This window comes from Sus scrofa, chromosome 14 (assembly GCF_000003025.6).
Source record: "Sus scrofa isolate TJ Tabasco breed Duroc chromosome 14, Sscrofa11.1, whole genome shotgun sequence".
NCBI lineage: Eukaryota > Metazoa > Chordata > Mammalia > Artiodactyla > Suidae > Sus > Sus scrofa.
In genome coordinates this window covers 846730-1133137 of record NC_010456.5, presented here as the reverse complement: position 1 = coordinate 1133137, position 286408 = coordinate 846730, and the positions used below count along the sequence as shown (strand labels likewise).

The 286408-nt window shown below is 48.8% G+C and overlaps 3 protein-coding genes and 1 long non-coding RNA gene across 25 annotated transcripts; 2 read left to right on the top strand and 2 right to left on the bottom strand.

Moving 5' to 3' along the window:
• SEMA4D (semaphorin 4D) lies at window positions 54616-176064 on the top strand. 13 transcript variants are annotated; one of them, XM_021073817.1, is made up of 20 exons: window positions 54616-54722; window positions 96565-96627; window positions 127979-128043; window positions 138037-138394; window positions 140219-140364; window positions 142428-142490; window positions 144357-144455; window positions 149444-149537; window positions 150349-150462; window positions 151777-151928; window positions 152876-153051; window positions 153149-153305; window positions 154314-154536; window positions 155841-155956; window positions 161358-161530; window positions 161639-161682; window positions 164997-165206; window positions 170668-170877; window positions 174140-174237; window positions 174607-176064. In XM_021073817.1, exons 4-20 carry the CDS (start codon window positions 138289-138291, stop codon window positions 174631-174633), a joined length of 2208 nt encoding a protein of 735 aa, XP_020929476.1. In that variant the 5' UTR covers window positions 54616-54722; window positions 96565-96627; window positions 127979-128043; window positions 138037-138288; the 3' UTR covers window positions 174634-176064. The 13 variants fall into 13 exon arrangements, with proteins under 13 accessions (XP_020929476.1, XP_020929478.1, XP_020929479.1 ...); XM_021073819.1 differs by lacking the exons at window positions 174140-174237; window positions 174607-176064 and adding an exon at window positions 171382-173168; XM_021073820.1 differs by lacking the exons at window positions 174140-174237; window positions 174607-176064 and adding an exon at window positions 171179-171360.
• Window positions 177160-221153, bottom strand: SECISBP2 (SECIS binding protein 2). Of its 9 annotated transcripts, none has more exons than XR_002338942.1 (17): window positions 221010-221153; window positions 219879-220027; window positions 212985-213258; window positions 212623-212746; window positions 210467-210696; window positions 205331-205412; window positions 203552-203757; window positions 200637-200759; window positions 199153-199242; window positions 197613-197745; window positions 188823-188989; window positions 187741-187879; window positions 185723-185843; window positions 184844-185064; window positions 179075-183293; window positions 178522-178714; window positions 177160-178076 (listed from the first exon to the last, which is right to left on the bottom strand). XR_002338942.1 is itself a non-coding variant. In XM_021074248.1 (17 exons), exons 1-17 carry the CDS (start codon window positions 221043-221045, stop codon window positions 177973-177975), a joined length of 2547 nt encoding a protein of 848 aa, XP_020929907.1. In that variant the 5' UTR covers window positions 221046-221153; the 3' UTR covers window positions 177160-177972. The 9 variants fall into 9 exon arrangements, 7 of the variants coding, with proteins under 7 accessions (XP_020929907.1, XP_005670445.2, XP_020929908.1 ...); XM_021074248.1 differs by having other exon boundaries at window positions 179075-179229; XM_005670388.3 differs by having other exon boundaries at window positions 179075-179229; window positions 203552-203643.
• Window positions 221170-227003, top strand: LOC102165122. 2 transcript variants are annotated; one of them, XR_307311.3, is made up of 2 exons: window positions 221170-221336; window positions 224591-227003. It is a non-coding gene; the product is annotated as an uncharacterized LOC102165122 (long non-coding RNA). The 2 variants fall into 2 exon arrangements; XR_002338944.1 differs by having other exon boundaries at window positions 221177-221322.
• Window positions 222846-228376, bottom strand: CKS2 (CDC28 protein kinase regulatory subunit 2). Its single transcript, XM_003132790.4, has 3 exons — window positions 228163-228376; window positions 224030-224157; window positions 222846-223174 (listed from the first exon to the last, which is right to left on the bottom strand). The coding sequence occupies exons 1-3, from the start codon at window positions 228219-228221 to the stop codon at window positions 223122-223124; spliced, it is 240 nt and encodes a 79-aa protein (XP_003132838.1). The 5' UTR covers window positions 228222-228376; the 3' UTR covers window positions 222846-223121.

Sequence of the window (286408 nt, the reverse complement as noted above, 5' to 3'; positions counted from 1 at the left end):
CTAATGGGGCTCCTGGGCACACGGGGCCTTCGGTGTCCACCGTTTCTTGTTTTTTTGCAAATAAGCTTCAGCCTCTGACTTTCCCTGAGTTCCAAAGCACAGCTTCAATGGAAGGGAGGGGATACAGGGAGGAGCGGTCCAGAGACAATAGTGTAGTCTTGGGGCAGGGTCCTGGTTTCTCCTCAAGGAATATACTTAGCAGTATCTTTGAGCCCTTTTGCAGAACTACAACCCCCAACAAATGGAAGATGTTAAATATTTGATGCAGGATTCTTCACTCCAGAAAGAAGGAGGACCCCCAGAACCAGTCCCAGGGCCACTAAACACCAGGTTTGAAAAACAATGCAGGGGAGTTCCTGTCGTGGTGCAGTGGTTAACGAATCTGACTAGGAACCATGAGGTTGTAGGTTCGGTCCCTGCCCTTGATCAATGGGTTAATGATCCGGCGTTGCTGTGAGCTGTGGTGTAGGCTGCAGACATGGCTCGGATCCTCCGTTGCTGTGGCTCAGGCGTAGGCCAGCAGCTACAGCTCCGATTCGACCCCTAGCCTGGGAACCTCCATATGCCACTGGAGTGGCCCCAGAAAAAGGAAAAAAGACAAAAAAAAAAAAAAGAAAAGAAAAACAATGCAGGCTTGCCTCTCCCCTGATCTTTATCTGTGGCCCTATTTTTCACTCCCCAAACTGTAAAACCACCTCCTAATTTCTCCCAAAGGGGTCACAGTCTTTAAGGCATTAGTCTGAAGTGACTCCCTTTGCCTGGCAAAGCAATAAAGGCTACTCTTTTCTCCTTCACCCAAAACTGTCTCTGCATTTCTATTCAGAAATGGCAGACAGAGGCCAAGTTTTGGCGACAAAATATAGTTACTCTTAAAGCATAACCTGAAAAAAGACTGGCAACTATATCAATTTAAAATATAAAAAAGAGGCATTCTTATTGTGATGCATTGGAAACAAATCCTACTAGTATCCATGAGGATGCAGGTTCGATCCCTGGCTTTGCTCAGTGGGTTAAGGATCCAGCATTGCTGTGAGCTGTGATGTAAGTCCCAGACGGGGCTTGGATCTTGTGTCATTGTGGCTGTGGTGTAGGCTGGCAGCTGCAGCTCTAACTCGATCCCTAGCCTGGGAACCTCCATATGCTGCAGCTGAGGCCCTAAAATGTATATATAAATATAAGCAGATGTAAATGTGTTTACAGTAACAAGTGTTGGTGTTAGTGAGGATGTAGAGTACCTGATGAGGAAAAATACTAACTCTGGTAGTCAGTGGGTAGGAGAAAATGTCCCTATAAAAAGGTAGAAAGGAGAGACTCTGGCCATGATGACTAAGCAAAGTCCAGCCAACGGCCCCTAAACACCCCTCCCCGACACATCTGCTTCTATAAACTTGTTTCTGCATCTACTACCTTGCCTGACCCCACTCTGGTGTGACCAGCCAAGCATGGACCCGGAAGAGCTAGCCCATAAAAGCCTGGAGAAACCTTTCTTTGGGGCTCAGACTCGGGAGAGCGATCCCCTCTGAGCCCGCCGGCTTAATAAACCTGAGTTCTCCAACTCTCTGAGTACTCGCTTGGTTTCTCACCAGGTAAAAGAGCTGATACACTGCAGCCACAGAACTGCTGAAGCTGGTACACTGCAGCCACAGGGCTGTCGCCAGAGCTGACACGCGGTGGTGTAGGGCTGCTGGGCAGCTGCTGTAACAAGCACAGGAGCAGGGGCTTTGATGCATTCTTTGATATGGCTATTGATCAACATTTCTGGCTTAAGAGCTCCAGGGAATAGCATCACCACAGGCCCTGTTTTCTATAAGGAGTGTACCTACGCCCAGATGGACATTAATTCCTAAGCCCCTGTGACTCAGTTTATGGGAAGAAAAGGGCAAAGAAGAAACCATGAGGCTTATGGGACAGTGCCACCCCTAAGACCCCTATTAGACAAGGGCTGATATAGGTAACTGGGCAAGGCCAGTGGGAGAAAACCACATCTTTCTGGACCCCACATTGGTACCCCCCTATCTTTAAGGGATAAAAACCCCTATAAGACAATAAGAAACAGGGGGCTCTTCTTCCTTCTTCTCAGCTGTCCTGGGAGCTGTTTGATTTCGTGTAATAAAGACTTTGTCTGCTCCCTGTGTGTTGAAGTTCATTCTTCAGCTGCATGAACAAGAACCCAGATTCTGGTAACATCTTTCTGGCATCACTGGGACCCTCATACCCCCTGATAGTGTCCACTAAAAAAAATGCACAACCTGAAAGTTGAGAGTTAAGTTTTATTTGGGGTGAAATTAGGACTGAAGCCTGGGAGACAGCATCTCAGGGAGCCCTGAGAAAATGCTCTGAGGATTGGGAGCATTTTGATGGGGAGAACCTAGGATGTTAGAGTTTTTGCAACAAAGGGCAGGTAGTAGTAGGTAGGCAGGTAGTTTTTGCAACAAAGCTTTACAGGTAACCATATTCATAGAAAAAGATTTATAGAAAACCAGTTTTATGAGAAGATGTAGGGGCCTGGGCTTACTGGAATCACTCCTTTGATATGCACCAGTCTTTGTTTCTTTCCTGAGTTCCCTCAGGGCTCACTGGCCCATCCTTGGGAGTGGCTGTTCTCACAGGTGACTGTGACATCTTTTGTTTTATACACTTAACTGTAGTCCAAAGAGGAAAGAGGAAATATCAAGATCTCAGTCGTAAAGGTGAAGGGGGAGGTGCATGCAGCCAGAAACACATTTTACAGAAGTCTGCTGCTGGTTCTGGGAAGGTTACTACTAGTCACAGACCTCAATTGAAGGATTTTAGGGTTTTTCTAGATATGAGGAGATGCAAGAACTGGGCTCACAAAATCTTCTAAAAATATCTATCCGGAGTTACCTCGTGGCGCAGCGGAAAAGAATCCAACTAGTATCCATGAGGATGAGGGTTTGATCCCTGGCCTCGATCAATGGGTCGGGGATCCGGCGTTGCCCTGAGCTGTTGCGTAGGTCACAGATGCAGCTCGAATCTAATGTTGCTGTTGTTAATGCAGCTGCCCAGTGGCCCCGAGGCCACAGTGTATCAGCTCTAGCAACAGCCCTGTGGCTGTAGTGTACCAGCTCTTTTACCTGGCAAGAAACCAAGTGAGCACTCAGAGAGTTGGAGAACTCAGGTTTATTAAGCCGGCGGGCTCAGAGGGGATCGCTCTCCCGAGTCTGAGCCCTGAAGAAGGGTTTCCCCAGGCTTTTATGAGCTAGCTCTTCCGGGTCCATGCTTGGCTGGTCACACCAGAGTGGGGTCAGGCAAGGTAGTAGATGCAGAAACAAGTTTATAGAAGCAGATGTGTCGGGGAGGGGTGTTTAGGGGCCGTTGGCTGGACTTTGCTTAGTCATCATGGCCAGAGTCTCTCCTTTCTACCTTTTTATAGGGACATTTTCTCCTACACAGTGGCTGTGGTGTAGACTGGCAGCTGTAGCTCTCATTCAACCTCTAGCCTGGGAACTTCCTTAAGCCGAGGGTGCAGCCCTAAAAAGCAAATCAATCAATCAATCTAGAGGCTGATGGCAAGTGCTAACCTTCAGTTCACAGGGGAAGGTAAAATGGTGCAGATGCTTTGGAAAACAGCTTGGCAGTTTCTTTAAAAATTTTACTATCAACTTATCATATGACTTGGTAATTTCACTCTTAGGAACCAGCCCTAGAGATAGAAAAACATTCGTTCATAGAAAGAGTTAGACATCAACGGTCAGAGCAGCTGAATTCACAATAGCTAAAAGGTGGAAACAACACACATGTCCATTAACTGATGGATCAGACAAATAGGAGTTCCTGTTGTGGCTCAGCTTATCAAGAACCATACCAGTATCCATGAGGATGCCTGTTCAATCTCTGGCCTCACTCAGTGGTCCCAAGTATAGGTTGCAGATGTGGCTTGGATCTGGCTTTGCTGTGGCTATGGTGCAGGCCAGCAGCTGCAGCTCCAATTCAACCTGGGAACTTCCATATGCCACAGGTGTTGCCCTAAAAAAAAAAAAAAAAAAAAAAAAAAAAAAAAAAAAAAAAAGGAATGGACAAATAAAATATGATATGTTATTAAAGTGGAGTATTATTCCACAATTAAAAGGAGCAAACTACAGGGGAGTTCCCATCGTGGCGCAGTGGTTAACGAATCCGACTAGGAACCATGAGGTTGCGGGTTCGGTCCCTGCCCTTGCTCAGTGGGTTAATGATCCAGCGTTGCCGTGAGCTGTGGTGTAGGTTGCAGACACGGCTCGGATCCCGCGTTGCTGTGGCTGTGGCGTAGGCCAGTGGCTACAGCTCCAATTCGACCTCTAGCCTGGGAACCTCCATATGCCATGAGAGCGGCCCAAGAAAATGTCCAAAAGACAAAAAAAAAAAAGGAGCAAACTACAGATAGATGCTATACCACAAATGCCAGGTGAAAGAAGACAGGTGCAAAAGACTACATACTGTATGATTGCATTGACATGAAATACCCAGAAAATATAGGCCCACAGAGACAGAAAGCAGGTGGGTTGTGGCCTAGGGAAGTAGAGGCAGCAAGGTACGACTGCAAATGGGCACAAGGGATATTTGGGGAGTGATGGAGAGGTTCCAAAACTGGATTGTGGGGATTGCTGCAGAACTCTACGAAAATTTATGGCATCCTATGCTTAAAATGGATGAGTTTTACAGTATATAAGTTATGCCTCGATAGAACAGTCATGTGTGTGTGTGTGTGTGTGTGTGTGTGTGTGTGTGTGTGTGTGTGTGTCTTTTTAGGGCTGCACCCAAGACATATGGAAGTTCCCAGGCTAGGGGTCAAATCAGAGCTCTGGCTGCTGGCCTACACCACAGTCACAGCCACACAGGATCCGAGCCACCTCTGCAACCTACACCACAGCTCATGGCAACACTGTAACCTTAACCCCCTGAGGGAGGCCAGGGATGGAACCGGCTAGTCAGGTTCCTTATAGCTGAGCCACAATGGGAACTCCTAACAGACCTGTTTTTTTGACAAAAGAAGCAGGAGTTCCCTCATGGCTCAGTGGAAACAAATCCAACTAGGAACCGTGAGGTTTCAGGTGCAATCCCTGGCCTTGCTCAGTGGGTTAAGGATCCGGCGTTGCTGTGAGCTGTGGTGTAGATCACAGACTCGGCTTGGATCTGATGCTGTGTGGCTCTGGCATAGTCCAGCAGCAACAGCTCGAATTAGACCCCTAGCCTGGGAACCTCCATTTGCCACAGATGTGGCCCTAAAAAGACCAAAAAAAAAAAAAAAAGAAAAGAAAAGAAAACAAAGAAAAAAGAAGCAGAGTAAACCAATGAATAAGGAATGAATTATTCAACAAATAGTGTGGCTCAGTAGTTAAGGGAGAGAAATCAACTTACAATCTTGTACTGCATGCACCAAAAGACACCTAGTTTTATATTACCCAAACCGTAAAACTATTAGATGGAAAAAAAATGCTTAATAGGTAACAAATGGGGGGGGGCGGTGGGTGGGGTTGGGGAGAGCTTACTAAGTAGAAAAGCAATGGAAAAATCCAGGAAGGACAAGAAACACTGTATTATTGGTAAAGGTTCATGCTTGTAGGTAGACAAAAATTTATCAAATGAAGTTAGAAGACAAAAGACAAACCAAAAATGCATTTTTGCTGCAATGAGGACAGGGTTCATTTCTCTAACATTTAAATATAGGGATCAATTAGAAAAATACTAACCCTGGGATTTCCTGTTGCAGTGTAACAGAAACAAATCCAACTAGTACCCATGAGGATGCGGGTTCAATCCCTGGCCTCAATCCACTGATTAAGGATCCAGTGTTGCCGTGAGCTGTGGTGTAGGTCCCAGACATGGCTCAGAGCCTGCATTGCTGTGGCTGTGGTATAGGCCGGCGGCTACAGCTCCATTTCAACCCCTAGCCTGGGAACTTCCATATGCTGCAGGTGCAGCCATAAAAAAAAAGAAAAATACCAACACTGATCATGCCGAAAGTACCCCATCGCCAGCATATGTTTTCCACCCCATTTGTCCTGTGCTTCCTACACAAATATTTGTTCGAAACTAGCCTCGAAAGAAGTCGGAGCCCCTGGTCACTGAGACCTCTGATCACACCAAAGCATAGGAGTAGGAGCAGCGAGGTGATCTGTCACCAAGCACTGAGTCAGCCACTATGCCCTATGCTCTCCCCAAGGAACCCCTGACCCTGGGAATTAAGGTTCTGTCCCACAGGTGTTCAAGTCATGGCTCAGCAGTAATGAACCCAACTAGTATCCATGAGGACTCGGGTTCGATCCCTGGCCTCGATCAATGGGTTAAAGATCTAGCGTTGCCATGAGCTGTGGTGTAAGTCACAAATGTGGCTCAGATCCCGCGTTGCTGTGGCTGTGGCGTAGGCTGGTAGCTATAGCTCTGATTCAACCCCTAGCCTGGGAACTTCCATATACTTTAGGAAACTTTAGGTACAGACCTAAAAAGACAAAAAAAAAAAAGTTTCCTATATGTCTCACTAACATATAGGAACCACTGGTGATAAAGAGCCACTTACCCAAAAGAGTAAGCTTTCAAGAAGTTATCAGTGTTCCCACTTTTCCTTGAGTTCTATAATATTCTCTCCAAAAACAGGAAAGAGAAGGAAGGGAGAGATTCAAGGGGCAGGGTGTTCCCCTGGGATAACACATCTGGGGAGAGAACTGAGGATTGGAACGTGTGGCTGAGGAAGGCAAGAACCCTGGGAAACTGACCAAAGATGGCATGGAAGTCTGCCTTGCCTCCTCAAATGTGTGCAGGAAAGCTCACCTGCCTCTCTTGTCTCCAGAGCCACTTAAATCTGCCTCTGAATTATCATGCCCCAGGCAATAAAAAATTCAGTCTCCATCCCCCAGCCACACTCCCTCCGTCCTTCTATACAGGGTACATCAAAACCTCAGGGATTCTCAGGCATTGGTGCCCCTTCCAAGCACACATCCAGCCTGGGATACAGGCCAGCATCTCTCTTTGGGGAGGACAGAAGCCATATCTGCTGAGGACTGTGCTGTCCCACTCAGAGACCTTGTCACTCTGCAGGGTGGTGGCAGGACCTGGGGCATGGGTCTGCACGAAACTGTGGCTTCCCCCCCAAACCCTCTCTCCTCTCCTGGACTCTTACCCCTCCCATCAGCCCACCCAGCACCTTCAGTTCGATGAAGGCAGGATTTAACACACACACACACACACACACACACACACACACACACACACACACTCTAAACCACTGACTTTAAGTAGTGCCCAGTTTCCCCCTTTAAAAGGTGATAACAGAGTTCCCGTCGTGGTGCAGCAGAAACGAATCTGACTAGGAACCATGAGGTTTCGGGTTCGATCCCTGGCCTCACTCAGTGGGTTAGGGATCTGGCGTTGCTGTGAGCTGTTGTGTAGGTCACAGGCACGGCTCGGATCCCGTGTTGCTGCGGCTGTGGTGTAGGCCGGCAGCTGTAGCTCCAATTCAATCCCTAACCTGGGATTTCCATATGCCACAGATGTGGCCCTAAAAAGCAAAAAAAAAAAAATAGGAGTTCCCGTCGGGGCGCAGTGGTTAACGAATCCGACTAGGAACCATGAGGTTGCGGGTTCGGTCCCTGCCCTTGCTCAGTGGGTTGACGATCCGGCGTTGCCGTGAGCTGTGGTGTAGGTCGCAGATGCGGCTCGGATCCCGCGTTGCTGTGGCTCTGGCGTAGGCCGGTGGCTCCAGCTCCGATTCAACCCCTAGCCTGGGAACCTCCATATGCCGTAGGAGCGGCCCAAGAAATAGCAACAACAACAACAACAACAAAAAGACCAAAAAAAAAAAAGCAAAAAAAAAATAAAATGAAATAAATTAAAAAATGAAATGACACTTATCTGCAGGAGTTTCCACTGTGGCTCAGTGATAATGAACCCGACTGGTAACCATGAAGATGCAGGTTCGATCCCTGGCCTTGCTCAGTGGATTAAGGATCTGGCATTGTTGTGAACTGCGATGTGGGTTGAAGATGCAGCTTGGATCTGGTGTTGCTGTGGCTCTGGCGTAGGCTGGCAGCTGCAGCTCCGATTGGACCCCCAGCCTGGGAACCTCCATATGCTGGTGGGTGCAGCCCTCAAAAGACAAAAAAAAAAAAAAAAAGCTGATAAGGCAATACAGGACTCGATGTTTTGCTTAGAACAGGGTCAAGGGAAATGGAGAGAGAACAAATAAAAATTAATATCTGATGGATGATCCTAGCATTGGGATCCTGAAGTTTCTGGCAGATGGCAAGCTCAGAGCCCGATTCCCCAAACCTAGAAAGGAAACTGCTGTAGTGTAGTTACTTCATCCTGCTCTTTACTAAAGGGAAAAGTGTGTGAGGACCAGGGAGAACCAAGGGTTTGGTGGGAAACCCTCCGGAAGAGCATGGACAGGCTCCTTAAATGTCCAAGAGCTTTGAGCATTGAGAGACATGTCTGCTCCTTTGATGTTTTAGCCAATAAGCAATTTACTTTCCTTAAGGAGTTAACAGTCCCCTGTAGAGAAATGGTTCCCAAATGTGTGCATGGCATTGGAACCCCTTGGGGCAGAGGAGGGGGTTGCTTATTAAAATGAATTTGCTCCCCTGCCCCCACCCCGAGTTTCTGCCTCAGCTGGTCTGGGGAGGAATCTGAGAATTTGGAGACCAGCCTTTGAAAGCAACCACTCTAAACACACGCACACACACCAGCCCTCACAGCTAGTAAACAACACATTTCAAGTTAAATCAGATGTGCCTAAAATTTGACTGCACATGCAAACTCTCCTAAACACAGAATTAAAATCACAAGACAATGGTCTCAGTTGCTCTTGAAGGTTTCAAACAAATAGCAGGTGGAACATTTCCACACACTCAATAATGAGAACACGCAAAATCAGCCCATGTCAATAGTTACAGAAGTGGCAGTTCTGGGGATCTCAGTTGGCTTTTTCATGCTCTCTCTTCCAATTCTGATTATCCATACCCATAATTTCTTTCTTTTTCTTTTTTTTAGGGAAAATGAGTAAACACACCTTTTATTCACACGTTACAAAACAAAAAACCAAAAATAAAAACCCTGTAAACCCTATAAATGTTATGCATTGGTTCTATATCAGTAATACCAGCTTTCCAATGTACAGATTATAAACTGGATGTGTTTGGTGTCAGCACAACTTAAAAAGCAAAAAATGAAAACAAAAAACACCACAATAAATTTTTTTAAAAAATACACACACACACACACAAAACAAAACTCAAAGGAAAAATCACGTCCCAGACAAAGATTCAAGCTCAAAACCTTCTGGAGAACTTTTTAAAACAAAAACAAAAAAGATTCATTTACTTAAAAAGGAAGGAATTTTATTTTCTCTTAAAGGCAGAATAAGCACATTTAAGTGCTGAACATTTTTCATAAAATTTTAAGTTATTCAAAATGACTCATTCTCTGCAGAAAAATTATTAACATTAACATTCAACAATTTCTTTTCTTGGAGTTCCCGTCGTGGCGCAGTGGCTAACGAATCCGACTAGGAACCATGAGGTTGCGGGTTCGGTCCCTGCCCTTGCTCAGTGGATTAAGGATCCGGTGTTGCCGTGAGCTGTGGTGTAGGTTGCAGACGCGGCTCGGATCCCGCGTTGCTGTGGCTCTGGCGAAGGCCAGCGGCTACAGCTCCAATTAGACCCCTAGCCTGGGAACCTCCATATGCCGCAGGAGCGGCCCCAGAAAAGGCAAAAAGACAAAAAAACAAAAAACAATTTATTTTTTTAATGCTCACGTACATGGTGTCCTTGTGCTCCCTTGCCTACAGTTGAAACAAAAGCAATTAGACCAAGTTCCCTCTGAAATCATTTGATTTTTGAGAAACGAATGAATAAATGAAAATAGAACATATATGAGTTAACGTTGCAAGGTTAAAGCTGGTTTTAATCTCTATTTACTAATGGCACTATGGGCAAAATACAGTATATATAACTTTTATCTTAGTTGACATATTAAAATGACTTCGTCACTTTGAAAGTACGCATCTATAATTTCTATTCTCACTTCCTCAGAGGGGCACAGTTTTACTCAGCTCCCTGGGAAGATGGGTTGGGCGGCCATCTCAGGGTTTGAAGCCAGCAGAAGCAGCAGTTGTCCCCTGAAATTCAGTGATTCCTGGATGGTCCTCCCTGAGCTGGTGCCCAGCTGGTCAGGTCCCATTGTGTAGTCACAGTTAAAGCACTACAGCACTGACCAATAGATTGGGACTGAATTGTATAACCTGGCCTTTGCTATCAAATCAGTCTACTCTGAGGGACGTATGCAGCCCGCTGCTGGAACCAGCTTCTACTGGGCCCCAAGAGCCAGTGGCTAGACTTGCAGCCATCTCATAAGCTGGTTGTTAGACACAGCTGTCATGAATAATCAAATTATATAAACTTAGAATTAAATTGTGTTCAAAACAAAGGTAATAAACCCTCAGTACCAATCACTTCTTAACTATGGTTTTCTATTTCCTATGCTCCTAAAAACATTTGCATCTATTGTGTCTGTGTGATAGAAATAATATATGATAATGAGCTACTCACATCTCCCCAACACTGCCTTAGTGACGTCACACTGGTAGCTTGAAATCAGCCAAGGTGGAGGTATTTAGTCCACAGAAATCCACATTCTCTGTAAGTCACCCAGCACCACCCCCCTCCCCCGCTGCCCTACTCGACCCAAGGAATTATTAAACACTTCCCGGTGCGACCTTGATCCTGGCATCACAGATGAATATCACAATGTGTCTATTTCAAAACTTCACATTCTGGGAGTTCCCATCATGGCTCAATGGTAGCAAACCTGACAAGTATTCATGAGGACGTGGGTTCAATCCCTGGCCTTGCCTAGTGGGTTAAGGATCTGGCATTGCCATGAGCTGTGGTGTAGGTTGCAGATGTGACTCAGATCCCACATTGCTGTGGCTGTGGTGTAGGCTGGCAGCTGCAACTCCAATTCGACCCCTAATCTGGGAATTTCCATATGTCGCAGGTTCGGCCCTTAAAAAAAACAACAACAACCAAACAAACAAAAAAAAAACCTCCACATTCTAAGAGTCTTCTTTGTAAAGTATAGACAAATATTAAGACTTTTTGGTGAATTCCTTTTTTTTTTTTTTTTTTGCTTTTTAGGGCCAAACCCACGTTATATGGAGGTTCCCAGGCTAGGGGTCCAATTGGGGCTACATCTGCCATCCAAACCACAGCCACAGCAACATCAGATCCGAGCCATGGCTCAAGGAAACATCAGATCCTTAACCCACTGAGTGAGGCCAAGGATCGAACCTGAAACTTCATGGCTCCCAGTCGGATTTGTTTCCGATGTGCCACGACGGAACTCCTTTTTTCCCAAATTCTTGCTCAGGGGACATCAGTTGGATTTGCTGCAACCTTTCTTCCTCATGAACCATAAACCCCCTTGCGCCCAGAAACTCGGTCCTCCATCCTGCTCCACCACCTAGCAGCCAGGAAGTCCTGAGAACTGTCCCTTCATATTTACAAACCTCAATTCTCTCGTAAAATGAAGATTCTGACACTTATCTCACTGGGTATTTGTCAAGTCCAAGTTAGAGATGGAATGTGCAAAGTACAGGATGCTCTTTAAAGTGATTCTTGGCTGTTAAAGTCTGTCTGCCAACGTGGATACAGACATGGGAAGGAAACCTCCCACTCATTAGAACTGAAATGATGCCCCCAAAGGAGGCACTACCTAACTACGGAGAGAAAAATCATACCTGGGAATACTGAAATCTGATTAAGAAAATTCAGATAGGAAACACACGGGAGTTAAATCAAAGAAGCACCAAATCACCTGAGGATAAAGAGTCTGAAAGCCATTTTTTTTTTTTTTTTTTTTTTTTTTAAGAGCTGCACCTGAGGCATATGGAGGTTCCCAGGCTAGGGGTAAAATCAGATCTACAGCCGTTGGCCTACAACACAGCCACAGCAATGCGGGATTCGTACCGTGTCTGTGACCTACATCACAGCTCACGGCAACACCGCATCCTTAACCCACTGAATGAGGCCAGGGATTGAACTCGCATCCTCATGGTTCCTAGTCGGATTCATTAACCACTGAGCCATGACAGGAGTTCCTGAAGCTGCTCTTTGTTTCCACTGTGCCACAATGGGAACTTCCTGAAAGCCAATATTCTATGCAAATACCTGGGAGCCTACCTGGCCAGTGAGGGTCTTGGCATGGTGGTAGCTATGGTACATTATGACAAAGATGACCAGGGAAGAAAGTGTAAGACTGAAAGATCAAGGAGGAAAAGATGAGAGAAAAAGAAAAGAAAAGTAAAAAAAGAAAGTGCCTCCGTGAGCTGGGGCTGCCATAACTAAGTACTGTAGACAAGAGGCTTGAACAACAGATACTCATTTCACACAGTCCTGGCGGCTAGAAGTTCAAGGTCAGGGCGCCAGCCTGGTTGGGTTTTGGTGAGGATCCTTTTCATGGCTTGCAGAGAGTTATCATCTAGTTGTATCCTCAAGTGACAGAAAGAGAGAGAGCTCTGGTGTCTCTCCTTCTAAGGGCACTAATTCCATCACAGGGGTCCCATCCTCGTGACCTCATCTAACCCTAATCACCTCTTGAAGACCCACCTCCAGACACCATCTCACTGGGGGTTGGGCTTCAGCATGTGGATTTGGAGGGATATAAATATTCACTTGATGACAGAAAGAAAGAAACATAAAGAAAAAGGAGAGGGAGTTCCCTTCGCGGCTCAGTGGAAACAATCTGACTAGTATCCTTGAGGATGCAAGTTCGATTCCTGGCCTCGCTCCGTGGGTCAAGGATCTGGCACTGCTGTGAGCTGTGCTGTAGGTCACAGACGCGGCTCAGATCTGGCATTGCTGTGCCTCTGGCATCGGCTGGCAGCTACAGCTCCGATTAGACCACTAGCCTGGGAACCTCCATATGCTGTGGGTGCGGCCCTAAAAAGACAAAAGGAAAAAAAAAAAAAAACTGTCACTCTCTTAATGAGTATTCTGCACTAATTTCCAACCTGAAACCCAACAAAGCTCAGACATACACAGAGTCTCATCTACAAACACACACACCCTTACACAGAGACACGCACATAGCCCTACACCACAGACTCACACACAGCCCTGCACACCCATTATACTCATCCCAGGCCCTGCAGGAATGTACCTTACACAGCAGGAGCAATAGTGTGTAGACAGCATGTTCTCAGAAGCAGGTGTGGCTCTCAGGAAGTGGGGACCCGTGGGCCCAGCGTGCTGACATGCTTCTTACGACTGGAAAGAGGAAGCTGGAGGCTTCCTGAAGGAGGAGGCCAGGCTGGCCCTGATGGGGTCGGGGGAGAGTCACCATGTGCTGCACAGAGAGAAGGGCAGTGGGTACCGGGAACCTCATGAGACCCTGGCTTCACAGAGGGGCAAGTGCTGGGGTCCCCAGGAGCCGAAGGGGCCCCTAGAGACTGGGATTTGGTGGACGTGGAGCCCCAGAGGTGTTTAAGCAGGAATGTGCCAAGCAGAAGGCAATGTTTTCAGTCTCCAGTACTGTTTTTGGTATCCACTTTAACTGTCATAAATCATAACCCAAGCAGGCATGTGCAAAATGATATTAACGTATGTTCATATATGTCCTGCGAGAACCAGAAACACACACACACACAGGGCCCACCATCTACCTGAGCAGGGCTTTGTTCTCCTATTCGTCTTCATTAGCATCCTCCACTATTCCAGGAAGTAGTTTAATTATTCATGGCAGGAACTTCCCGAAAGACCCATCAACTCTTTGATGGAGAACATCCACAGACCGTTTGTGTGCTGAGATTCCGGGAATCCTTCACCTTGCTGCTCCATGAATCCCAGACTCTTACCCAGACCTGATGGAGCCCCGCCTAAATCAGGCGTCTAATTCTCAGTAGAGTCCTCCCCTGTGGCCCCTGGGCAGCATCCATGAAAGTCTTGGGATGTGGGCCTCCTTCCTCAGAGCAGAAAACTGCTCTTCTCATCCAAAGCTGGTGGGGAGACATCTGAGGGTGTGGTACCCAACCCCTACCTGGAGATCACGGCGGACCGAGATTATTTCTTTACACTTTGCTAATGGATGAATATTGCTTTTTCAGCCATAAAATGACATGGATAAACATTGTTTTGTTAATCATCAAACATCCTCAAATGAAAATCAAGCAAAATGAAAAAGACTGAGTTCTGGAAGCCATTAAAGAATAGAGCTGAACATGAAAACTTGTATAATGAAGGCCTCAAAAAACCAGGAAAAAAGGAGATCCAGTTAACTGGTAGAATTTCTTATAAATATCTCCCAAGGTGTCAGGTTAAGTGAACTGGACACAACTGTTAAGAATCACTGGATTGAATCATTTCAAAGGCCTCTCTGCCCCTGAGTCTAGCTCTCAATTTCCTCTCCGTTGTCGGCTGTGTGGATTTTTCATTAAAACAATAAGTTCGTGGATGGCCTATTCTGTGCTATAATAACACCACCTCCATTACAGGGGTGGAACTGTCACCTGAGCCAGGGGAAGCCTTTCCATCCCCCATCCTTCCTGGTACCAAGCCACAGACACCACGTTAAGACCCAGCCTTGAGCTCATTGTACCCATGACAGCACCAGACACTACATCTTGTCAACCATCTGAGGTGCTGCCACAATTTTATCGGTCACCATGGCAACTGAAAAGCCCTGGGAGCAGCCCTGCAGGATCTCCCAATGTAAACGCTCAGTCTCAGAAGCAGCAGGGCTTCCTCACGCTAACTTGGCAGGCTAGAGCTTGCAGGCTCAGGATGCCACAGCGGCCACACACTCACTTACAGCATGAGCAAGGAAAGTGCTAGACTGTGGCCACTGGCTCTTGTAGGTATCAGGGTCACCACCCAGGACTGCCAGGAGTGGAGGACACGGAGGGGACTCACCTCCAGTCTTGTGCAGTGCCCTGAGGGAGGGGGCCACCTCCAGGCTGATGGAGCAGCTCTGATGTGACAACTCTTTTTTCCTTTAGGGCCACACCCACAGCATGTGGAAGTTCCCAGGCTAGGGGTTGGGTCTGAGCTGCAGCTGCCAGCCTGTGGCACAGTCACAGCCACAGCAACAAGGAATCTGAGCCACATCTGCGACCTACACCAGATCCTTAACTCACAGATCGAGGCCAGGGATCAAACCCGCATCCTCATGGGTGCTAGTCAGGTTCTTAACCTGCTGAGCCACAACCGGAACTCTCGATGTGACAACTCTTGACTGTCACTCTCAGGTCATTTCACAACAGGTGGTCAAGGCAGCAATAATCAAGTGAACATGCCCAGAACTTACAGGGGGCCTATTGTGTGGTGCACAGAAAATCCCGGTCAGGAATTCCAAGTGTACATGGGCACCTTTGTTTCCAGCATTAGTCCAAGCCACGTAGCATCCTCGGAGTCCCTCTCCCTGCCCGGAGAGGGATAGCTGCCCAGGAGAGCTGGGTGCTCCGCTAGCAAGCTCTCACACGCCCCCCTGTTATCATGATCACAGCTCAGAGGGGCAGAGCTGTCATGTCCCCTTTACAGAGTCTGAAGCTGAGGCTCTCAGGGAAGTCAGGCAGCTCTCAGGCCATTCAGTGACAGAAACCGGATTCCCAGACCGTGCAGTTAGGCCTGTCGGATTAAATATAGGCCAGCCAGTTAAATTTGAATTTCAAACAACAAAAAGACTTTAGTGTTATGTTAGTACAGCCCAAATAGTGTAGGGGACCACATTTTCATCTATGTCTGGAAACCCCATTGTGGTTGATGTTGCCACTACCATGTTTAAAACAGGCTCTTGGAAAAAGAAAGTGGCTAAGAATGCAACAAACAAACAAAAATACAAATAAAAGTAAAGCATACTCTCGGGGGGGTTCCCGCTGTGGCTCAGTGGTAACAAACCCAACTAATATCCACGAGGACACAGGTTCGATCCCTGGCCACACTCCCTGGGCTAAGGATCCACCACAGTTCACTCAGTTGCTGTGAGCTGTGGTGTAGATCACAGATGCGGCTCGGATCTGGCATTGCTGTGGCTCTGGCGCAGGCCGGCAGCTGCAGCTCTGATTCAACCCCTGGCCTAGGAACTTACATATGCCATGGGTACAGCCCTAAAAAAAGACAAAAAAAAAAAAGAAAAAAATAGAATTTGAGTACAGTGGGTTTAATCCCCTGCCAGGCACAGTGGGTTAAAGGATCTGGTGTTGCTACAGCTGTGGCATAGGTCACAGCTGCGACTCAGATTCATTCTCTGGCCTGGGAACTTCCATATGCCATAGGTAAGGCCTTATAAGCAAAACAGCAACAACGAAAACAAAACAAAACAAAAAAAAACAGGCTCATGGGCTGGGATGTGTGTGCTGGTTGCTGGCTATGCTGCATCCAGAGAGTCTAAGGCCAGGGAAGCAGACAACCTGAGGCAACTGTCCTCCAGAGGGGACAGGCCAAAACTCCAGGATAGAGGTTGTGAGCCTACCCAGGACTGGCCACCAGGGAGTGGTGTCCCCACATACAATGGCTCTGGGGACCAGGCCCCGGAGTGATGCAGGCTGACTCCTAACACGAGGGGAGGGCCCTGTCCCCAGAGCTACCTGGAGAATGATTCCTCCAACTAGAAGTGATCCAGGCATGTCCAGACACCAAGAATTGCCTCATGGTCCAGGAAACAGCCCCCAGAGGAGAGCCAAACTGAACATCTGGCCTCACATGTATCTGTTCTTATCTTCCAAACACTGACCACAGACGCTGGGACAGGAGTTCCTGTTGTGGCTCAGTGGTTAATGAATCCGACTAGGAACCATGAGGTTGCGGGTCCGATCCCTGGCCTAGCTCAGTGGGTTAAGGATCCGGCATTGCCATGAGCTGTGGTGTAGGTCACAGACACGGCTCAGATCCCACGTTGCTGTGGCTGTGGTGTATACGCCACCGATTAGACCCCTAGCCTGGGAACCTCCATATGCTGCAGGTGCAGCCCTAGAAAATACAAAAAAAAAAAAAAGAAGAAGAAGCAGCTGTGACACTTGGGGAAAGGATGACTTTCGGCCAAGAACCTGCAGAAAGGCCTGGGGCTCCGGGAGAGATTTCCTGGGCATGGGTTCCTAACTCAGTACCATCCCCAGCAGGAGAAAGTCCTCATGGGCAGGGAACACAGTCTAGGAAGACCCCTGGTCACCCCCATCCCCACAGAGACCCTCCCCTACCAGAGATGAGCAGAGCGAAGTCAGACCCTCCAGGAGTAACCAATTCAGTTCAGAAAAGAGCCAGACTCGGCTTGTAAGTCCCAGTGCTAAGGACTGGCCTCGTCTGCTGCGTCCCAGCCCCTGAGAGCCTGGCCGACCCTCCACCTGCATTCTGTAGGTCACGAAGGGCATCGTGGAGAAGCTGAGCAGTGATCTGCCTGGTGGTCTAATCCAACACTCGGAGACAGAATGATCACCTGAACAGGGCATCTCCTACGAGGACCTGCAGACCAGAGATGGGCGCAGCTTTGGATTCAGGGGTGGGGGCTGGTGTAAGAGACCTCCCATTTATAGTAACAACAGACAAAGGCGGAGACCGGAGCTCCCAGGGGGGCACCTGGACATTGCCTGCCCATCCTCAAAAGCTGACATTGAAATGCCTAGCAAAGTCATTCTCCAGGGCTCCTCCTCCACTACCTGCCCCAGGCAGGGGCGGGAAGGATCCGTGACCTCGTGGGGTTGGGGGCTAGTCTCAGCTGACCTGAGGACACCAGTCACCCTGAAGGCGGACAGGACCCCTGCTGCAGCTTTCACCTTGTGCCCCCCCCTCCTGGGCTGGAAGAAGTCAGGGCAGTGTCATAAGGATGAGGGGCAAGCTCTGAGCTGGCGGTGGGTCTCAGTGTCCGCAGTTTGGGATGGGTTCCTGGAGAGCCACCGCCAAATGATTTAGCCAGGCTGGAGCAAGCTGGGAGGCACAGCAAAGAATGGCCCTTGAGGATGGAGTGGGGTGGGGTTGCAGAGGGTACCAGGGCTAAGCCCAAAGCTGACAGGGTGCCCCAGGAATGGAGCAGGTACCACGCACAGGGTGGCATTAACAGCACGCAGGGCTGCTGCTTCCTGGGGCTCACGGAGCACGGTGCAAGCAGTGAAGCTCTGTGAATTGGTGTGGCTATGATCCGGACGAGGATTTCTTCCCTCCTTGTCTCCCAGCCTGGGCCTGAGTCTGGCCCTTCACACTCTGACAACTGCCCAACCTCAGAGGCTGGACCCATGGCCGGAAGGGAAGACCAGAGAATCAGGGCAAAGCTCCCTCCAGGCTCCCCGCCTGCCAAAGGTGGTGACCAAGTGGGACACCCCAGGGTGGAAAGCCCACCCTGTCTGCTGGGGACAGAGGAGAAAGGTGGGAGGAGACAGGAAGAAGGGGTCCCCCACAGTTTGGGGTCTTGCACCACTGTCAGTGGAAAGATGAGAGCGTACTTACGTGTATGTGTGTGTATTATGACATGTAACCACTGTATTTGTGTTTTACACACATTACAAAACACAAAAAACCTTCCGTGGACGAGACAAAGCTGAGAAAATATTTTTGAATGATCTGCTAAAAATGTTGGCCTTGGAAGTTCCTGTTGTGGCTCAGTGGTAACGAACCCAACTAGTATCCATGAGAATGTGAATCCGACCTCTGACCTTCCTCAGTGGGTTAAGAATCTGGTGTGGCTGTGAGGTCACAGAGGTGGCTCGGTTTTGGCATTGCTGTGGCTGTGGTGCAGGCCGGCAGTTATAGCTCTGATTCGACCCCTAGCCTGGGAACTTCCACATGCCACGGGTGTGACCCAAAAAAAAGACAAAAAAAAAAAATTCTGGCCTTGGAGTTCCCATGTGGCTCAGCAAGTTAAGGACCTGTCGTTTTCTCTGTGAGAATTCGGGTTCGACCCCTGACCTTACTTGGTGAATTAAGGATCTGGTATTGCCACAAGCTGCACTGCCGTTCACAGATGCAGCTTGGATCTGACGTTGCTGTGGCTGTGGCTCTGATTTGACCCTTAGCCTGGGAACTTCCATATGCCCTGCGTTGCAGCCCTAAAGAGAAAAACGGATACTGGCCTTAACCATACTGGTTAGTGTTCAGTGGACATTATACCCCTAGGGCAGTGTTTGCAGTAGTGAGTGTGGGTGTAAGTCCCCCTTTCATGTAAATCTTACTCTTGTGATTTGGGAGAGGCCTCCCATAGGTCTAATAGACAGTGGAGGTTTTCACACTGTCAGCTGCCTTCTCTTCCCTGACAAAGCCTGCATGTAATCTTCATTCTGCCATTCAGAGCCATCTGTCCCTCAGTGCGGGTGGGTGTAGCTGGCCAAGAAGACAAAGCCCCTGATCCCACTTAGCTGGGCACCACCCCAGAGTGGGCGCATCCTCCCAGTGTTTGCACCAAGCCAGATATTCATTCTGTAGATTAAATAATGGAAATGGGGAGTTTCCATCATGGTGCAGTGAAAATGAATCGGACTAGGAATCATGAGGTTGTGAGTTCGATCCCTGGCCTCACTCAGTGGGTTAGGGATCTGGCGTTGCTCTGAGCAGCTGTAGCTCCAATTAGACCCCTAGCCTGGAAACCTCCATATGCCATGGGTGAGGCCAAAAAAAAAAAAAAAAAGACAAAAATAAAAAATGGAAACGGAAAATTTTCCATGTGTGAACCCTCCACTTTGGAGACTTCAAACACAGCAGGGAGTAGCCACCCCAAACCTCTTCAGCCTGGGAGGTGGAGGCAGGCGGCCATGGAGGCTAGTCAGCGGCAACCTCGTCATCATCAGCTGGGGATGCTTGACAGTGAGCTCCCAAGGACTCCACTGCAAACACGCCCCCCTTCGGCTCCACTGCCCAGGAGGAGGAGGGTCAGTTCTACGAATGTTCAGTGGGAGGACTGATGCGTACGTGGTTGTCTGCACCCAGGCTTCTGCAAAGCATCTCTGGTCTTCACTGAGCCCTCAGAGCTCACCCTGTGGTGTATCCCCCACCACCACCCTGGACCCGACACGCTTCTTGTCCCTCCCCCACCGTTTCCTTTCCCTGTGCCACTGCTCTCATCAGGAATAGCTTCACCTTTCCATTTCTTTTCTTTTTTTTTTTTTTCTTTTTCTTTTTAGGGCTGCACCCGTGGCATATGGAAGTTCCCAGGCTAGGGGTCTAATCGGAGCTGTAGCCGCCAGCCTACACCACAGTCACAGCAATGCGGGATCTGAGCTGTGTCTGCAACCTACACCACAGCTCCCAACAACACTGTATCCTTAACCCACTGAGAGAGGCCAGGGATCAAACCCGAGTCTTCATGGATACTAGTCAGGTTCATTAGCTCTGAGCTACAACAGGAACTCTGCCTTTCCATTTCTTATATTGGTTTGTGCATTTTGTTTATTCTCCTCAGGCCGCATGCCCTGCCCCAAGGAGCGCATCAAGGAATTTTCCTCCTGTGGTTACCAGCCCCCAGGTTGGCCCCACTGTTCTCACCTCCTGATCCTCATGTTCCGTCATGAATAGGACGTGACTGTGTGTGACCTCCAAGGCTAGGTCATGACAGATGTCATTTCGGTCTAGCTGTTTTTGGGATCCCTTGCTCTGGGGAAGCCAACCATAAAAATGCTCAAGCAGGCCTGTGGAGAGGAACTGATGCCTCCTGCAAACAGCCAGCACAAATGGCAGGACTGTGTGGAGATGCACTTTGGAAGTGGGTGCTCCAGTTCCCATCATACCTTCAAGAGGTGATCACAGCCTAAACCATTCAGCTAACGACTCCCCAATTCCTGACCCACGGAAACCAGAAGAGACTGTAAATATTTACTGTTTTATGATTCAAATTCTTGCAGTAGTTTGTTTTGCAGCAAGAGACAGCTGAGAGATTCTGCCTATGCAGTTAAGAGAAGGAAAAGTTTTCATCGTTACATACATCCTACCCACACACACATCTACAGAGGTTTTTTAAATGGGATTATACTACACCATGTGTAGTATTTCACACTACCTGCAGTCTTAAGTCCTAAAATCTGCAGAGCTAAACAAGATAAAAGTATATTTCCTGAGTTCCCATTGTGGCTCAGTGGGTCAAGAACCTGATTAGGATTCGTGAAGATGCAGGTTCGAGACCTGGCTTTGCTCAGTGGGTTAAGGATCCGGCATTGCCTGAAGCAGCAGTGTAGGTCCCATCGGCGGCTTGGATCTGGAGTTGAGACCTATGGCTTAGGTCTGCAGCTGCAGTTCCAATTCAACCTCTAGCCCAGGAACTTCCATATGTGGCAGGTGCAGCCTTAAAAAAACAAAAAAGAGAGAGAGAAAAAATTATTCCAGAGTTCCTGGTGGTCCAGCGGGTTAAGGATCAAGCATTGCCACTGCTATGACTCAGGTCACTCCAGTGGAGCATGTTCATTCCCTGGCCCAGGAACCTCCACATGCTTCAGGCACAGGCAAGAAAGAGAGAAAGAGAGAGAGAGAGAGAGAAAGAGAGAAAGAGAGAAAGAGAGAAAGAGAGAAAGAGAGAAAGAGAGAAAGAGAGAAAGAAAGAAAGAAAGAAAGAAAGAAAGAAAGAAAGAAAGAAAGAAAGAAAGAAAGAAAGAAAGAAAGAAAGAAGAAAGAAAGAAAGAAAGAAAGAAAGAAATGATTGGGTGAAAATTCAGGTAAGATTTAGGTAGGACAGCCATATAGATATACTAGGGAATTTCACAGAAGGCTTTGGGAACAGCAAAATTCAATGTCTTCTCTTCTTGGTTAAATCTTTGAGATGTTACCTGAATGAAGTCAGTCAGTCCTGAGTGGAAGGATTTCAAAACCAAAAACAGACTGATAACTCAGAAGCTTGGCTGCTTTGTCCCCGGGGAATAAGCAACTGGAGGTCTGCCAGTCTGTGCCTGGGGATGTCTCTCCATCACCGCTCCACCTGCGCCCCGGGTTCTCAACTGTCATCCCTGGTCTTCTTCCACCTCTCCTCCCTTCTCCTAATATTTGTGAAAGCTTAGAAATGGATAAAATGGTGAAAACTTTGGAACCCATCACTTAGGTCTCCAGACTCAAAAAAAAATTACATTTAATAGGGGAATTTCTGTCATGGCTCAGTGGTTAACGAATCCGACTAGAAACCTTGAGGTTGCGGGTTCTATCCCTGGCCTTGCTCAGTGGGTTAAGGATCTGGCATTGCCATGAACTGTGGTGTAGGTCACAGATGAGGCTTGGATCTGGCATTGCTGTGGCTGTGGCGTAGGCCGGCGGCTACAGCTCCAAATAGACCCCTAGCCTGGGAATCTCCATATGCCGCGGGTGTGGCCCCTAGAAAACACACACACACACACAAAATTACATTTAATAATCTTTCAGGTGAATGCGTGGGTCAAGGGAAACACACCACCGAAGACTAAGCAGGCCTTTGGTCTGAATCATTAATGATAATCACAGTGTCTGGAGTTTCGGAGCCTGGAGCTGGGTCCTCGGAAACCGTGTTTAATGGCCCTACTTTCCATAAGTGTTTGCACACAAGCCTGGAAGGCACTGCTCTGGGCAGATGGGGAGAACGCACCTCCCACCCCACGTGCTCTGGGGGTGGCCCAAGAGCAGGGCAGGCTGCAAAGAGAATCTTCAGAGCAGAGCATCAGCTGGGAATAGACAAGCTCCAGAACCGGCGGGGGCTCGTCTGTGCTCAGGCCGAGTTTGCACTCACCTCGAAACACCAGTGGTCCTGCCACCTTTTCTTGGTGTCTCTCGTTCCTTTCTCTTTCCCTTTTCTTCTCTCTGTCCTTAAACGTCTTTGGAATGTTCCTATGGCAGTAAAATTCAAGCCAGCAGTTCAAGCAGAGATTAAGCCTATGGGGCACATCACACTCACTGAATTTCTGGAGATTCAGGCTTTTTTCTGCCCACACAGGCAAAAAGAGTATCCAGGTCCGTGGATTCATCCTGACTTTTTGCTGACATTAATGGGACTGTTTCAGTCTTTATTATTTGAATATGACCAGCGTCACAGAGATGTGTCGAAAAGGGAACTGGCGTGCACTGCTGACAGTAAATTGGTGCAGCCACTACAGAAACCAGTACGAAGGTTCCTCTAAAAACTAAAAATAAAATACTGTATGATCCAGTATTCCACCTCTGCGTTTGTTTATTTATTTATTTTTTGTCTTTTTGCTATTTCTTGGGCCGCTCCCACGGCATACGGAGTTTCCCAGGCTAAGGGTTTAATTGAAGCTGTAGCCGCTGGCCTACACCACAGCCACAGCAACGCCAGATCCGAGCTGCATTTTCGACCTACACCACAGCTCACGGCAATCCCAGATCCTTAACCCACTGAGCAAGGCCAGGGATCGAACCTGCAACCTCATGGTTCCTAGACGGTTTTGTTAACCACTGAGCCACGACGGGAAGTCCTGAGTTTATTTTTTTAGCAATTTATTATTTTTATTTTTGTTTTCCACCTCTGAGTTTAAACAAAGGAAACAAAATCACTATCTAGAAGAGAGATCTGTACCCCCATGTTCATTGCAGCATTATTCATAGTGACCAAGACATAGAAACAACCTAAGTAGACATCAGATATATGATATATACACAATGGAATATTATTCAGCCATGATAAAGGATGAGATCCTGCCATTTGCAACCTCATGGATGGGCTTGGAGGATACTGTGCTAATAAGCCAGACACAGGGGGAAAAAAAAAAAACAAAAAAAAAAACTGGAGTTTCCGTCTTGGAGCAGCAGAAACAAATCCAACTAGGAACCATGAGGATGCAGGTTCAATCCCTGGCCTCGATCAATGGGTTACAGATCGGGCGTTGCTGTGAGCTGTGGTGTAGACTAGTAGCTACAGCTCCAATTAGACCCTTAGCTTGGGAACCTCCATATGCCACGGGTGTGGCCCTCAGACAAAAAGACAAAAAGATAAAAACAAACAAACAAACAAACAAAAAAAAACCTCACGCTCTCACTTATATGTGGAATCTAAAAAAGATGGAGTTCCCATTGTGGCGCAGTGGTTAACGAATCCAACTAGGAACCATGAGGTTGCGGGTTTGATCCCTGCCCTTTCTCAGTGGGTTAACGATCTGATGTTGCTGTGAGCTGTGCTGTAGGTCACAGACTTGGCTCAAATCCCAAGTTGCTGTGGCTCTGGCGTAGGCTGGCAGCTACAGCTCTGATTAGACCCCTAGCCTGGGAACCTCCATATGCCACTGGAGTGGCCCAAGAAATGGCAAAAAGACCAAAAAAATAAAAAATAATAAAATAAATAAATAAATAGAAATTAAAAAATAAATTAAAAAGTTGAGTAACTTGACCTCCCATTGTGTCTCAGTGGTAACAAGCCCAACTAGTATCCATGAGGATGTGGGTTTGATCCCTGATTTCACTCAGTGGGTTAAGGATCTGGTGTTGCCATGAGCTGTGGTGTAGGTCACAGATGCAGCTGCGGTTTTTTTGTTTGTTTGTTTGCTTGCTTGCTTGCTTACTTTTGAGGGCCTCACCCACGGCATATAATTGGAGCTGTAGCCGTCAGCCTACACCACAGCCACAGCAACTTGGGGTCTGAGCCAAGTCTGCGACCTACAGCACAGCTCACAGCAACAATAGATCCTTAACCCACTGAGCAAGGCCAGGGATTGAACCTGCAACCTCATGCTTCCTAGTTGGATTCCTTTCAGATTCGCCAAGACAGGAACTCCCTGCAGCTGCAATTTGACTCCTAGTCTAGGAATTTCCACATGCCGCAGGTGCAGCCCTAAAAGGACAAAGGAAAATTTTTTTAATTAAAAATATAGATAAATTAAGGAGTTCCCATTGTGGCTCAGCAGTTAATGAACCCGACTAGCATCAATGAGGATTCGGGTTCAATCTCAGGACTTGCTCAGTGGATTAAGGATCCGGCGTTGCTGTGAGCTGTGGTGTAGACCGTGGATGCTGCTCGGATCCTGAGTTGCTATTGCTCTGGCGTAGGCTGGCAGCTACAGCTCCGATTGGACCCCTAGCCGGGGAACCTCCATATGCCCCAGGTGCAGCCCTAAAAAGACGAAAAGACTATCTATCTATCTATCTATCTATCTATCTATCTATCTATCTATCTATATATAAAAGTTGAATACACAGGAGTTCCTGTCACGGCTCAGTGGTTAACAAATCCAATTAGGAACCATGACGTTTCAGGTTTGATTCCTGGCCTTCCTCAGTGGGTTATGGATCCAGCGTTGCCTTGAGCTGTGGTATAGTTCGCAGATGCGGTTCAGATCCCGAGGGGCTGTGGCTCTCGCAAAGGCTGGCAGCTTCAGCTCTGATTCGACTCCTCGCCTGGAAACCTCCATATGCCACAGGTGCAGCCCTAGAGAAGACCAAAAAAAAGTTGAATACACAGCAGCAGAGAGTAGAAGAGTGGCTACGGGTGTCTTGGGGCTCAGGGGGCAAGGTGTAGAGATGTTGGTCAAGGGTCCTAAGCTGCAGTTATGCAGGATGTGCAAGTCCAGAGATGTGACGAACAGCATGAAGGCTGCAGTTAGTAAGAGTGTATCGTACACTGGAACTCTGCTATGAGAATGGATCTCATCTCACACACAAAAGATAGACTATGTGAGGAGAACATATGTTAATTAACTTGACTGTACTAATCATTTCGTGGTGTATGTATACATCAAATCATCTTAAATATATGCAATTTTTTGTTGTTGTACACCTTAAATATATACGGTTTTATTACAACTTTTGTTTAATTATAAAAATAAAATAAAATGACGGTAGTTCATGTGGAGCATCCAGGGGCCTAGACAAAAAGCCCAAATATAAGGCATGTGAGAACTGTGCCATCAACATATAATTCTACAAATAAGAGGTCCTAGAGATTAAGTCCTGAACAAGTAGTGTTACTGTCTGCCCCCTGGGGACTCCAAGTAACCAGGGACATGTGGGTAAACAGAAGAGGTAGGCTTGGAGTCCCCCGTCATGGTGCAGTGGTTAACCAACCTGACTAGGATCCATGAGGTTGTGGGTTTGATCCCTGGCCTCACTCAGTGGGTTAAGGATCTGGCATCGCCTTGAGCTCAGATCTGGGGTTGCTGTGGTTGTGGTGTAGACCGGCAGCTGTAGCTCCAATTCAACCCCTAGACTGGGAACCTCCATATGCTACCTGCGGCCCTAAAAAGCGAAAGAGAAAAAAAAAGAAGAGGTAGACTCTTCATCTCCCAGGACATATCCCACCCCAGCTGAGCCGCTGCCCTGGGGTGAGGGGCGTGGGGAGAAAGCAGGACAACTCCGTTCGGTGCCTCCCAGAGAACTCCCTGCGGTGGATCAAGTGTGGCCACACACCCCCATCGCAAGAAACTGGCCACGTCCCCACCCTGACTTGTGTTGCCTCATAACTCACCTCCCCTAAGAGGCCATCAATGTGATGCTCCCTGGCGAGGCTTACCACCCAGGACCACTGCTGCGTGCGGAAGATCAGGATCAAGATCCCATTGACCAAGGGCCTCAGGGACCTCCCCACTCCTGGGGAGCCCCTGGGACACCCACCCAGTGCCTGCCTGAGCCCAGGGGAAAATCAGCAGGAGACCCACCCGGCCATACATGTGAAATTAAGAAATGGCTCTTGGAGTTCCCGTCGTGGCGCAGTGGTTAACGAAGCCGACTAGGAACCATGAGGTTGTGGGTTCGATCCCTGCCCTTGCTCAGTGGGTTGGGGATCCAGCGTTGCCGTGAGCTGTGGTGTAGGTTGCAGACGCGGCTCGGATCCCGTGTTGCTGTGGCTCTGGCGTAGGCCGGTGGCTACAGCTCCGATTCAACCCCTGGCCTGGGAACCTCCATATGCCGCGGGAGCGGCCCTAGAAATGGCAAAAAGACAAAAAAAAAAAATGGCTCTTGAGACAACTTGACCTCTAAAAACTGATGCTTGCTCCAAGAAGGTGGAAAAGCATCAAGAGGGCAGAATGTAGGAGAAAATGTCCCCATAAAAAGGTAGAAAGGAGAGACCCCGGCCATGATAACTAAGCAAAGTTCAGCCAACGGCCCCAACCACCCCTCCCCCACACATCTGCTTCTGTAAAGTTGCTTCCGCAAGTACGACCTGCCTGTTCTCACTCTGGTCCGTCCCACCAAGCACGGACCCAGAAGAACTAGCCCGTACTAGCCTTGTGAAAGCCTTCGGGGCTCAGACACCAGAGAGTGATCTCCTCTGAGCCCGCTGGCATAATAAACCTGAGTTCTCCAACAACAACAAAAAAGAAATGGCTGTTGAATTCCCATTGTGGCTCAGTGGTAAGAAAATCTGATTAGTATCCAAGAGGAGCCAGATTCCATTTCTGGCCTCGCTCAGGGGATTAAGGATCATGTGTTGCTGTGGCTGTGGTATAGGCTGGCAGCTGCAGCTAAGATTCGACCCCTAGCCTGGAAACTTCCATATGCCGAAGGTGTGGCTATAAAGAGAGAGGGGGAGAGAGAGAGAGAAAGAAAGAGAGAAAAAAAAGAAAGAAAGAAAGAAAGAAAGAGAGAGAGAGAAAGAAAGAAAGAAAGAGAGAGAAAGAAAAAGAAAGAAAGAGAGAAAGAGAGAGAAAGAAAGAAAGAAAAGAAAGAAAGAAAGAAAGAAAGAAAGAAAGAAAGAAAGAAAGAAAGAAAGAAAGAAAGAAAGAAAGAAAGAAAGAAAGAAAGAGAAAGAAAGAAATGGCTGTTGAGTTCATCCAGGTGTTTAGGTTTGTTTGTGACATTGTGACACAGCAATGAATGAAACCAAGTCCCCTTTGGCGATTCAAACTCAGCTGGCTTGAATGTACAGAACCTTCCAAGATTTTCTCTGCCAGCCCTGCCCTTTCCAGAGTAGGTTCTAGAGGCTGGGGTGGGGGGAAGGGGTTGCTGTGGAAAGAGGGGCCGGGGCTCTGGCACCCGGAGATGGTTCTGTTCTGTCAGACCCAGGGTTCCCCCCGACGGCAGGGTATCTTCTCTGCCCTGCAGTGGCCCCAGGGAGGCCTCTGCTTCCGGCAGCCACTCCTGTCCCTCTGAGACGGCCCAAAGGGCTGGCTGGTCTTCCTCTCAAGCCTGCCGGTTATCTGGTGCGCACGGTAAACCTCCCCAGCACCCAAATCAGCAGGGGGTTTGCTGTCACTTAACCGCATTCCCAGCTCTGGGCCCCTCCTGCAGGGCGGCCAAGACCGCAGCTGGAGCCTCACTGACACCCGGAGCCCCGGCTGGGCGCGCGGGCATCCTCAGGGAGCTCCCTCTCTCTGTTTCTCTTTGTCTCCTGCCTCTGTCTGTCTCTGTCTCTTTCTCTCTCCCTGTCTCTGTCTGTCTCGAAGTGTCTCTATTTCTCTTTGTCTCTCTCTCAGTCTCCTTGTGTCTCTGTCTCTGTCAATCTCTCCATGTCTCTGTCTCTCCATCTCTCCATGTGGTCTCTCTGCTTGGTGCCCTCAAAACCCAGACATCTCACATGAGGGCTCTGAGCAAGTGTCCCCAGAGAAGCAGGCAGAGTGGCCCGGACTCTTCCACCAGAGCGTCAGAAGTCATATGACGCCACGGAAGCCCACATGGGGTCAAGGGGAGGGGGCATAGAATAGACCCCCACCTCTCAGCTGGAGGATTGTCCAGGAATTTGTAGACATGTTTCTTTTCTTTCTCTCTTTCTTCTTTTTTTTTTTTTTTTTTTTTTTTTTTTTTTTTTTTTTGTCTTTTTGCTATTTCTTGGGCCGCTCCCACGGCATATGGAGGTTCCCAGGCTAGGGGTCGAATCGGAGCTGTAGCTGCCAGCCTATGCCAGAGCCACAGCAACGCGGGATCCGAGCCGCGTCTGCGACCTACACCACAGCTCACGGCAACGCCGGATCGTTAACCCACTGAGCAAGGGCAGGGACCGAACCCGCAACCTCATGGTTCCTAGTCGGATTCGTTAACCACTGCACCACGACGGGAACTCCCTCTTTCTTCTTTTTTTGCTTTTTCTTTTTAGAGTCGTACCCACGGCATGTGGAGGCTCCCAGGCCAGGGGTCCAATCGGAGCTACAGCTGCAGGCCAACACCACAGCCACAGCAACGCAGGATCCCCAACCCACTGAGCAAGGCCAGGGATCGAACCTGTATCCTCATAGTTCCTCGTCAAATTTGTTTCTGCTGCGCCACGACAGGAACTCCTCTTTCTTTATTCTTTTTTTTTTTTTTTTTTTTTTTTAAGGGCTGTTTGTGTGGTATATGGAAGTTCCTAAGCTAGGGGTCAAATCAGAGCTATAGCTGCTAGCCTATGCTACAGCCACAGCAACACCAGATCCAAGCCACATCTTCAACCCACACCACAGTTCACAACAATGCCAGATCCTTAACCCACTGCACAAGGCCAAGGATCGAATCCTGCATCCTTATGGTTACCAGTCGGGTTTGTTATCACTGAGCCACAATGGGAACTCCTGCAGATATGTTTCATTTTATTTATTTTTTATTTATTTCATTTTATTTATTTTGCGTTTTAGGGCCACACCTGTGGCATATGGAAGCCCAGGTTAGGGGTCGAATCGGAGCTACAGCTGCTGGCCTACACCACAGCCACAGCAACATCAGATCCAAACCGAGTCCTCAACCTACACCACAGCTCACAAACGCCAGATCCTTTACCCACTGAGTGAGGTCAGGGATTGAACCCACATCCTTATGGATACTAGTTGGGTTCATTAACCACTGAGTCATGAAGGGAACTCCCTGCAGACATGTTTCTAAACCACCCCACCACCATCCTCCCAGCCACCCCAGGGAGTTGTGGGGGCCCCCTGGGGGGGAGGTATCTCCATAAGCCCCAAGATGTGGATTGTCCAAAAGTGCCCCCCACTGCACCCCGCCCCACTCTTGGCTGATGCTGAAGATCCTCACCCCCAGACAAAGCTGGAGCTCAAGGACAGAACAAGCTCCACCAGATCCTTCTCCTGTGTGCACACCAACTCCATGGTCCAATCCAAAGGGCCACCAGCAGCTTCCAAGCTCCTCTTCTCTCAGGAGGTGACATCCTCCAGTTCCCCTCCCCATCCCCACCTGCCAACAAACAAGATTTGCGGGGAGAGGACTGAAAACCACCTTGGTTTAAGCTCATCGAAAAGGAATGAATATGTCTACGTGAACTAACACTTTACTCAGGCTGAAATTTATAAAACTATATTTCCAAAAACACTGTTGTTGCTCCAAATAAGAGAAAACCCATCTCAGAGGGGCTGAAACAATAGTGGCATTTCGTGGTGGCACAGAAGAACAAGTCAGCTGGTGTGCTGGCTCAGTGACCCCTCCTGAGCCAGACAGGCCTTGTCTTTCCGTGTTCATTCTTAGCACAACGGCTTTTAATCCCCATACTGGTCCCCTAGCTACAAAATAGCTATCAGAGCGCCTGGCATTGCCCCAGCCTCCCAAACTGGAAGGAAAGGGCCAGAGAAAAAGCCTAATGAGACTCCAGCTGATTTCCTTTTACCTCTTCTCATGCAGAACAGGGTTCCACACCCCACCCCAGAACAGTCAGTGCAAAGGAGACCAGGGTTGTTGAGACTAGTTTAGGCCAAAAGGGGCATGGGAAACCCACCTTCTCTGAGATCAAGGGCCCTCGGTCTGGTACATAAATACAGAAATGGATTCTTCTGGTGGGAAAGGAAATGAAGAAGAGCCACTGAGTTGGAAAAGGACCGTGTCTTCCATGGAGGTTCCCAGATATTTAAATGTTCCCTATATCAGACAGGATGTATGTTTCCGGTTCCAAATAAGATCAAATCTGTTTTCTTTTTTTTTTTTTTTCTTTTTCTTTTTTTCTTATGGCTGCACCTGCAGCATATGGAAGGTCCCAGGATAGGGGGCAGATTGGAGTTGCAGCTGCCAGCCTCTGCCACAGCCACAGCAATGCGGGATCCAAGCCACAATCTGAGACCTATACAGGGACTCTCTGTCAGGTTCTTAACCCACTGAGCCGCAATGGGAACTCCTTAAATCTTTATTTTTTATTTATTTGTCTTTTTAGGGTCACTCCAGCTGCATATGGAGTCTCCTAGGCTAGAGGTGGAAACGGAGCTATAGACATTGGCCTACATCACAGCCAAAGCAACGCTGGATCCAAGCCACGTCTTCAATCTACACCACAGCTTGTGGCAACGGGGGATTCTTAACCTACTGAGTGAGGCCAGGGATCCAACCTGTATCCTCATGGATCCTAGTTGGTTGCACTAACTGCTGAGCCATGACGGGAACTCCTCAAATCTTGATTGTCTTTGGAATTAGAGAAGGAAGAACATGGACAGATAACAGGAGTCCAACCTTTGAATCCCTCATCCCGCACATTCTTTCTAAGATGTAACATAAAGAAAAATGATGCAGGGAATTTATTTCTACCAAGTCTCCACATGACAGAACCTTGCCGATGCATGGCTGGCTTCAGCAGGTAAGCTGAGTGCCCAGGGTGGGGGGCGGGGAGGCAGGGGGAGCAGAGGCAGGGCTATGGCAGCAGGAGAAGGAGAAATGGCCTGGGTGACTGACTGTCTGCCAGAAGGTCTGCAGTAGTTGAGAGCATGTGGAATTACTGGTCTTGAGAGCTGGTCAAAGCTGTCATTCACTGAGTCCATGAGTTTCATAGCACTGGATTCCCTTTGACCTTAAGGAGAGTTTCACATCACATAGAGGCCATGAGTTCCCCCAGGATCTCTCCTGGTTTTTCAGAACCCAGCCTCACCCAAACACTCAACAAGGCCTGGCTGGTCTCCCCTTGGGCCTCACAGCAATTTCCTTGCGCCTCCCTGCTGGTGCCCAACCCCTGAGGAAGGGCCTCCATCTCCTCATTGACATCACCCATCAGGCACTTGGGAACGTGATTGCCTCGTCAAAGATGCCCAGTGAAATGGCTCTAAGTGTCCGTGCCTTGCTCCCAAGCCACTGGGTCTCCCCCACTTCTCATGGCGGCTGCTCTTCTACCAGAAGGAAGCATCTACCGGGGCAAAGGCAAACCACTTCCTTCAGGCTGGGTGCCATCCTCCACAGCCACAGAACAGGGTGCTGAGTCACCAACCAACTTGCCAAGTCCAGATGCCCTCCTGCTTCCACCTTGTTAATTCCTCATCATTCCTGCTGTTCAGCTCTCTGACCCTCCACTGCTGGGGCGTGATCAACCAACATAGACAACCCTGAGTGCCCCATGTGTGCAGACACCAACTCAGCACAGCGCAGGACACAAAGGCAGCACTCCACCCCATCCTTTTTTCCCAGCTCACCCTACCTAAGACAGAAGCATCACCTGGGGCTAGTTCTCGGCCCCTTGTTTGAAAATGTGATGGTTTTGGATTTCCCGTTGTGGCACAGTGGAAACAAACCAGACTAGTACCCATGAAGTTGCAGGTTCAGTCCCTGGCCTCGTTCAGTATGTTGGGGATCCAGTATTGCTGTGAGATGTGGTGTAGGTTGCAGACTTGGCTCATATCCTGCGTTGCTGTGGCTGTGGTATAGACTGGCAACTGTAGCTCTGATTCGACCCCTAGCCTTGGAACCTCCATATGCTGTAGGTGTGGCCCTAAAAAGCAAAACAAAGAAATTTTTAAAGAATATGGTGTTTTTTTCCCAGATCTTGCTTTGATCTGTTCATTCCCAGTAATCACAATCATGGTAAGTCTTTTCACTAGAATAGTAGACATCTTAGCAGTACGTCCAGAATCTCTACTTCTCTTTTTTTATAATTTTTCTCCATTGATATTCTTTATTCCTTCTCACATACTCCCCTCTAATTCTTTAAATGTGACTTCCTTTAGTTCCTAAACATATTTTATTTCCTTTCTTCATTTGTTTCCTGGTTGTGCCCATGACATGTGGAAGTTCCTGGATCAAACCTGCACCATAACTGTAGCCTGGGCCACAGCAATGGCAACATCAGATCCTTAACCCCCTGAGCCCACAGGGAACTCTCATATTTTATTTCCTTAAGTGTATTTTAAATAGCCATCTCTAATAAGTCCAATATCTGAGCTTCCTAAGGAATAATTTCTATTGTCAGCCTTGTATATGCACTTTCCTTTCTTATTTCTTTGCATTTTGCCTTTTAGTTTTTGTCGTTCTTGAAAATGCATTTACTCATTTATTTATGCCTTTTTGTCTTTTAGGGCCACACCAGTGGCATATGGAGACTCCCAGGTTGAGTCAAATGGCAGCTGCAGCTGCTGTCCTATGCCGCAGCCAAAGCAATAAGCCGAGTCTGCAACCTACAGCACAGTTCATGGCAACGCCAGATCCTTAACCCACTGAGCAAGGCCAGGGATCAAACCCATGACCTCATGGATGCCAGTCAGGCTTGTTAACCTCTGAGCCACAATGGGAACTCCTGAACATGCATTTTATATAATGCAATGTGGCAGCTCCGGAAATCTGATTCTCCCCTCTTCCTCCAGATTACTATTGCTCTTTGCTTGGTGAATTTTCTGAACTTTCTGTAAAAAACTGTACTGTCATGTGTGGCCATGAAAGTCTCTGTTCCATTAGTCTCCAATGGTCAGCTAATGGCTAGACAGAGATTTCTTCAAACACCTGGAACCAATAAACCTCCTAGTCTTTGCCAAGGAGTTACATGCTTGAGGCCCAGCCTTCAACACTCAGCCAGGCAGCTGACAACTCTGCCTTAGCCTTCATTTCCTGCTGGCACAGGGCCTCAAGGTCAGCAAGAGGTGAGAGCTGAGGGCTTCTCAGGCACAGCCCGAGGCATGTGCACAACCTCATGCATGCATAACAAATTAGTCAATCTAGTAGCTTAAAACAATACCACTTTGTCATACTATATTTCACGATTTCATGGGCCTGGAATTTGGGAGGACTCAACCAGTGAGTTCCTGGTGGAGTGTCTTCCTGAGGTTGTGGAAAGATGCCAGCTGGGGCTGGAGTCATTTTCAGGCTCAACCAGGCTGGATATCCAAGTGACTCTCCCAGCTGGCTGGCCATCCGTGCTGTCTGTCACACGGGTGCTCAGCAGGGCTGCTCAGTCAAGCTCTTCCATGTAGACTCTCCTTGTGGCTTGGGCTTCCAGAGCATGATGACCTCAGAGGACCCCAACTTCTTTTCTGGCAGCTTAGAGGCCAAGAATGAGGCTTCCACAAAAGCGAAAAGAGGGGAGTACCCATTGTGGCCCAGCAGTAATGAACCCGACAGGTATCCATGAGGATTCGGGTTCGATCCCTGGCCTTGCTCAGTGGGTTAAGGATCTGGCATTGCCATGAGCTGTGGTGTAGGTCACAGACATAGCTCAGATCCCCTATTGCTGTGGCTGTGGTGTAGATGGGCAGCTGCAGCTCTGATTCAACCACTAGCCTGGGAATTTCCATATGTCTCGGGTGTGACCATAAAAAGACCAAAAAAAAAGTGGAAAGAGGGCTTTTTATGACCAGCGTAGAAAGATACACAGCACTACCACAGCCAATCTCTGTTGGTTAAAGCAGGCACGAGCCTGCCCAGATTCAAGGGGAGGGGACAGAGACACCCACCTTCCACAGTGGAGGCCTGCCAACCACTTGGCACTATGTCTTCCAACTGCCCTGCATGGCCAGCACCTCCCAAGCTCTGGTTTCTGTGTAGGTGTTGCCCGCCCAGCAAGGCCGTCTCTGGGTAGATCCCTGCCTATTATTCTCAGTCTCCTTCCTGGTTTATTTCCATCCTGAACATGACATCACATCATCCCCTGGTTTGTATCTGCTCACTTTGAGTTTTCTTCCATATGGTTTTGTGTGTGTGTGTGTGTGTGTGTGTGTGTGTGTGTGTGTGTGTGTGTGTTTGCCTTTTCTAGGGCGGCTTCTGTGGCATATGGAGGTTCCCAGGCTAGGGGTTGAATCGGAGCTGTAGCCACGGGCCCACCCCAGAGCACAGCAACGCGGGATCCGAGCCGTGTCTGCAACCTATACCACAGCTCACGGCAACGCTGGATCCTTAACCCACTGAGCAAGGGCAGGGATCGAACCTGCAAACTCAAGGCTCCTAGTCGGATTTGTTAACCACTGCGCCACAATGGGAACACCTTTCCTATGGCTTTTCCATGGAGAGGAGAAGGTAGAAAATCATTTGCTTCCAGACCAGCTGCAGACCACACAGCCGAGATGGCCTAGTTTTAGCCCAGGGAGTTAAAATCCATCCTCTTCCAATTTCCTGCTCAGCACCATGCTTCCCTGAGTCCCCCCTCCCCGAGAGTCAAAGGTTCCAAGAGACTAATTGCTTTCAAAACCGAGACTGGTTTTCACTCTCAAGTGTTGCAATTATTTCTGAACATCTGATGATCTTGGGGACCCCTCCCCTCCCCTACCCAGATGGAAGCCTCACTAAGACACAACACAGCACAAAAAGGAGGTGATTTCTCCAAGGAAGGGCTCACTTCATGCCCAGGCTGTGCCATTCTAGCCTCATGGCCTCTGTCGCGTACAGCCAGCTGGGGGCACAGGCATGCCTTACCCTGGAGGACCACGGTGCCAGAGCCTCACCCCCTGTGGTCATCATTTTTCCTTCTGGTAGGTTCTGTCTGAGCCTCACAGTCTCTTTCCAGAAGCCAGTGTCTTCTCATCCCTGATATCAAAGCTCAATTACCATCTGGTCAGAAACAGGCAGCATTTCAGTGCTGCCAAGAGCAGGAAGACGTGTCCACAATTAGTCAGTCATCAGTGCCAACTCCTGAGGGCTGGCCTCTCCGTGGAGAAAGCACATCCATCCTTCCAATCTCCAGAGTTTCAAAATTGTCCATGATTATGTGTTTGAGGCTAAACCACTGGGCCAGTTGACAAAGAGAAGCTCCGGTTTGCACAGCCACGTGTAACTTTAAGTGCACCATGACATCCAGGGAGGTGCCAAGAATCCTACGGAGACCGGTGACGTGGGCGTGGGGCTGAGGTGCCAGAGGGTCTGTGGCACAAGGGGCTTGGAGTGACAGCTTCCTCTGAGGGTCTGGAAGGCAAGTTTTCAGCAGCGAGCCGGTCCTTAGTTTTGCTTCCTAAAGATGCTTCTGCCTTGTGGTGACACCACTTAAGGCCTGAGGGACGGTGAGCGTCTGTCCATCCACAGGGCTAGACAGGGCTTCACAACCAGTTGTTCTTCCATCAGAGATGACTCTCAACTCTGGGAACCAAGCAATCAGAAGAATGTCCATGAGGAGTTCCTGTGGTGCCTCAGTGGTCAGTGAACCCAACTGGTATCCATAGGGACTTGGGTTTGATCCCTGGCCTCACTCAATGGTTCGGGGATCCAGCATTGCCGTCAGCTGTGGTGTAGGTCACAGACGCGGCTGCGGGTCTGGTGTTGCTGTGGCTGTGGTGTAGGGCAGCATCTATAGCTCCTATTTGGCCCCTAGCCTGGGAACCTCCACATGCCGCAGGTGCAGCTCTAAAAAGAGGCAAAAAGAGGAAGAATGTCCATGAGCTGATCATACCCCTCCCCCACCCTGTCTTTAAAAACCTTTCCCTAAAAGCCTTTGGGGAGCTAGTTTTAAGCACTAGCTGCCCGCACTCCTTGCTTAGCACCTGCAATAAATGCCATACTTTCCTTCATCACAACCCTGTGTCAGCAGATTGCCTTTACATCAGACGGGCAAGTGGACCCAGGCAGCAGGAACAGCAAACCAGCTGAAAGACAGAGCTGCCCTTGGTCCCCTCGAGGGATCATCATTCATTCCCTCATTTCGCAAACAACAGTGGCTTTGGATATAAAATGGGGCGAGGCAGGGAGAAAAGAGGGGAACTGATTGCATCTCGGGCTGGCTGCAGTTTCCCACAAGTAAATGAAAGCAAGAGCTGGTGATTGAACAATGAAAATGAACGTGTAAACATATGAGTAAGCTAGTGTGCTTTTTACAGATCTCAGGGTGAATCTATTTTCTGTTCTGAATACAGAATATATTACTACCAGTTGACATTTATAAAGGGGAATGACACTGCATGTGGTCTCAGCATGGGGATCCTCTTGGCTATTTGGGGGTAGAGGGCCCACAGGGACTGCTCTTCAAAGGACAGTGGGCACCCCAGGGTTGGCTCAGGTACCTCAGCCCTACATCTCTTCTGGAAGATGCATTTAGGCTGATCACTTCCTCTTCTCTGTGCTGCCTTTGTCCCAGAGCAACCCTTTGCTGAATTCTGTATCTGTGCAGTGACTAAAGATGCCACCTCATTTTGTCATAAAAATCACTGATGGGCTCTGCCATGGGCCCAGCTCCACACTCCCAGGCGGACTCTAACCTAACGTGTGACTCTGGCCCATGTGCAAGTCTCTGGTGCCAGCAACCCCTCGATCCCGAGGCCATTAGCACATCCACAGGGCGGCCTCACAAAGCACTTTACTTAATGAGAAAGGAAACCAGCTTTCCGCATAATAGGAGCAGCTCCACGTGGAATGAGCCCACTTCTTCTGCCCATTTCTCAAGAAATGTTTTCAAGAACAGGAATTTTTCCTTCAAATCCAGGTGTGTGGCATGTATAGCCCATGAAAGGTTATATAAGCACTTCGCCATTCGTCTAAGCTAAGAATATTAGTGGTTAAAGAGAAAAGGGCTGCAGATGGGAAGGTTCTTTATTAAAATGACTATATTAAAGGGAAAGAGTATTTTGAGCATGTCAGATTTTAATCCTGCTTGGGCCTCACCGGCCACTTCCGTGTTACGCATTACAGGCATCGGAGAAAATAGCAATTTTCCTGAACTTGACATTCTAGACCAAGAATCCCAAAACCCTGTCCATATTAAGTCTGATGGAAGCACATTAATTTCCCTTTTTGGGCTGTACAACTTACAGAGAGCTCTCGGAATGTGACAGTTTGAACAGATTGTGGCAACAGATGGAAAAAATCACCATCTGATTTTGACATGATCCGGGGAAATAGAATGTGATGAACAATAATTAGAGAAGCCACATCCAGCCAGCGAAGGCCAGATTTAAACAGTGAGTTCACTATAAGTCAGGAAAGGCTTAAACATAGAAAGGGGAGGAATCTGGGAGAGGGCAGGGAAATGAACCCTGAAATAGGAAAAAGCAATTCTTCAAAGGCTCACGTCTTTCTAGGAGACTGTGTGCTATTTTGCAACCTTTCACCCCTGGTTTTCTAAGGGCCTCCAAGAATCCCTGAGCTAACCACATGAACTGTTTCTACGTTTCTGACTGTCTCTCAGGGTGGATGTAGCTGAAGAGGATGCAGAGGAGGCTTCATTGAATTGGCAGCCTTTTCGTCCTTCTGATGAATATTTGCTGCGTTCTTTCTTTTTTTTTTTTTTTTTTTTTTGTCTTTTTAGGGCCGCACCTGCCACATGTGGCAGTTCCCAGCCTAGAGGTCTAATCAGAGCTGTAGCTGACAGCCTACACCACAGGCACACAACTCTGGATTCTTAACCCACTGAGCAAGGCCAGGGATGGAACCTGCGTCCTCATACATACTCGTCAGGTTCATTACCTCTGAGCCACGACAGGAACTCCTTGGCTGCCGTCTTTATCAGGGCTTTTTGTATGCTTTAACTATGTCGTGGTAAAATTTACATATTGAAATATGAATAAGAAATCATTTGAAACATAAATAAATAAATATTGGACTATGGAGTTTCTTCTAGGACCTGGCCACCACGTGTGTTCAGTTGAAACAAATAGTGTCATTTATGGTCATCAGGTCTCTGCATTTAGGTGATTGTTCTGGTAACATCAATCAATGAATGCACCCACATAGTCTTCCGAGCTCTTCCTGACTCTCAGGAAAACCTTGCGTTTATGGCTCCAGAACCTGGACAGAGCCCAGAGGAGGAGGAAAGGAGCAAAGATGTACCCAGTCTGTGTGAAGAAGGTGCAGAGGGAGGTGATGTTTCTCTGGACCTGTGGGAGCTTGGAGCCTGAGACTCATATTCTTAAAGTATGACGGAGGTTGCAACTAGATAAACAAAGCCCTGGTTCCACCTGGCAGACAAATGCCTTGAGTCATTAAGTAGTATTAGGTATATTTAATGTATTTAATTATAAACACAACAGGCATGACACCATCCATATTATATCTAAAGAACACACAGAAACCAAAAATACAAATAGAAGTATCCTCGTAAAAAGTGATTTTAAACTTTCTAGGTGATCAAATTGCTCTTGGGGGGGCCCCCGGGGGGCTGGTGGGGGGAGCCCATCAGAAACACAGAACCACGATGGTTATATGCGCCATGATTTCACCGTGTGCTGGCATAACCAGGCAGGAACCTATGGAGCCTTCCTGGAACAGACTCTCCTCCTGCCCATTTTTTAATTTTTTTTGCCACACCCACGGCATATAGAAGTTCCCAGGCCAGGGACTGAATTCAAGCTGGAGCTATGACCTCCACCAGGGCTGGATCCTTAACTCACAGCACTGGACCAGAGATGGAAGCTGCTCCTCAGTAACGACCCAAGCCATTGTGGACACAATGGCAGAACTTTAACCCACCGTGCCACAGTGGGAGCTCCCTTTTCCTGCCTCTTGTCTGTAGAAAAACTTTAGCCTCCAAGGCCTTCCCCAAATTCTACAGAATACATTTAATCAGAGAGGGGAGAAAATGCAAAAAGGAAGGAAACAAGTCAAACAAGACAAAATAGTAATAGTTTAGCCATTAAAGTCAAGGACCTTTAGCTCCTCCTCAAAAACTGTAAAGAATATTCTGAGCCATGTCCTTGGAGCTGTTTTGCAGATACTGAAACCCCACCAGGTGAAGGAAGTTAACTGTATGCTGCCCACAAGCACATAGACCTCAGACCAGTTGAAACCAGAAGGTGGATGATGTTGACCCCAGATTACCTCACCACCCACCAATCCGAAGAATGTCCACGAGCTGATCTCACACCCCAAAACTCCCTCCCCCACCATGTCGTTAAAAACCTTTCCCTGAAAAACTTTGAGGAGTTCGGACCTTTTTTTTTTTTTGTCTTTGTAGGGCTGCACCCGTGGCATATGGAAGTTCCCAGGCTAGGGGTCCAGTCGGAGCTGTAGCTGCCGACCTACCACCCCAGCCACAGCAACGCCAGATCTGAGCTGTGTCTGCAACCTACACCACAGCTCATGGCAACACTGGATCCTTAACCCACTGAGAATGGCCAGGGATCAAACCCATGTCTCACGGATGCTGGTCGGGTTTGGTAATCACTGAGCCACACACGGGGAACTCCGAGTTCAGGCCCTTTAAGCATTAGCTACCTAGACTCCTGGCTTGGCACCTGCAGTAAACACCACTACACTTTCTTCCTTCACCACAGTGTTAGAAGATTAGCTTTACTGCACACAGGCGAGTGGACACATGTTTAGGTTACACCAGGGCAAGCTGAGCATCCAGCTCTCAGGAGGCTGGGCAAGGCTTCTGTCTCTGAAGCCCAGGGAGCGGCAGGCTCTGGGGAAGAGCGATGCATGCAAAGGGGTAGAGTGCAGACAGGCTGGAGCCCAGAGATGGACTGGTTTATATTCTGCGCTTTCCGCCTCCAAGCTGCCGGCCTCGGGAATGTGGGTCATCTCAGAGCAAACACGCACCCAGCCCACGGACGGAAGAAGCTGATGGGAGGATCCAGCTGATGCTGCAGCAGCTGTGGGCCTGACCATTCCCCCAGTCCCGGAAGCCACACCAGCATCTTGTTGGCCCGGCCCCCCTCCCCTTCAAGCCTAGGACAGGTCTCTGTGCTTCGATTCCTGCTTCTGGTGTGGCCCCTACTGCACAATGTAGGAAGCTTAGCTCAGGGCACCCCATAGCCACCCATCAACTCTAAAGGAGCCCAGCCTAAGAGCCACTCCCCAGATTCACATCGCACCCACAGCCCTCAGCCTAGATGGAAACCTTTAGCTCTAGGAAACTTTCTTTATGGGACCCCCACGCTCAAGGGCAGAGAAAGGCCAAGCCGGCTGCCTCCATCAACTAGCCCGGTCTTTACTCTTACAGATGAACAGACAACCAAGAATTATCGGGCACCGTGGAGCTCCCATCGTGGCGCAGCTGAAACCAATCTGACTAGGAATCATAAGGTCACGGGTTCGATCCCTGGCCTTGCTCAGTGGGTTAAGGATCTGCTGCTGCCTGAGCCGTGTTGTAGGTTCCAGACATGGCTCAGATCCTGCGTTGCTGTGGCTGTGGTGTAGGCCGGCAGCTATAGCTCCAATTTGACCCCCAGCCTGGGAACCTCTATATGGCGTGAGTGTGGCCCTAAAAAGCAAAAAAAAAAAAAAAAAAGAGGAAGGAACCTAAAAGTAAAACAAAGGCAAAAGCATGGATAATAGAAGGGAGAAGCAAAGGAAATTAGAGGATCCATTCACCAAGAGCAGTATCTGAATAGCTGGAGTTACAGAGAGGGAGAAAAAGCAGAGGAAAGGAAATTAGTAAACAATGAATGTATGGGTTTTCCTAGACTGATAAGTCATGAAAAACACCCACATCTAGGCATGGCATGAAAAGAAGAGAAGATTCCTACCAGCTCCAGAGAGAAAGAAGCCACGAGAGAGTCCAGCAAATCAGAATGGCCACCGTCAGGACCCCAGAAGCAAGGAAGGGAGGCCTTTCAAAGATTCAACCTAGAATTCTGCTCTGACTGTGCATCTTGTCCAGGCCATGGGGTGAGGGGAAGGTGTGTGTTCTATCAAAAGGAGGAAGCCAGCTAAGCAGTTAGGATGTGGGCCTGGAGAACAGGGGAGCCAGTCCTGGGCAGAGGCAGTCCTGCCCTGAACAAGGGGCCTCACGCCAGGAACAGGACAGACAGCAGCCAGCTCTGAGGAGAACATCTCCAAGAAGAAATGGGGTCACAAGAAATGAGCAGCATCAAACTAAGGGAACAGAAAATCTCTGTTCTGCTGGAGGCGTATGCTCAGAAGGAAAAAACATTAGAAATTCTGGGAAAACAGAAGTGAAAAACAGCAAACTGAGCAGTGGCATAGCTTGAAGGAATGAATGGGGGGGCGAGCGCAGGGTCTGCTCATCCTGGCCCTGGGGACATTCCCCTCCAAGGTGGAGGACGACATTTCCTTCCCCAGAATGTTTCCATCCATCACTTATTCTGCCGGGCAGTGACAGACTTGTGCCTACCACCTGTTCTCCTGGTTATTCTGGTTTTTATTTTTATTTTATTTTATTTTAATTTGTGTTTATTTTTTTATTTTTTATTTTTTCCACTTTTTAGGGCCACACCTGCAGCATATGGAAGTTCCCAGGCTAGGGGTCAAATCAGAGCTACAGGTGCCGACCTACACCACAGCCACAGCAACATCAGATCCAAGCCGTGTCTGCGACCTATACCACAGCTGGACCCTTAACCCACTGAGCAAGGCCAGGGATTGAACCTGTATCCTCAAGGTTATCAGTGGGGCTCATTACCACTGAGCTATAGTGGGAACTCCGCAGACATATTTCGAAACCACCCCACCACCATCCTCCCAGCCACCCCAGGGAGTTGTGGGGGCCCCAAGATGTGGATTGTCCAAAAGTGCCCCCCACTGCACCCCGCCCCGCTGGACAAAGCTGGAGCTCAAGGACAGAACAAGCTCCACCAGATCCTTCTCCTGTGTGCACACCAACTCCATGGTCCAATCCAAGGGGCCACCAGCAGCTTCCAAGCTCCTCTGCTGTCAGGAGGTGACATCCTCCAGTTCCCCTCCCCATCCCCACCTGCCAACAAACAAGATTTGCGGGGAGAGGACTGAAAACCACCTTCGTTTAAGCCCATCGAAAAGGAATAAATACATCCATGTGAACTAACACTTTACTCAGGCTGAAATTTATAAAACTGTATTTCCACAAACACTGCTGTTGCTCCAAATAAGAGAAAACCCATCTCAGAGGGGCTGAAACAATAGTGGCATTTCGTGGTGGCACAGAAGAACAAGTCAGCTGGTGTGCCGGCTCAGTGACCCCTCCTGAGCCAGACAGGCCTTGTCTTTCCGTGCTCATTCTTAGCACCACGGCTTGTAATCCCCATACTGGTCCCCTAGCTACAAAATAGCTATCAGAGCGCCTGGCATTGCCCCAGCCTCCCAAACTGGAAGGAAAGGGCCAGAGAAAAAGCCTAATGAGACTCCAGCTGATTTCCTTTTACCTCTTCTCATGCAGAACAGGGTTCCACACCCCACCCCAGAGCAGTCAGTGCAAGGGAGACCAGGGTTGTTGAGACTAGTTTAGGCCAAAAGGGGCATGGGAAACCCACCTTCTCTGAGATCAAGGGCCCTCGGTCTGGTACATAAATACAGAAATGGATTCTTCTGGTGGGAAAGGAAATGAAGAAGAGCCACTGAGTTGGAAAAGGACCGTGTCTTCCATGGAGGTTCCCAGATATTTAAATGTTTCCTATATCAGTCAGGATGTATGTTTCCGGTTCCAAATAAGGTCAAATCTGTTTTCTTTTCTTTTCTTTTTTTCTTTTTCTTTTTTTCTTATGGCTGCACCTGCAGCATATGGAAGGTCCCAGGATAGGGGGCAGATTGGAGTTGCAGCTGCCAGCCTATGCCACAGCCTATGCCACAGCCACAGCAATGCGGGATCCAAGCCACAATCTGAGACCTATACAGGGACTCTCTGTCAGGTTCTTAACCCACTGAGCCGCAATGGGAACTCCTGAAATCTTTATTTTTTATTTATTTGTCTTTTTAGGGTCACTCCAGCTGCATATGGAGTCTCCCAGGCTAGGGGTCGAATCGGTGCTGTAGTTGCTGCTCTATGCCTTTGACACGGCAACGCCAGATCCCAGCTGCATCTGCAAACAACACCACGCTCACGGCAATGCCAGATCCTTAACCACTGAGCAAGCCCAGGGATCGAACCCGTAAGCTCCTAGCCAGATTCGTTTCCACAGTGCCATGATGGGAACTCCGTTATCCTGCTTTTTATTTATTTATTTATTTTTATTTTTTTGTCTTTTTGCCATTTCTTGGGCTGCTCCCGCAGCATATGGAGGTTCCCAGGCTAGGGGTCTAATCGGAGCTGTAGCTGCCAGCCTATGCCAGAGCCACAGCAACGTGGGATCCGAGCTGCGTCTGCAACCTACACCACAGCTCATGGCAACGCTGGATCGTTAACCCACTGAGCAAGGGCAGGGATTGAACCCGCAACCTCATGGTTCCTAGTCGGATTAGTTAACCACTGCGCCACAATGGGAACTCCCGTTATCCTGCTTTTTAAATCAACGTATATGGAACCCGATACAGAAAAAGCAAAATGCAAAAAATGACCCCATGACGAGAGGATGGGGAGAGAAAGGTATGATCCTCAGAAGAGACGGATGGGCTGTTTAGGGTGTTTATTTCTCATCTCACTCAAATCAAATGGCCTAAAACAAGTGAGAAAAACACACAAGCCGGATGTTTGATGATGAACAGGTAATCGAAAATAGCACACGTATCTTTTAAATTTAGAGAGAACCAGAGATGTGAGGTGCAGAATCATCTTTCATCCCAAGAATCCGTCAGCTACCGTCTAACGCTGACAAAGCAGGAAACAGACATAGCACCTTCTGTTAGAGTTTACAGACATCATTACCAGAATCCAAAAATGGTTCCTCTGGGACTTGGAATAGGAGGCAGGGTGAGAATTTTCTTTAAAATGTACCTCTCTGTTGGTGGAGTAAAACACTTTTATCTTGTGCACGTGTTACTTTGACAGTGGTGTACAGTGACTTTAATAAGAATGAGGGAGTTCCCATCGTGGCACAATGGTTAGCGAATCCGACTAGAAACGATGACGTTGTGGGTTCGAACCCTGGCCCCCGAGCTGTGGTGTAGGTTGCAGACATGGCTCGGAGCCTGTGTTGCTATAGCTGTGGCATAGGCCAGGAGCTGTAGCTCCGATTAGACCCCTAGCCAGGGAACCTCCATATGCAGCGTGTGTGGCCCTAGAAAGATAACAACAACAACCAAAAAAGCCAAAAATAAAGAAATAAATAAAATAAAAAGAATGAAGCAGGGCTGTAAGCATGCCCATCAAAGCGTGTCCATGAGTGAAGTGCAGAATGAAACATAGTTATAGATACATTTCATTAAAATAAGTAACAGAAAGCAAGAGGGATCTATTCATAACAGACCTTTTTGTCTGTTTGGTTGGTTTGAAAATGTAATAGAGAGATTTTATTAATTAATAGGTTTTCAACATCAAGACATGGAAAATCCAACCAATAGTTGCTTCAATCATCAAGATAATAATTTTTTTTTAATAAGAAGTCCAGAATTAGCCTCAGGAATGGTTCACTGTTTAGTGTTGCAATCGAGGAACCGAGAGTGTCCCTTCTCTACAAGTTACCATCTTTAATCTGCCTGTCCTTTTTCTTTTTTCTTTTTGTTTATTTGTTTGTTTTTTGTCTTTTCAGGGCCTCACCCATGGCACATGGAGGTTCCCAGGCTAGGGGTCTAATTGGAGCTGCAGCTGCCGGCCTACACCAGAGCCACAGCAATGTAGGATCCTAGCCAAGTCTGCAACCTACACCACAGTTCACGGCAAAACTGGATCCTTAACCCGGTGAGCAAGGCCGGGGATCGAACCTGAATCCTCATGGATACTCTTCGGGTTCATTAAATGCTGAGCCACAACAGGAACTCCTGTTGGTCCTTTGTCACCATACTTGTTTCTCTATGGTTGGACATGGCTGCCAAGCTCCAGAAATCACTCCCATCTGCAGGGCAGGAAGGAGGGAAAGGGAGAGAGCAAGGGCCTCATATCCCCCACTTTTGTAAATTTCTTATTATAGTTGATTACAATGTTCTGTCAATTTCTGCTGTACAGCAAAGTGACCCAGTTTTATATACGTGTCTATATATTTATAGACACACACACACACACCTTCTTTTTCTCACATTATCCTGCACTGTGTTCCATCATGTGTGATTGGACATAGGTCTCCGTGCTATGCAGTAGGACCCCATTGCTTATTCTTTCTAAATGTCATAGTTTGCATCTACTAACCCCAAACTTCCAATCTATCCCACTCACCTTGGATAACCACAAGTCTGCATACCAGATCTTTTAAAAGAATATGTGCATATTTACATCTTTGAGGGGGAACAAGGCCTAGAAGGAAAAGCACCAGAGTGCTAAGATGCTAAGAAATGGGGGTCCAGAGAGAAGGAAGGTTGTCACTTTTTTTTTGGCTTTTTAGGGCTGCACCATATTCGCACCCTCAGCACATGGCAGTTCTCTGGCTTGGGTCAAATCAGAACTGTAGCTGCCAACCTACACCACAGCCACAGCAACACAGGATCTGAGCCTCATCTGCAACCTACACCACAGCTCATGGCAACGCTGGATCCCCGACCTACTGTGAGAGGCCAGGGATCAAACCTGAATCTTCATGGATACTAGTCAGATCTGTTTCCCATGCACCACAACGGGAACTCAGCTGGCACTTCTTCTTTTGTTGACTTGTATTTAATTTGACTACTTTTGAGGCGTGTGCATAATAATTTTAAAGCATAAATAGATGTGGTTCTACCTTGTAGGGGGTTTCCGTTGAAACTGGTTTTCATTAGTATCTCCTTCTAAATGTCTCATTTGCTCTTGTATTTTGCCTCGATAATAGAAAACATCACCTTGGGTTTTGGTTAAAATTCAGTCTTGGCAAATATACTCCCTTTCAAGATGATTTTAGTTCTGTTGAATGAAACGCCAGTCGAGCACTCTGCAAGCAGGCAGGCATTAACTGTTGGAGAGGGCTGCAGTGTCCCCAGAGGGGAGCTCGGGGGCGGCCAGAGGGTGGGGGCCAGGAAGGTGGTCTGCTGGTCTCATAATGTCTAGACAATGGCCTGATTTGAAAACAGTTTTTATTTCTGCTAAAAATAAAAATACTTTGATTTCTGCTAGCAATTCCAGGATTCTCAGAGCAGAACCTTTCAGTCCAGCTCCTCCGTAAAATCTTTCAAAGCTGGATCAGAACAGGTAGGTTATTGTCAGGTGTGGGCATGTGGTGTTTTTGTTCAAAGATGACTGTCTCCGCTTTCCTGCTAGAGAAATCAAAAACAGTGCGCTCAGATTCAATGAGTGCCTCCATCAGACGGGATGAAGGCTCTTAAATGAGTAGAAACGGCAGGTGCCCAGACTCACCCCAACAGAAAATGAGTGAAGCTTGGCAAGGCTGTGAGAAGAAGGCTGTCCTGAGTGAACCGTCATAGGCAGAGAAAACCACAGGGCTAGAACAATGGAGAGGAGGGCCTCAACTTTTCTCTTTGAAGACTCATTCTTTGTACCTGCCAATCCCTGATTAATCAGAGGGGAGTCTGGGGAGTTCCTATTGTGGTTCAGCAGGTTATGAACCCCACTGGTATCCATGAGGATTTGGGTTTGATCCTTGGCTTCGCTCAGTGGGTTAAGGATCCCGTGCTGCCATGAGTTGTGGTGGAGGTCACAGATGCAGCTCAGACCCAGCGTTGCTGTGGTTGTGGTATAGGCTGGCAGCTACTATTCCGACTCGACCCCTAGCCTGGGAGCTCCCATATGCTGTGGGTGTAGCCCTAAAAAGAAAAAAAAAAAATCACGGGAGAGTCTGGATGGCCGAGTTCCCTGTCCCCCAGGTGGCCAAGGTGGCTATGAAACAGAGGGGTAGCAGCAGGGTCTGGTCAGTGCCTGTAACTGCACAAAATCTTCTGACATGTCCTTGTGTAGAGAGGCACCTCCAGGAAGTCCTAATGTCGGGGTCCAAATCCTGCCGCAGAAGGGCACAACCAGTGAAGAAGAAACAAAACCGACCTGGCCCTGTTTCCTGTCTGACAAACAAGGCCAGCACGCCCTGCCAGCATGTTTGTCTTGGCGAGCCCACGCCTTGGGGTGTCAGGGACACAACTCCACCTGTCAGTGCCTTTGCCCATTAATGAGGCTCCAGTGGAGCTGGGAGGCATGCCTAACCCCAGGCAGAGCCTCCAGCAAGAGCTAAAGGCACCACCATTTTTAACTCTGCAACAATTTTCTCTCCTTGCACTTTGTATTTTTCTTTTTGGCTGTGCCCTAGGCATGCAGAAGTTCCTGGGCCAGGGATTGAACCTGTGCCACAGCAGCAGCACGAGCCCCAGCAGTGACAAGGCCAGATCCTTAACCAGCTGAGCTACAGAGAAACGCTTGCACTTTTTATTTTTCATTGAGGTATAACCTCCAACCATAAAGGTACAGAAATCCTCAAGGCATGAGTTCCCATCGTGGCTCAGGAGTTAACAGATCTGACTAGCGTCCATGAGGACACAGGTTTGATCCCTGGCCTTGCTCAGTAGGCTAAAGATCCGGTGTTGCTGTGAGCTGTGGTGTAGGTCCCAGACGTGGCTTGGATCCAGCATTGCTGTGGCTGTGGCGTAGGCCAGCAGCTACAGCTCTGATTTGACCTCTAGCCTGGGAACCTCCATATGCCATGAGTGTGGCCCTACAAAGCAAAAAAAAAAAAAAAAGAAGAATGAAAGAAAGAAATCCTCAGGGCAGAACTCACTTTTTGGCAAATGTATATACTCAGCTGACCACCACCCAGGTCCAGAGAGTGAACGTATCCACCCCCACGGTGTATAGACAGAACACCAGGCAGAGCCTCCAGCAAGAGCTAAAGGCACCACCATTTTTAACCCTGTGTGGGCTCTTTGAGGTCTCACTTCTTCCACTCAGAGTGATGTCTAAGAGATTCTTTATCCATTTCATTGTGCGGAGTTCCTCTCTTTTTGCTGCTGAGTAGTATTCCATTGTGGGAATATCCCAGGATTCCTTTGTCTTTCTACGCTTGATGCCCATTTGGATTGTTTCTTGTTTGGAATTATAACAATAGAGCTACTATGAGCATTTTTGCACATGTCTTTTGGTGAACAAATCCATTTAATTTTGTTGGAATTATACCCGGGAGAGGGATTGCTATACAGAAAATATGTATGTGTAGGTTTAGTAGTCCTGCTAAAAGCACCTATTCCATTTTACGTTCCCACCAGCAATGTATGAGCATTCCAGTTGCTCCACAACCTCATCAACACTTGGTATTCTCGGTTGTGGATATTCTAGTGGTTGAGTAGCAGTTCATGTAAATTTATTATAGCACTAATTCTACTAGAGTGTGTATAATAGAAAGCGGCAATTTCTAATTGTCCATCCATATTTAGTTCCCTTCCTTTAATGTAATAGACTTTCTGCTGGGCCCATAGTCACTCAGTAAGCAACTACTTGTCCAAATATTCCTCCAAGCTACATGTGGCCCTGGGACCATGAGGATGCAAGTTCAATTTCTGGCCCCGTTCAGTGGGTTAAGGATCCAGCATTGCCACGTGCTGTGGTATAGGTCACAGATGTGGCTCGGATCTGTGGCTGCGGCTGTGGCTGGCAGCTATAGTTCTGGTTTGACCCCTAGCCTGGGAACTTCCATATGCTTCATGTACAGCCCTAAAATAAATAAATAAATAAATAAATAAATAAATAAATAAAAGTCCCCTCTTGGTGAAACCACTATGTTATTCATCTCTTTATTGAAGCAGGAAACGCTGCCCCCCACCCCCCAAAGAATGCACAGTGATGACTCAGTAACCCTCTGGCTCCACCACTGCTGGATGGCATTGTTTTGGTCTGCTCGGCATCTGTCCACTAAGGTGCTGCTCCTCACCCAGCCCCGAGGTTCTGTGAGATTATCGACCACACCCTGCTGATGACACAGGCCTGTGGCCCAGGTCTGGTGGCTGGTGGTTCTCCAGCCCTGTCCAGGGTTATAAGTTCTTGGGATGGGCATGAGACCGAAGAGAGCCAACCAGAGTCCTTCCATGGGACTCATGGTCTGGTGAGAAAGAGTCTTTTTTTTTTTTTTTTGCTATTTCTTGGGCCGCTCCCACGGCATATGGAGGTTCCCAGGCTAGAGGTCCAGTCGGTGCTGTTGCTGCCGGCCTACACCACAACCACAGCAATGCCAGATCCGAGCCGCGTCTGTGACCTACACCACAGCTCATGGCAATGCCAGATCCTTAACCCACTGAGCGAGGCCAGGGATCTAACCCGAAACCTCATAGTTTCTAGTCGGATTCATTTCACTTTGCCATGACAGGAGCTTCCTAAAATAGTAATTCTTAATCTGGACAGACTTTGGAGGGCCCATTCAGATGAGACAGATGGGAAAAATTTACATTCCCTCTCCACCCCGCTAACCTCTCACTGAAATTAAACATTTTCTCTAAGCATCAATGCAGGCAACAGAAAGCCTTCCTGTTAGCCAAATGTGCATCCTGCCCGCAGCACAAATCGCAGATATTTTCCCATCACGTCTCAAAATACTGGGCAGCTTTATCACGACTTCAAAATTACCAGTTATCAGGCCTGCTGCTAGAGCATGTTGCTCAAAGTGTAAATAATGAAGAAAATAGATCACATCTTAAGATATTTTGATTACTGGATTTCAGTATAATGGGTTTCCATTCTAATCCTGTATTTTACCTTATGCATTTAAAAGCATATTCTGAGAAGAGGTCAAGAGTTCGCTAAACTCTAGAAGCTCAAAATGAAGACCAGACTCAAAAGAAACACACCAGGAAGCAATGGTAATGAACCCTGATGCCGGCAGTGACTGAGTCATCACAGCGGGAGGGGAAGTTCTCCTTGGGCCGGGGGGTGGGGGGTGGGGTGGGGGCGGGGTGGGGTGGGGGGTGGGGGGGTGGGGGGGAATGATGCTCGGGCTATAACATCTGATGGGCTTTTGCCTGGGGGGGAGGGGCGGTGGGGGAGGGGCGCGTGCTGCGGCTGGTGGCCTCTGCCGCTGCAGGTCAGTCAAGGACACCAGCTCTGGTTAGAGTTCATGGTCAGCTAAGGCAGCAGGCCAGCAGCCTGTTCTGTGTTCCCGATTTCCACTCTGCCGGGTTCCAACTGGGGTCGCGTTCAGCTGCTTTCCCTGGCCCCACTCTCAGGAATATTTACACTCTGCAGATATGACAAAGGAAGCCTTGATAAACCATGCTACACATTTAGCCACGGAAGTGCTGGGAAGCGTATGCACAAGGGCTAGATTGTACCCCTTAACCAGATCGAGTTAGTACTTAGTGATCTGACAGCTAAAATGCTGCTCAGGGCACACAGAACAATGAGGACAGGGAGTTAAGGCCTTCTTCATTTATATGCTGCTGCTGGAATGCAGCTTGGAGAGAAGAGCTCTCCAGGTCCTGTGGGGGTCCCAGGACAGCTGTGACACAGGAGGGTGCTGTGGGCCCCCGACAATTCCCTCCCCAGTTGAGTAAGGTGCCTGGTGGAGACCCTTGAGGACTCTTCATCTTAGAGAGGCTGCCAAGAAGTGGGTCTTCTCTGGGGTAGGTTAGGAACTGTGAGTGGTGGGGTGACAGTCTTGCCATCAGCAGCCACCACACACACTAACAGCAGAGGCCTGGACTCATGCATCTTAGGAGCACTTTTCAGTCATATTCGGAAGACATTTCATTTCCCTGGACCTGGGAGTCATAAATCAACTATATGCGTGTGTGTGTGTGTGTGTGTGTGTGTGTGTGTGTGTGTGTGTGTGTGTGTGTGTCTTGTGCTTTTAGGGCTGCACCCGTGGCATGTGGAGCTTCCTAGCTTAGGGGTCTAATCCGAGCTGCAGCTGCCGGCCTTCACCACAGCCACAGCCACAGCCATGCCAGACCCGAGCCTTCTCTTCGACCAACACCACAGCTCACGGCAACGCCAGATCCTTAAACCAATGAGCAAGGCCAGGGATCAAACCCGCAACCCGTTTCCAGTTGGATTTACTTCTGCTGTGCCATGACAGGAATTCCTCAACTATATTTCAATAAAATTTTTAAAAATGAAAAAATTCTGTGGCTTTCATTAACAACATATTTCATTTAATATAGATACATATATTCATTCTGAGTAGTACATATGTGTGTGTATATATGTATGCATTCAAAATTCACTTTACAAACTTCAAATTAAAAAAAAACCCTTCTAATACAATGATAAATAGAAATAATGACGTTAGGTTAGCAGATATCTTTGTCCTATTTCAGATATTTACAGATACGCTTTAATAAGAAAATATTAAGAATCATTTTAGGGGGAGTTCCCATGAGCTGTGGTGTAGGTTGCAGATGTGGCTTGGGTCCCGTGTTGCTGTGGCTATGGTGTAGGTCAGGGGCTACAGCTCCAATTCAACTCCTAGCCTGGGAACTTCCATATGTTGAGGGTGTGGCCCTAAAAAGCCGAAAAGGAAAAAAAAAAAAAAAAGATTAAAAAAAAATTAAGAATGAAAAGACAAACTGGGTCACCTTGTGTGACCTGGATGCGTCCCTCCCAGGTGCTGGGTGGTGGGAAAGGGCTGTCATCTCATTGAATCCTCTCCTATCTCCTTCGTACAAATGAGAAAACAGGCTAAGAGAGGTTTACGTTGCCTTTCCAAGGTGCTGACACCGGAAGCATGGGCTCCAGCTCAGGTGTGCTAGGTCAGTCTCTTCCCTGCCCTTGGCACCGCAGAGGGAGCAGGCAGGGGTGTGGTTGCTTTATTAGAGACCACAAAGCATGGTCTAAGAGCTGGGAGAGGTTCCACAGCATCCTTGCTGCAGGCGCCCTCCAGCAGTTTCCCGCCGGTGGCCCCAGAAACTGTCTAGACGCTGGCCCTGTAAGACATGCTCCTCCAGGGGTGGCCAGCTCCTCCGGCAGACAGATCTGCCAGAAAGTGCTTACAAGGGGGAGGACATCGACTCCCTAATCTAATTTCTACCCATCTGTCCTCATTCTGCCCTTCATAACCCCACAGGGTAATCCTTCTTCCCGGACAGTTTTGCAAATATTTGGATTCCGCCGACTTGTGCTCCACACATTGATCTTCCAGACTGAAGGCTCCCCATGCATCAGTTACCCTCCCAGGGCCTGCTGGTCGCTGTCCTTAGACCCACAAGCAAGGGCACCGTGTTCTTGACGTGTCCGACTAGCGACGCACACAGGAGCGCCCCCTGTCTCTGCAATACTTGTTTCAGTTTTAATCCAAATGGGATGGGAAACATAGGTCCACAGCCTTCTCCCACTGGAAGAAAGCTGGGGAAGGACCTCTCCCCTGTGTCTTTCCCATACAGTCACCAATAATGCAGGTAGGGCACATGACTTTACCCGAGAGTCTCTCCACGTTCAGCAGCCCCGGGACATGACCCTCACCTTGGGAAGGTCAGGACAGGGCTCACAAGGTCACCCTGGAAGCATCAGAGCCAAGACTTAAGACTCAAACTGGTTCTATCACATTCCAGATTCCAGGTCACCACCCCCACCCATTGAGGGAGAGGGGCTGAGCTCCCCCTCACCCTTACCTGCACCCTCTGCACTAGTTTTACCCTCTTTGCTTTGCTGGTTTGGTGTTGGGCTACTGGCCCTCAGGCCTGGCCCTCGGAGCCCCTGCAGAGAAAGCGAGGACGCCCCTGAAGGGAAGGGAGGCTCTTGGGCCCATCACTGATCACTTAGGAACAGCTTTGTTTTTTTGTTTTTGTTTTTTTTGCTTTTTAGGGCTGCGCCTACAGCATATGGAAATTCCTAGGCTAGGGGTCAAATCAGAGCTACAGTTACTGGCCTACTCTACAGCCACAGTATCTGAGCTGCATCTTCACAGCAACACCAGATCCTCGACCCACTGAGTGAGGCCAGGGATTGAAACAGCATCCTCATGGATACTGGTGGAATTGGTTTCCACTTCACCACAACGTGAACTCCCAGGAACGGCTTAATTTTTCAACTCTGACTCTGGCTCATGGGCATCAGGAAAGTGGTCTCAGGGGCCCTGGGAGGATGCCTGCAGCCTGGAGAATCTATAACCAGGCCCGGAGATGATGCACCGGGACTCCTACATGCAGGGAAATCCTGACTGCTTCATCAGGAACTGTCCCCCTTTCCCTAGAGAGCACCCCTCAGCAGGCTTCCTGGCCAGGCCAGCCACCTTCCTGGGCCAGTTACTTATCCCTCCAGGGTAGAAGGGTTTGGGGCCATCTTCTGAGGGCACATAGGTCCTCAAACCTGTGGGTTAGTATAAACGTGTGTCACCAGGGGTGTAGAGAATGGTGAACACTTAGCCAACAGTTGGCACGGGGACAAACAGAAGGACTGCAGCAAAACCCAGGTTAGTACCTGCCCACCTCCCCCTGGGAAAATGGCAGGGGGCTTGGTTTGGAATGTTCTTATCCAAATCAGATTTGCTTAGAAGCAAAGGATCAAGTGTTCTGGGAGCCCACAAGTTTTGGCCACACTTTTAGTGGAGCTGTACCAGGGCCTGGGGCTTCAGGAACCTTGGCGATTTGGGGGGTGGGGGTGGGGGGGATGGGGGTTGCTGGAATGGGTGGTGTAAGATCTGGCTCCCAGAAGGGGCGCTCTGGTCCATTAGCAGGTGGCGAGGCGACGGGGTAACTGGGCACTTAATTGGAAGCTGTGTTGGACCCAGCAGAGGCCTGGCCAGGGCAGGGGATGGCCTGGGGCAGGGAGGGGGAGGAGAGGGAGGGCAGAGGAGAGGGAGGGGGGAGGGCCGAGGGAAGGTGAGGAGGTGGGAGGTGACAGGAGCGGGAGGGGCGGAGGGAGGGGAGGAGTGAAGGAAGGTGAAGAAAGGGGAGGGAAAAGGGGAGGGACGGAGAGGAGGACGACTCTCCTCCAGGCTCGGGGGAGGTGGAGGGAGGGGAGAGGGAGGGAGAGAGGAGGCGGGAAGGGGAGGCGGGCAGCGGAGGAGGGGCCTACGCGCCGCCCCGCGCCCTCCCTCACGCGCCGGCCTCCGAGCCCTCGCGCGCCGCAGCATCCCCGCGCCGCCCGGCCGCGCCGCCCCTCGGAGCCGGCCGCCTCCGCCGCCGCCACCACCACCGCCGCCGCCGCCATTCCTGCGCCCGCGCTCGCTGGGCCGGGCACCGCTGGGGCCGCGCGGCCAGGACCCGCCGAGCCAGGTAAGAGCCAGGGGGTGGGGGTGGAGGAGGGAGGGCTCGAGCCGGGCAGGTGCGCGGGGGTGGCGAGACGGCCCCAGAGCCCGCCAGGAGCCCCCCCCCCCCCGCCCGGGAGCCCTTAGACTCCTCCGCGGACCCCCGGACCCTCCCGGAGTCCCCTTCCTGGACCCCAAGACCCCTCCCCTCCTCCGCTCGCTCCCTGCCCCGGCGCGCGCAGGTGGCTCAGCGGCGCCGGGGGCTCGGGGCGCGCGGCAGACGGTGGCCGGGGCCGGGGGCGGCGTGTTCAGCCCGGCCCACGGCTCCTGTCTGCCAGGCCCCCGCCCCACTTGGGCCATTCGGGCCTGACTGGGCCCCGTGGCTTCTATTTCTGTCGCGGAGGCCGAGGCCCCGGGCACTGGACCCGGAGCCGTGCACTCAGACAGGTGGGGCAGGTCGGGACCCTGGCAGTGAGTGCTGCAGGCCTCGGCTTCCTTTAGGGTTTTGGCTGCGTGGTTCTAGAACAGCCAAGGAGAATCAGCAGCTTTAGCTCCGGCTGCACCTGTTGCAGCCGCCTGGTGAGCTTCAAGAGGCTGAATCCACTGGGGTTTTGCCAGTGCAAACATGGAAAGGAGAGTTGGGTTCTGGTGCTCGTCTTCGTTTATTTAATTTAGTATTGGGTGGCTGGCTGAGGGGGAGTCTTTGGATGGGCAGTTAGCGGAAAATGAGGCCTGTTGTCTCGAGGGCAGGGCCCTGCTTTCTGGAGCGTTTGCCATGCAAAGTTTTTCTGCTTTTGATTTAAAAAACCTTCCCTTATGTTAAGCACATCCGGGACCTAGGGACTGTGGCCAAGTGGCTGGCCCCCTCTTCTGAGTCAACTCAAATCCACTTGACGCCACCACCGAGTGGAAGTTTCCTTTCCAAGGGGGGTAAAGGGACATCGGTGGCCTGTCACCTCAGATCTGCCCCAGGCCTGGGGCCTGCCTTCTGGCTGCCTGGGCGCCGTTATTTGGGAGTGTTTACTGTGTCCCAGAAACAGGCTGCCTCAGCCAGCACTGGGGCCAGGATTCTGGTCGAGATAATGCCCCAATTGTCACTTGAACCGTTGGTGTCTGTGCACATAGTCTGCAAGAATAAAGAGGAATAAAGCAGGCCTGCTCTGAGTACTCCAGGCACAGGATCCCACCAGGGACAAAACCTACAGGAATGAGAGGATGGTGAGGACACAGTGGGGCATTTCAGTGGACTAGGATTGTCCCCTCCACCCCCCCAAGAGGCCAGATCTTCAGATTGAAAAGTATGTATATTTGCAGGTAAACCAAATAAATAGAAACTAATTGCTAGCACTGAGAGGCAGCTCTGCCCAGGGCCACTCTTGCAGCGTATTATAGGACCACTAACTGGCATGGCAGTGGGACCGACTCCCTGCGATTGCTGGGAAATGCACCTTGGCAGAGACCCCTCCATCGGGGACCGGGGTCCTCTGACAGCTTTCCCCAGGGTCCTGGCAGGTGATGCATCTATCCCGACTGAGAAGTGGGGTGCAAGGTCATGCCACACAGCTGTCCTGTGGGTCTGGGGGCCAGGGAGGTGATCTTAATGACATCATTCACTTGTGCTTCGTTCCCTGTGGGTTAGCCAAGGCGGATTTCATCTCAAGCATCTTCCCCACACCAGACAGGGATGTCTAGGCCAGTGCTTGGGCGTGCACGCTAATGGCTGGCTCTGAGGGAGGGGGGAGGACCCTCCGCTGGTGCCGGCACACAGCAGAATCAATATTGCCTTGCACAGATCAATGGTTTTCTCAGCGGTCCTCTCTGCTTCTAGAGGGAGCCTGCCTCTCCCACACCGAGCAGGGCCAGGCCCTCGCCTCCCCCTCTTCCTTCTGGGTTCTGTTTCTAATGGTGGAGAAGGGATGGGTGCGGCCAGGAGGGTGGCCAGGATCTTTCTCCTGACCCGCTTGACCTGTGTGGGGAGCCTGGAGCTAGAACTCCTGGGTTGGTGGTTGGGACTTACGTTTCTCCCCACACACACCAGACATCCCATTGTGCCAGGGTTAGGTCTCTGCTGCTGTGCAAGTGCATTGGCTTCCTGATGGTTCCATAGTTAACTGCGACCCTTCCCTCATGCTAAGGATTTGTTTGGTGATGATGTGCAGGTAGTGGAGCCCTGGGCTCCCAGTCCCCCACGCCCAGGTTCTTCTGGGACTGACGGCAGGGACCAGCCAGCCATCCAGGCATGCAGGGTGGCCATGGGGTGAAGCTGGCTGTGTAAAAATGTACAGATGAATTTGCTGGAAGAAAAACTGCTGTCCACCCTGGCCTTGGCAGGTGTGGCTTCCCCAGCTCCACCTGTGCCACTTGGGCCCGTGGCCATGTGGGGATGTCTCAGGGTGTCACCCAAGAGCGGGCCAGTCAGGCAGGCTCTCTGCCCTGGAGATTCAGCTCGACTCACAGCTACTGCAGCCTGCTTGCTGTCCAGAAGTGATGTGGGGAAGTGGAGATTTATTAGGAGGAAATATCTGCTAATTGAGTCAGGTGGAAGCAGCGTGAGTGGGCCTCGCCCAGAGCTGGGGTGGCACTTTTCCGCACACCAATTAAAGTGATCTTTGGGATAAGCAAATTGGATCATCCCAATTCCTTGAAGTGGCTCACTTTCTAGCTGCCTGACCCTTCCTGAACGCACGGATGTTTGCCTGGTGGTGCCCTACCTGTGCCAGGCATTCCAGCCACCCAAGTGCTGTTCCCCATCAGCTGCCCTCGGTGTACCCTTGTGATCCTCCAGTGGGGTACAGTCCCTGGTTTGGTGTAAAAGTTTCAGGTGCTGTCCACGACAGTGGAGACTATGCCCCCTCCCTCGGTTGCTTGTACATAGCATCCCAGGATTGAAGGCTTTGAACAAAATATGGTCAACCAGCATTTGAGCCAAGAATTTCTCCTTTCAAAAATTATGGTATTTATGAGACAGTTGGACATTTGTTGAGTGAATGATTATTTTGAGGAACAATTATATTTCTTAATAACAGTGTTATGGTTATGTGTGAAAGCAGTCTAGCTTTTAGGGGTAGATGCTGGAGTATTTGCAGAGGAAATGATACAGCGTTTGAGATTTGTTTCCTATTAGCCCTGGTGGGAGGTGGCTGGGGATATAGAGGGGGCAGGATTGTCCCTGGATGGATGGTTGTTGGCTCTGGGTGAGGGTACCTGAGGGTTTGTTATTCTCTTCTGTCCACTTGTAATTCTGAAATTCTTTATCATAAAAAGTTAATAATTTAAGAATCCCATTTCCCCCAAAAAACATGTCCACAGGATCCTTCGCTTCATGAAATGGCTGAGGTGTACTTTAAAAGAAGCGCTGGCAAGTTAAATGAAAACGCTGCTCCTTAGTGTGGACTGTATAGAGTGATTCCGTTTATGCAGGTGTAGGTGGCAAAGTGAAGAAGCATCTGGAAGGACCCACACACGGCTGATTGAACCGATGATGTTGGAGTGCCTGCTGTGGATGAGTGAGGCAGGCACTGCTCCAGGCTCTAGGGATACAGCGCTGAGCAGGAGTGACTGTGCAGCTAGCAATAGGGTGGGAGGGAAAGATGTGTGTGTGTGTGAGAGAGAGAGTGCGTGTGTTTGTGTGTTGAGGGAGGGTCGAGAAGGGGGAGGGGAGAGAGGAGAAAGAGGAACCCATACTCTTAGCCCCACGTCCTTTTGTGTGGTTGCTTTCTTTTACAGTGAAATTATTTTTGTAATGATAGAATTCATTTAATTTAATATAATTTTGCTTTTTAGGGCCATACTTGTGGCATATGGAGGCTCCCAGGCTAGGGATTGCATCGGAGCTATAGCTGCTAGCCTACACCACAGCTCACAACACCACCAGCTCCTTAACCCACTGAACAAGGCCAGGATCAAACCCACATCCTTGTGGATGCTAGTTGGATTTGTTTTCACTGTGCCACAACAGGAACTCCTGTGATGATAGAATTAATTTTAAAGAAGGTGTCTCCACTAAGGAATAGAATATCCTATTTTAGATATTAAATTTATAGCTAAATTCAAATGTATTTTAAATGGATGTGATTTGTAGGAATTCATGTTCCTACGTGACTTAAGAATGGATGATGTGGCTTAAATGAGGCCCTTAATGAATCAACAGTCACTGATGCTGTGAGCATGTGCTCTGTGGGCCATGAAAAAGAGCCATCAGTGCCCTGACCTCGGCAGTAGGGGGGCCAAGACCCAAACCCTGAAAATTAAACAGAAACATCATCCCTTAAGGGGGCAGTAAGCCAAGGCACCGGTCTGGGCTGGGGCCTTGGGATGGAGAAAGCCCTCCGCTCAGACCCTTGTTTAAGTGGAGAAGCACATTCCCTTCCATGGGGCTTGGCCCACAAACAAAAGTGAAGACGGTCCAGGGCCTTGGTGGGTGGATTTCCACTGCCGCTTGAATGGCCTGCTGCTGTGGGGCTGTTCCTCCCATTTTTAGTAGTTGCTGTTTTTTTCATTGAGTGGAGGATATATTAAGTAACTTTAATCGAAACCAACACAAAAGCATAAAAAACGCTCAGTCCACAAAATCAAAAAGTATAAGTTGCCTGGAAGGCTAGGGTTGTTTTTTCTTTTCCTGTCTTCCTGTCCTATTGCAAGAAATTTGAGTCGCTTAAGCACCAGAATACAATCCGCTTTGATCTAGCATTTGGGTGTTGTTTGGTCCTGACATGTGTTTTGATGTTGTTTGCAAAGACCCAGTGTTCCCGGGGGGCCTGCCCTGAATGAGGGCCTCAGCTGGACCCTACTTTGTTCTCCTCATGTGTTTGGGAGTTTTGTTTGCTGTTTACTCGTGTTTCCTGTGGCTGTGGAAGGGCACAGCTGGGCCAGCGGCAAGGTGGACCTGCTCTGGGCCAGGAATCTGCTCCGAGCCTGGCTGTGAGCCGCCTGCCATCAGAAAGGGCGTAAGCGCAGGGCCAATTTTCCATTCAGAGATAAGCTGCATTGTCCAGGCATTTGGGTAACAGAGGAGGTCTGGGTCCTTTGTAGGCGAGGTCCCAGCATCCGTGTTTCTTGAGGTAAAGGAATTAGATGCCTTCAAGGCCTCTTCCAACTTGCGGATTTGTCAACTTCATGGACACGCACCACTTCCCCCAGCAGGTGTTTATTGAACTTCAATTACAGCAAAAAACCAAGACACAGAAGGCCCTGCCAACTTGGTGCTTACCATCAAGTAGAGGGTGATGGAGGTCTAAGGAGAGGAAATACATCAGAATGTGTCCCGGGGAGATTCTGTGGTGGCTCAGGAGTAATGAACTGGACTAGTATCTGTGAGGATGTGGAATCAATCCCTGGCTTCACTCAGTGCGTTAAGGATCCAGCGTTGCTGCAAGCTTCAGTGTAGGTAGCAGATGCGGCTTGGATCTGGCCTTGCTGTGGCTATGGCTATGGCCGTGGCCAGCAGCTGAGGCTCTGGCTCGACCTTTAGCCTGGAAACTTCCGTATGCTCCAGGCGCAGCCCTAAAAAAAAGAAAGAAAAAAAAAAGAATATGTCCCATATTGGGGCCATAGTGCTATGGAGAAAGCGTGGGTGCTCGGGAGCTCCCAGGGTGCTCCCAGGTGCTCAAGTGAGTCAACAGTTGGGGGGTGTTTGAGATTTGAAATCAGGTGGCTGGTGGATGAAGTGAGGAATGATGGGGAGGCAGGGGCCGGGGGACATCCGGGCACACTTCAGCAGAGGTCAGAGGGCGGGTGTGGCCAGAGCAGAGGGGCGGCCCCCTGCCGGTTTTGGATGCTGGGTGTGTGGTGGAGGTGGAGCCGGGTGCATGGCTGGAGCAGTAGAGGAGTCCAAGGGGACCCCGAGATTCTTGGCTTAGGCCATCTGAGGGATGGAGTGGGCATCCACCTGAGGTGGGCTGTCTGTGGGCAGAGCAGTTGTGGGCAGTTCGGGAGGCTGGCGAGCTCTCCAGAGAGTACCAATGAGCTTCATTGCTGTGCAGGTGCAGGTGGTAAGGGGCTCATCAGGCAAGTGAGGCTGGAGTTTGGGGTGTGGCCTGGGCCCAGGCAGTCCATCTGGCTCTTTCTGGCACCCAGGTGATACTTTTAAAGCTGTGCATCAGCAGGAGGTGGCAGGGGAGTGGAACAGATGGAGGAGAGAGGTCCAAGGCAAAGGAACCAAGGAGTGCCATCGGGCAGGAGGAAGCTGGGGTGTCTGGGGCATCCTGGGTCACGGGCAGAACAGGCAGGAGGAGGAAGGGCTGCCCAGCTGAGGGCTCCAGTGATGTAAGAACTGAGAATTGACCTTGGAGAATGGACCTCAGCAGCATGGAGGGTGTCAGTGTCCTGATGAGAAGTATGGGGTAGTGGGGGGCCAAGAGACCACAAGAGTCGGCAACTTTTTTTTGCTGTGAAGGGAAGCTGAGAAATAGGGGAGCTGATGGGGTTATGCTGCAGGTTTCTGTGCTGAAGGGAAGGACAGAGGAGGGTGAGAGGAAGGACCAGGGGTGGGAGCCCTTGCTCATGTCCTCCATGGATCAAGAGCAGCAGGGGGAGTTCCCGTCGTGGCGCAGTGGTTAACGAATCCGACTAGGAACCATGAGGTTGCGGGTTGGATCCCTGCCCTTGCTCAGTGGGTTAACGATCCGGCGTTGCCTTGAGCTGTGGTGTAGGTTGCAGACGCGGCTCGGATCCTGCGTTGCTGTGGCTCTGGCGTAGGCCGGTGGCTACAGCTCCGATTCAACCCCTAGCCTGGGAACCTCCATATGCCGCGGGAGCAGCCCAAGAAATAGCAACAACAACAACAACAAAAGACAAAAAGACAAAAAAAAAAAGAGCAGCAGGGGCAGATGGGCGGAGGCTGGTTTTCAGTGGCCTATAGCATACGTGCCCCTCTGCTTGGCCCTGCAGGCAGGAGAGGAGCTGGGTGAGGGAGAGTGGTTATAGGAGCTTGCCACGACAGCAGAGCCCCCTGAGCATGGTGATAGGGGCCCAGGGTCCATAGAATGCTCATGGGTGGTTTGCTCAGGAGGCCTGGGGAGCTGAGTTTGCACGGATCCTGGGCGGGCAGGGGTTGCCCTCGTGGCTGGGGACAGCTGTGTGGGGCACGGGAAGGGCGAAGGGGCCCAGGTCCCCATGCCTGGTGGGCCTGGCCAGAACTGAACATAGGCTGAAAATAGGGCCATGTCCTCGCAGCCGTAATGTGAGCATCTCCGTCCTCACGCTCGCCTGGCACTTCCTCCACACAGGCCCATGTGTTGTCTGTAGCACCGTCTTGACTCCCCTTCCACTGGACGCCATGTGAATGAGAGAGCGAGTCCATCCCTATGCCAACAGCATCGCAGCCCCAAATTTAGCACAGGCGCAGGTTTTCACCTCCACCTTAAGCGCCCTGAATCAGAAGCTCTGGGTTTTAAAAGGCTGCCCAAGGCTAGGCTAAGCACGGCCTGCCCTAGGTGTCGGGGGGTGCGCTTTGGGGGGCAGTCAGGAGGGCAGAGGCAGGGCTGTGGGTCTCACCCTGGATGCACAGTAGACTGCAGGGTGTCTGTAGAAACAATGTTTCCTTAACCAAGTTATTGAGGTATAATTTACATGCAATAAAAGGTACAGTTTTAAGCCCTCTGTTCAGTGAGTTTTGGCAAGTGTAGACAGTTATGCAGCTGCCACCATAATCATGATGGAGGCCAGGAGTGGATGCCCTCTGGCCTGCAGGTCAGGCATGGCACACCCCTTCACACACCCAGCATCCCTGGCCGCCGTGGGGCTGTTTGAACAGAGTTGAGCATTTGCAGCTGAGATTGTTTGGCCTGCGAGCCCTCCCCCAGTTCCCTGTTGGCCTCCACCCAGACAATCACTGACCTGCCTAGATTCGATTATTCTAAGATGAGATTTGTTTCTTCAAGAGTTTCAGAATGGAAGCATGTATTGTAGACTGTCTAGCATCTTTCCCTTGACAGGTTTTTGAGATGCTTCTTTTTTGGGGGGGCCGAATTTGAGGCATTTGGAAGTTCCCAGACTAGGGGTTGAATCAGAGCTCCAGCTGCCAGCCTACACCACAGCCATGGGGTCTGAGCCGAGTCTGCAGCTTATACCACAGCTCACGGCAACGCCAGATCCTGATCCTTAACCCACTGAGCGAGGCCAGGGATCGAACCTGTGTCCTCATGGATACTAGTTGGGTTCTTAACCCACTGAGCCACAACGGGAACTCCACGTTTTTGAGATTCTTAGGTATATGTATCAGTACTTCGTGTCTTAGCTGCTGAGTCCTCGTTCATTGTGTGGGTGTACCATGCTTTATTGATTCATTCACCTGTCAGCGGCTGTTTGGATTGCTTCCTATTCAGGTTATTGTGAATAAAAGGGCTGTGAGCTACAACTCAACACAAAAGGAAAAACAACCAGTTAAAACAAGAGCCAACATATCTCCAGTGAAGACAGATGACAAATAAGCACATAAAAAGATGCTTAGCGTCATCAGTCACTAGGGAAGTGCAAATCAAAACTGCAGTGAGATAGCACTTCCCCCTCCAAATGGCTTTTATCAAAAAAAAAAAAAAAAAAAGGAAAATAATAGTGTTGGTGAGCATATGGAAAAATTGTAAATTTCATAAAAGTGCTTGGAAAATGTAAAATGGTGTAGCAACTTGGGAAAACGATTTCGAGATTCCTCCAGAAGTTAAACATAGAACTATCCTGTAACCCAGCCGTTCTACTCCTGGGTAAATGACCAAAAGAGTTGAAAACAGATATTTAAACAAAAACTTGTACACAGCTGTTCATAGCAGCGCTGTTCACAATTTGGGAAACAACACGAGTGCCTGTCAGTGGATGCATGAGTAAATGAATGTGGTCCATTCAGACAATGGAATATTACTTAGCCATAAAAGAAGGCAGTACTGTGAGTTCCCTTCATGGCTCAGTGGTTAACGAACCTGACTAGGATCCCTGAGGATGTGGGTTCGCTCAGTGGTTAAGGATCCAGCTTTGCTGTGATCTGTGGTGTCGGTCACAGATGAGGCTTGCATCTGGTGGTGCTGTGGCTGTGGTGTGGGCCAGCAACTGTAGCTCCGATTCGACCCCTAGCAGGAACTTCCGTGTGTCCCAGGTGTGGCCCCTGAAAAGCCGAGGGGGAAAAAAAAAAGGCAGTACTGATGTTACAACACGGTTGACCCTTGAAAACATTATGCTAAGAGAAAATGGACATCAAAGTGCACATATTGTATGATTCCATTTATAGGAAATGTCCAGAACAGGCAAATCTACAGAGACAGAGAGCAGGTGAGTTGTGGCCAGGGCTTGAGGGAAGGGAGAATGGAAATGACCGCTTAATATATGTAGGATTTCCTTTGGAGGTGATGAAAATATCCTGGAACTAGAGGGTGGTATTGGTTGCATAGCATTATGAACACATTCATTGTCCCTGAATTGTACCTTTTAAAATGGTTAACACGGTAAATTTTGTTATGTGTGTTTTACCACCTGTGAGAAAAGGATACGAAATGCTATACTTATTTGTAGGCAAGTCTGTGTGCGGACCTGTGTTTTCATTTCTCTTGGGCAGCTACTTAACCGGCGGAGTGGTGGGTTTGCCTGGTAGGTGTATCTGTATGAGAAACTGGCGAACTGTTTTCCAAAGCGGTTGTGTCATTTTACATCGGTGCTGCTGATGTGGGCGCACGGTTATTTCACATCCTTGCCAGCACTTGCCGTCGTCAGTCTTTTTAATTTTAGCTGTTCTAGTGGGTGTCTTCATGCTGGATTATAGATGTTCTAGTTGAGTATCTTTTCCTGTACTTATTAGCTATTTGTATATATTCTTTTAACTTTTTGTTCAAAGCTGCCAGCTTTTTAATTGGGCTGTTTGTCTTTTTGAGTTCTGAGAGTTCTTTACGTCTTCTGGATTCAAGTTCTTTGTGAGATATTACAAGTATTTTCTTCCGGTCTGGGGCTTATTAATATATCTCTCGAAGGGCACATACTTTTAGTGTTAAGTCCGATTTTCTCCTGTTTTTTCTTCTGAAGACATTATGGTTTTGCATTTGTGTTTAGATCTCTTATCCAGTTTGAGTTGCCTTTCCACTGGAAGGAGCTAACTATTTAATGTGGATACCCAGTTGTTCCAGCAACATTTGTTAAAGAAACTGTCCTTTCTCCATTGAATTATTGGCATCATGTTTGCAAAGTAATTGCAAATATCTGTGTGGCTTTGTTGCAGGACTCAGTTCTGGTCTGTTATGGCCTATTCACCACTGGCCCTAAAACCATGCTGCCTTCATGTCTGTTGCTTTACAGTGATTCTTGAAGCCAGGTGGTGAGCCTTCCAAGTGTACTTTGCTTTCAAAATTAGGTTGTCTAGTTTAGATCCTTTGCGTTTCCAGGTAAATTGAAAATCAGTTTGCCAGTTTCTGCGAAAAAGCCCGCTTGGATTTTGACTGGGACTGCATTAACTCCTTAGACCAGCTTGGGGAATATTGACATTTTAACAGCAGTGAGCCTCTCGGCTAGTGATCTGTCTCCCGGTTTGTACTCACCTTCCTTCATGTCTCTTAGCGGTGATTTGTAGCAGTCAGTGTAAGTCTTATATGAGTTTTATCAAATTTATTTATAGGTATTTTGTGGTTTTGGATGTTATAAATTAATTTTTAATTTTTTTATTTTCCAGTTGTTTACTGCTGCATTGTATAGAAACAACTGATTTTTTTATGTTGTTGAATTATCCTGTGGCTGTTCTAAATTATTTGTTCGAGTAGCTTTTTTGTAGTCCTTTAAGATTTTTGCTCAAAGATAATCCTGACCATTATAAATAGGGGCCATTTTACCTCTGTCTGTCTTTCTTTTTTTTTTTTTTCAAGGGCCGCACCTGCAGCATATGGAGGTTCCCAGGCTAGGGGTCTAATCAGAGCTGTAGCCATCGGCTTATGCCACAGACATAGCAACACTGGATCTAAGCTGCGTCTGCGACCTACACCATAGCTCACGGCAATGCTGGATCCTTAACCCACTGAGCAAGGCCAGGGATCGAACCTGTGTCCTTATGGTGTGCTAGTTGGGTTTGTTAACCACTGAGCCATGAAGGGAGCTACTCCCTACCTCTGTCTTTCTAATTAAAATGCTTTTTGTTTCTTTTTCTTTTATTATACTGTCTATTCCATGTAGTGTTTAACAGAAGTGGTGCCAGTGGACATTCTTACCTGTTTGCAGTTTTAAGAAGAAGAACTTAATGTCTTTCATTAAATATGATGTTTGGTGAAGATCAAAGATGCCTTTTTGTTGAGGTTGAGGAAGTTTTCTAGTTTGCATTTATCCTGAGTGGATATTGAACTGTGTCATGTTTTTTTCTGTATCTGTTGAGAAAAATCATATGATTTCCCCCACTTTCTGGATATAGATGGTGAATTTTTGAATTGGTTAATTGGTTAATTTTTGAATATTAAACAACCTTGCATTCTGGGCACAAACCCCAGTCAGTCATGCTGTATTATCCTTTTTATGTATTGCTGGATTCATTTTGCTACAATTTTGTTAAGGATATTTATAATGAGATTCATGAGGAATATTCTTTTACTGTAATGTCTCGATCTGGTTTCTGTATCAGGGCAATGTTGGCCCCACTCAGTGAATCGGGAAGTATTCCTTCTTCATTTATTATTTTAAGAGTTTATTATTTTAACTCTTATTTTAAGAGTTTGTCTAGAATTGTCATTGTTTCTTTCTTAAACATTTGATAGAATTTGTTAGTGAAGCTATCCTGAATTTTCCTTATGGGGAGGCTTTTAGTTAGGAAGTCAGTTTTTTGACATAGTGCTACTAAGACTGCTTCTTCTTGAGTCCGTCAGTCCTGGTGATTTGTGTGTTTCAAGGAATCTACCCATTTCACCAAAGTTGTCAAAGTTGTTGGCATAAAGTTGTTTATAATCTTCCTTTGTTATTTATCCCTTTAATATCCCTGGATTTGCACACTCTTCCGTCTTTCATTTCTGAGCCTGGCGTTCATCAAAAAAATGAAGCAGAACAACCCCACACCCGCCCAGTTACATCAGAATCTCTGAAGATGGGAGGGAGGGTGTGGATCTGTGGTTGTAACAGTTGCTCAGGTAATTCTTGTGCAGCCAGAGTTGAGAATGTTTGCTGTAGAGGAAGGAGGGATTAGTCTTTTCTTACTGGCCGTCCGGGAGGTTCTTCCAGAAAGGGGAGAAGGTACATGTGAGGGAGCAGAGGAGGATGTGGGGTCTGGATTCTGAACACAGGGTCTGTCTGGAGAACACCAGGCCAGAGGCCTGGGTGGGGACTTTGGGTTTGCTGGGGGCCCTTCTGGGGCCTGCAGGTGTGAAGGACATTTAGTGAGCGAGAAACCAGAGGACAGCTCCTGACTAGGCAACCAGGCCTGGTGTGCCTGACCCCATGGCTTAGACTTCCTTCTCTGCAGGGTTGTTGTTTGTTTGTTTTAATATTTTTATGGACTTTAGTGCATTTTTTTCTGATGTATGTGCTCATTTTTATGCTGATTGTTAAAGCAGTCTTTTGGCCACAACTGGCATGAGGAAGTTCCGGAGCCAGGCAGTGCCATGCCACAGCGGTGACAATGCTGGATCCTTAGCCCACTAGGCCATCGGGGAACTCCTGTTTGCTTTTAAGTGAGCTTTACTGAGATATGATATATGTTCCGCAAAATTCACCCATGCTAATGTCCTATTCTGTGAGTTTGGGAACATGGTCATGCAGCCCCCACCAAATCAAGATCTGGAAAATTTCCGTAACTCCACAGATTTTCTTGTGTCCCTCTGTAGTTGTCCTTCCCAACCCCACCCACCCCCAGCACCCCTGGATATATTTTCTATCCTCATAGACTTCTAGAATGTTATAATGTTATATAAGTAGAATCCTGCAGTGTGCAGCCTTGTAGTCCTGCCTTTTTTTTTTTTTTTTTTTTTTGTCTTTTTAGGGCTGCACCCTCAGCATATGGAAATTCCCAGGCTAGGGGTTGAATTGGAGATGCAATTGAATTGGGCAGTGCTGGACCCAAGCTGCATCTGCAGCTTATACCACAGCTCACGGCTACACCGGATCCTTAACCCACTGAGGGAGGCCAGGAATCGAACCTGCGACCTCATGGATGCTAGTCGGGTTTACTTGTGCTGAGCCACGACGGGAACTCCTAGTCCAGCTTCTTTCATTCTGCTACATGTGCAGGTGTTTGAGCAGCCACTGATGTGGTCAGATCCATGGTTAGGGGTGACTCTGGCACATCTGATTTATGAGTTGGAAAAGCAGGGATGGAGATAGGGAGGCTGTTAGGAGAAAAAGTGACATAGCTTTGCAGCAACCTGGATGGAACTAGAGACTCTCATACTGAGTGAAGTAAGTCAGAAAGAGAAAGACAAATACCATATGATATCACTTGTATCTGGAATCTAATATATGGCACAGATGAGCCTTTCCACAGAGAAGAAAATCATGAACTTGGAGAACAGACTTGTGGTTGCCAAGGGGGAGGGGGAGGGAGTGGGTGGATGGGGAGCTTAGGGTTAATAGGTGCAGACTATTGCCTTTGGAATGGATTAGCAATGATATCCTGCTGTGCAGCACTGGGAACTGTATCTAGTCACTTATGATGGAGCATGGTAATGTGAGAAAAAAGAATGTGTACATGTATGTGTAACTGGATCACCATGCTATACAGTAGAAAATTGAGAGAACACTGTGAACCAGCTATAATGGAAAAAATAAAAATCATTATACTAAAAAAAGTGACATAGCAGCACTTGTGGTAACCTCATTGTAAAGGACTGGCCAGAGACCTTCCCTGTCTGTTTCATGGAATCCTGACCACAGCCCTATCAGACTGTAATAGTTCTCTCTCTTACAGGTGAGGATATTGATAACAGAGAGAATAAGAAATTTATTCACAGAGTCTCCTAGCCAAGAAGTGTTGGGGTGAAGATGTGAGCCTGGGTGCCGTGACTTGAAGCCTGCAGGAAGGTGCCTTTACCATCCACAGCCTTTAACGCACACACCGAGGGGTGGCCGTTGGTCGAGGTGTATTAAAATTTTTTTAAATGGGAGTTCCCGTGGTGGTTCAGTGATAACAAACCCAACTAGTATCCATGAGGACGCAGGTTTGATCCCTCGCCTCAGTGGGTTAAGGATCCGGCATTGCCGTGAGCTGTGGTGTAGGCCGCAGATGCGGCTCAGATCTGGTGTGGCTGTGGCTGTGGCATAGGCTGGCAGCTGCAGCTCCAGTTCGACCCCTAGCCTGGGAACTTCCATATGTCATGGGTGTGGCCCTAAAAAGACCAAAAATATATATTTTTTAAAACGTGTATTCCTCAGCCATTGCAGTTCAGCGTCTAGAAATTTACCCTAAAGAATCGTGGATGTAGGAGTTCCCATCGTGGCGCAGTGGTTAACGAATCCGACTAGGAACCATGAGGTTGCGGATTCAGTCCCTGCCCTTGCTCAGTGGGTTAAACGATCCGGCGTTGCCGTGAGCTGTGGTGTAGGTTGCAGACGCGGCTCGGATCCCGAGTTGCTGTGGCTCTGGCGTAGGCCGGTGGCTACAGCTCCGATTCAACCCCTAGCCTGGGAACCTCCATATGCCGCGGGAGCGGCCCAAGAAATAGCAACAACAACAACAACAACAATAACAACAACAACAAAAAAAGACAAAAAAAAAAAAAAGAATCGTGGGTGTAAAGAGGCATTTATTAGAAAGGGTGTATGGTGTTGATAAACGGAAAACCCAGTGGCTGCACCCCACTGACAGATGGTCAGAGATGAGGAGATAGTTAGGCTAGCTAATCTTTAAAAATAATAGTGTAAAATATGTCTAATTTGATGGCTAAGAGCCAGTCAGAAAAGCTGTACCTATACTTTGCCTGGAAAGGACTAGGCAGTGTCCAGAATGGTGGTCACGTGGTTAGCAGATGACTTGGCTTCTGTTTTCTTGCTGATGCTTGTCTACAGGTCTCCAATTGCTGCAATACTCGTTATGGAAATCATAAAAAATACAAAGAAAAATGGAAAAACACAGTTTTAGATCATCTCTCTCTCTCTCTCTCTCTCTCTCTCTCTCTCTCTCTCTCACACACACACACACACACACACACACACACACACACACACACTCTGTATGCCTTGAGAGTCTGACACACTTTTCTTAGACTTGTTATACATGCCTTGTTTAAAAAGCAGTTGGGGGAGTTCCTGTCGTGGCACAGTGGTTAACGAATCCGACTAGGAACCATGAGGTTGCGGGTTCGGTCCCTGCCCTTGCTCAGTGGGTTAACGATCCGGCGTTGCCGTGAGCTGTGGAGTAGGTTGCAGACGCGGCTCGGATCCCGCGTTGCTGTGGCTCTGGCGTAGGCCGGTGGTTACAGCTCCGATTCGACCCCTAGCCTGGGAACCTCCATATGCTACAGGAGCGGCCCAAGGAATAGCAAAAGACAAAAAAAATAAAAAATAAAATAAAAAGCAGGTGGGAGTTCTGTTTGTTGTACATGTATTTATTTATTTATTTTTTGTCTTTTTTAGGGCCACACCCATGGCATATGGAGGTTCGCAGGCTATGGGTCGATTTGGAGCTACAGCTGCCAGCCTACACCACAGCCACAGCATCGCTGGGTCTGAGCCTTGTCTGTGACCTATATCACAGCTCATGGCAATGCCGGATCCTTAACCCACTGAGTGAGGCCAGGGGTCGAACCCCCAACCTCATGGTTCACAGTCGGATACATTTCCGCTGCACCACGATGGGAACTCCTGTTGTGCTTTTAGATGGAAAACATACTGTGGGAAATAGACCAGCCATGCTGGCCTCCCCTAGATGGGGTGAGAGAAGCTGCCTGAGTTCAGGCGGCCTGGCCACCATGAGCCCCACACTAGGGGTGGGCCCACACTTCTCCTATGTGCCCGCTCCAGCGAGAGCCTGTTATGACGGATGGCTGAGGGTTGGCCAGGAGGCCTTGTATGTGGTGTGCATGGCCTCAGCAAGGCCTGACCTGATTGTGAGTGGGGTCAGCAGCGCTGGTTCCAGGGAGGGCTGTGGATTTATAAAATGAGGTGACAGGCGAAATATCCCTTCTTGGCAGTCTTTGAACTGGGATGCACACAGAATTCAGTGTCAAATTTAAAACCAAGCTTCAGAGAGGTCTCAGTGCTTGTCTGATGTTGCTAAAGACATTTTATTAGAATATTAAAATTTCATGGCAGTCAAGGAGCCTGTCTGCTTTCAGACTCCAAGGGTGACTCATAGTAAGACGTGCATTTTATACTCTGAGGCTGCAAACGTGTATATGTGTGTGTGCGTACACACACGTGCACACACGGACACACACTAAAATCTTAAAGCACTCATCTCCTAACTACATATAATGCATTTTATGAAAAACTGTCTTTGCACCCACCCCAAGGTTGAAAAAAACCCTTTTTGTCATCTGGCCTTATGTTGTAATTTCTTGGACATTTTAACATTTTGGCATTAAATATGTGCAGGAGTGGAGTTCCCGTCGTGGCTCAGTGGTTAACAAATCTGACTAGGAACCATGAGGTTGCGGGTTTGATCCCTGGCCTCGCTCAGTGAGTTAAAGATCTGGTGTTCCTGTGAGCTGTGGTGTAGGTCAAAGACTTGGCTCCAATCCCGAGTTTCTGTGGCTCTGGCGTAGGCCGGCGGCTGTGGCTCCAATTAGACCTCTAGTTTGGGAACCTCCATATGCTGCCCAGTGGGATAAGGATCCGGTGTTGCTGCACGCAGTGGTGTAGGTCACAGATACAACTCAGATCTGGTGTTGCTGTGGCTCTGGTGTAGGCTAGCAGCTGCAGTTTTGATTCAACCCCTAGCCTGGGTGCTTCTGTATGCTATACCTATGGCCCTAAAAAGAAAAACAAAAAAAAAAACCCTCACAAATATGTGCAGGCTAAGTATTGTCATTTTATTTTCCACGTGGGCAACTTTGGCTCTGGCTTCTGCATCCTTTCTGAGTCTGGGGCTAAGGACAGGTTGGAGCCTGGAGCAGAGGGGCTGTACTGTGGGCAACCCCCCTCTCCCAACAGCTGCCTTGGGACTGCATGCTCAGTGGCCACACATGGGGGCCAGGAACCTGGGTCAGAGCAGAGCCCCTGAGCTGTGGAAGTGGCAAGTCTTTGAAACCTGAGGGAGTGGCTTGGGTTTCAAATGTGGGCTCCCTCGGGCCTCCCTGGAAGCAGCCCCCCCCCCCCCCCCCGTTATGTTTATGTCCCCTCCCACTTGATGGACAAGACCACCAAGGGAGCAGGGCTTAGTTTTCCCTGCAAATCCCAGAGGGTTTTAGACTAGACGCCCTGTGCTGAGGGCCTGGAGAGCGGGCCCTCGGGAGAGGCAGGTCCTGGCTGGTCTGCAGCGATGGCTCTGTGGTCCCCTGAGCCAGTGGGTGCGGGCTTTTCCGTCCTGGGAAGAGAGCACCACTTAACAGTGCGCAGAAGGTACAGGTATCTGCTTCCAAAACAAGTGAGACAGGACACACCAGCCCCTCACCCTCTTCTTTGGGAAGGAGGCAGTTCCTGCGCTCACCAGCCCTCTCCTGATGTCTGCTGAGATGTCCAGATGTGTGCTGAGACATCTTGTGCCCGGGCTAGTTTCAAGCCTTTCCCAGCATTTATCTTGCAGTCCCTAAAGACAGAAAGGCACTTCTCCTAAACACAGCCCCTTTCGTTAACCACATCGGGTGTCAGCCTCCCAGACCGCTCCCCAGGGGCTCAGGGAGCAGTGGCCAGATTTTTGCTACTCAGAGTCATGTTCATAAACTTGGCAGTGGCCATGAGCTGCAGGGGCTGAGAACGGCTGGGTGTTTCCTGGAAGAGCTAGAGCAGGGGGGTGTGTGTACAAGCCTGGCCTGTGCTTCTCTTTACACCTTGACAGAGTGATGCCCATCAGCTCAGAGCTGAATGGGTGAAGGGGGATGGGTCTCGTGGCAGGAAATGTGCTCTCAGAGCTGTGGTATCACTGTTGTCGTCTGCCTGGCATGTGGCCCTGAACCGGCCTTCCTGTCATGGGGCACCTTCTCTCCAAGAGAGCAGCCCTAAATAGCAGCAGCTGAGGGACAGTAGCATACACCCTCTAAATGCTGGGGTCTTGGGAGCTCGGGGGGGACAAGTCTCACCTGGGAGAGGCCACTTGGCTGCTGGCCAGCCTCTTCCCTTGGCCACCCACTGCTGTCTGCCTGTCAGTGGGTTCCCTCACCCATCCAGTGTGGCCTCTTCCTTTTCCATTTTGTCTTTTTTTTTTTTTTTTTTTGCCATTTCTTGGGATGCTCCTGCCACATATGGAGGTTCCCAGGTTAGAGGTCAAATCGGAGCTGTAGCTGCTGCCCTACACCAGAGCCATAGCAACGCGGGATCCAAGCCGCATCTGCAACCTACACCACAGCTCACGGCAACACCAGATCCTTAACCCACTGAGCAAGGCCAGGGATTGAACCCGCAACCTCATGGTTCCTAGTCGGATTCGTTAATCATTGAGCCATGATGGAAAGTCCTTCCTTTTCCATTTTGAAATGCAGGGGACGGTCTCCCACAAAACAGCAGCAGCAACAGCAGAACCATCGGGCCTGCCTCTGCTTCTCTATTTCCATCTTCCCATTTGCCTTGCTTTTGGTGAGATATTTGCAGACTTTACAGTGATGCACTTGTGACCTGGCTTTGCTGACAAGTGGAGTCCAACCGTGTGGCACCCAGGGCCTTCCAGGCACTCCTCCCCTAGGGTACCACATCCCCACCAATCGCCCAGAGGTGCACTCTGGCTTTTGGCCGCGCACACATGTTGACTCCGCAGTGCACTGTAGATGTCCCTGAGTTCCAGGGAGTGGCCTCAGGCCCTGCTGCACGCCTGGGGCCTCTTCCCTCTCTAGCCTTCTGTCAGGGACGTGCACCACAGTTCCTGTGCCTGCTGTGCTGTCGGCTTGGTTTCTGGCTTGGGCCATTACGAATGTGGCTGGTGAACATTCTTGTCCCTTTTTCCTCCATTCAAGACAGTGGGAAGCCTCAATGGCTTATTGCTGCGTTTCCCAGGGCAGACAGCTTGCCTCCATCTGTAACGGGGCTCCTGCACCTCGCTCATTGGCACTCCTGTCCTCAACCTGCTCCAGGCCTCTCCCTCACAAGGAGCTGCCCTCTGGGAAGGGCCCTAGGCCTCCTTCCCCATCCCTGCTGCCGTCTAGCCCCTTGGGGTCTCTCCAGCTGCATCCTGCTCCCTCCTGTCCTCTGCCCCTCTCCACCTGGCAGGCCCAGCAAGGCTGGGTGGAAACCTCCCTAGTCATTATATGCTTCGTTGCTCTGCTGTTCTGTCCCGCTGCATCGTGCCTCGTCACTCAGCTGTGCTACTGGTTACTCCTTCAACGAGCAGGTGATGTGCTCAACAGGTCCCGGGCACCGTGTGTGCAGTGGGGGATACAGACGTGGAAGGGGAGCGGACAGAATGTGGCATTTCCAGCTGGATGACAGTGCACGGGGCGTTGACGGGGAATGCTGGACTTCAGGGAGGGAACCTCGCGGTGGGTGTTGACCAACAAGGACAGACTTGAGTCTTGGAGTCAGGGATGCTGAATAGGAATTCAGGAGCAGCAGGGAAACAGCCAAAGCCAAGTGGGGAGAAAAGCTAAGGCAGTTTGAGTAAAAGGTGAGACTGTAAATCCATTGGCACTGGTGTGCGCTGTCTGCCTTCCCTGTGGGTGGCCTCGTGACTGGTTGGATCTTGGAAGCCTGAGATGCCAGGTAAGGGGCTGATGGCTCTGTGGCCATCATGCTGTCAGGAAGCCGAGCTACCCGGAGCCCACCTGGCACTGGGACTGCAGTGGGCAGTCCTGGTCTCTGCACTTTCCTTGCCAGGGCCCCGATGTGTGAGGGAGTGGCTTCCAGTGATTGCAGACCTTGGCCGTAGGGAGGACTGTAGCGGGGCTTCAGATGGAGCAGAAGCACGTGTCCGTGCTGGGGCCCACTAGGACTCCCGGCCCACAGAGCCGTCAGCATGGGGCAGTGTCTCAGACTGCCAAGTCCATGGTGGTTTGTTACACTGCATTGGTGGCTGGAACAGAGCGGTGGCTCCTCAGGGAGGGGGCAGGGCCTTGGGGAGGGTAGGGGTGGCCCTGGATACAGCTGCTGGGTGGGAGGGGGAATGTGAACCATAACAGGTGCAATAATGGTAATTACTTCAGTTTTGTCTATACTTTTTGATGGTCTGTGTAGCAGGGAGGCGTCTGCCTTCCCAGGAAACCCGCTTATACCTTGTAGATTCCCAGTGTGCACGCACATTGCCCAGGGCCGCCATAGCAAATTGGGTGGCTTAGATGACAGAAATTTACCCTCCCCAGATTCTGGAGGCCAAAATCAAGGTGTTGCCAGGGCCAGGCTCCTCTGAAGGCTCTGGGGCAGGACCCTTCCTGCCTCCTCCAGCTTCTATTGGTTCCAGGTGTCCCTTAGCTTGTGGCCACCTAACTCCAGCCTCTGCCTCTGTCTTCACATGGCCTTTGTCCCTGTGTCTTTCTTCCTTGTGACTCTTGTGAGGACCTTTGTCAAGGGCTCAAGGGCCCACTCAGGGGACCCAGGATGATCTTAACTCTGTGATTTTTTGGGGGGGGGGCATACCCATGGCATATGGAAGTTCCCAGGTCTAGGGGTTGAATCGGAGCTACAGCTGCCAACCTAACAGCAACATGGGATCCGAGCCGCGTCTATGACCTACGCCATAGCTCACGGCAACACTGGATCCTTAACCCACTGAGCAAGGTCAGGGATTGAACCTGCATCCTCATGGATGCTAGTCGGATTTGTTTCCACTGCGCCCCAACGGGAACTCCTTAACTCCATGATCTCAATCACATCTGCAAAGACCCTTTGCCCAAACTGTCACATCAATAGGCTCTGGGTGGACGTTTTTTGCAACCTGCTGTCACAGCCCAGAAGGCAGTAGAAGCACTGTGTGGGGCTGGGAGGAGACGGGTCGCCCTGGTGGGGCGGGGCCTGAGGCTGGTGGCCGGGTGCGCAGGGTTTGGGGCTGGCATTCACCTTCTCCAGGATATAGTTCAAGAGAGGCTTTATCAGCAGGAAAATGGAAACTGTGGCTGCTCTCTGCATTCGTGGGAAGTTATATAGCAAGGAGAGTGTGGTGGAAACTTGCTGCTTTGTAAAATAATTTTGCATTGACTCAGAGGGGAAACAGGAAAGGGCCTTCTATCTTTCTATGTGAGTTTTTATCTCTGCCGGTGGGACCTTTTCTTTTAAGTAGCGTTTCTACAGAAATACCCGTTGAATCTTTAGTGTGAACAGGAAGTCAGATATGCTGACTAACTTTTCCTTTATTTTAATAGCATTTTTATTGTTTTGAAAGTGAAGAAGCAAAGGGTGAAAGCTGCCTCCTTGTGCCCAGCATACAGGCCATTGCCCGCTGTGTTTCTCATGTCTTCTGTGTGTACACACATACACATGCATAGCACATGTTATATAGATGGTGGTTTTCCCCAAAACATGGTCTTACCCTGGAGGGATTTGCAACTTGCTTTTTTCCCAGACACGCGTGATCTGTGTTGTGCGGTGAAGCTGTACGGGTGTCTGTGAGGGCTTTGTGCCTTTTGTCCCTCACCCTGTGGCAGAAGTGTCTGCCACATCCTTGACCATTTTTGTTGATGTACTTCAGTGAGACTTTGTTTTTTTTTGGGTTTTTTTTTTTTGTTTTTTTTTTTTGCTTTTTAGGGCTGCACCTGCAGCATATAGAGGTTCCCAGGCTATGGGTCGAATCAGAGCTACAGCTGCCAGCCACAGCCACAGCCACATCAGACCCAAGCTGCATCTGCGACCTACACCACAGCTCATTGGCAACACCAGATCCTTAACCCACTGAGCAGTTAAGGAAGCCAGGGATCAAACCCAGAACCTCATGGTTCCGAGTCAGATTCGTTTCCGCTGCGCCATGATGGGAACTCTTCGTCTGTAAGCTTTTTAATAGATGCAAGTGAACTCAGACTGGAGACCCCAGGACCATCCCCTGCTTCTGTGGCTTGTCTGGGGGCGTGGGGGTGTCCTGAGGGGTCAGAGCCTTTCATGTCCATTGCTCTGGAGCAGGCTTCGGTCAGCGTTGGCTGTGCCTGCCTGGCCACCTGCCTGCAGGATGTACAGCCGCTCCTGTGAATGGTGGGGCCCCCAGAAAGGAAGTGGTGATGTCTGTAGTCAGCTGTGCGTGTGCACATGTGCCTGTGTGTGCGTGTGCATCCCTGAACAGTAGTGCACAGGAGAGCTGGAGGATCGCATTCCAAGAGGCTTTCATGGATTGAGGAGTCTCCGTCCACTCTGCTTAAAGAACTAGTTTTCCATATATCATCTTAACTGTATTTTTAGTCAAATGATAAAACTCCCCCCACACACACACACACCCGCCACGCCTTTAGCTTGTGTAGAATGATAGTGCACAAGTAAAAATTCACCCCAACGTCATCAGTACTGCAGCATGTTTCCCCGGGAGGCAGTTGCATGCTCCATCCGGACCCTGGGTGCTGTATCCTTGATGGCGTGTACATGGGCCTCTTCACTGAACCCTTCGTGGGGCACTGTGTGCTCATGGGGTCCTTTTCTTCACAGTGAGGTTCTGCTCTGGAGTGGGGATGGCCCAGGCTGGGTGACATCTCGGAAGCTGTGTCCCTGATTGCATCAGTAAGGGTTCTCCAGAGAAACAGAACCAATGCAGGGGCGGGGGGGGGGGGAGGGTGTAGGTAGAGAGAGGGAGAAAGGAAGACAAGTTTATTTTAAGGATTTGTGTCACATGACGGGGGAGGCTGGCAAGTCCGAAATCTACAGGGCAGGATGGAGACTCAGGCCACTTGGAGACAGAATCCCTCTTTTTAAGGGGAGATCAGTGGTTTTTTTTTTTTCTACTAAGACCTTTAGCTGATTGGATGAGGCCCACCTGTCTTATGGAGGGTAATTTGCTTTACTCAGAGTCTCCTGATTTAAACAGCAATGCCGGAGTTCCCTTCGTGGCTCAGTGGTTAATGAATTCGACTAGGAACCATGAGGTTGTGGGTTCGCTCCCTGGCCTTGCTCAGTGGGTTAAAGTGGGTTAAGGATCCGGCGTTGCCGTGAGCTGTGGTGTAGGTTGCAGGCATGGATTGGATCCCACGTTGCTGTGGCCCTGGTGTAGGCCAGCAGCTACAGCTCCGATTGGACCCCTAGCCTGGGAACCTCCATGTGCTGCAGAAGTGGCCCAAGAAATGGCAGAAAGACAAAAAGAAAAAAAAAAGAAAGGAAATAAACAGCAATGCCATTTAAAAAATACCTCCACAGTAAATCAACTATAATGGAAAACATAAAAATCTTAAAAAAATAAGTGTGATTCGCATCTCATGCTCCAAAAAAAAAGATACCTCCACAGACGCTTCCAGGATAGTTTAGTTTGACCAATATCTGGGCATCGTGGCCCAGTTGAATTGACTGGTGAAACTAACTGTCCTGATCCACACCCCCAAGTGCCTTAACCCTGTGGTGGCTTGTAGGTGAGCTGCATGAGCTTGCTCGGGGTGTTTGAGGATGAGTGGTGACCTGCTCCCTGAGCAGACTCGGCTTGCAGCCCATCCCCAGAGGCCACAGCCCGGATCCAGCAGGGAGGAAGGCCACCTTTCCTGACTTCTGATGGCACTTGGGAGTGTGACTCTGGCCTCGTCCACGATGCGCCCACATGTGCTGACTTGAGGCCTCGTTGGGACTGCTCCTCCATTCTCGTCCCCACGTTTAGGCCCCGAGTGACTCCACAGGTGCCTCTAGGGAGGTGGCTTGTCATCCTCTTTCTAGAAAACGCTTCGTTTCCTGACACGGACAAGGCGGAAGTATTTCTTAGCTGAAGGCTGTGGTGCTCCGCCTCCTGTTTTCATTTTCTGGGCAGAAACCTCGTTCAGGTCGTGATCTGGCCATCCTGTCCCTGCCCTCCTTGCTGCTGAAGTCCGCCTCCTGTCCGCCTGGCACGCTCTTATCAGGCCCCGTGGCCATCCTGTCCGTTGGATGACACATAATCAGGGTGAAACAGAAGAACAGTTCTGGGCTGGCTTGGCTGTGGAAATGACCTTGAATAGTGGGAGGGAGGCAGACAGGAGCATTGCAGGGTTCCCCAAGACGACGAAGGAAGGTGGGTCTCACCTTTCTTTTCCAGTGGGTATGGTGTTCGAGGTGAATGAATGAATGCATGCATGCATGGATGGGTGAGTGGGCTGATCCGAGAGGTTGGAAGGGCTCAGGGTGGCTGGCAGGGGCCTGGAGGCACAGGTGCCAGGGCTATGAATCTAGGGTTGGGTAGCAGGATGGAACATCAGTTCTAGGCCTGGCACTTGGCATGTTGGGTGGCTTCCCAGCTGCCTGAGGCTCAGAGAGGGATGTCACTAGGATCCTGGGGACCCAGAGCCCCTCCTTTTGTCTGGGTATGTGTGTGGCACAGTGCGGGCACTGCTGCCTCCCCACCCCCACCCCACCCGCCTCTGAGGTTTCCTCTGAAGCAGCTGATCTCAATGATTCTTTTTTCTTTCTTTCCTTCTTTCTTTTTTGGGTCTCACCCACAGCATATGGAGATTCCCAGGCTAGGGGTTGAATCAGAGCTGCAGTTGCTGGCCTATGCCACAGCCATGCTAGATACGAGCTGCATCTGTGACCTACACCACAGCTCACAGCGATGCCAGATCCTTAGCCCACTGAGTGAGGCCAGGGATTGAACCCGCGTCCTCATGGATGCTAGTCAGATTTGTTTCCTCTGAGCCACGATGGAAACTCCTGGTCTCACTATGTCTTAGAAAAGCACGACCTACCCTGGAGACCTGGGGCAAGTCTAAGCATGCACCTGCTCTGCAGCTCAGGGGCTGGTGGGCCTTTGTGGCGCCCCAAGCTTGACCCTCTCCTCGGGGGAAGCCAGCTGGGATGCTGGAGGGTTTGGCACTGGAGATGCCTGGTGAGGGCAGCGAGTGCCAGAGCAGTGTGGCAGCTCCAACCTCCCCCTCTCCCAGGTCCTAAAGTACCAGCTGCTCCTCTCGGAAGTGCCTTCTGGAACTTCCTAGAGTGGCCGTGGAGCTCCCTCATGACAGACCTGAGAGCAGATCTCCGGTCTCCACATACTGTGGAAAGGTTGGCAGGAGGAACGTGCCAGCGAATAAAAAATCTTGCTGCCTCTTTTCTCTTCCTGGAGGGACAGTACCTGTCGCTGCAGGCTCAGGGAACAGCAGCTTGATCGTTTTCCATTTCTCAGCCCTGTCCTCGGTCAGGATGTTCTTGGAATCCTAAAACTTGGAAGAGATGATGAAGTGTACGTGGTTTTTAAGAAACAGTCCACGTGTGCTTCCACGTGTTCTACAGGGAAGTTGAACGGTTAAACACCTAACCACAGAGAAAGCAAGAGAAACTAATGTAGACACAATTTATAGAGATTATTTACTTGGCTCTTTAATCTGTGTACACAAAGGAATATTGCTCGAAATCAAGAGCTTGGAAACACTCAGATCAGTTTTTATTTTATTTGTCCAACATAATCTTTGTGGTGTTCTTATTTGGATCAAAATGCCAATGATTTCTTGACTCAACCCACCAACACAGAGTTTAAATAAAGGTTAATTACTCTTCCAAAGCTTGTGATGCACAGAGCTGGATGAATGAGTCAGATTGTGTTTATTTTTGGTGTTTATTGATGCCAGGTGTCTAGAAGCTGCAGTTTGCATTTGGACATCACTGGGGTTCAGTCTGTTGGTGGCCAGTGGGGTGGTGGGAGGGCTTGTGCCCAGAAGCTGCAAAGTAGCTTGGACTTTTCTGGATCAGAAGCACTGGCCACATAGTGCAGCTGTTGGGGACCCAGAGGTACTGCTGTAGGGGGGTGGGGGTGACCCCCCCATCCTCTTCTCTGATAGAGCTCAAGGAAGAGATGAGGATTGGGGTCCAAACTCCTGCCACTGACCATTCGGGGCAGAGTCTCCGTGGCCCTTCTGTCTACATGCGGGTCTGTTTAGGGTTCTGGTCGGCTCAGGTGTGGCTGCAATGGCAAAATGTGTCTTCAAACGGTGACTGTATTTGACCGACTTTTTGGTTGCCTCTTGTGGGAAGCAAAAGCATGATTCTTTGAAAGTCCAGATGATTGGACGGATTGACTCAGGGTGTCTGTCTGGGTTATGATTGCAGTATGAACAGACCCCTGCGTGCACGGCCCTTGCAGGGAAAGTGTGCAAGGCTGCAGCCAAACTAAACAGTCTGTGTCTGCAGAGAATGATCCCCAGCTAACGTTTTCACTTGCTGCTTTTAGAACTCCCTCTTATTGTTTTATTTTCATACCAGGACACTTTGGTAAATCTACTTTGCTGATGAAGAGTGAGGTGTTTGGAAATAAATTTACCATTTTAGCTGTTTTTAAGTTTTCGATTCAGGGGCATTAAGTGCATTCACACTGTTGCGTCATCATCACCACCCTCCATCTCCAGGACTTTTTCATCTTCCCAAACTGAGATTCTGCACCCATTCCGTAAAGACTCGCTCCAGCGCCCCCTCCCCCCAGCCCCTGGCACCCACCATTCTACTTCTGGTCTCTATGAATTTCACGACTCTAGGCACCTCAAACAAGTGAATTATATATAGGCTTTGCCCTTTTGTGTCTGGCTAAAAGTAAAGGTGTTTTTTAAAACATTTGAGTCAGAGCTCCTTTGTGGTGCAGTGGGGTAAGGATCTGGTGTTGTTACTGCAGCAGTTTGGCTTACTGCTGTGGTGCAGGTTCGATCCCTGTCCTGGGAACTTCCACATGCCCTGGGTGCAACCAAAAAGAAAACAAAACAAAAAAAAAAACCAAAAACAAACAAAAAAACAACAAACAAAAAAACCCTGTTGGAATCAAATTGTTGTAGTCCTTTTAGTTTTTTAATTCTTTTTGGGGGTTTTTTTATATATAAATCAATTTATTACATTTATAGTTGTACAATGATCATCACAACCCAATTAGTTTTTTTACTCTTTATATTTAAAAATATTTTACAGGGAGTTCTGTTGTGGCGCAGTGGTAACGAATCCAACTAGTATCCATGAGGATATGGGTTTGATCCCTAGCCTCACTCAGTGAGTTAAGATCCAGCGTTGCCATGAGCTGTGGTGTAGGCTGCAGGCGCAGTTCGGATCTGGCATGGCTGTGGTGTAGGCTGGCCACTGCAGCGCTAATTTGACCCCTATCCTGGGAACTTCCACATGCTGCAGGTGTGGCCCTGAAGAGCAAAAAAAAAAAATTCAAATTGTGCAATACTACGACTTTTAGTCTATATGTAGATTTGTGTGACCCCTCCCATCATCAGGATACAGAATGATTCTACCCCCCGACAGATCTCCGCATCCAGGCAGCCCTCAGTGATATCGCAGGTTTTGTTCCAGATCACTACAGTAAAACGAGTATCCCAGTAGAGCAAGTCACATGAAATTTTTGGTTTCCCAGTACATATAAAAGTTCTATTTACAGTATATTGTTGTCTATTAAATGTGCAGTCGTATCATGTCTAAAAAAACAATGTACAAACCTTAATTAAAAATGCTGTATTGCTGGAGGTCTTTTGGCTCAGAGGAAACGAATTTGACTAGCATCTATGAGGACACAGGTTCGATCCCTGGCCTTGCTCAGTGGGTTAAGGATCTGGTGTTGCTGTGAGCTGTGGTGTAGGTCACAGATGTGGCTCGAATCTGGCATTGCTGTGGCTGTGGTGTAGGCCAGCAGGTGTAGCTCCGATTCGACCCCTAGCTTGAGAACCTCTACATGCCACTGATGCGGCCCTAAAAAGACAAAAAAAAAAAAAAAAAAAAAAATACTGTATTGCTGGGAGTTTGCGTCATGTCTCAGTGATTAACAAACCCAGCTAGTATCCATGAGGATAGGAGTTTGATCCCTGGCCTTACTCAGTGGGTTAAGAACTCAGTGGATTAAGGATCCAGTGTTGCTGTGGCTATGGTATAGGCCGGCAGCTGTAGCTCTGATTCGACCCATAGCCTGGGAGCTTCCATATGCCGAAGGTGCAGCCCTAAAAAGACCAAAAAAAAAAAAAAAAAAAAAAAAAGAAAGAAAGAAAGGAAAAGAAAGAAAACAACTATATTGCTGGAATTCCCTGGCGGCTCAGAAGGTTAAGGATCTGGCATTGTCACTGCTGTGGCTCAAGTTGCTGCTATTGCTCAGGTTTGATCCCTGGCTCCAGAATGTCCATATGCCCTGTGAAAAACTGCTAACTGTCACCTGAGCCTTCAGTGAGCTGTGGTAGTAACAGCAGGGATCACTGATCACAGATCCACTGTAAGAAATGTAATAATATTGGAAGAGTTTAAAATATTGTGAGAATTACCAAAATGTAACCCAGAGACACCAAGTGAGCAAGTGCCATTGGAAAAATGGTACCAGTAGACTTGCTAGATTCAGGGTTGCCACACACCTTCAGTTTGTCAAAAACGCAATGTCTGCCAAGGGCCGTAAGATGAGGTATGCCTTAGTATCCAGAAATATAATAAATATGTAAACATCTATGGAATTCCCATTGCAGCTCAGTGGGTTATGAACTTGACTGGTATCCAGGAGGATGCAGGTTGGATCCCTGGCCTCACTCAGTGGGTTAAGGATCTGGTGTTGCTGTGAGCTGTGGTGTAGGTCGAAGACAAGACTCAGATCCTACGGTGCTGTGGCTGTGGTGTAGGCTGGCAGCTGTAGCTCTGATTCTACCCCTAGCCTGGGAACCTCCATATGCCGAAGATGTGGCCCTAAAAAATGTATGTAAATATAAATTCACACCTTCCCCTCACCTCTGACCACACTCAACTCCTGACCTCCTCTATCCCTGAAGCTTACCTTTTCATGAACATCCTATAAATAGAGCCATGGAGTAGGGAGCCTGTCGAGGTTAGCTTCTTTCCTGGGCGTAGCTCATTTGGGGCTCATGCAGGTTGTTCCGTGTATGGACAGTTGGCTTATTCTGATTGCTGATAATACTCGTGAATAGAGTTGCCATAAATGTTTGTGAGCAGACCTTTCTGTGAATGTGATGGTTTCGTTTTCTTAGGATAAATACCCGGGAGTGGGATTTCTGGACCATAGGATAAGTGTGTGTTTAACTTTATAAAAACCACCAAAATATCTTCTAGAGTGGCTATCCCATTTTACATTCTCACCAACAACCTGGGAGAGTTCCAGTTGCTCCATATCCTCACACACACTTGGTTTTTGTTAGTAGGATATTTTTTTAATTGAAGTATAGTTGATGTATAGTATTATATGTTAGAGGTGTGTAGTATAGTGATTCACAATTTTTAAAGGTTATACTCTATTTATAGTTTTTATAAAATATTGCTCTATTTCCCATGTTAGATGGTACATCCTTGTAGCTTATTTTATATCTAATAGTTTGTACCTTTTAATCCCTTAGCTCTCTCTTGCCCCATCCCCCCTTTCCTCTCCCACTGGTAACCACAAATTTGTCCTCAATGTCTGTGAGTCTGCTTTTTTGTTATAGTCACTAGTTTGTTGTATTTTTTTTAGATTCCACATATTAGTGATATCATAGAGTAACTGTCTTTCTCTCTCTGACTTATTTCACTCCAACTCTGTTCATGTTGCTGCAAATGGCAAAATTTCATTTTGTTACGGTTAAGTAATCTTCTGTTGTATGCATGTACCACATCTTTTTTATCCATTCATTTGTTGATGGATATTTACATTGCCTCCGTATGTTGGCAATTGTAAATAATGCTGCAGAGTAGGAAGAGAAGGGGTGCATGTATCTTTTTCAATTAGTGATTTTTTTTTTTTAATGGGTATATGGTATTTCTGTGTTTTAGGGTCTTTTTTGAGAAACGTCCATACAGTAGCTGCACCTTTTTTTTTTTTTTTTTTTTTTTTCTCTTCTAAAATTGTGGTTTTAATTTGTATTTCCTAGTGGCTAATGACATTAAACATCTTCTCATATGCTTATTTGCGATCCCTATATCCTTTTTGTTGAAACGGCTCACATTTTATTGGGTGGGTGTTTTCTTACTGTTGAATTTTGGGAATTTTTTCCTGTGTTCTGAATACAAGTTTTTGGGTCAGATTTTGGCGTTTTCAGATATTTTCTTCCAGTCCATAACTTGTCTTTTAATTCTTGTAACAAGATCTTTCACAAAGCAAAACATTTTAATTGTGACGAAGTTCAAGTTACCATCGTTAACAGGGAGGGAGTACCTGGAAAGATGACTCATTTTCTGTTACTGATCTTGCATCCTGTGATTTCACTAAACTCACTCCTTAGTCCTGAGAGCTTTTTTGTTGTGGATTCTTTGGAATTTTATACAGAGGCGATCATGCTATCTGAGAAAAGGCTGTTTTATTTCTTCGTCACTAATCTGTGTGCTTTTTATGTTTTTCTTGCCTCATCGCCTAGCCAGGCTTCTGGTGCAATGCTGAATAGAGGCCGTGAAAGGGGACTTTCTCCTTGTCCCTGGTTTTAGGGACAAGCATTCCGTCTTCCATCACTGAGTATCATGTAACCTATAGGTTTCTTCATCGATGTCCTTTAGCAGGTTTTAGAAGTTCCCTTCTTTTCTTAGTTTACTGAGAGTTTTTGTCTTGCGTGGATGCTGAATTTTTCCAAATGCTTTTTCTAGATAAATTGATAGGGTTGTATGTTTTTTCTTCTGTAGACTGTTAATATAGTAGATTACAATGACTGATTTTGTATAGTGAGCCAACCTTGCATTCTGGGATAAACGCCATTTGGTTGTGGTGTATGATATATATACAAAATCAATGGATTATATATATTATATGAACGTTTATATATATATTACATAAATCATTATATATAAAATCACTGCATTCAGGTTGCTAATTTTTTTTTTTTTTGCTCTTTTAGGGCCGCACTCATGGCATGTGGAGGTTCCCACAATCGGAGTTGTGGCCGCCAGCCCTATACCACAGCCACAGCAACGCGGGATCCTTGACCCACTGAGCAATGCCAGGGATCGGACTCGGAACCTCATGGTTCCTAGTTAGATTTGTTTCCAGTGCACCACGACGGGAACTACAAGTTTGCTGATGTTTTGTTGAGGATTTTTGCATCTCTATTCACAAGAGATATTGGTGTACGTGTGCTGTTTTTGACTGGTTTTGCTACCAGTTTTATTAAATGGCCTCATTTAAGCCAGAAAATGTTTTTTTTCTCTTCTGTTTTCTAGAAGAGGTTGTGTAGACTTGATGTTATTTCTTAAATGTTTGGCAGAATTTGCTGGTAAAACCATCTGGGCCTGGAGATGCCTTTTTCAAAAGGTTTTTTTTTTTTTTTTTGGTCTTTATAGGGCTGCACCTGCAGCACATGGAAGTTCCCAGGCTAGGGCTCAACTCAGAACTATAGCTGCTGGCCTGCACCACAGCCACAGCAATGCCAGATCCGAGCTGCATCTGCAACCTACACCACAGCTCACGGCAATGCCAGATCCCCGATCCACTGAGCGAGGCAAGGGATTGAACCCGCATCCTCAAGGATACTAGTCAGATTTATTTCCACTGAGCCACAATGGGAACTCCTCAGTAGGGTTTTAAACCGTGAATTCTGCTTTTTGGGTATTCTTCAGGTCATCTGTTTGTTCATGCTGCGTTGTAGCGGTTTGTGGTGATGGAGAAGTTGGGTCTTTCTGGCAAGAGTTGGTGGTGGTATTACCTTATCATCTGTTACTGTCTATGGGGTCTGCAGAGCTCACATCTCTCCTGTTCCTGGGAATGGGGAATGAATTAGACCCAGTGTCTGCAGTGCAGCCTTGGTTTGGAAGGGGGCCAGCATCCTAGGTGTAGACATTGCTCCCTCTCCCTCGGCGGAATTCCCTAGGTTCCCACGGTACCCTTAGGGAGTGGCAAATGAGATGTGCTTCTAGGAACATTCAGGCTTTTTAGCCCCTGGGGCAGCATTTGGTGCCCAGGGAGGGAAAGTCAATACATGGCACCACAATGACCTTCACGTCTTTGTGTGTTTCCGGAAACGTCAGTTGGCTGCCAGGGAACAGTTACGCGGGGGGATGCAGGGGCGTAGGGGAGCGGGGGGACTGTGGCGGGGAGGGTGGAAGAGATTTCCCCTTGTTCATGGTGTTTAAAGGGACTCTTCCAAGTGGCATGTCTATACCACTGAGTAATTTAAGTTTTGTCTCTTTCTGATCAAGGCTGCAAATTGAGTTACTTTTAAAACGCTGGGAAATTAAGGCCAGTGGGTATGTTTTAGTCAGAGGTTTAAGCGGAAGTTGGTTGTTGGTGGCTTGGCAGATGGAAGGTAGTTAACGGTAGGTCATTGTGTACAATGCATTGTCTTCCTTGATCCTGAGGTAGATGTTTTTAGACTGACAAAAACGGTGAGTTTGGGTTGCTACAACAAAATACCACAGAACAGGTGGCTTATAAGCAGCTGACATTCATTTCTCACGGCTCTGGAGGCTAGAAAATCTGAGATCAAGGTGCCACATGGTCAGGTGGGTAGGGCCTGTGTTCAGGCTTTGGACTTTTCGCTGTGTCCTCTCGTGGCAGAGGGGCAAGGGAGCGCTCTGGGTCTCTTGGATTTTTTTGGCCACACCTGCAGCATGTGGAAGTTCCTGGGCCAGGAATCGAACCCGGGTCACAGAAGCGACCCCAGCCACTGCAGTGACAATGCCAGATCCTTAACCTGCTGTACCACAAGGGAACTCCTCTGAGGTCTCTTTTATAAGGACACAAATCCCATTCATGAAGGCACCACTTCCATGGCCTACTCACCTTCCGGAGACCCCTTCCTCGTACCCTCACACTCGGGGGTAGGATTTGACGTATGAATTTGGGGGGGTTACGTATTCAGATGTAACGGTTCCTGACCCTGATAGTGTGGCATCTTCCTAAGTGAGGGACAGGGTCATAGTTGGTTAGTGATTCGTCAGGCAAGATTAATTTTGCTTCATTTAATCAAAACTGTGTCACGCTGGGCTTTAGGGGAGGAGAGAGATTTATGTGCAGTAGAAGGAAAGTAGGTTTTTACAAAAGCGGAAGGGTTTGGAAATACCCGTTACAGGTAGAGGGGTAGTCTGTCCTGGGCAGACCCAGACCTAGACTCAGAGCACGCAGAGTTCCCTAAGTGACTGTGAGTCATTTGGATGACTGGGCCTGGCTTGTGACTGTCCTAGTTTTGTCACTGGGTCACCGTCCTGTGGTTGCTCAGTCTATCCTGCTGCTGCTCATTTGCTGCAGGCTGTGTGCGCAGCGTGGCTGGTCGGGAAATTCCAGGTGAGGAGCAGTGGCTTGGTAGCTGTCGGGACAGCTCAGGTGTTGGAAGGGCTGTTTCCAGAAGTGAGGTGTGGAGTGGGTCATAGCCTTGCAAGAATTGTAACTTTTCTAGGTGTAATTTCCCCCTTCTTATAAAAGCTGCACGTGTTATAATAAGAAATACAGAAAAGGGGGAACTAAAATCAGCCTCTCTGCCAAGAGAGCTGGGGCCTTTGTCCTTTTAGCCTTCACAGCCCCAGTTTCCTTTGGGGCTGAAATGTAGGAACTGAAAGCCGGTGTGGTGCCTCGGGGCGTGTCCCACCTGAGACCCCAAGATCATCTAATTCTGAGGTCTCAGAAGATGGGCAACCAGGCTATGAGGCTGTCAGAGTGCATGGAGGCATACTCTCTCAGGACTGAGTTCCCCTGTTCTTGTCCCCTTGTTCTCAAATGGCCACCAGGAGGGTGACAGGTAGGGACATGTCAGGGAAGGAATGCCCACTTCTTTTCACCAACAGTTTTCAGCTTTGGCATTTCAGACAGTCAAGAACCCAACAAAGTGTCTGTGAGGATGTGGGTTCAATCCCTGACCTCGCTCAGTGGGTTAAGGATCCGGTGTTGCTGCAAGCTCAGGTTGCAGATGTAGGTGTAGGTTGCAGATGTGGCTTGGATCCCACATGGCTGTCCTGTGGTGTAGGCCAGCAGCTGCAGCTCCGATTCCACCCCTAGCCTGGGAATTTCCATATGCTGTAGGTGTAGCCCTAAAAAGAAAAAAAAGTTTTCAGCTTTGTCACCTCGGGGTGGGGGAAATCCCCTGTTAATTCTTACCTGTATGGTTAGCTCTGCAGATTAATCATTCAGTTTCTTTCCAGGACTTTGCTCACATTTTAGTTTCTCTTCTGATTGCTTGTAAAAGAGTAACAAAACCCTCTTGGGACCATGTCTTCTGGAGCTTGTGGCCTAGAGCCTAATAGTCACATAGTAATGAGCAGGCCGTGGAAATGGAGCAGCATCCTTGCAGAAGGTTCTGGTAACGGATGTGGCCTTCACGGACCATTAGGGCTGCAGACCCTGCCCTGTAACGTCTGGGGGTCTGGTGATGTGGATGTTGATTAGCGTACGTGAATTGCAGTGAGATGAGCACAGTGTGGCTGTCGTTAAAGAGCGCCTGGGTGCATGTAACCAACTGGGGCCTTGAGACACACGTTTCTGAAGCATGGCTGTGTGCAGACAGGCGTTCGTGCTTATGGGTGTCATTGTATGTGTTCTGCACAGAAGGAACCTTGCTGAGTCCCAGGGTGGCCTCTCAGAGAAGCATGTGCCCCCAAGGACAGTCACATCTCCGAACTCTGAGGGAATGTCTGCTTGGTATGGGCGTGTCTGAGCAGGTGTGCGGGCTGGAAGGGGTCTTGGGGGTGTGCAGATCTGGGGTACATGCTTCCTAGAGCAGTGATTTTTTTTTTTTTCCAGAAATGGAGAGGGCCTCAGGAAGCCCCCTTTCTCTGGTGTGGCGGGTTCTTAGAGATGTTCTGCAAAGAATTCTAGCTTGGCAGAAAGACAAGACATTTCTGAAAGTGAATCGGTGTTCCCTTTCCTTATTTTCAAGTCTGTGTGCGCAGAGATCTAAGCCACCACTGTGTTTTTTTCATTTGAACACGGGAGAATCTTTTTTCCTTTAGATCATTCAGCATTTTATGTATCGGCTCCATTGATGCATGCCCAGGCGGCCATAGCTCCCCGCTGGGAACATCCCACAGAGTATAACAGGGACACGGCCGGGCCTCTCCCTGGACGGTGATGCTCCAGGACCCCGTCCCTTCCTCTCTGGCAGGGGCACACCTCCTCCGTGCTCCCAGCACTCCCCCTCCCCAGCCCCCACTCCCCTCTAGAAATGCAGGAATCTGTGACCCCACTGCCACGTCACCCTTCTTCTCTGTGCCCTTGCCTGGTCCCCAGCCCCCTCCTGAATCTCGCAGTTCTGCCCTCCCTCTGTCTGCCTTGGGCTTTGGAATAGGAGCAGCCCTTGGGTGGAACATTGGAACCTGTGAGTTTGTATCTTGGTACAGCTCTGTGAGGTGTACGTAGTTGACAGTCGTGTGAGCCGTCCTCACCTGTAGACAGGCACATGAGTTCCGTCCAGTGGCAGGGCAGTTGACTTCCTCCTGCAGAAAGATGCAATTTTGTGCCGGGTGAAAGTTCATTTCAATATTCTTTTATTAAACACACACACCTTTCACTGAGCTGAGGTTCACATGACATAAAATTAACCACGTTACAGCAAACACGCAGTGGCATTTAGCACAGTCACAGTGGGTGCAGCCACCGCCTGTATCTCACTCCAAGACTTTTTCATCCACCCCAAGAGAAACCCCTACCATTAAGCAGTCACCCCCTTTCCCCATTCTTTGGCCTCCTGCATATAGTTTTGTGGTTCTTTGACGTCTTCTCTGAAGGCGTTGTAATATCTCATGAATAATGAGTCAAGTAACATTTTTCACACGTGGTCATTTTTAAAAATGGCCTTTTAACAGCCATCCCGCCAACGCCCTTGGCTGAGCTGCCAGCCCTTCTCCCTGGGAGGTGCTGGTTTCTAACGGCCTTTAGCACCTCCTCCTGTCTGTCCTCTGTGGGATGCGCTGGGCTGGGGGCGGTTTGAAGAATGAGAATGTGGTCATGGCAGGCAGGTGAACTTCACATGTAGGCTTTGCTGGTCTTGTCTGTGCCAGACTCTTGGGTAACGTTTTGAAAAGAATTCATCTTCAGGGGTGGGGGTTGAGGGGATGGGCCTCTGTGCCCTACGAGGTCAGTTGGTGTGTATTTTTTTGAAGTGTAGTTGATACACAATGTTGTGTTAACACACACACACAAACACACACGCCAATGACAGCTTGAGATGAAAGTTATCTCTGGCCATTTAGGGAAGCACCAAGAGCCCATTCCAAGCTGAAAACCTTGAGCTCACACTAGCCATCTTTTGTCCAACAATCAAGTCACCTTTGTGAGCAGGGGTTTGTCTGTTCAGCAGGGCTACTCTGGGAGGTTTCTGCAATTAAGTCTTGACCTTTCCCTTTCTGCTCAAGGTCAAAGCCACCTGCCTGTTGCTATTGGTTTTGTACAGCAGAGACAGGTACCTCCCCCTGTGCCTGTGGGATCATGAATCTGACTAGTATCTACGAGGATATGGGTTCAATCCCTGGCCAGGCTCAATGGGATAAGGATCTGGCATTGCCATGAGCTACGGTGTAGGTCGCAGATGCAGCTCAGATCCCATGTTGCTGTGGCTGTGGCATTAGGGTGGAAGCTACGGCTCCAATTCGACTCCTAGCCTGGGAACTTCCACATGCCAAGAGTGTGGCCCTAAAAAGACAAAAAAAAATTAGAAAAATTAAAAAAAATAAAAACTTTATTATTATAGTTGATTTACAATATTCTGTCAGTTTCTGCTATACAGCAAAATGACCCAGTAATGCATACACACACACACACACACACACACACACACACACACACATACACATTCTTTTTCTCATATTATCTTCCATCATGTTCCATCAGAGGTGATTGAATATAGTTCCCTGTGCTATACAGCAAGACCTCATTGCTTATCCACACAAGTGCAATAGTTTGCATCTAACTCCAAACTCCCACTCCCTGCCCCCTGCTTGGCAACCACAAGTCTGTTCTCCATATCCATAAGTTCCTTTCTTTTCTATAGATAGGTTCATTTGTGCCATATATTAGATTCCATATATTAGTGATATCATATAGTGTTTGTCTTTCTCTTTCTGACTTACTTCACTTAGCATGAGACTCTCTAGTTCCATCCGTGATGTTGCAAATGGCATTATTTTGTCCTTTTTATGGCTGCGTAGTATTCCATTGTGTTTGTACCACACTTGCTTAATCCATTCATCTGCTGATGCATGTTTAGGTTGTTTTCATGTCTTGGCTATTGTCAGTAGTGCTGCATTGAACATAGGGGCGCATGTATCTTTTTGAATAAGAGTTTTGTCCGGATATATTCCAGGAGTGGGATTGCGGAATCAGATATAGTTCTGTATTTAGTTTTCCGAGGTACCTCTATACTGTTTTCCATAGTGGTTATACCAATTTATATTCTCACCAAGGGTATAGGAGGGTTCCCTTTTCTCCATACCCTCTGTAGCATTTGTTATTTGTAGACTTATTGATGATGGCCACTTTAACTGGTGTGAGGTGGTACCTCATAGTAGTTTTGATTTGCATTTTCCTAATAATTAGTGAAGGTGAGCATTTTTTCATGCGCCTGTTGGCCATCTCTATGTCTTATTTGGGTAAATGTCTATTTAGGTCTTCTGCCCATTTTTCAGTTGGGTTGTTTGGCTTTATTTTGCTATTGTTGTATGAGTTGATGGTGTATTTTGGAGATTAAGCCCTTGTTGGTTGCATCATTTGCAATTATTTTCTCCCATTCCATAGGTTGCCTTTTTTTTTTTTTTTTTTAACTTAACAAAAGCTTGTAAGTTTGGTTGGATCCCACTGGTTTATTTTTATTTCTATAGCTTTGGAAGACTGACCTAAGAAAACATGTGTATGGTTGATGGACATGTGATAATTAATACATGCTGACTGACAGAAAGAGAAGGACAACCACCATGTAATAATCACTTATATGTAGAATCTAAAATATAACACAAAAGAGCTTATCTATGAGACAGAAATAGACTCAAAGGCATAGAGAACAGACTTATGGTGGCCAGGGTGGAAGTGGGTGGGGAAGGGAGGGACCGAGTGTTTGGGGTTAGTAGATGCAAACTATTATATATCGAATGTGTAGACAGCAGGGTCCTACTCTGTAGCACAGGGAACTATATTTAATATACTGTGGTAAACTATAAGGGAAGAGAATATTTAAAAAAAGAACGTGCGGTGTAGCTGTGATCCACACCACAGCTGCAGCAACACAGGTTCCTTAATCTGCTGCACTACAGCGGGAACTCCAGAAAATGCATTATGTAAAGAAAATACAGCTCTCATATTACATGAGTGTTCCCCAAGGAAACAGCATCTCCATGTCCTATCAGACACACACCCATCAGTGTTGTCATGAGGGGAGAGCCTGGGATCTCCAGGAGCCTTCAGAATCCCCAGTTCTCTGCTGAAACCAGGTTTTCCCATCATAAATAATGCGGCTAACGATGTTGATTTCTGTGAGGAGTGATGGCCCCATATCTAAGTTTTGGAGTGAAGTTGGATGTCGGTATTCATGAGACATCAAGTTTCAAGCATTTGCCACAATGGTGTGGATCAATTTCTAAGCATTTCCCTTTGGCTACTCAGAGAAAGTCCCGGGTGGAGTGCATGTGATTTCGGCACCTTGCCAGTGCCACAACCTTGCCAATATGGGGCCCAGCCAAACCCGAGAGTTTCTCTTCCTAACCCAAACTGAATTTAATCAGCCTCTAAGCAAAGCAGTTTGTTGAAACTCATCCTATTTGAATCTGACCCACGAATTCACTGGTTAATGGAGAGGCACTGGGAGCACCCAGGACTCTGGAGAGGTTTATAACACCGTGGTTTTCTTTCTTTCTTTTTTTTTTTTTTTTTTTGCTTTTTAGTGCTGTACCTGCAGCATATGGAGATTCCCAGGCTGGGAGTCTAATTGGAGCTACAGCTGCCGGCCTACACCACAGCCACAGCCACACCAGATCCGCAGCCGCGACTGTGACCTACATCACAGCTCACAGCAACACTGGATCCTTAACCCACTGAGCAAGGCCAGGGATCGAACCTGCAACCTCATGGTTCCTAGCTGGATTCGTTTCCGCTGCGCCACGACGGGAACTCCTACACCGTGGTTTTCTATCCATGTGCCCCTCTGCAGGGTAGGAGAAAAACTTGGATGGATGCAGCTTGTACAGGTTAATTCTGATGGCTTTCCTCGTGTGTCGACACGTCTCACATGGGGCAGTGGGTGTCACCACCGACTCCTTAGTTAAAGAGGCGGTTCGACTTAGAACCACATCGTTGCTCAAGGCTGTGTGTCCAGAAAGATGCTTAGGTGCCAGCTTGGTCCTTTATGTGCCCTCGTTTATTCTTCTCTTTGGGGATGTTTTCAGTGTTACACCATTGAGAGTCTATTGGATGAGAACTTTTGCGTGTGATAGTGTGTTGTCCCTGCACCCCCGCCGTTTCTCATCATTACCAGTAGCTCCCACTGCCATCATTGACCTTTCTAAGGTTCTGAATGTTGCTTTAAGAAAAGGCTTCCCATCAAGACTGGAGAGTGACTCATATCTCTTCCCCACCATTGAGCCTTATCATTTTTTCTTTAATTCTGCAGGGGGAGGATGGCACATTGTGTTAATTTGTATTCCTCTGATGACCAGTGAAATGAATATTTCATTTCATACATTTAGTTGCAACGTGTGGAGGAAAGAGAATGTTAAGCGTTCAGGAGCAGCGACCCGTTCATCAGCAATTCTCCCCAGAGCACTTGTTGCTGGTGGGAGTGTTCCCACCAGCAGCTTCTGCTCCCTGGCGTGGCGAGCAGGGGTCCTGGATACACCTTGTTTCATGCTTGGGACAGCCCCATGGAGCCCTGTCCACCTTCTGGGAGGGGTGTCAGCTTCAGCAAAAGATTCTGTGTGCTGTATTTGTTGTTCCCAAGGAAGGATGCATTTTCTGTGGTGTCGGGGACACTGGGCATGCGTGGGTGGTGTAATTTTCCTTCCCCCATTTCTCTTGCCCACCAGTCCCCAGGAGCAGCTGTGACTTAGGGTCTCAGACACACCCCTGAGCTGGCTCATGAACTAGTCCCTGTTTGTACCATGACCCTGAACTGGTGGGACTTTATGGAACCTTGTGCATCTGCAGGAAGGTGGAAATCCAGCTCTCACCTGTCCATCAGACCTGTGTGATCTGGGCTTCAAGTCAGTTGCCAAATGGAAAACAAACTCATACTTAGTAAGAAGAGATTCATTAGGAAGGAGTATTGTGGGGGTGGGGCGCAGGGAGGGGACTGTTGCAATGGAGAGGTGTGTGACCATGACACCAGCAAGCATGTCAGGGTTCAGCCAGACTGGGGTATTCCTTTGTAGGGGGATGTAGAGAAGGCTGTAGGACTGGGGTTTGGGGCGATGGGACAAAGCGTAGGGTGAGGGCGGGGTAGATCCGAGGAAGTGTCCCCTAAGGCCAGCCGGTTCTCAGGGGGACCACCCAAGGGCTCCGCCTGATGGTGGGTCAAGGGAGGCCTAGAAGAAGGAGAGAAGCTGGCCCAGAGCTGGGTAACAAGCATTTTGTTCTGATCGCTTTGTGGGGATGAGCCGTTCAGCCCATCATCACTCAGGGGCACAGAGTGGACCTCGGGGGCTTCCATCTCATCTGAGTCACTTGCAGTGAGCCCGTCCTGGATCACACGGGGATGAGGAGGTCTACGCGCCGATTGCAGGGCCAGCTGCCTTCGAGGCTGCCACACAGAGCTCTGCAGGGAACAGGTCTATCGCGGTGGCAGACAGGTGGTTGCCTGGGCTGTGTGCTCTAGCCACCAGGGCGCTGAAACCTCAGCGGTGCCTCCCTGTCCTGCCCAGACCTTTCCCACGGGGAGGGGACTGACTTCCAGGGTAGTCGCCTTGGAGCTGGGCTGTGACAGGTGGGAAGGACCTGCCGCACCCAGGAGCAGCTCTGGGGACAGAGGGCTGGGGAGAGGGAGCTGGCCATCTGCAGTGTTGTGCCTGGTGCTGCACAGGGGCTAGGTTGGGGGCTTGGGGTGCCTCCTGAGAGAGGCCAGGAGCCCCTCAAAGGGCGTCCTTCTACTCAGCTCTGAGTTGGGGGACTTTTAGTAGGCCTGCCCTGCTTTTAAAAAAATCCTCACAGGGAGTTCCCATGGTGGCTCAGTGGGTTAAAAACCCGACAGTATTTGTGAGAATGCAGGTTTGACACTTGGCCTCACTCAGCGGGTTAAGGATCCAACATTGCTGCGGTGTAGGTCACCGATGCGGCTCGGATCTGGTGTCGCTGTGGCTATGGTGTAGGCCGCAGCTGTAGCTCTGATTCAGCCACTAGCCTGGGAACCTCCATATGCTTTGGGTGCTTCCTTAAAAAGAAGGGAAAAAAAGCCCTTACAAATACTGGCACAGTTTTGGTCTCTTCCTTTCTTTTTTCTTGCTTTGAATCTTCCCCTCCTCCTCCCCCTCTTCCTCTTCTGATTTTGGTTTTTACATCCTTAGTTCACTTTAGAACTTGAACATTGTTGAAATACTAAGCTGGGAACACTGGAAGTTTTTTCCTACCTGATTCTAAGGTAGGGACCAAGTTGGAAGCTTTGTTATTCTAACTTCATTATCACCGACATCACCATTGCCCAGGCCTGACCTGCTCCCTCTCCCTTTATGCCCCCAGGAGCTCATGCTCAGCATTCATGTGTCACATGAACCTAGGCTGGGGGGTGGGGGAGAGAATGAATGGATGGATGGAGTCAGGGTGCAGGTGACACTTTGCTCCCAGTTCGTGCAGGTGCTGCTCTGATCGCACCTGGCCAGGTGAGCTGCACCTCACGACAGAGTGTTAGTGGCCACTTGAGTGGCCGCGGCATTTAGTCTCTGTGGGACGGGAGGGTGAGGGATTCTTGTTCTTGGTTTGCGCTGCTAACATGTCCGCTTTTCTCACTCTGTCTCAGACTCCGCCGTCCCAGACCAGCTGCATCCCAGTCGCTGAAGTGTTAGATGACGCCCGTCATCAGGTAGGGGATGAAAGCTGCCCACAGAGTGCGGTTCTTTTTAGAAGTGGCCCCTGAGATGGTCTTGTCGTCTGTGTTCCCTCCCTCAGTCAGCAGCTGTGTCTGTTTATTACACTCTGGCACCAGCTGGAAGCTGGAGCGCAGAGGAGGAAAGCTGGCGTGTCGGCAAGCTCAGGCAGTTCTGCTCGAGGGCTCACAGGCCATCTGGGATGGGCTGCAGAAGCCCGGCGAGAGAAGGGCTGCTCGAGGCCATGCTGGGGATGCGGGCCCCGGGGTGGGGGTGTCCCTGGTCAGCGCCAGTTTCCTGGAGTGGGGGGTGAGCGCTGCAGAATGAGCTCGCCTCCCAGCATGAGCATGAAGGCCAGCCCAAAGCTTCCTAGCTTTCCCTCATTGCCACCTTTGATGCTGCTCCCACTGGGGCTCAGCCACCTTGGACCTCCAGTCTTGAACCCTGGGGTCAGACCTAGACTGGTTTGAGGCTTTGACACCCAGCTGTAGCCCTGGGTTGGGGGGTGGACAACTTCAGTTCATCGACTGCCTTGGGCTCTTCTTGAGTTTTTGTCACCGTTACTTGCTCTGATTGAGCTGGGGGAGAGCAGGGCTGCCGAAGGAGCCATTCTGTTCATTTGGGCTGGGGGCCAGCAGCCTAAGAGCAAGCTTCCAGAAGAGCTAACCAAGTGGCTAGGAGCCCCGTGGGCAGCTCTGGACATGGCACTGCTGAAGGGTGGTGGGAACATTAGGTGCCAGCCTCGTCCATCACACCCCGCGCTGGGGGCAACATGGCCACTTCAGGCCTCTGGACGTCTGTGCATGTCACAGAGAGAGACCTGGATTAAAAGTCTGTGCAGACGTGCACGAGTTGGAGGGCATTTCCATGGGTGACTTTTATTTTCAGTGTGTACATGGGACATGTCGATACTGCATCTTCTCAGATGCCCGTCCTACTGACTGAATTGTTCTCAGAGGGAGCTGTCAGTGTTTGACCCCACACTCCTGGTCCTGCCCTGACCCCCCTGCCCTGGAAACTGCCCCACCCCCACCCCTGATGGAATCTCCCCATGGCTTTCCCCTTCCCATTATGAATAGTCAGCTTCCCAAAGATAATGGAAAAGGAAAGGCTCAGGAAGATTTAAACAGTTCTAGAATCTTTTTTTTTTTGTCTTTTTGCCTTTTCTAGGGCCGCTCCCGTGGCATATGGAGGTTCCCAGTCTAGGGGTTGAATCGGAGCTGTAGCCGCCAGCCTACACCAGAGCCACAGCAACGCAGGATCTGAGCCGCATCTGTGACCTACACCACAGCTCATGGCAACGCCGGATCCTTAACCCACTGAGCAAGGCCAGGGATCGAACCTGCAACCTCACAGTTCCTAGTCCGATTCGTTAACCACTGAGCCACGACGGGAACTCCCAGTTCTAGAATCTTTTTTGGAATGAAGAAAACAGTTTCAGGGATCAGCTCTGCCAGGTTGAAGTGGTTCCTAAGGAAACGCTGTGCTGGTGGGTTCTTTGTTTGAGGATGGAGTGTGTATGTCTTTCCGCAGGGGCCCCGTCCATCTCTATGGTAAAAGTCCTGGGGGCCTGCTGGGAACCAAGGTCAGCCTCTCTGAGGAGCTGACCTTGGGGGCTGTGTTCTCTGGGAAGAACAGGCACCAGGTGGTCTAGGAGGCGTGGCTTCCAGGTGCGGGGTGGTCAGGGGTCCTGGGGTGCCTCCCTCAGGCCTGGCGTCCATCTGTGAGCCTCCCTGAAGCCTAGGACAGGAGTGGCCTTGGGGGGCTCTGCAGCCTCCCAGGAAAGGGTCATGTCTGGGAGTACAGTTTTATGTCTCACCTGTGATTTTTTTTTTCCTCTTAGACTCAAATGCTCATAACCTGAGGTCCTGCTTGTGGTGAGAACTTGAGTGGAGGCATTGAATTATTCTGTTTTGTTTTGGTGCTGCCTGGTTGTTAACTGTTCCACAGTCTTACTCTGGCCAGGCGTGCCGTGTGCGTGCTGCGTGGATACCCAGGTGGCCCCCAGGGGCTCCCCGGGTCTGAGGTAGGGCATCTGTCCACAGGAGATGTGCTTTGTTTTTAGCAAGTGGTACTCTGGGTCTTGCAGAGCTGCGAGTGGGTGACTGTCGATGTAATTAAGCAACCCTGAGAGCTCCTGTCATGGCTCAGTGGTTAGCGAGCCCAGCTAGCATCCATGAGGATGCAGGTTCGATCCCTGGCCTTGCTCAGTGGGTTGGGGATCCGGCGTTGCCATGAGCTGTGGTGTAGATCTTAGACGTGGCTCTGATCTGGCGTTTTTGTGGCTGCCGCATAGGCTGGCAGCTACAGCTCTGGTTTGCCCCCCTTAGCCTGGAAACCTCCATATGCCTCGACTGCGGCCCTAAAAAAATAATAATTAAGTGACCCTGGAATGGGAGTTAATCACTTCCGTGTGTATCACAAGGCCACGGAGGGTCTCTGGTCCTCAGGCCGCAGCCCTATGAGTTGCCACCTGGACAGGTTCCCAGGACCATCCCCCCAGGGCATCCAGGGTCCTGTGGGTGCTGCTCTAACTCATAGTGAGTGGTCAGAGCTTCTAGCTTTTGAGGCTGGACCTGAGAGACTGAACGTTCTTGACTCATTCATGTGAAAACTACACATGACTAACTTGAGTCTAAGGCTGACCCGTGCATGGGATCAGCCCGAACGTGTCACCTCAAGGCTGACAGTACAGATTATATCACGGGAGCAGAGGGTCACCCAAAAGGAGGCATGCGCAGAGCTATGTCCAAAAGCTGCCATCACAGGATGGAGGGTCTGTGTGCTGCCCGCTAGGAGGCTGGCCCTGGTCAGTCTCTGGTGAGTGGCCACCTGTGTGTCTTGGTGCTCTGTCCGTCCTGCTGAAGAAAGGGCTCCAAGAAGCCAGGACCACGGTGGGCAGAGGGCTGCGTCAGGACGTCTCTCCACAGCTGTTTCTCAGCTCTGATCTTGTGGGGTCCATTTACAGTGAACAGAAGTTTTGACACCTTCAGCCACACCTGGACCTGCGCTGTCCAGTGCCATGGCTGACACTGCATGGGTCAAGGAGCACTCCACCTGTGGCCCCTCAGAGCCAAGTGGCACTGCAGCATAAATACACGGCAGGCTGTGGGGACCCAGGCCCAGAATATAGAATATATTCTGCGTGACCGTGGGAAATCCTGTCCACGACTCTGTATTAATTATGTATTGACGCAAGTGTGCATTGGATATATATTGGGCAAAGTAAAATACATTATTGAAACTAACTTCACCTGTTTGTTTTTTTAATTTTTTTATTTTGTCTTTTTGCCATTTCTAGAGCCGCTCCTGCGGCATGTGGAAGTTCTCAGGCTAGGGTTCTAATCGGAGCTGGAGCCACCAGCCTACGCCAGAGTCACAGCAACGCTGGATCCGTAACCCACTGAGCAAGGCCAGGGATCGAACCCACAACCTCATGGTTCCTAGTCGGATTCATTAACCACTGTGCCACGACGGGAACTCCTGTTTTTACTTTCCCAGTGTGACTTGTGGGCCTATTTGAAGTCACACATGTGACTCACGTGTGTGGCCTGCCTGGTGTGTCTGTGGGAGGCACAGCTGTAACCTCTTCTCTGGCCCCCTGCATTTGAGTTCCCTCTTCTGTCAAGGTCCAGCCTACGGTGAGACTTTGAGAATGCCTTGTAGCCAGCTAGCTCTGAGTGCTCTTGTTTTTGCGTTTCTGTACACAGTTACAGAAGCCTGCCGGTCCTCATACAAGAACTGGGTATGTGGTCAGGCTTCATTTCTTCTGCTCAGGGAGCCAGCCCTCGGCTTCGGCAAGCACACTGGTCCCTTGAAAGACTATCCTAGCTCCCCATTTTTCCCAACGCCCTGTTATCTGGGCTCCCTGTTGTCTGGGTTTCCGTCTCCGGGTCTCTGGATAAGGAGACGTGCGATGCGTCCCGTGCATGCTGGTTGGCCCCCTGAGCCTGCCTGGCAGTGGTGACTTTGATGAACTCCTGTCTTTGATCTGATGGGAGGAGGGACCACCATGTAACCTTCTGCCACCCCTGGGAGCCCCTGCCAATGAGCTGCTGAATGGGGTCTGCCATTTAGCAGCTGTGGGGCACGTGGCTCGAGTTCTGGGAGGGCGCCGCGGGCCTTCCCACATCTGGCTGGGCTATTTATATCCCACAAAGGCCTGTTTTTCTCCGAAAAGAGTGGGCATGTGGTGATGCTGTCATACGCACAGTTGAAGCCAATGAAACGAGCCTTTCAGTAAATGACTTTCTGGTGTGTCCGACACGTTTTCAGGGCATGCACAGGCCTGGGGGTTCCATGTGTGGTGCATGGGTGGAGCTGTGACCCCCCAGGGCAGCCCCACTCCCGCATCAGGAGGGCATGGGTGTGGGAAGGTATGGGTGACGCCAGCAACGTACTGAATCCTGAACTGCACCCGGCATGCTCTAGGCACCAGGCCTTCCATGGTGTAGAAAGCTTTCTAGTGTTGGGGAAGATGGACCATAAAGTGGATCAGATATGAGAGGGGGTGAGGGGATATGGGTGGGAAGAAGAGTCATCAAGCGAAAAAGGGTACCCAGAGGGTCCCACAGAGATGGGGCAGTTGGTTGAGAAAAGATAGGCGCTGGGCCTGGGTTTGGGGGGAGCATTCCAGGCAGAGGGAACAGCAACTGCAAAGGCCCTGAGGCAGGAGCATGCCTCAGGTGTTGAGGGGCAGGTGAGAGAAGAGGTCGGTTGATGGTGAGCTTATCGAGGCTCAGGGCTACTGAGATGGGAGCCTTGGGAGCCAAGGGTTTGGACAGGACTGCAGGCCTCTGGGGAGAATGGACCCGGAGGACAGAACCAGGCGCTTGTTAGGATACTGTGAGGTGACCCAGAGGGGTGGTGTGGCTTGGACCATAATGCAGCAGTGGGAGTGGAGGATGGTCCGATTTGGCATTTGTTTGGAGGTGGAGCCAAGGGGACTTGCTGCTGGTTTGGATTTGGAATGGGTGGGGGCGGAGGATGCGCTGAGGGTTCAGCTGAGTGAGGATGGAGGCTCCATCTATAGGCCAGCTCCACCAGGTCTCCTAGGAGGCAGCCTGACCTTGGGAGATGGGGAGTGTGGTCTGGGGACACCTGAAGATTGGAGGGGAGGAGGCCCTGGGAGCCTACATCAGGGAGGTGTCCATGGGGTGGCCCTGAGGGGTAGGAGCTGGCCAGAGCTCAGCACCAAGTTTTCCCAGAGACCAAGCCACCTGGCCTAGGGACTTCCCGGGAACGTGCATCCGTCAGTTGAAGCTGGTCTATGCAGGACACAGGGATGGGTCCATGGGGTGAGCTGGCCCTTGATGGGAGGCTCGCACAGGTGGCTGCAAGGGAAGGGAGGATGGGGTGTGTCTTGCCCAGCGGAGCCCCTCCGTGTGCTCTGAGTGGCGGGGCTCCATGGTGTCTGGAGGCAGGGGTGAAGGTGTGGCAGGGGCCCCTGCCCCTGGCATGGCTGGGCTTTAGGACTCTGCACAGTGTGGTTGGGGGAGCGGGAGGTGGGTTTAGGAAGGAGGCCCTCTCCTTCTACGGGAGGCTCACATGGACACCCTTCATGCCTTCAATTGCTTCGCCTGGCTGCCTCATTAGAAAAGCACAGCTCGGAGTTCCCGTCGTGGCTCAGTAGTTAACGAATCCGAATAGCATCCATGAAGACACGAGTTAGATCCGCGACCTTGCTCAGTGAGTTAAGGATCCAGCATTGCCATGAGCTGTAGTGTAGGTCGCAGACGTGGCTCAGATCCCGGCATTGCTGTGGCTCTGGTGAAGGCTGGTGGCTACAGCTCTGATTCAACCCCTAGCCCAGGAACTTCCATATGCCACCGGTGTGGCCCTAAAAGACAAAAAGAAGAAAAGAAAAGCACAGCTCTTCAGGGTCTCGAATGGCCCAGGCCTTTGAGCCAAAGAGGATACTCATTTTTGCAGGAAACTTCTGGGGGCGGCAAAGTGTCCTCACTAGAACCTGAGAGAGGCCCTGTTGGGTTCATTATGGAGACAAGATCATGCATCTTTGTTTTCTTATCCATGTTGGTGGTGGGGATGTGGGTTATTTACTGACTAGTCTGTGTTCATTCTGAACCTGGACCAGGCCCTAATCAGAACCACTCACTCAAGTGCCAGGATTGGGGTTTTGGTCTTTTGTCATAAGATGAGGAATAGCCCCCCAAGAAGTCACATTCTAATCCCTGGAACCTCTGAGTGTTACCTTTTCGAGAAATGGGATCTTTGCAGGTGTGATGCATTTAAGAATCTCACATGGGGGAGTTCCCGTCGTGGCGCAGTGGTTAACGAATCCGACTAGGAACCATGAAGTTGCGGGTTCGGTCCCTGCCCTTGCTCAGTGGGTTAACGATCCGGCGTTGCCGTGAGCTGTGGTGTAGGTTGCAGACGTGGCTCGGATCCCGCGTTGCTGTGGCTCTGGCGTAGGCCGGTGGCTACAGCTCCGATTCAACCCCTCGCCTGGGAACCTCCATATGCCGCGGGAGCGGCCCAAGAAATAGCAAAAAGACAAAAAAAAAAAAAAGAATCTCGCATGGGGAGATGATCCTGGGTTATCTGATGGGCTCTAGATGCCATCACAAGTGTTCTTTAGAAAGGGAGGCAGGGGAGATGTGAAAGACACGAGGAGAAGGTGACGTGAAGATGGAAGCAGAGATAGAGTGATGTGGGCGTGATGGCCTGATGGCTGTGTCAGCTTGGCTGTGCCAGCAGTGCCCAGACACTTGGTCAGACCTGATTCTGGGTGTGTCGGGGTGAGATTAGCCTTTGACAGTGTAGGTGGAGTAAAGCAGATTACCCTCCCCACGTGGGTGGGCCTCGTCCAATCAGTCGAGGACCTGAATCCCCACCTCAGCCTGGCTGTCTTTGAGCTGGGGCATCAGTCCTTCGAGATTTGGACTAGAGGTGGAACTTGCACCATCAGCTCTTCTGGGTCCAGCTTGCTGACTGCAGATCTCAGAGCTTGGCAACCTCCATGGTCATGTGATCTGATTCATTCGAATAAATCACTTTCTCTGTATATACACATCCTATTGATTTTGTTTCTCTGGGGACGCTGACTAATACAGTGGCCACAAACCAAGGAAGGCCAGAAGCCACCAGAAGCTGGAAGGAGCAAGGAAGACCTCTCCCCTAGAGCCCCAGAGGGAGCGTGGCCCTGCTGACACCTCGCTTTCAGCCCAGTGACACTGCAAACTCCAGGCCTCCAGAAAGAACCAGGAGAGGTTAGATTTCCTGTTGTTCTGAGCCTCCCAGCTTATGGTCATTTATCAGAGCTGCCACAGAAAAGGAACACAGCCAGTGTAAACAGCGCTACCGTAAATACCCTGGCCACATGCGTGCGGCTGTGATTCAGGCGTGGATTTCAGGGAGTGGCCCTGCTGGGTCAGGGTGTGTGTCTCTTTGTTTTATAGATGATGCCAGATCACTTTCCAAAAAGATCTAGCAGTCCGTCCCGTCCCTGGTCCATGTGGGGACAAGTGCCTGGCCTGCTCCCGCACGTTCTCTTGGCAGGAGTGGCCTCTCTGACTTTGTTGGTCATAGAGGGGCCGCAGAGCTGCAGCTTTGTTACTCGACGGGTGTACCCTTGCATCTGGTGAGTTTGTGCTCAGAGATCCCACGCGTCTGTGACTCGCCCATTTGTGTTCTTTGCCCATGTTTCTCTCGGGGTGTGTCTCCTTCCTGCGCCCATTGGTAGGGGCTGTTGACTTGTTAGAGATGTTGACAATTCTCTTCCGCCTTGTAGACATGTATTTCCAGTTCTGTGGTTTGCCAGTTAAATTTATTAAAGTGTCGCTTGTCATCAAGATGAAATCACTGCACAGTTGAGCATGTCTCCCTTTGCTTTTACAGCTTCTGGGCACCCGGGTTTGTTAGGAAGGCTCCACAGGCTGTCTCCTGAGCTGGCAGGCGTTCTGTTGTTTGGTGTACAGATTCTGCTCTGGAGCAGCATTGCACGCTTTTGCAGAACCTGGAGCAAGGTGCCTGGGAGAGAGGGAGTCCAATTTGCTTTCCTTCCAGTGTGCCAGCCCTCATTATTTAATAATTCATCCTTTGACCAGTGAATTGAACTCCCACTCTGTGGTACGTTAGTCTCCTGTAAACTGGTTCCTGTCAGGGATTCTCCTTTGCCTCTCACTGGCCTGTTTGTCTACCACGAGCCAGCATTGCATTGGTGGCTGCTGTATGTAGAATGTGTTTCAGCAGCTGGTGAAGGACCCCCTCCCCCCCGCCCCGCATTGCTAGGCTCTGTGTGATGAGACATTATAGGACTGTGTGTGTGTATACACACACTCATGACTGAGTGTCCATGTCACGAGTGTCTCCTGGCTCCTGGGCAGATGAAGACCTGGGTGGGCGCATGAGGGCTGTGCTGCCAGGGGCAGTGGGCAGAAAGGTGTGGTGGAGGTTGGAGGGAGGGCCGGGTAGAAGAGGACCCAGAGTCCCTCAGGCTGCGTAAAATCACCCCTCTGTGTGTGCAGAATTTGGAAACACTGTTAAACAAGTGAGATAGAGTCTAAGAAATAAGGCTCTAAACAGAAAACAAGTTTATTATCATGGGTGGAGTGACAGGAGAACCCGTTGCACTGGCTCTGCTGTCATATTGGGGACTTGCCATGGCGTGGGTTTTTGCTGGGTGTGGGTGCAGTTACTCTGCACGTGGTGGGGCGTGCGTGTACATGGTGGGGGCTTGTGCCCTTGGAGTGTGTGAATTCCCCAGGTACCCCATGTCTGACGGCTGCCTTCAGGAGCTCACACCTGGGCCCTGACTCTGGGCAGCAGCACCCTGTGTCCCCAAATGCCCCTTGTGTCCCCCAGATGTCCTCTGTGTCCCCTAAATGCCCTTTGTGTTCAGACTCCCTCTGTGCTGTCCAGGATGCACTGTCCCACCCACGCTGGGAGCCTGGTGAGGTCAGGGCCTGTGCTTACCTTCTTGTGGCCCCAGCCCCACCCACACTGCAGGTGGAGGTGTGCCTTGAGCTGCATGCACCTGAGCCCGCACAGGACTGACAGCAGACTCACATAAGGAAGCTGGGCTCTGCGGAGGAGGGGGTGGAGTGGGTGGGGTAGATGTCGGTGCTACGGGCCCAGGGCTGTCCTGTCCCTCTGTGCCCTGTGAAAGTCCTCCTTTGGCAGCTGCCCATGCATGGCCTGGCAGTTATGGGTGGGTGGGGTCCAAGACACACTTTTTGGGGCAGCCTCATTTATCCTCCACAGTGGCTAGAGACTGTGCAGGAACAACTGGACCGCGCATGTCTACTCTGCAATCCCCAGAAGGTGACCCAGGAGCCTCCATGTGGGAGGAGGATGAGGAGCAGACCCCTCGGAAAGGAAGGTGGGGGTGGGGAGCAGCTGGCGCTGCTGCAGGAGTGGCGTCTGCAGCTGTTACGCGTGTTCCTCCTGGGTGACTCGGGTTTTCTAGACGCAGTGTTGGCTGCTTATGCTCGGCTGTCCTCGGAGTTTGTGGATGGTCCCGGCACACGGTGGCATAGCTATTTGCCTGGTGCATGTGAACCAGGTTCCAGTGCTGCCCCAGGGTCTGTGCCCACTTGTCTGGCTTGCTTCCTTACTGGGGAGGGGTGAGGAGGGCGGGCCGAGGACCACAGCCTAGCCAAGCAGTACTAGTGCTGATCGCCTCCAGGCCTGCATGCATGGGAACCCCCACGAGTAGGTTTTGACACCAGAGCTCAGGCAGGGAAGCTGTGAGGTGCAGATTCTCTGTCAGCTCTTGGGCACCTGCAGAAGTGAAAATCCCGTCTTTGCAAATTTTACCTTGGACTGTATTTCCAGGCAGCTTCTGATGTTTCAGATCGTGCTGGCGCCTGCCCATCCTTGCTGCAAGCACCCACTCCTCTGAGGTTTTGCAGGCACCCAGAAGCTGGCCAGTTCCTTATACTTCTTCCTGTGCTGCTGTGACCCAACAAGAAGCTCAGTGTTCTTTGCAGAGCTGTTTGCATTTAATAGACACTGGGAAGCTTGAACGCGTGAAGCCCCTCCTTCTGCATCAGTGGGGCCATGGGTGAGGCCTGGGCAGCCCTCGGCATCCATCCCACGGAGCCCCTCCCATTGCTCTGGCTCTGACCATGACCCAGGCCACACAGGGATAGGGGTAGTAGACCTAGTCAGGGCCCAGAGGCTATGGCCAGCAGGGATGGGAAGGACCTGAGATGTGCTTCCGGTGCCCTGGCTGGGGAGGGGGCGTTAGTAACACAGGACTTACCAGCCTCACATGTGACGGTTGGCAAGTCCTTACCTGCACGCTTTAGGCATGTGCACATTGAGTTGCATGTGCACTGGAGAAGAGAAACGTTGAAACAGCTGTGGGATGGAGCTCCCCTTATGGCTCAGTGGGTTATGAACCTGACCAGTATCCATAAGGATGTGGGTTGCATCCCTGGCCTCGATCAGTGAGTTAAGGATCCGGCATTGCCGTGAGCTGTGGTGTTGGGTCATTGACACAGCTCAGATCCTGCATTGTGTGGCTGTGGCTGTGGCTGGCAGCTGTAGCTCTGACTCGACCCCTAGCCTGGGAATGTCCATATGCCTTGGGTGCAGCCTAAAAAGCAAAGAATAAGAAAAATAAACAACTGTGGGACAAGAGCTCTGGGAGGCACTGCCAGTGCCCGCACATCCCCCTCCTCCCTGCCCGCATGAGGTGCCCGCCCTCCCACCAGCCCCCAGGCCTTCATCCTTGTGGTTGAGCCTGACCTGCATTGCTGATCAGAGGCCACTGTTTAATGGGATTTTAGTGCAGGCCCAGGTAGGAAGGAAACAGAAAGCATTGGTCCGGTGTGGAGGTGAAGTGGTGCGAGGGACCTGGGGTCGTGCATGCAGGCAGTAGTCAGGATGGCAGCTGGGGGCTGGGCATTGGGGGTCCCTACAGCCCCAAGAAGGAGCCCCCACTTGGGGGGGTTCCTTCTTTCTCCCGCTGCCTCTGGGCTCCCTTCACCCTTCTCATGGCCAGGACACCCTGACATAGCCTGGCCCCAGGCTTGGTGGTCAGAGCCCAGGGTCGCCCTTTTGGAATCAGCACTCTGACCACATCTCTCCTGGCTGCGGCCCTGATGTGGTGGGACCTTTGGGTTCCCTGCCTGGAAACTCATGTTTCCTCCAAGTGGACCATGGCCTGTCCATCACGCGTACTTCTGAGAGTCCCCAGGGCAGTCTGTCCATTGTGTAGACCCCCTGAGAGCCCCCTTGATGGTCTTTCCATCACACCTCCTTTTTTCCGGGAGATCTGGAGCATGTTACCCAGGCTGCATTTGAAGGGTGCAGAGGATGCCCTGGATGGCTGATGGGTGCAAGGTGCCCGAGCAGAGGCCAGGGCCAAAGGGGTCAGCGTACCTGGGAACAGCCATGTGCAGGTGAGGGGGCCGTAGGAGAGAAGCCCCGTGTCCCAAGTGGCCAACACGATGAGGGTCAGGCCAGAGGGAGGGCTGGACTACTGGGCTGGGCTGGGTGAGACTGAAAGCAGGCCAGTCTGTCCCTGGCACTTTTCCACACCCTGGCTGGTGCTTGGCAGCAGTGACCAAGGCCATATGATGACAGCAGAATTATTATGCTGTGTGTCCCTGATGCTTAAAATTGATGCTGCAATGTGGTGAGATTGAGCATGTGTCAGTTGGTTTTCATTTGACCAAAATTTGTGCAGTGGGTTCTTTGCTAACTTTTGGCCAAGGTACAAGTACCTGTAAGTAGGTTTTTAAACATAGACACTTCTTTTGCTTTTTACCATAAATCGAATTGACCTTTCAATCAGTGCATTTGGGGCCTGAGGTCTGGGCGGGCTGCAGAGATCTTGAGATCAGTCTGTTGAGCTAGTGCAGATCAGAGGAGCGCCTTTTCGATGGAAGCGAAATTGAATTTTGCATCTCATTATTTGTGGGTGGTGAAAGCTACTGTTTGAAATCCTTAGCTTCTGTTTGGTACCTTGATTTCTTTGTAAAATCTTTTATCACTGAGGAAGTGTGGTTCCCCATGGATGTTTCATATAAGATTACTGCTGCTTTCTCAATGGTTAACAAATCCAACTGGGAACCATGAGGTTGTGGGTTAGATTCCCTGGCCTCGCTCAGTGGGTTGGGGATCCAGTGTTGCCGTGAGCTGTGATGTTGGTCGCAGATGCGGCTCGGATCCCGCGTTGCTGTGGCTGTGGCGTAGGCCAGCAGCTACAGCTCCGATTCGACCCCTAGCCGGGGAACCTCCATATGCTGCGGGTGCGGCCCTAGGGGAAAAAAAAAAAAAAAAAAGATTACTGCCACTTTAAGAAAATTGCCTTCAGAGTTAATTACCTTCATAGACAATTTTCAGACCAGAGTGGTTTCGACTCTCAGCAATTAGACCTTAAAGGATTCAAAGAAACTGTTCTTGAAAATGGTTAGCTCATGTATTATAAGTCTTAATGAAAATATCCTAAAACTATAAAGTATATTTCAGACCTTCTAAATGTCTTAAAATACATGAATTATATATAATTCTAGTCAATGAGTATGAAGAATACTTCAGCTCATTGCCTCAATGTATCTTTAAATCTAGAAACATCCTTGTCTCTCATGAGTGACAGAATAAAGTGTTTTCGTAGTGCTGGTTTGACTGGAGCCACTTTTAACTCATGATGGGATGGATTTAGGTTTTCTCTAATTTCATGAGCCCAGCTCTGTCACTAGCTGAGTCACAGTCACCTGGCTCCATCTGCCAGATCGTCAAGCGTGCCTTCTTGGATTTCTGATGAGAGTCGCCACAAGGCCCTGGGAGGCTCTGAAAGTCTTCCTCAAGCCATCCCAGGGTGTGACATTCCCACCAAGCCCACCGGAGCATCAGCCATGACCATCCTGCCTCTCGTGTGACTTGTCTCCAGGTCTGATGCTCAGGGCCTTGTCGCCAAAGGCTCTGAGGGGAGGAAGGTGAGAGGTGCCTGGGTTCAGGAGGGGCCGCTCCCTGCAGGGTCGGCAGCATCGCTTCTTGTCACTGTCTCGCTGTACCAGCACAGGTGACCCCTCCCCTGCCCTGGCGGATCGTTAGGAACCATCCGGTTAGAAGGGGCCATCGTGCTGGCAGCTGCCTGTGTGCTGTTTGTCTCAGCGTGTGGGATGGGTCTGGACCTTGGTGGCTGGGTTTAAGGGAGTTTAGAGTTGAGGTCTGGAACCAAGCAAGTTTCTGTCCTGCCAGGACAGGGTGTGGGCCTCTTGTATAGTGTAGCTCTGTCTGTCCAATGGGTGTAACAGGTCCCGGTCCAGTGTATGACCAAGGCTTGGGCACCCAGTGTGTGCAGCAGTCACCCTGTGTCTGCCCACGTCTCATCCCAGCTTCCTTAGTGCTGGACATGTTAGCCAGGCCTCCATCCTGGGGACCGCCGTGACCAGAGGCAGACATCAGGAGCCTGTGCCTGCTGTGGGTGGCACAAGTAGGTCAGCACCCAGCACCACCAGGCACTGCTGCGTGCCAGGCCCATGTCCTCCCGTCGTGGAGCATGGAACGGCTCGTGGCAGCCGTAGAGCTGCAGGCCTGCTCCCTGTTGAGGGTGGTTATGGGTCGGAGGCCACGTATGGGAGGTGGAACTGCAGCATGTGCCACCTCTTCATGCTGGTTCACAACCAGGTGTGGGCATCACCATCCCCACGCTGTGCCCCCTTCCAGGCCCTGCAGGGTGGTGGGGACAGCCAGGGCTGTACTGGTGCTAGGGAACCCCGCCCAGCCACCCTTCACAGACTTTGTGGTTGTCCCTGGGTTAGGCCCACTTGCAGGACATCCTGCTGGGTAGCAGTCAGGAGGCAGACGAGGTGACACCTTGCCAGCATTCTTCCTGTGTTGGCCTTTGGGCTGGTGCAGGGGGCTGTGTGCCATCCTCACCTTACCACCACCGCATGGCCAGCACCCAACCAGATGTCTCCACTGTCCCAGTTTTCAAGGCTGGACACTGACACTCGAGAGACTAAGGAGCTTGCCCAGAGCCCTACAAGAGAGCCTGGAAGAGGGGCAGCTCCCAGCCTTACCCCGAGGCCCCTGGTGAGCACATGGCCTGGCCTGCATGATCCTCGGGCACCCAGGGGCCCACCCTTGGCAGCACCCCACCCCTTTCCCCACTGGGCTCTAAGGCGCCTTTCTCCCCGGGATGGAAGCTCCTTCCTCCTGCCTCGGCCTGGGCCGGCCCTGCCTGCACCCCTGAGTGAGCCACCCAGGAGAACAATCGGACCCACATTGCACACAGCTGGCCATTGAAAGGGACAAGAATGGGGCAAGCGTGTTCCACGGCCCGAGGCAGGCTCACTGTGGGGGCCTTGTCCTGCTGCTGAACGGCCCCTTGTCGTGGCCCCAGTGGGCCCAGCTGCCTGTGGCCTGTCTCCGTGGCCCCACCCAGGCTGCAACCAGAGACGCCGTGGTGTCAGGACAGTCGCCCTGGGCAGCAAGCTCCCTGTGAGGAGGCGTTGGCTGAGCCAGACTGCATCCTGAGCGCCGTCTTCCCTGTGGCCAGTGCGGGGCCAGGGAGCCAGCCAGCGCGTTCAGCCCCAGGAGAGGTGAGGCCAGCGGGGCCGGGCAGTGGGGCCTTGGCTCATTAGGGTTTGCTGCCAAGGAGCCAGCGTTTTCTTTTTTCTCTTCTTTTTTGCCAGATGGTGTGATTTGTTATTTTCTACTAGAAAAATCCAAAAAGGCTCTGTAAGTTTCTGAGTAGAAGAATACATAAAAACCAGAGTTTGCTTTTTTTGGTTCTTAGGGCTTGACAACAGTGACCTCGTTTAATCCTCTAAGTAACTGGGTTGACGTACGATTGCCCCCATTTCATCCATGGGGAAATGTGGACAGTGGGGCCGAGTGCATCCCAGAATTGTCTTGTCGTTCGTGCAGATGGGTTTTTGGTTCTCACAGCTCAGTCTGAGTGGGGACTGGCTGAGTAATCAGGCAAGCCTCCGATCCCTGTAACTGAGTGACTAGAACCTGAGTGACCCATCACTGCCTCAAAGACTGGAGGAGTGTGTCTATGAGACGTCCATCTGTCCATCTGGCAGGTCAGCACGTGTCTGGGGCTGGGTCTGTGATGCGGGCAGGTGCTCTTTGGGCCTGGGGCTGCTCCTGGGTCCTGTCCCTGGGCAGCTGATTCAGGTCCCTGTGGACATGTCACAGCAGAGGTAGACAGGGGGCTGGGGGCCTTGACTGCCTCCCTTTGTAATTAGGGTTGCTTAGATCTCTTGGTTTCTCCCTGTCACATCTGCTCAGTAAGAAGTGCATCAAGGCCACAGACACCAAGGCAGGCAGCAGGTGGAGCATGGGTGGACCTGGTCCTAGGTCCTGATGGTTCTGCGTTAAGAAGCAGGTGTGGCTGCTGTCCAGGGTTTTCCTTCAAACGCAGTTTTGGAAAGTGAGGTGCACACCGGGCCCCGTATCCAGTAGGACTGAAGCGTGCGAAAGCAAAAAAACTAGGGCGGGGGCTGTCCCGGGGAGCTGGTCCAGGGAGAGGGCCAGAAACACACCAGAAATGCCACCGTGGTGGCTTGGAAAAGCCACCAGTGCTTGGAGGCCTCATAAAAAAGAGACAGTGGCGGGAAAGTGCCCAGACTGGGAACAGTGGAGGGGGGGGGCTCTGAGATTAGAATTAACATAGGAATAGGGCTGTGAATGGGGGTGCTTGTAATCCCTCCAAAATTAGGGTAAAATTTGCATCTGAATTACTCATCAAGCAGATTGCCTTGGAATGTGTGGTTTCCTTCTTGTTATTTTCCAGTTCCTATTAACAGTCATTTGCATTTCCATTCAACCAGCATTCTTAAAAAATCAACACTACTTTACGATCGCCCTCTTTCTGATGTTTCCTAGCACGGATTTCTGTGTCGGCATCTCCCAGGGTCTGTCCTCATGGAGAATGTGCAGGAGTGGCGGCCTCCCCTCTGGCCGCCCCACGCAGCCCTAGGTGGACTCTGAGCTCTCAGGCTGGCTTTCTCAGCCCTCAGAAGACACAAGTTTTGTATGAACTTCCAGGGTTAAACAATTACATCTTAATTTCTTTTCAGCATCAAGAAGTTGGGAGACCACCTAAAAATCTAATTTTTTCCAGGAAAAAAAAAAATCAGGAGTTGTGCCCACATGGGGCCACATTCCCCAATAACAGTGAGGTCCGCTCTGAGGCTGCAGGAGCCAGAGTAACGGTCCCTAAAGATGCTCACAGTCTAATCCCTGGAACCTGCAAATATGCTGGTTCCCTTACCTGTTAAAGGGACTTTGCAGGTGTGATTAAGTTGAGGGTGTTGGGATAGGGAGATTATTCCAGTTTATCTGCATAGACCCTGCGTGTCCTAAGGGTCCTAGTTGGAGTCAGGAGGGCAGAGAGGAAAGAAGATGCTATGGTGCTGGCATAGGGACGGAAAAACTTCCTCTACTTTCTTAGGTTCTGGAAGTGGAGCCTGTGAATTAAATTGACGAGAGATTCACAGAGGAAAAGGCATACATAATTTAATATTGTTACATGCACAGGGGCTTCACATAAAAGAATAACCCAAAGACACCATTAGGCTTGGGGCTGATGTATCATTTTAACAAAGGGCAATACATTGTGAAGTGACAGGACAAAGGCGAGGGGGGCTGGGCTCAGGGGACAGTCAGTTGTGAGAAGGTGGCTCGGAAGCCTATGGTGGATAAAGGGTGTTCAGTAAGGTGCATTATGCAGAGTCAGCGCTATCTCGGGTTCACTTTTGCAGAGAGATTTATGTTCTGCTTTTAGGCAAGTGGCGGAGGGCAGGGAGCTCCTCTTGTAGCTGCTATTCTCAGTTACCTTCAGCTCAAAGTGATCCTTATGCCAGAGTGGTCTCTTTGGCCTGTCCCTCTTTCCTCGCTTTCAGGTAGAGGAATGAGCGGTGAGCCAAGGAATGCAGGAGAGGGCTCTGGAAGCAGGAGAAGGCAAGGTGGCAGTTCTCCCTAGAGCCTCTGGAAGGAACTCTGCCAACTCTTGGATTTTAGCCCAGTCAGTCCTATGGCAGGCAGACTTATGACCTCCAGAACTGTTGGGGTAATAAATTTATGCTGTTTGTTTGGGTGGGTTTTTTGTTGTTGTTGTTTGTTCGTTTTTTTTTTGCTTTTTAGGACCACACCTGCGGCCTATGGAGGTTCCCAGGCTAGGGGTTTAATCGGAGCTGTAGCCACCAGTCTACGCCACAGCCACAGCAAGGCAGGATCCAAGCCGCATCTGTGAGCTACGCCACAGCTCACTGCAATGCCGGATCTTTAACCCACTGAGTGAGGCCAGGGATAGAACCTGCAGTCTCAGGGTTCCTAGTTGGATTTGTTTTCACTTTGCCACGTTGGGAACGCCATAAATTTATGCTGTTTTAAGCCACCAGGTTTGCGGTAATTTGTTATAGCAGCCATAGGAGACCAACATAGGTCCCTTAAGAAGTGGTTTTGTGGAGTTCCCGTCGTGGCGCAGTGGTTAACGAATCCGACTAGGAACCATGAGGTTGCGGGTTCGGTCCCTGGCCTTGCTCAGTGGGTTAACGATCCAGCGTTGCCGTGAGCTGTGGTGCAGGTTGCAGACGTGACTCGGATTCCGCGTTGCTGTGGCTCTGGCGTAGGCCGGTGGCTATAGCTCCGATTTGACCCTAGCCTGGAATCTCCATATGCCACAGGAGCGGCCAAGAAATAGCAACAACAACAACAAAAGACAAAAAAGACAAAAAAAAAAAAAAGAAGTGGTTTTGTGCTCAGAAGAGCTTCAGAACCACATACGGAGACAAGATAAATGAAACCATTACTGAGCAACAAAGAAAGTGTCAATCCAATGTGAAACTGCATCATCCAGACTATGGCATTCCAACTTCAGGTAACAATCAGCTGGAGGGTTTACACAGGGGCAAACTGGGCAAACTCGCGGGGCTGTGGGGAGCTGAGAATGTGCCCACAGGACCTCGCTGCTGCTTCTGCTGGCCTGGGATGGAGCTCTGCCTCCCACCTTCTAGACCGCAGGCGCTACAGAGAGCAGCTGGAGAGGGCCTGGAAGTCCTGCTGGCCTGGGAAGGGGCAGGTCTTGGGGTACAGGTAGGGGGAGCAGGAAGGGTGCCTGGGCTCTGCCCTGACCCCAGCTGCACTGAGATGGAGCTCCTGCTGGGAGCAGGAGCTTTCAGCATTGGCTCGGCCGTGCTGGCCAGGCCTCTCCCCCGTCCAGCATCCCTTCCTGCCTCAGAGACCTGACCCAGCATGTGCTCTGTGTGGGGTGCTCATGCATTCAGGGCCAGGCGAGTGGCCGTGGGCTCTGGGCATGCACCACCAACAGGTCTGGGGGTGGTGTGGATGAGGCCGGAGGAGCATGCAGAGCCTGGAGCCTTCCTGAGCAGAGGCCCAGTCACCTGCCCTCTCCTTGGGGCAGCCTCTGGTTTCAGGTGCAGAGTTCCACTATCCCCATGCTCCCAGACCCAGCCCTGTCACAGGCCTCCTGGGTGTCTGCACCTGAGACACGGTTTAGCTTATGCATTGGCCCACTGACCTTTGAATTCACCAAACTGCCCCAGTTGGACACTTGCTGACCTGCTGGCTTCCTCGGCACTGACCACACTCTGTTGGTCCTGCCCCCTGATTCTGTCCTGTTTGTGATGAGCCCATAGGCACTTGCACCTGAGTCCTCCTGTGACCATTGATCAGGGCCTTCTTCTCCCTGGACAGCAGGTGTTATGGGTGCAGGGCTGTGGGTTGGGTCTGTCTCCCACTGAGCTGGCATGACCTTGGCCTCCATGAATGGGAGTGGAGGATGGAGACACCGAGCAGTGGCAGAAGCTGTGCATGGCCAGCCTGGGGAGGCCCTGCACCTGGCTGTTGGGGATGACCCTGGGCCAGCGCCCCCTCCCATCGTGGACCTTGATGGCTCTGCATCTCTTCAGACGTCCCTACTCCAACCACTTGAAACTCTGATGATCCAGTGGCAGCCGCATCCAAGACTGGGGAGGGCCGTTTGATGGATACTCTCTGAGAGGCAGCATTCTCACTGGGGCCCCAGCTGACTCCCCCCAGTGACTGAATGTCTTAGAGTTAAATCAATGAAGTGATTCCCCATTGAATGCTGATGTCTCAGGTGGCTGGCAGCTGTGGGCACTGCTCCTGCTGTCCCCGTGTGGGCCTCACCCCTGGGGCACAGGAGGCAGTGGGGGTGGCCTGGAGCGCAGAGTGGCAGGACTGTGGGGTGGGCAGTGCAGTCCCTTGGGAGTGTTCGGTGTGCCAGCAGGGCCAGGGGATGCCTCTCCGTGTCCTCCTCCCATCCACGGGTCTTCCTCTTTTTGCTGTGAAGTGTGAATGTTAGGTCCCTGCATGAGTCAGTTGCTCATATCAGCGGCGCCTGTCCCGAGGTGTCCTCAGGTAAGCAGGTGCCACCCTGCAGGGTGACGTCTTTTAGGACCGGAGGTGAGAGTCACAGGCCAAGACCAGAGCTTGGAGTTGCATAGAAGAAAGAGGTGGATTTCCTCAGATAGCCAGGACAAAGCTCTTTCTCCCTCTGATCAGTTTCTTTGGGGAGAAGTCCTTATAGAAAGAGCAAACTGTGAAACTTGGCAGAATTGGGGGGGCGGTATTTTTGTTTTTGGTCTTTTTAGGGCTGCAACCACTGCTTATGGAGGTCCCAGGCTAGGGGTCGAATTGGAGCTGCAGCTGCCGGCCTGCACCACAGCCACAGCAATGCCAGATCCGAGCCACGTCTGCAACCCATACCATAGTCCATGGCAACACTGGATCCTTAACGCACTGAGCAAGGCCAGGGATTGAACCTTCATCCTCATGGATCCTAGTCAGATTCGTTTCTGCTGAGCCACAATGGGAACTCCCAGAGTTGGTTTTTGAAGGCTCTGCCTTAAGCAGGATTAGGCCACTACAATGTGATGGTCTCATTAAAGGCTTAGCAAATGGCCCTGGGCCGTTTCGTGGTAGATTTTAACATCATTTCTAACATTAGTGGTTATCATCCATCATGCCGAGTGGTGTTATAAATGACACAGGTTCCTTTTAAGGCCAGCTCCGCCTTACAGCTCAGAATTCTAGGGGCCAGGGGGTTAAGTAGCTGGCCTGGGGTCACACAGCTGCTAAAGGGACCCAGAGCTCAAACCTGGGCAGCTAGGCCCATCACCCAGACTCATTTATGACCCTTTTGGGGGTAAATGGGTGGGTCCAACTTGATGGGGCAGAATGGCACAGATGTGGAGGTGAGTGAGGTGTGACACCAGCAGATGAGATTTGCGGTGTTGGGGACTTGGAAATGCAGAGTCTGGCTTGGCTGATGGCCGGAGGTACTGGACTGAGGATGGCAGAACTGCGCTCCTGGGGGCACTCAGGGCCACCTTCCTCTTTGCTGTGAGGTGGCCTGGGGTAAAAAGAAAATCTGGAGGAACTGCTGTCGTTTGGAAATGACGTTATTGTTTTGTAAGAAAAATACCGAAAAATGCATTTCCTAATGTAGAAAAACTAGACGATGTAGAAAAGTCCAAAGAAAATATTTAAACATACTTGAGAGTTGCCTGCCCAGAACTGAGCATGCACCTGTGCCCCCGCCCCACTGAACAGGTGGTCATAGGCAGTCTGCCTGATGCCCCAGGCTCCAAGGTCAGGTGTGCTTGGCCCCAGAGAGCTCGCCCGCAAAGGCAGATAGTGCCGCCCCATGTGGGATCACAGAGTCGTCTCCAGTAGAGCTGTGGTGCCTACACTCTTCTGGGCATGAGCTTTTGTGGCTGTTTTTTCTTAACATGAATAAGCTCACCTTTAAGTGCTGTTTGATCATCTCTACTTTGCCTTTAATAGTCTGTTGTCTTCAGCATTGATCTGATGGTTTGCATTGCCTGCGGAGCTTGCTGTGATATTATTTATTTAGCCAGTTCCTGATGCGTATACATGTAGATGATACATTTTTGCTTTCGTTGAAGTGATGTGGAGATAAACCTTCCTGGGCTGGCATCCTGTGAACTTGTGGGAATGCTGAGTCTGAGGAAAGAAGCGTGGCTGAGCTTGTCAGACTCCTCCAGGAAGCCAGGCCCAGCTCCACCCTCACCAGGGAGCAGTAACTTTTGTGGGTCCCTTTGGCCTGGGAAGATACGGTCCACAGGCTGTGCTGCCAGCCAGGTGCCAGCTGTTACCCCGGGGGGAGACTTTGCAACTCCTGGGGGTGCATACCCCCAGCAAGGCAGTAGGTTGTTCCCCACTGAAGACTGAGAGGACTTTAATTCACCAGTAACGGGTTCCATGCAGGAGTGTGTGTGTGTGTGTGTGTGTGTGTGTTGGGGGGGCTGGGTGTGTTACCCAGCAGGGCTCTCCCTGGCTTTGGGGGATAGAAGAGAGATGAGCCCAGGGACCTTGCCGTGTAGGAAGCGAGGGGGCTAGGAGTGGGCTGGACCAGCTGACGCTTCACGTTCCTGGTCTGCAAATTGGGAGCCTTGTTATGTGTGTCCTCACCTCTGAGTGATCCCCCTCCGTGTGCCTGAAATGTTTCTAGAAACTTCCTTTCTAGCCAGTGACCTGTGGATGCTTTGAGTGTGCTTGCTGTCCCAAACATGGAGTTTGTCCTGGGCAGCCAGGTGTGACCGTCCCCTCCTGTGAAGCTACCCACTGGTTGCTCCCCTCTGGCCACAGGTCAGGATGAAGCAGCAACTTTGGAAACGTCTTTTCCAAACTTCATAGTTAACAAGTTTTTAATGAGGTTGTCTCATCGCTTGCGTTTTCAGAATGTCCTGTCTGAGACAGCTTGACATTGAACAGAAACCCGATGCTGCTGAGCATGAGACGAGGCAGTCCTCATTCACTGTGTGGCCTGCAGCTCGTGTGCATTGTTTCATTTCACGCTAATGCCCTTTTTATTCATTTTATTTATTTATTTATTTATTTTTAGGCCCACACCCTCGGCATATGGAGGTTCCCAGGCCTAGGGGTCGAATCAGAGCTACAGCTGCCGGCGTACACCACAGCCACAGCAACACCGGATCCTTAACCCACTGAGTGAGGCCAGGGATTGAACCTGAGTCCTCATGGATACTAGTCGGATTCGTTTCCACTGAGCAACAGTAGGAACTCCCTCTAATGCTCTTTTCTAAAGCCAGCAAGGAAGAGGGGTGGCGCGCACTCCTGCCTGAGCTAGTTATTAGCACGGTTGCACTTCTTTGGAAAGGGATTGCCTCTTGCACTCCCTTGGGGGCAAGGATCTCCTGAAGGCCGGACCGTAGATGGCCTGCAGATTCAGACGCAGCCGTCCTTGGTCAGAACCATCCTTTGCAAAGTGTCCACTGGACTCCTCACTTGCAGCAAGTGGAGATTTTTGATGAGAAACGGGATTCGGATAAGCCCAGTTAGGCCCAGATGTGCTTAGTGACTCGATGGCGTCTTTCTGGGTCAGGGTCTCTGACAGAGGAGTGGCGAGGTGGTGTTGGGGCGGGGGCAGGCCTGGGGTTAGATGGCAGGTTTCAGACGCTGACCCCACTGTTCGACACTGACGTGGCTCTTGGCGGTTTCCAAGCCTTTGGCGCTCTTACCTGCAGGTATCTGATGATGGTCATGGTTGCGGGAGGAAGAATCCTTGTGGACATCAGCACATTCCTGGGGGCATAGGTGGCCTGACTCACTCTCTTCTCGTCCCAGGAGGGCTCCTGCAGTGATGACAGGGACTCAGTGTTCCTCCGTGGGTCTCCTTGGCCTTTCGCAGGTGATGAGTGAGGCTAAGACTGGGGGAACTGGGGCGGGGGAGGGGGTAGCTGCCCACTGGGGGGCTCCTGCCAGCTGGGGGAGCTGCCTCCAGGCTGCAGCAGGTGGCCATTGCTGGGGAAGGATCTGAGGGCCCTGGGCTGTCAGTGCCCTGGGACGTGTGGCTTCCTGGGCCTGAGATGGACGATTCCCACCTGGGAACCTCTACCTCGCAGCTGCTTCCAGACCAAGAGCTTTGGGGCTGACAGGGACACAGAGGGGCTGATGGAAGGAAGGCATGGGGGTGCCCAGCCAGCTCTGAGAGAAGCCCCACTGGCTGCCTACAAGGTCAGAGAACAGGGCAAGGATTCTGCTTTTCCTGGTATCCCCACAGCCAGCTGGGTGGGAGCTTGTTTTCTGCATTTTCCAGGAGCACTTCCTTCCTGGCGGTGCCCATCACCCCACACGGAGGTGGGGCTGGCCTGAGTGTGGTCAGAGCCCCAGTGCAGGGGAGAGCCCTGTCCTGGTGTAGGGGCGGACTGGGCAGGGTTGAGAGCTGTGTGTCTCAGGTTCCTCCTCTGGGAAATGTGGAAATGCGGGGCCGGGGCCTCCAGGGCTCTGAGGATTTCTTTGTGCTCTGAGAGCCGTGCCGGCGTCTGGCCGAGGACTCCCATCCTCTCCCCTGCTGCCCAGCACCCACCCGGGTGCCTGAAGGTACGTCGGGCCCCCGTGGCTGCGCCCAGACTTAGCCCTCAGCTGGTGCTCACAGGCCTGCCCGAGTCCCTCGCTTTGTCCAGCATGCAGTGAGTCAGGGACAAGACTGGTGGCCCCGAGTGTGAAGCCCAGAGGGAGCTGTCGTGGTGGGGGTGGTGCTGACCTGAACCTGTGACCACGGGGAGCATAAGGAAGTGCCTTCATGGGAAGTGGCGCCCACATTGCCCAGGGACATCTGTCTAGACCACGTCCTCCTGTGTGGTCACAGGGAAAGCAGAAGTGCTTGGGTGAGGCCTGGCCTGCGGCCAGCTTTGCAGATGAGGGTGGCGTCTGTTCCCAGGACCAGGGACCAGGCCGCTTTTCTCTGAGGTCAGCCCGCCGGCATACTCTCCCACCCCCAGGGACCAGCAGATCCACCTGCTGGGCCCGCGCAGGTGAACATTCGCCCCCCAAGGGCTCCTGCCCTGTGTCCCACAGTGTGAAGAAAACAGGGGTCCTGTGGAGACTGTCCCCACCAGAGCCCTCCTTGGGGGCAGTGGTCATCAGGGACCCACTGGACGAGAATGGCCTGACCCTGTGTCTCTCGTGGCATCTCGCCTGGGTCAAGGAGGGGTGGTTAGGAGGGGTGGTTGTTTCTGTGGTGTTGGCACTGCCAGCTGGCCACACTCCAGGTCCAGTTCTGCAAGAAGCCAGGCCTCCAAGCTGTGTCACCCTCAACAGAAAGGGGACGTTTGATGTGTGCTTAAACCCCTATTTTCTATCAGCTGAGTAAGTCCAATGGCCAGAAGAGAGATCAGTGAAGGAAGCACTGTTTGTTTTGGTATGTTTTTTTCTTAGCTACTCTTTTTTTCTTTTTTAATTTCTTTTATTACAGTTGACTTACAATGTTCTATCAATTTCTGCTGTGCAGCAGAGTGACCCAGTTATACACATATATACATTCTTTTTCTCGTATCCTCAGTCGTGTTCCATCACAAGTGACTGAATGTAGTACTCTGTGCTGTTGTGAAGCACTTTCTCCCTTTCTCACCCTTTAAAACCATATGCATCTTAACCAAAAAGGGTCTTGAAATGTGAGAAAACCAAGCCCTTTCCTCTGGCCAGTGCTATTTCAGGACCACATTTGTGGTCACCTCTGCTCCATCCCTGCATCCTGTTCCCGTGTCCCTTGTCACCGGACGAGGGTACCCAGAATGCATGAGGTGGTAACCGCAGCCCACGCCAAAGAAGGTGCCCTGCCCCTCTGCCATTGTGACGGAGCCCAGCGCTTCTGGGCTGAGATGCCATCTTCCACAGGGACGAGGTGGCAGGACCACAGTGGGGACAGAGTGGGCAGCCGGGTTCTTGTGATATAAGAATGTTCCAGAATATCTTTCAGATTTATTTTTTAGTTGATTTTGGTTCCCTCCCGGCTAGAGACTCCTCTGCCTCTGTTCCTTCCTAACCTGCTCCCTGGTTGTGGTCCGAGGGGAGGTGCCTCCTGGGGGCTGCCAGAGACAGAGGGGTTAACCCTGCAGCTGGACCTCACCTGGAAGATGACAGCGTGATGGTGACACACCACCTGTTACTTTTCCACATCTCACTTGTGCTGAATCATCTGGAAAGTGACACAGGGCTCAGAAAGGGAACGCCTCCTTCCGCCCGCCCACTGTGGGACACTGTCTGTTGGAAGGACAGGCCCTGTGCAGGCCCTGGGACCATGAAGCCAGGCTCCAGGGCAGGTTGCGGTTAATGGGACCAAGGCCCGGCAAGTCGTGGCTTGTGGAACGTGGGCGGTCACTCCCATGTGGAGGCTGCAGAGTGAATTTCTGGACCGCGGGGTGCGTGCGGTTGCCTCAGATGCCTCCCTGCAACCTGGGCTTCACTTCACGCGGGGGATTTTAGCAGAGGTGACTCCCAGCTCCTTCCTGCCATCTGGAGGGACGCAGGTATTTGATTTTTCCATCAGGGCAGTCTCTCCAGACCGCATGCCCTTCTGACCTTCCTGGTGGCTCCCACAGCGCCTTGGGCTCAGACACGCAGAGGCCCCTCGGTCCACTGTTGACCGGGTGTGGGCTGGTGGGGTTCAAAGGTGGTGCAGAAGCAGCAGAGTCTCAGAATAACTGTCTCTGCTGCACGGTGCTCAGCCGAGTCCAGGGACTAAGGTGACGTTCCTGGAAGTCCCCTTCAAGGGACGTGGAGGCTGGCGAATCAGGTGGAAAGGTTTATGCCCCCGGCGTGTGCACACAGAGAACAGTTGAGAGTCTGAAGCCATTACTAGGGTGGACTTGGACCCCGGCTGCCGGGATGGTGAGTGTTCCCTTGTGTCCTGCCAGGGTGAGGCGACCTGGCCCCTCAGGCGCTCTGGCCGGAGCGTGTAGATCCTCTGATGGATTTTTGCCCAGCTTTGGGGAAGTCGCGTCCCGGAGGGAAGGCTGGGACATAAGGAGAGGCCCTGTGTTGGCTCCGACCCTGGAGTTGGATAATGGCCTGTGGTCGAGCTGGCCTGACTTTGTACTTCTGCTGTGCATTTTTAAGGAATCACTAGATAGGAAGGCAACGAGAGTGGCATTTTGTGGTTTTGGACTTAAAAAAGAAACTCCGCTCAGGCCTGGACTTGGTGAGAATCCCAGGCCCCAGGCCGCTCTCCTCCTCCAAGAGGAGAGACTCACTTGTCCTGCCGCTGGGCAGGGTCTGGGAGCCCCATGCAGGGATAGAGCAGCCCTATCCCCTGGTGAAACCGCGCAGGGGACACTTGGAGGGGCCATGAGCACCTGTGGGTACAGGACACAGTGCCAGCCCCATTCCTGGTGGTTCTAGGCAGATGCTATGATGGCTTCACTACCCGGCAAATGGCAAAGAGAAGGGACCACTGCTTCTGAAGTGCCTGCCTGGGGCTAGGACACCACCCCACCCCCACTCCTCCACCCCCATCTGCCCTGAGTTCCTGGAGAAGGAAGGGTAGGAGCTGCTGGCTCCAGGGCAGAAGGCACATCTATTCAAACTGGAGACACAAGGATTCTGCCAGGAGCGGTGTCCGCCCTGTTCGCTGGGACGTGTCCACCCCACCCCCAGTGCCATGGCCAGTCCCAGAGCTTGGGAGGTGCTGACAGGGCCTCTGGGTAATGAGGCCCTTGAGGGGGAATTGCATCTCTGATTGTGGCTCCAGACCAGTTGTTGCTTTTTCTCCTCTGAGGCAGCACATAAAACCTGTCTCACCGGAGCTGTGAAGGACCAGGGATCTCCGGGGGTGGATGTCACTGCTGTTCCAGAGGCAGCAGGGGGCCACACGGCTGGTGCCCCATGGTTGGGGTCATGAGGCTGTGGCCTTCGGTTGCCAAGTCTCTTGGCACATACTGAGGGCTCCTTCAGATATCCAGCATTTACAGTCAAGCGTGTGCACAGTCCAGGGGGTTGGACACAGGGAAGTGAACCACCTCCTGTCTCATGGTGCTGTTGACGCCCCGGCTCATGCCCAGTGCACCAGGGCTGGGGTTGGGGGTATAGTATAGCCCAGCCTGGTGGCAACCCCAGATGTGAGCAGTCTTGGAGAATCCAGCCGGAGTGCCTGCTTTGCTCTCATGAATGGTTACTTTCTCTCCTTCAGCTTTGGTGGGATGTTTGTTATTCTTCTTGCTTATAATTTTTCAAGAGACCCAGTAAGCAAAGCTTGGCCGGATCTAGGCATCCGTTCTAGGGCTGTTTTCAGGCTGCCCTGGCCTGTCAGCCCAGCTGGAATGACAACCAAGCTTTCTGTAGGCTTGACCACTCTTGGTGGGGCACAGCCAGGGTGTGTGGAGCAGAAGGCAGGGTCCCCCTGGGAAAGGCGGGCAGGGTGGAGGTGCTTCTGCTGCTTCTCAGCCCTTGAAGTCATGCAGACTCTGGGTGCACAGGGAGCTCCAACTAGGAGGCCTGGGGGTGAGTCTGGGTGACCGTTTGCTCTAAAAGCCCTGCAGGAAAGCTGGAGAGCCAGGGTGGGGCGTGCAGCCTGAGGGGAGCCCTGGGGTGTCACACATTTTGAGAAGAGTGGGCAGAGGTCACTCTGGGGCAGCCGAGTCAGGCTCTGAAAGACAGGGCTTGAGCAAGTTTGGAGTCAGAGGATGCACCCTGAGTTCAGACCTTTTCAGGCTCGTGGACTAGGGACTGGGAGTAAAAGCTGATGTCGTGGCTGTGCATTTTAGGAAGAGAAGCTGCAAATCTAGGCGTAAATCATAGAGTTAGAGCCAGCATGCCGACTGGTGTTAGCTCAAAAAAACCCAGTTTTCCCCCACACTTGTTTCTGCTAGGATGTATCTGTGTGTGGCCCTGAGGTTCTGGTGAACCTTTCCCAGCACTGGGGGTGGTCCCAACTGTATCACAGGAGCACAGTGTCGTTTGTGTTGCTGTGTTAACATTTATTTAATGTCCACTCCTGAAGCACGCCTATGTCCTTTACAACTTCTCATTCACCCAGCTTCCTCCGCAGAGGTGGGGCCTTAGGAGAGTAGCTGGAGGAGGAGGAGGGGCTGTGGGTGTAGAGGGGCTGAGAGGGTACCTGGGGGCAGGGTAATGACTTGTTCTCAGTCACAAAGCTGAGAAGAGGCAGCACCAGACCTCGACTTGGGCAGGCTGGCCTCAGAACCTGCACCCTGACCACCGGACTTTGCTGCTTCCCCTGTTAGGGGGAAGAAGCTTGGACGGAATTAAGGAATCTAACTGGCTTGAAAGAAGTTTAAAAAAATGTTCTAGATGTTGACTGTGTTTTACAACACAGAGAACACGCCTTTTCAAAAACACTGTAACTTGGAGTTCCCGTCGTGGCTCAGTGGTTAACGAATCCGACTAGGAACCATGAGGTTGCAGGTTCAATCCCTGGCCTAGCTCAGTGGGTTAAGGATGCAGCATTGCCATGAGCTGTGGTGTAGGTCGCAGACATGGCTCGGATCCTGCTTTGCTGTGGCTCTGGTGAAGGCAGGTGGCTACAGCTCGCATTGGACCCCTAGCCTGGGAACCTCCATATGCCGAGGGAAGCGGCCCTAGAAAAGGCAAAAAGGCAAAAACAAAACAAAACAAAAACACTGTAACTAATGGAAAACTTAGAAGTGAGTCAGATGAGAATAAGTCATGAAAGTTATGTGCAGTATTTCCCAGTAGAAGGAAGCAAACCTGTGAGCAGGGCCCTGCTTTGGGAGAGTGTGGGTGTGGCCCCAGGCAAACCCAGGCCCTGGGCTCTGAATTCCTCTTGAGGGGAGGAGACAGGGAGAGAACCCGTTCATGGGGAATGGGGGATATGCTTAAACTTGCAGGGGGCTGAACCCCGATATTTACATCTTGCAGAGTAGGTAATTAACAAATTAGGTATAATTGGCTGTGCTTCACAGGTAAGAAAAGTCACAGTTGATACTTAGGCAGTGCTTCCTAGCTGCCGGACACTGAAGCTCTTCACATAGTTTACTCCTGAATCTGACTAACAACCAAATGAAGTAGGTGCTCTTATACCCACTCTCTGGATGAGGTAGCAGAGGCATAGAAAAGCCTAGGAACTTCTCCAAGGACACACGGCTGGAAAATGGAGAGGCCAGGCCTGGAGAGTCCCACGCCTGGCCCCACCTCCACGTGCTGAAGGGAGCACCTGCTCAGTGGCTGCTGCAAGGGGCCTTTGGAAGGCGAGGTCACGTTTGTAGGATATCAGCAAGGTGCATGCCAGACGAAGATCCCTTCACCTGGGCTCTGTGGTCTTGCCATAAATGTTTTGAGACAGGTACTTGGGCGTTGGGGCCCCCGCACTCTCCTGCGGGGGTGGGGGTGGGCAGCAAGTTTCTCCTGGGAGAGGGAGAGGGAGACACTTGTCTCCTGATTTCACCCCTTTCTCTTGCAAGTGGACAGTGCATGACAAGCAGGTTTGCAGAGTCAGAGGCCATGTGGTGTTAGAGCGATATGGTTCGTGATTGCATACAGAGGGGGTCTTTTGCATTCTTCAGTATGGCGATAACTAATTATAGCCTGTGGGGTTTGATGTTGGGAAAGAAGAGAAAAGTTGCTGTGGTGAAGGGTGTAGAGAACGGGCCCCGCAGGGCCTCATGGTTGAATGAGCCGGAAGTGTGTCTTTTTGCTCTTTGGTGGAGGGTAGATGTGGCCACTTGGCTTGAAGGCAGACAGTGAGGACATCAGTGTCCAAGTGCATTGTGTGTAAGCACACAGACGTACACCCGGGAGCCCCAGCCTGCTGTCGTTTGTTGCCTGATACCATGAAATTAGGCTGAATATGATAACCTGCCTTTTCCAGCCACAGAACAAGCAGCTGTGGGCTTTTATTTATTAAAGTGAGAAAGACTTACTGGATTTCTAGAAGAGAGATGTTTTGGGGGTTTCAAATTCTTGGTATTCACAGTGTTTATCTAAACCTCTTATTTACGGGTGATGGCTCGACTCATGTTCTTTTCCCTTAAGTTGTTTGCAGCAATCCCCAGATGGCTGCTGGGCCCTGCCTGTCCATGTGATAGGAAAGCCCCGTGTGAACAGGTGAATCCCGTGGTTCCTCAGCTTTGCCCACGGCCTGCCCTTGGGTTCTGTGTCGTGGGTAGATATAACCTTGTCCAGGAAACTGCCCTGCTTGCTCACCTGAAGACGCTTTTGCTTATAAATTGGCTGTCAGAAGCAGCCACTGCTGTAGGAAGGACCTCAGACCTGGTCTGAGGCACCCCATCACCAGGGGTGGGTGTCAGGGGGCTGGCGAATCCTGCCATTTCCACCTGTCACTTTGCGGTCTCATCTACTAACTTGAACTGTTTGCTTAGCATTCAGGGGACATGTTAGGGACCCTGGGTGGCCTTGGAAATGGGGTGCTTGGGTGGCCATGTGAGAGTGAGGTTAAGACAGGTCTCTGTGCAGCAGGCATGATGGTCCCCTCCTCGGAGGCCGGTGTGGGGAGATGGGGAGTTAGCTGTGTTTCCAGCTTCTCCTCCTTCTCAGCTGTCTTTGGAAAAAGGGCAAGAAATCCTTAAAGCCAAAGAGAAAAAATAATTGCAACCACAGAAAATGCTAGAGCTTAATTTTGAGATTTAAAAAATATGTTGGATCACTTGTGGAGTTCCTGTCATGGCTCAGCAGGAACAAACCTGACTGGCATCCAAGAGGACGTGGGTTCGATCCCTGGCCTCCCTCAGTGGATTAAGGATCTGGTGTTGCTGTGGCTGTGGTGTAGGCCAACAGCTGCATTTCCGATTCGATTTGACCCCCAGCCTGGAAATTTCCATATGCCATGGGTGCTGCCCTGAAAAGACCAAAAAAAAAAAAAAAAAAAAGTGTCGGATCATTTGCAATCATAAAAGGATCAGCATCAATTTGACCTATTTCTGAAGCATCATTCATCCTACACAGTGCCCTCTGGTTTTGCAGTGCTAATTCTCTATGATAGGATATGTTCTTCCTCGACACGGGAATCCCTGTTTTGCAGATTCCGTCCTGAACTGGGAAAGGGTAACAAATATAGTATAGAAATTTGCTGTACCGCTGTGGAAATTCTGCTCTTCAGCATAAAAACAACAATCAAAAACAAAGAAAAGGGGAATTTAATGGGTTCTTCAGGAGATCGTTTTCTTGTAAATGTCTTGTCTGTATCTCTTTTTCCTTCATTGCCTCCCACCTTGGATTTCGAGGAACACGGATTCTAAAGGGTACATGTCTGAAGTCAGTAGACAGTCTGATGACATGTTCCGGTTTATGGACTCTGAGCTGACGGTGACCCTGGCTTGTACTTTGAGTGGCTTCTTCTGCAGGGAAGTGGTAGTGGTCAGTGGTTGGGGACCAGCTCCAGCGCCTGGGTGACCAACAGGTTGCACTTCCTTTGTTCACAGGCGAGTGATTGCACGCTCCCTCTCTCCTGTTTGCCCAAATGCACAAATGCCAGGCCACCCTGGGTCAGAGAGTCAGCTGCAGGGGTCCAGAGGTGAAGGCAGGAGTTTCTTTTCAGTGCCTTTTCCAGAAGTGATGTTGAGTTTATGGGAACAGTTTAAGTGTTTAAATACTCTTGTCTCCCGTTGTTTTCAGAGCCACGATTTCTGAAGACTGCTTCCTGGAAATGATCGGGAAGTTTCCAGAGGCACACGATACAGGTAAAATCACTGTTCCTCGGTCTATTTCCTGGTTTAGCATAGTTGACACTGTGTAGAGGCCTCCCTGGGGTGGATCTCTGTGGGGTCTTGGGGACAGATCTGGATTTGGCTGCCGTCCTGTGGGGCTGGTGTGAAGGAAAGCCAGAGGGCAGTAGGGCCATTGCCCAGTTTTCCTTCTCAGCCCCTCTGCTTTTCCGCCCCTGCTTCTTTCCCTGTCCTCTTCCTGGGCTCTAGGCCACTGATCCAGGCACCAGAATGCTCCATCGTCTCTTTTTTTTTTGAGGGGGAGGTGTTCCATCAGTGAGGTCTATTGTAAAAAAAGGATTCTCCATGTCACTGGCCCTGAAATTGAGTCATTTTATGATTCATCTTAATTTTAGTCAGTTAATACATGGTCAGCCATGGATTTCCAGTTTTAGAGGAAAGAGAAGTGTCAGTTTAATTTGTAAAAACAAAAGGCAAGCGCCCATCTCCCCTTCATCTTTTTAAGCTACTCCTGTCTTGTGCGGACGAGCCGTCACCGTTGTGGCTTCTGCTGGCTTCTTGACACACCTGCTGCCGACATAGACTTTAGTGTCTGCTGCGTGTGGCAGTCACAAGGACCAGTTATGCCAGTTTGAGGGCGGCTTTAATGAACACAGCCTCACTTCTAGGGCTGCTTAGCACTTTTCTGTGTTTATTGGCTGGCTATACACATAAAGGTGTTTAATTAACGGCTCTGTTGGGCGTAGGCTCTTTAGTTTGTTAGATCTTTTCTTTCTGTAGTTTGTACTTGTGAGGAATTCAAATCTTTGGCGTTTATATTACCAGTATTCTTTTCCTAGTTTCCCTGCCTCCCCACCCCGCCCAGAACATTTGTCTTTGGATTTTGTTTGCTGGGCACTTTAAGGAAGCGTTTTGGAATCCTTGGATATAAAGGAGTTGAAAGCAAGGGTGTTCTCTTCTGTTGAGGACCACACTGAGCTGTTAGAGAATTCCAATGCAAAAGCCTGAGAGGGTGGGCTTTCCTGCTACTTTGACCTTGTGGTCCTAAAAAGCATGAAGCATATGCAGGAAAAGAAGCCGCTTCTCCTTTTTTGTGGAAATGCACAAAGGGCCAAGAAATGGCCAGAGTAGACTCTTAATACTTTTAGCTTGTGGTCCTAAGAAGCATGAAGTACATGCAGGAAAAGAAGCCACTTCTCATTTTTATGGAAATGCAAAAGAAATGGCAAGGGTAGATCCCCACACCAAGAAATGGGCGGGCGGGTGGAACAGGTTAATGTGGGAGATGTCAATTTTTGATGTATTCATTTTTTTTAAAAAAGGCACGTAAAGTGCCATTCATTGTTTTAAAAGCAAACATAAAAAGTGAGTTCCCGGCAATAATCACTGCTAACAGGTGGATGTGTGCCTGTGTCTCTGTGTGTCCGTTATGTGCACCTGTGTGTCTGTCTTTGTGTGTCTGTGTGTCCATGTGTGTCTGTATCCATGTCTGTGTTCATGTGTGTCCCTGTGTCTGTATCCATGTTTGTGTTTGTGTGTCTATATCCATGTGTGTGTTGGCGTGTGTGTCTGTGTATATCAGTGTATGTGTCCAGTGTGTCCGTGTGTGTTGTTTGTGTATGTAGACCGGCCCCTCCTCCCTGGCACACATGGGTCATCCAGCCTGCTGCTCTGAACCCACCTTTCCTCGTGGCGGGGGAGCCGCTGCTTCTCGGTGGTTCTTGCAGAGCTGCCTCAGCCTCCCTCGCCCGTCTGTTCACCAGCACCCCCTGGTGGCCTTGTGCCCTCAGTGCCGCAGGGCTGTCTGCCCACGTGGCTCTATGTACCCAGCTTGTCCGTAAAATTGCTGCCCAAGAATCCCCAGGACACAGAATCAATGTGGAAATTCAGAAAGGTCCTCGGGAATCCTCTGCCCCACCCCTCCACCCGCTCTGCTAGTGGCAATCTCTGAAATTTCTCTCTGCCTCAAGGAGCATTGTTAGATGTTTTTACATTGTTACATTTCTTTACTAAGTGGAGTTAAGCACCCTTGGAGTTCCTTGAGAAGGTAGGAAGTTTTATAAGGTAAGGAGAAAATTAAGAACGCAAATCAATTCCAGTGAAGGCAAAACCTGAACAACAGGGTCCTTAATTTAAGTTTGCCCTCTGTCCAGGTCAGACTGGGGACTGCATGAAGCACCAGTCTCAGTGGCATTTCAGATATCTCCTGGTACACACGGTAGCATCCTCTGGGCCTTGGGAAACAAGCTTGGGGCATGTCTGGTGCTGAGCCGCCCCTGGACCACACACATTTCTCCCCGGGTCGGGAGGCAGGAAGAGTCAGGCCTGGGAAGAAGGTTGCTTTATGTCCCCAGTGCTCAGCTAAGCCCTGGGGCACATGCCCACGCCGAGAGCAGTGCCGCACACCCTCCAAGAGTGTTGTTGGAGGCCCTATTGTGGTTTAGCAGGTCAAGAGCCCAACATAGTGTCCGTGAGGATTAGGGTTTGATCCCCGGCCTCGCTCAGTGCCTTAAGGATCTGATGTTGCCGCAAGCTTCAGTGTAGGTCCTAGACGCAGCTCAGATGGATCTGGCGTTGCTATGGCTGTGGTGTAGGCCAGCAGCTGGAGCTCTGATTCAACCCTAGCCCGGGAACCTCTATGTGCTGCAGATGTGGCCCTAAAAAGCAAAAGAGAGAGAGAGAGACAGTGTTGTTTGTGTCCACATGTGAAGAATGATGTCACACAGGTGGTATGAGCCCTCCCTGCTGGCCTCTGCACTGGGGGGGTCCCTGCTGCCCTTCAACCCCCCCCCTTTGCATGCCCTTCTCAGCACTTGCCCATCATCACTGCTGATTGATTACTGATTAGTTGGTGGGCATGTGCACCGGTCACCCCACCGCCCTCTGTCTCCTTCCTGGATCCCATCCAGCACATGTGGCACAGACATGCTGGGGTTAGGTGAGAGAACAAGGGTTAAGGCCAAGACGTCCTGAGTGACTTGTTTGGCCCTGTGAGGAGGCTAAAGGGGAAAGCCAGTGTCCTGGATACTTTGCCATTTTTCCATTGAGGGGAGTGGGGTTCCGGCTGGACTGAGCAACAAAACTGCGCATGGCACCTGCAGCTGCAGTGCTGCTCCTGGATCCCTTCTTTTTTTTTTTTTTTTTTTTTTTTGTCTTTTCCAGGGCTGCTTATGGAGGTCCCCAGACTAGGGGTCTAATTGGAGCTGTAGTCACCGGCCCACACCACAGCCACAGCAACTCCGGATGCTTAACCCACTGAGCGCGGCCAGGGATCAAACCTGCAACCTCATGGTTCCTAGTTGGATTCGTTTCTGCTGTGCCATGACGGACATTCCTTTTTTTTGTTTTTCTTCCCCCCACCGCCCTTGGATCCATTCTAAGTTCTGAGGAAGTTGAAACAATAAGCTGCTTGTTGTGTGTGACACTGAGAGCTTCTGAAACCTGCTCCTGATTCCTGAGGGGGCAAGGCAATTTGACATCAGCACCACAGCCAGGGCTGGGAGAGGGGAGCACTGCAGGGAGGGAGCTGGGGGATGGGGTAAGGAGGGGAGCCCATGGTGGGGTGCAGCCTAGGGTGGAGACAGCCGGCACCAGCGCTGGCAGGGCATGGTCTCAGGTTGGCCCTCGTGCTCTCTGCCCCGGCTGGGAGGGGACGATATCGCCGTGTTTGTGTCTTCTGGTGTCCTGGCCACACAGACTCGAGGGTCAGTGGGGCTTCACCTGCCCTGTCTGGATAAACCCATAGATAAGAAGCCAGAACAGGTCCCCCAGCAGTTGTCCACAGCTGTCACCCAGGCTCCCCTTTCACGGGTTCCCTGGGGGTTCCAGTGAAGGTACTATTAAGGTTGGGTTAGTATCCTGTTGTTGATGGGAGCACTGACACCTTACATGAGGTAGTGGGTGGTGGCCCTCTGTGACCCCGTGACAGCCCAGGAAGGGAGTCTAAGGGGTGGGTGGGTGTGACAGACCCCAGCCAGCACCCTTGGTCCATGGTTCCTTCCTTAGAGGACCCCGGCCTACAGTCACCAGTCCCATCTAGGAATGCAGTACTAAATCGGATGTTTGTGCTGGAAGAGGAAGCATACACGCTGATTGGCCTGCATGTACACACATGTACATGCATAGGCATATGCATAACACACACATGCACATACCCACAGGAGTGAATGAACATGCATACACACAGGCAGATGTATGGCCGCGACACGTGTGTGCACGAGTGCACACATGAAAGCGCACGTGCACACACATACTCCAATACAATGCAGGTACACATACAGTATATACACACACAGGTATGTGGTACACATGTACACGCGTACATGCATATGTACATAGTCACGTGTGTATGGTTTCATCTCTGCCCTAGCCTCCTGACTCGATTCAAGGTCACTCAAGTGGAAAGCTGCTGTGACAGGCACTGACAGGCCCCTGAATGATGGGCTCCGAGACCCTCTCTGGTTGCCATTCTCTTGACATTTAAAGTGGGGTCGCATACGCCTCCTGAACCTGAGCAATTACGTGTAGGTAATGGGTGTGACACTGTGCGACCCTGTCTTCCTAATGGGCTCCTGTCTCAGTGTGACACTTTCACATGGGGGAGGCCAAATGCACACTCCCAGCAGGAAGGCCCATGAAAGCCTGCAGGTGGGCACTTTGTCCTCTTGTGTCCATTGGAACATTTAGGCTGCAATTCTTAATGCGACATCCTGTCAGCGAGCTCTGAGCCGGTGTTCCCGGTTCAGTGCACCGTGTCTGCATGAGTGTGCTGTGTGTTTTCCTTGGCACTTTAAAATTATACAAAGCAATGCATGCTTGTTGAAAAAGAACAAACATCCAACCCTTCCAGTGTCATAAAGCAAACCATGCAGCCCCCACACCCGCTCCCCAGAGAGGAGGTAACTGTGTGTGGCAGGGACCCTCCTGACTTTTGGCTATTTATGTTGGTTTTTTAAAGACCATTTGGGGACCAGAGGCAAGGGCTGATGGGAGCCATTGGGAATCTGGTGCTTGTGGATGAGATAAAAATAGTTCAGCATGGGATTCATCCCGTGCTGGGAAGCTTCTGCAGGAAGAACTCATGCCTGTCCTCAGGTCGCCGTGGGCAAGGAGGGCCTGGGGACCGCCAGGAGTGAGTTCAGCCCAGCCCCTGAACAACAGCGACTGGGTTGATCCAGGCTCAAGGCTATTAAGAAGAACGTTTTCCCTTCTCACCTAAACCAGTCAGAGCAGCCCACATGAGCAGCAGCCCTCCCACCACATCCGCTGCAGCCCACTCGGGGTGGTCATCTGTCAGGACAGCTCAGCCTTTCCTGGGACTGTGAATGCCCTTATGAGGCCCATTCTAAATTTCCGTCCCCTCTGGGAATTATGCATGTGAAACTTTGTCACTGCGGCCTCAGCTTGGTTCTCTCCGGCTCTGGCCTTAGTCCTCTAACGGGGATGTTTGCATGTCCTCTGCTTCTGCCTTGCCCCAGAAGAGACCACATCATGGAGCATTTTGAAGTCCTGACTCATGCTGTGCAGAAAATGAAGCAGGAGGTGAATGGAGATGGCCCTGGGGCCAGGGTGCCCGTGGGAGGGAGCCAGCCCCCGGTGCCTGCCAGGCACTCTTGGAGTTGCATTTTACACTAACTCCTGTTCTGCTGCTCAGGGCACTTCCTGTCGCTTGGTGAATATTCCTGCTTCTGCAGAAGTGTGAACCCCCAGCTTGGCTGCCTGGACACATCCTTGGGAGGACCACCTGCGGGGGCCGTGTCCCCTGCTTCTCCACCCACCGAGCTGCTGTCTTGCAGGCTGCAAGGAATCAAAGCGTTGATTTCCTTTGAAAACTTTGGCTTTTATCAGAGCAATTAATGCACAAGATTTTAACATGAAGTTGTTCTTATGCAGCTTATGAGAGAAAGCAGCTCTGGTCTTATCCCTTTGTCCCCAAGACAGTGAGCCTCAACTATTTTAGCCATTTAGAGTATCCATCCTTCGAAGTGCTTATATTGATATTTCCTGATTTTACTACGTCAGATCCTATATTACTGAAAGATGAGGATTGGGGCTCCCTGACCCCCCTCCATTCACTGTGCCCCCTCCCTCGCAAGAACATGGCTCCACGGGTTTAGTTGTTGGTGCCAGGCCAGTATTGCTCACAGCTGGGCATGCTAGGTCCCTTTTGATCACACTTCCTCTCAAGTGTGCCGTTGTGCTTTCCCTGGGATTAGTACCTGCTTCATTCTGAGTGTGTTATGCTTCATTTTTCACCCGTATCTGTGTTACTTACTCCTCCTCGGGCTCCACCAGACCCATAAATCCTCGTATTTCAGCACATAAGCCTACGGAAGCTCTGTGTGATCTCCCCCGCGCCCTCTGGGCCTCTGTCTCCCCCTCCCTGAGCCCCTCCTGCATGGAACACCCCCCTGTTCCCCAGCCCTGCTTCCTTCCCCAGGAAGACTGCGGAAAGAGCACCCTTTTGGTGGCAGATCTTTCAGGAGCTTTCTGAGAAAGCATGTCAGAGAAGGGTAGGGTTTTAAGAATGCTTCTCGGGTACACTAATGGGACTCTACCCAGGATTGACCCACGTGATCTCTGGAACAGATACATTTGGGAAAGTTCTGGATGGTTTTGACACGCAGGAGGGACGGCACCTTGCAGATGGGCCAAGTTCCATATACCCAGATGTGACTGGAACAGAAAGATGAGGAGAAACAGGAGAGGCTAGATAGAAGGTGGTAGACCAAGGTCATGCCTTGGGCTTAATCTGGGTGGGAAACATCTGGTAGGGAAATAATACGTTCTGATTTACATTAAAAAACGTTATTCCGGATGCAACTACTGTTTGGTAAAAGTGTTATAGGGAAGTTGTCTGTGTTTGGAATTGTATCTGACTGCTGGTAACAGAGATTTGACATGACAGTGATTGATTGACAGTTTGTTATCAAGTCTAGAAGTGGGCAGAAGAAAACAAGTGTAAAGTCTCCAGTGTATTATAAGAGTCCCCAGTTCTTATAGATTTCCACTTGGCTGGCCTTAGAATGAGACTCTTATCTTCATGTTCACAAGGTGGCTGCCAAGCTCCAGCCATCACATTTGAGTTCCAGGCAGCAAAAGGAGGAAAGGCTGAAGCCAAGAAATACCGTCACCAGCTGAGTCAGCCTCCTTTAGAGAGCTTTCCTGGAAATACTATTTAGTAACCTGTGTTCACAGTTCTTTGGCCAAAACTGCCACCAGGGAGGCTGGGAGACATGGTTAGCTGACCACACTCTATCTCAGGTAAAATTAGGATTCCGTTAGGGAGAATGAAGGGATGTGAATGCTGAGACAGAAAGCCAGCCACCTCTGTCCCGAGTGACAAAAACAGAAGCAAGATGGAGAGGGTACGAGACTGTGGAGAGGTCAGGATGGGAGGGGAGTGCTTTGATTGGAGACGTAGTGGTGAAACTGGACCTGGGAATGAGCTAGACGGGTGACTGGTGCTCCCCCAAGCCATCAGCATCATCCACGCAGGCAGCTCTCCCCCAGGGCCTCAGCATCCTGTGGCTGCATAGGATTTCTGTGGGAGTATTTAGTAGTCACGGGACACTCCGGGATTATTTACTGAGTGGGTCACGTTGGGAGCATGGCAGAGTTTGAGACCTCACATGGCCTAGGTTTCTAGAGCCGCCTTGTACCTCACTTCCCTACTAAGGGCAGGAGACCAGAGCCCAGGTTAAGGGTGACGTGTGGCCCACACGGTGGGGGCCACAGAGGGAGAGTACTCCGTGAGGCAGCCAGCCCTCTCTTCTTCCCCTCCCGGCCTCCCTGGCTTCCTGGTGAATCCAGTATTGCATTTAGCATGGGTCGCGCCCTTGTCATTGGGCGCCTGGGCTGGCCGTCCCCGTGGGCCCCCAGCGAGGGCCTTGGCCTGCAGCCCAGCTTCTGTCCTGTAAATAGTAGTGTTGGCGCCCAGCCACTCTTATCCATTCCTGCGTCATCTGTGGCTGCTTTCTTGCTACCACACTGGCATCGAGTAGCTGGGACAGAGGCTCTAGGAGTAAAAAGCTGAAAATAAAGCTCATCCAGCCCTTTGTCAAAAAGAGGTGCCAGCCTCCACCCCGGATGGGCTGGTCCCTGGAGGAGGAGTGTGCTGTCAGTGTGCTCCCTGACTTGAGGGATCCCTAGGTGCCTCAGGGTGGAGGGGGAGCCTGGGCAGGCCCACCTTTGGGCTGCAAGCAGGAAGCATGGAGTTAAGGAAACCCCCTGTGCTGCCTTCCTTTGTGAAGGGGAGCCAGGTGGTGGTAGTGCCCCATAAAAAGTAAATAAGGCAGGAGTTTCCTGGTGGCTCAATGGGTTAAAGATCTGGCGTTGTCACTGCTGTGGTGCAGGTTAGATCACTGGCCTAGGAACTTCTGCATGCTGCAGGTGCAGATTAAAAACAAATAAATTTTAAAAAACTAAAATAAAAAATAAAAGACCTTCCCAGAGCACTGTGGAGGGCAGGCTGTGCCCTCTGCTAGGTTTTGGGGCCTACGTGAGGATTCTGGGCTGTGAGAGGTGAGGAAGAAGCCTGGGGAGTTTCCTGGAGGCAGTGACTTGACCAGGTGAACAGGAAGTCAGAACTTCTCCCCAAATGCTCTTGGGAGGTTGGATTTGACCTGGTGTATCAGGGAGCCGCAGGGCAGGTTCCCATGTAGGGAGCCGGGAGTGAGGGAGCTGGCACCTCTTTTTGACAGACCTCCAGAGGGGTTGTGGGCAGGATGCTGACAGTGGTGGTGGGGGCCAGGGAAGGTTCTGCAGAGGCAGGAGCCATGGGTATCAGTTGGACTAATAGACGTGGAGGTGGCTTGGCTGGGGGAGGTAGAAAGAAGAGGAGGAGGTTAGGAGGGCTGACTCCCAGGGCCCCCAGGGGAGGGGAGAGGGGTGGAGGTGGGGGCAGCTGCTCTGCCATTTTGCAGAAGAGGGTACTCAGTGGAGCAGGTTGTGTGCCTTGGACTCTGTGTTGGGCCCCCCCCCCCCGGGGTGTCTGCAAGTGTGGGGGTTCTGCCGTGACTTCATTATATTCCCCAGGTGTGACTGGCAAGTGTTCTTCTGCCTCTGCTTGGACCAGTGTTTCGGTTTAAACCTCTCCCTGAGAAGCAGGGGACAAGTCCATTTCAGAGTCTCACTGGGATCCCAGCAGAGCCTCAGCTCGGGGGCAAACCCCAGTGCTTAATTGCCCCAGCGTACTGACCTGGAGCCGGGCTATCTGCAGCTCACTTCAGGGACCCCTGCAGACAGCGCATGCGGCTGAGCAGGTGGTTGTAAAACCGGGGCAGTGTGGGCTCCAGGAGAGCCCCCCTTTCTCAGTTTAGCACAGGCCTGTTCTTTCCGTATGGTGCTTCTTCTTGGTGACATATCAGAGGCCATGACCACTGTTCCCATGGTGGGCAGACTTTTTACCGTGAGGCTGGAGGAGCAAGGCCATCAGGGTGGCCCTGTGCCCTGCAGGAGGTCACCTACTCCTGCACAACCAGGACACGCACGCTTGTATGTGTGCATGCCTTATGCGTGTACATGTGTGTGCTTGCACATGTGCGTGCGTACACTCCCACATTTCAGCGCCTGTGCAGCCCAGTCTTGAGCTCTGGCTGTCATCCTCAATGAGTATTACAGGAATTGCGAAGCCCAAGTCTCCGAGGGAAACTGAAACCCCGGTTCCATTCTCTTTCTCCCCATCGCTTTACCAGCTGGACACAGCGGCCGCACAGGGAGGAAGCTGGGCAGCCTGGCAGGCGTCTGTGGCCCTGGTCTGGGTCCCTGTGTCTGCCTGCATTCTGGGCCAGCCTGAGGAGCAGGAAGCCCTGAGTCCTGTAGCTCTTTCTGGGCTGTGGTGTCTGTGTGGGGCTGTCTCCCTGGGAGCACCCGCCGCCGCCGCCGCCCACAGAGTCCATGGCTGGGGATGTGGTGAGAGCAGAGCCGTGCGGGATATTGAGCAAATGGAAGGCAGCCGTTATTACCACACCTCCTGACTTGTAACCCTTCCTTTTCATTTTCTTCCAGAATTTCTTCAGAAGGCTGTAACGAAGCACATTGGCTAAGAACCGGGTGGCCTTTGGCATCTGCAGTGCTGGGAGCAGCCTGACCTCACCCAGGTGCTGAGCGATGCTGGGCCTCAGTGGTCACACAGCCCACCAGCTCCAGGCTGTGCTGTGGGTCAAGGCCCCAGGGCTCTGAGCAGCAACCACCACACCCGCTGTGGGCTCCCCTGCCCGCGGGCCTCCATTGCCCAAGCCCCCACTGCGGCCCCAGCCGATGAGGATGCGGTCCCCCGTCTGGAGGCTGCTCACTGCCCTCGCCGTGGTGTTCGGGACAGCGGTGGCGTTTGCACCCATACCTAGGATCACCTGGGAGCACAGAGGTGAGGGCAGAACCGTACCGGGCCCTGGTGGCATCAGAAGGGAACAGCCGGTCCTGCTCCCTGCTCGTACTGTGGGGCACCCTTTGTTCTGCTGGGTCTGTGCCCTTGGCACTGGTGTGTGGGCAGACTGCCTGCACCACTGCTTCTGGGAGGGTGCTCAGATAAGTGAAAACACCCGCAGGGCTTGTTCATGGCCTGCTGACTTGGTTTCTAAATCAGGGGGGACCCTGGACACAAGTTTATCTTCCTTGTGCCCAACGATGTTTGGTGCATGCTGCCCAGGCATAAACCGCAGCAAGGAGTATTTTGAGGACATTATGTAGCTGAGTTTCAGGCCAGTTGTTTTCATTTGCTGTTTATTAGTTGCTCTTTTATTTCCTCCCTGTCACCCGAGTCTTTCAGGTTCAGTGGGTAGAGAGCTTCATTCCCAGTCCTGGGCAAGTTGTACTTGAGGGCTGAGCTGTCTTGTGCAGAATTCCAGGCAGTGCATGTGCTGGGAGAGCCTCTATCCTGTGTGCATCTTCCTCAGCACTGGGAAGTTGGACGAGCATAGATTGTGAACACCTAACTCTTCAGTAAACTCAGAGCCTGGTGCTACATGGAAAGCCAGCTTGAAAATTGATGCGGGGAAGCTCCTGTTGTGGCTCAGTGGGTTAAGAACCTGACGTGGTATCTGTGAGGATGCGGGTTCAATCCCTGGCTTCACTCAGTGGCTTAAGGATTTGGCATTGCTGCAAGCTGCAGCGTAGGTCACAGTGAGGCTCAGATCCAGTGTTGCCGTAGCTGTGGCGTAAGCCAGCAGCTGCAGCTGTGATTCGACCCCTAGCCTGGGAACTTCCATATGCTTCAGGTGCAGCCCTAAAGAGACAAAAAAAAAAAAAAAAAAATTGATGCTGGGATGGTCAAAAACAAGACATAGCTCCTTAGGAAATAGTGTGAGTACATTTATATTGCTCCTAAAGAGATAATCTTTGAATTTCTTATGTTCCTAAATAGTCCCTGATATAGTTATTTAATAAGTGAAGAAAAATGTCATTGGTTTCTCTGGTTTGGAAATGTGTGGTGGTTATCCCTGAGAAATGTTTGGGTTAAGGGATATGATCACTGAAACAGACTTTTTTTTAAAGGCTTTGAGGTAAATAATTTTTTTCTGAATAAGAAAACCCTAAATAAGTTATTTTTTTTAGCCTGTGGATGCCTAAACAGCCAGAGACCAGAGTTTGATGGGAGACAGAGGGAACCCCTGTGGTCAGCACTTAAGGTGTCTGGCCTGTAGTCTCCTGGGAGGTCACGCGGTCACCCTGCAAAGAGGTTGTGCTGCTGGAAGGTTGTCCTTCTGGGAGGTCACACCGCCGGGGGTCATGTTCCTAGAAGGTCACATTCCTGGGAGGTCACATCCCCTGAGAGGCCACGCTGTGGGCTTGGGAACTCGGCTGCTGGAGGGAGCAGGAAGGGACATCAGGGCCAGCACTGCTAGAGCATGCGGGCTCTGGGGCTCACACTGGGCGGTGGCCTCAGCGGGTCTGCTCTACCCCAGGGGGCCCGAGTTCTGGCCTCGGCCAGCGGCCTGGCCACCGTGGCAGCAGACCCGTGCCCAGCCCTAGGGAGACAGCAGTGCACACCCTGGTGCTCCGAATATGTCCAGGCCCGGGAATAGCTAATGCAGGGGAGTTCCCTGACTCAGGTGGCTGCTGTGGTGCAGGTTCAGTCCTTGACCCAGGAACTTAAACGTGCTGCGGACGCAGCCAAAAAAAAAAAACCCACCTAATACGTTCTCCTGCTCTCTGCCACCCCCCACCCCCAACCCCACCACTCCCTCCCCAGAGGTTCAGCTGGTGCAGTTTCACGAGCCGGGCATCTCCAACTACTCAGCCTTGCTGCTGAGTGAGGACAAGGACACCTTGTACGTGGGCGCCCGGGAAGCTGTGTTTGCCTTGAATGCGCATAACATCTCCAGGAAGCAGCACGAGGTATGGTGATAGGGGTTCCCTGCCGCGTCCAAGACACAGACCTCTCCAGTGTTCCCTCCTCAGATCCGCACCCGGGGCTCCTCCCGGGCTGTCAGACCCTTTCTCGACTGAGCAGCCTGCTCACCCCAGTGGCCGGCCCCAAGATGTCCTACACAGCTAGCCAGCAGCCTCCCCAGCCACCAGGGCCTCACGGTTCCTTTCTGTCCTGTGTCCATGAAGCCCCATCGCAAGACGTCCCTGGCAGCCTGCCCCCTCCCCGGGCCTGCAGCACCCACAGGGATCACCGTTATTTTATCTTGGATTTTCTTTCTTTTTTCTTTTTGTGACCACCCTGGTGGCATATGGAGGTTCCCAGGTTAAGGGTCACGTTTTAGCTGCAGCTACCAGCCTACGCCACAGCCACAGCAGCGCAGAATCTGAGCCGAGTCTGTGACCTACTCCACAGTTCACGGCAACACCAGATCCTCAACCCACTGAGTGAAGCCAGGGGTTGAACCGGCAACTTCATGGACACTAGTTGGGTTCTTAACCCACTGAGCCACAATGGTATCTCTGAAAAGAAAGTGTTTTAGTTTTTATTTTAGTGATGTTTATTTTTTTCCGTTATAGCTGGTTTAAGAAAGTGTTTTAAAAATGCAGGGCACTTAGAGCAGAGGGATCCTGCCCGCTCAGCCCCTACTCCCTCTGTCATGAAACCCCCCTCCTCTGAGCCTCCATCTTCTTCCCAACTCCTCGGGCTGTGGCTGCCTCTCAGTCTCGTCTTGGGAGCATAGCAGTCCCCTGTACACGGGCACAGGTGCACGGTCTGAACCCACGTTGCTCTGTGATGACATCACTGCGGCCCCTCAGAGTGACTGAGAGGCTTCAGGCCCCATAGACACCAAAGAGAAAAAACAGGGAAAGGACCACAGCCAGGCTTCAGCGACACCCCCCGAGTGTGATCACAGGCCCGTCAAGAGGTCACGTTCCTGGATGCTTATGCCGTGCGTGTACATAATGACAAAACTGTGCATTTTCATTTCTTTTTTTTTCTTTTCTTTTTGATCTTTTTAGGGCTGCATCCGCAGCATATGGAGATTCCCAGGCTAGGCGCCTAATTGGAGCTGTTGCTGCCGGCCTACACCACAGCTCACAGCAACGCCGGATCCTTAACCCACTGAGCGAAGCCAGGAATTGAACCTGCATCTTCATAGATGCTAGTCAGATTCGTTTCTGCTGAGCCACAACGGGAACTCCTGCATTTTCATTTCTGAAAGAAGAGGCTCTTTGAAATGGGACTTGGTTCAGCTTCCGTGTGTCTGGATTAGGGCTGCCATGTCCCCGAGGATGAGTTGCTGGGGATTCACTTCACTGCCGAGGAGGAGCCCATGGGGTTCCTGACTTCTGAGTGCTCGACCCCGGCTTTAATTCCCTGGGGGGAACTATACGTTGGCATTAATCCTGGAACATCATGCAGGCAGATGGGGGCCTCTTGGGGGTGGTGAGGTGGGGCTGTGCCTCTCTGTCCTCTGGAGGGCGAGGGCCTGAGGCGCCCGCCAGCCTGGCTCCTGTGTACTCCCCCACCCCCCGTGTGAAAGGAGCACAGATCCTAGCGGCACGTCCCCTGTCACGTTCACCTGCTGCTGTCACATAAAATTTAAAGTATCACAATCCTGCCGTTCCGCTGATAGTTGAGACTTTTTATTGGACCCGAGAATCACTCTTGAAGGGATGAAAATCCCACTTTGACGTTTGAAGATGCCTGTGGACAGCTTTTTGTTGAATAATTGAATCCTCCCACCTTCGGTCGTTTAGTCTTTGCAGTTGTTTTCCAGTGAGCAGGGGTCCCCTGGCCACAGGATGAGGATCCCAGAACTTGGACGCAGCCCCCGTTGCTCATGGGCTCCCGCCCGCAGTCGTCTCCCCCGAGCTTGCGTTGCGTTGCAGTCTGAGATGTTCCTGTCCGAGGAAATACCTGTGCCCTGAACACCACCATCTGCTTTGTACCCTGTCCCTTTTTTACACCAGTATCTCCTTTGAAAGGGGGAACATGCCCTGACACGGACTCTCATTTTCCCTCACAGGTGTATTGGAAGGTCTCAGAAGATAAAAAAGCAAAATGTGCGGAAAAAGGGAAGTCAAAACAGGTAATTTCTTTTGCAAGCTCCAGAGACCACCCAGGCACATCTTCCTTGTTCCACTCTCCTGAATGCCCTGACATCTGCAGTGCAGCCCAGGCATGTCACTCAACCCTCAGGATTCCGGCGGGCTCGCTTACGTCATCGAGATCATCTTGCTCCTTATTCCTCTGCTTCCACGTGGTGGGCTGGGGGCTCCCAATGCAAGTGCCAAACAGGCTTTTGAAAATTAAAGTTTCTCTGAAAGTTCCCATTGTGGCTCAGAGCTAATGAACCCTGCTAGTATCCGTGAGGATGCAGGTTCAATCCCTGCCTGGCCTCGCAGGTTGCAGATGCAGCTCGGATCTGATCTTGCTGTGGCTGTGCTGTAGGCTGGTAGCTACAGCTCTGATTCAGCCCCTAGCCTGGGAACTTCCAAATGCCTCAGGTGCAGCCCTAACACAAGAAAAAAAAGAAAAAGGTTTTCTGCATTAATCAAATGGCTTAAAACTTTGACTACAGAAAATGATGTCTAGTGCCTGCTGGCTAAAGGTGTAAAATGCAGGGCTTCTTGCCTTCCCTAAACCCCAGTGGCCAGGAGAGGTTGCTGTAGATTTCTGGATTTTTGGCACCATCAATCCCTTGAGAATCTGCTCCTTGTCTGGAAGATACTGGGCACCCCAGCGTGATGTTCAGTGTCCACTTCCCTCCAGAGCTCTGGGTTCCTCCCATCACCCCCAAGAGCCTGACCCTAACAGATGCTGGGCTGCTCTCGGAATCTCCACGTATAAGAGCCCTGTCTTCCTTGGTAGATGGTAAGACAGCTGCGTTATTGTACATTTCAGTAGCTCTTGGCTAATCTCAAAACAAAATTTGGGGGACGGGGGGGAAGAGCAATTTTTGATTAAACTTTTTTAGCAAAATGTTGACCGTTTTCCCCACAGTCACTAAGGTCAAAGTTACTTTAGGAAACGAGGGAGAATGCAGGCATTGTGATGTAATAACGGGTGTCATAGGGAGTTGTCTCGGAGCTAAATTAGAACAAGCCCTTTGGCTGGCCCGGCGCGGAGGCCATAGGCGGACAAGAGTCCTTCCCAGTTTAAACACAATCATGGCAAAAAAAAAAAAAAAAAAAGAAAAAGAAAAAAAAGCAAAAACCCTTCCTATGTGGAAATACTGTCAGATGTCGGCACATATAATCCAAGCACATTTCAGCCTTAAATGGTGAGCGGGTTCTCCAGCGGTGTCTGGTTTTCCTGCGGGGCCTTTCTGATGTAGAGCCAGGCTCAGAGCCCTCTCATTAGTCCAGCCTCCCCCCTGAGCTGGGCGGGCCAGACACACCCCACTCCTGAGAAGCAGTGTTGCACACACTGGGGTGCAGAGGGTGGGGTCCCCTCGGGAAAAGGAAGGCGGAGGGTATTCTGGACAGCACACCCGCCGTGGGTCTGCCAGCAGAATGAATGGTTTGTGTGTGGCGTGAGAGTCAGCGTGGTTTTTTCCATATGGTGGGTGTCCAGTAAGCTTTGAGGTCAGCTTTCATTGCCTTCTGGCCAGTACATCTTCGTTGAGTATAAATTAGTGACTGAAGTGAAATCCATTTGGCACCTGACGACAGCCTGGGGATCCTGCAGAGACAAAAGCCCTCAGGCCAGCTGCAGATTGAGGTTTGTCCGGGGTTGGAACTGGATCTCAGTGAACCTGCACGAACCGGGCAGGGCAGGGCTGGCGTTGAAGGAAGACGACATCTGAGGCAGGCGGGCTGGTCGTCCTTGAGCTGTGAGGAGCTGTCGTGGGGTGTGTGCTCAGCTGATTCCTGCTCTGAATTAAGCAGGTAAAGCATTTGGGATGGTGGAGCCTGCCTGATGGGTGACGCCGTGCCTTTTCCTTCCTTTGCAGACAGAATGCCTTAACTACATCCGCGTGCTGCAGCCGCTCAGTGCCAGTGCCCTTTATGTGTGCGGTACCAACGCCTTCCAGCCAACCTGTGACCACCTGGTAAGGCCACAGCATGTCCCCTGGTCACTGATGAAAGCAGAGTGGGGCTCAAGGCCAGTGCTGAGGGGTCGCCACTCTGCAGACCGGGAGGATTTTCTCCTACTGGTTGTGTGTGTGTGTTGTGGGGGGTGGGGGGCAGATCTGGGCTCCTCAGGAGGCCTCTGCCCACTCTCTGGCCTCCTCTAAGCCTGTCCTGTCTGTAAACCACCATGACTGAGGGCCTGGCTGGGGCGGGACTCATGGGCCCAGTGGCCGACCTTTGGGAAGTCTCTTGTTGACCAAGAGAAGCAACCATGAGCCATAATCTTTTTTTTTTTTGCCTTTTCTAGGGCCGCTCCCGCAGCATATGGAGGTTCCCAGGCTAGGGGTCGAATTGGAGCTGCAACTGCCAGCCTACGCCAGAGCCACAGCAATGACAGATCCGAGCCATGTCTGCAACCTACACCACAGCTCACGGCAACACCAGATCCTTAACCCACTGAGCGAGGCCAGGGACCGAACCCGCAACCTCATGGTTCCTAGTCGGATTGGTTAACCACTGCGCCACGACGGGAACTCCCATGAGCCATAATCTTGTCTATTTCTCCCTGTTACATTTTGCATTTTGTGAGGGAGCCCTGGCCATGACAGGGGTCCTGTCACGTGGAGAAGTCAGGACTTCTATTCCTGGATCCCTTGATCTTGGTTCATGTACATTATGGGCTCAATGTTTGTGTCTCCCCCAAATCCATGTGTTGAAGCCCCCAGTCCCTATCTCCAGTGGTATTTGAAGATGCAGCTCATGAGGCGGTAATTAAGGTTAAACAAGGTCATATGGGTGGGGTCCTGATCCGAGAGGATGGTGGCTCTGTAAGAAGAGGACAAGCCATCAGAGATCTGTCTCTCTCACCACATGAGGACACAGCAAGAAGGCGGCTGGCTGTCTGCAAGCCAGGAAAGGTTCCTCACTGGGCACCCACTGTGCCCACACACTGGTCACAGGCTTCCAGCCCCTAGAACCACAAGGCATGAATGTGTGTGGTTGCAGCCACTGCTGCCCTACCCCTGTTGGTCTTCATGGCAGCTGGGCCCACTAGGACAGCGTATCTGCCGCTCTAGTCAAGGGGTGCCACCATCAAATGTCAGCTGTTGTGGTACAAGTTGCCCACTGATCTGCAGTTCTGGATTTTGCCCCTCCAAGGAGCGACAACATGATGCCAGTGTGCCTAGTGTGGTTTTTTTCTTTCCTTTCTTTCTTTTTTTTTTTTGGTCATTTTAGGGCCACACCTGTGACATATGGAGGTTCCCAGATTAGGGGTTGAATAGGAGCTGCAGCCGCCAGCCTACGCCACAGCCACAGCAACACAGGATCCGAGCCTCATCTGCGACCTACACCACAGCTCATGGCAACACCAGCTCGGCTCCTTCACCCACTGAGCGAGGCCAGGGCTCGAACCCGAGTCCTCACGGATACCGTTTGGGCACCTTACCCCATTGAGCCACGATGGGAACTCCTGCTGAGCGGTTTTAGAAGCAGAACCCATCTCTCCCTCAGCTGCATCATATGCTTGACCCTCCACGAGCCCCGTCGGTTGCCTTCTGCTGTCTTGGGGTCCTTTGGAGGGGGGCCCCCACTCATACACAGCCCTCCTGCCACTCCCCCGCTGGCTGTTAACAGGAAGGAGAGAGCAGATTGGACGACAGCGTCTCTCCAGGAGATGTTCTTCTCAGATCTTCTGCTGAGCCATTTATAGTGAACACAGAGAGGGAGAAGGAGTGTTTTTAATGCATCTCATTGAGGATTGACGATGAAGCACATTCCCTAGTGTTTGTCCCTGATTTAGAGAGTGCTTGGCAAGGGTGAAACATGCTGGAATAGAAAGCTTACTTTGCTGGAACCATAAATTCATTGGAATTAAAAAATGTTGTCCAGGCTTGAGTCAGAGATAAACAATAGGACAAAGTCTAGGCAAAGTCAGGCCCTGCCTAGAAAACCTTGAATCCACATGCAGACCCCTGGGGTGGGGCCCCCACACAGTGTGGGGCTCTGGGGCTCTCAGTGTCTGCAGACTCTGGCAACTAAGGCTGTAATTGAGGTGGCCATGCTGCTAGGTGTTGAGACCCTCAGTCCTTAGAGACATGTTTAGTTTCTTTTTCTTTTGTCTCATTAATCATATTAGAAACATTTTGGGAGTTCCCATTGTGGCTCCGCAGGTTAAGAACCCGACATAGTGTCCGTGAGGATGCGAGTTCAATCCCTGGCCTGGCTCAGGAGGTTAAGGTTCTGGCATTGCCGCGAGCTGTAGTGTTCATCAAAGATGTGGCTCAGATCCCATGTGGCTGTGGCTGTGGTGTAGGCCTGCAGCTGTGCTCTGATTCGACCCCTAGCCTGGAAACTTCCATATGCTGTGGGTGTGGCCCTAAAAATTAAATTAAATTAAAAAAAATTTTTTTGTCTTTTTAGGGCCACACCCACGGCATATGGAGGTTCCCAGGCTAGCGGTCTAATTAGAGCCGTTGCCAACAGCCCACGCCACAGCCACAGCAACACCAGATCCAAGCCAAGTCTGCAACCTACGCCACAGCTCACGGCAACGCCAGATCCTTAACCCACTGAGTGAGGCCAGGGATCGAACCTGAAACCTCATGGTTCCTGGTCAGATTCGTTTCCGCTGCGCCATGATGGGAACTCTGGAAAATGTTTCTTTTTTAAAAAAATTTAATTTGGAGTTCCCGTCGTGGCACAGTGGAAACAAACCAGTGGGTTAAGGATCTGGCATTGCTGTGAGCTGTGGTGTAGGTCGCAGACAGACATGGCTTGGATCCTGCATTGCTGTGCTTGTGGTATAGGCCGGCAACAGCTACAGCTCCAATTGGACCCCTGGGAACCTCCATATGCTGGGGTTGCAGCCCTAAAAGGCACCCCCCCCCCAAAAAAAAGGAATATTCTGCACATGAAAGGATTTTCTAACTGAACTCTTAATCAGAAGCTTAAGGTATAGCATTTAAACTTAAATTTCATAGACATGTTCAATGGTTGAGGCAAGGGAATTGTGTATTTTATTTCAATCTAGACCAATGTTTTTTTCCAACATGCTCAGTAAAAATTTTCAAGCCGATGACAAGTTAATCACGCACATATATCCTAACCACCTAGATTGCATAGTTGGGAGCATCTCTGTGTGTGCGCAGGTGTGGGCATGCTGAACTATGACCCCTGAATGTCGTCACACGACCAAGAATAGGGACATTCTCCTACACAACGCCAGGTTTCTCATTACTTCTAAGATGTACAATTCCTGGACATCGTCTGACACCTCTTCCCCATTCAGATTTCCCCATGGTCCCCCCAAAAGTATCCTCCTGAAATGTGCTCATTGTCACCACAGTTCACACCTCCTCACCTCAGAGGTGAGCATCTCAGTATCGTCTCCATCAGCCTGTTAGAAATGTAACTGCAGCTTTTCCTGTGCGCCTGAGTCCTTTCTGCTCTGTGACTAGGATGCATTTTCCTCACAGACAGTGAGGCTACCCACCCACCCGTCACAGTCAGGGTGCACGACTTCTTAAGCTGCTCCTGGCAGTTGGGTGAAAAAGGTACCCCACTTTCATTGCCATGTGCCTGCTGGGCTGCCAGCAGCTCACACACCCTTTCTTGTCTGTACTGCTGGACAGGTTTCTTCTCTAACTTGCTGTGCTTTGACCATTTACCCCTGGGTTGCTTGCCTTTTTTTTTTTTTTTTTTTTTTTTTTTTTCTTTTTCATGGCCACACCTGCAGCATATGGAGGTTCTCAGGCTAGGGGCTGAGTTGGAGCTACTACAGCTGCCAGCCTTCACCACAGCCACAGCAATGCAACGCAGGATCTGAGCCATATCTGTGACCTACACCATAGCTCATGGCAACACCTGGTCCCCGGCCCACTGAGCGAAGCCAGGGATTGAACCCACATCCTCAAGAATACTGGTCAGATTCATTTCCGCTTCACCACAAGGAAACTGCCCCCCCACCCCCGCCCGCCCAGGTTGCTTTCTTACTCATGTACAAGCTTCTCGTATATTCAGGGATGGATACACTTCACCTGTCATTTTGCAGGCATTTCCTCCACTGTGCACTCCTGTTGGTCTCCGTCTCCTCCTTCCTGTGGACAAAAGCTTTCCAGTCCTTTCTGTACGGGACCTGCCATTTTCTTCCTTGCTTGGTTTGGGGCTCTCTTGTCAGGTGTAGAGATTGTCCCAAGACTGAAATCGTTGCCTGTACTTTCTGTTAGTGCAGCATGATTCTGTTTTTAGAATTCAAATCATCGGAGTTCCCGTCATGGCTCAGCGGTTAATGAATCTGACTAGCATCCACGAGGACGCAGGTTCAATCCCTGGACTTGCTCAGTGGTTTAAGGATCCGGCATTGCCATTAGCTGTGATGTAGGTTGCAGACTCATCTCAGATCCTGTGTGGCTGTGGCTGTGGCATAGGCAGGGAGCTACAGCTCCAATTCGACCCCTACCCCGGGAACCTCCATATGCCGTGGTTGTGGCCCTAAAAAATAATAATAATAGATAATAAAATTCAAATTCTCAGTGGATCTGGAGTATATTTCGGGGGGTGGAATGAGGTAGAGTTTCTCTTCCTTTTATCCACCGTTATCTTTATTGATAGCCTGCTCCCCCACTGCCGGGAAGGCTGTGTGTATTGATGTTAAAGTTCTGCACATGGCCTTCTGATCTGGACCGAGGCCCATCCACGTTCAGTTTGCCTTGGTGGTTTTATGACCCTGGAGCCATCAGCATGGCCATCTTCGTCTTACAAGTGAGTGAACTGAGGCCCTCAGATCTGGAGGTGCTCTCGAGGGTGTCAGAGGGTGCCAAGGCACTGGCGTCTAGACCTGGGACAGGGTGGTTGGCCATGCCCACCATGAAGAGCGAGGCTGTAAGTTAAATGGTCCAACAGACATCCGTTATGACCACAGGAATCCCAACACTGTGTGATGCTCTTTCTGTTCATTCAATTGCAGAACTTAACATCCTTTGCGTTTCTGGGGAAAAATGAGGATGGGAAAGGAAGGTGTCCCTTCGACCCAGCACAGAGCTACACGTCTGTCATGGTTGGTGAGTCCTGCTGAGTCTTTCCCTGGCTTAGCTCTGCTGGACCCAGGCGGCCCCGTTCCTCATCCTCTGCAGTGCCCTCCCTCTGCTTCGTGCCCATATTCACGGTCCTCACAGGAGGTACAGGTGCCTCTCCGTGGATCTTCTGATACAAGCTTTGGAATTCATTGTTCAGTAGTATAACCAGCTACCTCATGGTACTCAAGTTAGATTTGTGGGAAGAGATTATTTTACAGCTGTCATGTGTGCAAATCGTTGGGTTACTGGGTCACACTGAGTTAATGGTCCTGTTGGAGGAGAGTTTGTGTCTGTCTGAGCTGCGCCTGCCTTGGAATGGTCTGCCCGAGGCAAGCAAACCAGGAGCCCTATTTCTGCCCACTGTTGTATTGTTTATTTTTACTGGATGCAAGAATTACTTGTTTGTGTTACTTATTGCCCCTAATGCTCATAAAATCCAGTTTAAAGTGGAGCACAAAATTACCCATGCTGAGTTCCCGCTGTGGCACAGTGGGTTAAGGATCCAGCGATGCCACGGGGATGGTGTCAGTGGCAGCTGTGGGTTGCAGCTGCGGCTCAGATTCAATCCCTGGCCTGGGAACTTCCATCTGCTGTGGGTTCAGCCACACACACACACACACACACACAAAATCACCCTTGTTAAAGAAATGAAACAGAAGACTCAGGGAACAGAAACATGCGCCCAGAAGCAGGGCGCGATGGCCCCTCCCCATTTCCTGGGAGGATATGTGGTCTGAGTGTCTGTCCCCAGCGTGGTGTTGATTCTCTTCTCTGCTTTCCTCCTGGGCTGCTGAAGATGGAGAGCTTTATTCTGGGACATCATATAACTTTTTGGGAAGCGAACCCATCATCTCCCGAAATTCTTCCCACAGTCCTCTGAGAACGGAGTACGCGATACCTTGGCTTAACGGTAAGAAGCAGATGCCCGTGGCATCCCAGGAGGTATTTCCGCTCAGGGTCAATTCCTTGCAGAGCCGCCCCCCACTCTTGTTCTCCAGCCTCACAGGAGGGCATCAGGGCTCATCCTCATGTGTCCTGGAGCTTATGTCAGCCCTGGGCAATGGGGATGCTTCTGGAACTGCTCGGGGCTCCACAGCCAGCCTTCCGGGACTTCTTTGTTTTCTTCTCTGCTAAGAGAGCGCTGTATTAAGCCTGGTGCCAAAACTCTCTCCACCAGGTGCCAGATAGAAATGCAAAGACGGAGTGTTGAGCAGAGGAGAAAAAAATAGCTTTATTGCTCTGCCAGGCAAAGGAGGTTCACCGCAGGCTAATGCCCTAAAGACTGTGCCCTCCCTTGGGAGAGAATAGGAGGCGGTTTTATAGTTTTAGGGGTGGAAAGTAGGGCCATGGATAAGGATGCAAGCTTTCATGCTTCTTCACAGTTGGCGTTTAGTGGCCCTCGGACAGGTTCCAGTGGTCCTCCTCCTTTCTGGAGTGAAGAATGCTTCCTATTTGATGGGGGGTTTTAGTCTGCAGTCGAGCCCAAAGGTTTTCTTGTGCATATTCCTTGAGGAAGAACCTGGACCCTGCCCCAAGGCTGCACTGTTGTCCCTTGACTGCTCCTCCCTGGTCCCTGCATCCCCTCCCTTCCCTGATTAGCAGCTCTTTGAACCCGCCCTTGGTTGGGGAGTCTGCCTGGGGCCTATTTCCTACCGATGAGAAATGGGGGAGGAAAGGCTTTTGTGCCCTGGAGCCCGGTTTCCAGCTGGCCTTTACCCTCCTTGACAATGGATCTGGGAGCGGCAAACTTGGGCTCATTCAGTCAGCATGTGACATTGTATCGTCACCTCTGGACATCATGTGTGCACATTGGACTCTGTGCAGATGGCTCACAGCTGCTTGCAGGGGACTTTTCTTTCAGGTGCCTGCCAGGACCCCAGGGCACTTGGATCTGGTGGTTGGGAGTTTGTTCCCTTTAGACGCCTGCCGATTAAACCAGCAAGTGCATATCTTCCAGTGGGTCTTCCGGGAGGTGGGGGATCCAGCGCCTGAGGGCCAGGCGTGAGGCCCCGCCGTCCGTTCCTGGGCTGGATGGGGAGGGGTCTGCTCCAGGGCCACTGTCTCGGGCATCTCTTTAGACTGAGAAGGCCTGGATGGGTGCTGTCTTCATTCCCGGGCCCTGCAGTTTGTTTGGGGTGTGGCACAGGCACCCTCCCACGTCCTTTCTGGGGGTGCCGAGGTCCCTGGGCATGCCCGGGGATAACCAAAGTGCCTTTTCCTGCAGAGCCCAGCTTCGTGTTTGCTGACGTGATGCGCGAGAGCCCTGGAGGCGGGGGCGGTGGCGATGACAGGGTGTACTTCTTCTTCACGGAGGTGTCTGTGGAGTACGAGTTTGTCTTCAAGCTGCTGATCCCCCGCGTAGCGAGGGTGTGCAAGGTGAGCGCGTCCCCCCCTTTCCTCCTCGGGTCCAGCCCTTGGTGGTGGCACGTCACCCAGGCTCGTTTTCTCGGACACGTCCGTTTCCTGCCACGTAGGTGGCAGCGCGGACACCGTGGGGACCGTGTGTGACAATGGTGCCTTCCTGTCCTCGGGGCTCTGCCCTTAGCACACCTCCCTCAGACCCTCCCCCAGTTGATAGAAAGTTAGTTTTTCGGTACCGTATTAACCAAATTTTATCGGAACGGGATTTTACCATCCCCGTGTAAAGAGGGGGTGGGTGCATTTTCATCGGGTCCAGAATTAATGAGGATGCTTCGTTTTCATCTTCTGCATCCAGTTATCAGAGTTTCAGTGTTTCTCTCCAGACCAAGTCATGTCAGGGGTGTTTGGCGATTGTCTCCAGGTGGTCGGTTCACTGCAGAGTGTGTGGGAGGAGCTAGCAGGTCAGAGCACCTGCTGGGGGCTAGATGGAAGGGAAGGTCTGATGTCCCAGGGGCAGCATCTCTGAGGGAGACCACGTTCCGCACCCCTGCCAGGCACATTGGCCCGAGACAGACTGGGGAGCCCTGCATCCACCGGCCCCCAGCTCTGAGGGTCACCCACGGACGGGTCGAGTGTCTGAAGAGGCACACGAGCCAAAGGACCAAAGCAGTAAACATGTGCGAGCACGGTGGGGCAGGGCGTCTGTTGGGGGACAGGGGGTTGGCAGAATCCAGCAGCTGTTCTAGCTGCAGCTGAACGACTGCCCCTTGAGAGGGTTCTCCTGGCTTGGTTTTGAACTTGCATGTGTGATCCAGGCTGGCGTGGAAGGAGTGCCGAGGTCACCGGCGGCCTGCAGCCCGCTTTCGTTTTTAGCCTTGGCTTCTGCTCTGGGCTCCTGTCACTTACCCCTGCTCACGGGGTGTGCCTGCCCTCCTCCCGCCACGCACATCTGTGGGTTTCAGGGGGACCAGGGCGGCCTGCGGACGTTACAGAAGAAGTGGACCTCCTTCCTGAAGGCCAGGCTGATCTGCTCCCGGCCGGACAGCAACCTCGTCTTCAACGTGCTGCGGGATGTCTTCGTCCTCAGGTCTCCGGACCTAAAGGAGCCCGTGTTTTACGGGGTCTTCACCCCACAGCTGTGAGTGCCTCAGGCGGGCAGGAGGCGGGATGTTTTCCCTGCAGCACCCCCCCCCCCACTGCCCTAGCAAGGCGCTCACGTCACCCCTCCTTCCCAGGAACAATGTGGGGCTGTCGGCTGTGTGCGCCTACAACCTGTCCACGGCCGAGGCAGTCTTCTCCCGAGGGAAGTACATGCAGAGTGCCACAGTGGAGCAGTCCCACACCAAGTGGGTGCGCTACAACGGGGCTGTCCCCACGCCACGGCCCGGGGCGGTAAGTGGGCCCGGGCTCTGTGGGGGCCTGGACATGCTGGCCACGCCGTGCCCCCCTGCCATACCGGGGCTGGGCTGTTGCTGGAGGATCAGGCGTCCACCCAGCACCGGGCAGTACCATGGGCATGCTATCCCTTTGCCGTGTTCTTGTCGCTGGGTTGTGTAACAGCTGTTGCTGCATATTGTCCAAACACTGGCTGGCACACAGTGTTGTGTGGGATTGACATTGCATAATAAAATGAGGTTTGTTTCATTTTCTGTTTCTTGCAGAAAAACACATGATTTCTTGACAAAGAGCTGAGCGGTCATCTCCATTCATTGATATGAGGAATTTTATTTTCCTCCTAAAAGGAGTGAATTTTATGAGGAAATCCATGCAGGTTTTTAGGGCAGTGCAGCTGAATATCTGTTTACGATGTGACTGATAAGCTGGCCATGTGCTCAGACAGTTGGTGGAGCTCAGAGCTCACCCCAGGATGGCCCCCTCTTGGCACCTCTGCTCACTCGGGTCACTTCCTTTCATGCATATCATTAGGCAAAAGGTATCCACTTGAGGTCGCGAATTTTGCTTACGCACATCAGGAGCTGAGACAGAGAAAAGAATCCTCCGTGCTCTTGACCTGTTTGCTATTTGCTATTAGAATTGGGCTGCTTTTAGCAATTTTTCCAGACTTCTCTTCTCCTGGGAAGGCTACCAAATGATAGACGTGTACGTTTCAATGTCAAAAGCTTGATAGCTTTTTAAAATTCACAAATAGATGAAAATGACTTCACTGACTGCACATCATGAGACACAGTTGTGTCGGGTGGATAAAAAGATAACTGCATTTCCTACCTGCTTTGTCCCTGTGTCTTCAGGTTCTGGGGAAAGGTCACCCCAGGTTTTCCATTTTTTTCAAGAAACCCGCTGTGTAGTCCCAAGTCGTGCCCCTCGGGGAACTGCAGCCCCGGCGCGGAACACGTGCTGCGAGCCCGTGCGCCGCAAGGTAACAGGGTCTACTCCCCGCAGTGCATCACCCGAGAGGCGCGGGCGGCCAACTTCTCCAGTTCTCTGAACCTTCCGGACAAGACTCTGCAGTTTGTCAAAGACCACCCTCTGATGGACGACTCCGTGACCCCGATAGACGGCAGGCCCCGGCTGATCAAAAGCGACGTGAACTACACGCAGATCGTAGTGGACAGGACCTGGGCCCTGGATGGGACTGTCCATGACGTCATGTTTGTCAGCACAGGTGGGTCCCAGGTCCCAGGGAAGAACCTGGTTAAGTCCAGCTCACCTCCGACCCATGGAGCCCACACCTCCTGAAAATGCCGGGTTTGTTAGATCCTAGAAGTATTTCTGAGAAGTTGCCATGCCTGGGTGGCTTCTGAGCCCTGTGACTGTCAGATCACTAGGACACTGGTTAAAAATGCAAGCCCTGGAGTTCCCTTTGTGGCTCTGTGGTTAACAAACCCAACTAGGATTCATGAGGGTGCAGGTTTGATCCCTGGCCTTGCTCAGTGGGTTAAGGATCCTGCGTTGCCGTGAGCTGTGGTGTAGGTCGCAGACACGGCTCAGATCCCACGTTGCTGTGACTGGTGCAGGCCAGCGGCTGTAGCTCCAATTCAACCCCTAGTCTGGGAACCTCCATATGCCATGGGTATGGCCCTGAAAAGAAAAAAAGAAAAAAAAAAAAGCAAGTCCTGTCCCTGATCTGGAAATTCAGGTCCCATAGGACTAGGCTAGTGCAAAAGGAGGTCAGGTGGTGCCCCTTGACCCCTTTTGGGGTCAGCCAGCAGGTGGGCACGTCCCATCTCCCTGCATGAGCCGCTGGCTTCCAGACCTGTCCTGACCTGCCCTGGGATGCACACTTTTCCCGGCAGCCTATGGACTCCAACATAAGTGTTTGTGGAGTGGGGACAGTGTCCAGGCGCAGCAGCAGCTGGCGGGCTCTGTGGTCAGCCCTGGGTGCTGTCCAGCTATCAGCCTTCCGTGCCCAGGGCTCTTGGCACCAGGATGGCTCCCCCAGAGACCCGTGGAGCCCATGGCACATTAGTTTGCATGGCACAGTGTCGGCTGCACTGATGAAGGGCATTCAAGTCCATAAAGGGCTATTTATTTTTCAGGAAAAAATGGGGATACCCCATGCCAGGTGGGTTTCCAATAGTTTATTTTGCCAATAGCTTTCCCTATTCTGTGCCTAATGCAAAATATCACTATTTTGGAGTTCCTGTCATGGCTCATTGGTTAATGAATCTGTATCCTTGAGGAAGTGGGTTCGATCCCTGGCCTCTCTCAGTAGGTTAAGGATCCAGCGTTGCTGTGAGCTGTGGTGTAGATCGCAGGTGTGGCTCAGATTGGGCGTTGCTGTGGCTGTGGTGTTGGCCAGCAGCTACAACTCTGATTTGACCCTTAGCCTGGGAACCTCCATATACCGTGGGTGCGGCCCTGAAAAGAAAAAAAGGAAAATCGCTCTTTCTGAGTCTTCTTGGAGGGGAGGGAGTGGTGAACGTCATTCTCTGCTCTGGGGACTGACCCGTAGCTGCGACCTTGCAGACCGGGGCGCCCTGCACAAAGCCATCAGCCTCGATAACAGCGTTCACATCATCGAGGAGACACAGCTCTTCCAGGACTTCGAGCCGGTGCAGACCCTGTTGCTGTCCTCCAAGGAGGTAAAGGGACCAGGCGGCTGGCTGGGGGGCCCCACGTCTCGGTGACCATGGCCTGGGCTGGGCCAGGCAGGCCCTGTCATCCATCTGGCCCTGATGAGCTGACCTCAGGCCCTTATGGGAAGTCCTGCCGTGAGCTGTAGGGCTTGGGGTGGAGGGAAAGCAAACTGTGTCCTCGAGGTGGACAGAACCTCACTGAGGTTGTCGTTGGGACCCACGTACCATGCTGTTGGGGGGTGGGGGGGTCACTGGGCCGTGAAGACACTGCGTGTGCTCAGAGCTTGGTGAGATTGGGCCTGGTTCAGCGGGCGTGCCACCCCCGCAGCTTCCTCCTCAGCACAGAAATCCACCCTCTGCTGCTGCGCCGTGTCTGTAAAGGTCCCCTTCGACGAGGCGCTCTCTCTTCACCCGGGGTGGGCACGCTTTTTCCTCAAGGGCCAACAGCGAATATTCGAGGCCCTGAGGGCCGTGTCTGTAGCCCAGGAGCAGCTGTGGATGGTCCAGAAGCGAGTAAGCCTTGTATGTTCCAGCAAAGCCTTATTTATAGGCAGCGACCTTTGAGGTTCATGGAGTCTTCATATGTCACAATGTATTCTTTTGACTTTTTTTCAACCATTGAAAAAGGTGAAACCTGTTATTAGTTGCTGGGTTGTATAGAAATAGCCAGCAGGCTGGATTCGCCTTATGGTCTGCAGGCTGTCCCCTGTTGTACGTCCACAGTGGCCTTGGAGAACATGCCACCCGGTTATAGCCAGGCTGGGGCAGTGCAGAGCAGCGTGTAGTCCCGACATCAGGTGGCCTGGTCCGCATGCCAGCTCCACAGGGACTCCCCATGCTGTGATGGCCCCTGGGCTGATGGGCCCTCATCAGCATCAGGAATCGGATGTCGGAGTTCCCGTTGTGGCGCAGTGGTTAACGAATCCGACTAGGAACCATGAGGTTGCGGGTTTGATCCCTGCCCTTGCTCAGTAGGTTACCGATCCGTCGTTGCCATGAGCTGTGGTGTAGGTTGCAGACGCGGCTCGGATCCCGCGTTGCTGTGGCTCTGGCGTAGGCCGGTGGCTACAGCTCCAATTAGACCCCTAGCCTGGGAACCTCCACACGCCACGGGAGCGGCCCAAGAAATGGCAAAAAGACAAAAAGACAAAAAAAAAAAATCAGATATCTGGCCATGCGTCATGTTCCCGGGTGCTGTAGGCTCACCCACGGCTCTGCCTCTCCCACCTGCTTGCCATTTATAAAGCCTTTGCTCGGGGCCCCAGGCTATGCTGACCTTGCTTTATGTGACGTCGCCCTCTTGCTGAGAATTCCCGGTCTGACCCATGACACTCCCAGTCCTTCCTCTCGTCATGCTGGGAAGAGTCTGTCCTTGTGATCCACCAGAGCATCCTCCCTACCCTGGCTCCTGGTGGGGGTCACCTCCAGGCTTGTCGTGGGGCCCCAGCTCATTGCTCCCATAGCCCAGTGGGCAGCAGGCAGGAGTGGCAGCCAGGCGAGAAAGAACAGTCAACGTGTGGGTCAGGCGCATATTTGCAAACATCGCACGTGGTCCTTCATCCTCTCCCCTTCACCGAGAGCCTGAGCAGTTGGATCTGGTTTCCAGGCTCCTCCGGCAGGGTCCCCTCCCTGCTGAACAAGGAGGTGTGTGTTTCCTCCTCCAGCTCTGAAAGGGAAGGAAGACCTAGCGGAGACAGCCTGATGGAGTTAGGCTGCCAGACTTGGCCTCTGTGCCTCTCGGGTGGGTGCTTTTGATGCCCCTTCCCACGCCCACCCGTGTTGCTGTTAAAACAAACCAACCGAGGAGCCCTTTCCACCTGTGCCACCTCGCTCAGGTGCTTCAGCCAGGTGGGTGCCAGCACTGTTGAGGCCTCCGCATGGTCAAATACTCATCAGAACCAAGGCCGGGCCCTCAGTGTGACGTGTGCTGAGAACAGGGCTCTGCTCTGTGATGTTGCACCCATGTCTTCCAGGGCACGTGGGCACTGATCGCATAGGAGGGGTGGAGGAAGGAGCAGAGGGAGGCAGGGTCGCCTGTGGGAGGTCTTAAGCTCAGTCCTGTGCTCACCTGCCTGTGGTCAGGACTTGGTCACGTGGCCAGGGCTGGGGGTCAGGGGTGGCCATGCAGGGGTCCCGGTGTCCCATGGAGTGCATTGCCTATCCCCACCGGGGGCTCACTTGCCTGGAACCGGTGGGAGTGCGTCATGCACCCATGGGGTCCCCTGCCTCCTCCTGGGCTGGTGGGCTCAGGGGACTCTGGAAGGCTGGCCACACTGCTGTGGCAGCAGGAAGTGCCCATTTGGGGTAAAAAGACACCCCTCCCCCCACTCCCCACCACCAGGCTTTTCTGGGTGTCTCATGCCTGGCCCTCATTGCAGAAAGTTGGTGAGCAGCTGGCAGAGGGCTGGGGGAGCACAGGAGGGGCCAGCACATAGCCCCCACCCCACTTCCTACAGCCAGGAAGGGCTGCTGTCCCTTGCCTCCTCTCCCCTGATGACAAGTGTACTTGCCTTTTATTGCAGTGGATAGACATCCCATAAACTACCATTTTGGTTTTGAAGGTGTACTTGAGCAGCATTAAGTACATTCACATTTTGCAGCCGTTATCCCCATCCATCCCTAGAACTTTTTCATCTTACAGAACTGAAAACCCATAACCAGTAAACACTAACTCCCCATTCCTCCCCTCTCTCAGTCCCTGGCTCCCACCTTTCCACTCTCCATCTCGGGCTGTCTGACTAAGAACCTCGTCTAAGTGGAGTCCTGCAACATTGGTCCTTTTGGAATGGCTGTTTCACTCCGTGTCATGTCTTAAAGCTTCATCCGTGTTGTAGCAATTGATGGGGTTTCCTTCCTTTTCAGGGCTGAGTAGTATTCCACTGTGTGCATACACCAGGTCTGGTTTATCCCCCCACTGTTGGACATGGGGTTGCCTCTACCTGGGCTGTTGTGATCATGTCGTACAAACAGGCTGCTCTCCAGGCTCCTGTGCGTACATGGCAGGTGTGCTCTGGGCCCGTGGAACAGGCTGAGTTTGGATTTGCCAGGATGCTCTTTGGTAGTGAAGGCAGCCTGCATGGCGGAGGAGAGGGAACAGTTTCTTTGGTGGGAGCCTCTCCAGCTCTGGCCACATCCACCCACAATCGCCTGCCTTTGTGTGTAGAGACATGCCCTCGTGAGCCCAGTGCTGCAGCCGAGGGCACAGTCATCTGGAGGTTGGAGACCCTTGAGGCGCTGGCGGGAGGGTCCCAGGCACGTGTGCTCAGAAGATGTCATAGGTGCTGGATGATACCTGCTGGCTTGTTTTCTCTCACAGAAGAGCCGGGGTCATAGTGCAGGGGTCCCCACACGTGCCTGTCTAACCCAAGGGGGTCCGCTGACACAGTGCCCACACTGCATCCAGACGCATTTTCCCCTCAGTCCCACGACCTGCTTTTTGACTCAGGACCCCACCTGGCCTTGGCGCCTCTTCTCTTCAGTCCCCTCTGGTCTGGACAGTTCCTATCTGCCCTCCTCTTGGTGACCTTGACATTTCAGGACAGAACTGGTCGGGGTTTTGCAGATTGCCATCGCTTTAGGCATCTCTGGTGTTTTCCTGGTTTAAATTGGCGCTGAGCACTTTGGGGAGATGACCACTGTCTTAGGGACGTGGACTCAATGTAACTTCTCAGTCGCTCGGTTTCTCTGTCCACGCTGTCCCCACACCCTGTGGTCAGTGGGCCCAGCCCACCCTTGGCTTGGGAAGCCAAGCCCCAGCTCGTGGAGGGAGGAGTTGGAAGAGGTTGGGGCCACGTTCAGCCCCCACAGTGGCTCACACTTATTTGTGGGTGACCTTGAGGCTACACAGACACCCTCTCACCCACCAACTTGTGCCTCCACCCACAGGCCTTGCCTGCAGCAGTCACCGCCCTGGGAACTCAGCTGCTTTTCTCTTCCCTTCCTGTCCATGAGATGCTGTCGGCTCTGCCTCACAGGGGCTCAGCCCTGCCCTGTCTGGGGCAAGAGCTGGAGGCAGAGCAAGCTGTGGGGCAGGGAGGGTGCAGGCTGCCTGCATGGGGTGAGGTGTCAAGTGGGGCCCCCCAGGCAGCCCAGGCCATCTGCGCCACTCTGCATGAATGTCCGAGCCCTCGCCAGGTCCTCGCGTGGGGCCCTGCTGGCCCTTTGAAGTTGTCCACTTGACCTGTCACCCAAGGAAAGTTTTCCTCACCTCTGAGCCGCACGATCCCCATTGTGACCTGGGATGTCATCCTGATTCCTTCTAAGGAATCAGGGCATCGTGGCCTCTGCCCTTGGGTTTGGCTCTGCTGGTGTGGACAGGCCAGCGCTGGCCTGGCTCTCTCTGCCACCTGTCGTCACAGCTTGAATCCATTGCAGAGGGAACGGCTCTCTCTCTCACAGGTGGGTCTGTGACCCCTGGGCCTTCAAGGCATCCCGGGCCAGGATATCAGGGGTAACACACCAGGGACTTGGCACTCCAGCCAGACTCTGGAGTTAATTCAGAACCTGTCTTCAGAGGACAGGGGCTGTGTCTTATCCGAATCTTTGAGGAATCTTTTGACATTAACCAAAAGGCCTTTTTGGAACATCAGAGTAAGTAAGACAGGCTTGCCTGTCCTGAGCCTGCCGCTAGGTTTCAGGTGGACTCTTTGGGGGAGCCCTCGTTCTAGCTGAGCTCAGTAGGAAAATGAGCCTGCCCTGATGGCCTGTGCACCCAGCTCCCTGCGGTACTATGTGCCCTGGCAGCCTTGGCCTGAGGGTGAAGACGTCCCCGGGCCCAGCTTTCCAGAACACGGAGGGGCCTGCTTTGCTCTCTCCTCCCGAGTGTGTGTGGCTCTCCATTTCCCCAGCTGCATTCCTTTCACGTAAAGGAAGACGCATGAGACGTGAACGCCTTCGCACTTGTTTTACTATGCTTCCTAGAGTTCTCTTCACCCTCCCTGGTGTTCACTGCGGCCCCGCAGTGGACACAGCCGTCTGGGTACTGGGGCTTACGTGTGGCAGCAGGAAATGGGGTTCAGAGGCTGTGCCTTTGGCCTCTGGCCTAGTGAGGCTGAGGGGGTGGCTGGGAGTGTCGGGCTAGTGGGGCCTCCTGCACACAGGGGGCAGAGGTGTCAGGAAGCCCTCTGCTGGCGGGTAGGATGATGGGGGCGCTCGGACCAAGGCCCAGCCTCCTCTTGCGTTCGTTTGTGGATTCCCCCTGGAAAGCCAAGTTGCTGTCTGTGTTGTCGCGATGCAGTAATTCAGATTTGTCTCGATCTAATCCAGCCTCACTCCACTTTTTCCTCCAGAACCTCGGGAAGATGCTTGGTCATGGCTTCCCATAAGCTGGAGAAGAACCTGGCCCCCTGTCCCATTGAGCCCCCCCCCACCTCATGCCCACTGTTCTCATCTGTTTCATACCCAACAGGGCAGAAAGTTTGTCTATGCCGGTTCCAACTCGGGTGTGGTACAGGCCCCACTGGCCTTCTGTGGAAAGCATGGCACCTGCCAGGACTGCGTGCTCGCCCGGGACCCCTACTGCGCCTGGAGCCCCGCCACGGCCGCCTGCATCACCCTGCACCAGACGGATCGCCCCAGCAGGTACCGGCTCACCGCCTGCAGGCGTCCCTCCCACCCATGGCATAGCCCCGCCCACCCCACCACATAAAGCACACACACACGTGTAACCTGTGCCCGGTTGTCTTGCAGGGGTTTGATTCAGGAAATGAACGGGGATGCATCTGCTTGCCCTGGTAAGTCGCCCGTCCTTGCTGCATTCCATTCAGTGGCCCAGTCTTATAATCATTTCATGATGCTTTTTGCATTTGGGTTTCTTTCTCTACCTGGAGCGGAGGTCAGGTGTCTCGTGGCAGATCCCGTGCTGTTTCTCTCTGCCTTTTATGTCAGAACCAGATGTTGAAGCCGCGCAGAATGTTTCTTTACTGGAAAGCACTCTTCATCCCGGGTCGTCGTCTCCCCTCTCCACATGCATCTCTCTTGTGCTTTAGTTTGGGGCTCGTTACACACACTCTACCTCCTGTGAGCCACAGGGAGGACTTCATGAGAGATTAGTCCTCGTTCCCCTGGGGGATCTCACCCTGGTCGGGAGGTCAGGCTCGCTGGACTCCTGCCCTCTTGTCCCTGATCCAGTAGCTGTCATCAGATAAGGCTCACTAGCCGGAGGTTCACCGAGGCCCACTTAGCAGCCACAGCCACTAGCAGAAGCCTGTCCTGTTTGACCCGGCGCCCGCTCAGAAGGCACCGCTGGCCATTGCTCAGCCTCCCTGGCCTGGTGAATTTTCTCCTGGGAAGCCAGGATTCGAAACAAGATTTGTCCTACTCAGAGTTGTCTCCGGTTTCTTTGTCCCCACGGGCTGCATTAGGGCTCATCTTTGCTTTCCGGTCACGCATGCCTTTATCTCCTTAGCTGCTCTGGAAGATTCCATGTTGCTCCACTGGGTGAAACTCTCGTGTCCTCTTGTGCGTGTTAACCTATTTTTGCAAGAAGTATCCAGCAGGTTGCTGACGCTGTGCACATTTATTTTGATGTTCCAGATAAAATTAAAGAAAGTTACCGGCAGCATTTTTTCAAGCATGGCAGCACAGCAGAACTCAAATGCTCGCAAAAGTCCAACCTGGCCCGGGTGGTGTGGAAGTTCCAGAATGGCGTGCTCAAGGCCGAGAGCCCCAAGTACAGCCTGGTGGGCAGGAAGAACCTGCTCATCTTCAACCTGTCGGAAGGAGACAGTGGGGTGTACCTCTGCCTGTCGGAGGAGAGGGTCAAGAACAAGACAGTCTTGCAGGTGGTGGCCAAGCACGTGCTGGAGGTCAGGACGGTCCCCCGGACCCTGGCCGCTTCCACCTCGCCAGCCACACAGACAGAGGGTCGTAAGATCACCTCCAGAGTATCAGTGGGGTTCACCCAAAGCTCCCCTCCGCAGACCCCAGCCGTGAGGGTCACCACCCCTGGGGCCATCGCCCCCCCTTCCAGCCCCGAGGCGCCCACCAGCACGTCCTGTGAGCCAAAGATTGTCATCAACACCGTCCCCCAGGTCCACTCGGAGAAGACGATGTATCTCAAGTCTGGCGACAACCGCCTCCTCATGTTCCTCTTCCTCTTCTTCTTCGTCGTCTTCCTCTGCCTCTTCTCCTACAACTGCTATAAGGGCTACCTGCCCGGACAGTGCTTAAAATTCCGCTCGGCCGTGCTGCTGGGGAAGAAGAAGCCCACGGCGGACTTCTCAGACTGCGAGCAGAGCGTCAAGGAGACGCTGGTGGAGCAGGGCAGTTTCTCCCAGCAGAACGGGGGGCAGCCCAAGCCGGCGCTGGACACGGGCTACGAGACGGAGCAGGACACCATGGCCAGCAGGCTGCCCACCGACAGGGAGGACTCGCAGAGGATCGACGAGCTCCCAGTCAGGGACCGGCCGTTCGACGTCAAGTGCGAGCTCAAGTTCGCTGACTCGGACGCAGACGCGGACGGGGACTGAGGCACCCGCCGCGCGCAGGGAGGTCTTTGTGTCGCCAGTTCTGTGACCCTGTCCAGTGCCGCCTACGTAGCTGTTGTCAGCAAACCTCAGTCTTGTGTCTTTCCTCTTGGGTCGCGCTTGTGACTTGGTTTCTCTTTGTCCCTCGGAAAACAGCGAGCATCCCATCGCGCCCGGCCTCCCCGGTGGGTCAGAGCGCTTGGAGCTGTGTCCTCAGGCTCGGCCGAGCACACTCTGAGGCGGAAGGATGGCGGGGCTGCCACTGGCCTGGGAAGAGGGGGTCCTGAGCATCCCCCCCTCACAGCAGCCACTGAAAGATAATTTAATTCCAGATTGGAAATGACCTTTTAGTTTATCAGATTGGTAACTTATCACCTGTTGTCCAGGTTGGCACGAACTTTTCTTCCACGACATTATTTTTTAATATTTTGCTTTCATTATGTGGGTGTGTTAGGTCCTTTATTTTTTAAATTACTAAAGCAGATGTTTTAATATTTAGAAGATGTCCATCTTCTGGATTTTGTTGTACATTAGGGGAAGACATGGCTTATGTTGCTTAAGATTCTCAGGGATAAACTTACTTTGCTAGATGTGTTCTTTTCTGCTTTTAGAGACTAGACAAAACCATTTCTTGGGCACACATGTTTTGGGGGGGTGTTTTTTGGTTTGGTTTGGTTTTGTTTAATTTTATTCCTTGAGGGAAGCATCATTTTCGGAGAGATTTTCTTTCTGTACCTTTTCACTCTTGTTTTAACTCTTTTGAAGAGAAGGCTGTGGAGGACGGTCCCAGGACACGGGGCGGGACTTTGAGGGAGGAAGAGGGGCCCAGCGTGCTCTGGGCGAAACCGGGCTGGCCCAGGGAACTGAGAGGAGGAGCATGTTACAATCCGACGCCCACGGCCACTGGTCCAAACCTCCTGTCCAGACAGACAGTGTTTTCTGCGGGTGTCTTGGTCGTCTGAACATCTCCGTTTTCTTTTTGCTTCCATCTCATGCCCTCTGCCCGCCCAGACTCTCCGCTTAGCCTAACAGCTGTCCACAACTGGAAGAGAGCTGGGCAGCCCTGGACGGCCAGGCCGGTGACCAGCGCACCTCCTGCAGAAGCCGCCACCGCAGACCTGCCTGGCCCGGCGCTGTCTTTTAAGATGCCAGTGGGGTGGCACAGTCTTAGCACCATCAGTGTCACACTCCACTTCCTGCTCTCCAGACGCCTGCAAGGGGAGCCTTTCTTTCCGTGGCAAAGAGCAATAAACTCTTAATTTGTGTGTGCCTGTGTGGACCGTGTCATCTTCCAGCATGATAGGATTCGACTGTTTTGGTGTAAACACTTGTGTTTTATAAGATTTACTTTGTTTTTATTTTTCTACTTTGAATTGTATACATTTGGAAAGTAACCAAATAAACGAGAATCTTATATCCTTGACGCGGGCGTGTGGTTCCCTGCGGCTCTCCTGCCCCCTCCCTGTAGTCTGGGTGGGGGGCCCTGCGTCCCTGTGCTTGGCTCTCAGGCTCATGCATGTGGTGTGTTCCTGGTGACTCTGCCTTAGAGCCCTCTCTCTTTTCTGTCCTCTGTCTCGCAGCCTCATCTTCTCTGCCCTTACCCCCTCCGGGGTCCTCTTCCCTCTCCTGTCTGGGCCCCGATTCATCTTCCTCCCCCCGAAGCCCCTGGCCGGCCTTGGGCCCGGGGCCTGACAGCCACCGGCAGGTCACCTTGCTGCCGCCCTTCCTCGGCGACCAGGCCCAGCACGTGCATGCCCTGGGGACCTTCCACCTCTTCTGCCAGGCCACAGGTGAGCGGGGCACCGCCCAGGTGGGGGGGCGGGGCGGGGCGGGGCTTCCTCCTCGAGCCCGGCCTTCCTGGCTGCACCCCCCCAGTGACCCCCAGCGACACTAAACTTAGTCATACTAAGGCTATTCGTGTGGATGCCGGGGCCTGAGCAGCGTTTTCCACGAAGGACTGAACTCTTTGAGGTTCCATGTGTCCCAGTTTCTGTTGCAACTACTCAGTGCTTCCCTTGTAGCCTGAAAGTTGCCCATGAGTGGGCACGGCTGTGCGCCCATCACTTTATTCGCAAGCTCAGGCCGCACTTGCCAGCTGCTGGGATTTAAGGTTACTTCTGTGTGAGCCGATGATTTGGGTTTGTGTGCAGGAGTGTCACATTTTGCTGCATAAGGTCTAGAGTTTAGGACCTGGACTTTGGGGGTTACTCTTCAGCTGACCCCAGGGCCCCAGCACCTTGGCACCTTGGGGATGGGCTTGAGACACTCTGAGGAGGGAAGCTAATGACCTGGGGAGATGGAGAGCCGGAGGTCAGGTCCTCCCAGGCAGTTCCTCTTGATTTCTGCTGGTTTGGTTTGGTTTGGTTTGGTTCGGTTTGATTTAATTTGATACAATTAGATTTGATTTGATTTGATTAGGTTTTGATTAGGTTGGCTTCGATTAGATTAGGTTCGATTAGTTTGGGTTTGATTATGGGTTAGGTTTGATTAGGTTTCTGGTTTTGTCACTAAGTAGAATCAACCCTGTACCAGCCTGTTTCCTTAGATGGTGTGGGCGGGGTTGGGGCAGAAATGAGACCAACAGAGTGTCTCTGCAAACCCTGAGGTGGCGGCTGGGATGTGAGCTCCTGATGGCCATTGGGAGGGACGGGCCCAGGGTCCCAAATTTCCGAGAAGGCCCCTGTGGGACAGGCGGGTTTGCCTACTGCCCCGGGTCCCCACTGACGTCCAGGGTGGTAGCTCGGCTGACTGGCTTTAACGTTTCCCTCTCTCTAGCTTTAAAAAAGAATAAGTGGAACCACTTTTAATGTTTTAGCATGGTTAAATACAGATTGAGAGAACATTTAATGGTGCTTGACATCGTCCTCGAGGTAGAGGTGCCTGTGGGGGTATTTACCATCCTTGTTTGTGACCCAGCAACTGTGCTCTGAAGAATTTTGCTCCTGAGAGGTCCTGGCCCGTGTGGGTCCAGGCGACAAACTCCCCAGCCTAGGCCCCAGGTCAGTCATGAGAACCTTCCAGAAGCACCTGTGACCCGTGTTCACGGCCCCGTCCTTGGAGGGGGTGTCACCATTGGTCAGGGTGAGAGGATGAGAACCGACTTCAGTGTGTGTTCAGAAAACAGGGCTCATGTTCTGTTGGTTTTTCTTTTTCTTTCTTTTAGGGATGCACATTCAGCATATGGAAGTTCCCGGGCTAGGGGTCCAATCGGAACTGCACCTGCCGGCCTGTGCCACAGCCAGAGCGACGTAGGACCTGAGCTGCATCTGCATCTTCGTGGATATTAGCTGGATTCTTACCCATGAGCCACAACAGGAAATCCTCACATTATCAATCATTAATGCCCCAGGAGCATCAGCTTTTAAAGTTAGACTCAGAGTTCCCCTTGTGGCTCACCGGTAATGAAACCCTGGCCTCATTCAATCCCTGGGCTCGCTCAGTGGGTTAAGGATCCAGCGTTACCGTGAGCTGTAGTGTAGGTCACAGATGCAGCTGGGATCCTGCACGGCTCGGATTGGATGCTGCATTGCTGTGGCTGTGACTTAGGCCGGCAGCTGTAGCTCCAGTTGGACCCCTGGTATGGGTGCCGTGGGGGTGGCCCTCAAAGAAAAACAACAAAAAGGCTCCACCCAGGTGCCAGGGTAAGGACCACACAGAACGTGGTGTCACCAAGTGGGTTCAGCAGTTAAAGGAAGAAATACCTCTGCCTGATCCACAGGCACCCAGGCAGATGCACACAGACCCAGGTGTGTATTGGCGTCCGTGTGTGTGTTCATATATGTACACACATGTCTGTTCAGGTGTATCTGTGAGTCTGTGTATATCTATGGGTAGAGAACAAAATGCTTTGCATATTATACAAAAGCTAATATACGGAATTCTAGCAACAGGACAAAACACCAAAAATCCGGCACAGACAACGAGTCGACAGACCCAGAGCTCATCACTGGGCCAGGATGGCCGGGGGCTGCTGTGTCAAACGCTTCTGACACCTTTCAGAATTACCTCAGAGCCTGTGGGAATTCTGAATAGCACTTTATTTTTGTATTATAGGAGCAGGATTTATTTGTTGTAGTGTATTTGGAACCTTCGGGAAGAATAAAGAGCACTAATTACCACCAAATTTAACCAGCTGCAGGTAGCCCCACCAGCATCGTGGCCACTTTTAGGCTTTTTCTCTGTGCATGGACCTGTGTCTATCCACAGACACACATGCACATAACACAGGTACTTGTATGTTTTTCAGTTTAACATAACTAGTACTTTTCTGTGTTGCCCCCAGTCTTCTTACAGGTGATTCCTGATGAATGACAAGGCTATCACCTCATTTCGGGGAGCCTTGTGGGGCATTTCCCAACTTCTCACTAAAAGGAACAGCTTTGGTGTCTACTCTACGGGCTCTGCTCGTTACACTGGGGTGCATTCAGAGGACTGTCCACTTCGAGGACTTTCCCATGGGAGGGAAATTTTTTGAGGATCCTGCACATGGTGGGTTACTGATAAAAGGACAAAGTGACAAAGGTGCCAGGTTGGTCACACAGGTACCTGACTGGCTGGGAGTCCATCAAAACTAATCTTTCTTTTTTTTTCTTTTTAGGGCCGTACCTGAGGCATATGGAGGCTCCTAGGCTGGGGGTCAAATCAGAACTACAGCTGCCAACCTACACCAGAGCCACAGCAATGACAGATCCGAGCTGCATCAGTGACCTACACCACAGCTCACGGCAACGCCAGATCCTTCACCCACTGAGCAAGGCCAGGGATCCAACCCACAACTTCATGTTTCCTAGTCGGATTCATTTCTGCTGAGCCACGACGGGAACTCCCATCACCAAAAGTAATTTTTCTCTCTAAATTCTCTCCCTTCTAAAAAGCCCAGTACGGTGATTTGCCCCTCCTCAGCCTCCATGCACATGCTCCCACGAGTAAGCACAACTGGATCCTAGCTCTTTTTTGTGCTGGTCTTTCATTTTATGTTTATTTTTTTAGGGCCATACCTGCAGCATATGGAGGTTCCCGGGCTAGAGGTTGAATTAGAGCTACAGCTGCCGGCCTATGCCACAGCCACAGTAATACGAGATCCAAGCCATGTCTGCGACCTACATACACCACGTTAACACTGGATCCCAAACCCACTGAGAGAGGCCAGGGATTGAACCCGCATCCTCATGGATGCTAGTCAAGTTCATTTTCTGCTGGGCCATAACAGGAACTCCATGTGCTGGTCTTTTAATCCTCTGTCTGTCATTTGTTTTTCCTACTCAATCCAGCCACAGCTGGATGTAGTCCTTCCAGGTTGGCAGGCATCTGAGATGGAAGCTAGCTGTGTGTGTGTGTGTGTGTGTGTGTGTGTGTGTGTGTGTGTGTGTGTGTTGGTCTTTTTTTAGGGTGGTTCCCAGGCTAGGGGTCTAATTGGAGCTGCAGCCACTGGCCTTTGCCAGAGCCACAGCAACGCAGGATCCGAGCCATCTCTGCAACCTACACCACAGCTCACGGCAACACTGGATCCTTAACCCGCTGATCGAGGCCAGGGATAGAACCCACTAGCTCATGGTTCCTAGTCAGATTCATTAACCACTGAGCCACAACAGGAACTCTATTTTTTTTTTTGCTTTTTAAGGCCGCACTTGTGGCATATGGAGGTTCCCAGGCTACGGGTCTAATTGGAACTACAGCTGCCAGCCTACACCATAACCACAGCAATGCCAGATTCTTCACCCACTGAGTGAGGCCAGGGATCGAACCCGCAACCTCATCGTTCCTAGTCAGATTCGTTTCCCGCTGCGCCATGATGGGAACTCCGAAGCTAGCTTTTTAAAGCTGATCCTCTCAGGCAGCACTGCCATCCCCAAGGGGCTGCTTTGGTCCAGGTCAGTCTCACAGCCTGTACCCCTACAGTCAGGGCACATACACAGAACAGCAGGCATTTGTCAGGGGGCCGGGTCCCTGGGCAAGGAGACCAGAGGGCTCCCAGTCCACATTGGTGGGGTGCCCGCCAGGCACAGTGAGGGGAGGAGTAGCAGTGCAGGCTGGCAGGGCCTGGCCCCAGCACACCCCCACTCTCCGGTGCAGCGGGAACAGAGGGCCTACGTGCCCCCCAGAGCCCACAGGGCCTGCATCCCTCCTGCTTGGCTCTGACCCACCTGGGCATCCAAGGCCACCAGGCCTGTCCAAAGCCTGGTCTCTTTGCTTGGCCCCAGCTCAGCTCAGCTCAGCTGGGGATCTTCATGTACCCTGGGAAGGAGCTGGGCAGTGTCAGCTGGGTGTCAATCCAACCTCTCTGCCTTCAGCCCACTTTTGAGTGGCAGCCAGTGTGTAAGCAGATCACCGTGGAGGTGCCGCAGCTTATCGTAGCTAAGGACAGACATTGGGCCTGTCTCAGTGCAGCCCCTGGGGCCCAGGCTGAAACCCCTGGCTCGTCCAGCCACACTTTATAGATGCTGGGACTGCTGCCAGCCTTGGGACCAGAGCCCAGACTTGCTCCAGGCTCTCCAGGCGCTGGTCTGCATCACCCACCACCCACGGCCGCTCGGAATGACTACAGGATTGGGACGGGGTGGGGGAGGCGGTCCATGCACGGGCCCCTGCCCTGCTCTGGGAAGGGGGCTTCTGCTGCCCCGTCCCCTCTCCAGTCTGCTCTCCTCCAGGTCCTTATTTTGTAAGACAGGCCAGGCCCTCAACCCTTCTCAGCACCCTGGTGCCCCCACCCCCACTCTGCCCCCCAGGGTCCTGGTGTCAGTCCCAGCCCCTGGGCATGGCCGCCCCGGCCAAGTCCCCTTGGGCAGGCCAGCTCTGGCCTCTCTGCCCCGGGGGGAGGGAGTGGTCCTGTAGATGCAGAAATTTAGGACAGAGGTGGTGGCAGCAGGGTCACGTGGGCAGGTGAAATTCCCGGCCCAGACACCTGCCCCAGAGCAAGGTCACCAGGTGCTCCATGGGGGTGCAGAGAGCAGTGTGAAAGTAAAGGGGGTGTCCTGGGGACACAGCCATGCAGGTGTACTTTGAAAAAGGCACAAGGAACAGGAGCGCCAGGGCACCAGATGCTGAGGCCTTCGCACTCCTTTGCTCCCAGTGGACAGTGGGGAACCACCTCCAGGAGAAGGGCAGGGACTTGCTGGAAAGCCACCCTGTCACTTTGGGTCCTAATCCGGTCAGCCCCCCAACCCCCCCCGCCACCCATGCCAGGCTAGTTGCCATGGTTCCGTGACCTCCAACGGAGGGTCCCTCGGGTGAAGACGGTGTGTGTGCCCCCAGGTCCTGCGGACGTTCACTTCCTCTGGGAGAAGAATGGGCGTGCGCTGGAGGTGTGTGTCCCCATGCAGACCCACGTGCTGCCTGACGGCAGGGCCCACGTGCTCAGCTGGCTGCGGGACGCCATCCGGGAAAGCGCCGAGTACCGCTGCTCTGCGCTGTCTTCCGCGGGGAGCAGGACCTCCAAGGTGCGCGTCACCGTGACGAGGCACGGTAAGCTCTCCTAGGACCTGACTCCCGCTCACCCGCGTCCCTCTGGCAGCAGGCTTGCGTGGTGACGTTTCACTCTGGCTTCCACTAAAATGGGTAAGGTAGCGTTTCACGGTCCGCCTCCCCAGTGCACGCACAAGCACACGCACACATACACCTCGGCTGCCAACACCTCCTCCTCCCAATGGAAGACTGTTATGCTATTAGGGTGGCTGAGCCGCACAGTCTGTCACCCTCGCCCTGCTACACTTTGGCTTCTCAGGAAGGTAACAGCTGTGCCGGTGCCTATTTGCTTGGTTCATAGTTATCAATTCCACACCAGACTCCGCAGTTAAGTCTCTGATCAAGACAAGACATCCTGGCATCCAGCTGTCGCCTCCCCTAGACCCTCTGTAACAGGAGCCACCTGCCTCCGTGGGATGGGTCCTTTCCACTGAGAACGGAGGTTCTGTTCCTGATGTTGGATCTCGTGACCCGGTTCCTTTTTGATTTCATTTTTTTGTGAAGTGTGTCTTCCGTGGAGTCAGCGTTTTGAGAGCCTGTGTCTTTGCTCCATCTTCACACCTGGAGCATCCAGCTGGGTGGACAATTCTGGCCTGAAAAGCAATCCTTAGTGGGTGAGGCTGGCTCTGTCTTCTGAGAGCTGACGGTGACCCCCCCGTGTGACCACTTCCTAAGTGCTGAGCCAACTTGTGGCATCTCGGTGCATGTGTGCCTGGCTGGGCCTGTTCCCTGCGGACTCTCGACCCTTCGACTCTCGGAGCCATCAAGACTGACGTTTCTCTCATTTCCTGCTCCTTCCTGGAACACTTTTACAGACGCTGGGCTACTTGGGCTGGTCCTCTGTCCATGCCTTTCCTCTCACCTCTACTTTATCCTGCACACCCGTTAGTGAGTTTTCATCCCACTCTCACGTTTTTATGGTTGTCAGGACTGCATTCTCTTTTCATCTTTTCCATTCTCTGAGGTTTTTGAGATTTTCTTCTCCCTCCTAGTTACCCTTTTGGGTGCTTTTGTCTTAGTGCTACTCAGAAGTCTCAGGACCCTTGATTGTCTGGTTACACTTAGGAGGCACAGAAATCCCTCCTAGGAGGCCCTTTCTACCCAAATGCAGAGCAGCTCAGACGTCCTTGGGGCCCCTGGGGTTAAGCTCTCCAGGTGACTGCCATGTGCACCAGTAGGAAGCTGGTCTGCCCAGCACTGTCGCGTGGAGGCTCCGGCTGCAGCCCACACTTGGAGCAGCAGGCCCTCCAGGGCTCAGGTATGGCTGTCAGTGGGGACTTAGGCCCCACCTAGGCTGGGGCCTCAACACGTAGTGTGTAAACACCCTGCATCCTGTCTGCCTTCAGTGCAGGTTCCGCCTGAGCCCCCTTGCCTTGCTCTCCGCGACCACCAGTCTCTCTTCCCGAGCAGCAGGAGGGCAGCTCCCTGGCTGCACAGGGCAGTCAGGGGGCCATGCGCTTGTGCTTCTGCCTGGCTTTTGAAGCAGACTGCACGTCAGCGCCCTCTTGCGGCGCCCAGGCCCCCAAGCGTTTGTGAGTTTGCTCCTCGCTCCCTGTGGCCAGGACTCTGCATTCTTGGGTCTGCTGAGGCGGCTTCCATTGGTCCCTCTGCTTCTCAACTTCCAGGTTGTTGCTGTTTCTTTTCCTATTCTCTGTCCATTTTCAAGAATTCATATGTAAATGTACATATTTTAAAAGGTCCTGTTAAGTGGAGGGATTTCAGAGAAAAGGAAATTATTCATTCCCACCCAGAACCTCCATTCATTTCTATACAATGCTCTTGTCTGTTGCTGTCAAAATGAATAAATCACCTAAGTGTGACTTAATAAATTCTGACCTCTCATCTAGAAGTCAAGTGTACAGTTCAGTCAGCAAATAGCTCGGGAGTAATAGAGAGGCAACAGAGAAGCAGCTTGAGCCATCACCGTTTGACTTCATCTAACCCAGCTGCCTTAAAAGGGAGGTGCTGTTCTCCCCAGCTCCCAGGCGATGGCTTTGTGACCCACCCAAGGTCACACATCACCAGCCAGCAAGGGCTTGACCTTGATGGCGGGCAGACTTATATATAATATATATAGTCGTTCTACACGAACAGACACGAACGCCAGGAGAGGGGCTAAAAGACGTGAGCACAGTTAAGACAGCTCAGTATTTTCTACTTACCCCACCCCTACATTTATTGAAAACATAGGTGGTGTTGGAGGAGGATGTGTTAGAAAAATGAAGAGTTTCCGTTGTGGCTTATCAGAAACGAATCTGACTAGCATCCATGAAGATGCAGGTTTATCCCTGGCCTCACCCAGTGGGTTAGGGAGCCAGCATTGCTGTGAGCTGTGGTGTAGGTCGAAGATGTGGCTCAGATCTGGCGTTGCTGTGGCTGTGGTGTAGGCCAGCGGCTACAGCTCTGATTCGACCCCTACCCTGGGAACCTCCACATGCTGTGGGTATTGCCCTAAAAAGACAAAAAAAAAAAAAAAAAAGAGAGAGAGAGAGAGAGAGAGAGGAGACATAATTCCCTTGGGATCTGGATTGCCTCATACCCACACATTGAGTCAGGAGTCCCTGCAAGGCCCCTTGGAGTTGAAGGCCGACAGAGGCCCACCCCCAGGGCTCTCTGGGCCTCCTGCTGTCCTCCTGGGGGCGCTGGCCGAGGGCTGTGCAGGTACCATGACTACCGGGCCTGCTCAGCTCTGCTCAGGGTGTGAGTTCTGCTTCCTGTATGAAGGCTCAGGTGCTTGAAACCCACCTCTGAAATCAGTGATGTGAGCTGTAGTTAGAAGCTAGGATGCAGTACAGTTTCTGTTTACAAAGAAAGGTATGGCTCTCAGGCCTTCGCCACCCTGACAGCCCTGCAAGTTCAGGTTCAGACAAGCACTGTGGGCCGTGCGCAGTGAGTAACATGTGCTGTCATGTGATGCCAGCCCTGGTTACCAAGCTGATTTCCCACTTGACTGGGGGTGGGGGAGGGCCGGGGCAGCAGCCCAGGATGTCTGTCTCATCCTTTAGGGCATGACAAGGGCCAGTGAGATGTGGGGGACAGGGCCAGTGTGACTTGGGGAGCATGTTCCGGGAAACGGCCAGTGGGGGATGCTGACCATGGGGCCCCCGCAGCAGGAAGGCAAGGCCTGAGACCACTTGGCTGCTGAGGACGGGCTCAGCCCGAGGAGCCTCACCTAGCTGGAGGCACAGCCTCGGGGAATGGTGGCCCTCAGGGCCACGACGGCCTGTCTCCTGAGACCTGGAGCCCCGCCTCTGTCTTGCAGAGGCCACCCACCAGGAGAAATGGAGCAGAGAGCTCGCTGCCTGGAGGAACGTGGTGGGGGAGCACGACCGCATGATGCAGAGCTGGAGAAAGGCATGGGTATGTGGCTGGGCCCAGAGAGGGCAGGAGTCTGGCAGGACGCTGGCCCCTCTTGGGGACCATCCTGCCAGTGGGTCCCATGTGCTTCCTCCTGGCCCACTGAGCGGTTCTGCTTTCTGAACCCACACCCCTTCCCCTGGGGCCAGTTCCTGGAGGAGAGTCAGCACAGGTGGGGATCCTTACAGGAAACAGAAGCCAACCAGGGCCAGCTGGTTCTGGTGCGAGGCCTCCATGGCCATCCCGACCCCAGAACTTAGCACACGCAGGCATCCCTCCCATGGGACCCTGGACCCCAAGAGGGACACATGGGATGGGGACTCTAGGCCCTTCCATTCCGCCGGGAACTCAAAGACTACACTGTTCTTTCAGGAAAGCTGTACCCAGGACACCTTCTAGCCACCAGGAAGCGATGCTGACCATGCTGCCACCTGCCACGCAGCCTGGAGGCCCCAGGGTGGTGAGCTGTTCCTGCCAGCTGGATGTGCCGTCAGGGCTGCGCAGAGGACACGGAGACCCAAGTGGACCTGTGACAGCAGCCTAACTTCTCTTTACTTAGATGCTTAGATGGGACAGAAGGGCCTGATGGCAGAAGCGGAAAACCTTCAGACAGAAATGCTGGTTAAGACAGCAATGTGTGTGATGGGTCCTTTTCCAGAAACACTGCTGTTATGCTGTCCAGGTCACTCCAGATGACCTGGGTAATTTCATGTCACGCAAGCGGGCTGCCCCCACGAACAGGCCAGTGTTAGCTCGGCCTCCTGACTCCTGTGGATCTGGCCTGCTGCTTCTCACTGCCTTCACACTTGGCCCCTCTGCCCAGGGACGGGGGAGACAAGGCTCCAAATGGAAAGAATGTGCCTTAAACCTCGTGTGCTGAGGGCTAAACTCAGGCACGAACATGAATTTTCAAAGTCTGTGTTATTCCTCACCAGTCTGAGCTCCAGGCTCATTTTCTGAAGCTCCAAGCTCGTACCTGTCCCCTGGTGGCTACAGCCTGGGCACCGAGCTCCGGTGAGGCGAACAGCCAGCGGGTCAGCTGTGCGCATCTCCTTGGCCGCCGTTGCTTTTCTGACAACTGTGCGAGTCTGAGACGACTGTGTACCCGTGCTTCGGGGTCTCTGGCTGTCAGTGCCGCCCCTGGAGACCCTGCTGTGTGTGTGAGACCGTGATGGCCGAGGCCTAGCGCTGCTGAGCCTGTCACCTCACAGTCACTCTGTGGAATGATGGTTTTCAGTGGAGTGTCAAGTCAGTCTACCGTAAAACCAAAACCTCTCAACACTAGTTCCTAGCAGATGGATGTCTCCTCAGCCTCACGATCACAGCCTGTCGCCAGACGCCCGTATCTGAAGCTGGGGAACTTTGTGCCAGAGCAGCATACGTTTCCAGCCAGTCACTTCAAGGATCCGTTGTGAACAAGGCCAGTGAGGATGGCCAGCTTTGAGGTTAGAGCCCCTGCGTGCCCACCCTCGCCTCCCAGCCAGCTGCCGGCCCATCTTGCCAACAGACGGCTCACAGACCACCACGCGCTGTGATGGGGTTTTTGGTAAAGTATCTATTGGCTCTCGCTGTGTTCCTGTGCGGGCACGGCTCCGGCCACCACAGCCGCGAGGGGACCGCACACGGACTTGGGCCCTGTCCTTGCTGCTCTAAGAGTCTCCCTCAAGTCTGGATACTGACCGTATCCGGTCACTCTCATGCTCAACAAAACAGACACTTCCAGTTATCCAACACCCACAGGCGGCGCTGCTGCACAGTGTGTGCGTGAGGATGCGTTCTGATTCTCTGAACTGTTGAAAAAATTAAAGAGTTCTATGTTTGCTTAGTCAAGTGTGTTTGTACTGCTTCCTGCGTCACCACTGGCCCAGTGTGGGTCACTGCCAGGAAAGAGACACCATACCAGCGCAACCAGCCCTTAGGTCACACAAGCAGCGAACCCTCTTAGTAGCTGAATGTGATGTTAGAGCCACCTACTACGCTGGGCTCACCTGAAGCCTCAGGGGCTCTGGATGGACAACATGCTTGTCTAGCAGAGGCTTTTAAAAGATTTTTTTTTTGGGGGGGTGTCTTTATAGGGCCGTACCCATGGCATATGGAGGTTCCCAGGCTAGGGGTATAATTGAAGCTGCAGCTGCCAGCCTACACCACAGCCACAGCAACGCCAGATCCAAGCCACGTCTTCGACCTACACCACAGCTCATGGCAACACCGGATCCTTAACCCACTGAGTGAGGCCAGAGTTTGGACCTGCAACCTCAGATTCCCAGTTGCATTCATTTCCACTGTGCCACAATGACAACTCCCTTTTAAAAGATTCTTTGATTGATCAGTTTTCTAACTGTAGGCTGCTCGTACAGCTGACAAGATATTTAATTTTCTCCCTATAAATTCATTTTGGTAATTTTTATTCTCATTCTCCTACTTTCAAATCTACTACAGTTGACTTGCTACCTGTTGACACAGGGAGGGAGAAACCCGTGGACAGGACTGAGGCTTGGCTAGCCAGCTCACCTGTCCCTCTAAACGTATGGAACTGGGAACCAGGATGGCACAGATGAGAAGACAGACCAGCAGAAACACACACACACACACACACACCACACACACACACCACACACACACACACACACACACACACACACGGCATGAGTGACCTCAACTTAGACTACTTTCAAAGCCTGCATGATCCTTGCTTGCTTGGCGAACACAAAGCGGTGAAACTTGGTTCCTGCCATTCCCCGCATCACAAGCCATGACCAGGCTGGACTGAGGTGGGTCCAACATCAGCAGCTGCTACTCCCAGACCCAGGAGGCCAGGGTGCAGCAAGCCTCTCCCTGCCTGGTCCCCTCAGTCCAAAGAAGAGCACCCAGAGGGCAGGGATCAGGATGCAGGAACCACTGACTAGACCGAGATGACCAGAGTCTCCAGTGAAATTAAATAATCACTCTTTATTCAAAATAAATAAGTCCTCTTACTCACAGGAAAATAGGAAAGTAAACGTCTATTCTCCTGGCCTCTAAGACCAAAACCACATTCAGAATATGTTCATTTACAAAAGAAAGAAAATATGTGTAGATTATCAAAACTGAAATTTAGGAACTTCAATATACACTGTTTCTTTGAAAAATAAAAGGAGTAATTCCTGTCAAAAGGTCATAGGTTAGAGAACTGATTTTCCTTCTGAGGCTCATGTTAGCAAACTTTCCAAGTATCCCCAAGTCTGTCAGCTGAAAAGCCACACCCCGAGAAAGGCTTCCCTCCATCCCTCCTGCTCTGACACTGGCTCCTGCAGCGCCAGTCAAAGGCCTCTGCAGGGCTGCGCTAGGTCACCGGGACGAGGAGGACATCAGGCTGGAACGCCGGGGCCTCCCAGGGGCTCCACCCTGGCCTGCCGCTGCCCTCCACAATCTAACTTGGCTCAGCTGTTCTGCAACGGCAAGACAACTCCTGAGCAGCGTACTCGGGGTACGTCTCCCAGCATTTTCCAGACTCATATTGTGCGCAGAGAGCTAAGGCTGCATCCCAAGGCCTTTTGAAAAGGTTCCTGCCAGCATACTGAGTGCCCGTCCGTGGGCCTTGCAGCTTTTGGATGCTACAAACACTGCTGGTTAATTTCCCAATTAAATAGTCATACAAAACACACACTGGGTCAACGAGGAACTGAGAAGAAAAAGGCCCCAGAGTCTTTCAAACCTCCCCCTTCTTACCCCCAGTACACACAGAGGAAAGAACTCTCCTTATAAATTCAAGTTCATCATCTGAGAGGTTGACACCTCCAGCGATTCCTCCAGCTCCTGGGCACATCGACTGTATGCTTCCAGATGGTTTCTCCAGATTTCAACTGCAAACAAGACAGCACACAGCTGAGGGACACGCAGGGACAGCCGGGAGACTCTCAGAAAAGCATGCAGCTCACAGCCTGCCTGGCAGACCTCTAGATGGGGCCCGGCCGGGTCTCAACCGCGAGCCCCCGACTTCAACCCCTCGTGAGCAGCATCGAACACCTATGCAAGCACCAGCTTGACGACCGCCCACCGGAGTACAGCTGTCCTCCGGGCCACTCTCTGTTCTGGGGCCACCTGACCCAACGTCTGTCTAAGACACCCACTGACCAGCCCTCCCAAGCCTGGGACCACCTCTTAGGAAAGGGCCGGGATTGGACAGGACCTCCTGCAGCCAGTCCTGTTACAGCAGTCATGCCACCCTCCTGGGCACCCTGACTCTGTGATCAGAGTTGAGGAGACCCAGAGGATGCTCAGCCCCGGCTCCACGCCCCTGGCACTCACTGTAGTGTGGCTCCTCTTTCCCGGCAGGGCCCGGGGGGCCGTCCTCCTCAGGGCCGCTGGGGCCCTGTGCAGGCGGGCTGGCAGCACCCTGGGCCCCAGGCTCCGCCGCCAGCTCCTGGCGAGCCTTCTCCAGCATGGTCCTGTACGCCTGTCGGGCCGCCATCGTCAGCTCCACCATCTTGTGGAACTGGTCCTTGGGCAGAAACGAGAGCAGAGGTGATGTCCCCTGACCACAGAGGACCTGGGTCCCCTGCAAACTGGTGATGGCACCCTCCACAGGGAAGCATGGTGACGCCACCTGGGTGTCCACGGTGCGGCCCGAGGGGAGCCCACGTGCTGACCCCAGGTCTGCCCAGAGCTCCCCTGTGGCAGCAGTGAGCTTACAGCTACACTTGGAACCAACCACACATCCATGCTATCAAGGAAATGAGGCCCCCAAGGCTGTTGCCCTCGAGGCTCGAGGCTGCTCTGCTGGGGAAGGGTGGACAAGCACTGTGTCTCCTGACTGTCCCGGGAGCAGTGCCAGGAAGGCTAGCGCCCCCTCCCATCTCACCTGGGCCCCATCATAGCTGAAGATCCCCACCACGCTGACAGGAACGGCCTTGTTCAGACTGCGCCCCAGCGCTTTGCGGTTGAGGGCGAACACGAAGGGGATGTTCTGCTCACAGGCGTAGTCAATGATGGTGTGCAGGGTGTCGTCCAGCCCACCTGGTCAAAGGACGACGAAAATGACAAGAAACTGCATCACGTGCACATGCTGGCGACACTGGCTGCCAAGGGCTTCTGACAGACAGCGACACGCCCACTACTTCCTCACTCAAGCCAGTGTCACCAGGACAGAGCTGGTCACTGCAGGGCAAGCACACTGTCACTCCTGGCCACATGGAAGAAATCAACTCTCCCAAAGAGACACTTCCAAAGTAATAAAACGTAATAATACATGTGCACGGAGAGTCAACAGCTGGCACCGTGCAGGGCGGGAAATGCAGTCTTAGGGAGCAGTTGCTGAACACTACGTGCCAGGCCTCAGTCTCAGTGCCTCACATGGACTGGCTTCCGTATGCTCACAAAACCCTGAGCAAGGAAGGCTGCACCCCACGTAGAGATGGAAACCTGGAGCCCAGAGGTCACTCGGGGCCTACCTCACGTCTCCGGCCCCTCCAGGCGAAGCGCCAGCCAGGCAGGAGCAGTGGCACCATGAACAGAGAGAGGGTGAAAGAGCTCTGTGTGTGAGTAACACGCCTGCCATGCCAGGAACCCAGCAACAGTGACGAGTTACTACCAACAAGAGAATCACACCCAGGCATCTGTGCACAAGTAACACAGAAACCACTAGTCTGCACACGTGCGAACAGCAGCCAGCTAGGATGTGAACAGAAGAAACGCCTCTACAACCAAGGACTTCGACAGGTGGGGATAAATGTACCAAGAATCATGAGGTTTATACAGCGACTTCAACAGGCCAGCAAGACACGATAGGAGATCTAAACAAAATGCACCTGTGCTCTTGGATGGAATGACCCAGGATGATCACATGTCAATTCTTTTTTTTTGCTTTTTAAGGCCGCACCCAAGACATATGGAGATTCCCAAGCTAGCGGTCCAATCGGAGCTGCAGCTACCAGCCTACGCCACAGCCACAGCCACAGAATCCAAGCCAAATCTGTGACCTACACCACAGCTCACAGCAACACTGGATCCTTAACCCAGTGAGTGAGACCAGGGATCCCACCCACAACCTCATGGATCCTAGTCAGATTCATTTCTGTTGTGCCATGACGGGAACTCCCACATGTCAATCCTATGTTAGCCTGAAACCTTTTATACTGTAACTTACTCTAGGTGGAATCTTCTTAAAAAATAAAAAATACACAGAGTGAAAATAGCCTCCTGAAAAAGGAAAACGTCAGATTAGCATCGCCAGGTATTAAAGCTTGCTATGAAACCACAAGAATGCAGTACAAGGACGGAACGTGAGCACGTTGGCAAGGGCACTATGAAGCACCAGAGAAGATAGAGAAGGACGAAGGGTCAGCCTTTGTAAAGAACCACTTCATGCAGGCTATGGCATCTGGAAGGGACAGACAACGAGATCCTGCTGAATAGCACTAGGAACTATGGCTAATCACTTGTGATGAATCTACAGGTATGTGTGACAGGGTCACCTTGCTGTACAGTAGAAAACTGACAGAACACTGCAAACCAGCTATAATGGAAAAAATAAAGACATATATAAGAACCACCTTAGACTGAAATACTTTCCACCTAAACAAAAAAATACACTTAAAGTCTCTGCACAGCCAAAAAATGGTTTAAGGAAAACTGGCAAATAATAAAGCAAAAAAAAATTCACAACTCTTACCCAAAAGGGCTCTTATTTTTTAAAAAGGTACACATAATGAGATTATCATACTAAGTAAAATAAGCCAGACAAGGACAAATATCACAATATATGTGGACAAATATATGAAACACAGACACAGGGAGTTCCCGTTATGGCTCAGCGGCTTAATACCCCGAACAGCATCCATGAGGATGGAGGTTTGATCCCTGGGCTTGCTCAGTGGGTTAAGGATCTGGCGTTGCTGTGGCTGTGGTGTAGGCCGGCAGCTGTAGCTCCGATTCGACTCCTAGCCTGGGAACTTCCATATGCTGTAGGTGCAGTCCTAAAAAAAACAAAAATAAAATAAAATAAAATACACACACATAAATGAATGTATTTCCAAAACAAAAACAGACTCACACACATAGAAAACAAACTTATGGTTACCAAAGGGGAAGCAGGGTGGCAGGAGGCATGAATTGGGAGTCTCAGATTAGCAGATACTCACTACTATATATAAAACACATAATCAATAAGGGCTGACTGGATACCCCAAGGAACTACACTCAATATTTTGTTATAACCTTTAAAGGAAAAGATTCCGAAAAAGAGTAGATATTTATAACTGAATCATTAGGCTATATGCCTGAAACTTACAGGATATTACAAACCAACTATACTTCAATTAAAATTTTTTTCAATAAAATTAAATAATGAAAGTAACACCTAAGCAAAAAAAAAAAAAGGTACAGGTGGAAAGACGCTCAACAACCCCCCTCACAAGAAAATGCTAACACAACCTCCCCCAGAGGGTGAGAAGGCCAGGAACAACAGCAGGTACAGCTGTGGGGGCACCGTGTCCCTGGGAGGCAGAGTGACATATGCATTTTTTGCCTCTGGGTGGCAAGAATCTGGGGACTTACTCCCCCAAGGAAAGCAACAAGCACTGAGTCCTGCCCCCCTGCGCATGGTGAGCTGTTTGAACGGAGCATCTGGAGGGAGGTCACAGCGCAGCACTGCCCCTGCTGCTCTGCAAACTGACCACCTCCCATAGGGAACACACAACACCTGAACGGGAAGGAACATTTCCCAGTATCTCCTGTCACCTGGTACCTAATTACATGCGATCGCCTAACCTTCTTTCAAAAGAGGAACTTCTCACATGCACATCCTACTGCTCTGAGGGAACTGGGCACTCTTTCTACAGCTGGTTTGATGGGGGATTAACAGTCACGCCCCACATCCCTTAAATCTGCCCACTCCCTGCCCCAGATCTACCTGAAGAGTATGAAAGGTGATGAGGAAGCAACCTCTGGGGATAGAAACTTTCCTGGGCAGGTGGGGAAAAGGGGCAACAGTGCCAGAGGTGGGGCGATGGCTGTGTTCCTTCCAGCGAGATATTTTCAACTTATTATGAGACACTGACCAGGTCTCTTAAACATCAGCCCTGGGGCCTTTCACTCAAGGCTCTCTCCCTACTCGTGTCTATCCCAACCCCAGAGTTGACCACAAGAGCTGTGTGCAGAAAGAGCTATATAACATGACCAGCCCGACGGTCCTTAAAAAGGCCAGCTTGAGCAGCTGACCCCAGGCTGGTGCCTGAGCTCAGGTTCTAGGAAGGCCCCTGCCACCCAATCTGCTAAGAATTGCTCTTGTGCCGAAAGGTGGATGGGAACAATGAAGACTGAGCCGGACACCAGCTTTCCTTTTGCAAGTCTGGAGTTTGGGGACAAGCCAGACAAAGGGTGCCCATGTAACCAGTGCCCCCCAAAACCCTGGGTGCTCATCTCTAAGGAGCTAACACGACACTTCACACTGTTGTTACATCTCGTTTCAGGGGAATTCCGCGTGTCCTGTCTGACATGCCTGGGAGAGGACGCTGGAAGCATGTACTGCTTTCCTGACACAGTAGCCAAATCTAGACGGTTCTGCTCAGTCCAGCTCCCAGCTGACGGTTCTAGTGAGAGCAGAAAGCATCTCCAAGTGCCAACTACTCAAAGCTCTGCAAGACAAGTGAAAACAATCAAGTGCTCAATCAGACAAACAATTTCCGTTTGAGTTCAGAATTATCAGTCAAAATGCCATTCTAAGCAAATACAGTATTTGAACATAATCCCAGGCTATCATACTAAATTTTACCTTAAAATGACTGCATCCATTACTGGCTATCTTTTCCAAGGAAGAAACATTCCTAAGATACAATTTTCTTATAGCCTCAATGCAAGGGGGAAAAAAAAAGGTAGGGACAAACAATAAAACATTTTTTAAACGCGTAGCAAATCTTCCAGCTGCCCATCAATACACTCCTAGCACAGTCAAAGTGGGGTTGGGCCTTACAAGAAGATCGGGGTGGACCGCCAACTGAATACACACATTCCTGTTGTTTGGTTTGTCTTCTAAAGATGAAAATCCACAGAAGAATGAGAGACGAGCAAAAATGTTTTGGAAGCTGAAATGCAAACAGAGAGCTGACTCAGGTGACCCAAGCCAACAAGAGGGAATCACCTAGAAGCAGCCCTCCAGGCCCTAGAATTCTCTCCCCAGAGCCTGGCAACTCACTGGCCTCATGGGCGCCTGCAGAAACAAGGTGAGGTTCAGATGAGGTGACAGCAAGGTGGGATCTAGGCTGACCCTCTGGTGCTAGGGCTCTGGAGGGGCAGGGCTGCAATTCTGGGGGACACTGGGCCCCACACTTCTTACTGTGGGTGTAAGGACAAGGTCACAGGGTAGATGTCAAGGCCCTTGACCTTTCCCCTCAGATTCTCAGCAGAAGAAAGTTCTTTCCCAGGAAATGTGGAGTCAGAGACACCCCCTAGGGTGCTTTCCAACAGAGCAGCAGCCCAGCCAGCATCCTACAGCAGAGGTTCTAGCCTGGGGTCCTTGGAGCAGCAGCATCACCCAAGAACTTACTGGAAATGCAAATTTGGGGGGGCACCAGTCTTACTCAGGAAGAAATTCTGGAATCTGTGTCTTCACCAGATTCCTAGGCCTCAATGCAGCTCAAAGCCTTTAAATTGAAATGCCAGCCCCCAGACTTGTGGTCAAGTTCAGCAGCTATTCAAGACAAGCTGACAAGCTAACCCCAGACAACTGCAGGAACCTCCACCATGAGACCAAAACGGCAAACCACCTAGAAAGGGAGGCTGTGCAGAGAGAGAGGAAGAAGCTTCATGTCACTACTATTCTCAGAGAGGAAACACCCACGAAGCGACAGCAGCCGCAACAAACAGAAACTTCAGAGAACAATAAAAATCACTCCCAGAAATTAAATATAGCAGAAATGAAACACTTCACAGGAAGTATAAAAGACATAGTTGAAGGATCCTCACAGAAAACAGAACCAAAAGAAGATGGTGAAAGGAAGAAAAGGAAGAGTTAATGGGAGGAGGGCAGTGTTGGAAGCCCAGCATTTGAGCAACACGGTTCCAGGATGAACTGAGAGACTGACTAGAAGGCGACTCAGAGCACAAACCCGCAGCATGACCCAGGACTGAGGGCAGTGCGTGCAAACTGTCCCACCTCCTGGAACCGTGGGTATAGGGAAGTTCTCGTAGGCCTCCAGAAGAGGGTGAACAAAGGGGCAGAGGTCGCAAGACTGGATTTCAAGCGCTGTCTCCTAGATGTGCCAACACACACCCTTTCCCTCTTAAGCCACCAGGGGACGCCCACACCCCGAGACAAGGGAAACCCACCCCACAGGAGATGGGGGAGGCTGTCCCCACGATGACAGCTGCACAGGAGGCAGAGCCTGGAATGGTTCCAGAAGAGGTGCTGCTGAACACCCGTACACCTGCTGCCTTCAGAGGGGTTGTGAGCAGCTAGCCAAGAGCTGGAGGGGTGACTCATGTCAGGTCCAGTGCCTGCCATGGGACTGTGGAGCAGATACCATCAGCGCACAACCCAGCGGGCAGGTCCCCTGAGGCCACAGGCCATGTGTGTGGCAACCAGAGGGTGTGCACTGCCGGGGCCCACAGGCTGGGGATGACACAGTGCCCTCACCTTTCGACTGTATCTTCTCACAGTTGGGAGAGATGATGATGCATTTCAACTTTCTGAGCTTCAGATGTTTAAGGACTTCCCTCAGCCCCAACACAAGTCGGCGTTTGGTCTTAGCCTTGACGGGATCTTTCTGGTACATACGGTCTTGGAAACGAACCAGCTCTTTCAGCAGGTCTGTGACACAAGCGTCAACTTCTTTACTGAGCATCTGGCTGCAGTAACTGAAAGAAACATCAGACAGTCAGCTTTCCACTGGCTGTGACACTCTAGGGCGCCGCTCCCAGCACACCTCAGGTAAGATGCGGCATCCGACCCCTCACAAGAAATCACACTTTGACTAGTGACTCTAGTCAAAGAGATGGAATTCTTGACTGACAGATATGAATGGAGGCATCCTTCCCAGCCCCCAACTACAAGGGACAAGGACCTCCAGCTGCTCGCTGGCCCTGTATGCCAGGGAGGCCTCCCACCCTCTGAGCACCCCCCCACCAAGGGAACAACCACCTGGAGGGTCCACCCTGAAAGAAAGGGAGGGAACGAGGCGAAGCACCCTAAGAAACTGTGCAGAGAAATTGAACCACAAGAGGGAACCCAGATGCCAGGGGCTGTCACCTCACTACCCATTCCCCCAACCCTTGGATTTAAGGGCACCTCTGGCATCACGGCACCAAGACAGAGACCTGGCAGGAGTGGACTAGGCAGTCCTGGCATGTGTCAGGACCAGGCCCTGGCAGCCTTCCACCGGGAGGGTGCACACACTGGGCCAGCCTCACAGCTTTTCTGCGTGGAGCCCATCAGGCAGAGAACTCAACACCTACAGGCAGAGCAAGCATGGCGCCCCAGTCCCCCAGGGCGGACACAGCTCCCAGGCCCACTCACTCCCTGAATCGCCGGCTGTGGATCTTGGGGCAGGCCTCCGCCTCCTTCTGGAGCTCAGCTCCCAGCCACTCTTCTGACTTGTTCTCCACAGAAGCACAGGACACAGACTCTTCCGTCTCCCCTGGAGTTTCAGAGGAAGAAGTCACAGCCTGCCACCTGTGGGGCTCGAGGCAGGGAATGCTCGACAGCGCCTCTGTGGGCAGTCACCAGAGCAGCCAGACTCAGCGACACACCCGCCATATCCAGACAGGGCCACTGAGCTCACAGCGGGCTGACAGCCAGGTCTGTGGGAAACAAGACTCTCTGCACCGCCTGGAGGTGCCGCCCCACCCCTGATCTACTTACATACTTATTTTTATTGTGGCAAATATTCACAAAATTTACCATTTAAAAATTGTGGTTCAATAGCCAAATCTCTTTTTTTTTTTTTTTTTTTTGTCTTTTGTCTTTTTGTTGTTGTTGTTGCTATTTCTTGGGCCGCTCCCGCGGCATATGGAGGTTCCCAGGCCAGGGGTCGAATCGGAGCTGTAGCCACCGGCCTACACCAGAGCCACAGCAACTCGGGATCCGAGCCGCGTCTGCAACCTACACCACAGCTCACGGCAACGCCGGATGGTTAACCCACTGAGCAAGGGCAGGGACCGAACCCGCAACCTCATGGTTCCTAGTCGGATTCGTTAACCACTGCGCCACGACGGGAACTCCCAAATCTCTTTTTTAATTTTGAAATTTAAACTGAAGTTCCTATCAGTAAGTTTTTTTTTGTTTTTTGGCTGCACCCACAGCATGAGGAAGTTCCCAGGCCAGGGATCAAACCTGTGCCACAGATGTAACCAGAGCTGCAGCAGTGACAGCGCCGGATCCTTAACCTACTGAGCCATGAGGGACCATCCATATGAGTAAGTTTTAAAAGCAATTTTTAGTTCTGAATTTTTGGCACTTAAATGCTTGAAACCATTCCTTTATCAAATAACCCTTAAAAAAGAGCTGAACATCTCAACTGGGAGAGCCACAACAGGTGTGTCCAAACACATCAGATAGGATTCAGTAATAGCTCCCCAACACCTAAATGGATACTTCTAGACCTCCAAGATATAAGTGCAATAAGGTCACTAGGAGTTCACCAGCCAGGAAAGACAATGTCCCATGACTGGCCTGTCCCCTACCCATGGGAGTTGCTCATAAAACCCCTGTAAGCCTGTGTGGCAGGAGCCACTGGGGCTGGATGGGAATAGACCCAAGCCCAAGATCCAGCCGGAGGAAACACCAGCAGGAGGGGTGCACCCATCCCCCTTCCACACCCCACATTGCCACAGCACCCATGCTTCTAATGATCCGAAAGTGGAAACTCTTAGAACACCCACATGCCACCTGGCACATTCATATACCTAGATGCTATGCAGCAATGACAATCAGGAACTACCTCTACAGGCCACAGACATACTCCTGGCCAGAGGAGCACATGTTGCAAGATTCTACTGGATCAAAGCCCAAAGGCTTATGGGTGGGCTGCAGACAGGGTAAGGCCTTGGGCCAGGACCACAGGGACTGTGGGGCTGTTCTGCTTCTGATCTAGGTGAAAACTTCTCAGCTATATGGTTATGATGTACATACTGTTCTGAATGTCTAATTCAATAAAGAGCTTACTTAACCCGTAATTTTTTTTAATGACACCAGGTGGTGCACACTTGTAGGCAAGCAGCTTTGCAGTTAATGGTGTTAATTCTCAGGCCACTTCGGACTCTGAGGACCAGTCACTGCACACAGATCAATTTCAGGGTCTCAGCCCTCTGTCCCTCACACATCCCAGAGCAGAGGCACTGGGGCCCCACCAGCCCATGGGAATGTCCTCTCACAGTCGAGATGGACATCTGAAAATTTCTGTGTCCTGGAGGCCCAGTGCCCGTTTGCTCTTACCACACAGGGGCCAGGGCTAGGCAAAGCCCGGAGAGCTGCCTGTGCACACGGCTGCCCCTGCTCAAGATTCTTTAAGAAGCAAACCAACAGAACTTTGGTACCTGAGGGGTCAAGCTGCTCGAGGGCCTGGTCGTCTCCACCCCTCTCTCCATCTTGCAAATCATCACCGGCAAAAGCTGGGCTCACAGCATTCTCTTGAAGACGCTGCTGCTTTCTCTCCTGCCGTTCTTTCAAAATTATCTTTAAGATTAAATAAATGATTAAAATACCTAAACACGTGTACCTAAGAACAAGCACTTCTGCCAAATGAGCCACCCGAGTTCAGCTTGCTGGCAATGCGCCTGTTTGTGCCCTTGTTCCCTAATCCTCCCTCAGGCCTGGGGGCAGCAGGTCCCCGCCTGCACAGCACAGCGCATGTGAGACCCAGGCTCTGATGCAACTGTGCAGCTCAGCTGTTATCTGGCCCCGGGTGAGACACGCCTTCCTCCCCCTGAGACTCACCACACCCCCACTGGCTGCTCTGAGAATTAATCAAAGAACATGTGCCAGGAAGTGTCCAATATTTACCAAATGTGAACATCAGTCAGATCGTCTCAGGTAAGATGACGGTAGGAAATGTGAATGTGAACATACCGCCCCTATTTCTGGTCTTCTGTCCATGTCACTCCAAAGTAAATAAATAAATCAGGCCTCCCCTCCAGCAGCCAAGGCGCCCTGCTTCACGCACTCCAGCACATCACGTAGGGAGATCGAGGCATCATTTTTCAGAGAACCGTGCACACATCTTGATACAGCACGTTCAAATAAGAGTAAACATGAGAATCTAAAAACCTGGAGTTGTCGTTGTGGCTCAGGGGGTTAAGAACCCAACTAGTATCCAAAAGGTTGTGGGTTCAAGCCCTGGCCTTGCTCAGTGGGTTAAGGATCCAGTGTCACCGTAAGCTGCAGCATGGGTTGCAGACGCTGCTCGAGATGATCTGGCGACGCTGTGGCTGTGGCATGGGCCTGGAGCTACAGCTCCAATTAAACCCCCAGCCTGGAAACCTTCCATATGCTGCAGGCACAGCCCCCAAAAGAAAAAAAAAAAAAAAATCTAAAAACCTAAGAGTTGACAGGAGTAACACAGATACAGGAGAAGCTGTAGATTTTCTGAACCCAATTTCAAACAAAAACCACTACACACCTTCTTCAGTGAGGTTGGCTTCTTGGCCTTGGGGACCTCCCTCTGCTTTCCCTTCTTCATCAGGGGGGCGCTGGAGTCTAAGGGGTTGTGCGGGGTCTTCACCTGGCCAAAGCGGTGTCCCTTCTTCCCTGACACGGAGTCTTTGGAGAGGACGGGTACAGCCCCGACTGCAACACAGGAGGGACACGTGGCTCAGGCCGCTGCTACCACCTGCCTGGCCCCAGCAGTCAGGCTTGCTGCAGATCTGTCTCAGGGGCTCCTATGCCGCGTCCCCATCCCCACAACCTTACACATCCTCATCAAACTGTCCCGTAAAGGTTCTTCTAATTGGTAATAGTTCTCAATGAAATTTAGTACCTTGTGATAAAGATCAAAAAAATACCAATTAATTTGGGAAGAAACATTTTCCTATCCCTGGTAATCAAATCTCCCATCTTTCTCAGTAGTCTGATGAGATGTGGATCTCATTCTTTAAGAATTTTTCCAGGAATCCCTGTTGCGGCACACCAGAAATGAATTTGACTGGTATCCATGAGGATGTGGGTTCAATCCCTGGCCTTGCTCAATGGGTCAGGGAATCGTGTTGCCGTGAGCTGTGGTGTAAGTCGCAGGTGCAGCCCAGATCCTGAGTTACTGTGGCTGTGGTGTAGGTCTGCGGCTGTAGCTTCAATTCGACCCTCAGCCAGGGAACATCTATATGCCGTGGGTGCAGCCCTAAAAAGCAAAAAGCAAAAAGCAAAAAAAAAAAAAAAAAAAAAGAATTTCTCCAACCGTACAATTGTTTTCTTAGGTCAGTCTTCCAAGGCAATAGAAAAAAAAAAAAAGAAAGAAACCAATGGGACCTAATCAAACTTAAAGCTTTTGCACAGCAAAGGAAACCAAAAAAATAAAATAAAATAAAAGAGAGAGACAGGAGTTCCCGTCATGGCTCAGTGGTTAACGAACCCAGCTAGTATCCATAAGGATGAGGGTTCAATCCCTGACCTTGCTCAGTAGGTTAAGATCTGGCATTGTCATGGGTTGTGCTATAGGTCAAAGGTGCAGCTCGGATCCCAAGTTGCTGTGGCTGTGACGTAGGCTGGCAGCTATAGTTCCAATTCAATTGGTAGCCTGGGAACTTCCATATGCTGAGAGTGCGGCCCTACAAAGACAAAAAAAAAAAAAAAAAAAAAAAGACTACCTATGAAATTGGAGAAAATAGCTGCAAACAATGTAACCAACAAGGGCTTAATCTCCAAAATATACAGCTAACTCATACAAGTCAACAGCAAAAAAAAAACAAAAAAAAACAAAAAAAAACAAACAACCCAACTGAAAAATGGACAAAAGACCTGAACAGACATATCTCCAAAAACATACAGATGGCCAGCAGCCACATGAAAAATGCTCAACAGCAGATTATTAGAGAAATGCAAATCAAAACTACTGAGGTACCACCTCACACCAGTCGGAATGGCCATCATCAGTAAGTCTACAAATAACAAATGCTGGAGAGGGTGTGAAGAAAAGGGGACCCTCCTTCACCACTGGTGGAAAGGTAAACTGGTACAACCACTACAGAAAACAGTATGAAGGTTCCTCAGAAAACTAAACACAAATTACCATATGACCCAGCAATCCCCCTCCTGGGCATATATCCGGACAAAACTTTTATTCAAAAAGATACATGCACCCCTATGTTCACTGCAGCACTATTCACAATAACCAAGACATGGAAATAACCTGAATATCCATCAAAAGGTGAATGGATTAAGAAGATGTGGTACATATACACCATGGAATACTACTCAGCCATAAAAAAACCACAAAATAGTGCCATCTGCAGCAACACAGATGGAACTAGAGACTCTCATACTAAGTGAAGTAAGTCAGAAAGAGAAAGACAAATAGCATATGATATCACTTATATATGGAATCTAATACATGGCACAAGAAAGCCTATCTTCAGAAAAGAAACAAACTCATGGGCTTGGGGAACAGACTTGTGGTTGCCAAGGGGGAGGGAGAGGGAGTGGGACAGACTTGGACTTTGGGGTTAGCATATATGATCTTTTGCATTTGGAGTGGATGAGCAATGAGATCCTGCTGTACAGCACAGCAAACTATATCGTCACTTGCGATGGAACATGATGGAAGATAATAAGAGAAAAAAAATGCATATACATGTATACCTGGGTCACTTTGCTGTTCAGCAAAAATTGATAGAACAGTGTAAATCAACCATAATAAAAAAAATTTAACTAATAAAGCCTATTCAATCATACTGTTTCCCTGTCACCCCCCAGCCCAAAAAATAACTTTTCCAGGTAGCTTGTGCTTAAGATACCTCTTTTCAGTAGTCTCTCACTACTGTTTTCAGCTGATACTGCCTTTGCAGAAGTCAGCCACTGGTTTCTCTATGCATAGCTTCTACCTCACTATCTTATAAGGCCCTTAAAAGAGACTAGTTACAGTTCAAGTTGATTCTCTTGAATTTTACAGACATAAACATACTTTCCTAAATTCCCACATGTACATGCCCTACCCAGAGTAAATACATGATCACAATCACGACTCAATATGCTTCCACTGCCTACTGCGATTCTGCTCTACTTCCCACCTTATTCCTGTTTCAAGATTTCTCTGGAAAGGCCAATAACTGCAGGCCTTTACCAAAGAGATGATGAGCTGAGTAAAGCAACTTAAAGGAAAGACTATCTAAGGGGGCAGTGATCTCAGGCTTTCATAAGAATTACACATGTGGAGCTCAGTGGTAACAAGCTGGGTTGGTCCGTGAGGACCCAGGTTTGATCCCTGGCCTCGAGCAGTGGGTTAAGGATCCAGCACTGCCATGAGCTGTGGTGTAAGTCGTAGACACAGCTCAGATCCTGCGTTGCTGTGGCTGTGGTATAGGCCAGCAGCTACAGCTCTGATTGGACCCCCTAACCTGGGAACTTCCATATGCTGCAGGTGCGACCCTAAAAAGAAAAACAAAGAAAAGAAATGTAAATATAGACTGGATACAAGATGCTACCAAGAAATAATCATTACCATTATTAGATAGGAGGATGACAGAGTGGTTCCATTAAAAATAAAGTCACTATCAGAGATACAATGTCTTTTTTTTTTTTTTTTTGTCTTTTTGCCTTTTCTAGAGCCGCTTTTGCGTTATATGGAGATTCCCAGGCTAGGGGTTGAATTGGAGCTGTAGCCACCAGCCTATACCGGAGGCCACAGCAACTCGGGATCCAAGGCTCGTCTGCAACCTACACCACAGCTCACGGCAACACTGGATCCTTAACCCACTGATCAAGGGCAGGGATCGAACCCGCAACCTCATGGTTCCTAGTCAGATTTGTTAACCACTGAGCCATGACAGGAACTCCCCTATGATGTCTTTTTTAAAATAAACGTTTCTTTTTTTTTCCTTGCATCACAGCAGTGACAACACTGGGTCCTTAACCACTAGGCCACCAGGGAACTCCCTGGTTGAAGTATTTACAGGTTAAATGACATGATGTTTTAAAACACTTGAAGAACAAATACTACAAGTTGCTTTTAAATACTTCTGGAAAAAAAGAGATACATATGCAACAAAATTGGCAAAATCCTGATAATATGGAGCTGGGTAACCCAATGGGCACATGGTAGCAGTGTGCATTCTCATTTATGTTTTAAATTTTCTACCATAAAAAGTGAAAAACAAAGACAAAACAAAAACTCCCATCATGTTCTTGCTAAAAACCACCTACTCCCTGATCTTATAAAAAGTGGTTCTAGCACACCACCTCTGAGGTGGTCCTGGAACCTGCATTTCAGCTCACTCCCAGGCAGTGCCACTGCTGGTGGTCCTGGGAATAGTGTGTGAAAAAGAAACATTGCGTTCAGGGGCACACTGTCAACTAGTGCCTCAACCACTGTACTTTGGCTAAATTAACTGCATCCAGACACTTTTAAGTTTATACTCTGGGCTTTTAATAAAAGTCACCGTAAAACTTGTTAAAACTTAACTCTACTATGAGAAGGCTATTTAGGAAACTGCTAACCACATCATTTGGTGGCCCCTATAAAATGATCCATAGGAGAAACAGCATTTTTCAGCTTCCAAGAAATCCTACCTCCACCCCCAGCAAAGTGGCTAAAATTAAGACCACATCAAATGTTGATGAAGATGTTGAACCACAAGAACTTCCATGCACTATTGGTGAGTGTAATATAGGACACAGTTTGGAAAACAGTCTGGCAAGTTTACAAACTAAATACATACCTACCATGTGGCCCAGTAATTCCACTTTCCCCAGAGAATTAAAAACTGATACTTATTTAGTTGTACATGAATATTCATAAAGGTATTATCCACAACAGCCAAAAGGTGGAAACGACCTAAGTGTCCATCACTAGATAAACAAACTGTGGTCAACAAATTATGATTTCGCCGTAAAAACTAGTCGAACACTGACACACGACCATGGATAACGATCAAAGACCTTATGCTAAGTGAAAGCAGGCCGACACAAAAGGTCACAAATTATGATTCCATTTACATAAGATGTCAGAGAACAGGCAAATTCAGAAGTTCCCTGGTGGCCTAGCAATCAAGGATCCAGCATTGTCACTACTGTGACAGGAACTCCGGTATGCTCTGGGGCACAGGCAAAAAAAAAGGAGTTCCCACCGTGACATAGCGAAAATGAATCCAACTAAGAACCATGAGGTTGCGGGTTGGATCCCTGGCCTCACTCAGTGGGTTAAGGATCTGGCGTTTTCGTGAGCTGTGGTGCAGTTCACAGATGTGGCTTGGAGCTATGCTGTAGGCTGGAAACTGTAGCTCCAATTAGACCCCTAGACTGGGAACCTCCATATGCTGAGGGTGCAGCCCTAAAAAGACAAAAAAAAAGATTCATTTCCGCTGTCCCGTCGTGGCACAGCGGAAATGAATCTGACTAGGAGACATGAGGTTGCAGGTTTGATCCCTGGCCTCGCTCAGTGGGTTAAGGATACAGCGTTGCCGTGAGCTGTGGTATAGGTCACAGATGTGGCTTGGATCTGGTGTTACTGTGGCTGTAGTGTAGGCTGGCAATTGTAGCTCCGATTAGACCCCTAGCCTGGGAACCTCCATATGCCTCAGGTGCGGCCCTTAAAAAAAGGGACAAGAGACAAAAAAAAGAAAAAAAAGGCAATTCCATAGGTAGTTGCCAGGGGCTAGGGAAAGGGTGAAAATGGGGAGCTTAATAGGTAGGAGTTTCCTTTTGAGGTGACAAAAATGTTAGGAACTAGACGTGATGGTTACACAACACTGGAGATGTATTAAATACCACTAAATTTGACAGTGTATTTGCAAAATCATTAACTTTGTTAATGAATTTCACCTTAATACGGAACAAAAAGGAACTACTAACATACAACATGAGTAAATCACAAAAATACTGTGTTAAGTGAAAGAGGCCTTACACAAAGGAGCATGTACTAAGATTCCACTAAATGAAATTCTAGAATAAGAATAACTACTTGAGGTAGAAAAAAATCAGAACTATGGTCTCCTTTGGGAAGCAACAGAGACTGACTAGGGTGAGAAAGGGCTGAGGAAAATTTCAAGGGTGCTAATGAGGTTCTACATAGCCAGGAGTTTGGGTTACACAGTTACATATTTGCCAAAATTCTTCAAATGGTGCACTTCAAATCTGTGCATGTCATCAAATGCATGTTTGACCTCCAAAGGAAAAGAAGAACCCTAAATAAATACTGAACTCTAGTTAGTGAGATGCATGCTACAATACAACACTTGGGGGTAAAATATACTGATGTCTGCAACTTACTTTAAAAAAAACAAACCCCAAACCAAAAAACAAAACATATTGATGGACAGATAGATCAGGGTCATCAAGCGTCCTTAAAGGGCCAGAGAATGAATATTTTAGGCTAATGAGATAGGCATAATTGCAATCCTCAACTGCCATTATAGCTCAAAAGCAGCCACGATAATACTTGAATGTTAGCAGTGTTATAATTAAACTTCACAAGTGGCCGAAAGGCCATAGTTTGATGACTGAAAAAAAAAAAATTTAGGGAGCAATCTACATGGGGAGTATAAGGGTATTAACTGAATGATTTCATTCAGCTTATCCCCTCCCCTGCAAAGGACTTTTTTTTTTTTTTTTTTTTTTTTTTTTGGTCTTTTTTGCCATTTCTTGGGCCGCTCCCGCAGTATATGGAGGTTCCCAGGCTAGGGGTCGAATCAGAGCTGTAGTCACCAGCCTATGCCAGAGCCACAGCAACTTGGGGATCCAAGCTGCATCTATGACCTACACCACAGTTCAAGGCAATGCCGGATCCTTAATCCATTGAGCAAGGCCAGGGATTGAACCCACAACCTCATGGTCTCTAGTCAGATTCGTTAACCACTGAGCCATGACGGGAACTCCAGGACTTTTTTAATTTTAAATTTAAAAATATATTAAATATAAATTTTTAAAAATTATGTTGATCCTTTCTGGGATTAATGCCATAATAAAATCACTACGAGTTGGAGATGCAGACTGAGGTATTTATAGGTAAAATGACATGATGCCCACAAATTGCTTTAAAACACTTCAGAGAATCAAGCTTGGTCATCATTTCCTTGGATACCTATTTTTATTTTTAAAATAAACTGCCACAGAAGAAGGACACATATTTAAAAGAGTATGGTGGCAAAAGTGCATTATTTTCCTGTGACATACTGCCAAATTTCACCGTGTTTCACAGGCGAGAGCAACCGCATCAGTATGGAGCCAACACTGCCATCAGTTGTGTCTCCAAGGTCAGGCATGCAATTCTCTTCTATCAGAGGTGGCTTTGTCATCTGTACAGGGCACTTACGCATCATAAGATCATATCAAATGCAAAACCCAGACTTTAATAAGATCTAGTTATTAAAATCATCATAAATTAAAAAAAAATTTTTTTTTAATTTTTGTGGTAAAATACACATAACATAAAATCTACCATTTTACCTATCTTTAACTGCACAATTCAGTGGCGTGAATTACATTCACAGTGTTGTGCAACCATTACCACTACCCATTTCCAAAACTTTTTCACACCTCAAAATGAAAATCTGTCCCCATTAAACAGTAACGCCCCATTCTCCACCCCCCTCAACCCCTGGTAACCTCTAATCTACGTTCCTTCCTTCCCCTTGTTTTTTTCTTTTTTTTGCTTTCAAAGGCTGCACCTTCTGCATATGGAAGTTCCCAGGCTAGGACTGGAATTGGAGCTACAGCTGCCGGCCTACACCACAGCCACAGCAACACAGGATCCGAGCTGCATCTATGACCTACACCACAGCTCACAGCAATGCCAGATCCTTAACCCACTGAGTGAGGCCAGGTATCAAACCGACATTCGCATGGATCCTAGTTGGCTTCATTAACCCCCGAGCCATGAAGGGAACGCCTTTCCTTTCCTTCCCTTTTAAGGCTGAATATTCCATTTTATGTATATACTACTTCCTGTTTACTGATTCATCTACTGGTATACATCTGGGCACTTCCACCTTTGGGCTATTACAAATAATGCTGCTATGAATACTGGCGTACAAGCGCCTCTATTTTTTAATTATTTTGGATACATACACAAGAGTGTAATTGCGGGGTCATATGGCAACTCTCTATTTTAGCATTCTGAAGAACCACAAGACTGTTTTCTAAAGTAACTGATCATTTAACATTTCCATCAGCAGTGTACAAGGGTTCTAATTTCTCCAAATCCTCACCAACACTTGTTACTTTCCGTTTCTGATTACAGCTACCATAGCAGGTTTGATGGACTACCTCAGTGGGGTTTTGACTTGCATTTCTCTAAAGTGCTGAGCATCTTTGCACGTGTTACTGGCCATAAGTATATCTTCTTACAGAGAAATGTCTTTTCAAGAGCTCTGCCCATCTTTTAATGAGTATTATTGAGTTGTATGAGTTTTCATATAGTCAGACATTAACCCCTTAAATATGATTTTCAAATATTTTCGACAATACTATTTTCACTTTCTTTATAATGTCTTTGGAACACAAAAGTTTCTCATTTTGATGAAATTTTTTTTTTTGCTTTAGATGTCTGTGCTTTTGGTATCCTGGCTAAAAATTTATTATCTAATCCAAGATCATAAAGATTTACCTCTGCTTTTCATAAAGATTTACCTCTGCTTTCTTCTAAGAGTTTTAAGGCTTAGCTCTTATATTTAAGTTGTCGATCCATTTTGGGTTTATTTTTGTACATGGTGTGAGGTAGGGGGTCCAACTTCATTCCTTAGCAAAGGGAAATCCATTGTCCCAGTACCATTTTTTAAGAGACTATCCTTTTAATAAATTCAATACCCTTGTCAAATATTCACTGGCCATAGATACATGTTTATTTCTGAATTCTCAATTGTGTTCCACTGGTCTATATCCATCCTTATTCCAGCACCTTATTGTTTTGATTATATATGAGTAATTTTTTTTGTCTTTTTAAGGCTGCACCTGCAGCATATGGAGGTTCCCAGGCTAGGGGTCTAATCAGAGCTACTGCCGCCGGCCTACGCCACAGCCAAAGCAACACCAGATCCGAGCCATGTCTGTGACCCACGCCACAGCTCACGGTAATGCCGGATCCTTAACCCACTGAGCGAGGCCAGGGATCGAACCCACAACCTTATGGTTCCTAGTCAGATTTGTTTCTACCGTGCCACAACGGGAACTCCTATATGAGTACCTTTAGATTATAAGAGAAAACAAGCACAAAATAGTCTACTGAAAGACTTTCAATCATTTGTCTGATATGCAAAGACTCTTTTACCTGAGAACACCACTGGTTTGGAGGACTGCTTTGCATTTGGAGAGTGCTGCTTCTTTTCCAGCGCAGTCAGCATCCCCCCCAAATCCAACTGTACTGGAATCTGGCTCTTCTTTCCACTACTTTTAAAATTATTCTAAAAAGTTCAAGAATCAGAAGTTCATTTATAATGTTATGTTTTACAAACTGTGCCTTTCATTTTGTGACAAAAAGTCACATAATTAAAGAATAAAACATATCAGAGACTATAACAATCTTAAAATTAAAAAAAATTAAAAGCCCAATCAATTCCAAATGATCTTCCATTACCACCATGGTTACCTCTTCCCTCTTCTTTCATGACACTGGTTTAATTAAACCACTTACGCTTCTGTCGACATCTCCATTATGAATTACAGTGAACATCTACAGATATGGAACCAAAACTCGTATAGTTTTTGGCTACAAAAGTTTGTGTGTGAGGCTAAGTGGTTGGTATTACTGCCTCAGCACCATTCACTCTCCAACTGCCAAGTGAGCCGACCAACTGCCAAGAAACCATGGGGACATGACCTAAAATTTATGGAAGTCCACAGCACACCCAGAAGGTGAATATTAAATTTAGGCACAAAGTGAGATGTGTTATTCTGAAGTCACTGCGATTTGGATTTTGAGCCTTTACAAAGGCTGTTTGGGCGTGCTGTCTCTTGTGCTTTAGCGCCTCCACTCTGGCCCTCCCGCTATTGTTCTCCTCCCTGATGCCAAATTCACACTGGGTGAGGGCTCACGGCAAGTGGTGAGTGCTAAGCCCATCGCAGGGGGCTACAGACAGCTCTGAAGGGATGCGAGACGATTAAATTATAATGTAGGAAGGCAAAGTTACAAGGTTTAGAATTATACTTTTCATGAATGTGAAAATAATTACCCCACTTTGAAAGGCAAAATGACAATGAACTTGGCTAAAGTATCCACTTCTCCATCTAGATTATGAGCTACAAATTCATTCCTGAATACACCGTGGGGCTGAGGCACAAGGAGAATCATCTCTTCCTCTGAAGTGACTACTTGAGTGAAATGGTGGCTTCCTTTGTAACTTCTGTCAGATGTTACTGCCTCACAAAGGGATATTCTGTTCCCTGAATAAACTAAGTCAACCTCTTTTCTTTAAATAAAAGTTAGGCAGTTTGTGTTCCCCTCCTTTCTGATACGGCAATGACAGTTACCAATAGTCTTATTACAAAAGTGACAAAGCAGATTTAGATTAAGAGCAAGTTTGTTTCAACATACTGGATGTGGTTCTCCAATGAAGGAATGAATTAAAGCAAAACCACCTGTCTCAGTATACAAGCTGGGGAGTTCCTGGTGGCTTAATGGGTTAAGGATCCAGTGCTGTCACTGCAGTGACCTGGGTCATTGCTGTGGCCAGGGTTCAATCCCAGCCTGGGAACTTCCACATGCCATAGGTAGGCCAAAAAAAAAAGTCTGGAAAATAGTTTTTCTCAAGAGTTTAGTTTAGCAAGAAAAGTTAAGCCTAAAGCAATTGTGGTTTCAATCTAAAAATTACCTGTGGCTGCTGTTTAGACTGAAATTTCGGTGATTCTACTCTGTCTCTTCTTTCAGATGCAACAGCCAGATTGGGAAACTCCTCGGCATCCTAAGTAAACCACACACCCTTTAGCTCTTCACGCATCACAAGAATCAAATAAGCCCGACTACACGTTTCCCTTGCTCATATTTTCTTTCTAAAATAATCTCTCAAGAAGTGCTCAAAGATGCTATAAGACGTCAAAGAAAAAAAAAAAAGCTAAAATAGTACCTCAGCTTTATTTTACTCTTAGATCAAGACCATAGTTCTAATCCTCCTGGACCAGAGAATGAGAGAGCGTGCACGAGTGGAGGCCTCAAGGATGTGGGTACACTGAGCAGTCTAGAGAACTGCCCCTGGGTTAACCACCCCAGAACAAGAGTGGTCAAGCACCCATCCCTCAGCTATGCTTTCTTTAGAGAAACCATCGACCCAGACTCAGGAGGTGTAAGTACCCTGTCATGTGTGCTGATCCCAGGCTAGAAGAAACCAACAAGGGAACAGGCTTCTAAACAATGTTTAAATCATCTGAAAGTCTTATAAGCTCTTCTCAACATTTCAGACACCCTGGGGAAATTACGTGAGAAATAAGACAGAAAAAGTTGTTACTCATTGGCCCAAACTATAATGCTTTACCAGTGGTCTTCAAAGAGGCAACCCCATTATTCTCAAGGGAATGTTCCAAAAGCCCTGGAAGCCCCTCAGGTTTGTGGAACACCTCGGGCTTGACCCTAAGCTGGATGCCTGGAAAGCACTGCTGAGAGACCCTTCCTCTGGCTCCAGGAGCCAGGCTGCTGGGTCCACCGCGGACCTAAGAGCATTAAAATCAGAATCCAGGACAGCTCCTCAGGGAACAGGGACAATAACGCAAAGAGCACTTTTGGAAGTTCCCATTATCCTCTTCCTGCCCAGGGCCCACAAAGGATCTACGGTATTCTGAGTATCTATTATCTATACAGTGAAGCGCAGTATACCAAGATTTCTGGACAGAAAAGGAGGCCCTGCAGAAGCCAGCATGCCAAAGCAAGGGGAAAATAGGTAAGAAGATATTGAGGGGAATAAATCAGCAGTATGGCATAAACATCATTAAATTTCAATACAAGCAGGGAGTTCTCTTGTGGCAAAGTGGATTAAGGATCCAGTGTCATCAATTCAGCGGCTTGGGTTGCTGCTGTGGGGCAGGTTCGATCACTGGCCCAGGAACTTCCATATGTCTGGGCATAGCCAAAAAACAAAACAAAACAATACAAGTAGTTTTGTCTCTAGGCCATTCAAAGGTTTATGCTGGAATGCCAAAATGAAGAAGAAAATGGATGCCGACTATTTTCTTTAGCACTAGGAAAACAATTATTAAAGAAAATATTGAGGAATTTTCACCCAGGCAACCAGTATGAACCCTGTGTTTCTATCAAAGAAGAGCCATTTATTATATCATACAAGGTGGGTAATAAATATAAACGTACTTCAATCCTTGGTGGCTCTTGAACTGTCAGGACTTCATATTTTGACTTAGACTTTTCTTTCTTTTTCTTATTCTTTCTTGAGACTTCATTTTGCTCAGGATGGCAACACTGTGATGCTTTGGACTAGAACAACAACAAAAAAAGCAAAAATCATGAGTTTTAGGACATTCAATAAATGTTCTTTTCCATGTATCAGGATAAAATTAAGATATCAAGTTGTACAACCACATGGCAATTTTACCATAATTTTTAGTAACAAAATATAATAACAATACAATAACATAATAATAACAAAAAGTTATTCCCCCTTTTCCAAAGAGCCAGCATTCGGTAGCATGATTCTGAAGGGAAAAAATTCATTGCAACGGTTGTCACAGCCATCCACTCTGAATCTGACGTACACGGACATAACCTAGTTTTCACCTGGAGGAGGTCATGTTAATACTTCTAAGGATACTGACTCGAAGTCCTCTCACAAATCCAGGTGTACCATTTCTATCACTATAGCTCAGGGAGTCTTACACCTGACTGTACCGCAGAAACACCCACAGAGCCTTTCAAACCAGACTCCTGTCTGGGCTCACCCCAGACCTGCTGAGTTTGACCTGGTCACTTCCACCCTCCCGCCAGTCCCCTGCCTTTCCTCAACCAGGTCAAGCATGCTTTGGCCTCAGGCCCTTTGCACTTATACAGCTGGATCTAGGCTAGGTTGCTCAGCCCCAATGTCAGCTCAAGAGTCAACCCATCTCTACCTAACCTCTCACTCCCCACCACTATCTACAAGCTCTGTCCTGGCTGGCATATGGCTGTCTCTCTCCATCAGAATGGAGGCTCTAAGAGGGGTGACCTTTTGAATATGCGAGACCCTGATTTATCCCCAGTGGGAATTTACACTTCAGAGGAAAAAGCCTCAATGGCCATTAGAAAGAATGTTATCTACTAACTTGAAGGGGCTGTCCGTGATATTCTGTTAAGTGAAAAAGGCAACTTTCATGGGTACACATTTGTATAGAATTACCGCATGTTTTTTTTTAAAAAAAAACAAACATAAAAAACAAAACAAAATAGACCTCTTTATATTTTAGGAGAGGGGTGGGAACCAAAGGGGTATGGGAAAATGACCTTTTCCATAAATAGATTCTTGTACTATTACACGTGCTATTTTAATAGTAAAACTTCACAACACAGAAAGTTTTAAAGGAAAAAAAAAAGAAATTATGACCACAACATAAAGCCACCTGGGATATAAGATTACAGGAGATCTTTGTTTTCTTATCTTTATTTTGGAACTTCTTTACAATAAATTTTTCTTACATCTGTAATTAAGAAATAATTTTTAAAAAGATGCTTGGATATATTAGAGAAATAACAATTTAAAAAATTTAAAAAAAGGAGTTCCTGTCGTGGCACAGTGGCTAACGAATCCGACTAGGAACCATGAGGTCGCGGGTTCGGTCCCTGCCCTTGCTCAGTGGGTTAACGATCCGGCGTTGCCATGAGCTGTGGTGTAGGTTGCAGACGCGGCTCGGATCCCGCGTTGCTGTGGCTCTGGCGTAGGCCGGTGGCTACAGCTCCGATTCAACCCCTAGCCTGGGAACCTCCATATGCCGCGGGAGCAGCCCAAGAAATAGCAACAACAATAACAACAAAAGACAAAAGACAAAAGACAAAAAAAAATAAATTAAAAAAAAAAAAAAAAAAAGATGCTTGGAAAATAAAACCTGTTGACTTTCAGGTTTTAAATGCACATTCGGAAAACTGGTTCAGATGGTGACTTGCTGGCGACAGTGGAGAACCAGCCAGAGGCCTCTTGTGCAGCCTACACCCAGATGTTGGCCTGTTTCTGTGTGTACTTGGAGGGGGTCTCACAGCCACCTCATGTGTTCCTCATAAAGCTGTGGGGAACAGGCACACAGGTCTGACTGCACCGTAACTGTCACCAGCACACATTCCCTCAATCAACCAAGCATAAACACACAGCTCCTCTTTGTGTGCAACAGCCTAAAACACTGTGGATATCAAAAAGCACCCTCCAACTCCTAAAGACAGGAAACCAGTGCACTAAACAAATACAACCATATTTCAACCTAAAACAACATATCAGTACACAATGTAAATAAAGAACAAAATCAAGCCCAACAAAAAAGGCGCTTCAGGAAACAAACCTAGGGATTTCGGAAAATAACAGCTTATAATTATTTCAATTGAAAGGGAAAAAATGGATTCTGAAAAGCTATGTTACAGTAATAAGTTGCAATTAACCAAGACTCAGTAATACACTACATGATCATAAAATGCAGCACACAATTATTTGGCTACCACTACCTCGTAAGTAAAAGCAGTGTAAATTCAGCAGACAAAAAGCTGCAGTACTTTATATACCAGAGCATGAAATGCCAGCATCTCTCTTTTAAAGATTTCAGGAGTTCTCGTTGCGGCATAGTGCAAATGAATCCAACTAGTATCCATGAGGATGCGGGTATGATCCCTGGCCTCGCTCAATGGGTTGGGGATCTGGTGTTGCCGTGGGCTGTGGTGTAGGTCGCAGACACGGCTTGGATCCCATGTTGCTGTGGCCGTGGTGTAGGCCAGCAGCTGTAGCTCCAATTCAACCCATAGCCTGGGAACTTCCACATACTGCCTGTGCGGCCCTAAAAAGCAAAAAAAAAAAAAAAAAAATTCAAAACAGTCCACAGATATTTTAAGACCACAGGTCTAAAACATACATCCTCACTCATATATAAAAGCTACCACCTATATCCCACCACTGAGGTCTTATCCTTTTTTTCAATATGCAAGTACAACCGACACAGATTAGTGACTGCAGTACAGAATGAAACACTTTCAGTTAGGATTTCAGAAAAAAGAAAGACTATCATGTGGTACAGAAGAGCAACATAAAGTGTGATGCGTACCTTTTTAGTAGGATGGACAACGTGTTTCTCCTTGAAGCAAGGATCCGAAGATAAGACTTCAGAAGAGGACATACTACCATTTTTAGGATCTGCTGATGAAGCAATCATCTTTAGGTTTATCATGGAAGTAACATTTTTAGGGGCTGGTGACAGTTCTGTAGATAATGTCTGCCGAACAACATAACCCATTGGTGTCCAAGATAATTCTGCTCAAAGACAACCAAAATTGTTGAACAACCTCAACAGTAAAAAAGAAATTCCTCAGAAATTTCAAACCTGCATTACATGAAGTACTCAAGAGTGTAGTTAAACCAAGGTACTGCTCAGAACATTCTCTTGGAAACTACAGCATCCACTAAGTGTGTATTTCTTCTTGGAACATGCATGCTGAATTAACTTGTAAGGGGAACCGATTTTCCTAGGAACTGTTCCTTTAACTTGGAGGCGCGGGTAGTTGACAAACAAGAGTTTCCATTAAAAAACAACAACAGTGACAACAACCCACAATACAACCACACGGCAAACACCCAGAAATATCAGGCTAAAGCTCAAACTGTGGCCCCACTAACCTTGATGTGTACCTTTAACATCAGAAGCCAAAGATCACTAGACTTTAGCTATTACAATAACTGGTAATTTATTTCTCTTTAGAACACAGGCTTAAGTACAGCAACACTACTCCTTAGGGGCCCATGAAACTCTACATACAGACAAAACAAAAGTACATCCATCAGGACAGGGGCAGCTGTGGCCACCCCACAGCAAAGAGCTTGTGAACATACAGCTATGCTTCTATGTCTTGTCAACATACAGCTATGCTTCTTTACAGCAGTCACTAAACTAAAGCTCTTTACTACACCACCTTTGTACCAAACATGCTAATGCAAAAGAAAACATACTTGCGAATTAATCTAGAATAATTCTGTGAAAATACCTTCTGTTAGGACAAGCTACTCATAAAAATTTCAAAAGTAGGATCTACTGAACTCTCTGAATATCTCTTTCACTTCCGGGCCAGGCCAGGCCAAACCGGCAGGTCTCCAAGAGTGCTCCGAGGCTCCCAGTGTAAGCTGTTCTCCCCATAACAGGAATGTGCCATCTACCGCCCCCTCCCTCTCGCCCCTGAGTATACAGCACGGTTCTCTAGAGGCTGTATGACAGAGAACAGCGAAACAGCTAAAAGCCGAGGGAGGTCTCCTGAGCCAGAGGTTAAAGAGCTGCTAAACATAAAGGCTGCTCTCCTTTCCTGACTAGTTTTTTAACCTGTAATTTTTTTTTTATTAAAATGTGCTATGTTAACCTGTAGAGGTTTATTATTGTTAATACGTATTTTTTAACTTAATACATTTAAGTGAATTAGCACATATTTTTAATTTCTCAGTTTTAACTTCAAATATTATAAATATTGGCAGTTATCTAAGTAAACAAGCTCTGTGGGGTTTTTAAAGGGCAGTAAGGGGTTGTGAGACTAAAGCCTTTGAGAATCACTAATTTAGGTAATGCTTAAGAAAGCAGTCATTTCTGAGTTCATGAAATGTCTCACTTAACCAAACAAACATCTCATTTAGAATTTTCAGCTCATGTCTTACACTCCTTGTACACGGATGTGGGCTCTCATTTGCTTACTTCAATATTCTACCAGTGATGCCAGTTTTTCAACAATCCATCAGCTGCCTTAAGAGGCTTTAAAACAAAAACATTTCAGTTGCACTAGACTAACAATGAACTCAGAAAACAGACAACTGATCTTCCAAAATAGTACCTGGTAGCCCCTCTTACCTCTTGTACATGAAGAGGGATTGGCAGCAGCATTATCAGTTACAGACTCAGTCGGATTATTATTTTTCACCACTATTTCACCCTAAAAAGCAAACCAGTTATTTTCTTACTATTTCAAACTAAAAGTAATCATTATTTTTAAAATACATAACTCCCTTCGTCTTTCTTAAAATCTGCAAAATACATGTGAAATAAAAATCCCAAACATATAAGCACATAACGTGAAAAGTTAAACTACTTTCTTCTGCCAAATCTCACTTCCTAGATGAAAAACCACCCACAGCATCCTTCTACTTTTTTACCTAGGACATAAACACTTTAAATGGATCTCAATAATGGGATCACACCATAGTACCATTTAACATAAAAAAAGAAAAAAAAAATGTGTGTGTGCGTGTGTATACCTCACCAACAACTTCCAAGTCAGCACAGATGTGCCTACATGATTCTTAAGACAGAAGTGCCCCCCTGTGAACATGAACACTGCTGTTCACCATGCCTCAAGGAGAGCTCAAAAAAAATTCGCTGAAAACATCAAAAAAAAAAAAAAAATCTACGCCTTTTCATGTGTACACCCTTTGATAGACAGAAAGCTGCCGCATGCACAGAACGAGAGGCACCAAATGATAGTGGGGGACAGGTGAGTATGTTAAGAGGGACCTCAAAGAGATCAGCAGCACCCAAGGTGAAAAGAGATTAATAAATTTAAAATGAATGGATTTAATTTTTTTTTTTTTTTTTTTGCCTTTTTGCCTTTTATTTCTAAGGGCACTCTCCTGTGGCATATGGAGGTTCCCAAAAAATGAATGGACTCCAAAAAATGAATGGACTTAAAATAAATCCTCAACAGCTCCAATATGACCCCTAGCCTGGTAGCTTTCATATGCAGTGGATGTGGCCCTAAAAGACCAAAACAAAAAACAGAAAACCTTAAGTTCACATGCTTCATAAATTTACCCATTTTACCATTTCATTATAGCTAGGCCCAATAATAAAAAAGTGATTGTGAAGTTCCCGTCGTGGCGCAGTGGTTAACGAATCCGACTAGGAACCGTGAGGTTGCAGGTTCGATCCCTGCCCTTGCTCAGTGGGTCAAGGATCTGGCGTTGCCGTGAGCTGTGGTGTAGTTTGCAGACGCAGCTTGGATCCCATGTTGCTGTAGCTCTGGCGTAGGCCGGAGGCTACAGCTCCGATTTGACTCCTAGCCTGGGAACCTCTATATGCCACAGGAGCAGCCCAAGAAACAGCAAAAAGACAAAAAAAAAAAAAAAAAGAAAAGAAATACGTGATTGTCCAGCAACTAAAACCAATGATTGCTGAATACACCTTGTGCTGCTTCTCTCCCTGGATAGTGGAAGCCTGGCAGCCTGCAAGCTGTTTCCAGACAACAGAAAGAACACATTCCGTAACTAGGCCAGAAAGCCACCATTTCATTACAAACCAAAACAAAGCAAAATCCTGCGTGGCATCTGCTGATTCCTGGCCCGACCACTGAACTCACTAAGGGCCTGGAGTACCTACATCGCCCTCGGCCCTCCTGCCCCAGCGCTTCCCCAGACTAGGAACCACCACTTCTCTCCAGGGAGCAAGTGTGGCTTCCTGTTAGGACAGGTGTCACTCGCTAGCTGGCAAATTCCATATTACTGCCTAACAGATGTACACCATACAGATTTCACCAGAGGTAGTGCTGGAGCACCCGCCCCCTCCCAGAGGCCTGGTGCTATTTGCTTCAATCTGCTGCAGGACCTAGGGGCCCCACCTTTGAACAGGATTTCAGTAATTTCATTATGCTACCACCAAATGGATACAAAACAAGGGCCATCTGGGAAGTGAATTTTTATTTTCAGAAAAGCATTTCTGGAAACTCCAAAGGCATGGGGAGGTGGGGACTTTGGCAAAGAGAAAGATACCACCCTTCTAGGCTGTCCTAGAGGAGGTCACGTGGCACTAGCATGGCTCTGTGGAAGTGACTGCACATTGAGACACAAATTCTCTTCTGGTCCCATCCTACAGGCTGCTGTATTCTCTATGGGGTTCCAGATCAACAGAGTAGGTACCATAAATACGTTAACTGAGAAAAAAATAAATCCAAATAAACCCATCAAGGGAGAAAAATAAAATAAATTATTAAAACACAGCCTGTTCTTTGAGTAAATGTAGCTTTTATGTTCACTAATGCCAATGAAACATTAGAAATGGCTTGCCTATTCAAGAACAGTTAAGTATATTATCAATACCAAAGATTCAATGCAACAGTTACATTTCAAAAACTATTTGATGACGTGGAAAAAGAAAAACCACAAATGTTTTAAAATATTCAAACACAAGCCCCTATGTATGTATCCCAAATTGAGAAGCATGCCCCACAAGTCCCACAATGTACCATTTAAAAAAAGATCAGGAGGAGTTCCCGTCGTGGCGCAGTGGTTAACGAATCCGACTAGGAACCATGAGGTTGCGGGTTCGGTCCCTGCCCTTGCTCAGTAGGTTAACGATCCAGCATTGCTGTGAGCTGTGGTGCAGGTCGCAGACACGGCTCGGATCCCGCGTTGCTGTGGCTCTGGCGTAGGCTGGCAGCTACAGCTCTGATTCGACCCCTAGCCTGGGAACCTCCCTATGCTGCGGGAACGGCCCAAGAAATGGCAAAAAGACAAAATAAAAATAAATAAAAAATAAATTGAAAAAGACTAGGAGTTCCCATAGTGACACAGCAAAAACACATCCAATGAGGAACATGTGGTTTTGGGTTCGACCCCTGGCCTCGCTCAGCAGGTCAAAGATCCGGCACTGCTGTGAGGTATGGCGTAGGTCGAAGACACGGCTCGGATCCCAAGTTGCTGTGGCTCTGGCATAGGCTGGCGGCTATAGCTCCAATTACAGCCCTAACCTGGGAACCTCCATATGCCACGGGTGTGGCCCTAGAAAAGACAAAAAAAAAAAAAAAAGAAAGCTTCCAAGAGAAAGGAAAAAAAAACCTTCACATGTAACTCAAGAGTGATGGAGTTCCCGTTGTGGTGCAGTGGTTAACGAATCCGACTAGGAACCAAGAGGTTTCGGGTTTGATTCCTGACCTCGCTCAATGGGTCAAGGATCCGGTGTTGCCATGAGCTGTGGTGTAGGTCGCAGATATGGCTCGGATCCCGTGTTGTTGTGGTTCTGGAGTAGGCCAGTGGCTACAGCTCCGATTAGACCCCTAGCCTGGGAACCTCCATATGCCATGAGAGCGGCCCAAGAAATGGCAAAAAGACAAAAAGACAAAAAAAAAAAAAAAAAAAAAAAAAAAAAAAAAGAGTGTGGCTATCTAATAAGGCAGAGTACATACCCCCCCCCCGCTACATAGTACAATGTGCTTACTTCTTGTCCAAATATGCAGTACTCACATGTAACAGGACCATGACATAAAGTGTCAGTCATGCTCCCGCCCACCCTGGACCCACTGCACTTGTCCCACTTCTGTATAATGCCCATGGGCTTGGAATTACCCCTAACTGCCCATGACAAAGGCATGGAGCCCCTGGACTACTCAGCTACTACATACATTCAGCCAGGGCCCAGAAGGCAGTCACACAACTACCAAATGAAAATGGGGTTCTCCACATGGGTCAGTCAGCCTTACTTGTCACAGCTGTATAAAAGGAAAATACCAAGGTCCAACTTGGTCTAAAGGATAACATGTGGGGAATGATCTTCTGCACATCATAAGCCACTACCACCGAGCCTTCAGCCTTAATCTCCAGGAACCCAAGAGAAGTCCTAGGACAGGAATTGAAAATCCTTTCTCCGTTCAAGAGGTAAGTGAACTGGTGAGCTGTTTTCTTTGCTGTTTTTCTTTCTCTTTGCCTCCATACTGGGATGTACCCCAATTTGTCGCAAGCCATTTTACTTATCCATTAACATTTTTTTTCCTGAAAGTCTCAAAATCAATTTGTTTGAGGGGAAAATGCTTCAATATGCTGACAAAAACTTTGAGATCAAATGTTCAGTATAAACTGACAGAACACTGCAAAGCAACTATAATAAAAAAATGTTTAAAAAACTTAAATGTTCAGTTCATCACAATTAAAAATTACTAGCAGGAGGAGTTCCCATCGTGGCTCAGTGGTTAATGAACCTGACTAGTATCCGTGAGGACAGGGTTCGATCCCTGGCCTTGCTCAGTGAGTTAAGGATCTGGCATTGCTATGGCTATGGTGTCACTGATGCAGCTCAGATCTGGCGTTGCTGTGGCTATGGTATAGGCCGGTGGCTGTAGTTCCAATTCGACCCCTAGTCTTGGAACCTCCATAGGGGTGCTAGTGCGGCCCTAAAAAGACCAAAAAAAATAAATTAAAAAAAATTTAAAAAAAAATTAAGCACAAGTTCCTATTGTGGCTCAGTAGGTTACAAATCCAACTAGTTTCCATGAGGATGCAGGTTTGATCCCTGGCCTCAGTCAGTGAGTTACGGATCTGGCATTGCCATGAGCTGTGGTGTAGAGGGCAGATGTAGCTCAGATCCCAAGTTGCTGTGGCTGTGGCATAGGCTGGCAGCTGTAGCTTTGATTAGACCCCCTAGCCTGGGAACTTCCATATGCCATAGGTTCGGCCCTAAAAAGCAAATAAAAATAAAAATACAAAAATTATTAAGCAGCTAACTGAACACACTTACTGCAATGACATTTTCCGTTATCATTAATAAGACAGAGGTGCAGATTATAAAAATCAGAAGTTGTATTTTAATAAAACTGAGAAAATCGGAAGTTACACTATCAGTTTTAACATTACTATTTGATTTTTTAAAACAAACTTTCCTTCTCTGTATTAGAAAAAGTGCTATCAGAATGCAATGGCAGAAACAACATTTTCACAATGGGCTGTGGAAAGCAGCTGAACTCATGCTAGAATCTTCCCTTCCTGAAGCAGTGCAATGCTTTCTAGCCACTAGACATGAACACACCTGCTAAGCGATTCTTTCAAAAGAACAGCCACTCTAGGTGTTATGGCATGACTGGAAACAGTTCAAACAGAGAAGGTCATCTAGGTGTGCCAAGAGGCCCCCCACCCCACACCAAGAGGTGATGTGCATTGTTTGGAGTGATGTCCTTGCATCGATGTCCATCACTAAGGAGAAAGGAAGAGAGGAGGAGCCTGCACTCACCTCTGGTAACGCCACGGCAGGTTTCCCCGCTTCTCTCAGAAGCGAAACATCAGTAGAGGCAGAGCGTAAAGGCCCCCACTTGGGCTGCTTTTGTATCTCTGGTATCTCCCTGCTCTCTGGACCCTGCAGTTCAGGAAAATCCAACCTGGTAAATTCAAACTCAGGTTTGGAGGCAGATCCACTTTTTTCAATGATTCTGGATTTTCTCTCTGTTCGTTTATAATAACCATCTGTATTTACAGAATTAAAAGTAGGGGTAAAAATTTAGATGTTGTTTGACGACCTGTACTCACTTAAACTTCAGAGTAGAAAGTCTATTGCTATTGACACAACACGTTACTGTCCAAACAGCCAAATTTTTGGTAGTGTAAACAGTGTAACCTTCTGCCTAACATCGGAAACCATAAATGACCATGGGGGCCACCAAGCAGAAAAACCAAAACACATTGCAAATTTTAGGAATAATTCTCAAGTTGATTAAATAGTTAACTTGACTGTGCAGCTGGCATTTTGATTATTAATACACACTTTAGAGATCTGTGAGGTTAAGGGGACTATAACAAGTCAACCCCCTGCCGCCCACTCTGCCTTTTTTTGGCCTCACCCATGGGATGTGGAAGTTCCCGGGCCAGGGATCAAACCCAGTGACAACACTGGATCTTTAGCCCACTGAGCCACCAGAGAATTCCACAAATTTCTTTTAAATAATAAATTTTCCATATTTTAGTTTGCTGGAACAAACTGGAGGGAAGCACCTAAAATTTTAACCTCTTTCCCATCTTTCTCCTTTAAATGCAAATGAATGATGCTATAGGTTGCAATGCCCTTAAGCTCCTGCATTATTTATTTATTTTGCTTTTTAGGGCCGCAACAGGGCATATGGAGGTTCCCAGGCTAGGGGTCAGATCAGAGCTACAGCTGCCAGCCTACACCACAGCGACAGCAACACAGGATCCGAGCTGAGTCTGTGACCTATACCATAGCTCGTGACAACATCGGATCCTTAACCCACTGAGCGAGGCCAGGGATTGAACCTGAAACCTCATGGTTCCTAGTTAGATTGTTTCCTCTGCACCACGAAGGGAATTCTTAAAAATATTTCATTATAAGGCTAGAGTTATTACAATTAACTGTTCAAATCTCCTTTCACATTACTATGTACTAGGTGACTTATGAGTGAATTCAAGACCAAAAAAATATGTATACTCAAGTAACATAACATATACATACTCAAGTAAAATATGTATACTCAAGTAACAAAAAATTATTCATGTGACTGAAATGACAGCCATTACCAGTAAGTACACTATTACAAAGGTTTTAAGTCATTATATAAACAGGTGATAGCTATGATCAAAATACAACAGTAAATAATCTACAGGAAAAAAAAACAAGACATCACATAGAATCAAAAACTTTCAGCTCCAAACTGGAATGGTGATTTTCAAGGTCAGAGCAGACATGTCCTCTGAATAACTGTCCTGAGGCCAGGTTTGGTACGTTTAGGTTGGGATTTAAACCAAACTCTCCTACCTATTAAAAAGTATCCTAACAGAATACCAAAGAAGCTATTTCAGGAATGAACACGATCAAATACAGCACAGATGTGACTATAATCTTTTTTTTTTTTAGGTCTGAACCTGCAGCATATGGAAGTTCCCAGGCTAGGGGTCAAATCAGAGGCTGCAGCTGCCGGCCTACCCCACAGCCACAGCAACAATACGGGGTCTGAGCCACTCTGTGACCTACACCACAGCACACAGCAATGCCGGAGCCTTAACCCGCTGAATGAAGCCAGGGATCAAACCCGAATCCTCATGGATACTAGTCAGGTTTGCAACCTGCTAAGCTAGATGGGAACTCCTATAATTCGCTTTCATTTAACACCTGTCTTGAGGCAGGTGACTGGTCACCTCCTTGCTATGTGACTTGATAGGAAATTCCTGCATAAAACAATGTAATAACATGTTAGGGAGCACATCAAAGAGCCCATACGAAGAAGCTCCCCTTGGGAGGAAAGAACTCTAGGACCCCACAGAAGGTCTGAGGGTCTAAGTTTTTCATGATTAACAAGCCCATGAAAATAGTTCAAAGAACAGCCAACATTGCTGGGGGCAGACAGGGTAGACAACACTACAGGGTATGTTCTTTTTTACCTGATTTCAAACTACTCTCGGCATGAATGGACATAGGATGTGAACCTTTAACTGATTTTAAATCAGATGATATAGGTCCATCAGTCTTCTTACTGTCAAACCTTTGCTCATCATAGGTTTTCTTCTGCAGGGAAGATTAAAAAGTAACATAAATTTAGAAAAACAATCATTGTAAAAAAGGTAAAATTTGCAAATTCATAAGTACTCACAAATCAATGATTTTTTTTTTAAAAAAGGTTTGATCAAATCAAATTTCCAATAGCTCAAAAAGGTAAGTAGCACTTAAATAACATGTAAGAACTGACCAGTTCTTAATGTTTTAAATGCTAAAGTGACCAACAAAACCCAAAACATTTATAGACCTTAAACAGAGCTTTCATGTCTTGTGGGAGAGGGTACATGTGCTCGTTTCGTGGCTTCACTATGTGCTCATTTCGTGGCTTCACTGTTTGAAAACCTCCAAAACAAGTGGGTTGGTTGTAATCATACTGGGAGCCAGGCGCAGGGCATACATTTTGTGAGGACTCCAGGGTGTAAGGAGGATAGGCGTATGGATGAAGAGTGATCTCAGAAGATAAATACTGAGGTGGAAAAGTTGAAGCTCCAAAAGCCATTCCTTCAGTATAGAGTTTCTGTCTAAATAAAAAGGGTAAATTTTAGTTGTAGATTTCATACCAAAAACCAAAGAGCTTAATATTTTGTAATAAACAAATATAAATTTTTTATTATTTTTGAGGTCATTCATTCCAGCACTGAAATACCTCTAATTAAAACCCAACTGGAGTTCCACCATGGCTCAGCGGAAACAAATCTAACTAGTATCTGTGAGGACAAAGGTTTGATCCCTGGCCTGGCTCAGTGGGTTAAGGATCCGGCATTGCCATTAGCTGCGCTGTAGATCACAGACATGGCTCAGATCTGGTGTTGCTGTGGCTGTGCTTGTAGGCCCGCAACTAAAGCTCCAATTCAACCCCCAGCTTCGGAACCTCCATATGCCACAGGTGCAGCCCAACAACAACAACAAAAAACCAAAACAAAACAAACCAAGTAAGACCTCTGAGCACTTCTTTCTTAACCTGCAAAGAAAGCTGAGAACTTAGTTCTATTTTTTTCATCACTTCGGTGGAACCTCCAAGACAGGACTCTATTATAATAAGGGACATTAGAGAAAAGCCCAAAGAAGCCCCAGCAGCTTTTCACTCTCATGCTGTTGAATATTTGAAAAAGCCTCTCTCAGCAACCCTGGCCAAAAGAGCCAACCAGACTATTCTCTCTCTAAAGGGGGCTTTTATAAAGCCCCCACTGCCCATTCAACCTCTACCCCAGCCATTCACAGGGCCTGCCTCCCAAGATCTCTGGACACCCACAGACAGCCTGCCCAGCCCCTTCCCTGTTCCAAGCTCACTGCCACATCCTGTGCTTTGCTCACTTGCAGGGCCGGAGTTGCAAAGGGGACACTATGCACAAGATGGTCCATCTGTGAATGCTGCTATTGCCTCAACTGTCGCAAGCTGCTAGGCTAAACCAAAATATAAACATTGACTTTTTAGCAAATTTGGTACAAGGCCAGAGGTTCCAACCATTTTGCAATGAAAGCTGATACAATGACAAAATGCTAAGCAGCTGAGTTAACACAAATCACATTCTTTTCATTTCCACAAACAAGCACCAGCAGATGTTTCTGTGATTTTTCCAGAGCTTCAAATTTTCTTGTAGCAAATCAATGAAATCCCAAAGTACACTGGTCCAATGAAAGGCAGGAAGATCCAAAGCTAATGATGAGATATCACGTACAATCTTTCAAATGTTCGACTATCAGGAGATACAGGCAGGCAGCACTTAGAGGTCTGTTTCAACTTGGCTGCAAGTAAGAGCCTGCATGCACTAAAGAAAAGGAGTCATTATCTAATGGCAAGACCTACAACACATGAGAATGTTCACTGCAGCACTGAATTAAACCGGACTGCCTGGTATCACTGTCTATTCATGATATTTTATAAGTTTAGATCTTATAAGATGGTTTACTTATAAACAATTGATTCTAATAATGAAATATTTATTCCTAATTAAAATCCCAACAAACCCTCTTTTACTGACCTTTTTCTGTCCCACAGAACACCTGGCCTAGTGCTGCAAAGAGAAAGATTCAAAGCTTCATCCCACTCTCCAGATGCTAACCCTAGATGTGAATCTGTTTTATCTTGTTTGATGCTCAGAAAATCTAATGAGGAGCAGATGAAGGTGAAGAACCTATTCTTCACAAGAGAAGATGGGCAGATACAACAATAATTTAAAAAAACTCTTAAAAAGATTATCCTGGAGTTTCTGGTCACACCAACTGCAGCGGCTTGGGTCACTAGAGGCATGGATCAATCCCCAGCCTGGCACAATACTGTGGCATAGGCCTCAGCTGTGGTGTAGGTCACAGCTGAGGCTCAGCTTCAATCCCTGGCCCAGGAACTTCCATGTGCCACAGGTGCGGCCATTAAAAAAAAAAAAAAAGACCATCCCACATCCAAAAAATAGACATATGAACAATCCAGTGGAGTTTAGGTGCAGAAGGAAGGGGAGGTGGAAAGGAACAATTTTTCTGTCGTCATGTAGAAAATTTTCACCCGTGAATCAGGAGACCTTGGTTTGGTTTCCCACTTTGGACCAGTCACTTGAGTTTCTATCCCCTCACTGGGCCTTTTTCCTCTGGAAAGTTGTTATTTTTCCTTTCCATCCAAGGCAAATACAATTACATGCAGAGAACAAGAGACAACATAAAACCTCAGAGACAACTACAGCAACTACCAGGGCTTCAAATGGCTCGTCCTTAAAATTCCAGTTGCCACGAACCACCCAGATGACCCTTAGCCACAATAATACACTTCCTTTATGCCCCGCCATCTCATCCTGCGCCCTCCCTTTGATATTAGCGGCTGATCTCCTAAAGCTAACTCCCCTGCTAACCTCTCCGCTCCACTCCCCCTTACCATCACTACCAACAATCCCCAAGTCTCCCAGGACCTCTTTCCTGCCAAGATCCGCAGCCTCTACTACATGGTGCCTACTGGTCTGGTCCTTTTAACACATCACCTGAAAAACTTCACTAGCCTGGACTTAGCAACCTCTGCCCACTCCTTGCTCTCACCCATCTTCCAAAGGCTCCTCCAAGGCATGGCCCCTTCTGTCAGATACTCTATGTTTGAAGGTCTCATCATTCTGCTCAGGACTTCACATATATACCTGAATTCCAGCACTTTCTCTACTTGCAGGCCTCCATCTCTAACTTTCAGGTCATTTCCACGTAATGATTCACTTTTCCCACCTCTGACACATGTAAATCTAAATATAACATCTGGTCCCCAAGCCAGCCCTATTGCCAACTTATATTCTCATCAATGATCCCAAACTTTTCCACGTATTCAACTGTAAACTGCTACAGCATCTTTCCCAACAAAACCCTTGTGGACAACCACTGAACCCTTTTTTGTTGCAGCAGGTCTCCATGTATTTTCTTCTCTATTTCCAATGCCTGGAACCCAATTAGAGCCCTCAAGCCCCTCTCCCTTTAAGTTGAACCAGTCCAGGAGTTGCCGTCATGGCGCAGCGGAAGAAACTCCGACCAGGAACCATGAGGTTGTGGCTTCGATCCCTGGCCTTGCTCAGTGGGTTAACTATCCGGCGTGGCCGTGAGCTGTGGCGTAGGTTGCAGACGCGGCTCGGATCCCGCGTTGCTGTGGCTGTGGCGTAGGTCACAGACGCAGCTCAGAGCCTGTGTGGCTGTGGCTGTGGCTGGCAGATGTAGCTCCAATTTGACCCCTAGCCTGGGAACCTCCATATGCCATGTGTGTGGCCCTAAAAAGCAAAAAAATTAAAAAATAAAGTGGAACCAGTCCAGAAGTGATTATCATGACCCCACTCAAAACACAGCCCACCACCCCCAAAGCTCCCTATTTCCCAGCCAGCAAACTTAAAACTTTTCATCTGTACCACATCGGCTAACGGACTAACAGCTTCCCACCTAACAAGGGGACTTACTCCTCTACTGTCTCCCAAACATATACTTGCATCCAGTGCCCTGTGACCAGGCCAGGACCTTTCAGAAATCCAGCCACTCGTCCACCCACCCACTTGACATGAGAGCCACACTCTGTGGAGAATCGCCGATTCTCACAGACGAGAGGTTTAACTTAAAAGCATCCACTGGCACTGTGATTTTCACAGCATACGGCAAGATACTGAAACAGCTCAACTTTACCGACAGCCATGATAGCTTTGGGAAATAAAACTGAACTCGTGTCAGAAGAACTGGATACTAACTGTGGTCCTGGTGCTACCTGTCCGAGGAGCCCTGGACAAGCATTTCTAGCTTCAGTTTCTCCTGTGTAAAGATAACACTATACCTCCCTGTCGATGCCATGGATTGTACCAAACATGAAAAAAATGAACTTATACAGTAATTTCCAAACCAAACACCTGTATCCTCACGGATGTGTTTGCTGCACAGGATTTGTCAAAAAGCATGTACTATGACAATTAACAAAGTCATTGTCTGGGGACTTCACTGGGAACAGAGAATTTTCTTTGTTCATTACACAAATACTCAGTACTTCCCAAAAATGACCAATTCTATAAACCAGAATACTTCTACTGATACTTGTCTATAATGTAAACCTGGAGAAGACTGGTAGTGTATTTTCTTCCATCTCCACAAGTTTAAGTCTATATAAGACTGGCAAAAATAGGAGCATAGCAACTAGTGCTTTCCATATAGAAACCCTTCAATAATTAACTTCAAATGAATAAATGAAGCCCCCTGGAGTGCACTCTTAGAAGTACTAGAGGTAGATATTCTGTAAAAGGTCACTCTCCTCCTGTAAGGTCATACAGAATTAAGTTGCTACAGGGGAACAAGAGGGAAAGAGAAGCTGTTCTTTTCTATTAAAGTCTACTCCTTTTTTTCTTTCTTTCTTTTTTAATTTTTTTGCTTCTAAGGCCCACACCTGTGGCATGTGAAGGTTCCCAGGCTAGGGGTCAGACTGGAGCTATAACTGATGGTCCACGCCATGGCTACAGCAGCACGGGGTTCGAGATGCGTATAAGACCCACATGACAGCTCATGGCAACGCTGGATCCTTAATTCACTGAGCGAGGCAAGAAACAGAACCCACATCCTCATGGATCCTAGTTGGGTTTGTTATCGCTGAGCCACAACAGGAACTCCCTAGGTCTACTCCTTTTTTCAAGGCAGTGAGATAACTGCATTTAAAGGAAATCTGACTACAATTCAATTCTTAACTTATATTAGAATTGACTAGATAGTGCTGTACAGCAGAAATTGACAAAACTTTGTAAATCAACTATAATTTAAAAAAAGTTTTTGACTAATCACTTGTCCACTGTGTAAAGTGTCACCATTTCGTCCTCACTTTAAAGGCTCTTGTCCTTTCTAATCTTGCCCTTTAGTTTCATGCCACCTTTGTCCTGAATTGTTTTCTTGCCAGGCAGGAATACAGTAAGCCAATCTTTTCCATAATTACACTAAAAAAAAAAATCAAAGCTATAAAGAGATGAAGTTAAGAAACATGATGTTTAAATTCAGCACTGAGCATCCTTGAGCATCTGATTAGTCTCAATTCATGTTACCGCCAGAATGCTGCTTTAGCTATATGAATGTTTTATTTTGGGTCACTAGAATTTCACCCAGCAGATGGCTTAGAACCTTATCAGACTGAGAAATATCTCGTATTTTATCATGTGAGCCACCCTTGGCAGGAAATGACTCAAATGAGACCCATGACAATCTCTTCTTTACCAAGGATGAAATTACAATGGAAAATTTGATATTCCTACCAAAAACCTTCTGCACATGTAGGCAGGGCTTCAATTTTTGTCAAAAAAAAAAATATAATTTGGGGGGGTTCCTGTCATGGCTCAGGGATAATGAATCTGACTAGTATTCATGAGGATGCAGGTTTGATCCCTGGCCTTGCTCAGTGGGTTAAGGATTTAGTGTTGTCATAAGCTGTGGGGTATGCAGGTTGCCAACATGGCTCAGATCCTGAGTTGCTGTGACTGTGGTATAGGCTGGCAGCTACAGTTCCAATTTAACCCCTAGCCTGGGAATTTCCATGTGCTGTGGGTGTGGCTCTAAAAGGGACAATAAAACTATTTTCAATCATATCATGCAGTTACTGGGGAAAAAGGAAACAAATCTGACCCCTAAGAGAGGTTAATAAAGACAAGGATTTTCATATAAGCATAAGATATCCTTTAAAATTAAATCTACAAGTTAACTACAAAATTATGTGAAAGGTTTAATAATCAATTCTCTAAATTCAGCTAATAATGGAAATCATTTTGTAAATACCAATGAATAAATCCTGGAAAGGAAAAAAAAAATCACTTCAAAGACAATAGAAGCCTTCTTTCAACTAAAATCTAGAAGAATTTTTAGCCAAATTGTAGAATCCATCTCCACAGGACACATATAAAGCACAACAGCTAAAAGCTAACCCCCTCAATTTCCAAAAGAATCATCCACACAGGAGTTCCCGTCGTGGCGCAGTGGTTAACGGATCCGACTAGGAACCATGAGGTTGCGGGTTCGGTCCCTGCCCTTTGCTCAGTGGGTTAACGATCCGGTGTTGCCATGAGCTGGGGTGTAGGTTGCAGACATGGCTCAGATCCAGTGTTGCTGTGGCTCTGGTGTAGGCCAGCGGCTACAGCTTTGATTAGACCCCTAGCCTGGGAACCTTCATATGCCGTGGGAGAGGCTCAAGAAATGGCAAAAAGACAAAAAAAAAAAAAAAAAAAAGAATCATCCTCACAAAGAGGCAGCCATGGTTGATAGGCCCCCCTACACCTGAGCAAGATTTTTCAATGTTAAGGCCTAAAACCCATGAGTTTAATTTGGCCTTTTCTTTGCCCCATTTCCTCTCACCTGCTCATTCCTGCCATTTCATTTCCTATCAGATGCATGATATAGTTTCAAACTGTAACTGCATTTCCAACTAATAAATGAAACGCCATGTCCACACTTCCTTTGCCCAAAATAATGAAATGAGTTTGAAAAAAAGGAGAGGTGAGGCTTCGGGTTTTGGTGTAGGACACAGTTAAGCTCAGATCCCTCTTGGCTGAGGAGTATCTTCTATAGTTATTCTGACAACTTTAATGTGTTAGCTGCAGCATACTTCAAATCAGCATATTTCTAATCACCATTAAAGCCAAGCAATAAGGTAAGATAAGATGTTTGAAAGAATACATACTCAGGCACTGCTAGTTCCTGGACACATGGATAGTAAGTCGTGGCTGCACAGCTGGGGAAAACCCGTGTTTCTGAAGATTCTGACCATGCCACACTGAGTCCAGCAAATTTGGGGACAAACGGTTTGACATCTGCTGACAACTTGATGCCCTGAGGGAAAAAGGGGGGTGGTGGCTACATACCTTCTGAGATCAACCAAGTCAAAACAAAACAACGCAAAATCAAGAGAGACCCTCCCTTGTAGAAGCCCCAAAAATGTTAATCCCAGTGCCAAATACTTCTACACAGCAAAGACAATAATTTGTTCGCTAACAATTTCTCCCCAAAAGCTTTTTCAATAGAAAAAAAAGCAGGCTACCAAATGTTAAAAATGAAAAATAAAGAACTAACGAAAGTGGGAGTAAAATCCAACCCAGACTATATAGTTAAAACCGAAACTGACACCGTTTCCCTTAGTTTTCACGCAGTTTACTTCTCTTAGCTGAGTTAGGGATATCCGAGGACGTGGAACTTAACCGAAACACTCAAAACACATTGCGGAAGCTTTATTTCCATTAGATTTCTCAAAGAACTTAAAACAGCTGCTTTTCCCTCTGAGAACCACTTTTCCCTCTGCAAAACACTTTTGTTGTAACGCAAAAGCAATCTTTGCTGGAAAACCTTTTTAATCGCCAGAAGCCTTTGGAATTTGAATATAAAAACTTGCTGTTTTTTTCTTTCAGTTTTTAGATCTGTATTGAGAGATTTACTTTCACTAACAGTTTATAATCACGGTTCTTAAATAGTTCGAAAGTCGATTTATGTGAGTGCCAGGACTCCTTTCTAGAGGTTACCCTGAGCAAGTCGAGCAGAGACTTCCGCTTCAAAAACGTCTCAACCAGCTACTTTAAACAAGCTGTTCCAGCCCTCATGTGGTGAGCCGGACTGGTCGCGCAGCCCGTCGGCAACCTCGGTTGACCGCGTCCTTCCTCATCCTGTTTAATCGCAGGCCGTGTGGAAAGACCTGGGGGCAGGGGACCCCGGCCGCCTGCCCCGACACCCCCAGTCCAACCAGCCTCTGGTCCGCGCGTCTTCTTCCTACCCCTCCCGCTCCCGGACAACACTCCGGGGCCCTCTGAGTCGCCAGCCTCACCTCGCCCGCGGGCTCCCGCGGCCCCTCCGACGCCATGGCGGGCGGTTAGAAGGAGGGCAGGCTGGCCGGGGCGAAGCCCGTCGCTCTCTCCGCTTTTCCGCCTTCGGAGCTGACGCCAGGAAATGCGCCACAAAAACGCGCCTCGGCCCCGCCCTGCTTCCGGCCGGAAGTGCTCACGGCGGCGGCAGCTCTGAGCTTGCGCGAAATGGTCGGTGGGGTGTACGTCTGAGGCGGCGCTGCAGCGTTCGTGTTGAGTGTGGAGTTACACGATTTTCTCTCCGAAAAGGCCGCGGAGGACCCCCCCCGGAATGCGGTCTGCCAGGCCTGGTGCACAGGGTGGCGGGCACGGGTCTGTGGGGAGGTTTGGAACCTAAAGGACCTGCATACTCTGTATTCCTGCTAAGGGAGAAAGCCAGCAAGACGGCATTTTAGACTTTAAGGAATCTAAGGCAGTTTGGTAGTAACCAGAGAATTTCAAAACTACTTGGTTCCACAAATGGCTTCTGACCAGTAGGAAGAAAATGTGCTGGGAATGGAAGATGGAAAACGGCAATCCACAGGATTGGAGGCGTTAGGATGGGAAAATGATGGCAGTGCCCTGGAGACTTGGGGGGAAGGAGGGGAGGCAGGGGCAGCGCAGAACCAAGAGTCTTGTTTGGGGAAGAAAAGTGCAGGCTGTTTGATCAATAGGTGTTAATTATGTTGAAAATCCTAAACTGGAGGCTAACTGCAGATTTTCCTCTGTTGAGTAACTACCAGGTATTTCAAACAGTAAATGCAAAAAGCTCCAGTTCTCCTGGTGTCCTTGTGTGCAGAGTCCCACAGGTCAATTATACATACTTGGACACACCCAAACCTCCAGAGTGGGGAGAGGCCTAGGTCTGACAGTAAGCCGTGCTGGAGATTGAGGGGGAGGTGTCGCCCCTCCCTCCCAACATGCTGAGTACAATAGTTTACTATTTACCAGTTCTGACATCTTTCTGTTGGCCTAACCCCATACTTCTGACTGGACCCTGGGGATGGGATTAAGTTCTATGCTCCTGTCCATCACCACCCTTCTGTATTTATTGTCCTACCTGTAAAGGCAACCCTTTCTAGAGAGAGGGGCACACAGAGGACTACCACACTAGTTCTTTCTTACACTTACTGACAAAAAGGCTTCTCCGAGTTCCCTTTGTGGCCCAGCAGGTTAAGAACTCAACTAGTATCCATGAGGATGAGGGTCTGACCCTCCCCACCTCGCCCAGTGGGTTAAGGATCTGGCTAGTTGTGGCTTATATCTGATCCCTGGCCTGGGAGCTCCATATGCTGCAGAGATGACCATAAAAGCTTGTGTTTGCATTAACTCTAAAATATCCCTAGCAGCTAAAAGCAATTTAACAGACACAAAACACACATGGCACAGAAGAGTGCTTTCCAAGTTTTCAAATGCTGTGATATTTTATGAAACTTTGTCCCCACTTGGCACTTGGAGAAATGGGATTAAGTGGTTTCTTCCAAGATTACTAGGTGCGGCATTTCTTAGATAAGTGGAAGCAGCCTGAAAATATTAAATTGGGCTTTTGTTCAATTGAAGATTCTAGCCAGTTCTCCAGGAACTAGATTAACAACAGAGCTATAAAATCTACTTTGGCTCTATTAAATATATCCATGATTCTTAGTTCCTTGGTAAATTTAAACCCACACTAAGCTAATGGGTTTAAAGACACTTAACTTTTTACTTTTCTAAAGTGAATTTATTTCTTCAGGACCAAAAATATAAAACTGAATGAAATCAAACATCCTCAATAGTCACAAATTAAATGAGAAAACAAACCTCAATAACTTCAAACCATGATAAATGCAACATACAAACTTTATTTAACAAAAGCAACAGGTAAAGTCAAACAGGCACTTATATTAAGAAAAAACTGACTAGAAGAAATTTTAAACACCTTACAGTAACCTACTTGTAGTTGCATTTAACTGAGCTCTGTTGCTGTGAAGAATACAGCTCATGCACAGGTATGGATGAACAATTTGTACATTTTTCAAGTATTCACTGAATACTACCTTATATACACATATACATTAAATTTGACAAAGATTTAACTGACGATCCCCAGATGTTCTTCATTTTTGTTGATCTTTTGGAAGAGGTCGTCTAAAGAGAAGAATGTGTGGTTCTGTGGAAAGAAAATGTTTTATATCATTTGTGAATACGGTGAATTTTGATTCATTCAACAAAAATTCAAAGAATTCTCAACGGAACCAAAATAAAGTAAAATATAGTCAATGTTACTTATTGAGGTATATGAAAAAAGGGATGGAAACTAAGTTACCTGAGAGTCAAGGAGAATGGTTTCTATCTTTAGAATCTCAATTCCAGTGAAAAGTAAAGGGTTCCCTCTTGTGGGGAAAAGAATTCATTGAAAAAATGCAGGTCCCAGGAGTAGTTTCTATTTCAGTAGGTGGGGAACTAACCAGGAGTCTACAGTAAAGGTCCTTAGTTGCTTAGTACGATCATATGGAGGTTCCCAGGCTAGGGTCTAATTGGAGCTGTTGCTGCTGGCCTATGCTACAGCCACAGCAATGCCAGATCTGAGCAGTGTCTTTGACCTACACCACAGCTCACCGCAACTCTGGATCCTTAATCCACTGAGCAAGCCCATGGATCGAACCCATAACCTCATGGTTCCTAGTCAGATTCATTTCCACTGTGCCATGACAAGAACTCCGATTAGTCTAGTTTAGTATCTGGAAAACCCTGGTAAATACCACATAATAGCATAAGCACTCAAGAAACAAGCAGTGAACATAGTAGCACACTTGAGTTCACTATTTTTTTTACTTCATACATTATTTTTGCAGGTAGAATAATGCATTATTTTCACTCGTGGTATTTTATATACCAGTCATTCAAAAATAGTCGAGCCTTTCAGAGTTACTTTTCGATATCACTGAATGTCACTATTACTAAAAAATTTAACAACCATTACTATTTTAATTCAATTAATACTTCCCTAAATAGCAAAACTTACCTGGCTCATGAATCATGTAATGAACCCAGCCTAGACTCTGTTGGACACCAAGTCTCCTCCACTCCTCTTCAGACATCAGATGGGTTTTGGGTACTTGTTTGGAAAGTTCTCTGGGTAACATGACATGCCTGTTAAAAAATATAGCCAAATATTAGTGCTGTATGTAAATATGCCTTTCCTACAATAATGATTACTTCACAAATGCATCTTCAAGATACTTAAAATTTGAGTTTTTTTGTCCTTAGAGCAGAATTCTTTAAACCAACCCTATTACATTACCATTGCCAATCTTAAGGACTACCTTTCATTTTTTTGGAGGGTGGGGTGTCTTTTTAGGGCTGCACCCGAGGCACATGGAGGTTCCCAGGCTAGGGGTCAAATTGGAACTGTAGCCACCAGCCTACACCACAGCCACAGCAATGCTGAATCCTTAACCCACTGAGTGAGGCCAGGGATCGAACCTGTGTCTTCAAGGATGCTAGTCAGATTTGTTTCCTCTGAGCCACAACGTGAACTCCTACCTGTCATTCTGATTTTTGATGGTCTGTGCTCAAATTATAGGTAAGAACATGAGTCCAAGGAGTTCCTACTATGGCACAGTGGATGAAGGATTCGACTATTGCAGCAGCTCAAGTCGCTTCCGGAGGCAAGAGTTCCATCCCTGGTCTGGCACGCTGCTGCGGTTCAATTAAATCCCTGGCCCAGACACTTCCCATGTACCAAAAAAGAATATGCAGTCCAAAAGTAGAAGGAGTTTTATTATGATTAACTTTTTCCCCTAATAGAGACTGTTTGCCAGTTGTCTCAATCTTCTTCAAGAACAACCTCAAAAAAAAAAGCCAACCCCAAAGTGGGACACATAGCCATCCAAAACATACTAGCCTCCCCTGCAAGCTACCTCTGGTCACAAGTGATTAATTCCTGGACCCAACAGGATATAAGCACAAAATACGCAAATTATGGAAAGCATACTCAAAAGGAAAACAGGCCCAATCCTTTTTTTCTCCTTCCTCTTGGTTATGAGAAAAATATGACGTAATCAGGGAGCTAAAGAAGCCAACTAAGATTACAGAAGTGATTATAAATAGCAAATGGCCCCTGATTGTAGAAGCTATCAGCAGACCCAGGTAGCCTTTTACGAAAGAGGGAAAAAAATCTTTAACTTGTGACAGTTACCTTTCCCTGTTACTCAGCATTATAGATTTGTAGTAGACCTTGTATAAACTTCAAAAGTTGCTTTATACTTTGTTCAAAATTAAAAGCAAAAAAACTGAACGCTAATTGCACATATACATGTACCTGCTACCTCAAACATGGACCTTTGGTTTTCCAATAAGTTACTGGCCTATCCAAAACTTTTAATCTGTAATCCTAAGGCATATGATATTCAATGTCTAATCATCAAGAATAGGTACAACTGTAGCTCTGAAAGTCTTAAAAACAAGTATGTACCCCCCATAAGGATCTTTAAAAAAAAAAAATCAAAATTCCCAGTCTCATTTTTATTGCTTCCAGTAGCAACAGTAATTTTATAGAGAGTTAGCCATCACCACCAATTTTTTGACCAATGTGGATATCTACATGTGAATTTGTTGGCTAGGGGTGAGAAAGGTGCAATCTCGTCACATTTTCTGGCATACAAGAACTGAACCCATAACCCGTAATAAGCACTGTCATCAACTTAATTTCTATCCTGTGACTGGTTGGTTAAGCACCAATTTGCTATAATTTGTGGAACATAATCAAGCCTTAAAACAATTGTATTATGTTGCTTGATGGCCGTAAGGCCACCAAGTCAAATTATGCTTAATACCATAATTGGTAATACTTAACAGTTACCGCATTCACTCCTGAAATACTGCTTTAACATTTGCTGTTAAGGCTCTGCAAATAGCCTGTTACTTTATTTCTTCTACGTAATTGTTGATTAGTCTCAAGAGAAAGTAAAATACTAACTAGCTTTTGTACTCCTATTATGTATGCCCTACAACATGTATGTTTAGATAGAAGTCACAACCCCTACCTTACCTTCTCTATAAACCATGGAAACAGGTTCACCTTCATCAAGATTTGATAATAAGGGAAAAATCTTTAAGCAGCTTCAAACTCAGATGAGAATTCTACCTATATATATATTTTTTTCTGCATGGTTTAACTATATATTTCTAACTACATGTAAGGGAAATTTTTCAAAATCCAACATTTATTTCAGCACCAAGGGCTTGTCACAGAGGGTGAGGGAAAGTAAAGGCTGTTAGGTATAAACAAAGTAGCTACTAAGACAACACTGCAAGATACAATCATGAGGGCAGACAGTTGTGGATGGGAAAAATACTAATATAAAACAAATACCAGCTTTTGAAATTCATACTGCATGCTGAACCACCTTATATAAAAACTACCCTAGTATCACACCTCAGTGACTCATCATCAGTCTAAAGTATCTCTGGAGATCAGTTACTGTCTCGTTAGATAAAGGCAAGTGGCTTGGTCAATAAAGACTAACACTAATTAACAATGGATTAAATGTATCATTTCAGATACCACAGGATTTTCTTTTACTCATTACTCCACACAAACCACTTAGTAAATTAGGTTAACTTTTTGATAGCACAGTCTAGTTTACTTAGTGCTCATTGATGATTATGTTAGAATCCTGAAACTAGAAATGGGATTACTGCAGGCAAAGTTCTAAAAAGTACTACTAGGAGTGAGACGTTTCACAATTAATATTTTTCCAGATTTTGGAAAGATTATAGTTTACATTCCGCCCATTACAGGACAGTCCCAGAGAGACTCTTGTCTGACATCACGCCAACATATGGCCAATATGGCATATTGTCATATTGCCAAGAACATTATGCCAACATTTTACAGGACTAGAACAGTACAGTTCGTTGTTACCACATAAAAAGACAATCTACTTCAAATTTATCATCTATAGTAAAAAAAAAAAAAAAAAAAAAAGACTTTTCCAACTAGGAATGTGAAACAATGAAGGTATTACTAATCTGTGAGCTGCCCAGAGAAATCCTCAAGTTTTTCTCCAGAGAATATAGATTTCTAAGGTACTAAGGGGAGAAAAAGAGACCACCCACTGTTAAATCCTTTCTGACTCAAACAGCATTCTGGGAAACGTAATCTAAAAGGAGAGCAGACGTAAAACCAGGTCACTGCTTGGCCCCTCCTACCCGTTGGTAGTTTTCTAGAACGCCACGTCCTGGACACCGCCCAGGGGAACTGGGTGGGGCTGGTCTTTGAAGCCACGCCCCAGTTTAAGGCTAAGAACTTTCCTCCCTAACACCGTCCAATTTGTCTATTTAACAGATTAATTTAGCAACTAAACTACACTCTACTCTCTAGAGCCTCACTTCATGATGCAAAAGTCAAGTATCCCTCAAAGCCAAAAACTACTTGGCAGGTATACACTAGCCGGAAAAAAATGCCCCAAGTCCACTAGAGTTCTCAATTTAGTCTCCAAAGGAAGCTCTTTTAATGACCCATGAGGGTTAATCGGCACCAGCGGCCACCAAAGTCGCCAAACTCAATACACATTTCAAACCCCAAGGGAAGTTCATTTTTCGGGGACTTCCCCTCCCCCCAGCAACATTTTTAGTGCCGTTAACTTCAAATGCAAAAAAATAAAAATAAAAAAGTTGCTCTGACGATGTTATCAAACTACAACTACTCTTCCGACAGCCCGGCGCCCGCTCCGACTGAGACGGGATTTGCAGGAAGCCAACTTGGAGGAAAAGTTCTTAAGAATCGCTACGCTGCTACAGGAAACGGGCTAGATTTTGGCCACTGCGGGTCCGCTTCGGCCCTCGGCCCCTTCCCTTTAAGGCCTGACACAGCACCAGAAGAGGCCCCTTCCCCGCCCGAGCCTTGTCCTCCTCACAGACTGGAACAAAGGGCGGAAGCCGGCTGGGCCGGGCCGCCAAGCGAGGGGAGCCTCGCGCTCCCGCCAGGACGGCCGGGCCCTGACACGGCCGCGGCTCCAACTTCTCTCCGGCCCCGGCCTGGACCCAGACCCCAGCTGGATGAGGTTCGACCCCGACTCCCGGCCCTGGCCCCTGGTTCCAACTCAGGCCCACTCAGGGCCGCGGCTGAGGGAGCCCGGCCGGCCGGCTTACCGGTACTCGTAGTGCTCATCAAAGTATTTGTCGGAGTAGTAGATCTGTTTATGGGCCATCCTGCAAGAGGGCGGGTAGCCTGCGCTGAACCGAAGCGACGGGATGCGAAGAGCGAGCGCAAAGAGCAACACGACCAAGACGGACCAAAGCAACGACTCTACTGAGACCAACCGACCGCAAGCCGAACGAGCCCGGTTTGAATCCGACAGCCCACCACTGATTGGACAACGGTGTCGACCAATCACCTACGCTCTCTCTGTAAGGCCGGAACGTGTTTCCAGCCTATCGTCACCGCCCCTTCGCTGCATTAGCCCCCAAGATTAGCCAATCAGAAGCCTGTTGCGAAGTTGGCCAGGAAAGATGTGGATGATTGGCGTGGCGTGAGGGCGGTGAACTCCCTGACGGAAGAGGGCGTGGCCAGGAGAGGGCGGAGTCTGGATGTTAAGGGCCGCAAGGCGCGTGCTCCTGAGCTTAGAAGGTTCCAGGTCGGCAGAGCGGTTGGGGCTGTGAACCTGAGGGAGGGTATCGCGGTGTTTGGTGAGGCCAGGGGATGGGCGGGGACTGCCTGTGGAGCTGCCGCCTGTGCGCAGGCGCACCGTTCAGTCCCGGATGCGAGGCTGAAGTCTGTGGGAGGCGAGGAGAGTCACCTCGCCACCCCCCGGGCGTAGGGGAGGAGTCGTCTAGAGGGCGCTGGAGGTCAGGTTTGGCGCTGTATGCACGCGGGAAAGCTGATGTTGCCCCTGAGTTGAGGAAGGTGTCCAGATGTCCCACTGCGATGGTGGTGCAGTGAGGTTCCGGAAGCTCGCCGCGGAGTGATGGCGATGATGAGGTCGTGCACCAGAGCCCGCTTAGGTGAAAACTGTTTCTACCCTATTGCATCTGCGGATAGGCCTGTGCGCGGGTATATGGAAAAATAAAAAGATTACTAAAATAATGGTGTTTAGTACAGCACAGTGCAGTTAAAAGTGGTTTGTAAACGTCCTTTTGGCTTCTTAGCATCGAATCCTGGTTTAAAATACGTGTGCGTGTAAAATAAAGTTGCTGGAGAAAAATATGACACAGTGTAAGTAGTGGGGTTTTTTTACACGTCAAAGTGATCCTTGTGTTTTTAACATTTTCCATAACGAGCATGTGTGATATTTGTGCAGTGTTCTAGCACAATACAGGTGAGAACATCATCACGTCCCCACCGCCTCCCTCACACAAGATTAGCACTTTATTCTTTGGCTCTCAGCCTAAGGATTCTTTCCTCTAAAGGCCATCTTCATCACCTTGTATGGACGAAGTCCCCACCTTATGAAGGCCTGCAGGTTTCCTGCCAGGCAATTGCAGGCACGGAGTTGCATGCTGCCTGGGGTACTGTCTGACCCCACCATTGGCACTGTGAGGTACTCTCCATGAAACGAGTGTGGAGGGCATGTCTTGTTTCGTTCACTGCTGGATACCCAGCACATAACAGTTTTTTGTACTCGAGGCACACTTCATAATTTTTAAATAACTGTAATGTATGCCTAACTAGTTAGGCATAATGAAGTACTGTGATAGTAGAGCTGTCAATAAACTGTGAAGGGAGTTGGGTAAGGAAATCACTAACTTTCTGGCCCAACCCAGAAAAGAAAATCTTACTAGGGGTTGTTTTTACAGAGACTTGTGGAAAATCTCACAGAAAAGTCGATTAATGGGAGTTCCCGTCATGGCTCAGTGGTTAACGAATCCGAGTAGGAACCATGAGGTTGCAGGTTTGATCCCTGGCCTTGCTCAGTGGATTGGGGATCCGGCGTAGCCCTGAGCTGCGGTGTAGGTTGCAGACACGGCTTGGATCCTGCGTTGCTGTGGCTCTGGCGTAGGCCGTTGGCTACAGCTCCGATTCGACCCTTAGCCTGGCGACCTCCATATGCCACGGGAGCAGCCCAAGAAATGGCAAAAAGATACATATAAAAAAAAAAAGTCTATTAGTATAATCAGCTTATATATACCAGTCACTCAGCTTCAACAATTAATATTTGGCCCATCTTGTTTCATGTTTCCCCATCTTTCCTTTAAAATTTTTGAAGAGATCCCAAATATAATGTCATTTCACTTGGAGATGCTATTTTTGTGTATTTCTCTGTACACGGTGTACAGTCTCAAGAAAATTTTACCATTCATCACCATATCACTACTATACTTAAGATTGTTTATTATCTGATAGCTCTTTTCTACTTAATCTCTTTGGTTATTGCTTCATCTGCTTCCCCCTGCCTGTCTTCCTATACTGGCTCAAGAAGCCTGAGAAAGACTAAAGGGTCCTATATCTATTAAGTTGAAACAGAAATTAAAAGTTTTCCAAAGAAACTCTAGACCTGGGAGTTCCCATCGTGGCTCAGTGGTTAACGAATCCAACTAGGAACCATGAGGTTGCAGGTTCGATCCCTGGCCTTGCTCAGTGAGTTAAGGATCTGGCATTGCCCTGAGCTGTGATGTAGGTCGCACATGCAGCTGGGATCCTGTGTTGCTGTGGCTGTGGTGTAGGCCAGCGGCTACAGCTGTGATTAGACCCCTGGCCTGGAAATCTCCATATGCCGTGGGTGCGGCCCTAAAATGACAAAAAGGAAAAAGAAAACTCTAGACCTAAATGGCTTTACAGAAAAGTATTACTAAGCTTCCACATTTTACCAAGAGTTTATTTCTTAAATACAGAGTAAAAGAGTTTATAAATATATTCTATGAGACAAGAATAGTCTTGATTCAAAAACCAAATAAGGTGAAGTTCCCATCATGGCTCAGCGGTAATGAACTTAACTAGCATCCATGAGGACACAAGTTCGATCCCTGGCCTCCCTCAGTGGGTTGGGGATCCATTATTGCCCTGAGCTGTAGTGTAGGTCACAGACAGGGCTTGGATCCCATGTTGCTGTGACTGTGGTATAGGCCAGCGGCTGAAGCTCCTATTGCACCCCTAGCCTGGGAACTTCCAAATGCTTCGGGTGTGTACCTAAAAAGCAAAGCAAAAAAAAAAAAAACAAAACAAAAAAAACCAGAAGAACATTATGAGAAAGTAAATGTCCTTTTCACTCAAACAGATAACATTTAAAAATCCTGAATAAAATGCCAGCTTAATTCAATTGTGTTTGCATACCATCTATGCAAAGATAGATGGTAATATTAGAAGAGCTGTTCATCTATTTCACTACCTTAACAGTGTAAAGGAGAAAAAATGATCCTCTCAATAGATGTAGAAAAACATTTGCTTAAATTCACCACTTTTTCATAATACAAATTCTTTTTTTTTCCCTTCAACCACACCAGCAGCGTATGGAGGCTCCCAGTTCAGGGATCAAATCTAAACTCCATCTGTGACCTATGCCACGGCTCCGGCAGTGCTGGATCCTAAACCTACTGCACCACAGTGGGAACTCATATAAACCTACCACTCACTGTTGATACCACCCTTAGTAATTAAGAGTAGGAGGAACCTTGTTAACCTTGTAAAAGTATCTATTAAAAAAAGCATAGTTAACATAATTCTTATGAGGAGACATTAGGCACATTCTCTTTAGAATGTCCTATTATCTCCAATTATGTTGAACAATGTACTGGAAGTCAGGCAGTACAATTAAGAGAAGTTTAAGGCAAATTAATTAGAAAGGGAGAAATAAGACTGTCATTTGCAACTAATGGAATTATATGTCTGGGTATAGGATCAATATCCAAAGGCTATTGCATTCCTATATACCAGAAATAAATATACCAGGAAAAAAAACATACTCAAAGAGAGACTATTAGCATCAAATATCAGGTATCCAGGAGTAAGCCTAACAAAAGATATAAAAAGCCCTGATATGCAAAATTATGAAAATTTGAGAGACATAAGAATTGAATATATGGAGAAATATACTATGTTCATGATTTGGATGACTCAGTATAGTAAAGATATAAATTCTCCCCAAATTGATTATAGAATCAATCTAATTCCAATAAAAATACCACATTCAAAGGACTTATTTGACTCTAATATGGCTAAGAAAAGGGCCAAGAATAGCAGACACTGTAATGGATTCTAGCAGATCATGATTAAGAATCTATAGTAATTAAGACCATGTATCAGTGGCTTATAAAAATTAAGATAACTGCATTGCTGTGGCTCTGGTGTAGGCTGGTGGCTACAGCTCCGATTGGACCCCTAGCCTGGGAATCTCCACATGCTGTGGTAGCGGCCCTAGAAAAGGCAAAAAGACAGAAAAAAAAAATTAAGATAACTGGATAGACAAACTGACTTAGGAATGTAATAACCAGGCCAGGATAAAGTTCGCTGCAGCTTTATTGAAGTTCTAGATACCCTTTGTCATTTTGAGGATGTACGCTCTTCATTACTAGTTTGCTAAATTTTTATCATGAATAGATATTATAGTTCACCAAATACTTTAAAAGTTTTTCTTTTTTATGTTTGATTATTTTTTGAATTATGACTATAAATTGTAAATATCATAAGATATTAAAGTATATCAGTAACTGCAGTCTTAAGGAAGAGTCAAATGGCAATATTATTATAATTTTTTAAATCTTTTTGGGGGCCATGCCTGCAGCATATGGAAGTTCCCAGGCTAGGGGTCCAACTGGAGCTGGAGCTGCCAGCCTACGCCACAGCCACAACAATGAGGGATCTGAGCCACATCTGCAGCCTACACTACAGCTCGAGGCAACGCTGGACCCTGTAACCCACTGAGCAAGGCCAGGGATCAAACCCGCGTCCTCAGGGATACTGGTCAGGTTCGTTTCCACTGAGCTACTGTGGGAACTCTCAAATGGCAGTATTATTGAAGACTAAATAGTTGAAATGAAATATTCAATAGGGGAACTGAAAGCATTGTGGATACTAATGAAGAATGGATTAGTGAGCTAGAAGATAGGCTTGAGTAACATTCCCAGAAACCGTAGTTAGGGATACAGAGATGGAAAAATGTGAAGTAAAAACACCAGGAGGGAGACAAAAGGGAGAAGTGACAACATTTATTATTGGAAGAGTCTCAAATGGAGAGGAAAGTAAAAAATAAACAGCAGAGGAAGTACTAACACAAATATAATGGCTGTGAATTCCCAGTTTTAAGGTAAGATAAAAGACTTCAGGTTGAAGATTAAAGAATGAAGACTTGCAGAGTGCCCAACAATATAGATAAGAAAAAATATATAGAGAAACAGATTACAGTGCAATTTAAGAACATCAAAGATGGGAGTTCCCATTGTAGCACAGCTGAAACAGATCTGACTAGGAACCATGAGGTGGTGGGTTTGATCCCTGGCCTCATTCAGTGGGTTAAGGACCCGGCATTGCCATGAGCTGTGGTATAGGTCACAGATACAACGCAGATCCTGTGTTGCTGTGGTTGTGGCGTAGGCTGGTAACTACAGCTCTGACTCAACCCCTGGACTGGGAACTTCCATATGCCGTGGGTACCTCCCTAAAAAGCAAAAAAAAAAATAAAATAAATTTTTTTAAAAAGAAAAAAAGGAGTTCCCATCGTGGCTCAGTGGTTAATGAATCTGACTAGGAACGATGAGGTTGCAGGTTCGATCCCTGGCCTCAATCAGTGCATTAAGGATCCAGCATTGCCGTGAGCTGTTGTGTAGGTCGCAGACTTAGCTTGGATCCTGGGTTGCTGTGGCTCTGGCATAGGCCGGCAGCAACAGCTCCAATTAGACCCCTAGCCTGGGAACCTCCCATATGTCGCGGGGTGGGGGGGTGCGGCCCGAGAAAAGGCAAAAAGACAAAAAAAAAAAAAAAGAGCATCAAAGACAGGAGTTCCCAGAGTGGCTTAGTGTGTAATGAGCCAGACTAGTATCCATGAAGTTATAAGTTTGATCACTAGCCTGGGAACTTCCACATGCTGTGAGTAGGACTAAAAATAAATAAATAATTAAAAATTACCAAAAGATGTGAATGGAGGAAGAGATTAAGCTGTGAAAGAAAATAGGTTTTTTTTGTTTTGGTTTTTTTGAGGCTATTTTAAGGCCACACCTGTGGAATATGGAAGTTCCCAGACGAGGGGTCAAATTAGAGCTGCAGCAGCTGCAGGTCTATGCCACAGCCATGGCAACACCGGATTCATGAGGATGTGGGTTTGATCCCTGACCTCACTCAGTGGGTTAAGGATCCAGTGTTGCTTTGAGCTGTGGAGTAGGCCAGCAGCTATAGCTCTGATTCAAATCCTAGCCTGAGAACTTCCAGATGCCGCAAAAAAAGAAAAAGAAAAAAAGAAAATTCTAGACCAACAGTCCCCTCAGAAAATGCTAGAAGAAATCGTAATCCTGAGGCCACGAGCAAGAAACCTCAGTCATGATACGTGAAGGTTTTTAAAAGGAGGAGGAAGACTGAGGTAACTGTTCATTTGTCTGAGCTTCTTAAGGTGCTGGACAATGCAGAGAGCTACAGAGCTCTGCCTCGGGGAATGCAGGCCCTGATGTGATCATGTTCCTATTTGCAGTTCTGTTAAATATTTGGGGAAGTCATTTTTGTATGCCAAATCACACACAGAAAGTTTTTCTGTGTCCTGTTCAGATAATTTAGTCAAAAGTGTGACGACTTTCCACACAAGTTAGTTACTCATTACAAAAGGTGAAATTCCAGCGTTCCCGTCCTGGCGCAGCAGAAACGAATCTGACTAGGAACCATGAGGTTGTGGGTTCAGTCCCTGGCCTCATTCAGTGGGTTAAGGATCCAGCATTGCTGTGGCTGTGGCGTAGGCCGGCGGCTACAGCTCCAATTGGACCCCTAGCCTGGGAACCTCCATATGCCGAAGGTACGACCCTAAAAGGGACAAAAGACAAAAAAAAAAAAAAAAAATGAAATCCCAATTATAAAGAGGAGAAAGTGGACAACACCTCAACCAAGTGATCAAAATACACATCACCCACATAGAGCAGACAGAAATCACGTATCTTCAGATGTGTTACCCTGAGAAGGTCACACCGCCACTTAAGCCAAAAACATGTAACCTTAAATCTACTGGTGAGGAAATGCCAAGTGGAAACTGAGGGGTAGTTTTTATTTTTATATATTATTTATTTTTTGTCTTTTGTCCTTTTTTAGGGCCACACCTGGGTCATATGGAGGTTCCCAGGCTAGGGGTCTAATCAGAGCTACAGGTGCGGGCCTACACCACAGACACAGCAAGCTGGGTCCGAGCTGCCTCTGTGACCTACATACAGCTCACGGGAACTCCTGAGGGGTAGTTTTAAAATAAATGAGGCGTTCCCATCGTGGCTCAGTGGTTAACAAATCCGACTAGGAACCATGATCCAGCGTTGCCATGAGCTGTGGTGTAGGTTGCAGACGCGGCTTGGATCCCGCGTTGCTGTGGCTCTCGCGTAGGCCAGCGGCTACAGCTCCGATTAGACCCCTAGCCTGGAAACCTCCATATGCTGCGGGAGGGGCCCTAGAAAAGACAAAAAGATTAAAATATATATACGTGTGTGTGTGTGTGTGTGTGTGTGTGTGTGTGTGTGTACATATATATATATATATAAATGAAACGTGTTGACTGAAAAAAAATGTACACCCTAAAAGTTGAGAATTTATGTTTTATTTGGCAGGCATTCTGGGAGAGGACCTCTCAGGTGGCTCTGAGGGATGCTTGGAAGAATGAAGGGAGGAGCTAGGATATATAGGAGTTTTTGCCACAAAGACCATGTAGTCAGCACATCAAAAGATTACTGTTAAAGAAAACCAGACATATCAAGTCAATGAATGTAGTGCTTTTCTATACATGGGAAGATGCAAATATCTGGGCGCATTGAAATTGTTCCTTGAACATGCATCCTGGCTATCTGGGACCAGTATCCTGAGGTTCCTCTGGGTGCACCGTCAGGGGTGGCTACAGCAGCTGACTGCTAGTTGGCAGGCATCCAGTTTATATCCTGAGCTCCCTTGGGTCTCACCTTTTGGAGTGGTTGTAATATGGTGGTTTGATGGCTTAACATCCTTTGTTAACTGATATGCCAGGCGACTTGTTTTCATTCACAAGGGCAGTGCTAAAAATCGCTAATCTGGGGAGCTCCTTGGTGGCTCAGCAGGTTAAGAATCTGGCGTAGTCACTGCTGTAGCACAGGTTCTATCCCTAGCCTTGGATTTCTGCAAGCCTCGAGTGTGGCTGAAAGAAAAAAAAAAAAAAGGTTAATATGAAAGAAGGCTGAGGAACAGCTGCAGATTAAAGGAGGCCAAAGGGACGTGACAACTAAATGCAAAATGTGATCCTGGACTGGGAAAAAGAAAAAAATGCTATAAAAAACATTTTTAAGACATTTGAAGGATGGTCGATTATATACGATGTCAATGTTAAATTTTATTTTATTTTTCTGGCTGCGCCCACAGCATGTATAAAATTCCTGGGCCAGGACTCAAACCCGTGCCACAGCAGTTACCCACTGATAACACTGGATCCTTAACCCACTGTACCACAAGGGAACTCCTAAATTTTCTGAATTTGAAAATTATACTATGGCTAGGTAAAAGAGTATTCTCATTCTTAAGAAATACATACTTCAGAATTAAGGGTAAATGAGCATGATGTCTGCAACCTACTCTTAAATGTTCAAAAATATGCATGTACTGTTATACTATTTATATCTACATATCTTACATACTATATATATTTTTTACATATAGAAAACTATAAGTATATACACACAAATGTAGTGTATTTCTTCAGAATGAAGATGTTCTTTTATGTATCTGTGACTGTGTAAAGACAGAGAGGGAAAATGATGAAACAAATTCGATAGAATATGAAAATGTGAATTGAGGTCATTTTGAAAAAAATGTGAATTTGGAGTAAAGACATATGGGAGTTCATTGTATTATTCTTGCAATTTTTCTGTAAACTTGAAATTATTTCAAAGTGAAACATTTTTAAAAAATCAGGATGAATATAAATTTAAGCACAGTTTTATAAAAAATGAAAGTTACTATACGTGCCACTAGAAGTTCCTGAGTTAAAATTAGCATAGATTTTGGAGATTTAACACAGAAGCACTTGGCTAGTGGATCCTGACAGGCTCTGGGTCTACAGACTCTGTCTTCTGTCATTAATGGGCGCTGAAAAATTTTGCTGCACTTCCTCTGTTTTTGTACTCAAAGGCAGAGCTTACAAAATCTCCCTACTTCCTCAGAATACTTTTTTTTTTTTTAGGGCTGCACCTGCAGCATATGGAGGTTCCCAGGCTAGGGGTTGAATCAGAGCTGCAGCCACCGGCCTACGCCACAGCCACAGCAACACTAGATCCTGGCCTTGTCTGCGACCTACACTGCAGGTCACGGCAACGCCAGATCTTTAACCCACTGAGTGAGACCAGGGATCAGCCTCATATCCTCATGGATAGTAGTCAGGTTCTTAACCTGCTGAGCCACAGTGGGAACTCCTTCCCCAGAATACTTTAAGAAGAAATGAGGAGGCCACAGACAGATGTTCTCAGGCCCCTCTCCCCTGTATCTGGGAGGACCCCTCCCCGGGTCCCTAGTGACCCTGACGCCTTTTCCCATGGCTGATGCTTTAACTCTGCCGGCATGTGCCCAAAGGGGCTGCCAGAAGTGCCTGGGCCAGGCCCAGGTTCAGGGAGCCAGCTGACTGAGGACGTGGCAACTCCATGTCCCCAAACTGCTTGGGTAACCCCCACCACCACCATGAGACAGACTGACACGGGGAGTGTGTTTCCCCCATAACAGGTTCTGAGCACCAGCTCAGGGCTGACTGAGGTTTATTGCTCATGGTGTTGCCGAAATATCAGCTGCCTCTGTACACCGGTGCCAAATAGAAACACCAAGACCGAGTAGGAGGAAGCAGTAAAAGTAGTTTTAATTGCCAGGCAAAGAGGGAACACAGCAGGCTGGTGCCTCAAGGACTGTGCCCGCCCCCCCTTAGAGGGGGTAGTAAGGAGTCATGGTGTTTGAGGAGCAGGATGCGATGAGCTCATGGACATTTTCCTGATTGGTTGGTGGTGAGGTGATTAGGAGTCAGTGTCATTACCCTTCTGGTTCCAACAGGTCTGGGGTCTGTGTGCTTGTGGGCAGCACATAGTTGGTTTCTTCCACCCAGTGAGGGCTTCAGCACCTGCAACGCAACTCCAAGGACATAGCTCAGAATATTCTCTCTAGTCCTTGAGGAGGAACTAAAGGTCCTTTGACTTTGTTGAATGGCTAAACTATTATTAGTCTGTCTTGCTTGACTGTTTCCCCTTTTCTCTGTATTTTCTCACTTCTCTGATTAACCTGATGCTTTGACTAAATTTTTTCTATAGGGAGTTCCTATTGCGGCTCAGCAGGTTAAGAAGCTGACTCATATCCATGAGGGTGCGGGTTCCTGGCCCCTCTCAGTGGTTAAGGATCCGGTGTTGCTGTGAGCTGCCGTGAGGTGTAGGTTGCCGGTGAGGCTCAGATCTGGCATTACTGGGGCTGTAGTGTAGGCCAGCAGCTACAGCTGTGAGTTGACCCCTAGCATGGGAACTTTCATTATGACCTGAGTGTGGCCAAAAAATAAAATAAAATAAAAATAGAGATAGCCCCAAATGAGCTGCTCCAAAACTTGATGCAGATAACCAAGAAAAAGAGAAAGTAGGAACTATTTCTAAAGACAACTTAATTCCTATTTGTAATCATTATATCATATTTTAAATTATATACATTTTATTTTTTTAAATTTTTTTTTTTGTCTTTTATCTTTTGTCTTTTGTTGTTGTTGTTGTTGTTGCTATTTCTTGGGCCGCTCCCGCAGCATATGGAGGTTCCCAGGCTAGGGGTTGAATGGGAGCCGTAGCCACCGGCCTACGCCAGAGCCACAGCAACGCGGGATCTGAGCCGCGTCTGCAACCTACACCACAGCTCACGGCAACACCGGATCGTTAACCCACTGAGCAAGGGCAGGGACCGAACCCGCAACCTCATGGTTCCTAGTCGGATTCGTTAACCACTGCGCCACGACGGGAACTCCTAAATTCTATATATTTTAAATTTTATTTGCACCTAGGCAGTGCTTTTATCTAACCCCCCCCCTTTTTTTTTTGTAGGGGAGGAAGGTTTAAAGTCCGCTGCTATATAATATTCCAATGCATCTTTCTGGCATTATTCTGTGCTGTAGTTGCACCTAATAAACTAGTTATTGTTAACTTAGTTATGCTGTAATATTTACTCTTCCTGAGGTTCCAATGGTTCTTTACTTCTAAAAACAACTTCCAGGATATTGCTGAATTGAAGAACATCGGCAAGGGAGTAAGAGTGGCACCATCACAGGCAGCTTTGAGTCTGGCTTGTGAGTCTGAGTTTGGGCAAGACCTGGGGAGAGCCACACCTACCTAATGGCTTGTTGTATGTCTGCCAGAGAAACCAAACTCAAGTGTGAGGCTGGCCACTTCAAGTCCAAGTGAAGTCCAAGTTCTGCAGAGAGGACCGACAGGTGTGTTATTTTCTTCTACATGACATTGACTCGGCAGACGGGCTATTCTTTACTTTTCAGGAGATGAGGCCAGAGAGGCACTTTGGTGTGCACTTAATTTCAGATCTTTGGGACTCATTGGATATTTCCCATAGAGAAGGAGGCAGGGAAAGGAGCTCTCCATGTGCATGGCCAGGATGTCGGATGTCTTGCAGGGGAGCGTTTTATCAAAGTTAGTTATGCGCTGAAGATCAAAGGTCGCCGAGACTCAACCCTCCCATGCACCAGAAACATGGGAGAGTGTGTTACAAACGCAGGTTCCTGGGCCTCTCCCAGGGATGCTGACTCAGCAGAGCCCAGGAACTTGTTTTTTTTTCTTTCTTTTTTCTTTTTCTTTTTTTTTCCCCCTTCCTTCTTTTTAGGGCCGCACCTGCAGCATGAAAATTTCCGGGCTAGGGGTCGAATTGGAGCTGCAGGTGCCGACCTACATGACAGCCACAGCAACACCAGGTTCCAAACTGTACCTGCAACCTACACTGCAACTTCAGCAAAGCCAGATCCTTAAACCCACTGAGAGAGGCCAGAGATGGAACCTGCATCCTCGCTGATCCACAGGGGGAACGCCCCAAGAATTCGTATTCTTTTTTTTTTTTTTTTTTTGTCTTTTTGCTATTTCTTGGGCCGCTCCCTCGGCATATGGAGGTTCCCAGGCTAGGGGTCTGTCTAATCGGAGCTGTAGCTGCCAGCCTACACCAGAGCCACAGCAACGCGGGATCCGAGCCAAGTCTGCAACCTACACCACAGCTCATGGCAACGCAGGATCCTTAACCCACTGAGCAAGGGCAGGGACCGAACTCTCAACCTCATGGTTCCTAGTTGGATTCACTAACCACTGCGCCACAACGGGAACGCCAAGAACTCGTATTCTTAAAAAGCTTTTCTGTGATTTGGGGGGATTGGTGATCACTGGATCGCCCTGTAGGAAATGCCATGAGTGTGAACTAAGGAGGTGACTTTACATATTTGTATTCAAGATTTTGTCAAGCAAGGCTCTTGTTGGCCTTGGATTATGATAAACCGTGGGTAGGGAAGGGAGAGCCACAGTTCCTTCTGCAAGGTCAACAGTCAATATAGCCTGGAAAGCATACAACCTGCCTCTGCGCCCCTTTCTTCAGCTACAGGCTCTTCCTGAATTCAGAGGGCAGGTGCACGACAACCCGACGAGGGTGAGAATGAGGATTGGAAAGACCAGGGAGGGTGATGTTTATCCATGTCACTGATAGGGACAGAATGAATGGACAAAGCAGATAATTAAATAGTTAATCCCAGTAGAGAACTGTAAGCAGAAAAAAACAGAACAAAACAAAAGTATGGGAGAGCCCCGTCAGTTAATGATCACTCGAGAAGCCAGTTTTGTCTAACAACAAAACAAAGCAGGCTTGCTTAGCAACAGAAGCACGAGACAATAAAACAATCAAACAAGGGTGGAATGACCTCACATCCCGCCCAGTGAAGTCAGCAAGTCAATGATTCCCAGGACATGCTTCTCTGCACACATTAAAAGCAAAAACATAGGGAAAGGTGACATTATACTGAAACCGAAGATGACTTATGTATTTTAGTCTACGTTACCACCTTTTTCCTCATTTCCATGGTGTGGTGACAGTCCCCGTTTGACCATGTGGGGACAAGAAAACTCCTGTGCCTGACATAGAGGAGGAGCTGATGATGGAGGCTTGATGGCTACTCAAGAATCTAGAACCAGGAGTTCCCGTCGTGGCTCAGTGGTTAATAAATCTGACTAGGAACCATGAGGTTGCGGGTTCTATCCCTGGCCTTTCTCAGTGGGTTAAGGATCCAGCATTGTCGTGAGCTGTGGTGTAGGTCACAGACGCGGCTCAGATCTGGCATTGCTGTGGCTGTGGCATAGGCCAGTGGCTACAGCTCCAATTTGACCCCTAGCCTGGGAGCCTCCATATGCTGCAGGTGCGGCCCAAGAAAAGACGAAAAAAAAAAAAAAAAGAATCTAGAACCAAGTAGTCTTTCCCCTCCCTCCTTTACTACTACTACTACTATTGTCATTATTATTATCATTATTGTTATTATTTGGTTGCCCCATGGCTTGTGGAGTTCCCTGGCCAGGGATCAGATCCAAGCAGCAGTTGCAACATAAGCTGCAGCGGCAGCAACTCGAGGTCTTTAATCCACTGTGCCGGGCGAGGGATGGCGCCTGCGTCCTGGTAATGCAAAGATGCTGCTGATCCAATTGGGCCAGAGTGGGAACTCCCGCCTCCCCACTTGTCCTTTGATTATAAAATGGTAGCCCACTAACTTCTTGGTGTGGCACCCTCTTGCCTGCCCTCTTGTATGTCTCACAAGCCTCTGGGGCTAATAAACTCTTTCCTTACCTGTCACTCCGCCTCTCCCTAAATTGTTTCTGTGTGGAAACAGAGGAGCCTACACTCTACTAAGACCTGAAGTGCATTCTGCGGTTTCATCACTACCTGTGTCCTCCCTGGCCCTCTGCCTCGGGTCTCTTTGCCAGTCTTCTCCTCCACTACTGGAAGATTCAAACAATGGCCAGAGATGTTTTGCTGGCCTCTAACACATTTTCAGCAACGTGGTAGAGATTCCAGCTCTTCTGCACACTTTGGGCCGTCTCAGATTGCACATGGTGGAAGTTCCCACTGTGGCTCAGGAGTAACGAGCCTGACTAGTATCCATGAGGATGCGGAGTCATCCCTGGCCTTGCTCAGTGGGTTAAGGATCCAGTGTTGCCTTAAGCTGTGGTGTAGGTCTCAGATGTGGCTTGGATCTCCTGTTGCTATGGCTGTGGTGTAGGCCTGCAATTGTAGCTTCAATTCGATCCCTAGCCTATGAACTTACATAGGTCAATCGTGGCCCCCCTGCCCCTGCCAAAAAAAGAAAAAAGATTGCACATGGTTACATTTTATTTGGTTTATTTATTTTTTAAGTTTTACTGAAGTACAGTTAAGTTACAAGGTTGTGATAATTTCTGCTGTCATGGTTACTTTTTTTTTTTTTTGTCTTTTTGCCTTTTCTAGGGCCGCTTCCACGTCATATGGAGATTCCCAGGCTAGGGGTCTAATCGGAGCTGTAGCCACCGGCCTACACCAGAGCCACAGCAACGTGGGATCCAAGCCGAGTCTGCAACCTACACCACAGCTCACGGCAACGCCGGATCCTTAACCCACTGAGCAAGGCCAGGGATCGAACCCGAAACCTCATGGTTCCTAGTCGGATTCGTTAACTACTGCGCCACGACGTGAACTCCCGATGATTACATTTTAATTCACTAAATAGAAATTTAAAATTTATCTTTTTTTTTTTTTTTGTCTTTTGTATGTTTTTAGGGCTGCACCTGCAGCATATGGAGGTTCCCAGGTTAGAGGTCTAATCGGAGCTGTTGCCGCTGGCCTACGCCAAAGCCACAGCAATGTCAGATCTGAGCCTCGTCTGCAACCTATACCGCAGCTCACGGCAGGCAACCCTGGATCCCTGGATCCTCAACCCACTGAGCAAGGCCAGGTATTGAACCCTCAACCTCATGCTTCCTATTCGGCTTCGTTTCTGCTGCACCACAACAGGAACTCCTAAAATTTATCTTTTGCAAAGCTTGATGCCTTCAGCCAATCATTTTGACAAAGGTAAACAGAAGGCCAATGACTACCTCCCCACGTAGAGGACGTTGATAGCTGAGCCAATGTCCTTGGTGTAATGACTTCTCCTGACAGTGGTTGTCCCTTCAATTTCATGGAAAAAATAGATAGAGCTGAAGACTATTTCTTTTGAAAAGTAAAAGGGAAAAAGGCAATGTTTTGAGTTCTTATCAGGAAGAAATACAAGAATAAACTTATTTTAGGAATCTAAATGACTTCAAGTGGGAGGTTTCAAACCCTACCAGCCATGAGTCATGCATGCAGTGTTTGTAACACATCTCTGCCTTGACATTTAAAATTAAAAACACTACCTGAGACATGCAATATGATTCTTTTTTAAAAACAATATGTTGCATATATATTTTAAGTGCTAAGGCAAATACAGATGAATATGCTAAGATTGGCTAATTCCTGCTAATTCAAATACTTTGCACAGAGTATTAAAAGATCATCCACAAGTTTAATTCTGTTTTCAGAGGAAGCTTTTCTATCAAAAAACATATATATATGTAATTTTTTTTTTTTTTTTGTTGTTAGGGCCACACCTGCGGCATATGGACATTCCCAGGCTAGGGGTCAAATCAGAGCTACAGCTGCCGGCTACACCACAGCTCACGGCAACGCTAGATCCTTAACCCACTGAGCAAGGCCAGGAATCAAACCCGAAACCTCACGGTTCCCAGTCAGATTCGTTTCTGCTGTGCCACGACAGAAACTCCAAAAAAACATGTTTTAGAGACGTCTAAGTTACTTTTCACAATGATTCCAGAAGGTAGTTCTAGATAAGCATGTAACCCAGTTAGAGGATGACTGGGCTGAGAGGTTACCCAGGATGGGGGCTTTCAATGAAAAAACAGGGGCAACTTCACACAAACTAGGAGAGTTGATCCCCCTACACCCAGGTGGGAGGCGGGTTGGGTACTGAGTTCCCAGTTCCTTTGTCTGTGGACATCTGTCACCTTCCTGGGGGAAGCGGTGTGAATAAGACAGACAAAGGCATTCTTCACATTGAGCTTCCTGTTCCATTCTATTGGGCAGTCAGACGGTTAAACACAGAAACAATCGGGTGATTCCAGGTGGAGAGAGATCATCAGAGGAAAACCAGCCTGGTAATGTGGCTGATGATGACAGATAGGCAGGTGGCCACTGATTTAGAGCAGGTCCCCAGGAAAGACCCCACTGAGGAGCTAACTTTGAGCAGATGTTTACTTAATGGATAGGGAACAGTCAGGGGTGTATGCGGAGGGTAGGTGGAGAATGAGCAGGATGTAGGTGGCCCAGGCCCTGGGGCTTGCTTTGTGATGAGTTTGGGTTTTTTTTTTTGTTTTGTTTTGTTTTTGGGGCCGCACCTGCAGCATATGGAAGTTCCCAGGCTAGGGGCTGAATCGGAGCTGCAGCAGATGACCTACGCCAGAGCCACAGCAACTCAGCATTCGAGCCACGTCTGTGACCTACACCACAGCTCATGGCAACATGGATCCTCAACCCACTGAGCAAGGCCAGGGATCACACCTGCATCCTCATGGATGCTCATCAGGTTCATTGCTGCTGAGCCACAACAGGAACTCCAAGGCTGTGTTTCATACGTCTGTTTGCTTTCCTCACGTGGGTTTGCTGGATGGCTAAGGACACAGGCAATTTCAAGGCATGCCGCCTTGCTGTGACAGGCCCACAGTAACCCACAGAAAATACATATTCTTGAAAAGAAGTAAAGCAGTCCTTCCATACTAACACAAAGAAAAGCCTACTCTTCATAAGAAGGTATTGCCAGCTCTTGAGAGAGAGACATTTCAGTGGTGTCCTCAAGTGGTTTGAGGAAAGTCTGCTCAGAGGCAGCTGACTTTGAACTAAGTAATCAACAGTCTTCTTCTAGAGCCTCCTATTTGGGATGAAATCTTGACCACGTTACCGTCTCCTCTCATCCTCTGCAATTCTGGTAATGGCCGCAAGAGGGCGGGCTGCACCTCTTGTTTATAAGCAGTGGCATCACAAGCTTCCTTTTCCTTCCTTCCTTCCTCCCTCCCTCCCTCCCTTCCCCCCTTCCTCCCTCCCTCCCTTCCCTTAAAAGAAAATTTCACATATTGAGATAATAGGGAAGTCATTCTGGCTTATACATGAGTTAAGTCGAATTTTATGCTAAGAGAGCCTGTTTATGGCTTATCAAACATACATTGTACATCAGCTTTAATTCTTAACGAAAAGAACTCATTGACCAGAAGTAAAGAATGACGCTGTTAAAAATAAAGATTAAGTGCCTCTCTTCCTGGGACACCAATGCTGGTTCTCCTTTGATGAGAAGACTCCCTTCCTAGGTGCCAAGGCCATGATGGCTGGCAGTGTACATGCTGATCTGTTCTCTCTCTTTCTTTCTTTTTTTTTTTTTTTTTGAAATTTTGAAGGAATGTAACCCAAACTTGTTTAATGTCCTTTGTTCTGACAGAGCAGCTTCTCAGAATAATCTGGGAAATGGACTTCCCTGCTAGTTCTCTGTTTGGTTCAAATAAAACTCTTTTCTTTCTTTTTTTTTTTTTTTTTTTTTTTTTTTTGTCTTTTTGCTGTTTCTTGGGCTGCTCCCGCGGCATATGGAGGTTCCCAGGCTAGGGGTCGAATCGGAGCTGTAGCCACCAGCCTACACCAGAGCCACAGCAACGCGGGATCCGAGCCGCATCTGCAACCTACACCACAGCTCAAGGCAACAGCGGATCCTTAACCCACTGAGCAAGGGCAGGGACCGAACCCGCAACCTCATGGTTCCTAGTCGGATTCGTTAACCACTGCGCCACGATGGGAACTCCTAAAACTCTTTTCTATTCTTGAATGTTTTCATTACTCCATCTTTTCTTCCTCCCCCCTTCCCTCTCTCCCTTCCTTTTTAGGTTTGCAGGCAGTGGTGCTCTAAACTGTTAACAGCTGGTTCTGGGAGGTGGGGGAAACCCTAACAGCTTTTGCCCATTTCCTCAGTGTAAATCTTCCCCAGGGCTGAGTTTCAAGCTCCAGCCTTCTCTATGGAAAAAAAAAAAAGCACAACCTAAAAGTCTAGAGCTACATTTCATTCGCGGATGTTCTTAGGACCTCAAGCCCAGAATATAGCATTCCAAATAACCCCGAAAAAGCTTTTCCGAGTCGAGCAGCGGATCCAGGATATGTAAGAGTTTTTGCAACAAAAGGCAGGTAGCCAGAATGTCAAAAAGATTACCTTTAATTAAAGCAAGCTAAATAGCTCAGGTTAAATGTATGGGAAGATGCAAGCTCCTGGGCACACTGAACTCGTTCCTTTGCTATGCACCTTGGCCACTTGGGACCAGGATCCTGCACTCTCCCATCCTGACGCTCCTCAGGGTGCACTGTTTGGGGGACTGCAGTGGCTGAGGGCCTGCTGACGGGCATCCTGCTTCCATCCTGAGTTCTCAGGGCTCATGTTGGGCAGCAGTAATGTGATGGCTGATGGCTGTGACATCCTTTGCTTACGGATATGGCAGGCAATATTTTATTTCTCAACCGTTTAGCAACAGGCTTACAGGATTCCTAACAACGGACATTGGGCCAGTTGCAGCACTCGGCTGGTTGTAGGGTTTGGGCTGTGGGCTGGGGCTCAGGGGAAGACTAGCAGCTCTCAGGACCAGGTAGCTGGACAAGTGTTATTTCTATATGTGAGCTTTTGTCATTAGTACCTTTTAAAGTAGCAAATAAAAAAGGAAAAAAATTAGCTCGCAGGCAGCAGAAAAGGTAATAAACATGAAAATATTGTCTGTCTGTCTTTCTTTCTTTCTTTCTTTCTTTCTTTCTTTCTTTCTTTCTTTCTTTCTTTCCTTCCTTCCTTCCTTCCTTTCTTTTCTTTCTGACCACACTGGAAGCATGCAGAAGTTCCCAGGCCAGGGATGAAGCTGAGCCACAGCTGTAACCAGAACTGTAACCAGAAAATGCCAGATCCTTAACCCACTGAGCCACCAGGGAACTCCGAGAATATTTTTTAAAATCCGGTACTGAATATATCTACTAAGAAATATTACATGTCCTTCCCAGGAGTAAGCAGTACTGTAAAACTCGATTGTGGGAACTTAATATCGACTTTAATAAAATATAACATTGTTTTAACTTGTAATAATCAGGTTTATTTCAGACTTTGTGTTAGTGATTCAATAAGTAGCTGAATCCACAGAAGAAATTTAAGAACGGAATGTCTGTTTAATTTTAATTTTGGTATTTTATATGTGTATAAACTGGAAACATGTGAAACTTAAAATGAAAATGGAGTTCTGGTTGTGGTGTAGCAGAAATGAATACAACTATAACCATGAGGTTGTGGGTTCGATCCCTGGCCATGACCAGTAGTTTAAGGATCCGGCATTGCCGTGAGCTGTGGTGTAGGTTGCAGACGAGGCGCAGATCCCAAATTGCTGTGACTGTGGTGTAGGCCAGCAGCTGTAGTTCCAATTAGACCCCCAGCCTGGAAAGGTTCATAAGCCGAAGGTGCAGCCCTAGAAAGCAAAAAAAAAAAAAAAAAAGAAAGAAAGAAAGTAAAAGAAAAGAAAAAAGAAGATGAAGGGAAGAACATTAGAGCAAAATGGCATACTGCTTGGGGGGATCTCAGAGTGTGACCTACCGCATGAAATAGTCAAACAGATTCATCCCCTGGAGGAGACTGACTAATGGTTCAGAGCACAGGTTCCCAGGGTGTAGCCCAGAGCAGCAGCAGCTCCTGAGAACCTGCTGGAAATGCACATTCTCAGGCCCTCCCAAGGCTTGCTGAATCAGAAACTCTGTAGCGGGCCTGTCAGCAAGGGTCTTAACAAGCCCAGCTGGTAAGTCTGAGAATCACAGGGTCTAATGGCATTTTTTTCCCTCTGAGCTGCAACTTTTATTCTTCTCTACCTAGTACTCTGGACTGGCCTAAGGCCCAGACTTAATGGGGTTTTTTTTGGTCTTTTTTTTTTTTTTTTTTTTTTTTTGTCTTTTTAGGGCCACACACGAGGCAAATGGAAGTTCCCAGGCTAAGGGTTGAATCAGAGCTGTACCTGCTGCTTCTGCGACCTACACCACAGCTCACGTCAACACTGGATCCTTAACCCACTGAGTGAAGCCAGGGATCAAACCCTCATCCTCATGGATACTAGTCAGATTCATTACTGCTGAGCCACAATGGGAAATCGAAATCCTCTTTTTTATATGAAATATTTCACTGTGGGACGTTGCTGGTGGCTCAGTGGATTAAGGATCTGGCATTGTCACCGCTGTGGCTCAGGTTCAATCCCTGGCCTGGGAACTTCTTCATGCTGCAGGCACGGCCAAAAAAAATATTTCAGGTGTTCCCATTATAGCTCAGTGCATTAAGAACCGGACTAGTATCCAGAGGATGCAGGTTCGATCCCTGGCCTTGCTCACTGGGTTAAGGATCCGGTGTTGCCACAACCTTTGGTGTAGGTCAAAGACGCAACTCAGATCCTACATTGCTGTGTCTGTGGTATAGACCGGCAGATGCATCTCTGATTTGACTCACAGCCTGGGAACTTCCATATGCTGCAGGTGAGGCCCTAAATAGGAAAAAAAAAAAAAAAAAAGGAAGGAAGAAAAAAAAATCATTGTGAAATAAAACTTAGCTGCAAAAGACAATATTTACTGTGTGTAAAATTAAAAGAGGAATGATAAAATCAACCCTCAGGATCCTAACCCTCAGCTGAGGACCTGGACTATTACTAGTCCTCAGAACTTTCTGATGAATCTTGAAGCCATTGCTTTTTGAGGTAGAGGGCATTGGGCAATAAAGCACTTTTTCTTTTTCTTTTTTTTTTTTATTCTCTCTGTTTTTATTGCTCCAGACACCATAGTGTTAGACTTAAACCATGTCAAGGATGAGACGTAATTTTAACACGTAACTTCAACACATAACTTCTAACTTGTGTTCACATTTTCAGTGTCTTCATCCTCACTGATGTTCTAGATGAGTCAGTTCCTTAAAAATCATTTTTGCGTCAACTTCACAGTCTACACTATTGGTTCGTTTCAAGGTCAAAACATTAGTTTTGGAGTTCCCATTGTGTCGCAGAGGAAATGAAGCTGACTAGGAACCATGAGGTTGCAGGTTCAATCCCTGGCCTCGCCAGTGGGTTAAAGATCGGTCATTGCCATGAGCTGTGGTGTAGGCCACAGACGCGGCTCGGATCCATGTTGCTGTGGCTGTGGTGTAGGCCGGCAGCTGTAGTTCCACTTCGACCCCTAGCCAGGAAACCTCCATATGCTGAGGGTGTGGCCCTAAAACAAACAAACAAACAAACAAACCCCAACATATTAGTTTTAATTATCCATAACTTCTTTGTTGTAATTCATAATATCTTCATTAAAATTCTATGATTCAGTCCTTTTTTTTTTTTTTTTTTTATAAAAATGTCTGCTGCTTAGGCAAAGACTGATTAACCTAGCTCTACAGGCATTAAAAGTTAATGCCTTTTTGTTTCATTTTACCCGCATATCAGTAGTTACCATGGTTACTGAGAAGGGCCCAGGTAATGCCAATTTGCAGATGTGTTAATATGTTTTCACTGGCTCTATTTCACAGTTACCACAACATTATGGTAACTAGTTTTCAGGGAAGGCTTTTTTTTTTCTATCCTAGATTAATTGGGGGGAGCTTATTATTCCTTATTTCACACCCTTGATCAACCAACTGTGCACAAAAGGGCTGTTAGAGCTACAGGGGGGCAGACCAAGGCAACCAACAGAACTAACAAGCATGACAATCCTTCTTTCCCCTCTGTCTACATATTACTTTTTCATCAGTAACCATCTCATTTCAGCCACGAAATAGGATCACACTCTCCACATCCTTATGATCTCAGTGGGTGGAGCTTTATTATCAATAATAACCAAATTCTTTTGGTTGCCAGCAACAGAAACCAGCTAGAGAAATGGGTGTTTCATGGAACCTGGGGGTCAGGATGCAGCTGGAACCAAGGACTTAAACACTTCAGCACTTTGTCTTCTCTTTGTTTTTTCCTGTGATTCTTTGCTGTTGCTTTTGTGACATTAAAACTGACCATTTTAACCATTTCAATGATGCCATTTTGTGGTGTTAAGTACACACACACACATTGCTCTGCAACCTTCTCTGTCATCCCCCTCTGGAACTTTCATCATTTCAGAGTGAGACTCTGTACTCATTAAACAATAGTTCCCTGTTTCCTTCTCCCCCAGCCCCTGGTAACCACTTCTTTGCTTGGTCTCTATAAATTTGCTTTAAGTACCTTATATAAGTGGAATCACACAATAGTTATCCTTTTGTGATTGGCTTATTTCACTTAGCATGATGTCCTCAAGCTTCATCCATGTTGTAGCATGTGTCGGAATTTTTTTCCTTTTTCAGGCTGAATACATTCTGTGGAATGGACAGACCATATTTTGTGTATCTCATTCTTCCATTGATGACCATGTGGGTTGCTTCCTCCTTTTGGGTATTGTGAATAACGCTGCAATGAACATGGGTGTACAGATACCCGTTTGTGCCTCTGCTTTCAATTCTTTGGGGGTATGCACCCAGAATTGGAATTTCTGCATCATAGGGTAATTCTGTATTTGAGGGTTTGTTTGTTTGTTTGTTTTGTCTGTTAGGGCTGTACCTGTGGTATATGGAGGTTCCCAGGCCAGCCTAAACCATGGCCACAGCAATTCAGGATCTGAGCCACGTATCTGTGACCTACACCACAGCTCATGGCAATGCCGGATCCTTAACCCACTGAGCGAGGCCAGGGATGGAACCCACATCCTCAGGATCTAGTTGGGTTCATTAACCGCTGAGCCACGACAGGAAGTCCTGTGTTTAAGTTTTGAGGAATCGCCATGTGGTTCTCCACAGCAGCTGCATCATTCTGTTTCCCCATTAGTGCACGAGCATGTCTCTATCTTCTTGCCAATACTCTTTTCTGTCAAGTAGCCATCCTAATGGGAGCGAAGTGGTATTTCACTGTGGTTTTGATTTGCATTCCCCTAATGATTACAGATATCGGCATTTGGGTAGGACTCTGGGTGAGGTGCGGGGCTGTGAAAGGCAAAGAGGAGGAGGACGCCACTCCTGCCGGAGAGAGTCTTCTTAAGCAGAGAGAGGGCTGGAGATGCGAGCGTGGGTGGAGTCTGGGGCACTTGTCTGCCCCGTGCAAAATGGACATCCGTGGACAGCCTATCCAGGATGGCTCTGTAGGCAATCCCAGGGGACACTGCCTTCCCTGGAGAAGGGGTGCTCCTATTGGCGTAGTGCGTTTGGGAGGAATGGGTACATGTCAAATAGGGCAGAATCACACATTCAGCATGAAGGCTTTGCATTATGACCTGGGTGGGAACTTTAATTCCATGACTGTATGTGACCTCAGGAGAGTTTTTTAACTTTTTCTGAGTCTCAGTTTCTCATCTGTCTCATGAACATTAGAATCGATCTCCTAATGTTCCAGGGATGTGTTTCATTTTTCTCTTTAAAAATACTGATTTTTTTTTTTTTTTCTTTTTACAGCCAGACCTGCAGCATACGGAAGCTCCCAGGCTAGGGGTTGAATCTGAGCTGCAGCTGCCAGCCTATGCCACGGCCACAGCAACGTGGGATCCAAGCCACGTCTGTGACCTACACCACAGCTCACAGCAATGCTGGATCCTTAACCCACTGAGTGAGGCCAGGGGTCGAACCCGCATCCTCATGGATCCTAGCCGTGTTTGTTAACTGCTGAGCCATGAAGGGAACTCCAACACCTCTGACTTGAACCCAGCCTAAACCCAGATTGGGACTTGAACCCACGGTTTTTTAATTTGAATCACTCACTTGGTGTCTGAACTTACAGAGGCTCAGGTTCTTTGTATATATATCAGGGCAGAAGGAATTCAGCAAGAGACAAAGTGATAGGTAAGAAATAGATTTAGAATAGACTCGTGGTTGCCGAGGGAGAGGGGGATGCAGTGGGAGGGACGGGGAGCTTGGGGTTAATAGATGCAGACTATTGCCTTTGGAATGGATTAGCAAAGAGATCCTGCTGTGTAGCACTGGGAACTATGTCTGGTCACTTATGATGGAGCAGGATAATGTGGGAAAAAACAAGCTATACACGTATGTGTAGCTGGGTCACCATGCGGTACAGTGGAAAGTTGACAGAACACTGTAAACCAGCTATAATGAAAAAATAAAAATCATTATATAAAAAATAGATAAAAAAATTTTTAAATAGATTTATTAAGATAAGAGGCTTGTGAGAGATGCAAGCGGGCAGGTGAGGAAGATACGCCCTGAGGATTAGGTGGGCTACCTTTTAAAAATCCAAGGCAAGTGGGGAGAGGAAAAGACTGCCTTCTTTCTCGGTCTTTGAGTAGACTTCAGGCTTACATCACGAGCTCTCCAAATTGGGTTATGGTGTATCTGACCCTGTGAGGCCAAACTAGGATGGTCACAGTGCTGATTCAAATCAGCAGAAGGGCGCTAACTACGCTAAAATGTGTTGAATCATCTCAGGTTTCTGTATAACGAGGGTCTCTACGTGGGAATGTCACCTTTCCTGAAATTCCCGTCCTTGGTCCCATTGTCTTGCTGACCTTGAATGCAGGCCCCATTTTACCTTTCACTTAATGCCCTGAAGCATCTCTCGTGCTTTTACTTATGGTTATAGTTGAGCAAGCCTGCCTGGTTCCATGCCATTCTGATGGCATTCTAGAGTGGTCTCCCAGAGTTCCTTAGGTTTCCCTCTCTGTCTGTGGTCCCCTGCTGGGACTTCTACAACCACCAGTGTAACCATCCTACCCCATCCCTTATCCCCCAGGCAGAGAGGATGCAGTACGTCCGCGGTGGGTGTTAGCACCCAGGTTGGTGGGGACTGAATTTCATCAACAGAGTCTTGCGTGCCCACACTCTTCTGTCTGCCACTTGATAGGTTTTCAGTCATTTTCCTCCATTATTTGGTTCAGGGGATGAGAACTCTTTTCAGTTCCTCTTTGTGGAAAAAAAAAAAAAACAATTATAAAGATCAATTGGCATCTGTGGTTAAGGTGGTCAAACCCCCATGGCAGATGCTGGCCCCTGGGCAGTGTGTTTGTTTCCTGAGGCTGCAGTCACCTTGTGCACCACAAGCTTAGTGGCTTAACAAACACACATGCGTGCAGGTCAGAATTCCTGACACAGGCCCACAGGCTAAAATCCGGGGTTGGAAGGGTTGCTTTTTCCTTCCTGGGCGCTCTTGGGGAGAATCCATTTCCTTGCCTCTTCCAGCCTCTAGAGCCTGCCTGCCTTCTTTGGCTCTAACCTCCTTCCTGCATCTTCAAAGCCAGCAAAGCAGGTCCTTCTCACATCACATCTCCCCCACCCACCTTCCATCCTCATGTCCCTCCCTCTCAGCTGGAAATGTTCTCTTCGAAGGACTCATGTGGCCAGACTGGGCCGCCTGGATAAGGCAGGCTAAGCTCCCCGTCTCAAGGTCAGTGCCCTTAGTCACACTTGCTGTGCAAGTGAGCAGTCACAGAGCCAGGCATCAAGGTGTGGACCTCTTTAGGGGGGCGGAGAAGTTCATGGTTTGTCCTAGAATGTTCTGGACTCTAGCCTTGCCCTGGCAGGAGATGGGACCTCAGGCCAAAGCACTGAAATGGCTTTTCTCCCTTGCCTTAGTTGTCAGATGATAACAATGGCTGATGACATTCAGAGAATTAAGATTGAATCTGAAGAGGCACCAGGCCAGTGCTGGGCCCAGGTCACCTGCTCTATAAACCCTTCTCTGAGCTGCTGTAACATAACTCAAGAACAGCTCTGAGGAGTTCCCGTGATGGCGCAGTGGTTAACGAATCCGACTAGGAACCATGAGGTTGCGGGTTCGGTCCCTGCACTTGCTCAGTGGGTTAATGATCCGGCATTGCCGTGAGCTGTGGTGTAGGTTGCGGACGTGGCTCGGATCCCGCGTTGCTGTGGCTCTGGCGTAGGCTGGTGGCTACAGCTCCGACTGGACCCCTGGCCTGGGAACCTCCATATGCCGCGGGAGCGGCCCAAGAAATGGCAACAACAACAACAAAAAGACAAAAAAAAAAGAACAGCTCTGAGAACGGTAAACAGCACACCAATCTGTATTATTCTGGTGAACTTGGACCGGCCCAGCTGGTAATGAAGAATCTTGACTGAGGATGTTAAAAAGGATATTTGTTTCAGAAGCAATTGGAGTTAGCTGGAAGGCAGTGAGTTCAAAGGGATCAAGTGAATAATCTCACTTTAGAAAACTCATCAAAACTGTGTTTCAAGTCATGAATCTCAGTTCTGCATCCAGTCAGTCATCCCCACTGGTGGCCAGGGCTCCTGGAGGTAGGAGCCGCACTGAGGTTTGGCGCCACGCCACGCGCCTAATTAGACACCTTGATGAATTGTAATTGAAACCGTCTTCACTCCCTGCTGGCTGAGCCCCGGGGGCTTCTCAGCAGGGGACACAGACAGTTTGCTGAAGAGCAATGCCTGGGATAGCAGGCCACAGTTACGCACGTGGCCGGAACACATCTCTCTGTCTCTTCATTCAGGGGTTGGCTCGCTCATCCTTGGCTGATTGGGTGTATAGAAGGATGGCTAGGAAGAAAGGAACACCACGTGCCTAGTGCCATGGCTGCCTCAGTTTCCTTCCTCTGTCCTCATTCTTCCTCGTGGCCTCTGAGGGCAATTTGGTGCCACTGACCACTTCCAGAAATGACATATTTTCTCCTTTAAGATTTATAAATGAACACACACCTGCATGCACATTCGTACACATGCTCAGGTGCAGAATGCATCCATGCACCCAACAATGCCAGGCCTCTTGCCCAGATATTCTATTAGTCTGGAGAGGAGCCTCTGTATTAATGTTTTTTAGACTAAACACACAATACATAAATTAAAAAAAAAAAACCCTTTGGGGAGTTCCTGTGTGGCCCAGCATGTTAAGAACCTGACTAGTATCCATAAGGATACAGGTTTGATCCCTGGCCTTGCTCAGTGGGTTAAGGATCCAGTGTTGCCATGAGCTGCGTTGTAGGCCACAGGTGCAGCTTGGATCTGACATTGGTGTGGCTGTGGCTTAGGCCAGCAGCTGCAGCTCCGATTTGACCCCTACCTGGGAACTTCCATATGCCACAGGCGCAGCCCTAAAGACAAAAACAAAAACAAACAAATAAAAAAACACTTCAAAGTCTTGAACACAGATTTATGGCAGATGCTCCCTCAGACACTGATAACAAGCAATATTTTCCATGTCTATAAGCGCTTTTCAGAAGCAGATTGATAGGGTGTTTAGTATCTGCTGGTCATGGAACCGTAAATGTTAAATGGCAGCCCTACAACTTAAAAAAATTGTTTTCAGGAGTTCCCTTCGTGGCGCAGTGGTTAACGAATCCGACTAGGAACCATGAGGTTGCGGGTTTGGTCCCTGCCCTTGCTCAGTGGGTTAACGATCTGGCGTTGCCATGAGCTGTGGTGTAGGTTGCAGACACGGCTCAGATCCCGCGTTGCTGTGGCTCTGGCGTAGGCCGGTGGCTACAGCTCCAATTGGACCCCTAGCCTGGGAACCTCCATATGCCGAGGGAGCGGCCCAAGAAATAGCAAAAAAAAACAAAACAAAAAACAAAAAACAAAGGAGACCATACCAAAAATCTATAAAAATGAAAAGGCAGAGAACTATAACTCAAGAAAGCAAGAAAAAAAAAATTGTTTTCAGTGGCAGTGGCCTCCGAGGAGTCCCCTTGATTGCGGGCGTGTAGTACTTTTTGGTGAACTGAATTCATCATGATAGGACTTAACTACAGTTTAGAGCATTGGGAGTTCCCTGGTGGTCTAGTGGTTAGGACTCAGTGCTTTCACCGCTGCAGCCTAGGTTTCACTCCCTGGTCTGGGAACTGAGACCCCACATGAAGCCACTGCTCACCATAGCCAATACATAAATAAATAATGATGTAAAATATTTATTCGAAAAACAAAAAACACCCCCCTACACACCAATTTAGAACACGGCTGTGTCACAACCTCACATTGGCTCTTCTTGGGATTCCCGCTCTGTGTGTGTGGGAACAACACAGCTGCCTCAGAGAATTTTGCCTCTGCTCTCTGGTCGGCTCCCTAATGGAGAGCTCTGGGGGGTGGGAGACAAATGAGGGGAGCAGGCTGCCTCGGTCCCCCTGCTGGTGGCCACGCTCCCATCAAGGTGGCCTTCTCCACACAACTCCTTTCCTGGACCCACAGAACCCAGGGTGGTCTCAGCTGTACTCTCACCAACCCTTGTGAGTCCTGGTGAGATATTCACAGAATCTCTTTATTAAACCCTCCTCCAATGACCCCAGTGGGTAACCTTTCATCTGCTTTCTGCTGGGACTTGATGGATACCATTGAATGGAGGGAGGTGATTGGCTGGTCTCTGAGACCCACTTCCCAATGGTGTCCCCGGAGCCCACCCCCTGCCCCCGCAGGCTGATGGGGGAACATACACAGCAGTGCTCATGGCAGTGGTGGGTGACAGGAACATGCTGATCTTGGGGAGGACAGGTATTTAAAATGGGGTGGGTGCATGCTCAGAAATGCATGGTTAGTGAGAGTTCCCATTGCAGTGCAGTGGGTTTGGGTTAAGGATCCAGCATTGCCACAACTGTGGTGTAGGTAGCAGCTGCGCTAAGATTCAGTCCCTGCCCTGGGAACTTCCACATGCTGGGAGTGTGGCAAAAAAAGAAAGAAAGGTATAAAGAAAGGAAGGAAGGAAGGAAGAAAAAGAGAGAAAAAGAAAGAAAGAAAGAAAGAAAGAAAGAAAGAAAGAAAGAAAGAGAAAGAAAAGAAAGAAAAAAAGAAATACATGGTTAGCACTAATAAACCATGGTGTTGAAGAGAAACCAGAGGAAGAAAGCACAGAACCATTTCTGTGACCTAAAATATGCACACACACAAAACAACACTAGCAGGAGACAAGCTCTCGGAAACCTAATACAGAGCCCTCAAGAGGATGCCAGGGGAGGAAGCAGGACACAGAGAGGTGCTAGCTTCCAAAGGGAGAGCAGCGAAACAGGAGAAGCTTCTTGGACAAACTGCGGCTAATTATATTCCACAAATGAAAGAGTATACAGAACGCAACTCACTTTACCCAAGGTTAAGAAAAATGCATTTTATAAGAGTAGGCTAGCTTGTTAACCGCTCTTCTCTGGCAGTCCACCAATCATGAAATGTCTGAACAGGGTTCTTAAGAAATATCTTTCCCAATAATTTGATTGCCTTTGTGTTTTATAGAGGGCTTGTTTTGCCCAAAGAACCTGAAATTAATTCCTCCCCTCTGTGTTATGGCAAAACACGTGTTTCCATGGTTTCTTAAAACAAAATTTCAATTAGCAGATGGAGCTGCTGAGAGGAAAGTGTCTTATTGGTGTAGAAATTTGGAGCAGAATTAAGGCTAAAATAAACACATTTCAAAAGTCCTCCCATTTAGAATTACCGTGAATTACTGCCAACAGTATGGTAGTGTATTAATTATTGCGTTAAACATTCTTAATTGATATATATATCATGAAAATTAGCAAATTTAGTTGGAACATTGGGTTTACAATATTCTTTATTTTATCAATAATATTTTTAAAACTTGGAGAATGTTGGCTAGAGGTAGATGAAATAGGGGAACTTATTTCAGTTTCACTATAGAGGATTATAAACTATTGAAACATTTTGAAAATGTTGAAATGAATCAACTGAGATCATCTAAATCAGCACCGGAATTTAAATTGTGTTATCTTTGCAGGGTATTTTAGACTTTGGGAAATTACAGGCTGTGATATAAAGGCAGGAGTTTGTTATTACTCACAATCTGCTCTCCCCCGGGGTAGTTCAAGTTTAGAAGGGCTCCTAGCTGCTCAGAATAAAGACTACATTTCCTAGCATCCCTTGCAGCTACTTGCGGTCACATGGTTACATCTCTATGCAATTTCTCTTTCACCTTCACGGAGCCTTCCTTAAGAGCCAGCAACTTGAACTTTTGCCATCCTTATTCACTTTTCCTTGCTTCCTGGAATGTGGGTGCTGCTAAAGCTTCTGGGCTAGGTTTATCGATATGTGAGAGGAATCCACTTCTCCCTAAAATAGGCAAAAATTACCTGGAGTTTGTCACCTGTGGAGAGGCCTCATTTTAACTATTGCAAGTTCTCTCATGAGTCTTATAGGTTTGAGACTTCAAAGGAGCAGCTGGTGTACTTGCCAAGTTCTCACAGATAAATAGATTTCCTGCTGCAGTTAAGACATCTGGTTGTCACTCCATTCTGTTCTCCCATCTTCTCTGATACCCACTGTGGAGCTTATGGAACAGGGCATCAAGAGTCCACAGAAGCAATGAGCTTGTCTTCCACGCAGTCGTGTTTGGGGTGCAAAAAGTCCTTGTGTGGCTTGTCCTGCTGACCTGTGGGATCCACGGGTCCTTCTCTCCCCTTCCTCTCTGCTCTCCAGCCACACTAGTCTTTTTCAATTCTCTCTATGCTCCAGGCCCCTCATGCTGCAGGACCTTTGCACATGCTGCTCCCACTCCCAGGAACCCTCCTCCCCCCGAGGTGTTTGTCAGGTCTCAGTGCCCACATGGCTTCCTCGGGGAGCCTTGCCATCCCTCTAGATGAGATACAATCCCATTATTAGTTTGCTTTCAGGGAGGGGGTGTGTCCGTCTTTGCTCATCATTTGAGTCCTTGTACTTAGCACAGAGCCAGGCACTTAGTGAGGGCTTGGCTCTATGAAAAGAGGTGAATGCCAGGCTGAAACTCTTCCAAGTGGTTACACTTTGTAGAAATACAATTTGGTGTGTCCAAGTGGTGTAGATATGCAGGTATACCCCTATTCTTATAATAGCAAACTTTAGGAGTTCTTGCTCTGGCACAGTGGGTTAATGATCCAGCTTGTCTCTGTGGAGGCACCGGTTTGATCCCTGTCCAGGTGCAGTGGGTTAAGGATCCAGTGTTGTTGCCGCTGTGGCATAGGGATTCAATCCCTGGCCCAGAAATTTCCATATGCTGCAGGGGTGGCTGGAAAAAAAAAAAAAAAGTAATAATGAATTTCATTTTATAGCAGAATTCTATTACACATAAATAATGAATTATTGGAAATGTAGATTATTATTGAATGCAACTTTATTTTTAAATTTAATGGCCGCACTCCCAGCATATGGAAGCCCCTGGGCCAGGGATTGAATTCAAGCTGCAGCTGTGACCTATGCTCCTTTAACCCACTGTTCCAGCCCAGGTATCAAACCCTGCCCTGCACAGCACGTTAAAGGATCTGGCGTTGCCTCAGCTGCAGTGTAGGTGGAAGCCGTAGCTCAGATACAATCCATGGGCTGGGAACTTCCATATACTGGGGATGCGGCCATTTAAAAGAAAAGGAACTCTGTTCCCAAAACACGGCTTTGGAGGATTTCCTGTGCGGCACAGCAGAAACAAATCTGACTAGGAACCATGAGGTTTCGGGTTTGATCCCTGGCCTCGCTCAGTAGCTTAAGGATCCAGCATTGCCATGAGCTGTGGTGTAGACCACAGACCAGGCTCAGGTCCTGCATTGCTGTGGCTGTGGCCTAGGCCGGCAGCTGTAGCTCTGATTAGACCCCTAGCCTGGGAACCTCCACATGCTGCAGGTGCAGCCCTAAAAAGACAAAAACAAACAAACAAACAAAAACAGGCCCTCCCATCTCACTCAGTGTGAACCCAGTACTCCCAGGGGCTCAGCCCCTACTGAGACCTCTGCTTTAGCTCTTATCATGCTCCACTTCCCCTCCCCCTGTCCAGGCATCGGGGGCTATGCCCTTCCTTGAGTATGAGAAATGCTTGCTTGGGGACTTTTCCTCTGCTATCCACTCTGCCCCAGTGCTTCTCGCCCAGACTTCTACTGGCAATTTCCCTCAGCTTCTCCAGAGCGTGACTCCCTCCATGCCTCCTGCTCAGCCAGCCTGAGCTTGCATCTCCTCCCTGCTGTGGCACATCCGGGCTCCACTCTTTGATTTATGTTTCTCATCAGCCCCCATTACCTCCTGTCACACTAGATCTGTTACCTACGTATCTCATTTACTTTCTTTCTTTTCTACTACAGTGTAAGTTCCGCAAGGTCAGGGCTGTCCTGTCATGTGCATTCCTGTATCCTGGTACCTGGCACTAAATGGGTGCTTGTCAAGGTTGAGTCGTCAAGCATCCTGCTCTGGTCTGTGTAGCCTGTGAAAAGAGTTGCAGCTGCAGAAGCCTGTCCTCATCTGCACTGGTTTATGCTGGTCTGTCCTGATCTGCCTGGGTCTGTACTGGACTCTACTGTCCTGCATTGTCTCTGTGGTCTGCATGGGTCTGTACTGGTCTGTACTGGTCTGCAGTGGTCTAAACTGGTTTGCCCTGTCTATGCTGGTCTGTCCTGGTCTAAACTGACCTCCACTGATCTACAGTGGTCCGCACTGGCCTGCCCTGGGCACGTATTCCATAAATACTAACCAAATGAGCGAATCAATGCAAATGTGATGAGGGATGTGGCATAAAGTGACAGCAGAAATAAAAAGGCAATATGTCATTCATACATTTGTGGCCTGGGAAATCCTTTGGGGCCTGATCTCCCCTTAATGAAGTGATGTTGGAGCAGAGCAGAGAGGCAGTCTCTGTGTTGCACAGTGGAGGAGGAAGCACTGAGCCACCTCAGCAACAGCTGGGCCTTGGCCGCTTGTGCCTGACCTCTGAGGACATGTTTGCACGGATTTATATTGTCATATCAAATGCCCTTTGAGATGCAAAATTCTGCTAACAAGTGAAGGTTTGTGCAATGGACTGGGACCTCTGCCTGCCAACCAAGATGTCACTCGGCTGCTGCCGGTCCTCTCTCTCCTTCCTGTCCTGAGTGTTCAGTTGTGCAATTCCTCGACCAATCCAGTGGACTTGGCATTATTTCACTGAAGCAAATAGAAAACGTTATAAAATGAGAGTGTTGGAGTTCCTTTTGTGGCTCAGCGGAAACAAATCTGAGTAGTATCCATGAGGACACAGGTTTGATCTCTGCTCAGTGGGTTAAAGATCTGGCATTGCTGTGAGCTGTGGTGTAGGTCGCAGATGCACCTGGATCTGGCATTACTTGGTTGTAGTGTAGGCTGGTGGCCGCAGCTCTGATTTGACCTCTGGCCTGGGAACCTCCTTATGTCTCGGGTGTGGCCCCAAAAGACATAAATAAATAAATAAATAAATAAATAAAGTGTTAATCTTGAGGTATCACCTTTCACCTCTCATACTGGCAAAGATTTGTGTGACAACACACTGTGGGGTAAGGATATGAAATGGGCAGTGCCAGTGCCATGACTCCAACATCTATGGAAGGAACCTTCTCAACATCTACTGAAATTACTAATATGTTTGACCAAGAGGCCCAGTAAATCCACTCCTAAGAATTTCTCAACTCTGCACATGCAAAGGTGAACTGACATAAAAACAAGTTTTGCACTGAAACATGGAACTGGAATATTGGAAATAACCAAAATGTCCATTAAGATGTTCATTGCAGCACTATTTTCTATAGCCAAGACATGGAAACAACATAAATGTCCATCGACAGAGGAGTGGATCCAGAAGATGTGGTCCACATACACAATGGAATATTACTCAGCCATTAAAAGGAATGAAATACCGGCATTTATAGCAACATGGATGAACCTAGACATTATCATGCTAAGTGAAGTCAGCCATACAATGAGACACCAACATCAAATGCTTTCACTGACATGTGGAATCTGAAAAAAGGACAGACAGAACTTCTTTTCAGAACAGATACTGACTCACAGACATTGAAAAACGGTCTCTGGAGGAGACAGTTTGGGGGGTGGGGTTATGTGCTTGGGCTGTGGGATGGAAATCCTGTGAAATCAGATTGTTATGATCATTATACAGCTACAGATGTGATAAATTCTTTGAGTAATAAAAAAAGTATCGGTTTGTGATAAAAATAATTAAAAATTTCTTTTAAAAACTAAAAAAAAAAATGTCCGTTAATAGGGAGTGATGATACATTCATTAAATAGTATACTCTGCCTTTAGTAAGCCTAAGGAATATTTTTCTTTACTTATATGGATCTATTTTAGCAATTAAAGTGAGGGAGTTCCTTAATGGCCTATTGGTTAAGGATTTGGCATTGTCACTGCTAGGGCTCAGGTTCATTACCTGGCCTGGGAACTCTGCATGCCATGGGCACAACCAAAAGAAAAACCTCCCAAAACAAACAAACAAAAAACAATGAAACTGGAGTTCCCATTGTGACACAGTGAAAAGAATCTGACTAGTATCCATAAGGATATGGGTTCGATCCCTGCGTCACTCAGTGGGTTAAGGATCTGGCATTGCCGTGAGCTGTGGTGTAGATCACAGAGTCGGCTTGGATCTGGCATTGCTGTGGCCGTGGTGTAGGCCAGTGGCTACAGCTCCAATGACCCCTAGCCTGGGAACTTCCCTATGCCACAGGTGTTTCCCTAAAAGCAAAAAAAAAAAAAAAAAAAAAAACAAGGACAAAAACACATTGAAACTGAAAATTGCAGTAGGCAGAACAGAAGAGCAATATGGTAAGCCACCCTTTGTATTTGCATAGAGTATCTCAAAAGGGCACTCAGGCTACTGGCCATGACAGTTGCCTCAAGTGGGGTAACTGGGAGACGGGGTGATGTCTTCCATGACTCAAGATAGGTTTCATCCCAGTCGGCTTGGCTGCCAAGACAAAATGCCTCAGGCCAGGTACGTTAGACAACAGGCAATTCTTTCTCACAGTCCTGGAGGCTGAAGTCCAAGATCAAGGTGCCAGTAGGGCCGGTGTTAGTGAGCCAGCTACTTTCCTGCCATGTCCTCATGGGCGCTTCCTAAGTGCACAGGCATAGAGAGAGAGGGTCCAGTATCTCTTACTCTTCTAAGGACACCAGGGCCTCACCTTTACGACCTCACTTAATACGAAGCCCCTCCTTTAAAACCATAGCTCCAAATACAGTGACCCTGGGAGTTAATGCTTCAACATAGGAATTTTGAGGGGACAAAATTCAGTTCATAACAGTCTCAGAGATAGAACATAATGAAAACCCTGTAGGAAATCCTTAGGGATACTGCAAATCTATCTCCTCTCTGTGTCTCTGTATTAAAGTGTGTTCTCCATACAGAGAAGGACAAATGGAGGAGTTCACGGCACCTTGGCAAATGAAACTTCCATTCCAGCAGCACCAGATAAAGAACCATAGCTTAACCAGCGCCTCCCTTGAACCCCAGCCCCCTGCCCCAAGACCCAGACCACTTTTCAGTTGCTAGCCCTTTCCTCAAGTCAGCATTTTGCCAGCTTCTTTTTTTTCCCTTTTTACAGCCACACCTGGGGCATATGGAAGTCTCCAGGCTGGGGGTTGAATTGGAGCTGCAGCTCCCGGCCTACATGATGGCCACAGCAACGCCGAATCGGAGCTGTGTCTGCGACCTACACCACAGCTCGAGGCAATGCCAGATCCGTAACCCACTGAGTAAGGCCAGGGATGGAACCTGCATCCCCATGGAGACTATGTTGGGTCTTTAACCTGCTAAGCCACAACGGGAACCCTGCACTCTCCCAACTTCTAACTGAATTGATTGTTTCTGCCAGTTGGGAATTTGGCACGTACCTTCCAAGGCTCTCAAATCTGGCTTTAGTCAGATGCCCACTGGACTGGCAGGGTGGCCAGGTGTCCCAGTTACTCAGGACTGAGGGGATACCAGGGACATGGGACTTCCATTTTTTGTTGTTGCTGTTGTTTTTATTCCGTATTTTTCTTGGGACTTTCAGTTTTAAAACTGGGACAGTCCTGGGCAAATGGAACTTGTTACTCATCACAGGTTTAAGTCACTTGACTGCATGTTCAAGTGTGAAGAAAAGAAATGCCTCAAGTAAGGGTGAACTGTCAGAGGTGCCTGTTCCTTCTGATGTCCAATGTCCTACTTGTTCTACCACCTGTTCAACTGGCTGAGAACGTACAGCTCTGGGCTTGGATATTTTCCTGCTGTGGATGCAGATATTTCCGAGAAAGCCTGGTATATGAGATAATGTGTGTGTCTCAGAGGCCGGACCTGACCTCCAGGCTGCTCCTTGAACTTGAACTTGAACTTGGCCTGAGCTCCTACCTCGGAGTCCAGCTGTCCTGCCCATAACCACGCCGCCCTTGCCAGCCCTTCCCAGAGGATTCCAAAGATACGATTTAGGAGCTGGAACTCCTCTCCCCTAAACTCTGAAATTTTCTATCCTGGAGGGGGAATTTTTCTGCTGATGAAGTGTGCTGTGGGCTTTAGACTCTCATTAGGAACATCCCTGTATTGTTTTGCAGACACCTTTCTTTTTTCCTCTGAAAACAGGAAGCAAATTTAGAATCGTCCTAATCTAGGAGAATAGAGGATGTAATTAAATGGCGTGAATGGTGTAAAGCAGCTTCCAAATGAGGAATGTTTTTCAACAAAATTCAAAAGAGAGGTAACTAGTCATAGAAATGAAAACTAAAGCAAGTTTTTTTTTTTTTTCCTGATGGAATCTGTCACAACTAAATTGTTTTTCGAGGTTTTTTTTTTGGCTGCATCATAAAGAAGTGATGCACTGTGTTTTAAGCTACATCCTGAGAGTGTTTGAAGTGTGTTAAAATAACACATTAGGTTGTGTGTGAATATTTGGGGAGATTAATGGGGTGCAGTTGCCTTCTGCAACCCTTCCTCTGAGATGCAAGTAACGGTGGTTAGCAAGGCTCTGAATTGGGAGAGTTAAGACATGCAGACCGGGGAGAAAACATTGGTTTTAAAAAAATGGCTTAAAAAATGGGTCCCAGAGTTCCCATCGTAGAGCAGCGAAAAAATCTATCTAGGAACCATGAAGTTGCAGGTTCCAGCCCTGGCCTACTCAGTGGGTTAAGGATCTGGCATTGTTGTGAGTTGGAGTGTAGGTCGCAGACGCAGCTCGGATCCTATGTTTCTGTGGCTGTGGAGGAGGCTGGCAGCTGTAGCTCTGATTTGACACCTAGCCTGGGAACCTCTGGGTGCGGCCCTAAAAGCAAAAAAAAAAAAAAAAAAGAAAAAGAGTCCCAATTTGAAATTCAGGTAGGGGCTGGGGGCTGACTAAGGCATATAGGAGAAAATGTCCCAATAAAAATGCAGAAAGGAGACATCCTGACCATGATGACTCAGCAAAATCCAGCCAACTGGCCCTAACTACTCCTCTCCACACATCCGCTTCTGTAAACTTGCTTCCGCATCTACTACCTTACCTGTCTCCACTCTGGTCCATTCCGCCAAGCATGGACCCAGAAGAGCTAGCCCATAAGACCTTGTGAAACCCTTCCTCGGAGCTCAGACTCCAGCGAGTGATCTCCTCTGAGCCTGCAGGTGCAATAAACCTGAGTTCTCCAACTCTGCAAGTGCTTCTTGGTTTCTCGACGGATAAAAGAACTGCTGGAGCTGATACACTGCGGCCACAGGGCTGCTGGCGCAGTAGCAGTAGCAGCATTGTTTTATAGTCAGGCTGCTTCTCATGAACTCTAGTCTAGCAGGAACAACTCAATGACTGTTCTTGATTTTCCTAGAAAACCCCAGGGAGGCCAGGCTCATCCTAGAGAAAGGGGGCAGTGAGGTGTCATCAGTTCAACTCAGCACCAGGAAGGTCAGGAATTAAAGCTGGAAAAAGGCAATGCCGTCTCTGGAAAATTTCACCTGGCTACTGTTAAAAAGAAAACCACAGGTCCAAATGGAGTCACTTTGGCTAAGCCATGCCATCGAACTCAGAGCTTAATCCCTAACCCAACTGCCATTATAGCCTCTCTCAGGAATGGAAGCCTAATGATCAGTCAGGAACTTTTCTGGTCAGGACACGTGGGGTAATCAGTCCCTGGGACCCCCACCATGCCCCAAAGGAAGGTAACATCATCTACCACATGGACCCCTCGAAGGGTACCTAAGCCTGAAGTCATCTTTTTTATTCGTGTGTTGTTCGTTTATTGTCTTTTTAGGCCTTCACCTGCAGCATATGGAAGTTGCCAGGCTAGGGGCCAAATTGGAGCTGCAGCTGCTGGCCTATGCCACAGCTCACGGCAATGCCAGATCTTTAACCCAATGAGAAGGGCCGGGGATCAAACCCACATCCTCATTGATACTAGTTGGGTTCATTATGACTGAGTCCCACCGGGAACCCCAGTTTATTTTTTTATTTTTAACCTATTTTTGTTTTCTAGGGAGGCACCCATAGCACATGGAATTTCCCAGGCTAGGGGTCAAACAAGAGCTGCAGCTTCCGGCCTAAACCACAGCCACCGCAACACCGCATCTGAACCAAATCTGTGACCTACACCACAGCTCACGGCAACGTTGCATCCTTAACCCACTGAGCAAAGCCAGGGATGGAACTTGCATCCTCATGGATACTAGTTGGGTTCTTAACCTGCTGAGCCACACTGGGAACCCCTTAATGGTAATTTAAATAGTATTTTGTCCCTGGGGCCACACTCCTGATGCTTCCTTCTGCAACCAGGCCATGAATCCCGACCCTCCAGGGTCTGTTGCCTCTTGCAGATGAGGAAGCCACTTGAGCTGCTGTGAATTCTGGGTATTCAGCTGTAGGCGAGTTTTTAGGGAGACAGAGCAGGCCAAGGCCTGCTGCTACAGAGCAAGGAAGTGCAGCAGGCAGACCATCAAAAGCTGCCACAGGCCCTGCCCTGGGGCCCACGGTTCCAAGGAGCAGAACTGAACCGTGGCTGCTGACTTCCCTGGACAAGCACACTTCACCCTTCACCTTGCTCTGGATTGGGGAGGGCATGTTCCAGGGGGCAGGAAGGGTGTCAGGAGCCCAGCTGCTGCATGAGCATGTGGGATTCCTTCTAAGTGTCTCAGAGTCGGTCGAAGCCACCACTCTCATCCCTGGTTCTCTTTTATCTCTACACTCCACACATTTAGTGCTGCAGATGCCTGCTCAACATGAGTCCTTTCTTCACAAAGGAAACATCTTACGTTGCACTTGCCAAGTGGATTAATCCACTTGCAAAGTTGATTAAAAATGTGTCACCCTGTACAGACCCAGTACAGGGGGACTGTACTGGCATTCGACCAGCATTCTCTGCAGACTGTTTGAAGGAGTGATTCTAGAAAAAGGAAAAGGAGACTCTTTGGAGAAAATGAAGTTCCTTGCCAAATAGAGCAGAAATACATGCCATATAAGCATGGAAGACCTTTGTTCCTAATTTCAAGCCACTTTCTTTATCTCCGCTGATTATACGTTCTCATTTTCTCTCTCATTTTCTTTATAATATAAAATCGTACTCTTACATAGACCTAGTGATTTAGTTATCATCGGAGAATTGTTTCTATAAATCGGTAGTTTTACCCTTTTTGTGTGTTAGATACTCCAGGATTTATTTATTCTGGGAAAAGTCACTTGAAGGCTAAGCTACCACTGTATCGAAGTAAACTTTTGAATTCCTGAATATTGTGTCCTTGTGGTGGTGGACGTGCCTGCAGACTTTCTTCCTGGAAATGGAACCGAGTCCATTCCAGGTAACGCTGGGCAGGCGATGTCCATCACATGCCCAATTTTCCCCACCCGAGAGACCTGGGCTGGCCTACTCCAGTTCTTTTTAGGAATTGACACGGCTATTTGGAGAGACAGAGTTCAGTTTTCCCTCTGGATGTCATTACGTGTAAACAGTATCCACTTAGACTTGCCGCCAGCCATCCTTGCTCTCAAGTGGAAAGCACTGGCCTGAGGCAGATGTGGCAGAGAAAACAGCAGACGAGGATGGAGGAAAAATGTGGCGATGGCTCCACGTGAAACCCTGGGACCAGCCATGTCCTAGGTTCTCAGCTACCTGGGCCAAGCGGTCCCTTCCAGTTTTCCTTTGCTTACGTTAGTTGTCTTTTTTCTTTAAACATTAAAAAAATTTTTAAATTGTGATGATACGCATAACCTAAAATTTACCATCTTGGTGATTTGTAAACGAAGATGCGGTTCATTCAGTGAGATTAAGCACAGTCTCATCATTGTGCTTCATGCAACCCTCACCACCATTTATCGCCAGAAATTTCCGTTTTTGGCCACACCCACCCCCCGGGTCATATGGCGTTCCCAGGCCAAGGATTAGAACCAAGTTGCAGTTTTTTTTTTTTTTTTTTTTTTTTTTTTTTTTTTTTTTTTTTTTTTTTTTTTTTTTTTTTTAGCAAGTCAGTTCTTGACCTACCTGCAGGCGAGGCAGCATCAAATCCAGGGATCCAGCCTGCATCCTGGTGCTGCAGACGTGCCGCAGATCCCCTTGTGCCGCAGTGGGAACTCCCATCCCCAGAACTTTCTCATCTTCCCAAACCGAAACTTTGTCCCCATTAAACTCCCCGTTTCCCCTCCTCCCAGCCCATGGCACCCGTCTGTCTTTATGAACTTGATTATTTTAGAAACTTCATGTAAGTGGAAGCAGGCAATGTTTATTCTTTTGCGACTGGTTTATTTCCCTTAGGATAATGTCCTTAAGATTCACCCATGGTGTAGCTTGTGTCATATTTCATTTCTTTTTAAGGCCGAATAATATTCCGTTGTATGGCTCACATTTTCTTTTTATTTATTAAAAAAAAATTTTTTTTTTTGCTTTTTAGGGCCACCCATAGCACATGGAAGTTCCCAGGCTAGGGGTCAAATCAGAGCTACAACTGCCAGCCTACACCACAGCCACAGCAACGCAGGATCCGAGCCGCATCTGCAACCTGCACCACAGCTCAAGGCATCACCTGATCCCTGACCCACTGAACAAGGCCAGGGATCCCACCCGCATCCTCATGGATACCGGTCAGATTTGTTCCCGCTGCGCCACAACAGGGACTCCTGGTCACATTTTCTTTATCTACATATCGGTGGATGGACACTTGGGTTTCTTCCACCTTTTGGCTATTGTGAATACTACTGCTAAGAAAATGAGTGTATTTATAAACCCTTTATTTTAAGATAATTGTAGATTTACACACAGTTGCGAGAAATAATAGAGAGATCCCATGTGCCCTTTACACAGTTTCCTCAGTGGTAACATCTTTCAAAACAATATCACGGGAGTTCCCATCGTGGCTCAGTGGTAACAAACACGACTAATATCCATGATGACACATGTTCGATCCCTGGCCTTGCTCAGTGGGTTAAGGATCCAGTGTTGCCGTGAGCTGTGGTGTAGGTCGATGACGCGGCTCAGATCTGGCGTTGCTGTGGCTGTGGGGTAGGCCAGCAGCTGTAACTCCAACTTGACCCCTAGCCTGGGAACTTCCATATGCAGAAGGCGCAGCCCTAAAAAGCAAAAAAAAAAAAAAAAATTAAATCACAGCCAAACATTGACACCGATATAATCCACAGATCTTATTCAGATTTCCTGTTTTACATACATTCGTGTGTGAGTGTGTGAAGTTCTATGAGGTTTTATCACATATTTAGGTTTGTGTATCCATACCAGAGCCAATAAAACAGCATGTAAAACACTGACTAGCTTAAACTGGTTTTGCCTCCTTAAAACAGACTGCTGATTAATCAAACCTGGAGTTATTTGCAGAGACATCGGCACACATATGCAGGACGGGAACCCTTGCCTCCAGAATGACCCTGGAACCAAGAATACAGAACTAGAAATTCTGGAGTTCCTGTCGTGGTGCAGTGGAAATGAATCCGACTAAGAACCATGAGGTTGTGGGTTCGCTCCCTGGCCTCTCTCAGTGGGTTAAGGATCTGGCATTTCTGTGAGCTATGGTGTAGGTTGCAGACGCAGCTTGGATCCCTCATTGCTATGGCTCTGGAGTAGGCCAGCGGCTACAGCTCTGATTTGACCCCTAGCCTGGGAACCTCCATATGCCATGGGATTGGCCCTAAAAAGAAAACAAACAAACAAACAAACAAACAAAACCCACAGAACTAAAAGAATAGAAATTTTGCCACTGGAACACTTTACAAAGTGAGAGTTCCTTCAACAAGGAAAATCTGGTTTCCAACAGCATGAGTAGCTCATATGAACTATTTTGAGACCAGCCAATCAGCTTCCAAGTTTGAAATTCCCTTCCTCCTTTACCCTTTGACCCAAACTCTGGATGGGGGAAACTGATCTGAGAACCAAGCCTCCTCCTTGCCAGCTGACCTCTCAATAAAACTCTTTCTTTTCTCAAAAGCTGGTGCCATATATAACATTGCCTTCTATGTATAAGAGGCAGCCAGCCCTTGTCCAGGAACAAGGGTACCAACCCGTTTCGTCACAAGGATCCCTCGGGTTGCCACATCACACCCCTTCCCTCACCCTGGCATGCTTAATCCCTGGCAAATGCTAATTTGTTCTTCACGTCCATAATTTTTTTCATTTTAAGAATGTTATGCAAATGGCCTCACACAGTATGTAACCTTTTAGGATTGGCTTTTTCATTTAGCATAATCCTCTGGAGATTCATCCAAGCTGTTGCTTGCATCAGTAGTTTAATTTTAAAAAAATTACTGAGTAGGTTCTACGGTAGATCACACATGCCACAGTTTAAGAACAGCCAGGCTCTTTGCAATTCTGGCTATTACTAATAACACTGCTATAAATATTACGATGCAGGTTTTGATGCCAACACAAGTTTTCATTTCTCTGGGATAACTGCCCAGGAGTACAAGATTATGGGTCATAAAGTAACGGCAAGTTTCATTTTATAAGAAATTGTCCAACCATTACCAGTGTGGCTGTACTATTTTACATTCCTACCAGCAATGTATGAGTGACTCAGTTTCTCTGCATCGTTGCCAGCATTTAATTAGTGGTCACCGATTTTTATTTTAATAAGTGTGTAGTGATAGCTCATTGTGGTTTTAATTTGCATTTTCCTAACGGGTAATAAAATTGAACATCTTCTCATGTACTTTTCTACCATCTGTATGTCCTCTTTTGTGAAATGTCAATTTATGTCTTTTGCCCTGCCAGTGTACAAGCAGCTCAGGTACCCCACAGGCCCCCCTCCCTCACCTGGCCTTTACAAATGCTTTGCTAAAACGCTTCAGGGAGTTTGGGGGTTTGGAGGCACAAGCCACCTGTCTCCTTGAATGGCCCTGCAGTACAACTCTCTCTGCTCCAGACTCCCCATATTTCAGTTTGTTTGGCCTCACTGCCTCTGGCCCAAGAACTTGTTTTTAGCACTGTTGGGCTCTGTTGTCATCATGGGGTGTGAGAGCTCCCCCTACTGGCCTGTTGACTGTTTTAATTGAGGTTTCTATTAATTCTTACACCTAACAACTCCTCTTCAACATATTACAGAGCAGAATTCTACAAGGATAATGGCAGATTTTAACACATCTCTTCCAGAAATGAACAGATCAGTCAGACAAATATTTAGCAAAGCTATGAAATATTTGAAGAACATAATTAAAAGCTGGAAATAAAGCACATTCTTAAGCCCCTCTGCCAAATGAGTAACAGTAGCTCCTAACATTTGTAGAGTGCTCATCATGTGCCCGGTAACATTCAAAGTGTTTTATGTGACTAACTCCTGCTAACTTAGATCATAAAGAAACCGAGGCAGAGAGGAGTTGTGTAACTGACCCAGGATTACTCAGCTAGGAAGAGGCATAGCTGGATCAGAGCTTACCTGAAGCCAGGTCCCAAGCTCTCCTCTGCTTGACCAGATGTTGGAAAACTTTTGCTATGGAGGGCCAGGTAGTAAATATTTGCGGTTCTGTGGACACAGATACTTACCTCAGCCGTCATAGTGCAAAATAGACAACACATAAATGAAAGGCAGGACTGTATTCCAATAGACCTTTATTTACAAAATACAGGCAGGTGACTGCGCCTGGGCTATGGCTGTAGTTCACCAACTCCTGTACTAAAGTCTACATAGCAGCAGTTCCTGTTGTGGCTCAGCAGGTTAGGAACCTAACATATTGTCGGTGAGGATGAGGTTGATTCCCGGCCTCGCTCAGTGGGTTAAGGATCCAGCATTGCCATGAGCTGTGGTGTAGGTTGCAGACATGGCTTGGATCCTGAATTGCTGTGGCTGTGGTGTAGGCCAGAGGTTGCAGCTCTGATTTGACCCCTGGCTTGGGAACTTCCCTATGCTGTAGGTGCAGCCCTTAAAAAAAAAAAAAAAGGATGTGGCATTGCTGCAAGCTGTGGTGTAGGTCGCAGATGTGGCTCAGATCTGGCTTTGCTGTGGCTGTGGCATAGGCTGGCAACTGCAGCTCCAGTTCAACCCCCAGCCTGGGAACTTCCATATGCTGCAGGTGTGGCTATAAAAATAAAAATAAATAAATAAACTCTCTTACAGTTGTATTGTTTTTAGCTTATGTAGAAGGGTTGTGAAATCTGTGCCAGGCCACAGGGAAGGACAAGCATCAAAAAATCAATGTCGGGAGTTCCCATGGTGGCTCAGTGGGTTAAGGATCCAGGGCTGCTACTGTACTGGCTTGGGTTGATGCTGTGGCGCAGACTGGATCCCTGGCCCTAGAACGTCAGCATGCTGCAAGTGTGGCCAAAAAGAAAAAAAAAAATCAAGGTCAGGACCACCACATTCCCTGACCACAGCCTGACATTGTGCTATGAATGGCCAACGTCACCATTCCTGTCCAAGCCTGTGCGGCCTCTGCTTTCTCTGCCTCAGGGTGAAGTTGCTGGGTCATGTGATGTACGCATGTTGAACTGTTCTCAGAAGTGGTTGTCCCAGTTTACATCCCCGCCAACAGCAGCATGTGAAAATTCCAGTTTCTCCACATTTTCACCAGCACTTGGTATGGTCAGTCTTTCTAATTTTAGGTATTTGGGAGTTCCTGTTCTGGCAAAGCAGAAATGAATCCGACTTGGAACCGTGAGGTTGCAGATTCAATCCCTGGCCCTGCTCAGTGGGTTAAGGATCCAGCGTGGCTGTGAGCTCTGGTGTAGGTCGCAGATGTGGCTCAGATCTGGCGTTGCTGTGGCTGTGGCATGGGCCGGAAACTGTAGCTTTGATTAGACCCCTAGCCTGAGAATCTCCACATACCACGAGTGTGGCCCTCAAAAGCAAAAAAAAAAAAAAAAAAAAGAATTTTAGGCATTTGAATAGGTATGCAGTGACATTTCATTGAAGTTGTAATTTGCATTTCCCTTGGGATTCAGAAGGTTGAACATCTTATTTTGTGCTGATTTGCCATTTTTATTTTTCTTTGTTGAAGTAACTGTTCTAATTTTTGCCTGTTTTGTATTGGGAAGTTTGTTTCTAATAGGCAAAAATCACATGATCACAATAAAATGGTGGTTGTTTTACACCATTAAGTTTTGGGGTATTTTGTTATACAGCAATAATAACCAGAACAGGGAGTTTCCATCGTGGCCCAGTGGAAACAAATCCTACTAGTATCCATGAGGATGCGGTTCGATCCCTGGCCCCGCTCAGTGGGTTAAGGGTCTAGTGTTGCCATGATCTGTGGTGTAGGTCGCAGACAAGGTTTGGATCCCGAGTTGCTGTGGCTGTGGTGTAGGCTGGAAGCTACAGCTCTGATTCAACCCCTAGCCTGGGAGCTTTCATATGCCTCCAGTGTAGCCCTAAACAACAACAACAACAACAACAATAATAATAATAATAACCAGAACAGCTTCCCCTGTTAGGGTGGGTGCAAGGAAATACATTAGATTGCTGTCGGCAAGAGTTCAGAGTGTGGAGTATTTGACTGCTGGGAGGACAGCGGGCCTTCCCCTGGGTGAATCTGGGGGGACGATCACCAGAAACTGGGGGCAGGTGGAGAAGCTTGGGAATTGGAAGGGACCTGCTGGCTGGGTGGGGAGGTGGGGGGAGCAGGGACATGGACATGGACAGATGCCGCTTCTCTTCTGTGGAAGTACTTATGAGAGAAAAGAGCTGGCATTTGTCAACTATCATCCCGCGAGGACAAAGCATCCTGTAATAGTTTCTGTCCTCATTTCATTTCTCATGCTGAGCCCAGAGCCCAGAAAGGGTAGCCCATCAGTGTAGGGGTAAGATACGAGCAAGAAAAGGGAGGTACAACTGGTTGTCCCCGCAGCCCAGCTCAGGGAAAAATGACTGAGCTAATCAAATGAGATTGTAGTGGTCACTTAAAATCATCCAAGTTTAGTTTTTTTTTTCTGGCTGCATTTGTAGCATATGGAAGTTCCCAGGCCAGGGATCAAATCAGAGCCAGAGCTGTGGCCTATGCCACAGGTGTGGCAACACCAGATCCTTAACCCGCTGTGCCACAACAGAAAATCCAAAATCACCTAAGGTTTAAGAAACTTTTTTTTTTTCTTTTGTCTTTTTAGGGCCACACCCATGGCATATGGAAGTTCCCAGGCTAGGGGTCAAATCAGAGCTGCAGCTGCTGGCCTACGCCACAGCCACAGCAATGCTGGATCTCAGACATGTCTGTGACCTACACCACAGCTCACAGTAAAGCTGGATCCTTAACCCACTGAGAGAGGCCAGGGATCAAACCTGTGTCTTCACGGATACTGGTGGGGTGCGTTAACCACTGAGCCATAATGGAAACTCCCTAAAAATTTTTTTTTGACTTGGGCAAATTTGGAGCCTACCTGAGCAGGGACAGATTAATTAACATCCCTTCCTGAGTACATTTTAAAAGAGACTAGAGGGAAGCAAAATAAAGTTTCATTTGTGTTAATATTTTACCATTGTGCTTGTTGGGTGTATATTTTTATTTAAAAAAATGTTTTGAGAGTTCCCGTCGTGGCGCAGTGGTTAACGAATCCGACTAGGAACCATGAGGTTGCGGGTTCGGTCCCTGCCCTTGCTCAGTGGGTTAAAGGATCCGGCGTTGCCGTGAGCTGTGGTGTAGGTTGCAGACGCGGCTCGGATCCCGCGTTGCTGTGGCTCTGGCGTAGGCCAGTGGCTACAGCTCCGATTCAACCCCTAGCCTGGGAATCTCCATATGTCGCGGGAGCGGCCCAAGAAATAGCAACAACAACAACAACAACAAAAACGACAAAAGACAAAAAAAAAAAAAAAAAAAAAAAAATGTTTTGGCCCTGCCTGCTGCATGTGGAAGTTTCCCAGGCCAGGGATTAAACCTGAGCCATAGCAGTTCCTTAAGCCACTGAGCCACCTGAGAACTCTCAGCATATTGGGTATATTTTATCAGCACGAACAACTTGTATTTTATAAGGGTCTCTAGTAGTTCATACACGAAGGAATATAGAAAGGCATTTCCTATCAAGGGCTGGCTGAATAATGCACAGTAGCAACTGGCTAGAAATAATTTTCCTTGGACAATTCTCCCTAAGTACTGTTTATAATCAGAATATATATTTTTATTTTTACTTTGTTTTGTCTTTTATCTTTTTAGGGCTGCACCTGCAGCATATGGAGGTTCCCAGGCTAGGGGTCGAATTGGAGCTGCAGCTGCTGGCCTATACCACACCCACAGCAATGCCAGATCCAAGCCATGTCTGCGACTACACCACAGCTCATGGCAATGCTGGATCTTTAACCTACTGAGCAGTGCCAGGGATCAAACCCGCAACCCCATGGTTCCTAGTTGGATTCGTTTCCACTGCGCCACGACAGGAACTCCCTCCCAGGGTGTTTTTATTTTCAGGTAATAGTGCATATCTGTACGGACGGGATGTTGGTGCCTTTTCCCATTAGCAGGGGAGGAGAGTAGGGCACTGTCAATGGGTCATTGGAGGGAACCTGGGGGAGATTCCTTCAAGGACAGACAGGTATTTTGAGGAGGGCTCTGAGGAAGTAAGAGAGAAAGACAGGGAGAGGTGACCCAGGTGAGCTCCAGGGAAGCTAGCATTTCCCTAGGGTCCTGGACCCCAAGACAGTGGGTCCAGGTGATCCTCAGTGGCAAATCTCAAGCCATGGAGATGAATATAGTTAGACAAGGTGGTTCCAAGGGCCCAGAGCTAGGAAAAGCATCAAGGCTGGGAAGCTAAGCTTTCAGAGCTGCAGTTGTCAAACTCTCTTGCTGCTTCCTAAGACTTGTCTTCTAAGAAAGCCCAAATCTGTCTTGTGAGAATTGAGGGGAATGAGGCCAAATAGACAATGATGGGGTCTAGAAATCCAAGAAAAAGCTCCAGGAGAGGGAAGACAGGGGTGCTGGTGTTGTCAGCGCAGCCTGCCCTTCTTTCCCTCTAGGCTGCATGCCCACTTCTCCCTCTCCCCTGCCACCCCTGCTTCCCATCTTTGGGATTCAAAATCCCAAAGGGAAGAATGCTTTTTCTTAGTTTCTACTCACTTAATTTTGTGATGTGGCGTTGCTCTGCATTGCCATTTCCTCAAGCATCAAATGCTCACATAGCAAGGACTCGAGGTGTTTAAAATTCATGGAACTTATGGTATCAAAGATTCCTCTGGTTGTTGTAACAACATTAGAATGTCTCAAATAGCATCACGGAGAAATGAGCATGCAAAAATTGTGTTTCCATGGACAGAAAAATCTAATGGAAGAATTGGCAGTTTTAGTCTCTTGCCTTGTGGGCAGTATGCCCAGAGGAAGCCAACATGATGATCAAGACATGAGCTGGATTTCCCCAAACTTGGCAGGGCACAGCTCCACAGCCACCTTTATCCTCTCCTTGGCATTCACTCTCCACAGGAGAGTCCGCATTACCAGGCGAGAATACCCTCTCCGTCCAGGTGCTACCTCTAGGTATAAAGGAACTTTTGAGATTTGCAGTATCTGCAAAACAACATTTGGACGAATGAACCAACTATAATAGAGCTGTTAAAAAAGGAGCATGAAGTGGAAAAACCAGTGTGGAATATAGTGTCATCTTTCCTGGCAGGAATATAGAAGCATGGAAGCCCATTTGTAACTTGAGAAGTGTATTCCCAGGCAGCAGTCCAGGATTTTTCTTACCCTTTTGTCTTAAAACAAAGAAACAAACAAACCTAAGTGTCCATCAACAGATGAATAGCTAATGAAGATGTGGTATATACATATACAGTGGAATACTACTTAGCCATAAAAAAGAATGAAATTTTGCCATTTGCAGCAACATGGATGAACTTGGAAGACATTATGCTAAGTGAAATAAGTCAGGCAAAGACAAATACTGTATGAAATCACTTATACATATGGAATCTAAAAAATACAACACTATAGTGAATACAACAAAAAAGAAGCAGGAGCTCCCGTCATGGCTCAGTGGTTAACGAATCCAACTAGGAACCATGAGGTTGCAGGTTCCATCCCTGGTCTCGCTCAGTGGGTTAAGAATCCGGCATTGCGGAGTTCCTGTCGTGGCGCAGTGGTTAACGAATCCGACTAGGAACCATGAGGTTGCGGGTTCACTCCCTGCCCTTGCTCAGTGGGTTAACGATCTGGCGTTGCTGTGAGCTGTGGTGTAGGTTGCAGATGCGACTCAGATCCCGCATTGCTGTGGCTCTGGCGTAGGCCAGTGGCCTCAGCTCCAATTCGACCCCTAGCCTGGGAACCTCCATATGCCGCGGAAGCGGTCCAAAGAAATGCCAAAAAAAAAAAAAAAAAAAAAAAAAAAAAGAATCCGGCATTGCCATGAGCTGTGGTGTAGGTTGCAGACATGACTCAGATCCTGTGTTGCTATGGCTGTGGCATAGGCCGGTGGCTACAGCTCCAATTAGACCCCTAGCCTGGGAACCTCCATATGCTGCAGGAGCGGTCCTAGAAAAGACAAAAAAAGAAAGAAAAAAAAAAAAAGAAGCAGACACAGATATAGAGAACAAACTAATACTTACTAGTGGGGAGAGGGAAGGGGGAAGGGACAATATGGGGTGGGGGAGTAAGAGGTACAAACTCTTAGGTATAAAATAAGCTACAAGTGTATATTTTACAATAAGGGGAATATGGCCGGTATTTTATAATTATGAATGGTGTTCAACCTTTAAAAATTGTGAATCATTATACGATGCACTTGTAACATATTGTACAGCAACTGTAATTTAGTTTAAAAAAAAAAAAAAAGAGGAAGAGTTCCCACCGTGGCTCAGCAGTAACAAACCCAACTAATATCCATGAGGATGCAGGTTCCATCCCTGGCCTTGCTCAGTGGGTTAAGGATCTGGCATTGCCATGAACTGTGGTGTAGGTTGCAAACTCAGCTCGGATCCCATATTGCTGTGGCTGTGGCTGGCAGCTACACCTCCGAGTCGACCCCCAGCCAGGGAACCTCCATATGCCTGGGGCGTGGCCCTAATAAGACAAAAAAAAAAAAAGAAAGAAAGAAAAAGAAAAGAAAAGAAAAGCAGACAAATAAAGCACCCTGATGTAGTTCCTGTCATGGCGCAGCAGAAACGAATCTGACTAGGAATCGTGAGGGTATGGGTTTAATCCCCGGCCTTGCTCAGTGGGTTAAGGATCTAGCGTTGCTGTGAGCTGTGGTATAGGTCAGCAGCTGTAGCTCCGATTTGACCCCTAGCCTGGGAACCTCTGTATGCAGTGGATGTGGCCCTAAAAAGACAAAAGACAAAATAATAATAATAATAATAATGAAGCACCCTGAGATCATTGGAGCTCCCACAATCAAATCTGGCCACCTATGGGCCACCAGAACTAGAACACCTGACAGCAAAAGCAAAGGCTGTACTGGTGACAATTACCTTCTCTCTCTTTCTCTCTCTCTAGATATACATGTATATGTATATCTATGTCTGTATGGCAGATTTTGATTCCTGCTTTAGGGGCCCTCACTTGACTCCTTCGTAACCCAAAGGAGCCTTGCTCCATGACTGCAATCTCTTTGGAGATGAGCTACTGAGATAACCAGACAGATCTCTCTGTCACAGTTCTTGCTTAGTTGCATTGATAACATTGTTTTCCTGGTGAGAATGATGAAACTGTTTCTCTGTGGCTTTTAGTTAGGGTGTTTTCTAGTACTTCAAGGGTTTCTGTAACCACTGCTGGAGTTTTGGGCTCAGGTGCACCAGGTCCCGGTCCTGTGTGCTCCCTTGCTCCCTGGGCACTGCTAGGGCAGTCCGACCAGCCTCCGAAAGCCCGCAGCTCAGGATGTGCCCTGGGGAGGATTTGAGGGGTAGTCCTCACCACTCTGCAGGTTAAGTCTCCCCGAGTGGCTTCATTTCCATAACAACCCAAATCAGTGTGCAAGTGACACACTTTTGCCATTAAAATGACAATGACCCTAGGCCAAATAGGAATCGTTTAAAAATAGACTGAGCTTCTCTTGGCAAAATTAAAATTGATTTAATCCTGTACTAATGTGAACTTGGAAACGATAAATGTTGAAACATTTCATAGCCTGCTTTGCACAATGACATGAGCAGTGACATTTCAAGAAGATAATTGTGCAGTAATAAAAAAAAAAAAGGCAGTCAAATCTGCACAGTGAAATATGGCCTTAATTGGCTGCCATGGGGTGGTGTGTATGAGCAACAATTAGAAAAAGCATCATAACATAGAAATCGACTTTTTTTTTCATTCTTGTCTTCGTCCAAAATGTAATTAGTATATTAAATCCAAAGTACCTTTATACATGAAGTATAATGCCACTATGAGAGGGATGAAGTGGTGCAAATTTCTTGCAAGTCATTTAAACATTTGGCAGGTTCAGATTTTTTTGTTGTTTTTTTTTCAAATGAGTTTAGTAAAACCATATTCAACAATGATATAAACATATAGGACAAATTGCTGATATGTGAATTTTTTAATTTTTTCCATGTTGTTACACATTCTTGTTATTATTTTTTTATTCTTATTTTTATTTCTGGTCTTTTTAGGGCTGCACCGTGGCATAAGGAGGTTCCCAGGCTAGGGTCCAGTGGGAGCTGTAGCCGCTGGCCTACACCACAGCCATAGCAACACCAGATCTGAGACATGTCTGCGACCTACACCACAGCTCATGGCCACGCTGGATCCTTAACCCACTGAGTGAGGCTGGGGATCGAAACTGCGTCCTCATGGATGCCAGTCAGCTTCATTTCAGCTGAGCCATGACAGGAAGTCCCTTTTTTAAATTTTTAAAAATTTTATTGAAATATAGTTGATTTATAATGTTGTGATAATTTTCGCTGTACAGCAAAGTAACTCAGTTATACATATACACACATCCATTTTTTTTTCAGATTCTTTTTCCATATTAATTATCATAGAATATTGCGTAGAGTTCCCTGTGCTATACAGCAGGTCCCCATTGGCCTGTCATTTTATATACCACAGTGTGCAGATGCCTATCACAAACCTTCAGTCCATCCCTTCCCCCCCAACCTATCCCCTTTGGTAACCCTAAGTTTGTTTTCAAAATCTGAGTCTGTTTCTATACTGCTATAAAGTCATTTGTATACTTTTTTTAGATTCCACACATGAGCGATGTCATACGATGTTTGTCTTTCTCTGTCTGACTTACCTCTCTTAGTTTAATAATCTCAGGTTGTATATATGTTGCTGCAAATGGCATTATTTTGTTCTTTTTTTTTAAAATGACCACACCTGTGGCACATGAAATTTCCCAGGCTAGGGGTTGACTTGGAGCTGCAACTGAGGCCTACACCACAACTCACAGCAACATGGGATCCTTAACCCACTGAGCAAGGCCAGGGATTGAACCCACATCCTCACCAGGACTAGTTTGGTTCTTAATCCACTGAGACACATTTTGTTGTTTTTTACAGCTGAGTAGTATTCCATAACTTAGTCCATTCATCTGTCAATGAACATTTAAGTTGTTTCCATGTCTTTGCTATTGTGAATAGTGCTCCAATGAACATAGGGATGCATGGTGCATGTATCTTTTTGAATTATATTTTTTCCAAATATATATGCCCAAGAGTGGGACTGATGGATCATATGTAATTCTATTTTTAGTTTTTTGAGGAACCTCCATACTGTTTTTCATAGTGGTTGCACCAACTTACATTCCCATCAACCATGTAGGAGTGTTCCAGATGTGGAAAGTAACAGAATGTCTTTTCTATCAAAGGAAATCTTGGTTACTCCATTCTGCTGCTCAGGCTTCTGCTGAATCAACCCTGTGACCCCCTTCCTCCTTGCCTCTTTTCCCAGTAACAATTTCTTTCAAATTAGCCAACCAGGAAGAATGTGCGCCCTGACGTGACCAATGGGAAGGGGACAAGTACATCACCTGTGTTAGGGACAAATAGGTGGGTGGGGGGGTGGGGTCTTAGTTTCTGCAGAACAACTCAATGATTTATGTCAGACTGTGTGCCTGGAACTGGGCCTCTTCTCACTGGGGCCAAATAGAAACTCAGAGACTGTTCTGTGTGAAGGAGAAAAAAATATCTTTATTGTTTTGCCGGGCAAAGGAGGGTCAGAGCAGGGTAATGTGCAAAGACTGTGCCCTTCTTAGGAGAGATTGGGAGGTGGTTTTATAGTTTAGGGGAGTGAAAAATAATAGGGCTGCAGAGAAAGATCAGGGTAGAGGCAAGCTCGCCTTGTTTTCAAAGCGGGTGTTCAGTGGTGTGGTGGTCTTCTTTCTGGAATGAGGGGTGCTTCGTTAACATCTTCCATTTGCTGGGGGGTTCAGTTCTGCAGAAAAACTCAAGGATATTGTTATCCATATTCCTTGAGGAGGGACCAGGACCTGCCCCAAAGCTGCACTACTGTTTCTTGACAGCTCCTCCCAGGTCTCTGCATCCCCTCCCTTCCCTGAGAGCAACTGTAGGAACCTGCCTTCTGGAACTCAGGGGATGTCAGGGAGGCTGAAATTTATTCCCTAAAAAGCAAGAAATGGGGGACATGGAAAGGCTTGTGTTCCAAGGAGCCCACAGGCCCTACTTGGTTTCGATTGTTGTGTATATCCGTTGAGGATGAACTAGGACTCTTTTTCTTTGCTGAACTATTGTTTAAGCTATTATTACTTTCCTTACTTTGTTTCTGTAACAAAGTACTTACAGAACTTAAAAAAAAAAAAAAAAAAGGGCCAGGAGAATTTAGCCTTTTTTTATAAACTAGAAACTAGGGACATGAACAGACTTGTACTTAGGAGGGCCCTGAATTTTCCTGCTCAGTTTCACAATTCAGCAGATTTTAGCAAAAGGAACGCCGAGGAGCCATAAAAGCTTTTATGGGTAGATGAAATGGAAAGAAGTTATACTAGGCAAAACAATGCATTAGTTATTGCAAGGTTACTTTTCTTTGGGGGATAGCAAGAGTCTATCCAGCTGCTACCTAACTAGTGCTGATCAGGAAATTCCTGATTAGCTGATGCCTGATTCCATTCCTGGGAAAGCAGAAATTGTAACTCAGTCTTGGTTTGGTGATGTGGGGCTTAGCCTAAATGACTCCATTTGGTTGTCTTATTTTTAACACTAGTACGAGATTATTACTGGATATAACTTAGGAATGGCCAGATGGAAGAGATGCATGGAGCAAAGTATGGGGAAAGCTTCTATGCCCCCTCCAAATGTGCCCCTCTCCTGGAATCTCCATGTGTTCACCAACCTGGAAGCTCTCTGAGCCCTGTCCTTTTAGGTTTTAATGTTGATTTCATTACATAGGTGCTGATTTAATCATTAGCCATTGACAATTGATTCAACCCCTAGTTCCTCTCCTCTCCCCTCCCCAGAGATGCGTAAGGGTCTGGGGTGGAACTGAAAGTTCCAACCTTCTGATCACTTAGTTGGTTCTCCCGCAACCGTCCCCATCCTTAGGTGACCTAGGGATTTTCCAAAGTCAGCTTATTAACATAAGAAAAGACACCCTAATCTCTGTCATCATTAGGGAAATTCCATGGGTTTTAGGAGCTCTGTGCTAAAACTGGGATAAAGACCAAACATTTATTTGTTATTATAAAACCCTCTATTGTTGCAGAAACCAGAGCAGCAGAAAGAGACAGTGGAGATGCAGAATAGCCAGGTTTATTCAGCACAGGTGCGGGCTCAGAGGAGTCGCCTCCAGAGTCTGAGCACCAGATCTTGTTCTGGCTGGGTAGCTTTTATGTAATACAGACTTCCGGGTCTTGTTCCCCGACCCCCCACCCCCACCCCGAACAAGCAGTCCCGGCCCTCCCCCTTCCTGGAGCAGACAGAGTTCCTGCCTAAGAAGCTGAGCCAGCAAAATTACACAAGCAAAGCCAATAAGCCCTGCTTGGAGCACAGTTTGTAGGGCTGCTAGCAAAGACATAAGACACACAGTTGCTACAAGATTACAAGAAGGGTGATATTGTAGGAGGAAATGTCCCTATAAAAAGGTAGAAAAGAGAGACCCCAGCCATGATGACTAAGCAAAGTCCAGCCAATTGCCCCAACCACCCCTCCCTCATGCATCTGCTTCTGTAAACTTGTTTCCGCATCTACTCCCTTACTTGATCTCACTCTGGTCTGACCAGCCAAGCATGACCCCGGAAGAGCTAGCCCATAAAAGCCTTGGGAAACCCTTCTTTGGGGCTCAGACTTGGGAGAACGATCCCCTCTGAGCCCGCCAGCGTAATAAACCTGAGGTCCTCCAACTCTCCCCGGGCTAGGTTGGTTTCTCGCCAAGTAAAAGAGCTGATACACTGCAGCCACGGGGCTGTTACTAGAGCTGATACACTGTGGCGCAGGGCTGCTGGGCAGCTATGGTAACAATATGTGGCAAGCAAAGCTGTTGACTAGCAGGTAGCTGCATTTCCAGCAGAGGTGGGGGTGGGGTGGGGAGAAGGGTTATTTCTTTAGTTAAAACTCTTACTTCACTATCACTCTTAGAATGCTCCCACATTTACTGTCCCCAAGTTCCCAAGTTCTCCTTGGGACTGTGTTCCCCAGCAGAAGCCCCGGTGTTGCCCTGTGCAGAGATTCACCCCTGGGGTGGGGTGAGTGTGGGGCTGGGGGTGAAAGGATAGGGTCAGGGCGGATAGCTGGCCCCTACATTTGAAACTGACAGCACGAATGGCTTGAAGCCAACCTAAACCCAGATTGGGACTGGAACCCACGGTTTTAAATTAGAATCACTAACCCAGTGTCTAGACTCACTGAGGTTCAGGTTCTTCATGCCTCCACGCAGAAGGAATTCAGTGAGAGACAAAGGGATAGGCAAGAAATAGATTTATTAAGATAGGACGCTTGTGAAAGGTACAAGTGGGCAGGCACGGAAGCTCTGCCCTGAAGATCTGGTGGGTTACAGTTTTATCATCCAAGGGGAGTGGGGGTCGGAAAACACTGCCTCTTCCTCTTTCTTCCAGCAGTAGCTCCTCCTTTAGTATTTGGAAAGGTGTGTATTCAAATCAGAAGAAAGCTGGTCCTCAAACTCTCGCCTTGGGTCTGAATCTGAATGCAGGCCTCATCCCATCCCCACCCAATGACCTGAGGCAATTCTCGCACCTCCTCTAGTTAAGCAAGCCTGCCTTGTTCTGATGGCTTTTCTTGAGCAATTTATTAACTTACACTGATCTCCCAAAGTCCCTTAAGTTTTTCTCTTTATCTATGGTCCTTTATTGGGACTTCTACATCCGCCTGTGCCTAGTCCAGCCCTATCACATGGGTCCCAACCTCTGAGCCACCTTCCTCTCCAAGCTCACCTGTGCTCCTTTAACAGAGAAGAACACTGTGGGGCTCCTGGACTTATAATATCTTTGAGTTCTTCTGCAGAACTAAAACTGCCAACAAAAGGAAGATGTTAACCACTTGATGACGCATTCTTCATTCCTAAGAGAAGGTGACAGTTGGATATAGCCTCAGAACTACGAACTCATCAGGAGACCCCATGAGGCCAGATTAACAGCATACAGGCTCAGGCTCAGGCTCAGCATACACCCTGATCCTTATCAGCAATCCGGCCTTGAACCATTTCTGTAAAACCAATTCCTTCAAGGGTCAGGCCACACAGTTTTTGAAAGCACAGCCCTGCTGTGTCCCCCTTTGCCTAACAAAGCAATAAAGCTATTCTTCGGCCTTCACCCAGTGAGATTCAGTTTGAGGTCTGGGTGCACAGAGGCTAGGTTTTGGCAACACTCCCACTGGGGCCTCTGATTTCTGAGTCTTTCAGGGACTCCAGGGTAAAAATCAGGATGCAGCTTAGCATCTCTCTGCAAAGTCAGCTCAGCATTTGGCTCTCTCGGGTCTGCAGAATCGGATGCTTGTCAGCTTTCCAATTTTGTTGCTTACTGTTTCCTCTCTCATTCGCTCTCGTGGGTTTGTGTCATCAAAAACTATTTGCTATGGTTTTAGAAGAATTTGGGGAGGAGATGAAACCAAAGGAATGTGTTTAATCTGCCATCTTTCCCCCAATTCCAGTGAGTTTTACCAATATAATATGTTCACATGTGGAAAGTCCTTGCAATTAACATATTGAAACTGACCAGGGCCCTGTGGGGCTCCTGGACATAAAAGACTGTATCCCCATTGCTTTTTAGAAATAGGCCTCATTCAAGTTCAAACAGTTGCTAATGGGGGTGGGGGTGGGGCAGTTGTCAGGTTAGTTTCCAGGAAGGTCCCAGTCTAGGGGTAGAATCAGAGATGCAGCTGCCGGCCTACCCCACAGCCACAGCAACACCAGATATGAACTGCATCTGTGGCCTATACTGCAGCTGCGGCAATGCCAGATACTTAACCCACTGAGCGAGACCAGGGTTCGAACCCACATCCTCATGGATACTAGTCAGGATCTTAACCAGCTGAGCCACAGTGGGAACTCCCTATTCTTTTTGATGCAATGGTCATTTTCACCATTCTTGATTTCTTGATGGGTCAAAGTCAGCCCAGAGTTGGGAGGAGAGGTAGAAACACCCCCTCCCCACCCCCGCCATGAAGGTAGAGCAGGGGTATTTGCAGTCCCTCACGTAGTTTGAGAGAGTCTGAGGAAAACCTACCCTGGCTTTGCCTCACAGCAAAATTTGGCAAGAGACTCTCCACTTCCCCACTAATCTTCCTGGAGTCTGGCACATGTGAGACTACGTGGATAATCTGTACTGTACCATCCTCGGGGGCAGGGGCATTGAGGCCAAAATCTTCTTCCCCTGCCACTCTCCCCTCTCCCTGAAAATATCTATATTCATCTTAGGGGCTGCATGGGGGCTCATTGTTACAATGGCTCTTTATGCTGACCCAGGAGACTGACCACCTTGCTCAAGCGACATCCTGATTTCGCCGCTGGTGCCAACTTTCCCAAGATGACGAGACCCTTCCCCCTGTTGGAAATTACAATAACTCTGGCTCGGGTCGTCAGTGTCGGAAAGTGAGACATGTGGACAAGGAGAAATCTCGACAAGGCTCTTTACTTCTGCAGGAGGGCGCGGGCACTCCAAAAAGTGTGTGTGCGGCGGAACAAAGGACCCGCCCCCTATTTATCCCTAATGCAGGTGATGTACTTGT

Coding starts and splice junctions, on each gene's coding strand:
- SEMA4D (XM_021073813.1), top strand. CDS start 138,289: ATGAGGATGCGGTCCCCCGTCTGGAGGCTGCTCACTGCCCTCGCCGTG. Junction 144,456..149,443: donor AGCCAACCTGTGACCACCTG/GTAAGGCCACAG, acceptor ATTCAATTGCAG/AACTTAACATCCTTTGCGTT. Junction 151,929..152,875: donor GCGTAGCGAGGGTGTGCAAG/GTGAGCGCGTCC, acceptor TGTGGGTTTCAG/GGGGACCAGGGCGGCCTGCG.
- CKS2 (XM_003132790.4), bottom strand. CDS start 228,221: ATGGCCCATAAACAGATCTACTACTCCGACAAATACTTTGATGAGCAC. Junction 224,158..228,162: donor GATGAGCACTACGAGTACCG/GTAAGCCGGCCG, acceptor ATTTTTTAACAG/GCATGTCATGTTACCCAGAG. Junction 223,175..224,029: donor TTACATGATTCATGAGCCAG/GTAAGTTTTGCT, acceptor TTCTTTCCACAG/AACCACACATTCTTCTCTTT.
- SECISBP2 (XM_021074248.1), bottom strand. CDS start 221,045: ATGGCGTCGGAGGGGCCGCGGGAGCCCGCGGGCGAG. Junction 187,880..188,822: donor AGCCAACCTCACTGAAGAAG/GTGTGTAGTGGT, acceptor TTAATCTTAAAG/ATAATTTTGAAAGAACGGCA. Junction 179,230..184,843: donor TGAGAAGATACAGTCGAAAG/GTGAGGGCACTG, acceptor TCCTTTGACCAG/GTGGGCTGGACGACACCCTG.